Source organism: Melozone crissalis, unplaced genomic scaffold (assembly GCF_028551555.1).
Source record: "Melozone crissalis strain CALT ecotype California unplaced genomic scaffold, PUWL_Pcris_2 ptg000013l_1, whole genome shotgun sequence".
In the NCBI taxonomy this organism is placed as follows: domain Eukaryota; kingdom Metazoa; phylum Chordata; class Aves; order Passeriformes; family Passerellidae; genus Melozone; species Melozone crissalis.
In genome coordinates this window covers 59,816,197-60,045,148 of record NW_026535791.1, presented here as the reverse complement: position 1 = coordinate 60,045,148, position 228,952 = coordinate 59,816,197, and the positions used below count along the sequence as shown (strand labels likewise).

General features: G+C 40.7%; 4 protein-coding genes and 1 non-coding gene across 6 annotated transcripts; 4 read left to right on the top strand and 1 right to left on the bottom strand.

Annotated features, from left to right (window-relative positions):
- The first annotated feature begins 72,868 nt into the window (after positions 1-72,868).
- On the top strand, positions 72,869-118,684 carry ADGRG2 (adhesion G protein-coupled receptor G2). Its single transcript, XM_054271726.1, has 27 exons — positions 72,869-72,986; positions 79,561-80,178; positions 91,227-91,265; positions 92,621-92,653; positions 94,114-94,146; positions 94,966-95,010; positions 96,932-96,979; positions 97,522-97,589; positions 99,171-99,244; positions 100,064-100,103; positions 100,226-100,260; positions 101,599-101,681; positions 102,325-102,385; positions 102,875-103,551; positions 105,151-105,349; positions 105,674-105,830; positions 107,900-108,049; positions 108,270-108,392; positions 109,544-109,589; positions 109,695-109,798; positions 110,372-110,496; positions 111,266-111,534; positions 112,210-112,309; positions 112,626-112,900; positions 114,416-114,517; positions 115,278-115,430; positions 118,406-118,684. Exons 1-27 carry the CDS (start codon positions 72,869-72,871, stop codon positions 118,513-118,515), a joined length of 3,885 nt encoding a protein of 1,294 aa, XP_054127701.1. The 3' UTR covers positions 118,516-118,684.
- A 3,209-nt stretch (positions 118,685-121,893) lies between these two features.
- On the top strand, positions 121,894-165,390 carry PHKA2 (phosphorylase kinase regulatory subunit alpha 2). Its single transcript, XM_054272098.1, has 31 exons — positions 121,894-122,021; positions 127,107-127,265; positions 128,623-128,670; positions 129,157-129,325; positions 130,184-130,266; positions 130,878-130,958; positions 131,990-132,088; positions 132,403-132,549; positions 132,772-132,825; positions 133,394-133,516; positions 135,807-135,902; positions 137,272-137,379; positions 138,086-138,164; positions 139,555-139,689; positions 141,886-141,995; positions 144,440-144,584; positions 145,060-145,138; positions 146,530-146,693; positions 147,332-147,505; positions 148,628-148,716; positions 149,821-149,954; positions 151,436-151,592; positions 153,061-153,140; positions 153,371-153,449; positions 153,572-153,701; positions 154,286-154,387; positions 154,981-155,099; positions 158,924-159,091; positions 160,575-160,628; positions 161,987-162,187; positions 162,710-165,390. Exons 1-31 carry the CDS (start codon positions 121,944-121,946, stop codon positions 162,881-162,883), a joined length of 3,618 nt encoding a protein of 1,205 aa, XP_054128073.1. The 5' UTR covers positions 121,894-121,943; the 3' UTR covers positions 162,884-165,390.
- Positions 165,391-167,332: 1,942 nt separating this feature from the next.
- Positions 167,333-206,589, bottom strand: PPEF1 (protein phosphatase with EF-hand domain 1). Of its 2 annotated transcripts, none has more exons than XM_054272097.1 (17): positions 206,517-206,589; positions 196,393-196,581; positions 193,196-193,323; positions 192,331-192,382; positions 186,450-186,622; positions 184,586-184,700; positions 182,779-182,825; positions 178,688-178,854; positions 177,116-177,152; positions 176,506-176,655; positions 174,127-174,327; positions 172,608-172,793; positions 171,848-171,990; positions 171,106-171,212; positions 169,956-170,119; positions 169,035-169,119; positions 167,333-168,567 (listed from the first exon to the last, which is right to left on the bottom strand). In XM_054272097.1, the coding sequence occupies exons 2-17, from the start codon at positions 196,454-196,456 to the stop codon at positions 168,374-168,376; spliced, it is 2,013 nt and encodes a 670-aa protein (XP_054128072.1). In that variant the 5' UTR covers positions 196,457-196,581; positions 206,517-206,589; the 3' UTR covers positions 167,333-168,373. The 2 variants fall into 2 exon arrangements, with proteins under 2 accessions (XP_054128072.1, XP_054128071.1); XM_054272096.1 differs by lacking the exon at positions 206,517-206,589 and adding an exon at positions 201,848-202,014.
- Positions 206,590-206,783: 194 nt separating this feature from the next.
- TRNAV-UAC (transfer RNA valine (anticodon UAC)) lies at positions 206,784-206,856 on the top strand. The gene has a single exon. It is a non-coding gene; the product is annotated as a tRNA-Val (tRNA).
- A 4,608-nt stretch (positions 206,857-211,464) lies between these two features.
- RS1 (retinoschisin 1) lies at positions 211,465-225,074 on the top strand. Its single transcript, XM_054272062.1, has 6 exons — positions 211,465-211,593; positions 220,283-220,308; positions 220,626-220,731; positions 223,234-223,375; positions 223,603-223,798; positions 224,922-225,074. Exons 1-6 carry the CDS (start codon positions 211,482-211,484, stop codon positions 225,072-225,074), a joined length of 735 nt encoding a protein of 244 aa, XP_054128037.1. The 5' UTR covers positions 211,465-211,481.
- The last annotated feature ends 3,878 nt before the right edge of the window (positions 225,075-228,952 follow it).

Below are 228,952 nucleotides of genomic sequence, written 5' to 3'. Positions count from 1 at the left end.
TCTTTTCCAGCCTCATTGATTCTGTGCTCAGTTTTGAGTGCTTCATGTGCTGCTCCGAGTGAGGGCATTCCCTGGCTTTTAAATGCACAAAGTAAGTGTCGAAATGTTTTCCCTTTAACGTCACAGGCATCCCTCCCTTGGGAAATACACAGCAAAGTTAAGATTTAACTCAGTGCTGCTGGGTCCTCCCACCGTGTGACACCTACTGATCTCTCCAGCCATCCTCGTTCCTCCTGCCGCTGGCTCCGGGGCACACGGGGACGGACAGCGGGACACGGGACGGACACAGCTGATGGGCTGTGCACTGCTCCCCTGCTCCTCGCCAAAAAATCGCAGAAAGTAAATCTTGTTCACCTGTTGGCGGCACAAGTGCTTCTGTCTGAGTCCTGCAGGTTGCAAAAGCTCGAGAGATTAATGTTTAAGGCATAATTTCCAGTGAAAGTGTGCCTCACAAAGTACACCTCCCCTCCATCAGAGAGGACTGAAGATCTGTTTCCAAAATACAGCCTCATCTGGATCCCCACTGTACTGTCCACCTTCTTCCTTGGCTTCCCCCATTCCATTAATAAGGACACTCGAGGCTAATGTGATTTTTCCCTCGCTTTATCTGTAGCACAGAGTAGGAAGGGAGGTAGCCATCTCTCATCTCATAAAGATGTTGTGAAGAAGCCTAATTTTTCATATATTTGGTTAGTTCTTACTCAGAAAAACAAACACAGGGTTGGTATCAGCTTGCTGGAGGACTGAAAATTACCCAAACTTTATTCAGCTTCAAGAGCTGGTGACAGTGCAAGGGAGTGCTCAGCATCTACCTTTGTGCTGCTGCCCTGCAAGTTCCTTGGCATATGCTTTGCCTCTAGATAGGCTGGGATGTATAAAAGAAGCAAAATAATAGTACTGGTTTTCACATCTAAAAAAAAATGTCTGAAAATATTATCACTTTTGCAATCATTAAATCCATCTGGGAGTAGCTGGATAGTGCTGTTTCCAGTGTCCCAAGGGATAAAGCAGTTCTTGCTGACACGTTGCTAAAGGCAAGTCTCTACAGGAGCCTATTGTGGAATCTTTATTGGCATGTAACGTGTTGGAAATTTGAATTTTGCAAGTCAGTTCTACATCTACTAAGCAGATTTAGGCTTCCTTCGTGAGGCAACAACATCAGCAACAGCAGGTGATCTCCAGGAAAATAAAGGGCAAAGTGAAAATATGGATCAGTTGTTTCAAAAGGCATTTTTCCTAGGGTGCCTTTAGTCTGCAGCAGTTTAGTGCTTGGAAGGCAAGTACTTGTCAGTCTCCAGCAGACTGGCTGGAGATGTTCTGCCAGCAGGGAGTGGCTCTGCTGCTAAAGACAGCATTGTCCTGAAGGGCTGTGTGTGATTTTCCCCGGGGCTTCCAAGGTGCTATGACACCCCCAGAGGCTCCAGGACACCACTGAATAGTGTGGCCATCTGTCTGGAAACGTGCAACCTGCATTTTTGTCAGTCAGGCTGCACATTCCTGGAGAGATTGCTGGTGGATTCATGCACATCAATGGTGTTCATGCACACACCAGTTACACTGAGAGGCTCATAAAGCAGGCATAGGGCTGTCCCACCCAACTCAGGTTTATAGCAAGGCCAAAGGGCACCTGGGCTGGGCTGCTCGTGGGAGGATGCTGAGGCTGTCAGAATTTCCTGGAGTGCATGGCAAAACAAGGATTCACCTTCTGATTTTAACAGTTTTCACATTCTCCAAATGAGGTTCATCAAAAGAATGAAGTGTACTGGCATCTGTATGTGAGACAGGAAGCTTCTGGTAAACTCACATGCCAACTTCACCAAACAACAGTATGAAATAAAGGTTTCAAGAGATCACTGAACAATTTTTGACTGGACAATAGCTCCTGCTCAAAGGAAAATAATGATGATGATGATGATGATGATGATGATGATGATGATAATAATAATAATAATAATAATAAATAATAATCCAGTCGAGATAATTTCAAGTTCAGTGTCATTACCTGTTCCTTCTCCTAATGAAAGAAGAAAAAAGCAGAGCAATTTTTATAGTTACACAATTATAGACAGATGTTATCAACACTTCTAATGGTCATTTGAAATAGTTATTTAGATAGGAAATGATCCATTTTTGTCCTCCCTGGAAATACAGCAAAGCATTGATTTATATCACCTCTGCCAATTTTTTACTTTTTATGGTATTTTATCAATATTAATTTATTTTCTTTATTAAAAGCTCTTAAAACATGCTGAAATTATTAAATTGTCCTACAGAAAACTGATGTGGAAAGCTAATTCATGAATGAGGTAAACATGAAGAGGAAAACAAAATCATAAGCAGAGAACGACACTAGAAAATAATTTAATGAAAGATGATTATGTAAGATTTCATAATGGAGTACCTTGCCATGTGTGACTTTAGTATTACATCAAGGGTGTGTTAGTGGCTGTTGGCCAAAATTCATCGTGTTCTATTGTTCTGGGTGTGATCCTAAAATGTTATTTTTCGGGTTGCAGCTGCTGTTACAAATGTCTGCCCTTGGGTGGAAAGCAGAGGGGAGCATCCAGGACTCCCTCCAGCTCACTGTCTGCATCCCCACCTCCTTCCAGGAGCCAGAATTTTGCTGCATGATTTTTCTTGCTCCTGTGTCCCCACAGCTGTCGGTCAGCAGGCAGCCGGGGTGGCTGCCAGGGGACAGCTGGTGGCCACATTGCTTCAGCCTCATTTCCTCCGTGGGAGCATCCATGCTGGGACACGCTTCCCCAGGGCCCCTGGGGGACACCATATGGTGGCCCCTTAAATTGCAATCTCTGTTCTTAATGTTCATTTAATTCAAAATGCTTGAAATAATCTGAGGTGGGCTGGTAGCAGCCCTTTTGAGTGGCATTGGAATGGCAGGACAGGGGCACTCTGCTGCTCATCTCTGTGCTGGATGGTGAGCTGGGGAGGACAGGCTGGGGAGGATGGTGGCATTGTCCTATCTGTGCTGGTCACACAGCAGCCTCCAGGGCCCTGCCCTGACTTCCTCTTGGTGGGAAGCAGTCAATTAACTCAATTGACTCCGAGTGAGAGCACGCAAAGGGATGAATATATTCAGATGTGAATGACAGGGGATCAGATCCTGGGGCTGGGCTGAAGAAATTAAGTTATCAGACAGAACTGATGTAGTCTTAGTTCCTTTTCCATATTTAAAATCTAAACCACCAGCTTCACTCCTGATGCATGCTCCCATTCTAAATCTTAATAAATACACTATACTCTGTTTTAAACTGGTCAGCAGGAGCAAGTTTTTCCCTCATTATTCTTTGTTTTGCATTTCCATTTATTTATCTTCTCCCATTTTTCTTCCTGTCCTCCCCATGCTCATTTGATTTTCTTATCCAAGCATTTTTTTATCAGTATTCCTGTCTTGCTTTTCTCAGGTCCACATTGCTCCTCTGCATTTCTCACTGAAAATGTCCCTATTTTGATCTATGTCTCCCATCCCTTCTGACTACTTCCCATTCAGTTCTAGTAGTTTTGGCTTTAGACAGCAACATAGATGGGGAAATCAGAACGCTGAATTGTACTGTCAAAATCCTTCAGATGATTTGTGTTCTTTGGAGTCACTGGAGTTTGGAAGAGAGGCAGTTTTCTAGGATCTTCCAGATGTTTTGCTTCTAGCAGGGATATAAAATGGATTAAGAAATTGTATTATCTGTTCTTCATTCTGATTGCTTTTCAGCATTATTATTTGGGAAACACCAACCTCTTGAAGGAGAAGGACAATAATGAAGCTATAATGTTATTTTTCATGCTCAAATTTTTTATCCTTTTATGCATCTGTGCTTCTCATTGTGTTTTCTTGGGGTTTTAGTCCCAGGAACAATTAGTATTACAGTATACAGAGAAGCACTGCTGTAGAAAAGTCCATGGGAAAAGAGATGCTACTTTACTCTTCTGTGTAAGCCCAGCTACCGTAGAGATATTTGAATGTAACATTGATCAGCTTGAAAACTGTGAGCAGAAGAAGCCGGACATATTTTCTGTAGTTACTGGATCTCACTGAATAGTTATATTCATTCAAAATTGAGATCTTAGCCTTTGTGTCTAGAGGGCTCAGATAAATGCTTTAAACAAATATTTGTGAAACCCAAATTCATGGAAAGCTTTGTAAAGAAACCAACTGTTTCTACTTAATCTTTTTTACACAGGCATCCTTCTTCTGCTGTGTTGTATTTCCCAGCACCTTAGAGATAACATTTCTGTTGATAAAGCTCTATGCAACACCCTCCTTTTCACAGTGCCAGAATAGTTTTGAACAACACTCACTTATGAACCACCTCAGTGCAAATTCCTTCCTGCAGGATTTTTGTCAGCTCCATTGCTCACTGCCTGCCTTTTCTTTGCTGGGTCCTGCTCCCTGCTGCTAGCTGTAAACCACTGATTTACACCCTGGCTTTCAGACCACAATTTTACAAATAACTGAGTTCTGATCCTCTGCCCCTTCATGTTTGTGTCTCTCCGGAGCCAAATGGGAGATTCTGTGCTTCCGTATATTTCCTAAAAGCACAAGTGAATAGAACAGGCACAATTTGTCAGAATGGTGTTTCCAGCAGAGTCATAGATAACAATTCTTTGATTGTGGCCCTGTTGGTGTTTCAGAGGGCGGACTGAGCGCTGTGTGCAGAAGGGCCGTGGGGCGGCAGTGTAGCCCAGGGATGGAAGCGCATCCGCGCTGTTCTCCTGGGGTGGCAGCGCCTCTGCGCTTTCCCTGCCGTCAGTAGCAAACCATTGCAGCAGGGGGCCACTGGAGGCTGCCTCGGTTCTTGGAAAAGTCGCGTTAGGATAACATTAAGGGAACGAACTGAAAATAAACTGGTTACTCCAGAATGGGTGTGACCACTTGGTATTGCTTCCCCGGTTGTGTCTGTGGTGTTTATTTCCTTTCCCTGAGCACAAGGAAGGGGATGTCTCAGTATCTGATCTGTTGCTATTGCCCTCAGTACCCTTGCTCCCTCAGGGGCAGGAATGCCTAGTTTAGATTTGTCCTTTAATAATTTCAATGTTTATCTGATTTGAGTGAAGCTCATACATCTGAGTGCAATCAAATCTACACCACCCTCCTCTCTGCACCAGAGAAACACAGCAACCCTGGTTGCAGAGTTTTTTTAACCTCTGCAAAATCCAAGTGGATGGTGTACAGAAAGGGTCTTGTACCACAAAACTCCTACCCTGAGGAATGTGTCATGGCCATTCTATACCAAACTCTTACAATATAAAGCCATTTTGCACTAAGCTGCATTGATTCTGACAGCCCTTCATGGATTGTGATCCCCCCCGCCTTCCTCTGGTTTGGGATGACATGATGCTGCTTTTTTCAGCATGTGTGCATCTGGATCCATGTGCAGAAACCCTGCAAATAATTATAGGAGAGAACACTTATGAAAGCAGATCAATCAAATTACAGAATCGAGGACATTCTTTAATTTGGCTTCCTGAGCTTTGGTACTAAAATATCCTCTTACCCCTTTGTGGAGGACTGTGGAATAAGACTTATCTCTCTAATCTCACACTTTCAGAAATTCTTTTCTTCCATGTGATTAAGGGCATTCAAAATTATCTTCAATTATGCAACTAAGACTGCTCTAACTGCATTCAAATAGAATGGGGAATAGAATTAAAAGAAAATAAAACAAAGCAACAAAACTTCAGAGAGGTGAAGAGTAGTCCCCTCAGCCTGACAGCCTTCCTTCCAGGCTTTTTCTTTTCTTGAGGAAGGTTGAAAAATATTTAAATGTAAAGATCTGATAAGGAAACATGGCTAATGTTCACTAAACTGCTGAATCTCTTCTGGTAATCTGCATGAGTAGAATAAATCCTGTATTATTATTTTGTTCCTAGGTTTTAAAATTAAGTACAGCTTTGTTAGAGCTCAATTCAGTGTCACCTAATCCTGAGCATTACAGGGCAATGGCTACTGGCTACAGTTTTTTCTAAATGTTATTCTCTTGGTATTAAATAGGCTATTCCATGCAATTTTGTCCAAGAAATTCAGAATATTTTAACTGTATTACTCCTTTAGATTCAGATATTAGATTTTTCTTGCTTTGCCACAGGAGAGGGAGAAAGAGGGGAATGTCTCTCCAGAAAGCAGCTGGGGGAGGCTAGAAAGGATTGTCTGTGTATCTACCATCTTGATGAGAACAAGATTTATCATCCTGCTTTTCAGATCACTGATCTTCTCCAGACTCAATCAACATCAATCAGAAGTTTCCTATTTTTTCTGTATGTTTACAGTCAACCCCACTGTGTATTAGCTTTCAAATATATCAATATGTGCAATTTGCAGTCAAAAATACAAGCCTATAATGCTTAGAAAGAAAACAGAAAAATCATTAAAATATCTGAAGGTTGTGTATCCTATGTTCAGAATTTGGAAGCATGATTAACTTCAGCTGCACTAAAACAATGAGTAAGCGTGACGGAAAGTTCATGTTTGGAACTATTTTTAAGTGTTCATTAGTTTGACAGTCTCTGCCAAATAAGGCAGAATTTATTTACTTTTGTCTGACTAACTTCAACTGCTTTAGAGTCCCATGAACTTCACACAACAATTATGACTTGGGTCTTTTTTCTCTGTGATACCACCTCCCTTTGTTCTGCTTTAATCATCTGTCTCCTGTTTCATATGACAAGCAGTATTTTCCCAATCTCTCACCAGCTAGAATCCAGAATTCTCTAGCTGATGCCGTATACTGCAATTAACAGCAAATTTTCTTTTCCATTACAAACTTCAAGAGTCAAAACTCAAATTATGTTTTTGGGATGTTTCCTATTGTTTTTGTAGGTGGCTATTTTTTTAATCCTCAAACAAAGCTGATATGCCAAGCAAGTCAACTATTTCAATGCATATATTGGGCAATTAAAACAGACCAGTAAAATTCTGCCTGCCCATTTACCTGAAGCAAGTACATTTTTCTGAGGAAGGGCAAGGTGTAAGTTGGATGTAATGGATATAGATAAGGAAAATTCATGTGTTACATTTTTATACTGCCATTTAACAGTAATTTTCAGCAAGATTCATAGCAATTTGTTTTAGTTTCCTGTGAAATGGGTTCTCTTTTTGCATTAATTTTTCATATTTTCAGTAGACACACAGACTTAGTTCCTGGTTTCCACAAAGGCTTTAATAGACATTTTTAAGATTGCAGGATGGCTGGATACATTTTTCTTGTTTTTTATATATACCTTATATAGGTTTTTCTTCTTCAGAATTTAACTCCTAAAGGATTTTAATCCATTCTAATTGCAACATATAGTGAGCTATTTAGATACTCAGCTTGATCAATGCTTTAAAGAATGTGAAGATCTATGTTGGAAAAAAGAATTAGCTAAGTCTATTTCAGAACCAATATGACTGCACATCAATTGCCAGTACTACTATTTATCCAGAGAAAATTTTAAGACGGAAACTCAGTGATGGTAGTCATGGGACTTGTGAGGAATAGGCAGCCATGAAACCAAGAAATGCACAATATTAGAATATTATTTTTTACCTTTTTTCACTTGGACAGCAAAAGACAAGACCTGGAAAGATGGACAAACAGAATTGGTGAGAGAACATTTCTCAGTGGCTGGAAAAGTGTTTGAGACAAGTGACCCAGCTGGCTGACCCAAAGTGGTATGAATGTTGTAGATTTCCAGAGTGGATTTTTTTATAGCTCTTCTAGGAGTTGTTAAGTGGAAGGAACAGATCAGAAAATAGAAGCAAATGAAATTTGAGCCAGTGTGAGTTTTCCTGTTATTTTTCCAAACTTTTTTTGAACACATACATTCAGTCAACTAAAGAGCTCCCTCATTTGCCCTGCACATTTCTTTCCACTTCCTCCACAGCAGAGGAAAGGCCAGAGTTTGAAATATAAAATGGTGGTGCTTCAGCCAGCTGTATTCAACTGATTTTCTTTCTGTTTTGCTTCAGTATGGTACTGATTTTAGTAACTAATTATGCACTTGGCCCACCCATAGCTGAAATATTTATAAAGCCTTATGTAGTATGAAGCCTTTTGTTAGCTATATGGTAAAGATTGTTCAAGAGCAAAACTGGAAGGAAATGGAATAAAATACTTAACAGATTGCTTCCGGATTGACTTTTCCTGAACAGTTGATAGGAATAACTTCCTCATTTCTCCCAGTACATGGAGTTTGGACTCAGCCATGCTTCTGTTGCAGGTTGCCTATGCCAGCAAAAGACATGTCACTGGGAAGACCAAAAAATTTTCAGGGAACAGGATGCCTTGGGTCAAATGAAATGTTTGACATTAAAGGTAGCATCTTGCCCTCATTAGAGTAATTAATATTCTTGTTAATATATTAGAATTAATGCAAGTCCCACAATGACACTGAAATAAACACTTGAGCTGTTTTTACTGGGCACTTGAACTATTGTAGTATTTTATATTTAAGAACTAATTATATTTTTTAAAAAAATAAAATATTGGCCCCATGAAAACCAGAATGAAACAATGTCACCTTCTGAGGCTCACTGACACTTAGATCAGGGCTTCTCAACAGTACAGTGGGACAGATGCCAGTTTTGGGCACATCTGTGTCCATTTGTTCTGCTCTCTCAATTCAGATGGAATTATTGCTGATCAAAAAAAGGGCCCAAGCATTTGCAACCACAGTAGAAGAAGTATGAACCATCAGAGGCTGAGTAAAATCATCCCACAGGCTGCCAGCTGCTTTCTCTGATCTAGACTGTTACTCTGATACTATTTCTCAGCAGACCTCATTTCTGCAAGGCTGTTATTCCTTCCATAGCTGGAAAACTGCTGTAACTGAGTGGAAGAGGAAAGATTCCTGTTAACCAGACTATCATTCAGCATTAGGAAAGTTGCAGTTAGTTGTAACCCTTTGTAGTACCAGATCACCAATATTAGAATATACTGAATCTCAAGGATCTCAACATGAGAGTTTCTGACAATATTTCTATGCAGGCCATTGTTGCAAGGACATTAATTCTGAAAACAATCCTCTTTTTGCATGCAAAAGCTGCGTTGTTATCTGTAGGATGTTTGTATGCAAAAAAAAAAAAAAAAAAAAAGCTGTGGATCTGTCAGCCTGCCCTGATGGCTTCTTGAAAATTATCTAGGCAGCCAGTTGATTAGGTTCTTAATGAATTTGAACATTTAATGTTGTCAAACTGAAATCTGACATAATTAAAAGCAATTTAAAAAGTAACCATGCATGTTTTGGAAAGCCATAATATTGGTGCAAACAGCCCTGTTGCAATTAAGGCCATAATGATGATAATTTGACCTGTTCTAGGAGAAATGAGTACCTGGGGAAGTAAAAGCAGCATACCCAAATCTACATGTTTCAAAGAGTGGGTAGAAACTCAGACTTTAATGAAAATTGATTTTTTTAGATGTTCTTTCTTTTAGTGGCATCACATCTGTCAAATTTCATTCAGGGGAATGCTTTTGGACTTTTGCTGGTGGGAATAAGTGTTTTGAAATTTTATGCAGGTAATGCTGGCATGTCTTGATTTATATTGTTCCTTCAAATGGAGATGCATTAAGAATAATTTAGAAAATCCATATTTTGAATAGATTTTTTAAAAAGATCTTCTGTCATGGAAAAGCAGCATCATGCAGAGATACTGAGCTAAAGTTACATCGAGTTGTCTACATGCCAGAAGACATTCAGATGTGATAAAATGGTTCTCTGTCTTGCTTGTTTGAGTTAGCCTAGGCATTTTTGCATAGCAGCTGTGCTTTATTTGTCTGTACAAGTGTGTGTACATAAAATGGTTCACAAAGAGTATAAACCTCCCTCTAACAAATTAAGTTTGAAGGTGTCATTATGTTATTAATTAAATAATGATGACTTTCCATCTTTTGTAAACAAATTTTCTCAAAGAAGTATCCAATGCAGGCAAAAATAGAAAAAGGAAGGAAGAACAGGGTCCCATCCAGACAGAGCAGAAAGTCAGAGCAAAGGCACAGGGAGAACAGGTTTCTATTACATGTTAGTCCTGCAAAACAGAAAGGATGCCAGTATTAGAAACACCTACAAAATATTCCTCAACAGAAACATGCACAGGAGATGCTGCATTGCCAGACAGCAGCATACAGTGCATGAAATCAGAGAACACCTCCAAGGACAAAAGGTTAACAGCGATGATGTGTTTTTTCTTGGGTGTCATTCTGCCACCACAGCCATCCACTGTGGACAGTGAAAGCCTGTGATTTCATGCAGAAGCTCATCCTAGAATGAATATTTAAATGGGAGTGAAATATAAAATGAATTCAAAATAACTTACAGACAATAATTTAAGAATAGGAAAAAAAGGCATGCAAATGAGAAATCAGAATAGTAAGGTCAAATGAAAGGATTCAGAGGTTTTCCTGAAAAATGGGGGGGTCATCTCTCATAGTTTCATTTATAGGAGGTGAGACGTAGAAGTGAGTCATGCTGTCTAAGCTCATTATTTAGATTTCACAGCCACTGAAGAGAGGTAAACAGTCCTACAGAATTATAACCAGTAAAATAAATGGACCTATGGACTGTCTTTGAATATGTACTTATTCTGAAGCAGTCATATGTAGGTGAGAAAAATCTCATGTAACAATGATCATGACAGACAAGAAAGGCAGGTGTTAAATGTTAATTTGTACTATGTAGAATAAAATCAGCAAATATTAGACGGACCTTCTCAACCACAGAAACAAATATCTTCAAAGCAATGCATGCCTCAGATGCATCTAGGATTGGATGCAAGTTCAGAGCAAAGAAAGTTTAGTTGGGGGTAATCACAGAATTATGGAATGGTTTGGGTTTAAAGGGACCTTCAGGTTCATCTATTTCCAAACCCTTGCCATGGGCAGGGAGCCTTCCAGTAGACCAGGTTGCTCAAAGTCCATCCAACCTGGCCTTGAGCACTTTCAAGGATGTAGCATTCACAATTTCTTTGGGGAACCTGTCCCAGTGCTTTCCCACCCTCAGTTCATTGGTGCATTTGAACCCAGTAGAGTATCAGAGTATATTACATTTTTTGCTGTCAATTTCTTTTCATTTAAGGAGAAACAGAAGCAGAAAACAAATCCACAAATTTCGTCATACCAATCTTTAACCTCTTCTAACAGCTCCTGAAATCTCATTTTCATTCCCTTTTCCATAGCTCCTATTAAACAAGCAAAACCCACAGTAACTTTTCAACTGCACTCCAAATGGATTTAAGAGATTATTTTTCTTTGGTGTGGCCAGTGCTGAAATAATGCAGATACCTCTGGTGGATTTTTTTAATGCATACTAAAAAGGAGGGGAATTTTGCCATCTCTTCCTGCTCTAACCCTGCCAAATGCTACACAGGCTGAAATTTGCCCTGGAGTTTGGTTTAGTTTTTAGAAATCTTGTTTATTCTTTATTATAATTAAAATAACCATAATATGGAAATCTTGTTCATTCTTTATTATAATTAAAAATATTACTGCAATTTCCCTCCATATCCAACCCATAATGGAAAATAGATCTATGGAAGGCTGACCTAAGGTAATCTTGGTTCCCTGGACTTAAGTGCACTGTTTTTGAAACAGTCTCTTTTCCATGTAGCCCAGGGCAAGAGTCTATATTTATCTCCAACCTGTTGCTTTTATTTTGCACTTTGCAGTAGAGATATTCTTGAAGTACGTTTTACAACCCGTAGGTTTCCCTCTCCAAAATAAATACATTGGATCACTGTTATTCTGGTAACTCTCCTGTTTGGACTCTGGATCTGGCTCCTTAGACTTGTACTTTGTAAAATAAAGTAATTCCAGTCACAGAGGGTCAGTAAGCAAGAGAGCAGGCTATGTCTGGTTCATGACTTTCCAATTTGATGAAGCTATGCTACAAGCATTTTTTTAACTGATGATTAAAAATGACATAAAAATCTTTATGTTTCCAGCCTCTGGTAGATAAGAAGTATAAAAGAAATCAGAGCAAAGTTTTCTACTTGCCAGTCAAACTGGGTTCAATCCTGCAGATACTTTTGCAGTAGTTAAGCTTTACGTGCAGCAAAGCAGACTCCATTACAGGCCTGGTCATTTTGGCAAAACCAAGTGTAAGTCTGGTGAGTGCACAGTGGCAGGGAAGGAGAGAGGCAGGATGAAAGGAAATCCTAAATTGGTTCAGTCCCTTTCTGTGTGTAATTTACAAATTGGGTTGGAGGGAACTTTTCATGTGCCATATGGTCTAATTTGCAAGAGGATTAATTTCTTCAACACCTTTAAGAAGTCCTGTTTGTTCTACATGTGTGGATTGGCACAAGATAACTTTCTTGAAGGGACTCCTGGCATTTGGTGTTCTTACCTGAAAAATAAATTGTGTACAATTGGAGAGCTCCCATCTAGTTATGATACAGTGTTCACTTTCTGATACACAGAAGAGCCAGCTGTCCTTTTGAACAGGGAACATCCTGCCTTTTAAGAGAAAATTCAGAAACTGGTAGAGAATGGACTCAAGCATCATCTTGGATGACTGAGCAGAACTGTGGGAATATCTGGTACTTTTTAGCATGTCCAGACAAAGCTTTGAATCCAGATTTTTAAACCGCTTCCTAGAAGCAAAGAAATGTGCAAAGCTAATGTCAAGTCTTGGAACTACTGTTAATGTATTAGAAAATTGTGTAGGTGTTAGAAGATTGTTACTCTTGCAAATTTCGTACTTTGGGGCAGTGACCTTGAAGTCTTGAGTGATGTTTCATTCATTAAAGTGGAAATACAGGTAAGTATTGTGAAATACTTACAATAATTCATGCTTGTATAAAATGGGAAGTAGTGTGAAGAATCAGGAAAAAGATTTTATCTTTGTTTATAGTGTAGATACTGGAGTAATGTGTACTGTTCTGAAACTCTTTTGTAGAAAGTGAAAACACAAGTATCTCAAAATGGTTATAATAAAGTCATAAATTTAAAGAATACAACCTTTTTGTATACACAAAATAAGCTTTTCATACATAAAATATCATCTTTGATACTTTCACCCCAAGAAATCTTACCGAGAAAAAACACTGACAAGAACAATGGCCAGAAAATTTGAGCTACTAGAAAAATATCACATAGGCTTAATAGTGATAATGATACCCAGAATTACCAAGAAAAGTAGGGAGCTCTCTGTCTTTTAACTGAAATTGTCTGAAGTGAATCCACAGCTGAGCACAAGTTGTTAAACTCCATATATGAATTGCTGGATACCATTCCCCAGGTGACGTTATGCAGGAAATTAGGCTGGTGGTGTAATAATTTTACTAATCTATGAATCTACAGGATTTCATCAGCCTAACTCTTCTATTCCTTTGTGCCTCCTTGCAGATTTCAATGCCATTATTAATATTTATCAAAGTGACAGGAATAAATTACAAAATATTTTCTACTCTTTAGCATCAGGTATTGTCTGTTGTAAAAGAGAAAGCAAAGTGGTGACTGCATTTCTAGTGTTCTACTTGTGAATGTTGATGAATCATATTTTGTTAGGGTGGCCCCTGTAAGTCTGCTTGAAAATATTAATGAGATTTCTGTGGTTGCAATTGACCCATTAGTGATAGGATAAAAATAAGCTTCATGGCTGTCAAGATTCTTATTTGTATGTAAAAATATATTTGGGGAGAAGGGAGGGCACCAGAAAATAAGATCAAGCAGTTACTTCAAATTGAGAACAAAAATATATCCTAACTAATTTATTTCTAACTCTGATATCTCATATAAACCTTTAGTAAGTCTCACTGTTAAAGGAACAAATGTATTTTGGCATCTGGGTTTATTATAACAAAATTACAGCTTAAGTCTAAGACATCTATAATAAATGTTTTTAAGGAAACATTGAAAGAAAGTAACATTAAATCATATTACAGGAAGGAATTCCAAGAAGAAAGATTTATTAAATTGCTGCTAATTAATGTGTTGTATTTACTAGGACAAATGTGACAGGTTACATTAGGGTTACCAGCATGTGGGTGGAGTTTTAGAAAAATGTTTTTTAAAGCAGATGACATAATAGCTATGATGTAAAGTGAGCTCTCATTCTGTTCTCAGGAAAAAAATGTCAAAAGCAGCTTTGCCTACACAGAGAATTACACTAGTGAAAAAAGAATCGACTCTTAGGTTTTCTCTAGTTGCTCATTTATGAACCTGGACAATGCAATATTGCTTTAAAACAAAAATCTAAAATTCATGCAATGAAACTCTCTTCACAGACTGGCAACCTCAAATGCATCTTATTAAATGTGCTGGTTTAATAATTTACTTAATTTTAATCATTACTGTGTTTTGCTGTTTGGAATATAATTTGAATTTAATTTTCATCAAATTTGCCTTTATAATTAATTATTTGATACACAGTTCTCCCCTGAAAAATCACGTGACAAAATATGTTTGATTCTTTATTAATCAAAGTCTACTGTTTTTCATACAACATGAACAGAAGCAGCTTATCCAGTGAAAAGTTTTGGCAGCGGTATAATTCTCAGTGCAATCAGAATTTCTCTGTTGCTGGTTTTATATTGGCTGAAGGAGATGCACTTCACACAGTAGGTATTATTCCATTATACATATCAGTGAATTTCAATGTTTTATGAGTTGTTGACCTTCTATAATTTTCCAAGGGAAAGACAGATCGTGGGATAATGAATTTAAATTATAATGCCAGTAGTCTTGTGTTTTATAGTCCCACTAGAAAGACCAGTCAGAAGCAGTCAGCAAATCCCCAGTGTGGGACACAGTGTGGAAATCACCACACCAAAGGAAATATTTGCCAGCCTCCACTGTGAGTGATAGGGATCTGTGTCTGTGTGTCCTGCAGGGCACTAAACAGCCTCAGCTGCAGCTCCCTCCTCCCCATTTCTGCAGTTTCACTGAAAGAGCAGGATTCCCAATCCAACACAAAGCATAACTAAAGTTCTTATAATTAAAAATACACAGAAGAGAGAAAAATCTGATTTTGGACAGTGCCCTATTCCCAGTCTGAGCACAGCACACCATTTTAGAGCCCATGTCCAGAGCAGTGTGCTTTCTCTCCAGTGCAGGCATTGACTCATGCTAAGGAATGTATTCCATTACAGTTTTGCTGGCTTGCACTGTAACTTCATGTAGAACTAGTTAGTTGCTGTGGTGACAGAAGCCAACAAACAGAAAAAAAATCATGAACTCCTTCAGGACTGCTCAGAGCAGCTTAATGACAGCATCCATGCTTAAAAGTGTAAAACTTTCTTGTTTTGCACTCATTTAAAAAAAGATTTAAGGTGTAATATTGTCCTAAGGCCATTTATGTTTCCTCCTGTGATATTAATTTTTTGAAGCTATAGAGACTGTAATCTATAGCCATTCTTTCAAGAAAATCTGAAGTTTATTTCCCTAATAACAAAGTGATCCACAGCTAAACTTGGTGAAATCCCTCTGTCTTTTGGAGTGATACATGAAGACAGAATCTGAGCTTGCTGGTGTAGATAATATTCATCTAGTGCTGAAATCTGTACAATACTTTCATTACCTGAAATTTACAATAATACTCAATGGGGATGTTTGAAAAATAATGTAGGATAAATATATCATTGCAGTATGTTCAGAGAGATATAAACTCACAAAAAAATGAAAGTCATAACTATCTCTATTATTGCTCTAATATTTTATTTTATTAACAGTTTCAAGCAAGGCATAGTATGGGATGCTGTCTATGAGAGGTGGAGATTTATTATTTCAAAGAGGAAAAAATATTTTACAAGTCCATTATTCAGTTTTGACCTTGGTAATGTTTAGATCTGCAAATGCCATCCAGTGACAATGAGATGGATATAAAGTTTCTGCAAGGATGCTGAGTTGTTACATGCTCTGTGTCAAAGGAAATGGAGCTTGGGCGCAAGGTGATTTAGGACTCTTATAGAAAAGGAGGGGTTTGTGTATCAGGAGGAGATTATTGTGTTCTCTTCCCTCAGATTACCTTGTTCAGTTTGAGGAATGAAGCACCAAGGGGAAGATCTCACTACAGGTGAGTTTGGCCTTTTTGTTCAATCCACTCACCAACTACAGGGACTGCTAAAATCTGGGAATGTGGTTTTGTCCATTGCACTGTGACAGAACAGAGTTTCTCTTCTTCTCCTAATGCATTTTGGTTTAGAAAAGTGTCATAGTTAAAGCTGTTCATGAAAAACCCTTTCTGGCTGTGGCACTCCCAGATCTCCTGGAAATGTCAGGAGAACTCAAGCAGCTTTCCAGCCAAACTACAGAACCACAGCACAGCCCAGTCTAAAAAGGATCTTGAAAGATCATCTGGCCCAATGCTCCATGGGCGAGGGAGCCCAGGTGAGGTTATCTAGCACCCTGTCCAATTGCATGTTAAAACCCTCCATTTATGGGTACTTCATCCTGTCCCTGGGGAGGCTGTTCCAGTGATTTATAGTTCTCACCATAAAAAGTGGGGTTTTTTCTTAATTGAAGGTGGAACCTCTGCTGGAACAACTTGTGTGTCCCATCCCTTCCCCCCACCCCTATTTTTTCCATGCATCTCCTTGTGAAGTGAGAGGCACTGTCCTGTTTCCAACAGGAAAATGTTCATCCTCAAATGGTGCAATTCCCTTTTTTCATCAACCCAGTACTGAAGCATTCAGAGAGGCTCTTTGGTTCCTGCCTCCCTGCAGGAGCACGTGTGGAGGGAGTGACTCCACCAGAGCAGCCAGCAAGGTGTGGTCACCTCTGAATGTCCTGCCATGTCACTGCCAGCCCCACAGAGATGGCAGAAGGCTCTTCCTGTGCCACTCTGCTCCATCTGCAAGGACATCTGGGATTAGTGGGCCACCTGAGCTCAGACAGAGCTGGGACAAAACACAAAAATCAGAATATGGGGTACCTTCATGCAGGTACTCACTGAGAGTTAGGGGATGCCTGGTCCCAGTCACTTCAGAGGAGAATGGCTGTTCAGCATGTGGCCACTTTTATGGCTGTGCATTGATCTGGCACTATACATCCATGTTGTTATTCTCATTCATTGCCATTTTAATGGCCTAACTGTCAGATTAATCTGCCATGTAAAAAATCAATGTGGAAAAAGCAGACTTGCTGTGGTATGAATTAGGGAATTTGGCTCAGAAGTGATGTGTGCCTGCAAGGATGTATATTTGTATGCAAGTGTGTGTCTGTGTATTTCATTAATAGATGCTGTGTTATTGCTATAGTTAGGTAATTCTCAGCCCATTACTTTTATTGCTAAATTTGTTAGCTTGCCACTTATCCTCAAGGGACTATATTGACATTGGCAGGATAAGCCTAAGGGCTGTTGTGATGTCTAGACAAAAGGAATTAAAGACAGCAGAAATACTTACTCAATATTTTCCTTCTGTGGGAAGTTTCTGTCTCACTCTTAGAAGTTTTCTAATGTAACTTTATTAACAGTTTAATATAATAACAAATGTGTGCTGTAATGGAATAAGTGCAAGCATTTTACATGTATTTACAGTTGGCTGGGCAGACTCTCCCTGCCTAGCATCAAAGCCAATTTTAATATTGTGGATTTGAAATTAAACTAGGAGTGTTAAGTCTCTAGGAATTTTCACTGCAAATGAAAAACAATCCCATCAGTTAGACTGGTACTATGAAAATCCTACACTGTTTTGAAAGGAAGAGAAGGTAAACCCACTCTTTGAAGAGCAGAAAAATAGCAAAGCAAAAACTTGGATTATCTCTGTGTGGGCAACATAATCCAGGGAAGATCCAGGGATGCATAAATTCTAGGTCAGAGAACAACCATTGTAGTAAAAGTCCTGTCTAGGTTCCTACCAAACCACCAGACAAAACATCCTGCTGCATCACTCCCATCAAAACTACTGCAACAAGAGAATTCATGGGAGGAGTGCTGACAGCTCTCTTCTCAGACTTGTGTCTTGATTTTTTTTTTTCCCACATCTTTAAAGTTATTTACATCAAGGTGTATTCTGTGAAGAGGATCTGAGATTTGTGAAGCAAATCTGGTTAAGTCAGAAGATTTTTGTGGGAAAACATCAAGAGAAAAGAAGAATAGAAGATTAAAGGGCAGTTCAAAGAAAAGAGAAAGGACATATTAGTGAAGAAGTCCAGAAGAGAGTGAGGTAGAAAAGTTTATATATATATATATATATATATATATATATATATATATATATATATATGGATATATATCAGTAGATTAAAGGGTTTTGAAAAGTTTCCATACTTATGAAGATTGAGCTGAGTGAAACTCATCTGAGTCACCAACAAATGACTTTGTGAAGATATTCAGGGTTGGTTCATACTAACTACTCTCTTCTCTCCAGGACTGTGAAGGAGGTGTTTTGATAGAATAGCCTAATTAAAATTAAAGAGAAAACACAAGAAACCCCTCACACATTTCCAACAAGATCTGTTCCCTGCTATTGCCATCCTATCCTTTCTTTCTGGAGTGAAGATACCTCCTTATCCCTCTCCTTCCACTGTAAATCCCAGTTTAGGAGATCCCACACTACATTGTGGGAAGCTTCAATCTCTGCTGTGTCACAGCCTGGCTCTGTCCCTACATTTGACAGGAGTTTGGCAACATCTTCTTGTTTCCACTCCACACCTCCCTCTAGTACCACATGGGCAGAGGAGCATCGCCTGTTACTCTAACTGCTACATTTTCCTTCATGATTGATTGCATATCTTAAAATGTGAGGACAGGGAAGGAAAAATAAATGTTGCTTGGCTTTGGAAATCTGCTCATCTTTGTCTTTTCCAGCAGAGAAAAGAGTGTAGTCCGAACCAGAAAGAGGAAGGATTTGGAAGACTAAATACCAAAGTTTTATTGCCTAGATCTCTTTCATACAGAAAGCATAAATTAAAGAAGTTATATATATATATAGATATATATATATATGTAACTAACGAAAAGAAACATAAAAGAAAGAATGAAACAGAAGAAGAGAGCTTGGGGAAAGTTCTCTGAGTTACATATGCTGTATTGTTGTTCTGGAAGCCAGGAATATTTTTCTCAAAAACATAAAACTTCATAATCACCCAGATAATGAAAAGGCTTTTCCCTGGCCTCATTAGAAAGGGGAATCTATGGCAGTTTGGAGGCTGTTTGACAACCTGGAGCTTGGGGCTTAAAATGATGTATTTTTTTTGGACTTGATTGTGAAGTTAGAGAATACACTGTCAGTCAGCAAACCACAGAACACATGTAGCCCAAAACAAAGCTACTGACCAATTTGCAAATGCAACTAAATACAGGATTGTTCACAGTGCCTGTGCACACTGGGGTAAAATGTATCCAAAGGCTATCACAGACACTGAATTCTCTGAGCTCCTTTAACTCATTCCTTACTTCTTTAACATGACAGAAGCTGTCCACAATGTTTATATGAAACCTAGCATACATGTGGATAGATGTATATATAGGTACACATGGCCATTCTTAGTTATGCTTTTTTTTTTTCTCCCCTAAAACATGTTTGTGGCTATTTTAATATTGCAGCAATGAGTCATCACCACTGTGGTGCTTTTAAATGGGATTCCAGCTGGGACTGCCTGTTCCTCCTCTGTCTGACAGGGTCTGTGCAGGCACTGTGAGAGCTCCTTGTTCTGTGCCAGTGTTTGCTCCATTCCCTGCTACCGTGTCCCATCCCCCAGCAGCTCTGGCACTCACAGCCTGCATTTCCTCAGGCAAGGTGTTTTTCACTGCTGGCTTTTTAGAACTGATTACCAGGTGACCATAATTACCATCTTATAGTCCCAATGAGCTTTGTTCTCTGTCAGTGCCTGAAATGTGTCTCTGCACACTCCAGCTCTCTAACACCAGCACCGTGCTCAGTTTAGGACATTTGTGATTGAAAAAAAATAAATCTGTCGCTAGGTGATACAGAGACAGTGTTTATTTTTTGGGTGAGAAAGGTGCATAAGGTTGAGGTATTCAACTCTGTGGCATGCATTTTATGTGTGTGACACCCACTAACTCTCCATAAGTAATATATCAAGTATTTTATGTGCATGAATCATATTTCCAGTTGTGAATTATAAACCACTGGAATTCATTATAACAGCTTCTCTCATATCATGTATCAACTTCCCAGCCAAGCCCTCAGGTTTCTAAACACATTTCTATTATATTTATCCTTAACTTTGTAGTCATCATTGCATACTAGTACTTCAAAGGTGCTTGTTCAGGTAGTTAAGCAAGGCAAATATTTCCCTATAAACAGTAAATTCCATTACAAAGGATCATCTATTCATCTTCTCCTCAAACTTTTTTTAAATTTTTTTAAATAATAAGAAAAGCAAATAACTATAAGGATGTGGTTGAAGACTTCAGATATTAAATAATTGTGACAGTTGGCAATATTCTGGAGTTTGCAGTACATCATGTTTCGGTATTCCCTAACCTGTGATTTCAGATGTTCCTGTTTCAGTCTTTACCAAATCCTTAATTCTGTAGGGAAGTGAAATATCCGTGAGAAATTTTGTTTTTCTGAAAGCAAACTGTTGCTATAGCAAAATACGATGTCTCAAATTTGACTACAATGAAGGTTAAAGGAGAGAAGGATATTTTAGAACATAAGTCATTCCTGCAAAATCTCTGAAAATGCTGTTTAATAAACAGAAGAGGGTGGAATTAGATTTAACTGGAAGCTTTCCTGTTAATGAAAAACCTCTTTCTTTAGTGGAATCCACCAGCTCATGTTTTCCATTGAGAATTATTTACATCTCTGTCCCAGGTACATTTGTATATTTTCTTTAACTGTATTCTTACTTCCATGTAACTCAGCAGATGAAGTTGGCCTTGGTGTACACAAGTAAGCCACTGGCTTGGGTTTGTCTTCTCCTGGATACTTGGGACAGGTGTCCCACTCAGGAGGAATAATGGAAGGAAAGTGTGTTGGTCTGAGGGTGGTACCCAGCCCCCACCTGGTGGCTGTGCCCCCCTGCTCAGACAGCAGCTCCCACTGTCCCCAACTCCTGGTGGCAGTGCAGTGCTGGGTTAGAGACAGCCACGGGCCTGTACACTCCTGTTGTTTTGCTCTCCATAAAAGCATTTGACCAGGTGAAAATAAATTGCTTTGCAGGAAAAAATTCATTATTTCTATTGTGACTGGACATAGCATTGCAAATACTTGCCTTCATCTGGAATCCCAGCCTCGAGCTGCCCCTGGTCTGATGGGAGCCTCTCAGCTCCATCTCCCAGCCCAGCAGCTAAATCCCACTGGCACTGGAGTTAGATATTCACATTTGAAAACATGCACATCCAGTCCAAATGAACTGTCTGATGGAGCATTGCTGTTGGACATCCTCAGGCCAGCAGCAACCCAGCTGGCTTTGGCACCTGAGTATTGTGTCAGTGCCGGCTCAGGTCAATTAGCTGTGCTAAGCAGGGCTAATTTAGCTCAGGGGCAGTGTTGCAAGCTACAGAGCTTTATGTGGTGCCACACCCCTGCATTAGAAATGCTGGGAGCTGGTTTGGGGGATTTTGCCCCATTCCATATGGCACAGCACAGACATTGCCCTTCAGTCCCAAAGTGATGTAGTGATGTGCAGTGCTATTTATACAGTTATTTGCTTTTCTTATTACTTAAAAAAATCAAAAACCAGTTTGAGGAGAAGATGAATAGATGATTCTTTGTAATGGAATTTACTGTTTATAGGGAAATATTTGCCTTGAAGTATTCAAATGGCCAAGTCATTTGTACACCTTCACCTCCCTCAATCTCAGGGCTGGATTTTGTAATGATTATATTAAATATTACTCCACATGAAAGCAGTTCCTGTGCCAGGGGCAAGGTGTTACTCAGCATCATGGCAGACTCCAGTCAAGCGTAAAACACTGTTTTCTTCTCTTTTTTTGTGGCCATCGAAGATGTCAAGGAAAGTGCAAGTGGCTTACAAAACTCTACTTTCAGATTTTCATAGTTCTAACATTCATGTAATGAATGACAATAATTAAAACATTTTTTTGCTTCAGCTGATAGCTTAAATTGAGATAGACACCATAAAAAAAGAAGTGACTACTTCTTCCACATCTCATGCGTTCTTCAAAGCCACACTCTTCCTATGCTCAGGCTCCATCATCCATAGCCTAAATGGCGAACAAGATATCCAAAAAATAGGAGGACTCCAAAATATTCTACCCACAACCACTACATGCCTTACCATCGGCAGCCTTGCTCTAATAGGAACACCATTCCTAGCAGGATTCCACTCAAAAGACCAAATCATCAAAAGTCTAAACACATCCTACCTAAATGCTATACATTTGTATAGCACAGGAAATCATAGAAGCTGATAGAAAGGTGCTACACAGAGTTATAAGGGTGATACTGTGAGGTAAATCTTTAATTACAACAACTCTAAATATTTATCCAGCTATAAAAGATAAAATAATTAACATCTTGACTCTTTGGGAACTAAATGTTTTTTTTCTTTTGAAACACAGTGCTGCAAATATGAACTCCTTTTCAGCTGGTGGCTGAAAACGGCTTTTATATCATCTGAAGGGTGCTTACTTTACATATTGAAAATGCAAAGCAAGTTATGGATAGCCTGTCAGTAATATAAAATCATTAACCAATCCAGGAATACATTTCATGTAATTCTTTTGATGAAAGGGTTGAACATATTTGAATCAAGCAAAACACATGTGAGTAGAGAATTTTAATGATCAAGTAGAAATGAACATCTTTTTCAAAGTTTCTACAGTTTTTCCTAAAGCCCATCAACCACTGAGCTGTCCCTCACTTGAACACTGTTGTGCTGTCAGGCTGTGTGCCCCATGCAGAGCCCAAGGTGCCAAGAAGGCACCACTGTTGTCCATCTTCCTCTCCCAGGACAGGATGAGCTATTCTCAAGCTATTTCTGAGGTACTACTTTGAATATATCCTTTAATATTGGAAATTTTTATGTGGTATGTGTGAGCTTCCCATGGAGTTCTTATTTCCAGTCCCATTCTCAGTTTACCAGATAATTTTTTCCACCATTTTATACTATGCTGGGTGTTTTTCACATAAATGGAGTTAAAATAGTTGCCAAGGAAACAAGAAGTGGTTATAGTTAAAACAGCCTGAAGTGTTTATTAGTCTTCAACTCAGGTGCTGGAATGGGAAACGCCTTGTTCAGGGAATTTTACTTTCCTGAACCCCCAGCTGGATTGTTTAAATGCAGCTGTTCATATGGTGTGCCTGTCTTTGTAGAATCACACACCAAATTGTGTAGATCCAGACGGATAATGGTAAATAGAGCTTACAGAGTTAGAAGAAGAAGATATTGTTTGAGTAAAATCCACCATTGTGATTAATGTGCCCAGGCACAAAATTGGAAAAATGACCCAATTCCCTAGAAATACCTGTGGTTTCTTACCAACTGGAAGCTTGTAACATATATGAATAGTTTTAAGATAGATATCATAATTCTTACTGTGACTTTCAATTTTATGCTATGAATTAATTTTTTAATATGATGTTATTTCTTACATGTTTTTTCTTCTAAAACTATTTAAGGAGTACAATCAGACATTATTAGCAACAGCACAACACAGTGCAAATGACCTTGTTATAACACTGTAAGTGATTCAAAATGAAGAAAAACAGCTTACAAAAACCCTTGAGTCTCAAGGTGGGTGTGCTCTGACTCTGGGGCAGCCTTCTTGTTGTGTAATGGGACCAGGAGGGGTTTACAAGGAATCCTTTCTGACAGTGGAGCCCAAATACAATATTCATATGGTGATGCTGAGGTTTTTGGCCTTGGTTAGTCCCTCAGCAGTGCCCTGAAGCTGGCATTGTGCATCCCAGCAGTGCCCTGAAGCTGGCATTGTGCACCCCAGCAGTGCCACCAGGTCAGAGTGAGGCCACCCCAGGGATGATGCAGGGCTGGGCTGAGACACAGCAGCATGGCAAAGGCTGCCCAGGGGAGCTCCATTCACACTGGAGCCCTGGCCCTCCCCAAGAGCCACAGGGGGAGGCTGGGGTGTCTCAGCAATTGCTAGGCTCCCTGGCTTGTCCCCAGCAGGAGCTGCTGAGCGAGGCAGGACCTGCTTTGGCAGGAGGCTGTGTCAGGCTGATGGCCACACTGGGTGATGCCTCTCTGGGTGGGCACCTCAGTGCTGGCTGGGAAACTGCCTTCTCCCTCTGCAGGGCCCTCTGGGTGCTGAGGGGCAAGACTTTGTACTTTTGTGCCACCAGGCATGGGTGGGTCCCTTCTTTTGTCAGAAGATTGGAAAAGGACATCTGGATAAAGGAGCTGCTGCTGTTGGACCTCAGGGTTTTCTGCATGATTGCTCAAAGAGGACTTTCATTTTTTTCTGCACTTGCAAGGAGAGCAGCAGTTTGATGCCACACTGTGTCCTCTTTGCTCCAGTTCTGGTTTACCCTTTAATGTTGTTTCTAAGTATGCACAGTGCTTCCAGCTTGTCCATGCCAAACTTGTTCTTCACTCCCACTGCCAACTGAAGGTGGCTTCCCAGGGCAGTACTTGGCAGTTGCTACTTATCCCAAGACCCAACCTTTGTACTGCTTAGAGCAAGGGCAGATTACTTTTCCTTCTTGTCACAGAATTCACAGAATCATTAGGTTGGAAGAGATCTTCAAGATCATTGAGTCCAACCCATGCCCTAATACCTCAACTAAACCATGGCACCAAGTGCCACATCCAATCTTTTTTAAACACATCCAGGGATGATGACTCCACCACCTCCCTGGGCAGGCCATTCCAATACTTTATCACCCTTTCTGTAAAAACTTTTTCCTTGTATCCAACCTATATTTCCCTTGGTGCAGCTCAAGACTTTATCCTCTAGTTCTGTCAGTGCTGCCTGGAGAAAGACCAACCCCCACCTGCCTACAGCCACCTTCAGGAAGCTGCAGAGAGTGATAAGGTCAGACCTGAGTCTCCTTTTCTCCAGGCTAAACAAGCCCAGTCCTTGTGCTTGTCCTGCATTGCCTGAATCTGGCTGGCAGGAGGTAGGTGCCAGGCAGAGGCTGCTGGATGGATGCCGGATGCTGTTCTGGCTGGGCGCTGTGCTGGGTGGGTGCTGTGCTGGGTATGGGTGCTGTGCTGGGTATGGGTGCTGTGCTGGCTGGGTGCTGTGCTGGCTGTGCTGGCTGGGCCCTGTGCTGGGTGGGTGCTGTGCTGGGTATGGGTGCTGTGCTGGCTGGGTGCTGTGCTGGCTGTGCTGGCTGGGTGCTGTGCTGGGTGAGTGCTGTGCTAGGTGGGTGCTGTGCTGGCTGGGTGCTGTGCTGGCTGTGCTGGCTGGGTGCTGTGCTGGCTGTGCTGGCTGGGTGCTGTGCTGGGTATGGGTGCTGTGCTGGCTGGGCGCTGTGCTGGCTGGGCGCTGTGCTGGGTGGGTGCTGTGCTGGGTATGGGTGCTGTGCTGGCTGGGTGCTGTGCTGGCTGTGCTGGCTGGGTGCTGTGCTGGGTATGGGTGCTGTGCTGGGTGGGTGCTGTGCTGGGTATGGGTGCTGTGCTGGCTGGGCGCTGTGCTGGCTGTGCTGGCTGGGTGCTGTGCTGGCTGACCACCCCACATCCCTGCCTGGGCTCTGTCCCTGCGGTGGCAGGGGTGACGCCGTCACTGTCCCCGTCACTGCAGCACAGATTGCAGGGCTCCTCAGGGTCCAAGTGTAAAATGAACCCTGTCTCTGTGTGCCCAGGGCCAGCTTCAAAGCCCTTTGAAGTGACGGGGATTTTTCTGCCCACTTCAAAGGGCCCTGGCTCATGAGCGTGCAGCACAGGGTGCACCAGTTAATTTTTAAACTCCCATTACCTGAAAACTTCTTGTAAAGTGTAGCAGAGCATAAGGCTGGGGACGAGCTTGCTGGAACACTTGACAAGGCACAGATGAACACCTGGGACTAAAAATTTCTTTCTTTGCTATTTATCTTTTTATGCCATGCACATGCCTTTTAATCACTCCTTGTAATCATTTACCTGTGTTTTATTCTGTCCTGCACATTTGGTGCTCGGTCGTTCCCCTTGCTACCCTTCACCCAGCAATCCACAGGACCCTACGAGGTCTGCAGGGCTTTCCTGAGCTGATCTTAAATTTCTGAGCAGACTAAAAGTTTAGAAACCCTTGGCATACTCAAGTCAGAACCACACCAGCACATGCAGGGCTCTGCAGGAAGCTGCTGCTGCTGAGGACATTCCGTGGGCAATGTGCTCACTTCCCACCCCTCCTGCCTCCTTGTCTCCTGCGTGGCTCCCAAAATATCTCCCCCAGTGCAGCTTGGGATGCTTACTGCCACAGGATGGCTGCTGGCAGGATGAGAAGTTATTAAACAGTGTGCAAAGGCTGCAATTTTATTTGGCTCTAGTTTGTGAGGTATATAAAGATACAATGCAGGATTAAACAAATAAACAAACCCAAAGAAAACACCTTCCCTTTATTTACTTTTCCAGGAGAACTTCATTTTTCTGTCTCATCCAAAGTCATCTACATTGCCCATTTAACATCTTAACTCCAATAGTAATAAAGTTAAAACAAAATTGAAAAGAAACTTTTGAAGTAGTGCAGATAGGCAAAGAACATTTTATTTATAGAGCAAGGAATAAATAAACATAACTCTGAATTGAATTAGAGAGTAGTCTCCCAAAGGAAATAGTGGATATCAAATTGCTTGAATAATTTAAAACTAGCCTGGACAAAGCCTTAATACTTAATAATATATGGCAGAATAGAAGCCTGCCTTGGCAGGAGATGCAGTGGATGACTTCATCGGTCTTTTCCCTCTCCAGCCTGTATTATTTTATGGTTTGTTACTGTAGATGACTCAAGGTTAACAATGCTTATTTTCTTTCAGCTTGCTAGAGGACAGCGTGTGTCCATGTCCTTATTCTTTATTAATTATCCCCCTTAGCAGAAAGGCACTGGAGGTGCCAAGCAGTTTTTAGGAATATTGTGTGAATGTCTGTGTTTTAGGGCTGCACATACAAGAAGAATGGCAAAGCCATCTGTCAGCTCCATCCTACAAAAGGCACCATATATGTCACATATCACTATCATGCTTTTCCATCATCACAAATTACAGCAAAATTCTCTGTGGAGTCTTTTCAAAAGCATTGAAATTGGGTTTGTATCTCTAAAGGTAAAACTCCCTTTTCTTTAATGAGCACAGTGTGATGTAGCAGAGCTCTGTGAGAGAGGGAAATGCAGAGTCTGAATTGCTTCTGAAGTGGGCCCTAGATAAAATACCATGTTCACTTTGGTGGTGTTTATAAATTACATTAAAAGTGACTGACACCTGTTGTTCTACCTTATTTAGCCATAAAGGAGCTTCACACCTCCTTGTGTAAAGCACACTAAGAAGCATGTGGGCAGAGACATTTCACTACAGATTCAGGAAGTGTTTGTTGGACATTGGGTAAGTCAGAATGTACATCACTAGGGAAAGAACAGATATAAACCAAAAACTACACAACTATAACTTCACTTAACATGAAATCTGTGCTATTATGAAAACAGACAAACACTGATCAGATAAACACAAACAACAAATAGAGGGGAGCCTTCCTTGGTTTGGCAACTGGACAAGATGAACTCTAGGAGACCTACAGGAGAGAAAAAGACCCGGTTTAGAGAGAGGAAGATGGGATGTACAATATCAAAATATATAAATATAAAAAAGAAAAATTCTATAGCATATTCCACACATTCTTCTATGTCAGAGTAATGGACTTTCAGAGAGGGAAGCGTAAGTTAGAGACATTGAGAATCTTTCTAATAGAACCCTGAAGAACTGGAATATTTTACTTGGATAGCATAAAAATCTACAACAGATGTCAGACAAATATCCATTTAGAATGATTTAGGTGTATTTGATATTACTTTGGGCCAAAGTACACCAGATGATTTTTTCATTTTCCTTTCATCTCTGCTGTTTATGAATTTGTGAATTAATGGAGAAGGCAAGTGTGGAAAGAAAAATCCTGGGAGGATACTTATAACAGGGCTTATGAGATTGGCATGGAAAAGGCTTCCATGTAATTATTTATAGTATTGCCTAATTTTTACATTTGTCATGCTACTAAAAGAAGACAGGAATTGGCTTTTTGGAACCATTACAGAATTTTTTCAGTTGTCATGTTTGGCATTGTAATCCAGAGCACAGACAAGACATGAGTGCCAGAAAGGTGCATTTACAGAGATATTGAGAAGTCTGTGGTGGTCCTCATCTGAGGATCTGAAGGCTCCTGGGTGCAATTTGATTTTCATGAAGAGGTTACAGACAGGGCTGTGCTTATCAGAGGCAGGAACATGCCAGCAAAGAGGTGTTGTTACCTTGCCAGTTCTGTGTCTGTTGAAAATACTGAACCAATAATTCTCAACTTTTTTTCTTTGCAACACCAGCAAAAGTTCTGTCAGTGCTTTTTCACCATGTTGATGCATATTGGCTTGTGGCAGAGGGCACATTCCACATACAAATAGTCTAAATCATTCCATTTTAATATCTGGGTTACCATAGAGAAAAGTCCTCTTAGCTTCTTGGTTATTTCTGCTCCATAAACCTCCAATATAGCTTTAGGCAATCAGAGCTTCACATCTACAATGCCTGAAAAAGGCTGGAAACAATCAGTACCATGTATATTATGTATCTCCATTTCATTCATGCATATTTTCAGAGGATCAAAATGAAAATGTAGTAGCACCTATGATGGAAAAGCAAAATACTAACTATATCTAAAGATAACATACCTGATTTTGCCATTACTAAAAGCTGTTTACCGTTTCTTTTTAAAGTTTATATCCCATTATTCCTTATGCACTGAAATATTTGTGGAAATTTTTTTCCCTTATATGAGATTTATGTCTTCTTTTGCTTTATTGCTCTCCTTTTAGTTCACTGTGTTCTCTCACTGCTTAAATTACCAAATACAAACTATTGCCTCATCAGGGCTGCCACTCTTTACTGATATCAACAAGCATAACTACCATAGCGATGAATTCCATAAAGTGAAACAAAAAACACCTCCTAGAATGCTGTCCATCCTCTGCTGTACCAAAAAGCTCTGGTTTGTTGCTTCCCACAGCTCTGCTAGTATTTTTTCAACAGCTGCTTTTACAAGCCAAGGCTGAGATATTTGGAGAGTTCCTTGGGTAAAATAGAACAGTTGGTGGAACAAACAACTTGGAACAGTGTCACTCTTATTTTCCAGATCACTTATTTTTCCCCCTATACCCCTTAAGGCCATGCACTTCACAAAATTATTTGGCTGTTGATGTTCCAGTCCCATGGGATTCAAAGCCCATTATCAGCAGCAAATTTAACTGGGTTTTTCTGAAGTTGCATGCTCACACCCACGCTTCTGGGTTATCCTTGCCTTGCCTCGCCTCGCCTTCTACTTTAAGAAAATAAACTTTATCAAATTTCTGGAAATGTGCAAAGAAGACTTCCAGAGAACATCAGGGTCCTCCTCTCATGTTTCAGAGGAGAGTATGCAGGAGGAGGTGAAATTCATCAGAAGAAACTGTCCCTTCTTAGCTGTGTATCAGAAATCCTCCTGTGAGAAGAGCTCCACATGCACAGGAGCTCGAGGGGACAGGAGCTTTGCTCACGAGTCACGAGCAGAAGTTGCCTCTGGCTCCCAGAGTGGGTGAGTGCTGGGGGCAGCACATCCAGCAGCACGGATGGAAGTCCCAGGAAAACATCCCACAGCCTCTGGTTTCTCCTGGAGATGGGGATTTAGATAGCCTAGTGGTCTGCATTTCAGCTGCTTGCTTGACATCTGTTTACACTGTAACAAGCCTTTAATTTTCTCCTTTACACCAAAAGTAATAGAACATCAAAAATTATCTGTGCTGTACTTTTTCCATTTACAGGTTTGAACAAGTCATTTTGGCTGCTCTGGTTTTGATGAAAATGAGGACTAGCCAAACATAGCCTCTTAAAACCAAACCAAAACACAACACAACAATAAAAAAATTAATGCATCCAAACAAATCAAAATAACAACAACAACAACAAAATTTGTCTTCTGCGTGGAAACATCTGTGAAAGAGAGGTGCCAGGGCAAAAATCTCCTTATTATAATGAAGTAGTTCTCCAAATGTTATATAACGATCAGCTCGTCAGGAATATGGGATGGATCAATATTCACTTTACATCATTGCCACATAGCTGCAGCTTCCAAAAGATGCTGAATTTATATAGGAAATACGAATTTTTCACCAACTTTTTATTTCCCGTATAGTAAATATTTTATCACAATTAATTTTGGAATATAATTCCATTTGTTTCTTGTTAACTAGAAGGCACCAGTAGTGACATTTGTTCAGATACAATATGTGAATTCAGATAAAACACTTGGGTTTAAGTCAATTAATTAAGTACAAGAAAGACTGAGACTGTTTCAGATAAACTAATACTAATGCTAGGTCCAATGTTGTTGTAAATACTGTAACACTGAGTGCTGTGGTAGCTTACTCTCATGTCTGTGGGGTCATTGCAGACTTGATTTTGTGCAATATTCATCCATAAACTGCAAAAACAATTGCCCACCCTACAGGAAGAAACTTATTTTTCTCAAATATAAAGCAAGAATTTTTCCAATTCCACCACTAAACCATGTCTCCAGGTGCCACATCAACACATCCTTTAAACACCTCCAGGGATGGTGACTCAGCCACTTCCCTGTACAACCTGGCCCAATGCTTGACAACCCTTTCCATGCAGAAATTTTTCCTAATATCCAGTCTAAAACTCCCATGGAACAACTTGAGGACATTTTTCCTTGCTCTATGTCATGTTACCTGGGAGAAAAGGCCGATCTCCACTTTGCTGGAATCTCCTTTTAGGCAGTTGTAGAGAGAGATGAGGTTTCATGCCAGCCCTCATCTCCAGGCTAAACAACCCCAGCTCCATCAGCTGTTCCTCACAGTGCCTGTGCTCCAGACCCTTCCCCAGCTCCATTGCCCTCCTCTGGACCTCCAGCACCTCAATGTCCTTCTTGAAATGAGGGCCCAGAACTGGACACAACTCACAAGGTGTGGCCTCACCAGTGCTAATCACAGAGGGAAACCCCTGTCCTGGTCCTGCTGCCACACCATTGCTGACACAGGCCAGGTGCCATTGGCCTTCCTGGTCCCCTGGGCACAGCTGGCTCATGTCCAGCAGCCTCAGACCCTTTTCCCCAGGACAGTTTTCCAGCCACTCTTGTCCCCCTGTAGCACTGCCTGGGGCTGTTGTGACCCAAGTGCAGGACTCAGCACTTGGCCTTGCTGCACCTCACACAATTGGTCTCATCCCATCAATCCAGCCTGTCCAGATCCTTCTGCAGAGCCTTTTAACCCTCCAGCAGATCAACACACATGACCAGCTTGGTGTCATCTACAACCTGACTGAGGGTGCCCTTGATCCTCTCATCCAGATCATCAATAAAGGTATTAAACAGGACAGGCCCCAGTACTGAGCCCTGGGAATACTGCTCATGCCTGGCCACCTGCTGGATTTTGTTCCATTCACCACCAGTCTGGGCTGCACCACGCAGGCAGTTTTGCACCCAGCCAGGAGCACATCCAGGCCATGAGCAGTCAGTTTCTTCTGCAGAAGGCTGTGGGAAATGGTGTCAGAGGCTTTACTGAAGCCCAGGTAGACAACATTCTCAGCCTCTTCATTCTCTGCAAAGCGGGTCACCTTGTGAGAGAAGGAGATAAAGTCAGTCAAGCAGGACCATTGTCCAGAAATTTTCAGTGAATAAACTGTAAAAATGTTAACAATGTTCTCCCTCTTTAGCAAACATTTGCAAATGGATTTCACAATAACAATACATGTTTTCAGGATAAAATCACATGCAAACAAAGCATGTTATATTCTGTGTGGGAATACTAACAGTTTTCCATCTTCATCAAAGATGGGCTGGACACAAACTTTTTTTGCTGTAGTTATTAAATCATATTGCATGTTTCCGTGTTGACAGGTCTGGACTCCTCCCAGAATTCTATTGATACAGAAGGCTGCGTAATTTCTGACACCGGTTAATTTTCAAGCAGTGCTGTTTATCTGTTTTTTAGACACACAACTGTGCGACTGATGGCTTTACTTTATCAACAGAATATATTAATTTCACTAGTTTGCATGAGCAATGTGGCAAAATGGCTACCCAGATAATCATGAAAACTGACTTGTTTGATTTGTCTAAACTCTTGGAATTCTTTAAAAGTTATTTATCCTGGCTTGTCCCTTCCTGATTCCATTCACTGCCTTCTTTTTTTTTTTGTATGGACAGCAACAGTTTTCCAGGCAGGGATAATAACTTGGCCCAAGAGTCTTTTAAGCTAATTAAGCTCTCTCCATAGCATATGTGCAGCCAAATGAGGTCTCAGGAGGGAATGAGGAGTTTTCCTTCTAGTCCTTTGAATAAAACTGCAGTTTAAAACAATAACTATTTCACACCACCTCTTTTTTGCTCTTCTTTTGAGCAAAAGAATTTCCAGGTAAATAATCCACTTAAATTTTGGGAGAAATTTCTGGTGAATGCCATGCATGAAGCAAGGCTCATCACAGTGTTGCTCATTGCTGAGTTTTGATTAATGTTCCCACTCAATTGCTGACTCACTTTCTTTCCAGCATGTGCAAATATTTGGTTTCTTTCTTTTTCTGGAGCATGTTCCGTAGAGCCCACTGCTGTAGTATCCAAGCAAATTTTCAACATCAACAGAAATATTACCAATGCAGTAGGACTTTGGTGACATCCTTTTTTTAAGGGTCTGAGGCTGCTCAGGAAATGTCTGTGAAAGAGACATTTCAGCATTCACACTAAATGGCTAAGTGCTATTCTGTTGTTTTTCACAGAAAAGGGAACAGTGGCATACAGCACTGAGGAATCTCTTAGTTCAGGTCTGTGGCTGCAGAGTAAACCAGAAATGGTGTAAAACCTCCAGGCATACCAAAGGCAGAGCTGAGGTCTGCAATCCTTACAGAGACAGCCTTACAAAACTTATTTACAGTTAAATATTTGATGCTAACAAAAGTGAACTAGCTGGGGTAAATTTCTTCACATCTGTGGTTAATCTAAATACAGGTTTTCCAACAGTTAACCACATCAATGAATAAAGCACTTTTCCTTTCCTTGCAAGTCCTTCTTTTTTTTTTTTCCTTTTTTGAAATTTTTTTTTATTAAATCTTCCTTAGTCTGGCTCTAATCTGAAGCTCATTCTTAATGAGAGTGTTGAAACTAGAACATCATTCTCCAGCAGCTTGATAGTGAAGCTGACAGCTACTGCTCTTTTGCTACTTTATGCTTTTCAATGAACTGTCAAAAGACTGCAGGATATGCCTTAACACAAACTGCCCTTATGGAAAGTCTAGAGGCAGAGTGTGCCAAGTCAAATGACCCCCTGGGTCACTAAATTCTCATATCATGGCCATGAAGTCCCTCTTCCAGCTGCCTTTTTCTTTCTTCTACCTCCCTTCTTCTGCATCTTTCCCAGTTGTCTCAGCAAAGAGTAGTTGTACTTATGCTTCAAGAGTACCTTGATTTTTCCAGAACAGAGTTGATCTTCTGGGAATAACCTTACTCTACCTGTGTCATCCTCAGAGTGCTGAGTGGACATGGTATTGTATTTCTTGATGCTCTCCCTGGGAAATCTGAACACCCACGCATACACTGAACTTCAAATGTAAAAAAATCCGAACAGGTAAAAAGCCTTTCACCAGAGAAAGGTTTTTGTGTTTTGGGACCTACTTTCCCAAAACCTACTGTCATTGGTTTCTACACCAATCTTTTTCTGAGTCAGTAAGTATGAAATTACAGTCCAGTCTCCAAAAGCACTCTTGCTTGAAAAGTCCCATCCCTCATTCCACAATTTGTAATACTCAAATTTTAAAAACAACCAACAAAATAAAAAACACTCCTCAGCTCTGTCCTCCATGAAACAAAGTGTCTTTATAACACTGAAAATTTTATTGCTGTGGCCAAGGACAAACACAGGTTTCTGCTATTTAGCAGCCGTTATGAATCCTGTCTTAGAAGTGCCTCTGGAAGACATGGCTTGATTGCTCTCTGGAATCAGCCCTGCCTCCCAGTGTCTGGGGCCTGGCAGGATGCCCTCCCTGTTACTCAATAATCACTAGGCATTTCTTCATGCCTTAGCCCCAGTGAAGAACACTCTGTTATTCTCTGATGCACAGGAGGTGCATATTACAGCACTGTTAAAGTGCTGTGGTTTATATTTTCACTGAATATTTGGGTGGAGAATGCTTTGTTGTTATTCAGTCATCTTGAAATCGCTCTTAATGCACATCAGGTTAACCAAATATGCAAATAAAAGCATTCATTCATCGAAACCAAGCAGACCATGCAGCCTAAAAGGCTTACAAAAGACAGAGGTGAGGAAAAGAGAGGAAGAGTGCACTTGGTCTGTTTGAAGTTTGGGGCAGCTGAGGGAGAGCATTGCGTAGGCAGTGTGATCACACTCGGTGGGGACATTTCTGGATTGCCACCAGTCTCATTACTGAGGTACAGAGCAGGTATTGCTCATCTATATTCTAGCTGCAAAAAATCCAGAAGGCTTCTCTGTTGACTTTTTCTTCAGAATTCCTCAGTCTGACACACAGCAGACCACAGACACCTGGGTCCCCCCATTCAGTGTCCAGGCTCTTCTCTTGCTCTGTAACCCTTGTGTCCCTTGGGCTGCAGCAGCTGCAGCTGCCCAGGCACTGCCCAGAGCCTTCCACCCATTTCCCAACAGAAGTGAAAGAGATGAACTCTGATGTGAAGAAGATTTGCTTTGAGGCAGGGAGGTGCAGGAGAAAATACCTTTAATGTACTGCCTTATGCCGGTTCCATGAGAGAGGAAATCTTGATTCAGTCCATGGGCCACGTGGCTCAATTTTCTCTCTCCCTCAAAACTGAAGTAGGTCCCTTTGAAAAATGAGTCAAAGCAAACTCCCATTTCTCTCCTGCAGCAGTGCTCTGGTAGCCATCATTTGCATCCCAACTGATTCCTTCAGCTTTGATATCCCTTGAAATCAAGTGCTTTGCTTTGTGGCTTATCTAGAAACTCCCAGGATCTCCTTTTTGGGTACATGGTCTGTCCCTCCTGAACCTACATAAACTTGATGCAAACAGCACCTACATTTCCCTCTGCTCTGTTCAGTGTCTTGCTAAAGCACTGATAACACTTGGAAGATTGCCAAGTGTGCCTCCAGCCAAGCCTCCTTTGGAAGACCCCTGTGGACCTCATTTGCACAGGCGCAGCCCCAAGCACAGAGGAGGATTAACAGCACGTGTACCTTGAGCTCTCAGCCAAGCTCTGTGCAGGGAGAGGGACACTAAAAACTGCAGGAGTTATTGCACACAGGAGAAATTACAGGAGAGAGCTTGCACATTTTAAATATATATATATATATATATATATATATATATATATATATATATATATATATATATGTATATGTATATGTATATATGTGTATATGTGTATATATGTGTGTGTGTGTGTGTATATGTATATATATGTGTGTGTGTGTATATATATTATATATGTATATAAGACTGATTGTTAGTGGAAAGATTTAAAGGGCTTCAGCAAGCTTTGGATCAGATCATACTCCTTTTTTTTTAACTCTGGGTACAAAGCTTTTGCTAGTACAAGGTAAACTGGTTTAAGTATTTCCTGTGACTCATTGAAAAGTAAATGAGCTATTTAATGCAACTGCTATGTTCATTTCAATGGATATAATCTAACACCAGCTCAACTACACAGGCAGATTTGTATAAATCACTGCTGAGCTAGTAGCAACTGATAAGATAATTGCTAAAACACCATTTACAGGAAAGTAGTCTCTGTGAAAAAGCAGTGTTGGATTGATGCTTATTTAATTGCTGTGTGACTTCAGTTCTGGACCCTTGTTTATTAACCTTACCTGTCTAATTTAAATAATGGAATGCTGTGTGCTTTTCTGTGTCACAGAGAATATTACCAGGCGCTGGTCTCAATATAGAAGGAAATGCTTGAGATGTAGTTAACTGTGCAGTAACTCTGCTCCTAAAAATTAGAATTTTTAAGCTAAAAGTATGTTCCACTTTTAATGAAACACAGAAAAACTTATCATTGAACTTCTATACCTTCTACCACAGCTAAATAATAATAATCATGAAATAAGAAAATATTCCAAAAATCCTTTTAAAAACCCTGCAAACCCAGATTGGGGACCCAAAGTGAAAATGGATTCTCTGGGTTATTACAATGGGAGATTGAAATTCTTTTTTGGCAATCTGCAATTATAAAATGTAATCATGTATGTATAAGAAGTCAGTTTGACACATCCTGGACACTTCATAAAATGAAAACAGAAATGTCAAGAAGCATTTTAATTTAAGCCTTGTCTCTCAAAGAAAAACTATAGAATTGCTAGTAGGTGCAATTACAAAATGCAACCAAAGTTCTTAAAATGTAGGTGAGTTGTAAATCAACAAAAAACTGTTCCTATGATTGCTAATTTAAGTGAAACCTAAGCCACTAAAAACCTAGAAAAATGCCAAGGTCATTGCCAGTAGCTTTAATTAGCAATGAAAAAGGGAAAAAAAGAACAAGCTAATGGTAGGAGGACATAAATATTAAAAAGGAGCTATTGACTTAAATGTGCTATTGCTAAAACCAGGTAGCTGCAGCTATTGCATGCTTCTGCCAATGTATCCACCACACTGTAAGTATTTATCTGATTTTCCCAGTTGTCTCCTAAATGCTACTTCTTCTTTATTTTTTTGATTTTTCTTTTATTTTCCTTTTATTTTAATGTGGGTTTTAAAAACAGAATAAAGTATGTGAAAGAACACACCAACCTGTTTGCAGATCATTACACAGTAATTTATATTCCTGGGTTTAGGAATAAGTAGAAAAGGGAGAAAATAATATGCATTATTCTAGGGACACTGTTTTGCTATTCCAGTTCCCAAGGAAGGCATTGATGTGTAAATACACCCTGGGTGCAAGGTTGTGCATCTGTGAGCTGCGAGGACACAGACCTTTACCAAACACTGGAGATTCCTCCAGCAAGACAAGCAACAGGAGATGGGAAGCCCTTCCAGGAAGATGAGAGATCCATTTGATTGTTCACAGGCTTGCACTGCAGGAAGGGAGAATAAGTGAAGAGAAGTAACCCTGAGCTCACCTGCTGACTGTGCTCCTCTGCTCCATTCCAAAACTTGATGTTTTCAGCAGAAATGCACACCTGCAGGGCCTCACTGCCAGCTGGTACAGCAGGTGCCCATGCCAGGGACACCTGCACATCACAAGAAGATGGCAAAATGCTGCCAAGCAGCAGGTTTAGCTGGAGAGGAGGTCACTCAAGGGTGCAGTTGTTTCCAGATAAGCACATGGTGTGTTTGTCCTTCAGCCTCGTGCCCTGCTGTGGGTAGCTACAGAACCAGTGACGAAGTGAAAGTCACCTTTCTGATAGACTGAGCCTCTTGACCATTACAGAACAAAATTAATTACTTCAGTGACTTCTGTGGGGTTTAATTCTTTGTACAGATATTGGAGAATTAAGGACTATCTAATTTTATTCTTAAGGAAAACACCAGTGGAAATTATAGACAAACTGAACTTCAGCAAGTGCCAATCCTATTTTTCACTGACTAAATCTGGTGTACCATACAACTTCAAGTAAGTTGTGTAATTATATTGTGTTGCAGAAAATCAGCTCAGATGTTTAACTAGTCACTATGAGGTTATGAACATAATGTTTTTATTAAAAAAGAAAAAATACCGATTTAATGTGAATTAAATTGAAATATTTATTCTTTATAAAGTGATGACTTTTAATTAGAATAGCACAATGAGTGCATAACACACCTCTGTGAGGTCTGGAACTGTCAACAGAAACCTTTATGAGCTATTCTGCAAAACACTGTTAAAATTCAAGATTTTTCCAAGTGGAAAACATCACATGGACATAAATATATTTTCCTACAATAGTTTGCCTCCCTGGAATCTTTCTAATGAGTTGTGATTCCAAGCTGAGTCATCTTTAGGGCCTAACATTTCAGTTGGTGTCAAGTAATTTGTAAATTGCTTTTGGAATCATCCAATGCAAACATTAGAAAAAACACACTGACTGCACATCCTTATTATTCTTGGTAACCAAAGTGGAAACATCATGGAAGAAAACTACTGATAAGAGAAATTTAGTTATTAGAGTTGGAGCTTACTAGAAAATTCATGGCAGCAGTTTCATAATCTGAAGGTGCAGATAATTTCACATGGGAGTGTAGGTACTGATTGCCAGGACGAGGATGTTTTGTGTGATTCCAGAATCAAAGAAAAAAAAAAGCAGTATTTTAATCATCAACACCATCTAGAACCAAAATATTCTCATTATACTGGGGGGGACTTAATGCATTAATAAGTCTTGACTCAATGAATCTCTCAGATAATTATCTACAGCTCTACATGGAGTTTTGAGGCTTTACTTTGCTGCCTCTAAACTTGAGGCTCTGAGGATTTTTCTGCATGCTTAGGCTGTACCATAATGATGATGGGGGTCTTTGTGGTGTGCTGAAATGCAAAAATCAATGTACTTAAAGTAAGTATAAATAGAGAATACTAAAATAGGAGTGGATTTAAGCACTGAAGAAAGTAGTATAAAAGTAGTTTCACACTAGCAGTGATGCAGATGTGAGGGGTTTTTTGTAAGTCCATTAACTCTGTGACTCAGTGAATCAGATAAATATCCAGAATGCTACGTAACGGCCAGTGACTTCTTGCTTTCTTCCTGTACATTAGAAAATAATTATTTTTTAACTCTAAGTATTTTTAGCATTCTGTCTTTCCTAAGAGTGATATGACAATTATATGATGTAGAAATCAATGAGGAAGCAAAATGCTCCTTTGCCATCACTAGCTGATTTGCAGTTGTGGCATAGGGGCTGCTGTGGTGAGACTAGACATGGAAAAATCTTTTCAGGAAGAAGATCAGAGATGCTTTTCTGTGGTATATCAAAATGCGGGTGCATGTACAGAAGTAGATGAAAGGTGTTTCATTGGCATTGACTTTTCATGAAAAAAGTTTGCTTGTTCCTACATTTTGCCTTGACTTTTAAGTAAAGGCAAAATTAAGAAATGAAGGGATTTGTTGGGTTTCAGAAGGAATGTTCTGTGGTGTTCATGTGACAGTACAGTCACATGTAAAGAGTCACATGGGCATCAGTGAGTGAAGCATGCATGCAGACATGAAGCAAATAAAGTGATCCAGGTTTCCCATGGATCACTCCCTGAAAAAGGTGATGGTGATGATGATTCACTCCTAGATGTACCAAGGGAAAATGGTCACAGACCATGACACTGCGCTTGGGTCGCTCAGAGAATCACAGGGATAAGTTTTTGGCCTGCATGTCCTTAATAGCAAATGAAGTCCCAGACAGGATGTACTCAAGAAAAGAGTACATCCATTCTCAGCAAGCTCTGCAGAGCTGACATTTTTTGATGAGACTAAATTTTTATATTCAGACACATGGTGTCATTTCTGACAGTGTCCTGTGCAGAGCCAGGAGCCAGACTTGATGAACTTGTGTATCCTTCCAGCCCAGGATACTCCATGATTCTATTCTATTCCTTTCTGGCTCAGCAGAGACCTTTTCCCTGCCTGAGGATGCAGAGCACATTCATCTTTTCCCCACAGATGAGTGGCACAGTGAAGCCAGACGGAATGAGTAGAATGCAGAGCACAAAATTCTGTCTCTGCTCTGGGCAGCACTGTCACCTGCCTGGCTGGACTCCCATTCCTCCCCACATCATCCTAAGACAATTTCCTGTCCTTTCCCCTCTGCTCTCTCCACTGCCATGCCTCCCAGATTGCACTTAGAGGCAGAACAGTCCTTGCATACAGAAATTCTATTGAGGTGATCCCTGCCCAGCACACAGGACTCCCTACATGTTACTCATGCTGCAGGGTCACACCTTTCCCTTTATCAGCTGTTCCCACCCTTGAGGGCATGAAACAGGAGTTAAAACTCTTGTTTGTTTGTTTTCCAAATAAAATAGTATGGGTGAGCAAAGTGTTTTGTGGGAAACGTTTGCTCAAGAAAATCAGATATTTTTCAGGATACTGTAAGCCTAAATAATTACTTCTTTTGACTGAAAAGTTTTGGGGATAATGAAAATGTATTTCTACTTTTTAAATGATTTTGTGAATATTTTTGATGTTCTGAGACACAGACTACGAAGTTTGTCTCCCAATATCTACTAAATAATGGAGAACAGAAAAAAATATGGAAAATCCCCATTAGTTTGGACACAAATTAATTCACATAAAAAAGAGGATGTAATTATTGTGTGTGTATCCACCTTAATAAAGAGTAGCCATTTTGCAGAAATCTCTGTGGGATTGTTCAGGGAATTTGTTGTAACCTGTGGTTAATCATTGATCATCTTCCTATGCAAAACTTCAAGTCGCATGACTTGGTGAGCTACATATAGGAGAAGAATGTAATAAGTCAATATTTAGCCACTAGCTTATTATTTCCATCCATATCATGTAGAGCAAACAGACTGTGTACCAACTGCCACTTCCTTAATAAGGAAAAAAGCTAGTAATGCCAATGAAAGGTGATTTTTATTACAGAATAGGTTGCATTTTTTTCATGCTTTACCTTCACTTATTATTTAAGGACTCTTCTACTACTGCATAGTTTAGGCATTGCTTTTGTTTGCAGTACAGTTTGTATATTTTTTGAAGAGTATTGGAAAAAATCTGTGAAGGACTTGCTTTAAAAAAGAAGTCAAGACTTTAGAACTACCTCCAAGTATATAAAAGTAAGTGCCTGAAAAATGTTCTGAGCACTTTACCTTCAGATGTTTCCTGTTAAATGTTGTTTCCAATATACAATCTGTGTGCTTTAAAATGTTACATGCTGTTATTATGAAAACAAAGAGGTCTACAATGATCTCATTGCATGATTTATAACGATAAATGTAACACAGATGCTTCATTTTCTGAAGATCCTCCTGAGAGTCAAAACACAAGAAGCTGACCTTAGCACCTGCACCCAACCACAGCCATGGAAATATGTGTCATTATACAATCAACATGAGCAAGCCTTTTAGTCAAAATTGGGAACACCCAAAGAGGCTGTGCACACTCAGATGGAAAGACAAAGAGCACGAGTATTGGTGTGTTATAAAACACAAACAATGCAATTTTTACATAGAGTAAAATGCTGAAAATACTCTTTTAAGTAGCTTCAGCTGTAACCTAAACTTCTTTCACAGTAGAATGTAACTGTAGGTATATTCTGATCCACAATGTTCTGTTTTCCAGAGCACCTGATCCAATATAGTCTCACATACAACAACAAGAAACTCAAGATTGCACTTTTCTTGCTTAATCAGTATTTAATAATCATCCTTCCTTTTTTCTCCTGCTTTAAAGCTCTCAGATATCTGGGCAGTCAACTGGAAAAAGTTTTTAGACATATGTGACTAATCATTAATCACCAGAGCCAATAGTCAAATGAGACTCACTTAGGGAAAAAAAAAACAAAAAACAAAAAAACAAAACAAAACAAAAAAACAACAAAATAAAACAAACAAAACAACCCCCAAAACCAACCTGAAATTTATTTCCTAAAGTCTTTGGCACAAGATTAAGGACAGAAAAATATGGTGAACCTGTGAATTATTGACAGGCACCTTCCTACCTGTGTGAATTATTCTCAGGTAGGAAGAAGATGTTTTGGCCATAAATGTGGCCTCATAAGTCTCACAGAAGCCCATAATCTCACAAAAGAACCTCCCAGGCAGTGCCAGCAGTCAGAGCAGCATCCTGAGAGCTCAGCAGCCACCCTCGGCTCAGCTCAGTGGGAGTGGGAGCCCTCCCATGTGGGGCAAAGCTGCATCCAGGTCTGACCACGAGTGCAGCCGACCTGCCCAAAATCTGCTGGACTCCACATCATCCCCGAGTTCAAGCATCAGCTGGTGACCACCTACCTCCAGTTTAACTGGTGCTTAACAGCAGATACTGCCTGGTGAATGAGAACAGTGCCAGGGAAACATTTGAGCTGTAACTCTAGATAAGAAAGCATGAAAGGTAAGCAAAACTGGCAAAGCAGGACCAGAAAGATATAGGTTAAGGTCACAGGATAAGAGCAGTGGTATCACAAAGGCAGTTACTGGGTGGCCTGCCCAAGGTGAAAAGATTTCCCACCGCCTTTCCAGAGAGAATTTTAAAATAAATCTGCCAGTACTAAGCTGGAATCGTGTTTGGGTTTTCTTGGGACCAGACAGGTACTTAATTTCCCATATCCCCAACTTCATTACATTGTGTTAGCTTTTAATTTCCTTGGGTTGGCCTACAAACATTGAGGTGATTAGTTTCTTTCAAATTGTTGGCTGAATGCATGTCTTAATGGAATAAAAATGTTGTAGACTTGGAATACTTTAGGCTGAAGTATTGGGTTTCTTACAATATTTCTTCCTGAAATGTCATATTTATGTATGTTCTTGAAGTAACATGAGAAGAATTTGTTTATACAACACTTTTGAGGGCCATCCTCTTCCATTTTTGGCCAATCAGATAAAGAGAAAAAATAAATCTGTAGAAAGGACCATTCCTCAGATCTTGGCACAAATTGTTTATTTTTGTACAGTTTTCTCAACACTCAATTTCTGATCCATTATGGATTTGAAACTTGTTGGATAGTGGTGAGTTTGGGCTTTGACTTCTTTATTGCAAGTGATTTTTCATTGCAGTAATCTACTGTTGCTGTCTACTTAGCCACAGGATAACTCATTGTTTATATATTTATGCCAAGCTGATAACGATGTTATGTCACATAATAACTTAGCATAACAATTTAGAAGGTTTAAAAGCAACAAAAATCTATTCTTTGGATTTCTTCAACCAAACAAACACCGTTGATGATTATTACATTCTCATTTCTGCGGGCTTTTTTTGCAGTTAACGCAGACAAAAGTACACTGGGTTTCTTTCCTGAGGCAGTCAGGAAAGGTGGGATGAGGAGCACCCCAGGCTGAGTTTCCCATTCATCCAGCTGACCTGTGGCCATGCTGTGGCTGATGGGGACGGTCCCTTCCTTCCCCAGTGCCCTGGCTGTGGTTTCCTACAGTCACGCTGGTGTTGGCAGCATCAATCATGCAGCACACGGTCAGCTGGCTTCAAGCCACTCCTGAGTGCCACCCTGCAGCTGAGCAGTGTTTTGTGAGCCCATTTTCAGCCTTGTTCATGAGCTGGTCCATCTCCCTCTGGGGCTGGCTGCTGCCTGGTGCATCTCTGTGACCCATCCCGGAGCAGAAGCGAAGCCCAGACCAGCGATGAGTGTGTGGGATTCTGGCCACGAGGCCACCAGGGAGGGCTCTGGCTGATGCTAAGTGGGTGCTGAAAAGGCCTCCCTTGCTTGGGGGAGCGCGTGGGAGTTCCCAGAGCTGGGACACCACACCCTGGGGCTGCAGCTGCTGCGCCCGCCAAGGAACACGGAACAAGAGGCAGCTGCTGCGTCCAGGGCAGGCTCTGCTCTGCCACTCCTCAATGCATCCCAGGGGCTGCTGCAGCTCCCCAGGCCTTGGAAAACACGTTCCTAGCTCAGATGTGATACACTGACTGTGGGCCCCTATCCAATGTTGATTCGCTTCAAATCACAAATGCATGCTGAATAAATTAATTCATTTATTCATTAAAAATACAGGAAATGGCAGCTTATTCCAAATGCAATTCTCTTTCAGTCTTGTCATTTATCCTTTTTCATTATCTATAAACTTTAAATATCTCAGCCCATATGACAGAGATTTATAACATATTGAAAACATGTTGAACATAACATACACTGAACATATATATATAACTTATTGAAAACAGGGCTCTTTTTAAGGCAATAATCTTGGGGGATAGAGAAATTACAGATTTCATTTATTTTGCTCTGCTCTGTAATATAGAACAGTCAAATTAGGTTTTTTTAAAAAATCTCCTTAGCTCTAAAAATTTCTCTGCCAAATGCTATAGTGTACTAAAAAACACTTCAAAAGAGAGATTTATAATGGAAAGACTGATACACCAACGCTAAAAAGTTCCAGGGGGTCTGCTCTTATACAGCTTCTCTTTCCAAATGAAATGGTCTCATCAAGGTTATTGGCTATATATTTAATTTCCAAAGCTCTGGGTTAAAGTACTCAGTTAAACAGGGCAGCTGAAGTCTCACTAAAATCATTGAAGGGCTGGAATTTGCAGCTGTGTCTGTGACGTGGAAATTTTAATAGCTTTAGAGAAACAAGAACTGAAGTTGACACATTTGAGTTGTAAATATGATTTGATAATTATAGTGTCTGTGATCTCATATAATAATTTTTCCTTCATATTGCAACATTTTTGTATCAATATTTTTATGTTGGCTCACAGCTTTTATTTACATATTCTGATGTAACCAGAAAACACTGCAGTCTCTGAAAATATTTTCCTTTGGTAATTATGGGATGCTTTACTTTAACCTAATCAGATTGCAAATCAAATTTGTTTAGTTTCAGAAACTGAAAGTTCTTTTTATGAACTTTTTATTGTTCATAATGGATGCTGTGGGTAGCTCATCAGGAAAGATAAACTGTATTTCACCAACTCCTATTTTATTTAGTAGAAAGCTGCAGCCCTTAGAATTCAGACATTCTGACATGTTAGGATCTAGGTTAAATTATGTATATATATATATTTGAACTTGCAAATCAGACAATCACTTCCCCCAGTACTTCCCCAATGTGATCATAATAAGCCATGACACACTTCTCTTGCTTTTATGTTCTTGGGAACTTTCACAGACATCAAGAAAGAGGCACTATATGTAATATTTCCAAAAGGAATTATATGAACTTCTGATTTTACCAAAAATGTCAGTTACTCAAAATTATGGCTATTATTCCTAAATTATAGAAAGCAAAGATACAATTTAAAACTCAGTAAAATAATCTGCTCTTCCAAACCATCCCATCTTTAGTAGCACCCTCTGCAGCTGGAACTGCTGGTGGTGTTTAGAAGTACCACAAATCTTCTCTGATGTTTTTTCTGCTATTTTCATTAATGTTATGTCAAGGTGCATTTAGACAAAAATTTAAATACAATTAACATGCCTAAAAATAATTTTAGATACTATGATCATTGAGTGATTTTTTTAAAATAGTGAATTAATAAAAATATTATAAAATATTATTTTAATTTTAGAGATGATTGATTTATTTAAAAATGTTTACATGTAGTTCGGTAACTGAAACAATTATTTTGGAGCATTACACCTTACAAGAATCATAGTTCCAACCTTACCATCCTTTACTTTTTTATTGATTGAAGAGGTAAAAAAAGTTTCTTGTTTTTTTTCCTGAAGCTTTCTTTATAATGCCACATCAGATAGAGACCTTTAAAAATATCTATGGTTATTTATTGCTGATGTAAAATAATATCAAGGTAGCTCATGTGACTTATAATCTCCATGTCACGTGTATCTGATGAGCTAATGGAACTGAAATGTCCTTCTATGGGCTGGATAATTTAACTCCTCTCAGTCCTAAAATCCTGAAAATCCTAAAACTAAGAAAAAAATTTCAATTTTCAGAATTTCCAGAGTCATATTTCTGCAACAGAATAGACTTTGGCATTCACATCTGGGTTTAGATGTCTAAGCCTGGGTTCTTTTGTGTGGGAGAATATCAACGGTAAGAGTGAGCATTTGCCATTTCAAAGATCCACCTTTGTACAGGTGCCTGAAATCAGGCACACAGAGCTGAAAAGTCCCATCAGTATTCAGCAGAGTATGTTATTTGCCCCTACAAGAATTGCCATGGAGCTTACCTTGTCCGTTCTATTTTAGAAGAGTGTCTGGTTTACCAGGTGAAAGTGCCAAAATAACTTGACTTGCTCAACATTCTCACAGCTTTTACACTGAAAACCAGTTCTGCTTCATCTGTGGATCAGGTTCATAGCCCTTTTCCTTGACTAATATGCACTAGTGATCAAAGAAACACCTGGGACCTACTGCTGTTTAAGAAATGAATTCTACTGAGGGATGGAGTGGAACTTATCCTCTGTGTAACACAAATTCCCCAGTCTCCTAAAATCTCTATAAGTAATTCAAGATGGTGGGGTTTAATAATGTTTTTGAATACAATTCCTAAACAGGCAATATACATTACATCTGTAGTTAAGTCATTATTCTGTCACTTGAAAAATCTTGGAATATTGTCCAAGAAAAATCAGATGACTTTAGATACTACTGTGAAATCATCCAATTATTCAAAAAATGTTAGCAGTTATCTTGGCACCATTAGATATCTCTAAGCCAAGAAGATGTCATAATTGGAATACACTGGAAATAAATGAACTGGTATTTTGTGCAGATCCCAGTTAGTTTCACAATACCTTTGGAATAGTTACCAGTTATTGAAAAAAAAAAAGTTTGCAAATTGCACTTCTTAAGAACTTTAATTTGGAAGACAAGGAAATCATCAAAATATAAAGATCCCATTATTTAACAAAAAAATAGTCAAGTTTATAGTGACTGCAGATCTGTGTAAGAATTCTAGATATTTACACGGCCTTATGCTGAAGTTTGATATGAATTTTGTTAAACTTTGGCAGCAGTTCCAGTCCCATGGTAAAGCTTCCCACACTAGGCACTTGTTGGGCTATTGTGTCACCCTTAACCTAAACCACGTAGGTAGGATCTTGCTGCTTCTGGAATTTGGCATCAGTCCATGTGCTGACAAACTTATCTGGGAAGTGTGCCTCTTCTCAGAGGGGACTGAGTGGCTTCCCAGGGCTGTGCTTGTGCCTACACAGACAATAGATGCTCATGGAAAAAAGCAGTAGGATGCAGTAACTTCTCTCACAACATTCAGTTCTTTGTGGACTATAAATATGGGAGTAAAAGGGAACTTTCTTCCAGAACCTCCTTATCTCTGGTAGCCTCTTTGCCTCTGATTTGCCCAAACCTGTTTTTCTTATCCCAGTGGCACCTTGTCTTTAATCCTTCCTGCTTTTGATTTCTTGTGTACATACTGCATGGGCAGGGCTGTGCATGAGAAAATACATTACTAACGTTGCTCTTTCCCTTCCCAGGTACATGTGATGATTCAGATGTTATAAAAATAGGCTTCACAGAAGTTTTCCAGCAAGTCGTGTCTCACTTAACAAGAAGCAGAATCCACACAGCATTACAATCTACCCAAATACAGTGGGAAAAGTTCTTTGGGTACAGACCAGAATTATCAGGAACCAAGTCATTACCACATACAATGGACTCCTGGAAACAGTCTCTATCTTGTAAAGGAGGAGAAACGCATTGTGATACTTAAAGAAAAGAAGCCCCTAACATGTATAGTCCAAATACATGTGATTTGAAATGATTTTACTATGAATTAATGAAAACATTTTCAATAGATCCCTAAGAAACTGTTGTCTCCCATGAACATTTTTCTTATGTTCATATCCACAAACTGAAAGACAGATTCAGATTATCATTAATCTTCCCGTGTTTTTATCACAAATTATCTAAAATTCTATCTATTCTACCTATTAACCTAACAATATATAGTCCCTTCTTATGACATGGTAAGTTGTAATTGATTTGTAACCATTCTTTGGGAACCATTGACTTAAGCAATCAAATAAAGACCCAGATGTCTTCAGACAGGAAGCCTGAACAACATGTATTTTCTCCTTCCACTTTTGTCTTACTGAAGTCAAATAAATGAAAACCCTCTCAGATACCACTTTTCCACATAAAAGAAATTACGGAAAAGAAAAGCGGAAAGAGATGTGGTAAATACTGTGATGTGGTAAGGATCCTCTTTTTAACTACCCATGATCTAGACCACTGTGTACAAAATGTACTCTTGTTCTGTTTTTCGGATGTCCAGACATTAGTAAACTTCTTCTACTTAAGCATCAGGTCCTGCCCAACTTCTCGTCCCATGCAGGTGACAAAGTTTCTCAGCATACAATAGTGATTTAAAGGGTTTGCAGCTTGGGCACTGTTTTTTTGGGATCTAAATACATGGCATACAGTTGAGAGTGGGAATTTTGTCACCTTTCAATCACTCATTCTTACAATAACTTTATAGTTTTATTTGCATAACTTTTGTGATGGGATATCTTGTGCCCTCTAAACCGAATCTCCATACAAAAAGTCTGTATTCTAAATATTGGGAGATAAACACCAGGCCCTGAAAAAGACATAATACAGTTTCATCACCAAAACCAAAATGAAAACAAGTGCCATTGGCTTGCTGAGAATGTCTGTTTCTGTGACTGAGCCTTCAACAAAATTTGAATATATAGGAACAAACACCTAACTGGCTGACCTTTGGTGTTAATTATTTGCTAGCTGTAACCACACAGCAGTATCTGGCATCACCCCTTTCCCTAAATTTAGAACAGGAAGTGATTGCATTAACTGACACAGCAGTCCCATGAGCACTCCAGGGTGAGACTGAAAGGAGTGACCCTGCATCCCCCCATCCCTGCTGCTCCCAGCTCCTGCCCCAGAGCCACCCTCCATGCAGGAGTGTCCTGTGTGGTCCCTCATGCTGTGGGCTGGGGCACAAGCCTGGGTTTGTGCTACCCCTGCAAACAACCCAGGCTGAGAGGGTGGGCACACGGGCAGCTGTGCTGGTACAGTGCAGGACATGGTCTGAAAAGAGGAGAAGGAAGCACTGAGAAAAGTGGAGGATTTGGTGCACTTGCTTAGCCTGTCTAAGATGTCACAGGAAACTACAGCAGCAAATATTGGCTTCTGCTTCACATATGAAGCAACTGAGTTGCTTTATAATTGCCTTCCTTATCAGATATTTTTATTTATTGCTGATGAAGCTCAGGTATATTCGGCACTTTCACTGTTATTTGTTATGCATAACATTAGTGCCATTCAAAATTCAATTTTGCATCTGCAAATCCTGTAGTTTTTGGTTAGCATCTATTGAGAAAGATGCTATAGAAAGCATCTATAGAAAGTATAATCAGTCTGAATATCCCTGAATAGGAAGCAGCTATGCCTGGGGAATTTACATCTGCCTTTCTTAATAAATTTACCCCCAGAGACTTTCTGTACAGTTCTTAATGGAAATGGCTTCTCATTGTTTACTTTTCCCTGTAAAAGACTTTGTGAGGCCTTCACCCTTTAAAAAAACCTTTTGCTCCTGTGGAAGACCACAGTATCTAAGCTGGGTATATGGAATAACTCATAATAATAAACCTGGATGAATTTCTAGGCTTTGTGGTTAAAAACATGCTTTATCTTTGACAATCATTATTTTATATGTTTATTACATTTTCCTAGCACATTTTATGACAGTTTGCTCCATTCAGTTGAGATTCTCGATTATTTAATCCTCACAGCTATGACTATTAATCCTCATTTATTCAGTCATCTGTAAAAATGCCATTATCTCTGATTCTTATTCAAAGTGTTGTTGAAAGCAGCAGTATTAGCTCCCAGATCTCTATTTCATTATTGCTCAAACAATTTAACAACTGGAAGAATATTCAGGGGGACAGATCAGAGAGAGCTGCCAAACTTCTGACTCAATCTATGACAAATTTTGGCATAAGATAGCCGCAGATTTTTAATGAACAAAGAGTAAATAAGTACCTTTTATTTTTGGTAGGAAAACTCAGTTTGTTCACTCAGAAATACATCTTATAAATGAAAAATAATTGTCTTGCACCCAAACACAGGGCTCAGACAGGAGGGACAAATGATCCCTTTGCTACCCTTGTGAATTTTCTGTAAATCCTGCTTCCATGTAGCTCATTGTCTGCGAGTGAGAATCGTCCTTTCTGTGTTTGCTGTGGTGATTTGACATTGGGACAAATTTCATGTCCTTTTCTCCTCCCAAACTGAAATAAATTCACAGCAACAAGACCTGTAGGTACTGTGTTGCCCACATCTCCTTGTGTCCACATTCATTTATGTATGATATTATGGAAGTGTCTTGGGCAGCTCCTCATTCAGCTTTCTGCTCTGTGGTGCCTCTGTTACAAGATCTTGTCTGCCAGAACCAAAAAGAGGTTTTCTCTCCTACACTTTGAATGATGCCAAGATACATTCGTCTACCGTTAGCAAGTCACTAGAAAGAAACCAGGTCATCTTTATTTCTATCCCAGCTCCACCCATTTTGCTTGCAATTCAAACTGTTGTAATTCAATCTCCAACAAAATTTCTGAAAACCGTGTGCGTCAAAGGGGTATTTATGCAACTCCAGGAAATGCTTCATCCTCTTCTGCAAACTGCAGTCACTCAAAAAGGCCTGACTAAGACCCACAGCAGTTGAAGCTCAGATGGTAGTTGGTTATCAATGTGTATGCAAATAGCGAGGGAATATTTTTCATGTTTCAAGGATACAGTAAAATACTGGGGTTATAAATTATAAGGAAATGTGAGCATCTTTCAGATTAAAATAGACCAGAGTGGTTCCTAATAATGCTAGTAAAATCAGTTACTGTTCCCATGGTTTAACCTGTGTTACAGACTGCAGAGAACAGCCATTGCCTTTTCCTTGAGGAGAACACTGTTGGAAAATGTCTAGAGCCTGCAAGAAACCAGCAGATGTGAAAAAGCTTTCACTCAGTCATGTCTGATAGCAAATTCCAAACCTTTACCTTGTTTTACAGTGGAAGAGGATGAGGAGGGGTGAGCATAACATCTAGCCAAGTGTCATGCCAGATTTGCTTCAATATTTGAGAGGAATCAGACCCTGATTTGCTCAACAAAGGGCTGAGCATCACATACCTGTTTTACCTGAAAACAAAATGAACCATGAACAGTTAAATACTTTACTGAGATCCATAAGATAGGCTTTAATTTTAATTTTCCTGCTCTGGCCCTTAAGCTCTCTGTTAATGGTGTACCTGAAAGTATCACTGCCAAGTATTTGGCATGGTAATCCAGTTTACACTGACAATGAAGTCAGTGAGGATATGAGAGTTCAGTGGAGTTCAGCCAGTGAAGACTTGGATGTTGAGCCCATGCAGTGATAACAGGCAGATGAATTTGCTTTCTTCTTTCATCAGCTTACTTAAAACTGCTGCAAGGACAATGGATTTGTCCAAACAAACTGAACACCATTAATCAACAATCAGACACTTTCTTTTACTTCTTTCGAATCACAGTGACTTAATAATTGAAAATAATTCAAAAGCAAATTAAAGTACTTTTCATACCAAAGTAAATGTTTTCAGAAAAATTACGTGCTGAGAACAATCACTCAGGGGTACAATTCAAGTTTGGTGAATACACTGTTGGCTACATATATAATCAAAATAACTTTATTTAAACATTTCAGAAAATGTTGATGAATTTCTGCTTTTAGGTGCTAAATAATTAAAGCCAAAATGGATTTATAATCACATTGGTGATTATAATTTATTATTCACATATACACATGGTTAAAAGATAAGTATAAATTCATATAGATATTAAATACTGTATACACCTCACACAAGGAGTGCTACATGTTTCATGGTTGCAACTCAGGATAAATTTACATTTTTACAAAAGCAAACTGAGAAGAGATTCAGGCATTAAAAGCATATTCTTCAGACTGATAGAGACATTTTGCTATATTATCATATTTTCATATATTAATTACATATTATATACTATATATTATACAAATATACATTATAAGTGGAGAGCTACTTACAAGTCAAGACCTACAAAACAAGTCAGAAAAAGAATTCAGGCAGCAAGTCCCATTTTTCCCCAGAAAATTACTTTTCTGTTGCTATGCTCTTTGTATCTTCAGATAAGCACTTTCAAGATTTTTGGTTTCCAACTATCAACTGTGAAAATAAATTGCAATCATGCAGGAAGTCTTGAAGTCTCCTTTGGTCCCACCAGGAACATCACAGTAGCTTGAAGATAGAACTGAAACATCTGCTACTAGGATTAGATAAGTTACCAGGGCCAAAAGAATCTACATTTCCTGTATTCTTACAACATCTTAATATTTAAATATGAATAAATATCTTTGAAGTCACAGTTATGTCTTTAATGATGTGTTTAAAAAAAGACTGGATGTGGCACTTGGTGCCATGATCTAGTTGAGGTATTAGAACATGGGTTGGACTTGATGATCTTAAAGGTCTCTTCCAACTTAGAAATTCTGTGATTCTGTGAACAGAGTGTTGGAGAATCAGTGCACATAACAGAAATTTGAAGTGTCAGCATATTTAAAGTAAATTGAATTAGAGATAGCTGATTAAAGTGAGAAATACATTATCATCTTTGCAGCAAAATGGCCATTTTTTCTGGCTTTGTGTTAAAACAAAAGGACATTTTCTTAATACAAAATGTAACTACAGAAATCTTACATATTTTCTTTCTGGCAAAATAATCCAGTTAGGATGTTCAAAAAATCAGGCTTTTTAAACTTAGGTAATTTGTGAAGATACTTCACTAGTCAATGGTGGAACTTTATTACCAGTGCAGTGTGCAACTCCCATAAATAAATCTGTTGTCTCAGCAACATCTCGTGGCACTGGGAGATAGTCTGTACTCCAGTGTCAGTCTCTCACTAGAGGACTTCTGGGGTTTGTGCTGGTTCAAAGCTGTTCTCAAGCTGGCATGACTGAACTCCACAGGGTGCAGAAAACTCTGATTTACCGCAGTCTGAAAAGCAGCACTGAACTTTAATGCAATGCCTTGTGTGTTGGTGGAGAGGATTTAGTGGTGAAGGGGCTGTGGTGGCCCCTGTGAGGAGCAGCCAGAGCAGCCCCGTGCCAGACCCTGACAGCTCCAGACAGCTCCAACCACCCCACCACAGGGCAAGGCTGAGCCCCACAGCCAGCCTGGTGGCCCTCCTGGGGAAAAGTGTGTAAGAATGGGCAAAATGCCACACAGCAGGGTGAGGAATGAGGAAAAGCAGCGAGACAAACAGCTCTGCAGACAGCAAAGGACTGCAAGAAAGGAGGAGAGGAGGCGCTCCAGGCGCTGAAGATGAGACTGCCCTGCAGCCCCTGGCGAAGATCAGGGTGTTCGGTGTGCCCCTGCAGCCCATGGAGAATGCCATGGTGGAGCAGACATCCACACTGCTGCCTGTGGAGGCAGGAGTATCCATGGCAGTCTGTGGGAAGCCCACACTGCAGCGGGTTCTGATGGGAACTGCCTCCTTTGTGGACCCATGTAGGAGCAGGTTTATCCTGAAGGACTGTCGCCCAAGGAGAGGCTCCACACTGGAGCAGGGAAAAGCGTGAGGAGGATGCAGCAGCAAAGAACTGTCCTGAACTGCCCATGAGCCCCATGTCCTATTCCCAGCACCACCTGGGGGGAAAATGGAGAGGAGTCAGGAATGAAGAAGTGAATTTGAGCCTGGGAAAAACAGGGGGTGGAGGAAGATATTTCAGTTTCTTCCTTTCTTTTTCACCATCCAGCTCAATGTTACTTGGCAATAAACTGAATTTTCCCAACTCAAGTTGAGTCTGTTTTGCCTGTAATGGTAATTGGTAACTAATGTCTTTGCCTTTATCTTGACCATGAGCTTTTCCATGGTATTTTCTCCTCCTGTCCTGCTGCAGAGGGGGAATGAGACAGCAGCTGGGTGGAGGCCTGGCAGCTGGAGGAAGCCAACCCACCGTGTGCTCTAGAATAGTTTCTGTTCCGTTTTATAAGCAACAATAACTGTTTTCTTTTACAATATACTGCCCCTTCTTAAATGGTTTTTGTACAGCTCAGACAATGTTCTCATTCCACAGTGCTGCAAAATATGGAACTTGAGAACTCTGCAGATGGGGCAGAGAGAAACACATGCCAGATGCTCTCTATGACTTCTGGTTTATCATGTCCTTAGTGACTTTAATCATTCTTACACTTCCTTTGGCTGATACAGTCTCTGGAACCAAGAGATCCCAGAAATTACGTCGTAGATGTCATACATTTGCAATCCATTTGTTCAGCTTAAAATATTTTAATACCATGAAAGACAAAACTTGAAGACAATTATTTGAAGATATCATAAAGCTGAGTAAATATTTTAAAGAACCAATCATTAATTTGACTAATTATTTTGAAATTAAAATATTTATCTAGGTTAATATTTTAATGTACTAAATCATTGAATAAAATGAAAAATGTACATACAAGCAAACAAAGAAACCACAGCTAATAATTGGCTAAGTAAAAATTTAGAAGATAAAAAGATGCAAGGTACCCAAGACTGCATTGCCCAAAGACTGCAAATACAATTTTCTTTGTCATCAGAAGGTACAAGGTTAGCCCCTGTAGTACCTGTGGAAAACTGCCAAGACCAGACCTCATGAAATGTCATATGTGGTCCTCAAAGACCATATGTGAATCTCAGAGTACAACGGATTTAAAAATAATTGGGAATGTACGGCTGAACACAACTACTGAGAAAAAAATGGATTCTACTCTATGAATACTGACATCCATATTCTTGCATATTTTTTCATTGTACTATTTTTTCATTCCACAGTATTCTTGGAGAACTGAGGACTGCTTCAAGCAACTTTCCTTATGCCAAGATCAGCAAAACTGCATCTTACTGAAGCAAGTTCCAGCTGTCAGCTGACATGATGATCTCAGCTTTTCAATGACTTTGTTTGGCAATATAATTTTCAGACATGTAACAGAGTTGTCTTTTGTCCCTTTTATTTGTTTATTTGTGGCCATGGCCATGATTATTTTCCATCCCAAGAACCCAATATAATCTGCTGCATCTCCAATCCATTTCCATTTGAATAGACCTTTCTGAAAAGAGAGTAATAAATAAAACCCTTCATAAGACTTAGTAAATCTTTGGCAAAGAGATTAATAAAAACTGGAATTAAGAATTCTCTGCTCAGTATTTTCCTGGAGGTAGAAGGGACCACCACAGGTCCTTTACTGAAAGGCAGGACAAATTTCTGTCAACATTAATAATGAGCTTTGTGTCTTCGCAAAAATTAATCTATAACTAATACAGTGACCAAGGGATAAGATAATTAAGAGAAAATTATTTATCACTTAGAAAAGATCCTAAAAATAAAGTCATGGTCTTTCCAAAAGACAGGACTAGGTCCAATTCAACATCCAAAAGACAAATACAAATAATGTATTTCATCTGTGCTCAGAAGATTTCCACAGGGCCTATTGATGACTCAAATAATGCCTAGGTCCTCAAAACAAACATTGTGGAGAATTTCTTCAGACATTTTGAACAGGAATGAGCTCTACTTGAAATACAGATGCTATTGCTCAGGATCTGTTTCCAATGAATAATGTAAAGATTCAGGACCTTGATAAATTTTAATTTAATATTGGAGGTAATATATGTTAGAGAATTATGTAACATCTAAACTTGTAGCAAAGCCGGCCTAAGCCTGAAGGTGATAAAACATAATTCGCAAGAAAACAATTTGCTCTCTCCCAGAAAAGTTTAGTGACTACAGAAAGGTAACCCTGGCAAAACAAGGTTACCCAATGACACAAAATGTAATACTTCTATTATAAAAACATGTTTTTGCGATTGAGTAATTCTAGTTGGAAAATTTGTTTTTTTAAAAATAAAACCCTGTTTTGTGAAAGACTTACAACTTATAAAAATATATTCCAAACTATTTGATGAGATGGACCTAGGAGACTAAAAGAAACATTATTTTTCTGGAACTTGAGGCTTTATGCTCTTCTTTTTTAAATCTCAATTATATTTTGTTTAACATTTAATATTGATAATTATATTACCTAGGTAGAAGTGGATATTCTGCACAGAGCATTCAGCATGTCAGTCAAATCCCAACTAACGGCAGTGCTGAGATTTATGAGGTTTATTTAGACAAAGATTTCTGACACCAACACGTTAGCATCACCGTTAACATTTTAAAAGACTAAATAAAAAGAATTTTAGTTGAATATGACCTCTGTTCTATTGATGAACAATCTAATTGTTGTCTACCTTTTACCGACCGATTCAATCAGATATACCATGTGTTTCCAATACATCCCAGGTGAAGATAAGCCATGAGCTATGTGATGGCTCTTACCATGCAGAGTACCTGCCTCCAACCACGTGCAAGGCTTCTTGCAACAGAGTCAGCCTGCAGTAGGTTGTCCAGCTGCACAAAGCCTGTCCCAGAAGCTGACACTTAATAGTACTAGAAATTTCAGTCTTCAACTCAGAAATCATTTATTGCAAAGTCTACATACCCTGAAGTGCTTGGAAAATTAGATGTTTCCTTTGTTTAATCCTCTGCAGAATACCAGTATTAATAGTCAGGTTTGTGACTTCATGTGTATATACTCCTGCACCCCTGGCAGAGCAAGGGAGGAAACCCTCTTCTGAAAAAAGCTTTTCAAACTCTGCTTTTCCTCCCAAGCATTTTAGTATGATTAAAAAGAAACTTTGTTCAACAGACTTATGCTGGTGTAAAATCAAAGGCAGAGTGGATTAGCTGACCTTTTAAGAACAACTTTCTTCTCTTCTAAACTAGCAAAAGATTGAAAAATGGACAAGGTTGAAAAGGAAGTTGAAACTTCAGCAGAAAGGTCTTTGAGAAGTACTGAAACAGTCTCCAAATATCTCCCCACACTCCCTGGTTCAGTCACTCACAAAGTGGGCAGAGATCAACACCACAAAACACGGGAGTAAATAGTAGAGTTGAAATCGAGATGGAAATCTCCTCTCCTTTGATACACCAAAAGCAGATTGCCTTCCTCAAAACATGATGGCTCCTTACATTTTACTCTGCCTTTACACCATCCATCTCTTATTTTGCAGCTGAGATATACATACTTTGTTTAAAAGATATAGCAAAGCCAAGAACAGAGTTAAGACAGGACAACTATGAACACAACTTTTCCTCTCAGGAAAAGAAAAAAAAAGTGTTTTCAGGGGTGAAAGGACTTGGCATGAAAGCTAAAATCCTTTTCCTAGTACGTGAAAGATACACACTGCAGATCATACACTGGAAAAGTGTTCTATGATAAAAAAGATCTTTCTCTGTTGCTTTACCAGTTACACAGATGTAGGAATCAACAGGGGTGTAGTAACATCCTTGGCTTTATTTTAACAGTTCATGCTATGATAAAAGTCTTACAACACAAGAGCATTTAATGTGGAACCATTAAAGCCAGTGTCAATTTTCAGAGGTTAACAGAGCTTTTTTTGTAAAAAAAGTTTAAAAAAAAGAAAAGAAAAAATGTGAAATGTTCCCAGAATGAGAATTTGCCTGCCAAGATCCACACAGACTTACTTTTTATGGACAAGTTACAACTCCTTTAAAATGTTTATTTAATGGAAATATAAATGTCAGTACAATTTAAAGAGAGTGAGTGCCATAAATAGAGAATTGAAAGGTTTAATTGTCCTTTCCAGGTGTTCTCTTCAGAATTGCTTTCCTTGGCAACCCTTCCTTGTAGTTTCATAATGTTGATTAGCACCTTGGTCTGGGCTTTTGGGTATGTGAGCCTTTCATCACACTCAAGTTTTTCACAATTTGAGGATCATTGTCCTTTGCTTGGCCAAAAGCATATTTTATTCTAAGGGAAAGCAGTGTTAGCAGAAATTCCTCTCACAGTGTGACAGATCAGCTGAGGCTGGAGGGGACCTCTAGAGATAGTCCAGTCCAAATTATTGCTCAGAGCAGGGGCTGCTGCAAGTTGCCAAGGATCATATCTGGACTTCTTCTGAACATCTCCAAGGGTAGAGACTCCACAAGCTCTCTGGGCAACCTGCTTCGGTGTTCAATGATTCAGACGATAAAATATCCTTTTCTTATATTTAAATGGCATTTCTTGCATTTCAGTTTGTGCTCTGTTCACCTTGTAGTCCAGCAGGTAATAATTCCTCTCAGTTTCACAGAATGGAGTGTTGCATGAGCACATTTACAGAGGGAAAATTATTGAAGGCCTGATCACCCAACAGAACACAATGCTTATCCTGTCTGCTGCATATAATCATTCACTTGTCCTGTAAGGTACATGAAATTTTGTCAAAGAAAACAGTATCAAAGATTTCTCATTTCCTTTGGCCTCAATACCTAACAAATTTCCTCCACCTTTACCCCATTTTGGAATGTAAATGCAATAGGGACACTTGGAATACAATCTGACAGGACATGGCTGCATGTGTGCAAGCAGGTCAGGCTGCAACATGGAATTCAGCAGGGCCAAATAACATGGGGAATGTAAATATCACTTGCCATCAGTGATGATACAAATAGTGAAATGCATATTTCATTGGTGAGTTGAGGCTTAGAAGTTAAACACAGAGACACGGTTGTTTTTATTATTACTGTTTTAGAATCCTTCCCAGACCTTCAGTAAGAAGATACTACATATTTCTTTTTTTATGAAGAAACTACTACAGTCAAGAGAAAATCTTGCCCTGGGTTTTGTACTCATTATTTGACAACATGGGTAAAATCACAGCAGGATAGACTAAACCTCCTTATTTAATGATTACATATCTAAGAGATTTCTTTCATACGTTGGCTCAGTTAACATTCAGCAAACACTACGCTCATGGTACCCACACCTATGTGATACTTTCTGACACAAGAATATTAGTAAGTAGTTATCCTATTGGAATGTTAGATGTATCTACTCCAAGCACTCTTTTGTAAGATATGGATTTATTAGTCAGGAACAAATTTTTATGAGAGGCAGCTGTTTTTCAGAAATCAAGCTCTCAACTTTGTGCCTAATATGTGCAGTTTTAAGATTAGGTTTTAGATCCTAATCCCTTGATACATTTAAATCTTTTCAGCGTCACAGTTAGTCCATATAATTTCCTTATCCTAAAATTGCTCATTTGTTGTTTATGTCTTTGTAATGCTGAAAGCAGAAAATAGACCTAAGGACCCATAGAGAGTTTTATTTAATCTCCACTGCTACCATCAGTTAAAACAAAAACCCTAACGTATTTTTTTACCTAAAGAGCTGCAATTTACGTGACTGATAACGAGTACATGATATTATAGGACAGGAGTGATTTTCAGGAAGGACTATATTTATACATGAAACAGAGAACTGTAACCATTTCAACTGCTTTTTGTACCTTCAATCAGTTTCTGGAGTTCACAGGAATTTATCACATGGTAGAGAAAAAGACAGAACCCCAAAAAATCAAGACCCAGGGAAATAATCTCTTTTGCTTTGTTTTTTAGACCAATTAGATTTGACATAAAACATACTATATTAATGCCATTCACTGAATTAGTCAGTCCCCTAAATTTATGCTCCCTGGGGTCAACCATATACACATCATGGGGCAAAGCCTCCCAATCCTGACAACTAAGAAATAGTGAAATCCTATCAAGCATCTTTGTGAAACAACAGCTTCAAACCTTCACAGCATAAATGAAAAGGGAAACAGACCTTACTTCTCCCACTACCTCCACTCTCCTCTTTCTCTTGTCAGTTACATGGTTTTTTCCTACCAAGACATGTATTATATAATTAGAACAAATTACATTTGGATACATAAATTCTAAACATGAAGTTAATACTGCAACATGTCAGGGTAATGTCTTATCTCCCTAGGAAACATATATACATACACAAACATAAATAGAGAAAGAGTTTAAAGTAGTAGTAGTAGTAGTAATAATAATAATAATAAATCCCAAACCATTTAGAAAAAACATTGTGAAATTATAGTTAAGATGAAATTAATGGGAATTTAGTCACTGTCTTTTTTGGAGTTGTTTGTAGGTTTCTACATTCAATCTTGTTGAACACAGGTGAAAATAAAAATCCTTGAAATCCAGCATTTTCTCAGTAGGTGAATGCATGGCCAGACTGGATATCAACACCACTCTATGGTATCTGTGTTCCCATTTTCTGGAGAGTCTTCCAGATTCAGAAAAAAATAATTTTATTTAAGATGTTTTCATATGATAATTTTGTTTGGGGAGGGAAGATTAGACTCCTTCTCTTCAAGGAAGTATCATTTCCTTAAACCTGCATTTATCACCTGTTGTTCCTACTAAACCAGCATTCAGTATTGCACAAGCACAATAAAGGAGGCATTGAGCAATCTGAATTAACGTAACCTTTTTTTTTTTTTTTTTGGTGTTTTATCAAAAGCATGAAAAAACTAGTGGGATTGAAAAGTTCTTTGTTACTCAATTATCCATGCTTGTTTCTCAGACCTGCTCAAGTGTGTGTTTTCTTGGTAAGTGCATAGGAGTTTGCCTTTGGCTTCTATGCAAAACTGCCCAGATCCAGTGTAGTCCTAGAACTGTATAGATGGCATAGATGGCAGCTAAACAGAGCAATACAAATACACTGGACATTAAGTTCTTTACTTAGTTTTTAGGTCATTACAAATCAGTTTGGTTTAGTTTCTCTATGTGTTACTGGACACCACCCAGTTGTATGCAATACACAGTTTAAATAAACAGAAATATAAATTCAGTGTTTTCCTTTTGTAAATTGCACACCAAATCCTCCTAGTAAATTAACTTGGTCTGAGTGGAAAGAGAATAAGTATTTTGAAGTAAATCCCCTGCCTGTAATTACATTTCAGTGCTTGAAAATTCAGCAGCTGGCTGATTTGTACCCAAAAATCATTAATCAGAGGTGTTGGATAGACAGAGGCAGCCCTCCATTTATCTGTACACCACTTTCACACATCAAGCAACACAGAAAGCTTCCTCACCCTGCACTACCAATGGGTAAGGCGTCCAGGAGTAACCTGAACTTCAGTTTCCAGCCTTGTTGAACCTTTTAGCCTTTCTGAGAAGACATCACTAAGCCACATTGGTAAAGAACAATTTCTGTGGACATGTCAAAAGAGCACTTATACAGAGTCACTAGGTAAATAGACAAATTATATTCTTATGCATTGCACTAACTTTAGGACAATTTTTCTTTTCTTCCTCATTGACCTCAGACATCCAGATCCGAAGTGGTTATAATTCTCACAGGTGATTTAAACTGGGAAGAGAACAGAGTTTGTGGTCCTTAAGCCTTTGAGGAAGTGAAAGATGTTCCACTAAGCAAGGCAGAGAAAGACAAATGCCTCCTGCCTTTTTCCTGTGTGAGGAACTGCAAAAGCACTGGCCTTGTGTCCCACGAAATGCCAGCTCCAAAGTATCCAAAGGCACCACTGATCTAAACAAAATTAAACAACCCTCTTTATCTACCCTCATTTCTTCCTTGTAAGTATTTCCCTACAAAACTATGCTCATCATGTGGACTCGTTGCAGGAAGACCTGCAGGAAGACCTGCTGTCTGGAGTTCCTAGAATTTGTCCCTGTCTTATCTTTTCAGTACCACTGAGAAGAGTTGTCGCCTAAAGCTCCAGCCTTTCCCTCTGGATGTGCTTTCCTCAGCTATGCCCTGGAGCCAGGCTTTCTTCTCTTTTCATCAGTGCCTAGGTACCAAACCTCCAGCCCGCATGCAAGGAGCAGTTCCTAAGCATTTGGTATGAGTCATTGAAAATCCTGCCTTTTCAGAATATGCTTCATTCCAAGCAATTGAAAAGTGGAAGAGCTTTCTGCCGTCATGGTAGTGAAGCTCATTTACACCACCAATAATCTGAATGGACTGAAGAAATGAATCTCATTGAAATGCAATGAAGGCTGCTAAATGTGCAAAATCTGTGGTAATAGTAGGGGTTAATGAAATGAAGTCTGTTTTAAAGATGAAGTAAACTTTGCGAGAGAGAAGGCTGGTTTAACCCTGAGCACGTTGCCCACCAAGGAACGTGGAACAGTTTATTCTCAGGGGTAGCTCCTGCCCCCGAGCTGGCTGTGCGCAGCCACCCAGTGTCCCCAAGCCCCGTCCCAGCGCTGCTCGCCGGGCCGGCCTCACGCCCCAGGCGCTGCCGCAGCGCCGGGACCGGGACCGGGACCGCGCCCGCACCCGCGGGGCCGCGGGGCGGGAGGGGCCGGGGCCGCCGAGCCCGCCTTGCTGAGGGGCGGCTCAGCGGGGGCCGCTCCCGGGCGGCTCCGCCGGCCGCCGCCGCGCCGGCTTCCCTCGGCTTTTCGCAGCACCTCCCTCGGCTGCCTCCGCCCCCCGTCCAGTGGCTGTCCCAGCTGCCGGGGCCGCCGGCGCGCCTGCTGCGCCCAGTGCTGAGCGAGCGGCGCGGCGGGACGGACCAGCATAGCACGGACGGGACGGGACGGGACGGGACGGGACGGACGGGACAGCACGGACGGGACGGGCAGCCGCCCGGCGCCAGGTGAGCGGCTGCGGGCATGCGGGAGCAGAGGCGGTCGGGGGCGGCGGGGCTCCCGAGGGCGGGAGGGACGGGCAGCGCGGCGCCTGCGGGGATGGGAATCGCCCTGAGCCGGGTGGAGGTGAGCGACTCCGCGGGGCCGGGCGGCGGAGGTGCGCGGCTCCCTTGGGATGGGCTTTGCCGCCGACTCTTCCCGGAGGGACGAGCGAGGTTAGGGCGGGGAGGTCCCGCGGGGGCGGCGGTGGTGGGTGGAGGAGCGCAGGTCGGGGAGCCCCGCGGGTCCCGCTTAGTCACGGATCCTCCCCTGTGCTGGCCCTGCGGGTCTGGCCCGGCCCGGCCCGGGGGCTGAGGGGAGGCGCCGCGGGCGGGCCCGGCCCGTTGGGGCTCGCGCCGGGCCGGTGCGGGGCGAGGCCGCCCTGAGGGGCTGCGGGCAGCGCGGCCCGGCTCCGTCCTGAGCGGCGCTCACCAGGTACCACTCTCCTGGCTGCTGGTGGAAAGCTCCTCTTCAGCTTCCCAGCATGAAGGGCTTAGTCAGTCAACGGCGAGAAACATTTAGTAACGTGGTGAAATTGATCTAAAAAGTGACTGATTTTTGTAGAGGAGTCGGTGGAGTTTGGATGCAGTCTAGACGAAGAGACAGGGTAATGTCCCGTTGGGACAGCATTGCTAGACCGGGTCGGGGTTTGCTCTCACCACCATTTTCTGTGGGGACGGGCACAGAAAATATATTCAGCTTGAAAGTTTTCCCTGCTTTTTTTGCATACAACCTGCATCAATGAAGGTGATGTCTTCACAGTCACCTTTTGTGCACAATAATTATTTCGAGCCAGAGCGGGGGGGGGTTGGTGTCTGGGGTTTTTATCATGTTCACTGGCTAAGTGTACTGGAAGCATCCTTTCTTGACTGAATTTATTGTTGCTTTGGAAATGGATAGGTTTCATCATTCATGGGTAGTATTTGTAGCAATTCTGAATGCTGTTGCTTTACTGTGTTATTTTCTTGAATTGGTTTATGTGGAAACAGGGAATAAATGTTTGTAAACTAGTTCAAGACGTGCTTCTCCAGCAAATTAAATGTGTGATTGCACAAGCTTAGGCTGGTTTTGACTTCCATGAAATCAGAGAATTGGTAAGGTTGGGAGGAACCACAGTGGGTCATTTGTGCCAACCTCCCTGCTCAAATCCGTTTGAGTCACGCTGAAGGTGTGTTGGAATGGGCTTCAACATGAGCCAAAATAGAGTTTACAACCTCCAGATCTAAGAGATATCAATCCCAAAGCAAATTAGTTGTGTCTTCAGTTCTGTCATTTGTACTGAAAAAGTAAATCTGATGTTATGTGTGCCTACTCAGAACACGTTCCTCCCTGTTGTTTGCACAGAGTACATCATCACCAGAAGGGAACTGCACAAGCTGATATTGCTGTTCTTAGGCTTTTGACCTTAAGGGTATTCCCAAGTGGAAAGCAGACTTCTGTAACTGTTTCCATGGGGGAAACAAGCAAAATTTGTTCCTCTGCTAGGTGACCAGTAGTGTGTTTATTGAATTAAACTAAAGAAGAAAAAAAAACATGTCTTTGCTTAGGAGGATCTCCAAGTACTTGTCTTCACTGAGGTAGCACACATAAAATTTAACGATGAATACAAATCTCTGAAGTGGAATGTTGTGAAAGAAGATGCAAGAAAGAAATTGCACATAAACAAAATTTGCTCAGATACAAATTGGGGTGACAAAATTTTCTAGTTACACTGTTAGACAATATTATGTCATTTCTGCTGTGGTACCAAGTGAGCTAGTGCTGTTGGTATCTTTATTAATATTACTTTAGTGTCTTAAGGTAGATCAAATGGAGTTTGTTGGCATGTTCTTTTTTCTTCAGTGCTTTCCAAATTTAATGTTAAACTTCTGTTTCTAATACATTCAAATACAATAAATTGGCTCAGAGTAGGGCCAGTTGGAGAGAGATGAAGGACTAGATTCCCGTTCTCAAGTTAATTATTCCATTTACAGTTTTTGTGCTGTGAGTGCTCTTAGTCAGGTCTTCCACTAGTGACTGTAGAGTGCTGGCAGATTTAGAAAGTTTGGGAGTTCATGGGAGAATAACTCTTGTTAAATTTGAACAATTTTTAGTTCTTAATATGTAACATGATCACTGGCCTTGGCAAATGCAGTTTAGCTTTAAAGCTGACCACTACACTTGAGTTTTATGTTTTCAATGGAATATTAGATTAGCTTATTTGAAGGCCAAAGTAAGGGTAGCTCATGCAAGTAATCTCATAGACTCCAATGTAAAAAATAGCATAAATAAGTCATGTTATTTGGCCTGAAATGTTAGCTTTGTGATAAATGGTAAGTCTACTAGTGGTTTTGTATATCTAGGTTCAGTTAAAAGCTTTGCTCTTTTCCAGATGCAAGGACTTAGAGAATATTAATTTGTTGGTAGGTGCTGCTCAGCTTGTGAACATAAATGGAGTTGATATTTTTGTTTGTTACACACATGTTCATGATTATGAAGGTCTTACTCTTTCCAGTCATAAATTCCCGATGGAGTTACAGTTGGGAAAGGTTCTATAATTGCTCTATGAAAAAGGTAGTTTTGTATAACTGTATGGTAATTAATAGGACTCAATTACTTGGGAGTTTTGCATTCCTTTTGTGACAAAATACCTTTGAAACTTATTGTTCAGGAAGGACAAAGGGTCTTTTGTAACTGACGTTAAATCAAAGAGAAGAAAATCCATATCAAACTCCTCTCTGCTTGAGTCTCATGGATTTGTCTTCAGCTGTGAGCTGAATAGTTTGTATGCCACAGGTATTCAGCCTGTGAGTGCTACCTACATCAGATTCAGGACAGCTTTATTGCAGGTGTCGTGCAGGGGAATCCTGATACAGGATTTTAGAAGTGTGTCTGGCAGTTCAAGTCCCAAACTCAGCGTTTTCTGTCTTTTATTGATGAGTTCTGTAGCACAGAAATATACTGTTTGGCACAGCAGCTTCTATAAGCTAATGCCTTCTAAAAATGTGATTTTGTTGTTCTGCTCTAGGTCCTCTTCTGCTGGCTGCTTCAATACAGTGCTCTTAACATGTCATAGAAAAAGTACAGTTAGTAACATAATGAGCTTATTTTTGTTTATTTTAAAAGAAAACTGTAGAATGTCAGTTATACTAGATAAGACTGTAGATAGAAAAGAAATACTTTATAAGTTCCTCAATCTACTTAATATACTTTTTCAATCTGTAGAATTCATAAAAAATTACTAAGAATTATCACAGTATTTCTGTTTAGTGAAATTTGCATGGGTACTTCAAGTGATGCCTTAGTTACCAAAAAGAAAACCCCCCACAAATTAAGCACTACTTCCTCATTTCTGATGTTCATTAAAGGAATCATTGAGGAGTTAAGGTCTGAGAGATCCATCAGAAGGTTTGCTGGAAGTTGTCATGTTTGACAAGATGTGACACTTCTAGAAATGGTAGAATTAGAAAGACAAAGAGTAATGTGATTATGATAACTGTGGAAATGTTATTGTGAACACATAACAAAACTTTTCTTCTACTGACACTTTTAGTGGTCAAAATATTCTCTTAGGAAGTCCCTTTCTTTAGAGAAAAAAGGATTGTGTCTCTCTGCCTGGATTTATTAGACATTTGGGCATGCCTGATGGTGAATGCTACTAAATTCCCTGTTTAAGTTCTAAGTTCCCAGGCAGACTTTGAATATCTTTGTTTCTTTTGCACCAAACTAATTATGGACATAATCTGACTGAATGGATTTCTGATGGGCTTCATGTTTTGAAGTGACTTTGTTCCTCCATTATTTAATCATAGCATAGTCCATGTGTTCATATAAGTTGAATTAAAAATGCTTTACTTTTTCACCCTCATCTATGTATTGGCACGTCAGCAATGTGGTGATGGTGGTTTATTTCTGAGAAGGCAAATAACTTTGTTATAGAGGTGATAATGGTGGAAAAGGCCATGTGGAGTGTAGTTGTACAAAGTAATTTTTTTGAGCTGATACAGTTGTGGGATGCACACCTGAATGGTTCAGATTTAAATAAACTTTTCTGGAGCTGCTTTCAAGTCATCTACTCACCTATGTGATGACTTTCTAGTGTTTATGAATGTTTGCTATTCACTAACTTGTTTCAGTTGTAGTAGTCTAACATGGGCAATGGTACCAGCAGACACTTACATTGAACTCTGAGGAGGAGAAGTGCTAAAGGAGGCCAGAATGCTGTTCTGGCATAACCCTGTTTCTTAGAATGTCTTAATAGATGTTCCCTAAGTATTTACCCCATGTGAGACTGAAGTGCCAACATGACTGCATTTCCTTAGGCTGTGTAGGGCAGTGGTGCCATATTCTGTGTCAGAGTTTTAGTGGGACTTTGGAAGATGTTTGCTTCGGTGCAGCCATCCTTCCAAACTGATGAGCTTTATCTCTGTGGTGCAAACTGTTAGTTTTGGTCATTGGGCTGTCGACTGAGAGAGTCTGAGAGACTGCTATAAACCACCCCCACCCTCCTCTTTCAAAAAAAACCTCCACCAAATACTGCACTTCTTAGCTAGCAGAGAAATTTTAATTTCTCCAAGTGCAGGATCCAAGAGACCTGGTAAGTCCATGAAGTGAAGCTTCAGATGAAATCACAGTATAATTTCTTTTTTAGGGTGTTGCTATTCAAGCCAAGAGAGCTTGGAAAAGAGAGCAGGGAAGAAAAGTGTAAACTGAGCAGAAACAATTATTTACTTTTTATTTTCCTTCACTTACAGTAAGCTGAAACCTTCAGAACTCTTTTTTTTTCTTTTTTTTTTTTCTTTTTTTTTTTTTGTTAAGTAGGAAAATTGAAAGCATGAGCTGGCCAGTCTTCTTTTTGGCATGCCTGGTGCTCACCTGACTCCTCACAGCCTGCTTACATTGTTCACTGATACAAATATTTGAGGTTTAGAAAAGTCTTTGTCCTTCTCTCTTTCTCTCTCCATCAAATCAAGTCCTGTAGCTGAATACAAAGGTTTTTGAAAACTTTTTGTGTACTTTTTCGTGGTTATATCTCTATATACCCTTTCTCATGCTTTTATAATGCTCAAGGTGCATGCATAGTGTTCTTTTAATCTTTTCTAATGTGCCAACCTTTGTGTGGTCTTCTACTCTGCCAAACTCTTCTTGTTGTTTCCTCCCTCCATTAAACCAATATACTTCCATACCCCAGAGTGTTAGGGAATATGTAAACAACCTGTCTGAAGCTGAAATCATCAGACTTGTGGTAAACACAACTACTTTTATTGCATCTCTGTTTGTTGTGCTTCACCAGCACTTTGTAAACTCCTTTAAGAGGAAACCTGCTCAGGCACTGTCAGTGAAGGGCTTTTTAGTTTGCTCTGGAATTAATAGAGGGTGTGAGTAAAGCTGTGCTCCTGAGGGAATACACCATGCAGACAAGGGTTTCCTGGACAGTGTAAAACTTTTATAAGAGCTAGAGAAAAGTCTATTGCTCATCTCCCAGGTGACAGTTGGATATGAGGAGGTGAAACATTTCCAGTCTGGGTGAGAGGGAACAAAACCTGTTTGTTATTGCCCCCTGTCCTATTTTTGCACTGTATAGAGCACAAGTTGCTCTATAGGAGAATTAAGTACCAAAAGTGCAGGTTTTTTTGGCCCTGAGATCCATAATGGAGAGCCATGCAAGAGCATCTTCAACTCCTGAATCCACTTACACAGGCCTAAGTGATTAAGTTTGCACTTTTATACAAATCTAAAGGGAGATCTGTGAGTTGAGCTGAAGGCAGACCTTGGCTTGCATGGTTGGGCATTTATAAAATAAAATATAAAATTATTCTAGTGCCAGCATCCTGCAACAGTTGAAAGGCTAAACAAAGGAATGGATTTCTCAGGGAGTTCATCCTCCAGTTCTCTGAAGAACTCAATCAACCAACTGTGAGTTTTGCAGATGACTGATGTCTGTGCTTAAGTGGCTTGTTGCTCTCTGTAAACCAACTTATTAAAAATAAAATTTTTAATATCTTTGAAAACAGTAATGATTTATGTCTAGAGGAAGGTCCTTGAATTTGAACATATTACCACTACAGTCTTAGAAAAAACTGGTGTTTTATATAAAGTGACTAAATGAATATGGTGACTATATAGAATACAGTTTTTACAGACGTGATTAAGAAATCATGAATTAATTATTGAAATTAATGAAAACCAAATTATTATCAGACAGTAATAATCCTATTACTGTCTTCTGGAAAAACACATAAAAACCCCCATGGAACAACATTTTGAACTCAGTGGTGCTACTTCTGCTGTTAAGTCAATAAATTCTGTATAAGCCAAGATTTGCTGTGACACAATAGTTTCCAACATAAGTCCTCCCTATTACATCTAAGTTGCTTCAGCCAAAATTTAAAAATAACATGAAAACTTCACTGCATTTTGGTTCCAGTCTGGAAAATATAAGGAGTTGATGGAAGAAGTCTACAGTCTTACATTCTGAAAGACATCAAGAAGTTTTCATACCTGGGCAGTTTGATGTGTTTCTCTTGCTTGTTTTAGCCTTTTGTCACCTGGTGTAGACTTGAATAAGGCAGAATATCACAGAAGAGCAGCCAGAAGCTTGCCATTCATTATTACCCTCCTCCTAAGCTGCAGCTTCTATAAATTTGGAAAATATTGTTATTGAAATCTACAATCTTAGTAGGGAATGAATACAGAAGATTAAATGAGACCCAAAGACCATGGATGAAATAAGTGTGGCTTAAACAAAGCAGTTTAAGGTGCAGCAGCAGACAGCATGATTGGAAGCAAATGAATGATTGTTTTGGGCCATGATTTCCAAGATAAGTTTCTGTAACCAGCTGTTTATGCATTGGCAGTGAGAATCTGCTGTGGCTCAACCCTAGCATAAAAGAGCTAATTGTTTATTAAATGTTAAAGATTGCCAGTAAATATGTATTTTCAACAGGAATTATGAAATTTGGATGTGAAATTTTTCCAAAAGTGATGTAACAAAATATATTACAGAACACAACTGATGTATTTATGTTTTGCGCTTTCTTTGGCTTTAATCCTATGAAAATATATCTGCTGTCCTGCAAGGCAAGCAGTTGTTGAAGGTAAGTGCTAAATGTCTTGATATGTCACCTATGGGTGCGCACTCAGAAAGTAGTAAAGTGAAATAGCAGGGCATGAGCTAATTACTATTAATGATAGAAATTCAAACTCCTTTTTTATACCATCTTCCTGTCTTTGTTTCCACTAACCTCTGTAATTTGCAAAGAGCGTGATATTAATGCAGAACTGTGCAATGTATAACACAACAGACAAACAAAAAAAATTCCAATTTTTCAAAGTATATTTGCTCATTTGTTTTAAGAAAAGCACTCTCAATTATAGTTTGACTTTCAAATTAATAAGATGGTGTGAAATGTTGTAAGACCTGGGTGCAAGGTTGTCATTGGTCAAAATAAGACACTCTACATGGAGAGCAAACAGGACATAACAGATTTATGCCTGAGCCTTTAATTTCTATTTTCTGAATTTTCATTTTTTCTGCTGACCATAAAGAAATGTTTTATATTGTCATCTATTTCAGACACTTAGCTCTTTGTAAATAAAAACCACTTAGTTGTGACTGAGAAAGGGACGCCAGCTGGTTACATCTTTACCTGAAGTCTGTGCACAGAATTCTTTCCCACACTTGGGTGGCTCAGTAACTGTTGTACTGAATTAGATTTGCTTGATATACATGTGAAAATTTTTCATCCTGGTGCAAAAACTATGCATAATTATGCTGGGCTCCCTGAGTCACACTATATTCATCTATTATGAAGAAGAATACAAATGTTCATTTGAACACATGGGCAAATTATTAACAAATGAAAAGAATCCCTTGTGCCTAATTCTGTAATGTTCACAACTATAAGTCTGCAATTACATTACTGTTCAGGATCATTAAGAATGAAGGTTTAGGATTCTAATACAGAAAAGGGCTTCAATAATTTTGAGAAGAACATAATGACCAAATATTTTGGAATGTATCATATAATCTTCATTTGAATAGATATGGTAAAATTGTATTTTATATCTTGCTTTTTTAATTAAAAAAGTACCAAAGATAGCAGCGTATTTTTCTTTAGTAGTGTCTAAACAACTTTGTTGCAAAAATAAAGGAACACAAACAATACTTTCCCAACTCTTTTAATTGTATATTTTATCTGAACATTGGAACAAGTCTTGAACTAGTGTAGCTGTTCAAAGTCTTGCAAAAAGTCAGTTGAGCTGACCGTGTTAGTATTTCACTTTATATTCCTTTTGTCTGGATTTTACTGCTTTACCTGGGATCATTAGTTTTCCTTCATAGCTTTGAATAGTTTTGGAGTTCTTGATGTGACTGTGTTCAGTCAGCAAGAAGCTCTGACTCTGTCCCTACTTGTCTTTGCCAGGCCCATCTCTGGAAGTGAGTACAATGTCAAAAAACCCCACATGAGACAAAAACCTAAATGTACAGAAAGTCTTTATTACAGCCTTTTGTTTAAACACTGGGCAAATATTAGCAAATCTCCCTCTGAAATGCCAGACTTAGAGGAAGGTCCATTCAAACTCCTCAGGGCTACAGAGTGCTCAGGCAGGGCTGGAGTCAGTACCAGGAATTTCTTGGCTCCTGTACTCAAATTTAGGCTTTTGTAATGCAATTTTTATTTCTGGGGGTGGGACACTAACATCATTGTCTAATGAGCTCTGCCAAACAAAACAAAGGCATGCCTGGTGGTTCAGGAGTAAACCTCTGTCCTAGTCAGCTCATTTCATGTGCATCTGTTTGCAGGACTGAGGCTTAGGGAGAAAACAAAAGCAGGGAATGTGGGAGTGTTCTCAGTCAGTATCACATGTGACCCAAAGCAGGCAGCTTGCCTCAGTGCTTACCAGCAGCAATGGCTGCACTTGTGGCTTTGAGTACTTTTGGCTCCATCCATTCACATTTCAACTCTTGGTGTCTAGGTGGTAAAGAAAAGGGATGTTGCAAATTTTGTTTGTTTTGTTGTCTAAATACATCACTATGGATGGGTGGTTTAGTGTACAAAAGATTTCCCCATAAAATGGAAGAACAAATGTGCAGCTTGGTTTTGCTTGGAAGTGACCTAATTTGAGACTAGACTGCAAAATGTAAGTAAGTAAAGGAAACAGTTTTTGGATGAGCATCTCTTTTAACCCTAGGAAAATTGCATTGTAAATGCACAGTCCTTGAAATTGTCAGATATATTTAAGCACAACGATTTTCATTATCAGGTTCTTAGGATAATTAATTTAATTCTGCTACTCAGGTTGCTGATGGCACAACTTTATTAATACACGATTTTTAGGCATTCAGAGAGGCAAGCTGAGGACAGGTTTGAACATGTTTCCTGGGGATCTTTAGAAAGCTAGCCCACCATTGACATTTCTGGCCTTTTTTTACTTGTTTTTGTTTGCATATAAATGTGTATATTAGGTATGACTATTGTTTTAGCATATGATTTATTTCGCCAGCTTTTTTTTATTTCTTAGAAGTATTGCATGTTGCAATTCTTGAAAACACTGGCAACAATGTTGCAGTGCTCTATTTTTTAAAAAGCCATTGCTTTAGGTTTCTATGTTATGTTATTATATATTTATAATTTATTTGCACATATGTTTAATCAATTTTTAAAGTTTCAATTACCTAGCAACTTCACTGTTTCTTAGTTTAGTCCTGTGGCACTTCGCTGGCTGAGTTCAGCCCATAGTAACCATTGTAAATTAATAAATATTTACATTTGTGTGAACCTTTCAAAAACATTACATTTTAACCCCAACCTTTAAAAAAATATAAAACTTCTGAAAGACACTTAGGAGTGCCTCAAAAGAAGGGAAGCTACTGCAATCTGGCACAGCCTGAGCAGAAGTGCAATGCAGTTTGTGAGCAGTGTGAGTGCTAACCAATGCACTTGCACATGCACCCAACTTGTGATGGCCAAGTTAAACTTCTGGTGTCAGGCAGAATGCTCTGATCCACCCTAAAGCTGATACATGGAAAATATTCAATATGTAAAGTTTACTGCTTTGCATGTTTCAATAATCAGCTACAGAATCACTTGCCACTGTGTATCTAAACTTTTTTGTATAAGAAAAAGCTCTTGAATGTTTCTTCCAGCATGTAAAATATTCAGATGCACCTTTTTTAAAAAAGATCTTAAAAAATATTTCATAGAAGGGTATCTCTTATAACAGAAAGGTGGACAAGCCAGGTTTTCATGATATTGTTCATGAACTTGCTGCCCACAGTGGTTTGTGGCTGTTATACTGTCACATGAGAGAATGTGTGGGTAGAGGACTGAAGAGATTCTTTCTTACATACTGAGATTATTAAAGCTTTTGGACATTTCTATGATTGCTCTGTCAGCTTTTGTTTGGGTTTTATGTTTGTGTGCAAATCTTTTGGAGGGGTTTTGTTAATTTGTTTTTCAAATGCTGAAAGTCTTATTTGTGCAAGGAGTCATGGCTATGTTCTGATGTGTTTGTAGTCTTTGGAGAATTAGAGCTTGGATGGGTTTTCTTTGTGTTTTTTTTTCCTTTCATCAAGCATGTCTTTCTCTCTTAGTGTCTTGGCAATATACAGAGTATCTGGGTATTTCTGTGCAATATATATCCAATACTATAATAGGGTTGAGAAGATTTATGCTCATGTTGGAAACATATTTTGTCATAATGTCCATACACCTAGATGTTTTCTAGTCATTGTGGTTTATTTATTTATCTGTTTTTTCTAGAATGGTTGCCTGGGAAAAACAGCACTGCTGTGTTGGCAGAATACAGGACATTTTCTTGAGATTCAGGATTGTTCAAGCAGTCCTTTTACTTCAGTTGTTCTTGGCTACAGCAAGCAAAGGTAAGAGAATTTTTTCCTGATTGGTCTAGTGTTGGTATTCCAAATAAATACCATTAGACTTGATGAATAGGACTTTTGAATATATTCAACCAGGCAAGTTTTTGCCTCTTGAAAACAAGAGGAAAAACTGTCACTAACAAGAAATGAAACACTTGGTGCTTAGCATTTTGGATGCTTTGTATGTTTTCATAAAATAACATTGGTAGTAACTTCTTCTAGGCTGTGGATGAGGAGAGAACCAAAACACAATTTGTAATAACAAGACAAATTATTTTATTACTGGGGTTTTTTTGAGCTGGAAGTGTTGCTATTTTCAGAACATGTTGTTAAATCTTTCACTGCTCTTACAAAAACACCACAAGATCCTTTGAGCTTTTCTGTATTTAGGGCGTGTGTGAGTGTAGAACATCTGCATTGATCTTGGTTGTGGATCTGAATATGGCTAAGGAAAAGGTAGTAAGGCCCAAAACATATAACAGAAATGAAGTATTTGAACATGGCAGTTTAAGCTCTTTATATAACAGTAAATGAAAAATAAATTCATAAGGTTCTTGTGGAAAACTGACATGGTGATGCTTTTGTGTAAGGTTAAGTAGAATAAAGTGAGGTAAAATAATTTGTGTTTTTCCATGGCTGAAAAATTTCAGTTTTTTCTGTAAACTGATGGTTAGGTCTGTTACTGCTGTGGACCTCAGCTGATAAAGATAACAGTGCTTGTCATTCAAACAGCTTCCTTATGTGTGTAGTGCATTTATCATGTTAATAATGTGCTTAGTGTATTAAAAAATCTAACTGTTTTTGCTGTGTGATTAATGGCTGGTTTCAGAACCTTCCTTCTGTGTCATGGCATGTTATTTTACTCTAGATCAGAACTTGCAGCTCTGATTTACTGCCTGATTTTTTTAAATTTCAGTGTGCCTGCTTAATGATGTTGTACAACCAATGAGGTTTTATGGTTTACAGACTAGACTCAGTTTGACTCCAATTCTCCAGATACAGTAACTTTTACAAAATGTTTCTGTTGAGACAGAATCTGAGATTCAGGTGATAAACCTGCTGCTAAGATGGAGAGGTGTTAACATCTTGCACTTTAAATAGTAAAAAGGACAGAGCTCAGCAGATGGACAGATGTCATAGAAGAGTTTTTCCAGGGAATATTTAACTGCATCTAAAGTTCTGAGGAAGTGAGCAAAGAGGGATTTCATTTTTCACCTTTGTATCACTTAAAACTGTCATTAATCATCAAAGAAAGCTAAACTGACACTAGTGTGTTTATGTTTTCCCCCTGTTTTATTGGGATGTTTTTGTTTTAGGCTGTCAGCAGTTAGTAGTGTCAGCAGCATCTCTAGTCAGTTCTTTCCTCCCATCTGAGATGTCAAAGTATGTTTGTGTTCTCCAAAAAATACGAAGAGGGAAGAACTTCCTGTGTTCTTTTTGATGCTCAGGATACTGGATAAGGTGATGCTGTTTATCCCCAGCTAAACAAATAGAACTGTGAATGAAAAGGAGGGATGAAACTGATTTTGGGGAAACAGTTCTTAGCTTCAGATTTTTAAAATATTCAACAGAATCAGGTGACCCACATGTAGAAAGTTTAGTGTTTTAGGCTTTTTATAAAAAACAGTTATGAGCTCGAGATGGAATACGTGAGTATACCAGAGTCTTTTGACGTCATTTTAATGGACTGTAGCGAGCCAAATGTGTCACAGGTGGCAAATACTTGCAAGGAAGTTAATAACTACTGTTACTGGTTAAAAGCCACATTGTGCGGACATATAAACTTGTAACTAGTTTTATTCAAGAGAATGCCTGACTGTATTAATGCTCAGCTGTATACTGATCCAGAGGTTATTAGTAATAGAAGGAAAATAACACTGGTGCTCATGTACTGAGAGAATCGGCTCCCGTAGGTCTAATTCTTAATACCTACCTAATTCTTAATTCCTAATGGCTATCTCTTGTAAAAATGACAATTATCACTGTCTAAAACTGTTTAGAAAAAACAAAGAGATGCAGTTTGGGTTTATATTGTCATTCTCAGAAAATGAATTTTAAACATTTAGAAGCATGTGCATACATTTCAGGATTTCTTTTAGGGCTTAAGAGAACATGCTTGTTAAATACATGCTTTTAGCTTAAGTGAGGACCAAACCCCCAGGTTTTGCATCTCTTAGAGATAAGTATAGTAAGAAGAAAAATTTTCATTTCTAAAAAGGCTTATGTGCCCAAATACAGCAAGAAACATTGAACAGTCAGCCCATGATTACTACTGAATGGAGTTTCCTTCACTCCAAATTTGTGGTTGGGTTTTTTTTTCTTTGTTTTTTAAAATTATTATAATTATTTATATTTTCCTTACTCTGGATTTTTCTTACTCTGGAGCTGTTTGAAGCATTCTTCCCATCATGCTCCCTTTTCTGTGCTGTAAAGTTGTGTTCATGGCTACTTTTCTGAATTTTTTGCATTGTCTGCATGCAAAGAGACTCCAGGAATGCCTCTGTTAGAGCACAGGCAGTTCCAGCTCCTCGGTTCCATGGTCAAGGGTGGGTCACGGCCCACAGCCACCATTGCTGGAGAAAGTCAGTGATGATTAACAGATCTTCTAAAGGCTTTACTGTAACGTCATCTCTTGCTTACAATGCATCCACCCACGTGGCAAGGAGACTTATTCAAGATAACACTGATAATACTGATAATTAATTTCTAACATAATGCTGTGCTGCACTCACTTGGAACAACAAAGTGCGTTTTCTGGCTATGATTACAATTTCTTTTCTGCTTTTTCAGCATTCTTTCAGTAGATGAAGCATATTAAAATTTCCAGCCGTGCAACAATTCAGATAGTATTGGTATCCATTCTCTTAATTTTGACATCTCTATTTGGCACTTTTTTTAATGACTGTTTAGAGCAAAATGGGCCATCTTTCCAGTTTCCAGAAGGGTAGACCTTTCTATGTAAACACTATTCTTAGTTTAAATTAATTCTTCAGGCCTTGCATATTGATCAACAGCAGTCTTTTTGGATTATATAAAGCAGACCAGAAGAATCATCAGCAGATTTATGTCATTTTGCATAATTTCTCTTGGCTGTCTTACAACTGTTTTTCATCTACAAGTTTGTGTCTACTCTGGCTCCCTTGACAACTTTGAAGTCCCAATTCCCCTAAAGAATGTACTAGAAATTAGCTGCCCTTTAATCCACTATTTGCATATCAACACTGCTTTAATGCTTAACATGAAATCAAGCCTCTCTCAGAATTCATTCACTTCCCAAGCCAAGTCTGCTGATGATACTTCAAGTTTTGGTTAGTATTTTTGCTCAGGAATGGAATTCCAGTCTGTCAATCTGGATAGTTAACAGTAACTTCAAGTTTTGAAGCTGTGTCAGGAAACTTCCCTTACCAGTCAATTTCTACTTAATAATGAAAGACTTGAGCAATTTTTTTATTTGGAAAGAATGTGTCACCAGTATTGGCATGTAACTAGCTGGCTATTTCCTTTATAAAATCAGTTTCCTTATGACCTGTCCATGCTGTCAGATGGACATCTGTTCTAATTTTACTTTAAAAAGGTAGGTATATTTGAGCCCCCATTTTGAAAAATATCATATTCTGTGACACTTTCCCCTCCCATCCAGTCTTCCTCATTCAGCTTTTAAGTAATTTTAAAAATTAGTTTTCCATACTGAATTATTCTTAGCGGGGTATCCCAGATTTTGCCTTCAGACTCTGACAAGTGGCCAAACTGAATGAGTGAATTCATGCTGCAGGGTTAGGCAGGGGAGGCTTGCTGTTGGGTCAAGTGTGTCTATCTTCTCCTTTGCCATTTAGAACCAATCTAAGTATTAACTCACCATTCAGAATCCACTGTCTGCTAGTTAGGATTTTCATCTAATTGTAGCCTGTACCCAGAGAGTTTTTGTTTGGTCTATGGCCTTGCATAGCACTTCTGTCACGTATTTGAACTTCAGGAATGATTCCAGGTTGTGAAAAATGCCTGCAAACTTCTGCTAGTTAGCATCACAGAGAGACTCTCAGATCTATAGGATGCAACAAGAATAGGTATCAATGACTTTCCATGAAACTGGATTGATATATTTTCTGTTTCAAATGTTTCTGATAGGTTGTACCTATAAAGTTGCACTTGGAAGTTAGGAACTTTCTCCTTTTTTTTTCCTTGTTGCTGTTGAAAAATAAATTTGAGAGCCTGTAGGTTGAGAGACAGAAAAGTTGTCAGAACTGGTCTGATGAAAGCTGACACTCTGGTGCAATTAGAACATTACAGAAGAGCTGGCTGTGATCCTGATGGCTAACTAGGACTATGAACATAACCTACCCTGGAAAAAAAACCCTGATCCAAGTAGCCTGGAAGTTTTTCTTCTTACAGAGGAGCTAATGGAAAAGGCTTTTTCCTTTGTTGGACAATCTTTTTCTGCTTTTTAACCCTGACCAGCCATGATTAATCCCGTACATCCTCTGGAGCGTTCATAAAAGCTCTGCATATATTGATAAATAATTACCTCCTTAAAGGTGTCAGTAGTGTGTTCTCTTGCACTGGCTGAACATCTGACAGGCTGTTTCATTTTTCTGTTGTTCCATCTCATGTTCCAAAGGAACTCTTTCTTATTTTGTTGCTGCTGTGTACACCATAAAGCAAGCAGCCATGATAATGATTATGCAATTGAAGCGTGCAACTTTCTACAAAATAAGAGTCATCTCCAAAGAGTTCACATCTACAACCACAAAAGTCTGTCCTTTCCTGTACTGGGACAATGAAAGAAATGAGGCACCTACAAGAATTGAGCAGTTACAATCAAGTTTCAGTGTTTGAGGCACTGTCTGGAACTACTCATTTTATAGAGAAGGTGCCTGCTGGACCTGTTGTTTATTAACAGAGAGGGTTGATGGATGATGTATGGTTGGAGGCCTCAGCAATTACAAAATTATTAGCTTTTGATTTTTGGAGACTTAAGGAGGGGACTCAGCAGAACTGCCACCTTGGACTTCTGGAAGGGAGACTTTGGCATGTTTAGGGGATTGGTCGATGGAGTCCTTTGGGAAGCAGCCCTGAAGGGCAAAGGAGTCCAGGAAGGCTGGACTTCTACTTCAAGAAGGAATTCTCCAAGGGGCAGAAACAGCTCAAAGCAGCAGAAGATGAGCCAGTGGGGAAGATGATCAGCCTAGCTGAACAGAGAGCTTTGGCTGGAACTCAGGAAAGAAGAGTTTATGACCTTTGGAAGAAGGGGCAGGAAACTCAGAAGGACTACAAGGATGCCTTAAGGTTAGGCAGTGAGAAAATCAGAAGGGCCAAAACACAAATAAAATTGAATCTGGCTACTGCCATAAAACCAAAAAATATTTGTATAAATACTTTAACAAGAAAATGGTGAAGGAGAATCTCCAGCCTTTATTGGGTTAAAGGGGAAATGTGGGGACAAAGGGTGAGGAAAAGGCTGGTGTATTTCATGCTTTCTTTGCCTTAGTCTCAGAGTGCCCAGCCCCTTGAGCTGGAAGACAGGGATGAGGAGCAGAATAAAGCCTCAGTTGAACGAAGTTCAACAGGGCCAAGTACCAGGTCCTGTGCTTGGGTCACAGCAACCCCCTGCAGTACTACAGGCTTGGGGAAGAGTGGCTGGAAAACTGCATTACAGAAAAGGATTTGGAGGTGTTGATCAGCAGCTGCTGAACATGAGCCAGTGTGTGCCAGGTTGCCAAGAAGGCCAATGGCATCCTGACCTGTATCAGCAATAGCGCGGCCAGCATGACCAGGGCAGTGACTGTCCCCCTGTACTTGGCACTGGTATCCCAAATCCTGTGTTCAGTTTTGGGCCCCTCATTTCAAGAAAGACATTGAGGTGCTGGAGCATGTTCAGAGGAGGGCAATGGAGCTGGTGAAGATTCTGGAGTACAAATCCTGTGAGGAGCAATTGAGGGACTTGGGATTGCTTAGCCTAGAGAAAAGAAGGCTCATGGGAGACTCTTATACTCCCTACCTTAAGGGAGGTTATAGCCAAATGGGGGTCTGTCTCTTCTCTGAAGTAACCAGCAATAGGACAAGAGCAAGTGGCCTCAAGTTGTACAAGGGGAGGTTTAGATTGGATACTAGGAAACATTTCTTTATGGAAAGGGTTGCTAAGCATTGAGCCATGGTGCAGAGGGAAGATGTTGAGTCACCATCCCTGGAGGTGCTTAAAAGATGTGTAGAAGTGGCACCTGGGCACATGGTTTGGTGGTGGACATGGCAGTGCTGGGTTGACAGTTGGGTTGGATGATCTTGGAGGTCTTTTCCAGCCTAAATGATTCTGTGATTCTACAGGATCATCCTTGTTCTTCTGCATAAGTTTTACTTCAAAGTTTTCGTGGGCAGCTAGGATTTATTGACTGCCTCCAAATTAGTCACTTCCCTACCACAAAAATAAATCTAAAGGAGTGGGTTACAAGATCATTTCTTAATGTGTTGTTTTGAAAATTCCTAGGAAAATGCCTAGAAACAATACTATATGGAAAAATAACTTTTATATAAAGGATCTTTTTCTAGACCTAAAGGTTTTACAAATCACTTTTTCTTTATTTAGATCAGGAGGATTTCCTAGGGCGATACAAAGCCGTCTTTAAGACTGCGTGTGAAGATCCTTGGAGTATGTCACCCAGAATTTCTCTGCATTCCTTGAGAGAATTCCTTGTCTGTGTGCACCTCAAGCTGTATTCCTCTAACAATCCATGGACAGCATATGTATATGCTGAAAAAACTCTTCACACCAATCTCTCTGCAAATAAGTTTGATCTTGGACTTACGGGAGATCGTGGGAAATTGAAGATATGGTTGTTCGGAAAACAAATAAGCACATCAATAAGGCTTCATAAAAACACTTGGAACCAAATATGTATCCAGTGGAAAAGTGACAATGAGGAGGTGAAGGTATTCATAAATGGAACAGTAAAATTACACAAGAAACTAAATGGGAAATTTTCTTTGCCTGCAAGAGGCCAGTTCTTACTTGGCTGTTCAAAGCTGCAAGGTACAGGTGCAGCAGCTCGCCAGGGTATGGCTGGGGAGCTGTACCTGTTCAGAATGTGGGACAAGGCAAATATAACACAATCTGAGGACTGCCAGGACAGTGGTGTTATACGCTGGAGAAAGGAGGATTGGATCTATAACACGACAGTAGAAGAGGATAACTCTTTGCAATGTGGTAAGTACCACTGCACTGCTTTTGAAATAGTAATTCAGTCAAAAGTTGATCTGAGTGTGTCTAGCATTTCTCTTCCAGATTTTACAAAGTCTCAGTCTATAAATAATTTTTAAAATCAAAATCAAATTCTTGATGAGATCATGTGAGGACCTGCTGCTTTCACTAGTTTTTATCCAAACAAAAAAGTATAGCATCAGTCCTTTAAAGCCTTTCAACTTACTTCAACTTTTCTATCTATCAACCATTTGTGTAATATGAGAGCAGGATGCATGCAACTAAAATTCCATGGAGTACTGGGGCATGTATCAATTTCATCTTAAAATAATTAATTTACACATTTTCTGTTCAGGGAATAAATACAGAGGAAAGCATTGCTGGTTCTCATTCTACACATTTGCTGGGACAAAATTTCAATAAGGGCAACTTTTCAGTGCTTCAGCTGGCACATTACACCACAGCTGGTAGGGTCTACATCTGCAAAAAATTACAGGAGGATCCAATTTCTTTATCACTATCAGTAATGTCTCCTTTATTAAAATGACCAAATGGTTTCTCACACATTTCTCAAATTTTCCTTCTTCCCTGAAAAAGAACCATAAAATCCTTTGAATCAACACAATCCAAGATTTTATTTTCAGAGAAACTGAGTTCAAGCAAGAGAATAATCCTTTTTAGCTTTTGCTATCATATCTGTTGGTAAAAACCACAAACTTGGATCAGGCTTTGATGGAATGCAATTTATAAATCATAGGAAATTATACTATCCCCTAAGAGATTTTAATATGAGTAGCTCAATTATTGTTTCCTAGAATTTTTATATAGCATCAGTGATTCAGTTTAAATGTGACACCAGTCTTAATCTTCATCACCTTTATCCTTAAAAAATGCATTGATTTATTTCATGCAGATTCAAAAAAATATCTTTTATCTATGTAATTTATAACCACTTCCTGATTCAAAGTGTCCTAGTAAGGACAGTAAAATAAGGTGACCAGATTTCTTTTTCTGGGAGAGAAACAAATCTGTCCAACAAACCAGGACTCATGGAGAAGGCAGCTAGCAGTGGTTTGTATTGAATGAAATGCCTTTGCTTGCCTTGATGCTGTAGTTGGGAGCACATCCTCTTTGTGGAGTTGTGTGACTTGGGAAAGGAGCTGAGGAAAGGATGTCATTCTTTAACTTATGTCTGGCTGTGCTTGAAGGAACACAGTCCTAAGGCTGAAAGGAGGAACATTCTGTCTGCCAGACATACAAAGGAAGTCTGAGAGAGGTTTGTCTGTCTGGACAGTGGGGAAATCTCAGTCACAGTGGAGCTTCTGATTGTCTTTTACTGATGCACAGAGGGACAAACTCCTTGCTTACTCTTCCAGCAATTTCTGCCCTGAATATTGAGCATCCTTGACCATCACAGGGCAGCTTGATCAGGCAGTGCCCATCTCCATCCCTGATTAATGATTTTAGAATTCATGATTTAGTGGTTTGTTGAATCCTTTGTCTACCTGCAAGAGCTCTCCTAGTGATTGTGTAAGATACATGGTTTCCAAAGCTTTGCTGCTTAGCCAGATTCAATAACTATGCTGACAGGAGTTTATTTCAGTACAGAGATCATCTCTACTGCCAGATGTAAGTTAACTTCTCTGGATAACTTGGGACATTAACAGCTTTTCAGAGAGATGCTTGCTGGAATTTTTTTACAGTTTATTTGCCTCCCTTCAATATTAGATGCATTTTAGCTGATTACCCCCCCAAGTCATCCTGTGGAAAACATATATTCAGCAAATACCAGTCAATAGATAACAAAGCTTTTACAGTAGAAATGTCTAATAGTCTGTCAGCTGATTTTAATTGATGCTGCTACTACTCTTACAATCTGATTTCTTTCAGTAAGTTCCTCCCAACACCTGTGTAAAAATTAATTGATTTGAGAAACTTCTCTGTTTTGTGTTAAATCAGAAGGGCTTGGAGTAGTAAGTCTGCAGAAGGATCTAATTTTACATCTGCAAGGAACGTAAGCGGCAAAGGGCTAAAGTTTAGGAAAGTCCTCCGTAGGCACAAAAGGTCAAAAGGAAGTGGTGCATTACAGTCATAATTGTGCCGCAGGACAAGTTTCACAAATTCTTTTTGTGACCTGGTTGGCATTTTGTGCGTACATAAAACAATTATTTGTAAAATGTTCTGTCAAAGGCTGCCATAATTTCCGTGATTTCTCTTTTGCTTAACCACTCAAAGCCTTTGTGCAGTGTAAGCCATTGTCTAATTGGTGTCACATCAGCAGTGACCCATTCCATTAATAAGTCTCGATTTACTTAGCATCAATTTCCTGTCTTTGTTTTTGTTGACTCTTCTGATTCTTTTACTTTAGATTTTATAATTTATTTGTGTGAAATTTTTCATAGTACCAAAAATTTATTAATTTTTTTTAACCACTTGAGGTCTAATAAGGATCAAAATCCTGATTGTGGTAAGATTCACACACATGCTTAGCATTTAAAAGTATGCTTAACTTTAACCGAGTAGCTGACTGCCCAGAAGTGGCTGGGATTACCTTTGCAGTAGCTACATATTTTATGCATCTGAAGATTTGCAAGAAAGGACAAATCTGACTGCTTCCCACTTTGTGATGAGGCTGATCACATTTTTTGGACTAACGGTTCTCAATAGTGAACTTTTATATCTGAATTCAAGTTGAGATTCTGGCTCCTTCCAGTGACAGATCCTTCTGGCTCTCTGCTTGGTGTGGGCGCTGCACGCTGAGCAGGTGGAAGCGCTGCAGGCAGGGCCAGAGAGGGAAGGAGGTCGTGCACTTGGTGTGTCACTGGCCTTCCACATTCATTCTTCATGTTCCTTTGATAATTCCCCTCTTGCTAAGAGTCAGAAGTAGCATAACAGCTGTGATATAGAGAGAAGAGTGCAGGTTGAATGTCTCTCACTTTACAGATCACCTCCTGGTATTTAAAAATGCCTAAGTGAAGAAAGATGTGCTTACTATTCCATATTCTAACCTTGGAAAATTTCATATTGTTCCCTGATGAATGATTCCTCTGTAGCTACATACTTTAATGTGGACAGTATGAATGATATCACTCTGTATAATCCAAGAAAAAAGTCTACTAAGTAATCTAAAGTTTGGGGTAATTTAAGAGAACAAACACACAAGAAAATAAATGAGTTTAAAGTGCTAAATCCTTGAAAATAAACTCTAATCACCTATGAGTACCAGCTCTTCTGTTGTCATTTTTACATATGGTATTTTTAAGTTGCCTTTAATAATAACTTCACAGTGAAATGCACTGTTTAAACATTAATCATTTCAGTTATACATTAAACAGTAACTTTCTTAGTCCAAATACAAATATCCAAACTGTTACGCTATGCATTTATGCAAGGAGCACAGGTATGATGGGCTATCTTTACCAAATTTCAATGAGTAAATAAAATAGATTACCTGGGACATAACTGTAAATAGTATCACTGCTGTCTCATTTGTGATATTGGTGCTGTAACTTTTAGCCTGTTGCTTTTGGTTGCTTTTTATCCTAATTGAAATTCAGTGGGTATATTGTGGCATTTTTGATTTCTCTAAACTGTCCAAACTTCAAGATTAAGATGTTGCCTTCTCTTTTTCACATACTTTTTTGACTTTCAATATTGCTGAGCCTGCTACTGGTGTTGCTGGAGGGGGTTTCCACACTTCTGGGTACAGAGCAATTTAATGCTGATGGCAGAAATGGGAACTGACCAGTGCCCTGCCCACTGTGACTATTTTGCTTCTGCATTCTTAAGGAAGAGAAAAACTTCAGTTTGGGCTTTTGTTCTAGTTTGCAGATGTGGAGAGTGGAAGGTAGGTGTTAGGCTCATGTAATCCCATTTAAAGATTTCCCAACTGTGTGCCCATTTGATGACAGGATCACCTTTCCTGGAAGGGAGGGTGGAGTGTCAGGACTACACCCTTAGGGAAGAAGTGGAAATGCAGCTGTCCCTCATCCACTCATCCAGTCTGCATCCCAGTCTGTTGGCTACCAAACCTTGGGCTGTATTATCACATTTACTGAGTGGATCACGAAAGCAGAAGATGAAAAAGCAAATTATTTACCCCAATGCCATTTTTCCCCCCTAGAACTGTAGGGACAGAATATTAAAGAAACCTTGAAGGAAACCTAGAAGCTCTTGAAGGAAATGTGATGGGAAAAAATACCTAACTCTGGAGTGCCTTTTTGATGAGTCATGTGCCACTTTTCTTTGTACATATTAACATAATGCATGTTTGACCTTCCCTTTCTTTGCTCTCATTCCCTCCTTCTCTTGTGATACCAAACAAAGTGATTTTTTGGAAATCAGCCTTCCAGAGAAGTGGTAAATTGATTCACCTCAGTATCTAATGTACTGCTTTCCACAAACAGATAAAAGTTTTATTTATAACCTAATTTCTTACAAGCAGTGAAACATCAAAGCTGAGTTAAAAATACTGAGTCTAAATTTTCTATTAAGGATACTAAAATGAACTGGCCCAAGTGACTGAGCCTGATGTGAACAAGTTCTGGCATTTGTTTCTGTCTAGTGGCCAGTGATAATTCGTCCTTTCTTCCATGGCGCCACCTCAGGGGGCCAGAACAGATACAAGGTGTCATGAGGGACACCAAAACATAAAACTAAGATTGCACTTAAGTTTTATCCTATGAACTTATATCTGATGTGCCTCAAAATCTACCTTACATAGAAAGTCAAGATAGGCTAATGTTTCCGGTGTCCAGCTAACTAACAACTGTAAACTTGTAGAGGATTTTTATGTGTTATTGTTATTAATGTTTTGTGTGACAGAATGGTTCATTTGGCAGAACATTTATTCAGCTGAAAGACTTGTCAAATGTTAAAGGGACCCAATCTCTTCATGGAAAATATGGATTTAATTTGAATAGGGGAATTGAATGTCATATTTTCAGCGCCTGTTTTTGCAAATAATTGGGTTTTAGAACAGCATCCTTTTGAAATTTTTCTGTTTAAGCTACTCAGTTTTGTTCATGAGCAAGTCTTGTAAAATGCATTAGTGCTGGGCATCTTCATTTCTCTGAATGCAAACAGTGCAGTGGCTGCTGCACAGTCCTGGTAACTGCTGTAAAAACAGGTTAACTGGTGCCTGTAAAAATGTCTAGCAGAGGGTCTGTATAGACTTAGAAATTGCAATGTGGAACTGACATTTTAAGTCTTGAATGCTTGTAACTACATTACCCAGAAAGTGATACTAGATATCTGTTTGGAACTAAAAGATTTACTTTGGCCTTTCTGGTGGGAATTCTTCATGCTAATCAATTCTGCTGACTGACTCAGTTGAATTTTTGGTGAAAAAACTTTCAGCACTGTAAGTGTGCTGTAATTTCTTATTTAGAAAATCTGATATTTATAAATTTCCTTTTATTTTTATGTGTAAGTCAAAACTGATCCTAGCAGCAATATACAGTCATGGTTGTCTCATGTCATTCTGTGGTGACAGCCAAGTACTGTGGCTTCAGGAGACCAAATTGCATAGCCACCAAGGTGTCCCTTGGGATTCTTCCATTTGCTGTTATCTGTTTGTGAGAGGTGATCATAGTCAAGACTACCTGTACTTTGAACAAAGAGGCCAGGGTACTAATACAAACTGTTTTCATTTTTTGCATGCTTTTCAATTAATATAAGTAAAATTTTAGTCACTCTCCTCTAGGCCCTACACGTATAAGTCCAGGAATGTATGTTTCTCTGCCAGGAACGCTGTTGTGCCACTGTGGATTGGCAGGGCTGTTGCTGCTCCTTGTTCAGTGTTCAGTGTCTGTTTGGAGTCTGGAGCTGCCCCTGCATTCTCTCCCATGTTTCCTGAGGCAGAGGCCAGCTGGCACAGCCTTCACTCTGCCCCTCCTCACCGGTGGCACAGGCTGGGCAGGGGGAGACTCCAGTTCACTAAATTTCAGACCCTTTCTCCTCCAAAGAAAGCCCAGTAGTTGCTTGCCCAGTCTCAGGCTTGCTCGAAGGATGCTTTCTGCAAAGATTTAAAGGAGATAATGAAGTGTTAGGTGAAACAGCATTAGTCAGCAGCAGCACCGTTCTCCTGAGACAGGCGGACAGGAAACTGCTGCCAGTACTGTCGTTCTTGCACCAAATTGTTATCAGCAGCCAGGTTCCAGCTGCTTCTCACTTCTCCACCCTGGAAAAACTGAACTGCTTCTCACAGACTGGGGTGCCCAAAGACAGGTGAATCAGAAATGGTGTTGCAATTCCAAAAAATTTAAGAAAGGGTATACTGCTCATAAGTTAGATTGAAGGTAGATTGAAGAAAAGGACCTTTTTTAATTATCACACTTGGAGATATTACACTGTACACCTTTCATGCTTTAAGGGCTGTGTCCTGTGCCTGAGCTACTGAACAAATGATACACTTTGAGTCACAGTGCTTTTGCTGTAGGCACCAGAACCATCTGTCCCATCTTGATCACTGTGTTACAAAGCCTCCTTCTGCCTTTCTTTCCCTTTCACTGAATTCATTTTTCAATGAATTCTGCTTTGCTTGGTGAAACAGCTTCAGCAGGACATGTGGAGACCATTCCATCCTAAAAGATCCAGTAGCCTGAGAACTAAAAGCTGTCATGCATAGGAATGCTGTAAGCACAAGGCTATTTTTTCAGACAGGGCCAGGTACTGGTCTCTCTCAGAGCTACATCAGCTTGCACACCTAACCTTAAGTACTGCTTGTAGGTTTGGTCTCCTGCCAGTCTGGAGCTGCTGAAGTTACACTGCTTCCCGTTGTCAGATGAAGTCACTGGGAAATGAAGGTTGCCACAATTTTTGCAGCTGTGGTGAGAGCTGCTAAACCAGTTTCATACCTGTGGAACACAGATGGGATTCCCAGGTCGTGGCTTGGCTTGCTATTTGTGTCAGAACAGTACAAAGTGATATGGAGACAGTAAAGGACTTGATGCTTTTGTTTCTAATGATGCGTGTTAGTAACAGAATCAGTGCTTATCTCATTTAATCAAGTTGCCTTTTCCCTCAAAAAGAAACCAAACATGCCTTGTAGGGGCCTATTCTATCTACCTTGCAACAAAAGCAAGGAGTAACACTGTCTATTTAACTAGTGTCTGAATCTTTAGGAGTGTTTTCTATTAGGGAAAAGGTAGCTAAGTATTATTACAATGTGTAATCCTTTGTTTTGGAACAGGATATGTTAGTTATATTGATTTGGTGATCCTAAACTAACAGTGTTGCAAATAAAATCCATAAAGCAAATAAATGGAAGTTTCATATATATAAGGATTTTCATGCTCTTATCAATAGTAAACAACCTAAGGGCAATAACTTTTCTGTTAGCTTGTAACTAACACATCTTGAGTTACTTTACTTTCATTTTTACATGCCAATTTTAGGGATATTTTGGATTGAACTCTAATCCTTCTCTAAATAAATCTATTCACTTTTTTTTTTCTTGTTCTTAACAAAGGAGGAAGGTTAACAAATAAATTTATATATAAGTCTTTCCTCCTTCCTCCTTTCTGTATGCTAAGGTGGTTCTGATTAAAGACTTGGTTAATGAACTTAAAGCTGGACCTTGAAAAGTCCATACTCAAGCCTTGACAAGTCTCATACTCATGGATAATTTCTGGCAACTGTAGGCATATGACTGTTGTGCTGTAAGAGAAGTCATGGTTAGACTGGTGTCCATAAAAAAGTGCCTCTCAGATGATGCAGGCCATCATCAGTTGCTGCATTTGCCAGCTCCATATTCATGGCTTGTGTTTAGCTTGTTTTACTCCCTGTGCTGCTAGATGTGCTATTAAAAAAAGCATTTGGCATTTTTACAGTTCACTGTCATTTTACTAACTTGCAAAACCAAATTGTTAATGAACAATTTTTGTACCTACCTCAGGGTACTACTTATATTCTCAAAAATTCACAAGGTGATTGAAGGGATAGGGAAGATGCAAAAGACACCTTGTATACAGCAGGACTGTCTCCACTGACTCCACAAGAGTTTCTGAGAAATCTTAAAGTTAGATTCCTTGTACAGATTTTATTTTTTAAATGGGTAGAAGAAGCAGTGTGGTGGTGTTTGCTCTGAGGCTGCATATTCAGGTGGGTTCCTTTTGAGAAAAGCTCCTTTCAGAGCTTTTTTTGGAGATAAGGGCTTTTGCACTGATTAAGACAGGACTCATAACAGGTACTTTTGGAGATAGAATTTACTTTCTGTGGTAGGAAAATCAGATTGCCCACCTGTGGAAGGATACTTCCTTCTCTAACCAGAAGTTCAGTCAATTATCTTTATTCACACAATTCTACCTGGAAAAGTTATTTACTATTTGAACAATACTGAGTAGTTTTATCTGACCACTGGTTCAGTTCTGCATATTAAACTTGGTATTGTCTTGGTGTTGTGTTAGGGGTCTTCCCCAAGCCTACAGTAGGTGCTAAGAAAATAATTTTATAGAATCTGTAATTTGCAATCACTTTACAATGTTAAAGTAACAGCACTTGTACATAAGAGCTCTAGAACACTTACCTTACAGGAATATGTGAATATGTATTTTATCTGGACTTACTGTATAGTGAGAAGTCCTAATTTTCTGAAAAAGTACTATAAAAATTAGGGTTATATCTAGATTTTCATGACCTATCAAGTTTACACAGTTCTAGTTGTGAAAAAGAGTAATTTTACTTCTCTGTAGGCAGAATCCTAGTTGTCTCAAAAGAGATGTTTGATGTAACTTTCTTTTATCTTTACTGGAGTTTAAATTCACTAGGTTGATATGTATAAAGGTGTGAATTTTTATTTACACTTTAACCTAATCAGTATGTATTATTTTACTAAGAATTTTGCTTCTCTGTCTCTTTCTTCTGCATAAGAAAATTTCTACCCAGGATGTAAATTAACTAAAACTAAGTTTCATAGGAAACTCCTAAAAAATTGTAGTGCAATTAATTCAATTTCCATGTATTCATTCTGCCATGTTTTTTAAAGTTGCTGCTTTTAGCTTCATGCACTGTATGACATTCAGCAAAAATGAACTGACTTTTTTCATCTTGTCAAGCTCTCACGTTGTCTCTGACTTCAGCTCATTGGTCCCAGTATCCCAGCACTGGGGTAGCCAGACAGCAATCTGCTTACCTGGCTGCAGCTGTCTGCTTTGTGCATCTCACACCTTGCTCAGCAATAGGGACTGGTTAATTTCTGTCTCATTAATGATTTCTGTCATTTGCTTCTCCTGTTCTTATGAACAGGCTGCCTCTTCTGAGTTGTCTTCCTACATCACCTCCAGAGGATCTTCTTCCTCCTTCCCTAACTGGGTCATCCTCCACTTCCATAGCTCCCCCTTGACTGTTATGGTTAGGGCTGTATCTCTGATTCTGCTGCAGCATCCATTTGTTTTTCCTTACATACAGAGATCCTATTGTCCCTTCCAGAGTGTGGGACACAGGCCTGGTATGTGTATGCCAGGACCCAGCACGGTGCCAAAAGTCCCTGTCTTTGGTGTAAGCAAGACATCCCTCCTGCAAGTGGTCTGCCTTCTCACCAGGATTCCTTGGCTGTTTGGGTGCAAACTCCCATGCTACCAGAGGTGAATACTGCTCTAGCACCTGCCCAAATTGTCCTGCATACCTTGCTCCCTAGGAATTTGTTCCCTCGGGGAACTTTCCGGTGTGTCATCTCCAAGTGATTTGTTACTGGAGGTCCCACAGAGATTGCATGACTGAATTCAGAGTTTGAGGATGGTTGTGTTGACTGCAGGTGCAAGTGCACCAGCACTGATGGAAGAAGGAAGGTGTCAGTATCTGAGGGCATTAGCAGTGGTGGAGGTCATCTACAACAACCTGGAGAGCAGTGACAACTCCAAGGATCTGGGGAGTGCCAGCTGCATGTGGGCTGTGTGGCACAGTTTAGTGCCCACCACTGTGATGGGCAGTGATGGACTGGCCAGATATCAAGGCATTACCTGTGGAGAGACTGTCCCACCTACTCCTGCAATTTGGAGAGAATCTCTCTCTTCTTCTGCTACCCTTGGGCTTGAATCCTGACTGTGCTTAGTGTCCCACTGAGTTCAGTGACTTGAGAGGAGCTTTTCTTCCTCCTTGCCCAGAAAGGGTCTCACCTTTTAAGGGTGCTCAGATAGGTAACAGTACTTTAAGTATAGGTGATGCTGTGTTGCTACTTCTTTTTCAAGGCCCAGATTGGTGTTTTGAGCAGTGACAGGCTGCAGGGAACATTTGGAGCTGTCTGCCACTTTTCCTCCAGCACAGGAAGCACATAGCACTTGCCCTGGTGGCAGTTTCCCTACAGTGGTGTGATTTAATTGATCTGCTGGGCCTCCTCACTTATAGCCCAGCCACCACCTTTATTCCAGGGAGGCTTTAGTCACTTGGCTCGCTTGATGACATCATGTTTCACATTCATGAGTGTCATGGCTTCAACTGTCACATCCTCCCCTTGGATCAAACAAGAGTTGATGGATCAAGAACCCATCTGTGTGTTGCATCTCTCCTTGGGTGTCCCTGGGGACATGTTTGGTGGGCCCATTGAGCTGGAAATAGCTCACCTTTTCATCCCAGCCCACATCCACCTGAGCTGCTTCCTTTCTGGCAGCCTGATCTTTCACTGTGTAGATGCTCTTTGGTGGTGCAGCTTTGGACACATAAGTGTTTATATATGATGTGCATGCACATCATGATGTTGCATGTTACATTTTTAGCTGATGCTCTTTTAGTCCTCTTCATCTTCACTCAAGCAAATGTGGTGAATAGGCTTCTGAAGACACTGGCAATGGAAGTGGCAAAGCTTATGGCCTAATCTGTATCTTCCATAAGTATAAAAAGTTGAGCTGATGAAAAAACTGAACTCAAAAGTGTTCAAGTTCCAGCTTTCAAAAAGTCTTGACACATATTTCTCAATGGGTGCAAAGTAGTTTTGCAAACCATTTTGAAGTGAGGTGAATACCACATCTAAAATGGTTGTGTTTTAAAAAGCTTGTGTATGCATGTGTACAAATACATACAAAATCTTCTGCTCCTAAAAAATTCTTCTTATTTTGCAGTTGAAACTACTGCTACACTGCCTAGCAGAAGAATGACAGGTATGTTGGGGTTCTGTGGGATTTTGCCCCATTGTTCTTCTGTTTTAGAAAGTGTAGAGTACAATTGCTGCTGCTGATACGTTTTAATTCTTGGAAATCGTTAAGCATATGCAAACATTAGCAAATTATATTCCATATCATCCTTGTGTCTTCTTAGCTAATTTTGTGGTGAAAATAGCATCAGTAATTTTCCAGAGAAAATGAAAATGAAGTCACTGAGATGATTCTGATTCTCCCTTCATTACAGAAATTGTATTCACATTTATCCTTTGGAAAGAGGCTATTACCAGTTTTCAGTAAGGCAAGCAAAATAGTTTTGCTGGAGCAATGAATTCACGAATGTTTAGCATTTCAGAAAATTCTTGTTTTCTATTTTTAATTTTAAAAAATCTAGTTTTCTTCAGGAACTTCTGGTATCTCTGATTTAAGTCTTCTGCAGCAGTAGGAAAAGCTTAACAGTAAAATTTGTGTACTGTAAGTAACATATAAGATGACTTTTGGCCTTTGAGAGATGTTGAAACACCTTAAATATATTTTTAAATAGTGCTTCTTGTTTGCATCCAGCTGTTCTTTAGATTATATTTCTGTGATAACTGTGACCTGTAACTTGACTTGTCTCTGACAGTATCAAAAACCACCCAGTGACTGAAAAGGACAACTTTAAAGTTGCTATGTGAACAAGATATCAAATTTCCTAATTTCTTTTTGATCAAAATACTGACTGTAACAATATAAAAATCTGATAGCTAGTGTTTGCTATATAAATAGTTGGCTGGTTCCTGTTCAAATCAGAGATTCAAACTTGAAATTAATTATTTTATTTTTTTTATCACTGCTTTTTGCAGGATAGAAAAGAGAATCCATATGAATGGGATAAGTTTTAAGTGGCAAGTCTCATTGTTATTATTTAAAGTCTGAGAATAGTTCTTCATACCCAGCTAGAGCCGTCTTGCTGTGTATGTTTGATTCCCATTCCCAGAATTAGTAAAACACTCAGGATAAGCCTGTGGCTTTCAGGCTAGTGTGGCACATATCTTGGGTCTTTAACATCATACAGCTGTGGTTTTGCAACATTATACAATTTAAACTGTCCAGTATTTCTCAAAAAAAATTAAAAATGTCCTGCATCGAATTCTGAGTGCATAAAATTGTGACTTTTTTTTTTTTAACCGGAGATTGTTTCATCTGCCTTTTTTGACTACCTGGAAGTGTTGTTCTGAAAGAGCAGGTGTTGCCCTCTTCTGGTGAATGCAGTAAACTTTTGATAATATAAGAAAAGCCTGCTGAGGATGATAATGTATGTGTCTGAAACTTCATAATGGTCTTTTTTTTTTTATCTGATATAAAATTCACAGATTCTGAAGAATCAGCTGCAACGACAATTTTTGGTAAGAAAATCAGGACTTTGCTGATTTTTCCAATTTTTGTTATTTCCTGTTAGGGAAATGATATCTGCTCTTATCTGAGGAAATGCAGGAAGGTTGCAATGAAATAGAGTTCCAAAATTAAAATATTTTCATTTTAAATTACTTGTTTCATTCTACATTGTAATGAGTGTAGAATGAGACAGTGAAGAGTTTGCAGAGATGGCAGAGGAGGAAGACTGCAGTGAGAGCTCCTTTACATCTCCTCTCACCCTAGCAGGTGGCATTTCATGCAGTGCATTACACTACACACACACCAGAGGCTCTAACAACTTCTGGAACCAGAGGTGATAAGCATCATCTATGAAAGCATTTTAAAAAATTAAGAATGAGACACACAGAAATAACCTGTGTGAAAGCCAGTTCCTTTCTTGCTTAATGTATACTGACATAGAGTTAGTGCTCTGGATAAAAGAAATAATACAGATGCAAACACACATAATCTTGTTATTTTACAGATACAATCTCCCTTTGGGAATGATTTGTCTTTAACAACTGCATCACATTCAATATTTGTGTGGTATACACTAGGCCAAGTAATACAGGTGAAACCAGCACTTAGTTTTCATTCTGCTCATATTTTGACTACTTGTTAGTTGCCTCAGAAAATTTCTTCTGTTGTGGATCTCCTCTGGTCCATTTAAAAAAATCATTAAGTTGTCATATTGAAGTGATATAAAGTGGTCTTCTAACCCCTTTGTATTCCTGTGCTGACACCTAAAATATTCTTACTAAGCGCAGCCCTTTAAATTTTCATCTATTGTCGTAATTTGATTTTTTTTGTCCTTTTGATGCAGCTGAAAAAAGCTCTGCATCATTACTTTATTTGTCTATGGTTATTGACAAAACCAGGTTTTTGGAGACACTGTTTGCCAAACCCAGTGAGTCATCTCTGCTTATGAATGTTGTGAGTTCATGCAGGAAAAGGTACTTGAGGTTAAGCAGTTATTGCAGTTGGATATGCAGAAATTCATCTGCATCTTCTGAAAGAATGAAACCAGTAAAAGGAACTTATTTGAGGAAAATTTTATTCCCAGCTGGCTGTATTCAGATACCCAGATTATTTGAATGAACATGAACATTATTTCAATTATTAGTATTGAAATAATGTGAACACTCCTAACAAGCTTTGCAGTTGTTCTTAAGATGAAATTTAGATAAATAATATTCAGTTTCTGTTCAAATCTTGCAGACTTGATCTTTTTTCTCAAAAATTCATTGAAGTAGAATACTTTCTTAGTACAATTTTTGCTTCTTTTTTCCCCTGGAATTCTCTATTGTTACTTTTATCATATATCCTATTAATTCTTCAGACAAGATATTATTAATGTTTCTCTTATTTAGACTTTGCTGGATTTAGGCTTTTGGGCTTTTCTTGTTTTATTTTTTAATAGATTTTACTGTTCTGAATTCCTCTATTTCAGATGTGTCTTCAGAGGAGACTACACAAAGTACAGGTGAGAATTTACATGAAGAGAGTAAGGTTTCAAGGCAGGTGTTAGTTGCATTCATGTTTGTTGCTTTTTTGTTGTTATTTTTTTAGTAACTAGGATTTGTTTATTCCAAATTATTTTCTTTCATGTTTTTAAAATTTGTATTTATCTGCAATTTCTATTTTAAGTCTGCATGATTACAGCTGAGGTGCATTTAACTGAGTTGTAAACCTTTCTTTTTCATTCAAAATATTGTATTGCTTACCAAAACCCCAACAGGGCAGATCATTCCTTGAAGACACTTACATATGTACTTGCAAGGAGTTGTCAGATAGGATCAGAAAAGACTCAATCAGAAGAACTTGTTACCCCTTCCTTTCCTGATTTTCCCATTTGAAACAAGGAGTAGTTTCTTCCATATCCCTATGAGTTCCTCCATGCCTTTATAGCACCTGGACGTCCTGCTGTTCTTCATTGTTGATTGAAAAACACATTTTTAGAACAGGATTCCTCCTATGCTGAACTGCCCATGGAGAATAGGATAAATAGGAATCACCTTAAAAGCACCACTTTCTCCTCTGACCAACTGGGTGCCAGGAGTCACAGGCTCAGATGGGGATGCAAACATTAATTGGATGGGTCTTTCTCCACTTGCTGCTTTTGCATTTCCCACACTGAAAGTAACTTCATTTTCTTAAAAAATGTCAGGTGTTTACACCTTTCCTGGAAAGAGAGTCTGAAATAGAAATAAGAATTTGTTTTTGTGATATGTATATATGTATTGCATGGGTTTTTTTTAAAGTTAAAATGTGAAAACTCTTGACTTTTTTTTTTTGGTAACAGAAGCCCTTACAACAACAGATTATTACTACTCCACCATCACACCAGGTAGGATTCATCTATCACCACTGATCCACTGATAACATTTTTGTGCACCTCAGTCTCAAATTTTAAGTGTGTGTGAATTCAGGAACTTTGCTCCCAAATGTTTTTAGTATGCTTTTTACTTGGTATTGTGGTTTGGCATGTTAACACTCTGCCTTACCTCACATTAATGTCTGGTTGAAGGCAGTGTTTGTCTAAATGGCTGCATATAGAAGAGTTTGGTTATTTTGTAAGTCAGAGCAGTAGTTTACCACAAAAATGTAAGAACCACAATCTCAGGGACCATGCTTGCTTAAAAAAAATCTTCATGCCTTTAGGAGATTGAAGCAATCTGAATACATGAAAAGTCATGGTATTTGACCTCAGGGCAGGCCCAGTAGGTCCAGGAATAGACTGAATTGTATTTTTGAATTATCCACATAGAAACTCAGTAGCCCCATTACAGTGGGTTTGCCCTGAGTTAGTGCAAGTGGAAGAAGAACTGCCTTGGAGCCTTAATGGCAAGGATAGTTTGACTGTGTGAACACGACCTGCAGAAATATTGCAGCTGTGTTATCTGATGCTTTCAGGGGACTGGAAGCCCTAGTGATCTTTGATCAGTGTTTTATCCTCCACACTGGTAATCTATTTTTGTGCATGCAGAGATCTTAAGACTGGGGGTCACACAAATGGGTACTTTGTATGGAAAAAGGAGCTGATGTCAATAATTTGTGGCATTTTCAGATTTTGTTTTGGGTTTTTATAAGGTGTTATCTATGTAGTAAATAATTTTGACAATTTTTTATATTGACATTTGATTATTGTTTATCAGTTATTTATGAGCACTTTACTTTTTAAGGATTGTTTAAAAAAAGCAGTAAAGAAGTTTTGTAACTATTTCACTGCCAACGAAAGGGAAATCAAATTTAGGATCATAGAATTGTTAAGGTTGGAAAATACCTCTAAGATAATCAAGTCCAACCGTTAAATTTATTTGATTCTAAACTGCTGTCTGAATTTTTTTTTCTAACAATTTGAATATTGCCACCAGCTTGCAGTCTGTAACCTCTGGTGGCTTACTTATTGATAGTGATAAAAGCAGCAAACTTTTGCAGTCAAATGTTTGCAGCACAGGGAGGGTGAAAAAATTCCCTTCTCATTTGGTACTAACTAATGATAACAGCAGAAAAAATAGAATTTGGGTTTTTTTCTGTTAATGGAGACCAATCCATCTGCTTAAGTGAGAGAAGTTGTTTTAATGAACAAGTGTAGGAGTTTTGTCTTGGATGCAAATATCTTTCCAGTGCTTTATTTTGAGGTTATACAACAGAGCCGTCTGTTTACAGTACCCTAATTTAGGATCAGTGTCATTTCTCAGCAGTGTAGGTTGTATTAAAAATATGGAAAATATGGAGCAGCCAAAAGCTTGCTGTAACTAAATGAAGGCATGTTCTGCCTGATAAGAGTGTACATGGTTGCTGTCACCATAGCTTGAATTCCATCAGGTAGAACAGTTTTAGCTTCATGCTATCATATGGAGCCATTGTAGGGGCCTCAGAAGCAGATAATATACTGCCTAGTGATTGAATTCTATGATAAATAAAGAGCTTATCAATTACATGCTGGTTTCTGTTTATATTTATTTTTTTAAAAAAATTGGCGACCCCTTGCATATAAGTCTTCTATCAAACTGTTGCAGAAAATTATTCAACATTAATTAATCAAAGGCAGCATATTTCTGAATACTAAGTCTTGGAAAATGTCAGGGTAAGTGCTGTAGAGAGGTGAAGCCTAGAAAATATGTCAAATACTTCCAGAAGATAAATTTCAAACACTGGAATGATTGTAAATACGTACACTGGATTATATTGTGTGATTATATTTGATTTAGGTTTAACTTTTTTAATCAGTAGTTGTTTGGTTTTTTTCCCCAACAAATCTATAGCAGGAGAAACCATTGTATGCAACATAACACGTGCCTGTAATTATTCAGGTTAGTGGTTTTCTTTTCCCTTTTTTTACATAAAATATTATCCAACTATTTTATACACTAAGTAATTAAGCCATATTTAGTTGCCATGTAAAAGCTAGTTCTGTAATAAATTTCCTTCTAAATTTGGAGAGATTTTATATTAATACAAAAAATATTAAAGGTTAAGAAGTGTTTAGACTCTTGTACTCTTGATCTTTGGTTTCTCATCAAAAGCACACCATTGCACATAAGAATTGTGAAAAAAACCCCAAGAAACAAGTAAGCTAAGGAGTTCTATTTATAGTAATATGAAGTGCAGTTTTTCCGTTTTGGGAAAAGATTACCTGGAAGGAATATATGGAAAATAATGAAGCTGTTGGACTAGTACATTTGTTGAAATAGGTGAAAAGATGAAAGAAAAATTGCAAAAGTAGATAAGCTAGTGCAAGTGTTCTTATTTCCCTTGTATCAAAACACAAGACAGTAAGTTTTGCAATTCTCAAAAAATTTTACATTGTGTGTTTTAGCATTGATTTTCCTAACTTTTTTACTTTTGGTTTTAGTGTTCTATGTGGGCAAGGTGAAACTTCGGGCAAGTGAAGAAAGTAATGCATCACTAAATGTAGAAATAGTAAGTATTCTTTCTTCTAAAACTTTATGGTAAGGAAGGTTGAAGTGAATTTCTTTGTATACACTTTAAATAAGTAGCATGATTCTTGCTGTGTTTGCAGTACAAGATACTATTTGCAGTGAATGGAACAGCTCTGTTTTAAATAGCTGCTTTGCAGCTGAATTTTAAAATTCCAGCTAAGTAACCTTCCTACAGTAAGGACCTGTATTCTCTACATAGCCACTGAAGGAAGGGAGAAGCCCTGGGTAATCTCAAGAATTTACGTTTAGACACACAAGATCTTCCTCTGGAGATGACTTTAGGCACTTGCATTTGGAAGATGAACGTCACTAGATGGCAACTATTTGGGTACAATTAAAGTTGGATTATATCCTGGAATAATTCATACTGAGATTTTCATATGTCTGTGGCTTTTTGTGTATTTTTTCAATTATGCTTTTGCATGATCATTCTGGTTTTTGGCCTGTGGTTACTGAGTTATTAATTTTGCAATAGGCTTATGTGACATGAGTGTGTCCATTTATACAACACAAGAGAGGTTTAAGATGACAGTGTCATGCATGGCAAGGACCATATAGATGATCCAGTATCAAGGTAATACTATGGAGGATGAGAATTTTTAGTTGATACAGATGGAAACTGAGGGGAGGAAAAACGAAGGACCTTGTATCTTTATCCTACACATCCCTGTCAGCCCTCAGCCTGAGGTTTCACATGCCAGTCCCTGAAAGCATGAGAGCAGTCAGCAATGTTAGCACAGAGAAGAGCTGCTGCACATGGAGTATCAGGTTTGGGCAGGGATATGCCCCTGGCCAAAGCCACATCTACATTCTGTTGTGTTTCAATGGTGATAATGCCTACTGGAACTGGCCTGGCATGGTAACATTACACCTACAGCTTCTGGTAAAGCTGGTTTCCATCTCTTGAAACTCTTGCTTTTTAGAAGAATATTTCTTAGGGGAAGTCAATGCCATGTATATTAGATGATGTTTTTCCTCATGGCCCTTTCTGTTTGCACAAAATGTAAAAATAACCAGTAATGCTTAATCCCTATGAGAATACAAAGAATACATCTATAGAAAGGGCTCTTAGGTAAACCTCAGTGTATCCCCAGACCCTAATTCTAGGTCATACTTGTTTAGCTCAGTTTTATCATGTCTTTCACTACAGTTCTTGACTTCTCACTGCCAGTATTCTGTCATCTGTTATTTATGTCATTTATGAAGCTTGCCCCGTTGTTGCACTTAAGAGTTAGAAAATCCATTCAGTGTCTGGAGTAAGCTGCATTTGTTGCAAACTAAGCCAAACTCCTCTTTTTCCAGCATAAGACATGATGAGTTTACTGTCCTTCTTCCCCTATCTTTCACAAAGATTTTGGGGTGTGATCTATACTAGATCAACAATTCCTTCAATAAATTGTGACAACAATGTCGTGGTAAATACTTGTTGCAGTGTATACATGAGAAAACATGCTTCTTATATTTGTAATTTCAGCCTATTAAAATGTGTGAAATGAACAATTTTCTTTTAAGGCTAAAAATTACTGGTTGTACTTAGCTGTGGGATCTTTTTTCCTAACAGATTAATAACATAACCACCCACAATCAAGTAAAAAAATTCATTGAAATTCCAGCACATACCCCACAGGAACTGAGGTGAGTAATTCTGAATAAGAATTGAAATCTTTATTATATTTGAAAAAGATGAAGTGAGACCTTCCATGTGTTGAGTGGACTTTGTGTTATTCCTGCACACTAAAAATTTCACAAGTTCTAAGTTCTTGCTCTTTAACATAAAGTTCATACTGGTTAGAATACTCTTAATTAGTTTATGTACCACTGGAGTTTCTTTTAAAAAAATGGTGCACCAAATGTTTGTTATAATTTAAGGATTCAGTTTATCTGGTAGGAAATGATGAAGAGAACTTTCCTAGCTGCATGTTCTTTAATAAATATTCTTGAAGTCATATCTATGGTTTTATTTTGGTTTCATTTTTTCTTTCCCAGTCTTTTTAAGGAGAGGTTTGAATGAGTGAATATTTCCCAAACTTACCCTGAAAACCAAAAGATGTGGTTGGCCAAGAAATTTTGTTTATAGAAGAAATCTGTATTTCTTACTCATTCTATTTCTGTGGTTTTGAGTATAAATTTAGAATTGTATTCCAAGTAATGCTTGGCAAAAGGCAACGTTAAGATTTATCTTCTGCTCTTTTAAATAACCTTTACAATGGGTTGATGTTCAAATGTGATGACAGAGGTTTAAATTTGGTTTGTGTAGTGACTAATGAAAGTCAGCTCTTAAAATGTTTAATGGTGGAGGTTTTACAGTATTACAGCTGACCTGACTTTAAAAAAATCATTGATTAACTGGAAAAATGTTTTTTTCTCTGTAATTGTTTTTTAAATTAAATTGTTGTAATTGTTTTTAGAAACATAACTAAAAATCCTCCCTAACAGTAATATTTTATTTTAAAGCATTTCAGAGTTCAACAAAACCTTGCAAGCAGTAAGTGAGGTAAGATTATTGATTGCTGTTGGTCTCTGGAAAACTTTTTTCCAACTTACTTCTGATAAAGCATCAGTCCTGATTTCTCCTTATAAACCTTTTTTTTTTTCTGTTTTCATTTGTCATTACAGTCCTCTGTTATGGAATGCAGTGCAGAAAACCAGAGGTTTGTTTTTAAATTTTTAAAGAAAAAATATTTAAAAGCTCATATATTGTTTTGTGATATGTGAAATATGCATGGCTCTTTAGCACAAGAATAAGACAAACTCTCTAGGAAGTTCAGAAGTTCAAGAAGCAGGCTGGAGAAATATGTATAGGTTAACAAAGAAATTCTCATTTCTGATTATTGTCTTGGCATTAGTGATTTTGAAAAAGCCTTTTAGAATTTGCTGATTTCATTTAACCCGAATGTGTTGCTTCTCATTAATCTTCTGCTGAAGCTCAGGCTTCCCTGCCATATTTCTTCTGCACCTTGATATTACCTGAGTCATGTAACTGGGAGCACCAGGATTCCAGAACCTGTGAATGCACTGCAGTCTTTATGAGGGATTTACTTGAGGCATGTAAATCCAAGTTGCTGTTCTTCAGCTTGGGGAACCAACTATCCTTGGGGTAGGGGGAGCCTGAGGAAGTAAACAGTTCTGAGTCTGCAAACCATGGATGATCAGAATGGCAGAGCTGCTCCAGAGAGGTGATCCTAGAAACCCTAAAAAGTAGATGATATCTCAGTTTAATTGCTACTCACCATTAGATCATTTTTTAAAATTATCAGCTTGGAAACGCTGTATTCTAAAACAAAATGAAACTTGATTTCCCCAAATACTTGAATCTGGACTTTATTTTCCTGGATTAGGATGAAAGAAAAGTCCAAAACCCTCAAATAAAATAGAAAGTAGTCAGGTCACCCCTTCAGGTGATATACTGGCAGTTGCTAGAATAATCTTTTAATTCTTAGGAGCTAGAAAGAAACCATTTAATTCATCTCTATGTTTGCATTTTCTGAATATAAAAGATTTCCTGGAAGTCCCCTAGTTTAGGCAGGGCTTCAAGTCCTCGAACTGTAGTTGTAAAGATGGAGTTACATGCTGGAATGAGTCACTGAAGTTCTCTCTAAAGTCAAGAGAGAATGCTGGCTTCCTCTGGTGGTGAAGCTTTCATAAACACTGGCATATTTACACTAACAGCAGAGATTACATTGTTATCCTTACAAAATTATCAATTCTTTAATGACCAACATTGATCAGGAAGGACTCCATTTAAGAATTGACACAGTAGAGAAAAGGGACAATAAGTGCCACAAACTGATTATTGTGCTTTTAATCAGCCTGGCATAGGAGTTTATGTGCATTAAAAATGTGCCCAAATCTGACAGAGCCTAGGAATAATGTGCTTTCACACTTAGCATTTGTACTAATATGCTTTAATTTAGCATTTGGTGTTACTTCTGTTAGAAAGATGAGGCAGCTCTGCTTCTTGAGTCTTAGGCTTTTTTCTTCTCTTTTAGTACACATTGCAATTTCATAATGAAGCTGGCTGAGAGAGAGAATATAAGCAGTTTAACACAAAAGGCAAAAATAAGTCAACTTGGTAAGTTGTGCTTTAAACACAGTCTCATCACAATTTTATGTAGAGACATGGTCTTGAAGTAGCTAAAAAGACAAGATAGTTACCATTGGATCAAAATATTTTTGGTTTTGAGCAATATAAATGCTTAAAAATGGAGCCTTCTGATTTTTGGGGGTGTATGTGATAGAAATAACTTTTTAAAACATTCTAGTATAAAATTGCCAGCAACTTTAATAGACCATACTTTGAAAGGATTAGGTGTAAATTAAGATGAGAATATAAATGTCTTGCTGAAATGACAATCTCAATTGAAAGGGTTGCTAAGCAGCCAACCTTTCTTAGTGATATTGTGACAGGATGGAGTACTGGCTCATACCATTTGTCTCTGTTTCAAAAGCTGTTGTGTTGCATTTTGGTTTGTTTAAAATTAAAAAAAAAAAGAGAAATCTGAACTTGTCAAGCATTGAACAAAAATCTGGTGGTATGGCAATATTCTGACTGGTCAAGAGTTCTGTTGTTTTGCAAAACTAATTTGAGAACAAACTTCAAAATAAATTATGCAGTACGTACTATTGTTTAAAGACATAATACACATGGTTAAATATTTTACTTAATGGTATTAGCAGTTGTTATGCTTAAGGATAATGCTTCTTTGTCATCTCAGATCAGTGCTGCTGTTCATCCCTGAAGTACTGTTCCTTGACTGCTGAAGAATTACGAATGTAGTAAGTATAAATACAAAATTTGATTTGCTTATTTCCTAAATTTCCTAATACATGGCTAGAGTCAACTTCCATGCTTCAATGTAATAGTCAGAAAGGACTCCACAAGAAAAAGCTGACAGGCATTTTCCAGTGTAGCTCCTTCCTCTTTGCAGTCTCTTTCCCTTCACTCCCTTCTTATCCCTTTTTTATTTTTTTCTGTGATGCATCTAGCTTTTGTGTTCAACAACAGCTCACCCTCAGAGCAGGCAGCAAAGGCAGTAGTAGTATTTGTTTATAGACTTGCTAGTTAACAACTACAGCAATAGAGAATGTAAGAACCTTCTAAGTATTAGAGCATGTAACATCCAATCTGATTGATTTTAAAATATACATTATTATTAGTACGTCCATACAATTTTTATAGATATTCCTCTATTATAACTTGTTTTCTTTAAAATAGAAAAAATGTTAAACTTGACCTGGATTTTTGTACCTTTTTTTCTTTTACAGTACTATACAAGTGCCACCTCATTTTATATGGGTTCCTTCCCCTCATTCTCCTTCTCTCCCTAAAAAGACTTTCCTCAAATCTAATTCTTTTATTCCCCCCACTAAACAAAGCTCCACACTTAGACCACTGATCCCACCATACACAGAAATTTATTTTTCTGGAACTCTTTCCACATCTCCCCTTACAAGCCCTCTCTCTGAAAACTCTATGCCTTCCACCAGTGTTACCACTACACGCTCCTCTTCTGAGTCTCTTGCTCAACCTACCATGCCAACTTTTTCTTCCGTGACTTCCAACAAATCCATCACTGTTCCCATACCTGCGACAAAATCTATCACTAATACTGCTTTCTCAATTAAATCTGATGCCTCACACCTAAACAAGACTGTTACAATACTTTCTCCTTCTGTAGGTTACACTAAACATCCTTCTCTTTCTTCTTCTAAGCCTCACAAACTTGCAATTTTAAATCGCCCCTTTGAGGCAATCACCGATTCTGTTGCACAAATTCCCCCTGCTTCAAACCAACCTATATCAGCTCACAGAAATGTCAGTACAGTACCTATTGTACCCCTTACTCCTTTCACAATATCTTTGACCCCTACTGCTAGTCCTGTCAACCGTTCTGTCTCAGCTTCTCGTCCTCATTCTACTGTTGATGGCCATGGGAACCCAGGTAAATATGAAAAGTAAATAATTATTTTTGTTTGAATGCCATAGACTGGATTTGCTTATAAACTTCATTAAACAATGTTATATATATGAGAGTAGTCCTTATAATTATTGTGAATTACTTTGGATGGGAGTGTTGATCTGCTGGAAGGTAAGAAGGCTCTACAGAGGGATCTGGACAGGCTGGATTGATGGGCTGAGGCCAACTGTATGAAAGGTTCAACAAGGCCAAGTTCTGGGTCCTGCACTTGGGTCACAGAAACCCTGGGGAAGAGTCCAGGCTTGGGGAGTAGTGTCTGAAAGCTGCCCCAAGGAAAAGGACCTGGTAGTGCTGGCTGACAGTGACTGAGCATGAGCCAGGTGTGCCCAGGAGGCCGAGAATGCCAGTGGCATCCTGGCCTATATCAGCAATAGTGTGGCCAGCAGGACCAGGGCAGTGTTTGTCCTCTGTAGTCAGCGCTGGTGAGGCCACACCTCACACCTCGTGTCCATTTCTGGACCCCTCGCTACAAGAAGGACATTGAGGTGCTGGAGCGAGTCCAGAGAAGGGCAAGGGAGCTGGGAAAGGGCCTGGAGGAGTCTCAGGATTGGCCTTATTGTACAACTCCCTGAAAGGAGATTGTAGCCAGGTGTGGGGTCAGCCTCTTCTCCCAGGCAACCAGTGACAGGATAGGAGTCAATGGCCACAAGCTGTGCCAGGGAGGTTGTTGGACATCAGGAAGAATTTCTTCTCTGGAAGGGTTGTTAAGCATTGGAATGGGCTGCCCAGGGATGTGGTGGAGTCACCATCACTGGAGATGTTCAAGAAACAACTGAAATGGCACTCAGTCTGTGATCTGGTTTACAAGGTGGTGTTTAGTCAAAGGCTGGACTTGATCTTTTTCAACCTAAATGATTCTGTCATTCTGTTCTGTGTGAAAACCCTGAGACAACTTTCATTTGATGTATTTTAAAATAAATTCTGATGCCTTTGGACATGGTGAGTGATAGCTCACCCTAGTGCTCACCCTACACTGTTGTTTGTAACTGTCATAGGTAGGTACAGTGCTCAATTCCCATTAGTACAAATGTCTTTTGGACAGAAAAAATTAAGTCAGAGAGCAAGGTAGATTTCTTTTTAAAACTAACCTAATATTTAAAATACTGCACAGTAATGTTGGATCATCCTTAAAATATTGTTATTGACTGGGAATATTCTTAGGGGCTATGTATTTTCTTATGAAAATTCTACACAAGCTTCTTTTCAAATTTCTGACACTATCTTGATTTTACTCTACATTGAGGGGTTCAGTGGCTAAAAATTCAAAATAATAGGTTATTTAATATATTAAATATATTTAATATATTAATGGCCTAATGTGAGGAACTTTGAAATCAATAAAACATTAATTTCATGTTGTCAGTTTGAAATCTTGCTTTATGTTTTCATGAGATTTAAATTACCACTGTCTGCAAAGTAGCTGACAGGGAGAAATTACGTGACTTGTTGAGAACCCTTATGAGTAGTGATACAATTTTTTAATCAAGAGAACTGTTTAATTTTTCTGCTTCTCCAAGCTTACATCATTTGTTGAACACAATGTTTAACGTTTATTTGTCACAGGAAAAACCCTTTCAGCTACCACAAATATAACTTCTGTGCACACCACCATTAGTATCGCCACAGCTGAGCAAATCGTGTCCAAAATAGAAAATGATTTAGCAGCTGGAAAAATAGAGCCAAAAGATGTAGAAAGGATGGTTGGTGAGGTGAGCACTATCCTCACTGCTTCTCAGCCATTACCACCACGGATTTCTAACAGGTAGGTCATTTGGCAATAGATTACAGGAGTGTTGTATTTACTGTCTTGAAAAATTGGCTTCAGCAAGTTTCACTTTTTCATAATCACAATTCAGAAGAATATTTCTTGTTCTTTTATGTGGTTATTCAAAATGGAAGGACTATCATTCCAATGTTACCAGCTCTACTATAATATAATGCCATGGAAAATGGTGGAGTATTTTTGTTGACACCATAATAAGTGATCGTTTTGCATTATACTCAGATTATTGCTCCATAATCATAACTTGCTTGAGAATTTTGGATGTATGTGCTTGGTAATACTAAGTATGCTTTTTCTTAACAGAATTATAAAGCTGGTGGACTATATTGGCTTAAAACTAAACTTATCAACATCGTCTGCTAAATTTGTCTCCCCTTCCTTGGCTCTGGCAGTTGTCCAAACCAACAGAATCCGCTCCAACCAAATGTCTTTTGCTGTCCAGGACTCAGCTGATCTCCAGGTTACAAAATACTTACAATACCTACAAATTGTCAAAAATTTATTTTAATGTTAATATGGTTTTACATTTATAGGAATATGTGTTTGTTTATGTCAGTGTCAGGATCTTTAGTTCATATTAGTTTCAGACTTTTTTTAAGCCCTTCCAGTTTTTCCTTTAATTTTCAACTGTGTAAATAGGTGTAAAAGAGAGCTGACTTAGCAGAAACTGGCAGAACTAATAAGCTGTTGGAGAGGGTACAGCTAGAACACCAGAATGGACAAAGTGCTTGGCAGAATAACTTTGCCTCAAGCCCTCTGAATTATGAATCATTTATTCAACCACCATGACAGTTCTGAAATTTGTCAAGGAGTGTTGCCAGATGGCTTCATCTGTTAGAAGGAAATAATTGTAGAGGGCTCCAGAAAAGAGCTATTATGTATGTTGCTTGGATAATGATGCTCAGAACATTTGTCACTAATGGCATCTCACCAAGAAAGAAGTGCTTAGAAAGTTTGGTTGGATCCCCTTTATCTCATTCAAAACCTCCCTCCTGACAGAGAAAATAATGGACAATACCAGCCTTGGAGGCTTAAGCAAGGAGAGATGGAAAGTTTTGGACCAATTTTGACACATTCTGCCTCCTCAGAGAAGAAAATAGCTTAATGTATCGTAAGCCATATGTAGTACTGGAACTTTTCTGTGTTACTGAAAATTATATAAATGTTTAAGATTTGAGTTCTTTTCTATTTTTTAGCAATATATAGTGCATGAATGTGAGATGATTAGGAGATGCTAGTGCTGACATACAGATATTTGCTAAGGAATGATTTTTGCTTTCATGGCATTGGCAATGAAACACTGAGAATTTTCAATAAGTATCATCTACTTCAAACTAGAGCAATAGGAGTGCTTTTGTGGAATTGACCCAGGATTTCTTTGATGGCTGTCTACACTAGTGATCTCCAAAGTGGGGTTTGAGTACCCCAGGGTGTGCACATGACAGTCCAGTGCAGTGCAGGAAAATGCATTTATATTTATATTTTATAATAAATTAAAAAATACATTTTTAGAAGTAATTTTTAATCTCCTTAATTTAAAAAAAAATATTTTATAACTTGCATAATATATTAGTAAAGTAATTCATATATGTAACTTATGGATAGGTATATACTGGGGTTCATGCTCAAAAATTTTTAGGGGATGCATGATCAACAACATTTAGAGTGAGCTGGTCTAAGCAGATGAGTTAAATCACATTGTTAGGGCGCTTCGGGGAGTTCACACTGTTACTCTAATTACAGCCATTCTTTCAATACTCAGAGAATTTCTTTCTGCAGTACTACTAATGTTTTACATCTCCCAGGAACTCTGAGGTGGTGATATTTGTATGTAAAGGACTAATGTATGACAGGAATCTTGAGAGATTCTGTACTAAACAAAGCTCCCTGGCCTGTAAGCACAGCAAATAAAATGTGCAGCACATAAAATGGGTGAAAGTTCAGATCTCTTTTTGTACAGTATAAGATCACTGAGCTCTTGAGGTACCTGAATTGTTGCTTATCCAGTTTACTTTTGGAATTTTTGCCAGATGACCAAAAAGTTAGGGTTTATGTTCTTATCTAAGAATATAAACTTAACCTTCTGAACATAAAAATGTATTGACAAATAATGGCTGTTTTCACTTTTTCTGAATTCTGACATACTCCCTGCAGGGTATAAAAATTATTTGCCTTTGCAGGCTTTCAAGCTGTTGATCTCCCTACATAGTTAAAGCTACACAGAGTTTTTGCTCCTCACCTTTTCCAGATCAATACAAAACACAGAGTGGTGTGTTATGTCCCTGTAGGGAAATTGTTAAAGGCAGATTATTTTCAGTGGTAGGCAGACCTACCTGAAATGGGACGAATCCTTTTCAGTCCTATAAGTGCTATTTATGCATTGGAGTGGGAGAGGAATGAGAGCAGCAGTGAGTTTGTGACATTAATTAATGAGGTATTTATTTTGAAGTTTTAAACTGAAAATAAGTCATAATTTATTTATTTATTTAGAAACTGAAACAAAGCATAATCCTGGTGTTTATTTTTCAGATCTCTCTAGGAGTTCAGCCAATTCAGAATTTAAATAATCTTGGATCAATTACACTTCCTCCATCATTGCTCAAAAATTTACGCACTGAAGAGTTGGACTTGGCTTCTAGAATTATATTCAACTTCTTTAAAAAGACCACTGTGTTCCAGGTATTTTTTTGCCCACTATTCATAAGGATTTTAAATTCAAGCTTAGAGCAAAATATTAATGGATTTTTTTTCCCCACAAAACATATTCTAAAACTTCTGACTTAAAAAATAATTACTTTTGTCCAGTGCTTGCTCCACATAGTAAATGAGCTTGTGGGTACTGCATTCTAGTATTGTTTCCTTTAAGATTTTAAAATCTGGAGTTTTTTTCTCATTCCAGGATCTGTCCTTGAAGAATGCATCTTTAATCAGCAGTGTTATATCATCAAGTGTTGCTAACCTCACTATTAGTAACTTAACAACAAATGTTACTGTCCTTTTGCAGAATATCAAGCCTAATCAGGTAAAATTTCCATTTTGGCAGACTTACAGTACAGTTTTGTTGCCTCTCCTGAAGTTGTTGTAGTGGAAACATTGACTAAGAATACAGGTCAGCTTGTTCTGCTTTACTAATGTGGACATTTCATCTCTACCCAGACCTTAAAAATCACTCCTGTTTGCTTATTTGCCATTGGTATAAATTTTGGTTCTCAAGTAATGTAAGGTAATTTTACTCTATCACAAATTCATTCTGCTTTTATTGTTCTTACTTCCTCTTCTGTTTTATTCTACATAAGCTCTTCGAGGAAAGACTGAAAGTGTAGTTTGCTGTGGTAGATGTGCAGTTTGTGTGTAGTTTGATGTGGTAGTTTGCTGCAGTCATGACATTTGTGGGTGTTGTATGGCCAGAAAATAATCTAAGTCTGTTTTCTTAGTGGAGCTGAAATACAGGATTGTGTCATCAGGAAGTATTAGGATTCTTGCACACCATCTCTTTCTGAAAGGAGCATCAAGGATTAAAGTCTTCTATCTCATATCTTAAGAGAGTTTTAAATATTCAATTATTGTAAACTGAAAAATGTGGGCATTCCACTAATTCACCTGGTGCTTTTTCAGGAGCTGGCTCAGTGGTGTCTTTACTTGTTTTGACATAATAATAAGTTTTGAACTGTAGAAGTATTAGTATTTATAGCAATATAGTGTACTGCTGCTGGTATTTATAGAATTTACATGTGTGTGAGGAAATCTATGTGTAAATGTTTAACATTGTGATAGTAGGAAGTGATCAAATACTTGCAAATGAAAAGGTTTTTCCTTTTCTGTGTGATCATGACTTCAAAAGTTACAAAGTCTGGAAGGAAGAGAAATCCCAAGAATTTGTATGGTGTGGGAAGACATTGAAAGAGCATTCAAGAGGTTCTACTAGGAACAGAATCTTTGCATAAGCACAAGAGCCAGCTCCTGTCTGGTGACTTCAAATCTGTTCAGCATATTTTTGCATGCAGTTTTTAATCCTTTTATGCACCTAAATTTATTTCATGTTCACATAGAAGAGGCATATTTGCTGTGTACGGTTTTATTCTTCCCTGAATTTTGTAGATCATTCATAAATCATTTGATCCTAAACGCACAGTTTAGTAACTTGATTTTTTTCTTGTTTATACTCCTAAACAGGATAATTCAACAGTTAGATGTGTTTTTTGGGACTTCAATAAAAATGGTAAGTACCTGAGATCTCCCAAGATGCTATGCTGTTTTAGCTATTTTAATTCATGTTAAAATAATTGAAACCTTTTATGAATAACAAAGCTGCTTTTTTTAACAGGTGGACATGGAGGCTGGTCATATGAAGGTTGCATAGTCAAAGAAAGTAGAGTAAATGAAACAGTCTGTTCATGTAACCATCTCACAAGTTTTGCAGTTTTGATGGTAATTATTTTAAGAATTATGCAATCTTACCCTTGTTCAAGAACACATTTAACCTTGAGTTGTCTTAAGCAAGTGAAGACCCAATAAGCCCATACAAGCTAATAAATAATACTCAGGTTCTATTCACTTTAGTGTTACTACAGGTAGCCATGCAATTAGGCATATGCTTAGACTCCTTGTTGAGTGGGAGTCCATGGGTTCCACTGGAGGAAAAAAAATTCTTTAAGTGCTGCAGATTTCTAATTTAGGCAGCTGTTTATACTGTAAATAAAATTTAGGAAATCAAATTTAGGAAATCAAATGGGGTTTCACAATTAGGGTCATAGAATTATAAAATAATATCTCAAGTTGGAAGGAACCCATAAGGATCATGGAGTCCCATCTCCCTGCTCTTTAAAAGACTAGATTGGCTTTTTGTTTCATCTAACCTTTTATAAGAGCCATGATGAAAGGAATGGAGTCCTTTATTTGTAAGTGTAGAGGGAAAGGTGTGTTTTGATTTTTAAAATTTTTCTGTATATTTTTCCATTAAATAAACCTGTTCTCTGAAAATAACTTCTGTTTCTGTTTTAGGACTTGTATGGAAATACTCCTCTGAATCCCACACAAGAATTGGTACTGACTTTTATATCGTATATAGGATGTGGCCTCTCTGCAATTTTTCTTTCTGTTACTCTTGTGACCTACATAGCCTTTGAGTAAGTACCCATTCAGCTGAGCCCCCATTATTCTTCAATTGTGATTGTTTATAGTCTTCACTGAGAAATCCTTTTCAATAGTTACGGATTCTCTCTCCACAAATAATGCACAGATTTGGCCAGTTCACCAGGAAGATGTTGATTCAGTCTTCAGAAATTTTAATCTCATCAACAGGTGAATTGTCATGATGTTATAGGCAGTAAGAATTGAAGAAGTAGCACTCTGAAGTATTTTATAATGGATTATCATAATAGAAGTGTGAAGGAATGTATTTAAGATACAATACACAAAAAAGCAGTACAGAATTTTAGCATTTTTAAAAGCATTTGTATTCTTTCTTTATTCTCTCATTATTCTAATACTGGGACTTGCCTCTCTCAAGGCTTTATATGCCCAGTCAAAAGCTTGATCTAGTCTAGCAATAAAGAACAGACACCTATTGGGTTTGGATAGCAATGTAACAAGAAATCCAACATAAAACGGAAAAAAATAATCATGGTACTAAGCACTTTGACTCCAAGATTGTTTGTATTTATGTAACCTTCTCTAAAAAACTTTATATATACAGACTGTTAATTAGGAAGTATGTTGTAAATTTTTCTCTCCATGTATAAATGCAACACATGCAGCGTTGTATATGAATGAAAATTCGGTTTTTTTCCCTTGGCATTTGTGAAAGCCAAGGACTGCAAGAAAGGAAGTAAGCCAGGAATCCATGGACAGCTGATGTCATCCCATGAATGTTCTTTTCTTTTTTTTTTTTTTTAGGAAAATCCGGAGGGACTACCCCTCCAAAATACTTATTCAGCTGTGTGCTGCATTACTTCTACTCAACTTAGTTTTTCTGCTTGATTCATGGATTGCACTGTATGATACACGAGGCCTATGCATTGCAGTTGCAGTATTTCTTCACTATTTCCTCTTGGTTTCCTTTACCTGGATGGGCCTGGAAGCTTTCCACATGTATCTGGCCCTTGTGAAGGTCTTTAACACCTATGTACGGAAATACATTCTTAAATTTTGTCTTGTTGGTTGGGGTATGTATCTTTTTTTTCCTTTTTTATGCTGAATAGATAATTCTTCTTATCAAGTATTTCAGTGAATGTGATACAGGTCAGAAATTAAAATTAGGCAGTCATTAAATGTTATATTTTCCACCTTTCTGAGGTGTGGAGTGCCCCCAGCTGCAGAACTGAAGTTTCTGCAATTCAAAGTGATAATGAATTTTCCTTAGAACCAATTTTGAATGTGCATGCTTCCTTTATTTTGAGAATAAATGCCAATAAGTAGGTCTATTTCTGGAATAGCACTGTTGCTAACAAAAAGTAGCAAAACCAGATCTAACTGGATAGAGGATGAAGAGATTCTGGGCCTGATTTTCATCTCCTATTTGTTTCTTAAAACATATGTAAGAATGAAAATAAGTTATGCTGTAAAAGATATTTTGAAGCACTTTGAAGACTAATGGTATTTGTTGGTTTATTCAGAAAGTTTTGGAGCTGGCTGTGAAGGACTCCTCTTGTTTCTTTGCAAGTTGTGCTCCTAAGCAGTTTGAATGCTGCAATTTTTCAGACAGCTAGTAGTCAGCAGAGTTCAACAGCCAAATTTCAGAAACAATATGAAGATTTTGTAGCAAAATATAATAATTTCAAGTCCTCATAATACTGTCTCTGTTAGGATTTTAATGTATGTGTTTTCTCATAATCTTTTAGGGTTACCAGCAATAGTTGTGTCCATTGTGTTGGCAGTATCACCGGATAATTATGGTCTGATAACCACTGGAAAGGTTTCCATAAACGGACCTGATGAATTGTGAGTGAAAGGGAGGAGCTCTGGGGGAGGTGAGGGTGGGGAGTGGAAGGAGGTCCTACAAATTTCTTTTCTTTAAAGTAAAGGGGGGGAAAGGCAAGAAAGCAATTGTAGTGCTTTGAAATAGTACAACTCTACAGTATCTCATGTTTTAGGGTTATTGCCTTTATGAAGGCTCATATCCTTTGGCCAAAAAACCCAAACTTCTTTTGTAAAAGGCAAAAATGCTTTGCATGCAAGAAACTACAAGTCTGTCTCATGTTTATTTCACTTAGTTTCTGTTTCTGACAATGGTTGACAGACTGCTCTTCTGTTCTAGCTGCTGGATCAAAAATAGAATTGTCTTCTATATTACTGCTGTGGGATACTTCTGCCTGATATTCCTGATCAATATCAGCATGTTCATTGTTGTGCTGATCCAGCTCTGTCGTATCAAAAAGAAGAAACAACTCGGTGCTCAAAGGAAAACCAGTATCCAAGACCTTAGGAGCGTTGCTGGCCTCACATTCTTGTTGGGAATTACTTGGGGGTTTGCTTTCTTCACAGTAAATGAGGTATTTACTTACCTCTTTACTATTTTCAACACTTTGCAAGGTAAGTTTGTCCCCCACATAACAGCTCCCCGTCTATAATATAACAAACCAAACATTTTGAAACATCATTTTCTTGATTCAGCAATAAAAATTTAAATTTGATATGTGCAGTAGCATGTTAATTATATTAGAGATGAGATGATACTGCTTTACAGTAACTTTAAGTTGCAGTTTTGTTATGATAAAGTACAGAAAAACTAGATACTATTTATATAGGTATGGTATAAATATTGTCATTTAAAAAGTGTATGCAAAACAGATATTCCTGGAAGTGACTGTGTTTCCACTAACAAACAGATGAATTTTGAATACTCGGTTACTTTAAGTGTTCACGTTATAATGCAGTTCATGTAGTGAAAAGAGTATCATTTCTTCAGTTCCCCTAAGGCTTCTGGGGGAGGTTGGACATTCAGCAAAGGCTCATTGAGACAAGCAAGGCTGAAACATTTGAAAGTTAGTGACCCAACTGTTAAACATGGCCTATATAGTACTTAAGAATATATGAGAAGTAGATATGAAAACATAAAGTTTTGCAATGGTGGGTGCTGCTGGACATATCCAAAAGCAGAGATGCCACATTGACTTTTATATAAACAGGAGGGATTGTAGCTGTCCTCCAATATACCTGAATTGTCCTTCTGAAGTTTGGATCCAAACTTCTGCTTAAATGGCACTTAGATGACTGATTGGATGGTTTCCCAGAGAGACTAAAGCAGTGAAAATTGCTGTTCAGTGTATACATACACTTTCCCCTATTTGCTGTGTTGACTTACTATTATTTACTATTCATTCTAAATCTAATACAACTGTTTCCCATTGCAGATTGGAAACTGTGTAAAGATTGAGTGCTACTTTCCCTTAAAGGGGGGCAATTGTAATGAACTTTTAAGCAGGGGAAGTTGGATGCCACCCTGTGTCAGTTAGTAGCAAATGAGAAGTAGACAAAGACGCTGTAAGGTGGCACTGGTAGGGGATAGGATGGGCACCATCCCTTCTAGTAAATGTTTGAAATTGTAGTAAAGGAGGTACCATTTATTATTATTTTAGATATGAGTTATTTTCTTTGGATGAGTGCTCAAAATTTTGTAGCATTGGTGGTGACAGGTTAGCTGCTAATAAAAGATGTAACAGTGTCACACAATGTGCTAAAAAAGCTTCACAGTCTGATAGCGTGGTATCACACACTCTCTTTGACATTGCTTTGAATTCTTTTTCAAAAGCATTAAGCAAATTTCAAGATCAATAGATTTTTCCCTTTTTATTTGATAAAAGGAAACTTTATGCACTTTGTGCATTTTGTTGTATTTGTTGTTTTTTCTATTGTGTGTATGATTCCTCTAATCTATGTAAGGAAAAAGTGCTCTGCAGTGTTCAGAGTTGTAAACTTTTTCAGAAAAGAAAGGTGTCATTACTTTTTATTAGAAATTTAAAAGAAATTAAAGAAAACCAAAACATTGTTCATTAGGAAGTAGTAAAAGTGAATTCTGCAACAATCTTTTATGTTATTGCTTTGCAGGGTTCTTCATTTTCATCTTCTATTGTGTAACAAAGGAGAATGTCCGTAAACAGTGGAGAAGATATCTTTGTTGTGGGAAATTCAGGCTGGCTGAAAACTCTGGTAAATATTAATTTTATTTTTTTTTTAGCTTCTGAATTCTTATATTTAGTGTTAAGTTCCTGGTATTTTGTAATAATTACAAAAAAAACCAAAACCACAAAAATCCTCCCCAAAAAACCAATTGATCATGTTGCTGCAGTTGCAGTTCTAGTTTATTATATAAGATTCAGTAAACCTCCAGAATTATACTTTTTGAAGGTGGTAGCTGATGCAGTGCTTGCATGTTTACATGCTGCTGCCTTAAGCTGCTAACTGCTAAGAGATGACCTCTTCCACTGCAGGGTAAAGGCATGTCTTTGCAGAAGACTTTTGGTCAGTTAGAAACGGTAAGATTTGTTCCAGCTTGTGGGTCAGACGTAGTTTTACCTGTTATTTCCACAAAAACAAAGGGAAGCATGGTTTAAACCAAAAAAGACATGAATTACTTTATGCTATTTTGTTACTAAGTAGTTGTCCTCTTCTAAAGCCATGTATTTTTATACACTTTCACTTAGAGAATCAACTACGCTTCAGTTATTTTTCTGATCTGCTCTGCAGTTGTAAAACTATGACAGTTGGCTGCTTGTATTTTAAAAAGGGACTAGAGAAAAGGAACTAGATTTAAATAATTTTAAACATCAAGACTCATTAAATTCTTACAATATAATTCTGTCTAGAATACTGTAAGAAGTGTGTAAAACCTTGGTTTTATATCAATTATTGCATTATTAACTATATTTTTATAAAGTGCTTGTGTGAGTTATATTCTTTCCTGTTTTAGACTGGAGTAGAACTGCTACAAATGGTTTAAAGAAGCAGACTGTAAATCAAGGAGTATCCAGTTCTTCCAACTCCTTACAATCAAACAGTAACTCCACTAACTCTACAACACTGCTAATGAATAACGATTATTCAGTCCATGCAAATGGAAATGGTAAGTGTAATGCAAAATAGTATATCTTCAGAAGTAAAATTCTCCATCCTTCCTGTTCTAACATAGTACTGTCCTCTGCACTGCTGCCCTCTGCTCTTCCTGAGGAGTTGAAATGCAGTAGCACTGCACTCAATTTCGCTTGCAATTTGCTGTAGCTTATTTGTCTGTTGAGAAAGCTAAATATGAATCACCATTGAAAGTAAAGACAATCAATTTTTCTAACAGAAAAATACCTTACAAATCTGTAATGTATAAAACCCTAAGTCAAGCAAAACTCAGAAGACATTACTCCTGTGTAATGGAGTAATGGTATTTTCCCAACTGATCAAGAGCTGAGGCTAAGTCATGTCATCAACTAGGATGTTTATTATGAAGTTGTTGAACATGCTTTGAGAGGCTGTGTTGTCCTCATTTCTTGGCCTATGCTGTCAGAAGACAGCACATAATCAACAAGATTCTATCAGCAGATAACTTCTCAGATATACGGAGTAAAATAATTTGTATGTGGTTTAGAGGTTACTGTTCCTTTGAGTGTAACTCATATTACTCATACTGTTCCTTTGAGTGTAACTGCATATTGCAGAGAAATCACAACACTTGAGGAGATGGCATTTGGACATGCCCTGTACACTTTCTAAATTGAAGTTGTTTTTTTTTTCACATCCCTTTGTAAAAATCTCCCTGTTTGGATACCACATCATGCAATAATTAGCATATTTTTTATCTAACAGATCAGTTGAGCATCCAGTGACACTCACTGTCATTAGACACAAAGTAAGACAATATTTTTAGGTAGAAGTATTTCCTTTCAAAGAGAGAAGTTTTCAGGTGCAAAAGCCTGCATGTCTTGTAGGGCTCTTTTTTCCCTGCTATGTTAATTGCTCTGATGAAAGAAGCCATCTCTCCCTGCTACATCTGACATGCTTATACCAGCTACAAAAGCATTTTGACTGCTTTTCTCAACAGAAAGAAAGAGCAGAAATGTTCTATTGAACTTGTTTCTTGTAACAACCGAATGAATGAGCCTGTTGCAGCTTTCTGGAAAGTTTTGTTCTTTTGGGTATTTTGGAATGAGATGCTAAATTGATGATCTAAACCATTGAGTGATGCCAATTCTGTTGGCTGTGCTCCAATTCTGTCCTACTATATTCACATAATCAGACCTTTCCAGTGTGTCTGTTTGTCCTGTGCCAAAAGCTTCTTAGATAAAAGCAGCTGAAAGAACTTTGATAAAACCTTGTTCCTGTGCACTTATAAACATGGATGTCTCTGGTGACCCACCTAATTTCCTATTTTATTGTCTATTTTGAATGCTGTGAGCCTCAAACCACATCCTCCATTCATATCAAGAGGGTTGTATGACACCTTGCCTGCATATTTTGACTAAATAATTCTTTGTAAGAAGAGGCTAAACCTATAACTAAACTGGATAGCTCCCAGCAAAGCTCTTGGAGGCAATTCCTGACACCTAATCTTCCAAACATGGGGCATTTGTATCTCAGAAGAGCTGGGCTAATGCCTCCAAGAGGTATTAGACTGCTGTTAGATAGGAACATGGGACCTAATAATTTGCTGCACCCGATTGCTCTCCTCTCAAAGCTGGAACTTGAAAATAACATTGCAACACTTCATTTTAAAAAGTGACCTCCAAAACCAAAACCATTCTAGAAATCAAGACCTATGTCATAAATATACCAAGCTGTAAAGACTTTATTGTTTTAGCTTCACTGCTTCTACTGAAATGCTATTCCAGATTTAGGACTGAATGACTTACTGTGGTAAGTTTGGGATGTCTGTATAGCCTGTGACTTTGCTTTCCTACTGGACTTCATTCTTTAATGGCATTCTAATATTGCCTTATTTTCAGTTTTTCTCTTGCAGATTTGCATATTTCAGAAATTACAGTTAGGTATCACATGGCTGAACTTGCAGATTTTCTCAATGAGGAACACAAACCACCCTTCTGAATTTGTTCACAGAAAAGCCTTATTTTCTTCTCTGCTTTTGCCCTAGGATTAGGGCACAGCTATTTTGAACACTCCTAAGATAAAACAATGTTAGGCAGGCAGGGGGTTAAGCAACAATCACAGTGTTAGCAAGTGTGGTTATTTTCTATCATTTCAACCTTTTTCTTATTTAAATTCATGAACGAAGCTCTTCTGCTTTTCTTATCCTGTCTGCATTTGTGCCTGTTTAAGTGATGGTTGACTTTAAATTAATAACTAAATTTTTTAAAAGTCCAAACTGAAGTGTTTACACAAATACTTAGTATAAAAAACCACAAATTCTCATTAAAAATATTTAGAATGTGATACATAGGGACAGAAGATTTATCCAGTGAACTAAATATTTGTGGAGCATTTCAGTAAAAGGCTTCAGTCAGCAATAGTATTAGATGTGTTCATTGTGGATTCACCTAAATGGGTAAGATTCTCTGCAGTCTAAGGATGGTTTTGATCCGTGATCAGACCTAGGCCTTATTCCGATTGTCCTTCAGAAGTAAATGCTGTAAGTTGAATTCCTTGTACTCTCTTCTTTCAGATGCATGGCACATCTGAGACACCTTTAAAACTTAATTCATTAAAGCAAATCATTAAAATGAGGAGTGTTTTGCATCTTACCTAGTGATACTTATTCCAAGTCAAGTCTACATTTTGAGAATTGTGACCTTCATTGCTTAAAATATTGAATCCTTGTGCATAAATATATTAACATCTCTCAAATATCAGGATTTCACACAGGAAAAGAAATGTATACAAAATACTTACCAAAAATACACATTTTAAAATTGTTGCAAGGATAAAATGAGAGTGTATGAACTCCCTATAGTGACTAAAAAAAGCATGGGAGGCTTGATTCTGAACCTTTCTGATAAGGAATGCACTTTTTTGTTTCAACAGGCCATCTTTCCAGTGAGAAGAATGGTGTTTGTTTCAGTGTACAGAATGGTGATGTGTGTCTCCATGACTTTTCAGGCAAACAACTTGTATTCCAAGACAAGGATGATACTGGCAGCCAAGAAAGCCAAATCTCACTCAGAAGGACTTCAAAGAGAGGAAGCCTAAGTTCTATGGAGAAAATGTGATTTCCTTTTAAACAGCACATTGTTTTACAGTGTGAAGTAGAGTTTCACTTTAGCAGTTTTACATAATGTGAGCAGACCAAGGACTGGTTTTATTTAATATATGGTACTGGAACTTCAAGGCAGCCATGCAATGGATTGACAAGGACAATTATTAAAAAAAAAAAAAAGAAAAGAAAGGAACCTGTCATTTTGACAAGGTCTTGGATGTCGGATTACAGCTGGCACACTTCCATTTTTTTTCTTCTTCAGAGTGGGGTTTCTTGAGGGTTTTTTTAACATTTAAACAAAAGTTTTATTTAGACTTTTTTTATTACAATTAAGTTTATCTGGATATAATGCTTTGTAGTACTGTATAAATGTAGAAAGTTACAACTTGTGTATACAAACGATGTTAACTTTAAAAATGTTAGCTACACTGTCTTCAACTTTTAGTACGTTTTAGTAGCAAACTCTGCAGTCATGTACATAAGCAGAAAATATCAACCTTTAAGCATCTCAATGATACTTTTATATTTATTTCTTGTAATATAAATTTAAATATACCTATGTATAGAAAAATAATTGGTATTTTGTTTGTAACTTTTATTGTGAGTTTGCATTTTTCTTTAGTTAATTTTCTTTAACATAGAATGCTACAAAACTTAATTTGTCCAGTAAATGGATCACTTACAGTAGTTTGAATATATTCACTAGATGCAGAACTGTAAATAACAAACACAATCGGTCTTGAACCTTTAGCTACCTTTTAGTACATTACAGAGGGAGAGAAATTGGGTATAATTCAAGTAGAGTGCCATGAATGGAGTATTAAATAAAGTAGTCAGTGGGTTATTATGTACAGCTAATCTGTGTTGGTGGCTTGAGTGAAGTCATCAGTTTTTGCCATTGATTTCACCAGGGTCAGTATTTATATTGAGTGGTGAGACACTGCCATTTTTCATTTGCAATGATGGAAGTTGAGAAGTTTGGGGGGGGAGGGGAGGCAAGTTTAAGAAAAAGTAGAAATAATAAATGACAGCTGCTATATTTAGTAGCTCAGAAATTGTTTGTTTCATTGCATGGCTGTTTTTTAAGGGGCAGCTCTTGAGCTATTCTAATGAGTATTTCTGCTTAAACTTCGGCTTGCAGTTGGCAAACCAAATACTGAGGCACTAGCTCAGTAATTGCTGAAGCAAAATTTCATTCCTCTTGTGATATTTACTGGGAAAAAAAAGAATTTTGGCTCTTCATGTAAAACAGCTGAAAGTCCATACAACATTGTAAAGATTCCTGAACAGAAATTGGCCTAAGCCCTGGTCTTACCTCTTCTTCCTCACACACATGTGCAGCTATGGCCATTGCTTTTTCAATTTGCATTCTTGGGCAAGAGTTGGATGCTCCTAAAGCAAACTAGGAAAAACTGGTGCCAGACTGCAGAGTACCAGGCCCTGTAAAGAGGGCTGCATGAAGCAGGTGCATGCTGATGGGGAGCAAGGGCTTTGCTTTCCCAGTGGGGAGGGCTCAGTTGGGTGCCCTGAAAACACACTCCTTAACAAAAAGCATGAGTTACGTGCCTCTTATCTGGGGCTCTGTTGGAGTTAGCAATTGAACCTCTGCAGTGCTCAAACCCCATTGTGGTTCTGTGGGCAACACAGGTTCTTTCAGTTATTTCAGTCACATCCAAAATTACTCTGACTATGCTTTTAAGGGGAGAATTTAAAGTATTTGTTATGTTTATCCACAGGGTTTTAGCTGCATGTTGGTAAAAGCCCATCCTGGAATGCTAGTAGCTGGAATACATTTCTGTGAATGCTTAAACTATTTGGCTAATTGCCTTTGCAGTGTTCTTGTAAATTTATTTAATGTTATTATATTTATATTTTCATCTGTAAAAAAAAAGTAATAAATTTGCAGCAAGTGCAACACAAAATATATAAACTTTGTCTTTTAGATAAATGTGTCATTAATACCAGACTGCGTTACAATTCTTCAGATTACAGGATCAACAGTATGTCACCTCTTGGAGATAAAGCTGACCCAGCTTTTGCATTTATTCTCTACTACATATTTTACCTTGCATGGTTCTGACAGATCTGGATATTAGCAGAGAAAACCCTGACATAGGTTAGTCCAGTCAATGCCTGCCCTCAAGACTGCTGAAGCTCTCCCAAAGGAATGCTGTAAGCAAACGCACATAGCTGACTTTAGCTTCAGTAATTAAGTTCCCTATGAATACACAAATTCCACTGACCTGCTCGGAGTCTTTTTGTTTTTATTTTTACACACTAAAATATGTTAGGATTCTTGAAATATTTTTTTTTAATATTCCTAGGGGAGATGAGTCCTTTCTGACTTTGCCACTTAATAGCACACTCATATTGTAGTAAAAATTTGCCCTTGCACCAGCGTATTTTAGCATAACATTTTAGCTCATCCTCAAACTAGCTGCAACCGTGTTTTTAGAGGGTGTTTTTACTGGGTGTTACAGTATCTTTTTGGTACTTGGTCTCTTGGACTTTGTTTAGCCAGGACACCCAGAGAGAGCTCGGGGAAAGCTGCAACACCCGCCCACAGCACCAAGTAAAATTCTGTGCATTAGTTTGTGGCTGCAAGGCTGACTCGGGGGATCTGTAAGGAGGTTTTAAGCTTAGTCAAAGATAAACAGCAACCTGCCCAGCAAACTTGGTACCCAAGTGCAGTCTCTCTAAGAGGCGGTGCCCTGAAGGGGGAGGCTGGTGCAGAGCTCAGGGAGCCGTGAGCTGGTCCCTGTTTCGGCCCGGGGCAGGTTTCACCGCCCGGCTCTGGCAGGGGGAGGTGATGAAGCTCCGAGCTCTGTGCTCTGCTCTGCTGTGCAGCACCTGCAGAGGTGGGGCCCGACCGCCACCGATGAACCAACGCGGCTGTGAACGCTGCCTTCTCAACCACGACTGTCGGCTACAGGCAATGATGGAAGAACAGCAAGGAAAAGTGACAATAGTAACTCTGCTAATGCTACAATTTCACTTAAAAAGAAGAAGAAAAAAAAAAGACAACGGGAAAAAATTGTTTCCGAATTTTGATTGAACACCACACCTTCAGCTACTCTGCTACATCTGTGCCGTGCTTTCATTCGATCAGATCTCAAAACGGTGGGGTTTTTTAAGGCTGGGGGAAAGAAAAGCTTCCAACAAGTACTCTGGTATTCTCAGCTTTATTTTACGAATTTACGAAGAGGTTCTGTAAAATCGACACTATTTTTTACAAACGTAGCCGGGCTTTTGTCACGCCAGGCGGCCCCTCCTCCGCTCGGTCCAGTGCAGGGCTGTCCCGGTGTCCCCGCGGTGCCTGAGGGCGGAGGCCGCTGCCGCCCCGCCCCGCTCCGCCGTGAGGGCGGGGAGAGGCCGCCGCCATCTCCGGGTACCGCCGCCCTGAGCGCGGCCGGGCCGGGCAGCCGGGCCCGCCGTGGGGCCATGAGGAGCCGCAGCAACTCGGGGGTGCGCCTGGACGGCTACGCCCGCCTGGTCCAGCGGACCATCCTCTGCCACCAGGTGAGGAGCAGCCGCCGCCCCGGGACGCCTGCTCGGGGCTGGGGGCGCCGGGCGCGGTGGGGCCGTGCCGGGGGCGTGGGGCGGCTGCCGGGGCTGGGGGCTGCGGAAGGGACACGAACATCCCCGCTCCGGCGGTCTCCTGTCCGCACGTCCCGCCCCCGCCTGCGGAGCAGCGCGGGGAATGCTGAGGCGGTGCGGATCCTGGGGGTGCTCGTGTAAGTGCACCTTGAAAAGCGTGTGGTAAACACATCGAGTCTGAGCTTGTAAATAATAATAGTGTTGTGTATACAATGTCTTCATGGCCGTATGATACACACCTAGCCGTTTTGCACGCTATATCTATCTGTCTATCTAGATGGATAGATACACAATACCTACTATATATATGTGTGTATATGTTTGTATGTGTATATGTATGTATGTATGTATGTGTATATACTCACTCACGGTAACAGCAGCATTCCGGCCCGGTGACATCAGAGCCCCGAGCAGGACTTTGTGCCGCGCTGTCAGCACAGCGCGGTGCGGGTCCCCGTGCGCTCCCCCAGCCCGTGTGTGCGGCCGGGCACGTCCCAGAGCTTCCAGTCTGTTCTCAGCTGTCCGCACTGCTGAGCCTCTGGAGTCAGGCGCGGCTGCCTGCACAGGCGAGCAGCGAAAGAAAGAAAGAAAATAACAGGTGATTCCGGGAGGTCGTTGCCCACCTTGTGTTTTTTGGTCAGCACAGTGCTCTCTAAGTGTGCTTGTTTTACCCAGATGGGCACTGAGGACTCAGAAGGTGTTCAGCAGTGTCGTGCTTTGGTTAAACGGCCCAGTATATAAAGATGAGCAGCAGGGTTTTCTGCACAGATCGGTTACCAGATATGCTTTGTTGATGAGAGTTGCAAGAAACTGGTAAGCAATGAAAGAAGAGGCTGGGCTCCAAATGCACTTTGGTCAGTAAGATTTTTGTCACTGGCCATTGTTTTGAGCACAGGGTCCAAACACCTGTGATTTGTGTTTGTGTACTAATTACTGTAGACTTGGTAGAAACAAATGCAAGAGCTGGCATATGTGGCATGAGAAGATAATTTTTGGCTCTTCCTGTGCTGGGGTGCAAGAGAAGCTTTTAGCTGTACTCCCATCTCTGCCTATTGTCAGCAAGATGACCTTGGGCAAGTCACTTTGGCTTCCAATGCCTGCTTTGATTTCCTTGTTTGTAAGATGAGAATGCTGATAACAGCTTCCATTAGGGGAGCCTCTGAAATTCAGAGCTCAAACATGCCCCATGAAAGCCTTGATGATATTAATATTAACAATAGGAAAAAGGGTAAGTAAATGGTAATACAGGGGTTCATATTGGTGACCAAGAATTTTGTAATTGCTATTTAAAGCAATAGGATGAGTGTTCATGATTGTGTATTGCCTTTTCCACTAAGGGCTCAATGTGTGGTAGAATTCAGAGGTGGAGAAAGGAGGTAAGTTTCCTTCTTTGTGTGGAAAGCAATTCGCAGGCTAGCAGCAAGGCAGAGGATCAATGGTATCTCAGGAGGACCCAGAGAAATGCTCAATGCTCAAGGTTTCTAGGTTTTAAAAATATATTTATATATAGTCTTTCTGGTTTTTTCACTGCAACAATTTGAAAATGTTGTGTTCAGCAAGGTGAAGAGATGCAGTGCTTGGGCAAGTTAGGAAGGTTGTCTTAGGGCTACATGCAACTGTGTCTTTCTTGGGAGCAGAAAGTCTGTGGCTGGCTGGGCTTGGATGCTGCTGCTTCTCTGCTGCTGGTGCCTTCTTAGTGCCTCCCAGGAAGGAGCCAGGGGCCAGGGAAGTGAGTTTTAGCCATGGAGCAGCCTGGCAGAAGAACCAGAAGGTGTTTCAAATGCTTCTGAGGTGCCGCGGCTCAGCAGGGGCTGATGTGTGACTGTGACCCTGCACCTCACATGCACAGCTGGGGGAGTGCAGCCTTGGCACATCAGCTGCTGTGCTCTGACAGGGGCAGGGACACACTCATCTCTGTGGGGTGCAGCAGGGGCAGCACAGGGTGTGCACAAACACTGGGCTTTGGTCAGGTGTTTAATACACCTGGAGCTAGCTTTTTCAGTAGCAGCAATTGATCCTGTGCTCATTCCAATAACTCTAGATCAATGTGATTGTGCAGGCAATTTTTAATGCAGGATATCTGTGCTACCAGGCAGATCTGTTCAGGACTGACAGTTTTCTCTGTGGCATCTTGCAGGATCAGGTCAGTAGGTTTCTTTTCCTGTTTTGCAGATGTTGCATTGTCCTTGTCAGTGCCTGTAGCATGCACAGTGATAGTCACCATCCTGTTAAAGGTTATAAAGGAGGATAAGACCAGACCACTGGCTCCTGTCTGTGGGGGGCCTGCCATCTGCTGCATGTACCCCAAGGGACAGGGGCCAGAGGGATGCTTTGGTGCAGGGCAGACATTGAAAAACACCACCAGAAGGATGTTCTCAGTTGCTTATTACACCTGTTAAATTGAATGACATAAGAAAAAAAATGTGAATCTTAAGATTAGGAAATGGTAGAACTTAACATCTTTGTACATTTTAAGTAGAAGTGAAAAGCATATGGACCTGATAAGGAAAGGTCATACCTTGATGGGTAACCCCAGCTGTATTACAGAACCACATTGGAAGGGACTCACATGAATCATCAAGTCCAGCCCCTAGTCCTGCACAGGACCATCCTCAAGACTCACTCACATCATGTTACATCTGGTTTCACAAGCAAATCTACAAGCTTTGCTACAGCTACCTCAGTTTTCACCTGACAGATCAATGAGACAATCTGTTTAATTTGCACCTTTCAGCAAGATGCTAAATTACTTGTTTTACTGCTCTTGTTAGAACCTCACTGTTTTGTGCCTGTCCTGCTGAAGTTCTTATTGACACTTGCTGCCCTGTAGGAACTGCTGTATTTTTTTGTTTGGATTGTTGGGGGGCCTTTTTCTTTCCAGATTGATGGATAGATTTAAAAATAGCTTTGGGCACGATAAACAACAGTTTAAGGTCTTAGTGCAGCAATCAGCTTTCTGTTCAGTGCTCTCAGCTGGCAGCCCATGGTGCTGATAAAATTCTTTGTTCCGTGGATCTTCTGAGCAGTGTGATTTGCAGGATGAGACCTGCTAGTCTGATTAGCCATCACTGCATAGATGGAATGCTTGAAGACTAGCTAGGCTAAAATCCCTTTGACATCAGGGGGATTAAGTGCACTCAATGTTTCTGTGGGTTCTTTAGCACCTTGTAAACATTGTAGTTTTCATATGGTGCCAGCAGGTAACAGAAGAAAGTGATTGTGGTTTTTAAGAGAAAACACTTCTAAAAAGCTGAAACAAAGCCACTTAAAATATTAATTAATATATTCTATTGTTCTGCTAACATTCTGAATGTGCATGAGGAAAGACATTAATGTGTTGTCAGTTCATGAGAGCCAGCCCCAGTGCACCCCAAAAGCTGGGACCAACTTGTAGAGGAGTCAAAGGTGGTGAAATGGTGATAGCTACCCATAGATGTGTTTAATACAACCTCTTGAACCAGACAAGTCCTTGTCTGGGAGCTGAATAGTCTTTTAAAGTCTTGGATGGGCCTTTTCTCTGGGATTCCAATTTGGTACACAGAGACATTTTTATTTTTCAAATGGCAGCTAGCCAGCATGGAGAGTAGGGGAAAACAAACCAAAATGAGCATTTCTCAGCAGAGTGATCTCTATCAAGGCAGGGCTGCAGGTGAGCAGACGTTTGTTGTCCTGCATTGGAGGGAGGGAAACAAAGTGTCCTCTAGGAATGTTGGGAGTTTGTGGTCTGCCCTCTGAGACCCTGGGTTCTGTCATGTGGGCACAGTGCTGAACTGGGACTTCTGTTACTCCCTGTTTGACTTCTCAAGATCAAAGACAAGTTTTTTAAGCCATTTGCATTCATATGTGCTGTTTTTCCCATCAAACAGGTGAGTAGGGGTCCTTCAGCTGTTACTTGGTTTGTGAACACCTTGCTGAGGCAGGGCTTTGCAATAGAACTTCATTTCTACTCTGAGGGACCCACTAAACATTGCTGTATTAAACCATAACAATGGGGCTGACTGTGCCAGGTCATGTCTGTCAGGCTGTCACCCCTGTGCTGCTCACATGGAGAGACCAGGAAATTGTAACTAAAGCCCCTGTCCCTCAAACCAGCTTTTTTAAAAATAGAGTGAACCAGTGTATGTGAGAAATGAAAAATTGGTGGATGTATCCTTTTAAATTTTACTTTTGTAGAAGTAGTCTTTAGTAATCTTTGCCCCTTGTCACACCAGCCCCACCAATTGGTCTTCATTCACTGAAATTTTCTTTAAAGGCTTGATTTGGTTGAAAGTTCTATTGACTTTTGCCTCTTTGTGTCATTTTTTTATTAGTCAAGAATGTACAGCCAAGAAAGATGGTCTAAAAAAAATTAAGGATAGTGAATTGATGGGAATTAATGATGCAATTAAAAATTTAATGGAGTATTTGGGATGCAGGAGACTTCTCAGTGCTCTGCTCTTCAGACAGTGCTGCTTTTCAACACCTTCACATTTTTTTTCCTGTACATTTTCCAAAGGAGGATTTAAAAAAGGTTTTATGTTCATTTAGCTGTTATAAATCCAGTGGGCAGATGTATAGAAATACTTTTTTAATCTCCTAGAAGATCACTAGTGGCTTTTTACTTTCTAAAGATTATGTCACAGACCACTTACATAGAGAAGCATATATCCCACACTCAATTTCTAGTGTTAACTCAGTGGCCTCTTTTCCTCATAAATATCCTCAAAATTTAAATTTCCATTTCCTTGGTGTATTATGAATTTCACTCAGTGACTTAGCTACTAATCCTGAGTGGATGAAGATGTCCAGCTGGATGCTGTAAACTTTGAAGGGTTCAAATAAATTTTGCATTTCACTTGTGTGAGTTTGGGAAAGAAGGATGGGGTCTCACTTCTCTTGGGAATTCACGAGCAGCTGCCGTGTGCGCTTAGCATGAAATCATCTTTAGTTTGTTACCCTTTCATAGAGAGAGAAGTGATGGGACTCGAGGTGGTGATGTTTGTTCTTTGTTCCTTCTGCTGTGGCTAGAACCCAGTGACGGGGCTGCTCTCAGCCGGGGCCGACCATAAGGATGCCTGGGTGCGGGACAACATCTACAGCATCCTGGCCGTGTGGGGGCTGGGCATGGCCTATCGCAAGAACGCGGACCGCGACGAGGACAAAGCCAAAGCCTACGAGCTCGAGCAGGTGCGTCAAGGCTCGGCACGAGCCGCTTCCACTGTTTGGGTTCCTTACTGGTGTGCTTTTGGAGAGTGCATTCACACTGCTGCTGTCTGGAATCTGGCGGGGTTTTCCCAGCTTGGAGTGTTCCAAAGACAGCAACATCCGTGCAGTGTGTGGTGTGCAGTGTGCCTGGCAACTTTCTGGCAAGGAGGATTTGAAGAGCTGGATGGCAGAGAGGCTAACATCTGAGTTTAACTACAAACAAAACAAAAATATGTAGAAGTCAAACTTCCATCAGTTGGCTGATTGTTGAAAATTAGGCTTCTGAGAGGTTTTGTGCCCCAATTTGCAAGGCTCTCTCTGATTAAACCTTGAGGTCCTTCATGAGGTGTGTTATGGTGCAGAAAATCAGGCCTAGGCTGCTTGATCTTGCAGCAATTTATCTGCAAGACGATTCTTCCCCATAAAGAGAAGCATGCTATTTAAAGTAGAAGTCTTTGGAATGTGCGTGGAAGTGTGCACATTCCAAATGTGCCTACGTGGTATGTAGGCATGTTTGATCATAGCAGAGAAGGTATCAATCTCCAGACTGATGAGATCTGTGCTGGAGAATAGGAAGGGGACATAACTCACACAGTTAAATACTAAAATCTGCAGCTGGGAATGTGAGTATTAGGAATGAGAATGTAAACAGAGGTGGGTTAAATGTGAAATGAGGGACTGTTGGTGTCCTGCTGTTGTTTTGGAGTCATTGGGTAAATTTTTTGCTGGTATGTCCTACTTGAACCAAGGACGTCCATGGTGACACAATAACCTTGACTCAGTTTGCATGATCATATTTTGAGGCTATATTTTTGGGATGGAAAGGTAGGGTTGATTATTTAATGCACAGTCTTGCACTTCTCTGCATTCCCATTTACAGCCCTTTCTCTACGAGTCACTTAATTTTTACTGTACTGCATAAAGAGTGGAAGAAACTCTGGAGGTTTCACAGTCATGTCAATGTCTTGATGTCACCTACCAGTGTTCCCTAGATCTGTCATTCAAAAAATTTATTGTTAGTATTAATATTCTTACAAGACTTCCTTTTCTTCTTCCATTCTTCTTACTTCCTTTAGGTGGATAGAAGGACCATGGAGAGTTGTTCCACTGTTTAGAGAGGACCTTAGGAAAAAGACTTCTCCTAGATGGGAATGAAGGAATGAAATCTGATCAGTATATTTAAAAAAAAAAAAAAGCATGCAAAACATTTTGGGCAGATACACATTCTTTTTTACCTTTGGCAGGACATTAGTAGAGGGTGTGAACTTTGCCATTTTTGAATGTTGTTTGTAAGAGCTGATGAGGCTGGAAGTGTCACTGGTCTGTTTTGTTCCTGCAGAATGTTGTGAAGCTGATGCGGGGACTGTTGCAGTGCATGATGAGACAGGTAATGCCATAGGATTGAGTTGAATTAGTAGATGTTGTATTTACAAGCATTTCATTGAGGTGTGTAGTTCTTGTGTCTTCTGTGGAGTGACTTCTTCTGTGTGTGTGCCAATGATGGCGTGGGGAGTCTTCTTAAAACTCTTGAGCAAAACACTGACCTTGCTTCCAGTTATTGTCCAAGTAATGTTTTGAGACTGTGTTTGTAGCAAGTCAGAGTTTTGCCTTTGCAAACTGATTTTCACCAAGATGAAGGCCTATAGTTTAGATCTCAACTCAACAAGATGATTTAATCATATTCTTTTCTGTAGAGATGTGAATTTACCTGGAGTCTAAAGTCAGAGTTGTGTTTAAGCCCTCTGATCAATCAAAACTGAGTGTGGTAACAGGATTAAGACCTCAAGATTTTCCTCCCCTAAGAAAAGTTGTTAATTTTGAAATCGTTTAGAGAATTTCTTCCAAGATATTTGAGATTTGTGATGTTTTTTAGGTAGATAAGGTAGAGAAGTTCAAGTGTACTCAGAGTACCAAAGACTGCCTCCATGCCAAGTACAACTCTGCAACTTGTGCCACGGTGGTTGGGGACGACCAGTGGGGGCATCTACAGGTGGATGCAACTTCCCTCTACCTGCTCTTCTTGGCACAGATGACTGCATCAGGTAAGCAGAAGATATTTTGGCCTTTTGCTGCAGCCTTTTCTATTCCAGCTTTTATTTTAAAAGGAAAAAAAAAAAGAGCTAGTAATCAGCTTCAAAGGTCTTTACATAATTATTACTCAGAAGCAAGTCATGTTTCTCTGGAAAAGAGATGTGCCTTAAATGAAATTTCATGTTTATAGTAATTGGCAGTGTCTATGCCCTTAGTCAAGACATCAAATACATGAGATATTTAGAATCATGTCAGAGAAGTCTCATGTTTAAAGATTTCATAGGGAACAACCACGTTTCTTCAGAGAGTGGCAACATCAAATCACTTGCACTTGTGCCATCAGTGTTTCTTCTCTTACTGGTGCTGTTTTATCCTGTGTTCTTGTTAATTGTACTCCTCCTGTGAGGATAAGGATTTGTTTTCTTACATGTTTTTCTGTCCTTGAAGCCCCTTGCAATTGATCCCTGCAGAGCAGGCACCTGGTTGTCTTGAAGGTTCCTAGGTAGAGCACTGAGCAGGCAGAGGGCTGGGGAGCTGCAGAAATTGGTATGCACTGTTCTGGAGAGCCAGAGCTGGCTCAGGTGCCTCTGCTTTTTACCCATGGTCTGAGTGCCACCCTCACAGTTTGGCTTGGTCTTTGGTTGGTTTTTGGTTGATCTTTGAAACACTCTATATTGGTGGGGTTTGAAGTATTTTGTCAGCAGCAAGTATTGAGGCTTGCTGCCTGACCTTTGGAAATCAGTATGAGTTTTTCCTTTGATTTCAGTGGGCAGGGGTTGGAAGCTAATAAACAAAAGCATGAAACTCACTGAAGAGTAGCTATTGCAGTTCTGATACAATGTAAAATACTCTTTCCTTCTTTTGATCAGGGCTACGTATTATCTTCACCCTTGATGAGGTTACCTTTATCCAGAATCTTGTTTTTTACATAGAAGCTGCCTACAAAGTTGCTGTAAGTAGTTATTTATATGTAAATGATCTGAACACGGCTCAAGTGTGGGTGGAAAATTATTTATTGCTGGAGAAGTTAAATAGGGACTTATTTTTTCCACAAGAGGGTATCAGAACCTGTCAGGACTTTACAATGTAAGCAGCATCTTTGGAGATGTTGGGAGGGCTGTGGAGGATTTACTGCTGTGTGGGTGAGGTATACTTGTTCTATTATAGTAATAGGGGGTTTTTTTTGATAATTAGTAATATTTCCTGATGTCTAATTATAAGTCTTCTAGGCCTTTCTGGAAAGGGTAAGTTGTTAGCAAACCAAGTTGAAGGGACGTGGGGAGAAACATGCACAGGAGGGATAAAGGGCTTTGTGTCTTCTGTGAAGGCAGTGATTTGTGATTGTACACATGACCCTGCTGGGGTGGATTTTTATGTGCTTCTTTTTAAACATGAGGAGGGTCTCTTTTGAGACTTGGAGCCCCTTTTTTCTTTTTTTTTTTCCTTTTTTTTAAGGGAAATAATAAACTAATTTAATGTAGGGATGGGGATTTGTTATGGGGCAGAGGGCAAAGCATTGCTTTTGTATGTAATCATGCTATTTTTTTCTTGATGATATTGCAGGATTATGGAATTTGGGAACGTGGTGATAAGACAAACCAAGGAATCCCTGAACTAAACGCGAGCTCCGTGGGAATGGCCAAAGTGAGAATGTCTTCTGACACCTTCTTCATGGCTGCTGTGTTGTGCTTGAGGGCTCTGACAAACCTGATGGCTTCCTTTGTATGGTCTTCTTGGCCACTGCAATAGTTAGTTGATTGTATAAGAACTTTTGTTTAGTTGTAAGTATTTTTTAGTGCAAAATTTTTGAGATAATGGCTTTCATTGAAGGACCTCAGCACAGTTGTTCCAGGCATTGCAAGAAGGGTACCAGATTAATTGAACCATGAATCTGACTCAGATTCATTGAGATGAAATCTTATAAAGTGGCCTCTTCTTTTCTTTCACTCCTCCTTCATTCTTCAGCCTCAGTGTTCATATCTATTTTCATGATAAGATCAAGTCAAATGAAAATTCAAAAAAACAGCAGAATATCGGTTTAAGAAATTTTCTGCAAATAGTTTAAAGAGAAAAATAAATGAAGATATACTTGAAAGAAAGTGGATATTTCTGGTTCCCTCATAGCACAAGGTCACAGAGATACTAAATGAAGCTCAGAAGGCCATAAATGTAAATGTGCAATTGACAACTACCTCATTACATGGGTTCTGAGGGACAGACAGAAGACAAATATCATCAAGGTTAAAGGTGTATTTGCCTTTCAGCAGGATTTGTAAGATTTTGTGTGCACTGCAAGAGGGAGAGGCTGCTGGTCTTGGCCCCACACTGATACAGGAGGCTATTTTGAAATATAGGGCAGGACAAGCATTTTTTACTGAGTACGTCAGTATTTAGATAATGTCTCTCTGGAAACCCAGCTCCCATTTTTTTGCATTGCCTTTAAATTGTAGGAAGGATCATCAGTACATCAATGCTCTATCCTACTAGTTGAAAACCAGGAATAGTTACTTTTTCTAAAATATTGCCAAGCTTCCCTTTAAAGATGAAAAAAGTGTTGGTGGGGCAAACTACTGTCTCATGTAATTTCTTTCAGAGTTTAAATACAGGTGCTAGGGTATATACTTGGTTTAAAAGGTATTTATTGATTTTGAGTTGTGGTTTGGTTTTCTTTGAAGGCGGCTTTGGAGGCAATTGATGAACTAGATCTTTTTGGAGCTCATGGAGGACACAAATCAGTGATTCATGTTCTTCCTGATGAAGTGGAACACTGTCAGGTAAAAATTAGTCTGCTTTTTGCTTTACTAGGGGAAAACCTAACACCTCTCCCCTTTGTTTTTAAATGAAATGTTGATTAACTAAGCCAAAATGTAACATAATAAGGATGGCTTCAGGCTATGCTGCTCATCCTGTTTCTCATAGAGCATGTGAAACTGAATAGGATGAAGCATTCTCATTCTAACTCAGTTAAAAATAACTGCACAGACTTCTCTGTCAGTTTGGAAATAGTGTAGTCTCATTTGCATTTGACATAGCTTTTGAAGTAGGTGAATTGTTTTACATCCCCCTCTCCTGTTCTTGTTTTGCTCAGTCTATTCTGTACTCCATGTTGCCAAGGGCATCCACATCCAAGGAGATAGATGCTGGCCTTCTGTCTATTATTTCTTATCCAGCTTTTGCAGTGGAGGATGTAAACCTTGTTAATGTAACCAAGAGTGAAATCATATCCAAATTGCAGGTAAGGATTTACTTCATTTTTATTTTCCAAAGAGAGAAGCAGAACCTCTTTTTAAACCAAAAATCCTAATTAAACAAGGGTTACCAGGTTGGTTCATCTATGCATGAAGAGAGGGAGGAAGATCCCTAAGTGACCCATAAAACTCAGCACACACCTTTATGCTGATCTTAATTTGTGAGGAAGTGTATGGGAAATTTCCTGTAATGTTTTCTGGTTTTGCAGGGCCGCTATGGCTGCTGTCGCTTTCTCCGAGATGGTTACAAGACACCCAGAGAGGTACTTCTGATGTATATTTATGATGTATATTTTCAGTAATTCTTCACATGGGAAGAATTTTATCTCTTCTTTATAGACTTTTTTTTTTATTTACATGAAGGGGTGAAGATCTCCATCACTGCTAAGACATCTTAGTGGATTTGAGGGTAATCCAGGTATCCACCCTGGAAAGGACACATATTTGAGGAGGCTAAGGGTTTAAAAAACAGTTATTAAGGACAGAACTTAATTCATAATTCTGTTAGAAATTAACCATTAGATATGCTTATGGTGTCTAAGATGAAGTGGTATCTCTGAAACATCCCAAAATATCTTTGGACTGAGGCAGATCCACAATCATTTGGGAGACACTTAGATCCTGAGACTAGAAAGGATGGATTTGTCTAGAGAACCATTAAATGAGTTTGAGAGTGAATGTGACAAGAAGTCAAAAGACTGCATGGAAACTGTTTCTGGTGGGTTTATTGGTTTCTGTGCTATAATTTATATAAAATAGGCTGCCATTATGATTGGAATATAAGTGACTAAATTAGCACTGTGACTAAATGAGTGTGGTTGAATTTTTTAGGATCCAAGCAGGCTGCACTATGATCCTGCTGAGCTCAAGCTCTTTGAGAATATTGAATGTGAGTGGCCAGTATTCTGGACATACTTCCTAATTGATGGAATATTTAATGAGGACAAAATCCAGGTGAGGAAAGGAGAAATTGCTTTCAAATTGCAAAACCATTTACCTACAGTATTTTGTAACTTTGTTCCATGTTTGTTTTGGGTATTATTTAGATACACCATTAGCAGAGAGGAATAGTCTTCAGCCAGTTTCACCTTCCTGGGGAGTTCATGACATGGTAGAGGCAGCAGGGTTGTGCACACTGGGGCCTGGTTGCCCTCTCCCTACCAGGTTGAATGGCTCTGTTAGCTGGGATGGTAAAACTGGGCTAAACAGAGTTTATTTGCCTAGTTTTGTCTTATCACCAACCTTGATGCCCCTTTCTCAATGACTTCAGGATGAGGCAAGCTTCTTTTTCCCCAGCCTCTCTGGCTTGGCTGCTGAGAACAAGATTTGTAGTACTTTCAGTCTTTTTGTACATTCTGAGAGATTTGGGGTTGGTTTATGTGGGGCAATTTCATTTTCACTAGTTCCCTAAGTCACTTCATGCCATCACTGTGCCAGATATGCAGTGGTCAGTAGAGCTAAATTGATTGTAGCCCTCCAAAGATTATGGTGGCACCTGGGGAGTATTGCTGATTTTAAAAAGCAGCACGTAACCAGACATTCATACCAGAACTTCTGCAGATTGCTAGCTTGAAAGAAATTTAAAATGTATGTGATTTAAAATTGCCTGGCATGCAGAGGGATAGGAGATTGCTCAGCTCCTTTAAAAATTGAAATGTCATCAGAAACTATTCAGAGAATTACAGACCAAAAAGCCCTCTTTCTGTATCAGTTGTTGCAAATAAAGTGAAATTCCTTCCACACTAGACACATAAAATGTTTTCCTGAACACAGTAAATGTAGTCTGATGAAGAGAGAAATGGCATTATTTCATGTGGGGGAAAATCAGAAAGTTTACAGAAACTTCAGTCCTGTCAATAAAATACCACTTCCTGAAGCAGGCTCCAGACCTTAGTTGGATTATCTGGGACAGTATGTACCTGGTTGTTTGGTTTTTTTTGGTGTGCAGATGGACTGTTCTAGGGCATGGTCAGGGCAATTGCTCCCAGTCTCCACTGTTCAAACAGAGTTGAATGAGTCACTGAGACACTCAGGTGAGTGTCTAGTCCCCAGTTACTGCTGCAAACAAATGGTTTTGCTAGAAAAATAAGCACCCCGAGGACTCAAAAAAGTGGAGTGGGACAGGATACTAAAATGTCAGTGTATGTGAACCTGTGAGTACCATACTTTGAGTGACCCACTTTACTCAGGAATACCAGAAAAAAGGATTTCTGAGGTAGGTGCTGTTGGTGCTTGAAAAGTTTCCCTCTAAGTATACATCAGAGTCTTTTTCCCTGTAACTTATTCAAAGTGTGGTGAGATAGAGTGTTCAAATTGTAGATATGAGCAAAGGCCTCCATGCCAAAGTAAGCAAATGCTGAGGTAGCTGTGATCCCATGGGAAGTTTGAACAGAGAGAGAGAAGAGTGATGAAGAGACCCTTTGTGCCAGGGAAAGAAGACTTCTGTTCTCAGAGATGAAGATGATCTCAGAGATAGATAAAGAGAACCTTTGCTCTTGAAGAGCTCATCCTTAAAATAATACCCCATAAGTTGACATGGCCCATAAACACAGGTGTTGGAAAAGCTGTGGAAAATGGGAGGGATTTCATGATTGCAGATTTCTGGGCAGCTGCTATTCGTGGAAATTAAATGCCACAAGAGAACTGTTTTCTTGTGGAGAAGCCTCCATAAATTGACAAGAGGAACTCCTCTCCCTACGTGAACTAAAGAAAGACTCTTCTAGATGTGATAAACTGACTGAATTGGTTCTGTACATTGTTAGCATGAAAAAAAGTTGTAGGGGGGAGAAGTGTTCTAAAGGTTTTATTCTGATTCTTATTATTCTTTCTTTTAGTTACTGTTAATAAAGTTTACTTTATACCCCTTTAAAGTTTTGAGCCTGCTTTGCCTTCCTCCTAATCCTGTCTCACAGCAGGAGATGAGTAAGTATATTCTAATGGTGTACTGGTGTTTGGCCAGCACTAGACCCACCACACTTCTCAGTAGGAATATATTGGAAGTTTTGTAGCAATGTGTTACAGTTTGAAGACAAGTGTTCATGTTTCTGATAACACTGAGATGCTGGAACAGTCTCTGATAATTTGAACCCTGTTCTTCCATCAGCAAGTCATGATTCCTCCACCCCTTTTTTTCTCTTTTTAATATATTAACTTTCAGTTAAAAAGTACTGCTCAAAAGTACTTTATTGTTTCAGTTTTGCTGACTGTAATGTGAATTCTCACTCTTTTTTAAAAATAATTTCAGGTACAAGAGTACAGAGAGGCTCTGGAAGGAATACTTATTAGAGAGAAGAATGGGTTAGTGCTAATGCCTGAACTGTATGCAGTCCCTCCAGAAAAGGTATTGTGAAAATGCAGTGTCCACTTCAGTATGCAAAGTAGAGAGAGCAAGACGAATGTCAGTCTTATAGTTTTTCTGTGTCTGATGAATTTAAACCAACAATAAAAAAAGACTATTGCACATTATTTTAAAAAGTAAGAGACTTCTCACAACTCCTGCTGAGAAATAGTAAACTTTAGGCTTCCAAATGGTCACATTTTTCACTTGTAAATTTGATTGTCTGTGGAAATATCACAGCAGGCCTAAAATTTTACATCTTTAGAGCAAGACACATATTTAAGTATTGATACTAGCTTAGGAACTGAAGCTCAAAGAAGAAATAAAGCATAGATTGTCCTACCTGTCTAATCTATTGATTGCTTGTGCTGCCCTTTTCCAGAGCATGTATGGGAGCCAGGTTTCAAATGGATTAGGGTTTGGGCTGGGATTTTGCTTTGGGCATTTTCTTTTCCCCCACCTTTGCTGTTACTGTTTATCTCATTCTCCCATTATGACAGAGAAATTCAGATGAGCTTATGTGCTCTCCTGTGCTATTTGCCTTTGTATCCCTCCCTGCCAACTTCTTCTCCCACTCCAGACTTCTCAGCCCTCACTCAGTAAGGGTGTGGAGCCTCCTGGGTTGGTCTGAGTTGCTCAGCTGATGCCTTGCTCGCAGATCTGAGGTGGAATCTGAATTGCCTTCCTAGTGGGAACAAGCGTGTAAGAGTCCAGAGCCTTCTTGTGAATTTTGCTTTGATGACAATGATCTGAAAAACATGCCCCATCAACAGGGTAGATTTTGTCTGTCTGTAAAAGAAATACGAAATGGCTGCCTGAAGATGTAATCTGGGAGGGTTTTTGCCCTGCCCTCAATAGATCTGTACACTGCAAAACTAAGGCAGTTTTTCTAAATTAGTAAGCCTACTCCTAATTCTTCTGTTGACCATCCTTGCTAACACAGGAAAGGTGGAATAATCTTAATATTGGAAAGCAGCTTTGCTTCAGAAAGCTGGATGAACAGGAGTGCATTTAAAGTGTCATCTTGGAAGGGGTTGGAAAGCAGACACCCAGTTACCTATGCTCAGCCCAGAGGGAAGGCAGCAAAGGCATGGTGAGAAGCACATGGAAGAGCTAATACCAAAGCTATAATTGCATGCACAGTCCCCATTCATCCTCCAGCTCTGAAGGGTGGGAAGAGGTACAAAAAGGAACCGTAGTTCTTGTCCCTGGAATTGCACAGCCTTAGAAGTGAAACCATTACATCTCTATGTCAGTAGTAAGGGCAGTTGAAAGGGTTGATGTTGGACTGTGTGTCTGCAAATGCTTACATGTTATTGATTGTTCTTCACAACTTTAGGGTAATTTTTCTTGCTTATGTATTTGTTTTCAGGTGGACGAGGAGTATGAAAATCCTCACTCAGTGGATCGTGTCCCAGTGGGAAAGTTGCCCCATCTTTGGGGCCAATCATTGTATGTCCTGAGCTGCCTGTTAGCAGAGGTAATTATTCCTTGCATAGTAGATAAACTTGTTTTGCATTTTGTTTGAGATGGCTTGGGCTTTAAGTGTAGTTTGGCGCGCAGATAGAGGCCAGTGTCTTTTACAGGAGAAACATGTAAACATGTACATGAACCATGAAAGCTCTAAGCTTTCAGGACTTTTTTTTTTTTTTTAATATAGCTAAGCAATTGTCTAATTGTTTCTAATCAAGCTGAGTAAGTTGTCCTATGGTCTGGAATACACTTAAAATAGAGAAATATGCCCAAGCTGACTTGCTGACTTGGCTGTTCCAGAGCCATGATTTTGGGCCATTTCAGCTTTACTAAGCTATTCCTTGCTCTATGTATCTACTAGTCAGACACATTAAAGTCAGACTAGTTAAAAGAAGCACAAATATTTCAGTGGAGCTACAAAAAAAAGAAATCACTTTCCTGGTAAAATTATGTAAGTTGCTGTAACTCTGAAATAGGAATTCTGCATGCAGATTGTGTCAGTCAGAACCATTTTCTTGTTGTTCCAAAAAATATTGCAGCCATTGTTTTTATTGAGTGTACTACTTTGTGGACAGGGTTGACAAACCAGGCTTTAATTCTTGCTGTCCTGAAAAAATATGAAAATGGGTTAGGATTTATTCTATATGTCAGAATACTTTGACTTAAATTCTGTTTGTTTCCTTACTTTCTTCTTTCTTTTGCATTTGTTCTAGGGATTTCTTGCTGCAGGTGAAATTGATCCCTTAAACAGGAGATTTTCCACAGGATTTAAACCTGATGTTGTGGTACAAGGTGAGGGAATTTCTGTGAACATTCTGTGTGAATTTAATAATGTGGTGGCAAAGCCCCTGTGTACAGGAGAGATGAAAGATGTGTTTAAAAATAATGTGCATTTTTTTTGCATGGGACATAGATGCTTTGACGACACTGTGAGAGGGAGAAAGAGTTTGTTTGCTTAGCTGCCTTTTTCCAGGAAGGAAGATCAGGTTTAAGGCACTTAAAAAAAATTGTTAAAATTTTAAGACTTGTCTGGAATTGGAAAGTGGCAAACTTAATCTTGTAGTGAAACAGAAAATCTTGGCAGCTTCTAGAGAGAAGAAGCAGGACTGACAGGAGATGGATTGGGTTAATCAGGTTTCATGCAGCCCCTTTCAGAGGAACCAGAGAGCCCTGAGTGAGGAGCATCCCTGTACACAGAGTGACCTTAAACAGGGAGTGTACAGGGAGTGACCTTAAACCAGAAATTAAGTAGAGAGCAAACCCCAGCAGATCAGGTCTTAAAGACTTTTCCAGTGCCTGGACCAAGCTGAAACAGCAACCAGCTCATTTATCAGGAGCAGCCTTTGTCAAGGATCCTGTGACCTGGGCTGGTGCTTGTTTACCCCCTGTTGGTGCCTCATGGGAGTAGCATTTCATTATTCCCAAGTGCTTAATTTCCACTAGAAGTAAAAGTCCTTGCTTATTTTTAGCATTCTTTGGCAAGTATTAACAATACAAAGAATACTGTATTTTTAGTCCCAAATCAATAAGCCACTTATCATGGGCAAAACCTGAAGTGGGACAAGAGATGGGTTCTGGGCCTGGATTGTAAATTCCTCTATTAGGGATTTTTTTTCTCCCTACCTCTGCCATTTTGTGTCCTCTGAAATATGTATTGCTACACAAGTGACAGCACCTGTTCCCCAGTGAATTGACTGCATTGTTATAGTGTGCTGTGTTAAAAAAACAGATTTTAAAGTCATCTTTCCCTTTGATCTATGGGGGGAAAGCCCTAAAAGAGACTCTCTTCTAAAAGAGACTGTGTGATCCAAACTAGTGGTACTCAAAGAAATCAGAAGCAACTGATTAAGTCTCCAGGAACCTGCTTTAACCTCAGCTTTGACCCTGCTTTGAGCAGGAGATCTGAGTAGAGACCTCAGAGGACACTTCTCGCCCTTCTGACCACCACTGCTGTCCAAAGTGGACAGGAATGGCAAGAAATACTGAGAAACAGACTAAAAATCTGTCAGGTGCCCTATTACAATCCTTTTTGATTTCATGAATCCATAAATTAAGAAAAAAGTGAGGTCTTCATGCCTTTTTGGTTAGCTAAATGCATTTGTTGGGAGGTGACAGTAGAGACAGTCAGTTAAAAAGAGTAGAACATTGGTTTTTACTTGTGTTTTTGTTTTCTGTTACACAGTAACTGTTTTGGCAGAATCTAATCAAATTAAGAATCTGTTGCAAGACCGTGGAATCAATGTTCAGAGCATTGCTGACATCCATCCGCTCAGGGTGCAGCCAGCTCGCATCCTCAGCAACCTCTATACCATGCTGGGTAAGTATTTCAGCATGGAAGCCTCTCTGCTGCCAGACAAGGTGGTTTTTTAAGAAGCTTAACCAACTTAGAACTTCTGTCTTAAATTAGGGACTCAAAGAGGTGGAAAATTTACCTCATTAGAAATGGCAAAGAAAATACAAGTTTCCTTGTGCCCTTGGAGTTAGACAAAAACTGACTCTTCATTTGTCCTCCAGAAACTACTTCCACAGAGAAACTGTTACCAGGCTTGCAAGGGCTCCTCAGGGGTGAAGAGATAGACGAGGATCTTGACTCCATGATCAGAAGGCTGGATTTATTATTTTATGATATATTTTACATCATTAATATACTAATAGGAATAGAGAGAAAAGTTCAGAAGCTGCTATGCTAAGAATAGAAAAGGAATGAATAAACAAGGGAGCTCTCTCTGATTCTGTCCCAGAGAGCTTTCTGTCCCTGATTGGCCCTTAATTGTAAACATGGAACATGAGCCAATCCCAAGTGCACCTGTTACATTCCGCAGCAGCAGATAACCATTGTTTACATTCTTTTTCTGGGCCCTCAGCCTTCCAGAAGAGGGAAAAATCCTAAAGAAAGGATTTTTCACAAAAGATGTCTGTGACAAAACTGGTTTTTGAAAAATGCCTGGTAAAACACAGAAGAAAAAAATCAAGTATTTTTCCTCTGAGAAGTCATTTGAGTCTGGAAACTGGGCAGTATGATTTTTATCTTCTGAGCAGGCAGTCTGGGAAGTTTTCTGCTCCAAATCAGGGAAGCTGTGCTGCTATCAGAGCATCTTTGGGCTGTCAGGTTCTTGCTAAATTTCCTTCCAGCCTGGAGCTGAGATAAGCTGCTGAAGCTCTCTGTCTCTTTTGCAAACCCAGAAGCCCTTAGGGCTTTTCTAAACAAGACTTTAAATACATTCCAGTTCCTCAGCAATGACTCTCAAGTCCTGTTTTCCTCAGAGCCTGAATTGACTTAAATAAATGCTCCAAAGCTCTGACTGGTTCTAGTTGTTAAGTCTTTTATAACTTTATAACTTATTCTTGATAATCCTTGATGGAATTATTTGGGTCTTGGTGGAAAGTTTGCTGCATGTATTCCTAATTTAACTCAGTTTTACTTCTTCAGGCATGCCAGCAACTCATGATTTAAAACTGTGGATACTGCTATAAAATAAAATTGAGGTGGGGTGACTCAGCACTGGTAGATTTTTTGCTGTCTGGACAAGGGGAGCTGTATCCTGCTTCTCTGGCAGTCAGGAGCACGTTCCCATGGCAATTTGGTTACAGATAATGCTGAGGCTGCTCATGGGCTGAACACTTTTTGTTGTGGTGGTTTTTGTTTGTGAGCTTGTTTTTTTTTGTTTTAACAGGGAGCTTTTTATGGAATCATTCAAAGTAAGGGGGCCTCCAGATAAATTTTAGAAAGTATGCCTTTTACACAGAGAAGCTTCTGTGAAAGAATCTGGCTCTTCATCTCAAAGTTCTTCTGAAAAAATGAAACATTCGCAGGGCTTTGCTAAGGCTTACATTTATTTTATTATAACCCATGATAGCTTTCTTTCACTAGTGGGGGAGTGTGAGTAGGATGATTTGATACATTGTTTTTAACAGTGACTTCCTTGGGAATGTTCACAGTAGTATTTTTTCAGGCCGTGGTTGTTTGTTCTTGTCAGAAAGATTCGAGAGAGCTCCTGGCTGCTGGTGCAGAGGTTGGAGTGTGGATAATAAGCTCTACTGAGAAAAGTGAAGCTTCCTGAAGCCTGATGAAAATCTTTTGTTGTTTTTAGAAGTACTTTGTGTGTTGATTTAGCCTGCAGACATGAGGTTTTAAGGTCCTATATCTGAAAACACTGGAATTTCTGGGTTATGTTGATAGCTTTGTTTTTTGTAATATCACATCTTCACCTTCTTGGTGGGGAAGCTTTGGGTGCTGAGCAATTACTGTAATTATAAGACCATATCCGTGACAAGTGAAGCCAAAATTTTAATTTTTAATCAGGCCTTTGAAAGACTCTGGTTATTATATTGCTGCTTACTACAAAACCAATTTGTAGTTTGTAGCCTCACACTCTGTTACTGGTTTTCTGCCTTACTGGTATTAATACTCCACTGGTATTAGTGGAGTTGATTTTCCTGTCTAAAGTGGTTATTTTGGAAAACAACACAGGAGATGTTAGCTGAGATTCTTTCCTTTCCCTTTCCTTTCCAGGCCGGAACAAGAACATGAAGTTAAGCGGCCGACCACACCGGCACATTGGGGTGTTGGGCACCTCCAAGCTCTATGTGATAAGAAATCAAATATTTGCTTTTACCCCTCAGGTAAGCATGTAAAGCTGGCAGGAAAATCCCTCCTTTCTTAATGGTGAATCATTAGTGAAGCACTTTGCTTTTCCCTGCTGTCATTGTACCTTAGGTGGAGCAGGGCTGAAACAGCAGATGGGCTTTACTTTGTTGGGTTTTTAAGAGCATGGGGTGATCAGCATGGTAGAACTGCTGATAAATCTCTTTTCAGTCATACAGAGTCTGGTTTCTTTGGCTTCTGGCTTAGGAGAACACAGTGAATCAATAGTACAGAGTTGTTACTGATCTCTGCCCACACCAACATTCTAATCAGTGAAAAGAGTTTCTGCAGAAATACATCACTTAATGTATCTTTCTACCAATTGCTTTGATGAGAAATTTAATACCACATAAGTGTGCCAAATACTGTAACCCCTAGGAAGTGAAGGTGTGATCTTTTCATTATGTTGTTGAAGGGGTAGTAATGCTGAGAAATGGATGTTGTGGGTTTTTTTTCTCTTTAGTGCATTTTTTCAACGTTGCTGAAAGTTTGGATCCTCACAGAATCAATGGCTCCTATTGATACATTTAATGAACTGCAACAGACTTACTTCAATAGAATTATTCCAGCAGTTGGTAATAGATGGCCAGGGAGTCCCCTGCTCCAAGCATGTACAACTGATGCAGGGTAAAGAATGCATCCACCCTTCTAAACAGATGTTTGACTAATGAAGTCTTTAAACTCCAGCTGAAGGCATTCAGTGGACTCTGTGAAAGGCTTCTGTACTGCTTCATAATGTCCAAAGAAGTCAGATTTACTGCAAAAATGTAGATCCTTTCTCATTCTTCCCCATGTCAGTTGATCACAGCTTTATAAAATGTTAGTTGTTGTGTTACTTCCCTGTACCAATTTTCACTTTTGCAAATAAGGGACAAATTCCTTAGAGATATGATTTTTTTTTCAAAATACCTCTTAGTTCACATCTTACTGTGTAAGTAAGAGCCAATATTCCTGCTAAAATCTTGTCATGTATCAAATAAGGACATACTTACTAGGATATTCCAAAATGGCATTTGTCTTCACATTAGCAATACAGTAACAGTTCCTGCTTATTCAAAGTTTTACTCAAACCTCCATAACATTTTCCATTGTACTTCGAAGCCAGAAACTTCCCCTATTTTTTTTTTTTGAGGTAGATGGAGTTAATGTTTAATGTCACCTTCCTAAGGTTAGCAATTAAATCATCTTGTTGATCTTGACTAGTGTCCACAGAATTTGGGATTTTGTCATTTGTATTTCATTCTCTTTTCTAGTGAAAACATTGATTAGGTGTGGGGCAAAGGCTGACTTCATTCAGATACAGAATTCTGAAAAAACAGTTAATAACTACCTTCTGAGAATAATTTTAAAATTAGTTCTGCTTCCTAGGAATTTTTGTCAGCTCACTAGTGTGAGCTGAATTTTACAGAAGCTGGCAGGTGTCAGCCACTTTCATATACTTACCATCTGGTTGCTCCAAAGAAGCAAACTGGACTAATCTGTTGAGATTGGTTTTTGACCATCTTACTTTATCATTTTGTCATTATCTTGTCTGTCTCAAATTTGCTTTGTTTTCCTTTGCTTCCACGCACTGGAATTGGACTGACTTTTTAAACATCTCTTCCTTTTTAAAGGTGGGCAGTGTGTTTCCTTGTCTCTGGATTTCTGGAACTTTTTCTTCCTGAATTACCAAAGCTAACTATGAGTGGCTCAAGGATTGTTTTGGCTAGTTCCTAATTCCTTCTGTGAAAAAATTTCTCAGGACTTTGTCAGTTTGAACTTCCATGTTCTTTTTGCACTTACCCCTCCCCAAGGCTTCTAGGTTTGCTTAACTTCTGTTGTGGCTGATCTGGTATACTTTCCATTATTTGTCCAGCTTCTTTGGTTCCAGCTCCTGAAGTAGCCACAATATTCTCTTACTGTGGTTCTTGGTTTCCTGCTGCAGTGGGAGCAGCACTTGGCCATTGCACATTTCATGTGCCTTTTTCCTCAGTGACTGCCAGCTTTTCTGTGTTCTGCCTGACTTTCAGATGGTTCCCAAGAGACAGACAGTCACTGGACACATACAGCTCCCAGTACCAGTATGCACTTAAGCCTGTTTATTGTTTTTGTTACTATTGTTAGCTTTTTTCCACATTTAGAGTACTTCCATCTTCCAGATCATAGGTCAGTGTAGTTGGTCATGGGGAAGGTTCTGCTTCATGGCTGTGCTTGCCCAGGTTTTGTTTGTACAGCTTACTTTGGTGGTCAGTCTCCAGGTGTAAGGAAATGGACTCTTGCACAAGCATGGATTTCTGTCTGAGGCCGTGTTAGGTTAATTCAGGTCATTTGTGTTGTGGTCAGGAGTAGCTCATATGGCTTTTGTGAATGATTTAATGGAAGAAAAAAAAGAAAAAATGAAGCACTAACAACTACCCCTACATTGTGTTTTTCTCTTCTCTAGTTTACTGACCAGCATCACTTCTATCTGGCTCTAGACAATCAGATGATTGTGGAGATGCTCAAGACAGAGCTGGCTTACCTCACTTCTTGCTGGAGGATGACAGGGAGACCAACCTTGACATTTCCCATCACCCACACAATGCTTGGTAAACCTAATTTTCAGTTTCAAGCAGATTACTGCAGGAGGATAGGATGGATGTTGGTTTGAGAGGAGACAGGTAGCAGGATTTTTGACATCAGAAGTACAGTTTAGTTTTTTCATGTGTATGCTGAATTTTGATTACATGGTGATATTTAATTTTTATTTTATTATGCTTCTCTTCATATGCTTCCATCACTGATCATTTCCATGCTATTTCTGTCTAAAGAAATTTCATAGAAATCCCTTTGGAACTTGTCTTGAGTGGGTTGGTGTTTGTCTTTAGAACTTATCCAGGGGTTGTGTTTTGTTTGCTTGTTTGTCTGGGATTTTTGAACAAGATAGTATTGATAGCAGTTGTGGGTTCTGCTTAAAATTTGCCTGATTTACATTGTAGACAACACCCAGTAATACACTGTATTTGGATGAGATAATTTAAGAATGTGTTGATGAGCTTCAATTCTTCCATTATTCTTTTTTAGTTGATGATGGTACTGACATTCATCCAGCAGTTCTTGCCACAATAAGAAAATTAGAAGATGGTTATTTTGGAGGTGCAAGGTAATGTCAGAATAGCCAAATTATTATCTCCATGATTTTTAAAATTAAATCCTGTAAAAGTCTCGGTTTGTACTGGTACTAAAATACTGCAGAGAAGGAAGTTTCAGCTTTAATTATTATGTGGCAATCAAATGGTAGCTGGGCCTCAGGTGCAGTGGAAAAGATCTGTCTCCCAAAAAGTGTGCCATCTCTGACTGCCATTAATGGATAAAGAAAACAGACATCAAATCTTTGGAAATATGGAGTCTTGAAATATGAATCTGGCTGGCCTTCTGTTATTAAAAAGTAAATCACTTTCACAGTTACTGGACATGTTTTCAACGTTGATTGCATTAGTACTTGTAAGCTGGAGTGTTCCATTCATCTGTGTGTAAAATATGATGCCACAGTATCTCCCTGTTCTTTTTCTGCTTTCCCCCTCAATCAGTATCTTCCTTTGACAATCAAATATTGTCATGGTTTAACTCCAGTCAACAACTCAGCCCCAATGGCCACTCACCCTCACTTCCCTTAGTGGGACTGGGGAGAGAATTGGAAGAATACAAGTCAGAAAACTCGTGAGTTGTGATAAAGAGAGTTTAGTAAGTAGAGCCAAAACCACATATGCAGGCAAAGCAAAATGGGAAATTCATTCACCACTTTCCATGGGCAGTTGTTCAACCATCTTCAGGAAAGTTGTACTCCATCAAATGTAACTGTGGCTTGGGAAGACAAACTTCTGTATCCCTGAGCATCCTCCTTCATTATTTTTCCCCCAGCTTAATAAGCTGAGCATGACACCATGGATGTCCCTGTGGTCAGCAGGGGTCAGCTGCCTGGCTTGTCCCCTCCCAGCTCCTTGTGCACCCCCAGCCTGTGTTGGTGGGGTGAGAACAGGAAAGGCTGGGGTGCTGTGTAAGCCCTGCTTAGCAGTACCTAATGCATCCCTGTGTTATCAGCACAAATCCAAAGCATAGCCTCATCATTCAGTCTTATCCCTAAAACCAGCACAGATGGTTTAGCAGCCTCCAGTTCTGTGAAGAGACACATTCATGGGGCCTTCTCAGCCCTAGTTTCTTATGCATTATCCTTGGAGCTCAGGTCCTTGGAGTTCAGGGTCTCTCTTCATATGAACATACAGCACCCTGCATAATTAGGCTTTGAGTTAGGCCTGTTACCATAGCACAGTTAAAATCAATTAGTACCTAGAGCAGTAAGTACCCAGCTGGATGTGCAACTGTTGTTTTCCTTTTTTATTTTTCAGTGCCAGTTTCTGTGGCTTTACAGTTGCCAAAGGTGGATTGAACAGTAGGTTTCATAAATTTTGGAAGAGCTGTTGAAAGCTAAGTGAGCATTAATCAGTATCAGGATGGTGGATGTTAATGCTCTTTGGCATGTGTCCCCTTTTGCAGGGTGAAGATAGGCAAGCTATCAGAATTTCTTACCACCTCTTTCCATACAAATCTGAGCTTCCTGGATCCAGATTGTGACCTAAAACTGTTTGATGACCATAATGACAACTGTAATAGTCCTGACAGTGAATATGGAGACTACCCAGCAGATTTCTGTGAAAAAGGTAGTAGTGTTTTTTCACTTGGTATTTTTTTCTCTGTCAAGTTCTATCAGCAGAGCCTGGCTTTGCCTGCAGTGCAGAGTCTGCTCTGTGCACGGCTGATGGTCATTTGGTTTTCTTGTGCACCCACCTGAGGACAGGAGAATGAGTTCATGTGTGTTCTTCCTGCATTTGTAGTGTGGCATTGACTGGCATCTGCTACAGCAGAGCTGAGTCTGGAGAGTCAGCAGGTGGGGAGGTGTGGGAGAGGTTAGAGGGAAAAGGACTGTGAAGAGTCATGGACAAGAGCTTGTGTGGAAGAGATTGTAGTCTTAGAATCATACAAGTTGGAAGAGACTTTTACAGTCATCAAGTCCAGCTGTGTTCTATGATCCACCAGCAAAATAAAACCCCTTTTGATTCCTTTACCTTTGACAGGCAAAACTAGCTTCTAAATCTGTTTTCAATGTCAAAAATGTTTTTTTTTCTTTTGTTTCCAATTTTTTGGGCTTAAAAAATCTCTTCCTTACACTATTTTTGCATATTTGAGTGTCCTTATAAATAAGCAATAATATAGTGGTGTGTTTGAATAAGAAGGTGATGATGGTAAATAGTGGTTTTTACCTTTAAGAAACCTTTATTTTTTATGAATGTTACACTAGATAGCCAGGATGAGCTGGATCAGTATATAAATGATGTCCTGCAGAGCACAGCCCTGAAGTCATACCTGCCTCCAACTTCAAAGACAACAACTGAACCTCCTGTGTTCAGTGCAAATCATTCCACAGAGGAGATACTGTCAATAATGGCCAAGACAAAGGGCTTGGAAGTTCCAGGTATTTCTCCCTACTGTTTATTTAGTGATTATAATTTAAAAACCTGGTTTGGCTACTACAAGGGGTAAGTTCAAGTATTTAAAAATTATACCTTTTGACCTACTTGTGCCACTAGTTCTTTCCTTATAGAAAAGAAATAAGAAATTCCTTAACAAGTAAGAATGACTAAAGTTGTTGCTGTCATGTTCCCCCAGTATCCTGTGCCATGGTGTATACACAGAAAACCTGCATGAAATGTAATATATAATCAAAATTAATGTTATGGAAGCTGCTACAGCTTCTTCGTTGGATAGAATTTTAGGACCCAAATCAGTTAATTAATTGTTTTGTCTTTGCTTATAAAGGCAGACAAAATGTGCTTTTTAATTTTAATAAAGTTGCTGTGAAATGAAATTTTTCAATACAAGAAAAACATAAAAATTCACATGTACTTTCTAAATTTGTAAGAACAAATGGAGTAGAGAGGGAGCACAGTCTTTCTAATTATGCTGCATTTCTGATAGCCTGATTGGAGGATATGCACCAAAAGAAGACTTTGGCTGAATTTGTTGATAGATTCTGACATATGCATTGATTTATATGCAGATATGTAGTATTCAATGCCCTGGTCAATGGAATACTTCCCTTAACCTCAGTGTAAATTAATAACTTCCAAGCTTTTCTGTTAATTTTTTCTGCAATCTTTCATGTGCCACATCATCTGATCCTCCATTGAATTCAGCATATGAAGGTAACAGAGCATTATCCTGCATTTAGCATTACAATTTTAATTATGAAGTCTTAGGCCATTTTCTCCACTCATTTCCTGTTGAAATGTTTAAAACACTTGGCAGGGTCAGGTCATTTTGCTGCAGGATTTTGGAGTCACAGGCCAAATAAAAGGTATCAGTTGAGCATGCAGCTCCTGAGCCTTTGACATGCTGAAATCAGAAGCTCTCAGAGCAAACCTATGAGGAGACAAAGTTCAGAACATGAGCTTGTTCTGCACACATCTCAGAAGCACTGCCTCTGTATTTTGACTCTTGGAGGTATTTTTGTTGTTTTTACCTAGTCAAGCTGCTTCATGTAGGTGGTTTTGATTTTCATGTTACTGAAACAATAAATTTTTTCTTTGCTTTTCAGCTGTGTCCATGTCTCTTCCCACTAAAGTTCTGAACACACACCGAAAGTCTCTGAATCTTGTTGATAATCCTCATTTCTTTGGGACAAAGGTAAAGTGTGGGAATTTTTATGCTGTTTGTGAGTTTAGGATGCAATGCTGTAGCCTTTCCTCCTGTTTTCCTTCCAAACCCTTGCCAGGTCTCATTTTTCTTCACAGACAAGCCATTCTGTCCAAGGCACTCCCTTGTTTTGGAAATTATTTTCTTGGCTGGATGAAGGTTTTTTAGTCAAATAGACACTATCAAGTGGAAAGTTTTTAATTGAATGTGCAAAACAGAAAAGAACATAATGATTGCTTTATTTTTAAAAGCCAAAAGTTAAGTCATTGTCTTTAGTTCTAGCTGAACACAAGGGGAAGGACAGGATGTTCACAGGCTTTAGAGATGTTTTCCAAGAAATGCTGCTTATACTAACATCTGGGCAAGAGGGAATATGTGAATGTCCTTAGGGCACCAGCCAAATCCCACCTCAAGGCATGAAGATGGGGTTGTGCTGGGCACTTGTTTTGTCTTGGTATATGTGGCCAGATGCTGAGAATGGCTAAAAGAGGTTCTATCCACCCTCCTGAGGGATTCTGCTCTGCACAAGGCTCTGTTTGTGGAAATGGTATTTTTAGGATTATATAAATTGCTGAACAGATTGTTAAACAAAACTTCTTTTCATCCAAGAATTCACCACAAGATTACATCCATCATCTGATTAATTACCATTTTACTTTCATGACCTTGGAAAATTTATAATGGCAATATTTGCATTCATAAAAAACCACTTATATACAGGTTAGAGATGGAACTCAAAAAGCTCTAAATTATTTCTACAAAAAAAGAATACTATCTTTCTGCTTTTCTCTTTACAAGTAACATAAGATGACAGGAAAGTATGCAGATAAAAGTATGCAGTATCAGATTTCTTTGTTTTGTCAAAAAAGAAAAATAGATACAAGGTTCCATTCTGGGGATTGTGTTTCTTGGGGTTGGTCTCCTTTCTGTGCCTGCAGTACCCTGGCAAGAACTAAGTGATGTGTCTCTATTTCAAGTGCAGAGCTTTGTTGCAAGACTGTTGTGATTTTTTTAATGCCATTTTAATTGAAGTTACAGATCTGCTACTTTTTTCAAGGTCGTGTCTTGTGATTTTTCATCCATCTTTGTTATCAGGACCATGAAAATGTTTTGCACTTACCTAAAGATGCTCATGGTGATTTGGATTGCAGGAAGCTTGTTGATCAGCTGAAGGAATGTCCAACACTCCATGATCAAGCAGATATCTTGTACATCTTGCATATACTCAAGTAAGTTGCCTGAGTGTGAGCTTCAGCATCTTTAATTTGGTCACCACTATCTGATTTTTCTTGTGCAAAAAGTTTCCACTGTTCAGGTTGTGTTTTGAGGGGACAGTGGAAATATTTTGTGCTTTAACAAGCATATTTTCAGTTAGTTTGATTACAGGAATTACTTGACTTGTGCAAATTCTAGAGTTGATTGGCTCACAGTTACAAGTACAAAAAGTCTCCAGGGCTCACAAATTAGATGCACAAATCCTTTCAATGTATGAGAACACACTCTGCTATATTTGTGGCACTCAATTTGAAGTTCACAAAGATTTGGTGTGATTTTCATACACAAGAATGAAAGTGGAGGGAAAATTCATCTTGCCATTTTGTAACTAAAGGCAAAATGCAATTTTAAGGGGTGTTCACTATTTTTCCTCTAATCCCTTTGCATATTTAGGTATAAAACTGGCTAAAATTTGATACTTTTTAAAACATTCTTGGAAGCAGTCTGGACCCATCTGCTGGAGTTAGTAAACACCTGCTATTTAATGAGTTTGATGGGAACAAAGTGCAAGTAGAAACAACAGAATCATCTTCTGAAGTGTGTTTATTGAGCTTGTTTTTTTTTCCTGTGCAGGACAATACTGCTGGAACCTGTCAGGTAGTTAGCTTTTGGTGCAAAGACAAGTATGTGTTAATCACAGATGGTCTTCCCTACTGCTGCAAAGACTGCATTTTTGTTTATTTTAGTCTGTCTCCTGTGTGGACATCTTTGATCTTCTTGATTTCCCAAACAAAATGTTTAGCATCCTCTCTTAAAGAGTAGAGGAAATCCTATAAAAAATATGTTTTGTTGTTTTACTGCATGTAACACCAGTAATTTCACCAAGGGAGACTGTTGAGCAGGCAGATGGTCCTCTGGTGGACTCTGTCAGCAGGAGTTGAAAAGTCATTCTGTGACAGTTCAAAACATTACCAAAGAGAAGCTATAATGCAGTGAATTTCAAAAGTGAATTTCAAAGGAAGAGAAATCTCCTTTGCTTTTTTCAGTAATGGCATAAGCAACACAGAAGTTTAGTTAATGGCTAAGAAGGAGGAATGGCTAAAAAATCCCCCTGAAGGATCTGGAAAATGGGTGTAGTCTTCAGCAGCACTGAAGGTATTGTTGAATTCTGCTCTGACAAAGCACTACCTGGAGTGTTCCTGCAGCAAACTGTCTGTGAATGCTCAATTTAAAGTCTAGTAGGAAATCCTTCTGGTGGTTCCTTTTCAAGGTGCTGGCTCACAGCTGAGTGAGTGTTCAAGTCAGGGTGAAAGTTCCTGGTATCAAGAGGATTTTGTCCACACAGAGTCAATCTGTGGTGAAGGCACAGATGTCCCATTTGGTATTTATTTGGTATTTAATGTCACCAACATGAGCAAAGCAGTCAAAATCCAGCCATGTGAAAAAGTTTAGCATTGTGCCTGATGACAATTCCCTCCTGTTTGCTTTGTGGCAGAGGTGCTGACTGGGACACACAGCTGGATGGACAGTATGGGGTCACTGTCCACTGCCTCCTCAATGAGCTCTACAGAAAGGCAGGCCTCAATCAGGAGTGGGGCTTAATCCGCTACATTTCTGGCATACTCAAAAAGAGAGTTGAAGTCCTGGCTGAGGTATGAAATACAAATAATCCTGGTTCAGCTTCCTGCCTGGGAACAGAGAAAAAACTACCAGTTTGCTGTTGGGGTTTGTGCTTGTTCTTCTGGTTTTACTTTGCAACATACAAAGTGCAGCATTTTAAATTAAATATTGGTTGTTTTTCTGATCTAGAGTCTTACCACATCCTTATCTTTCATCTGTACTGCAAACTGTGCTAATGTTGGCATGGACTGAGAATGTCACACTGTAAATAGTTGTGAAGGCTTCATTTCATCTCTGTTAATTGGAGAAGCTTAATTGTGTGCTTTGAATGCTGCAGTTGTCACTGGTAATTGTCTATTGCTGTTGTGATGGTATGAACACTTCTGGAGCACTGCTTTGTCAGGGTGCTGGTGATGACACAAAAACATTTCTGCCCATTTCCATCCCCTTGGGTCAACAGTCTCCCTTGTGAATGGATGTTTGGAACCATTTAAATATCCATGACTATTAAGTGGTAACAAGAAAAATCCACTGTTAAGAGTACAGACATGATTTTGATCATTACAAAAAGGTTTCCTCCCAAGTATTCTGAAAGTATTTGTTTAATTTTCTAGTAATCCCTTGCATATTTCTGAGGAGCTCTTTCTGTAATTCCTGGCCATTTTCAAGGCTCTGTGTCACATCTAGGATGCCTTATTTTAGTGACAGTCCTGTCTGTGGGGAGCAGTTTGTGATGATCACTGTGCATGGTACTTCATTAAGCACAGAAATTTTTGCCTTCTCAAGACACAATGGACAAGCAGTACAGACATGCTCACAAAAAGCCATGTATGTTAACTTGAAAAGGACAAAGACTTGGGGAGGAGGAATAGAGATTATCTGTTTTCTTCCATGTTAAGGGAATGAAAATAGACTCTTCAAAATCAGAGGAACACTGCTCTGTGATGTTTTTTGATTCAGGATACTAGAACAGGTAAACTGAACATCTGCTTTTAAAGGAGGTCAATATGAAAGAGTAAACACTGTGGTACTTGGGAAAGTACCTATTTCAGACTGTATCAGGAATGTGGTGCAGTATGCTGGGTGTTTGTTTTAGGAGATATGTTAGTACACAGGATTTTTTTAACTGATGCTGCCAAACTTTTCACTGATTAAAAATATTATTGTCTTAAATAAAGAAGAAAACTTTATCTTATGATAAAGGATGAAAGCCTTTATTGATCTGCCAGCCCCACTAGAGTTCCTAATCTTATCATTGTGCTGCTGATTTCACTGAGCAGGGAAACAGGCTACTTTCAGACTCTCATAACCCTGTTGACCTCAGGAGATCTTTGACAACTATTTAACAGCATTCTGCTGGATTTGTGTGTCTGGTAATTAATAGAAATGCATTTAAATATTGCTAAAGAAATGTAATTAACTTGATTTGGTGAATTAAAAGCCGTATCACTTCCACATGACACAGAGAAAGGTCTCTTGCTTTTTGTCCCCTTATGACAGGCATGCACAGACCTTCTGTCACACCACAAGCAACTTACAGTGGGCCTGCCCCCAGAACCCCGTGAGAAAATCATTACCACGTAAGTGGGAGCTCTGCCTCGGGCACAGGCTGCCCTTCATCTTCCTGCTGGTACCTTCCTGCTGCTATTATCTTCTTTTAATCCTTACTCCTTGCCCTCAAAGGGATTTGTAGCCACTCAGGTAGAATTGTAGGCACCTTTGTTCTGGGTGATTTGATGCCAGTGCTTGCTCAAGAATTTAATAGCTGGTTGTGCTGAGTCACTGCTACCTGTGGTTTGATTTCTTGCAGCCCTCTGCCCCCTGAGGAGCTCACAGATCTCATTTACGAAGCCAGTGGCCAAGACATCAGCATTGCAGTCCTGACACAGGTATGCAGCCTGTGCCAAAAGGCTTCTTGGGCTGTGCCCAGTGCTGTGCCAGTGTTGCTGTGAGGCAGGGAAAGCCATGAAGACCCACTCTGACAGGTGCCTTTGTGGATCTGTGCTTACAGGAGATAATCATGTACCTGGCCATGTACGTCCGCTCCCAGCCCAGCCTTTTTGTGGAGATGCTGCGGCTCCGCATTGGTCTGATAATCCAGGTGATGGCCACTGAGCTGGCACGGAGTCTCAAATGCTCAGGTAGGAAGCAGCTTCATTGTAAGGGTACTTATGGTAGCATTTTTGCTTCACTCTTTGTGGTTGATCTTTTCATTGATATGTATTAATTCCTTCTATTAACCTCTTAGTTCATATGTGCAGTTACAAACCTTGAAAATCACTTTTTTTATTATTTAATGAAAGATTTCTCTCCCCCCAGCACCCAGTTATTCAAAGAATATCAGAGGACATTCTTTATGGAATACTCTGTCTCTGGAATTTAGGTCCACCTGTCACCTGGGGAGATGGCTGTCATACCTTTCCAAGTGATCTTGTTCTATAAGGGAGCAACTGCTTTCTCATCATGAGCTTCAGTGAAGTTTTGCACAAGCTAGGGCATAATAAAGATTAATGCAAATAATGTTATTTCTGTGGAGTGTTTGTTGTTTAGTCCTGAAATATATTTTCTCTGAAATGTGACTACATATTAATTTTTTGTAAAGGAAGGGCTAGCAAATGAGTAAAATGTGATTGGACTTCATTCACAGTTTCCTTAGCTGACTTTATAGCTTGTTGTCTTCCCAGTGACATTTGTCATTCTGTTTTGTTTTATTTTGTTTAACTAGGTGAAGAAGCTTCAGAGAGCTTGATGAATCTAAGCCCCTTTGATATGAAAAGTCTCCTACATCATATTCTCAGTGGGAAAGAGTTTGGAGTGGAAAGAAGCTGTAAGTTGTTAATTTTTATATACTAAGTTAGACTGCCTTACAAGTGGGGATCTATGTAAAATAAAGGTATAGGTAATGTACTAATCATGGGTGACCAGTACATGTGTTTGTCTGCTGTGAAATAAACAAAACACATATGGTGGAAGCTCTCCTGCACTGAAATAAGATTGTATCAAGTTTTCAGTAATAGGAAGGCAAACTTTTAAAATGAAGACATTTTATGGAACCAGAACAAAAGCCATTAAAAGGTCAAATCTAACCTGCCTTCAAGAAGCATGTCTGATGCCCACATATTCCTGACTGGCACATCAGCTGTCTCCTGGGCTCTTCTGTAGACCCTCAGAGACTCGTTGCAATTCTGACTAAATTTACAATTGCTCACTGTCCTGGAAAATCAGTCTCTGGATATCCAAGAATGGATTGAGGCCCCTTACTTGATACAATCAGATTTGAACTCTTGATGTGGTTCTGTGAAAGGATGCTGTCACCAAGAGCATTGCACATTTCTGAAATGATTTGTGTTTACTTCTTAGATAGAATTTAATCTATTTTTCTACCACTAGAATGTTAAAAATGTCCATTTGCTTCTCTAGTGCGACCTGTAGATTCTTCTTCATCCAGCCCTGCAATTTCTATTCATGAGATGGGGCATTCTGGAGCAACCAAAACAGAAAGAAGTGGTATTACTAAATTGAAGAGTGAGATGAAGCAGGTGAGGGTTTTCTGTCAATGCTCATCAGAAAATACAGATGTTCTGGAACTGTGGTATGTCAGGTTTTATTCCTGCTAATTAACAGAAATTTCCAAAGTTGCTTTGATTTTAAAACCGATCACTAAATAGAAGGCAGTTAAGAGATGTTTCCTCCAAAAATGTTCTTCCTCTTTTATTCTTGTTTCACATGCTGGATATAGAAGAACTTGATCAAACTGTAATGCATTCATGTTGTCCACTGTAAAAACAGCTCTTCTATCATGTTTAGCTAAGGGAAAGTCAGATGAACAAAGAGAAGCTTTTATGCAGTGTTCATTCTTGTACTTGGCCCAAGTGGCAAAACTGGACCACATGCCTTTTGGAAAAGATCCCTGTGGAAAAGGAATCTTGTTTTGTTTTCTTCAGGCTCTGCTTCTTGAGGAATGGAGGATGATTACTGCTAGAATCTATACATACATATTCAAGTCCAATAGTTTAAATTATACTTCAGCTGAGTATATGGAGAGGTCACAAAAAACACAACCAAAATACTCTGAATGAATGTGACTGATGGTTTTCGTATGAGTGATTTGATTTCTCTATTTTGTGTCTCTATCAGATGCAATTTTCTTTTGCTTTAAATAAATAGGAAGGTAGTGGTCAAATAAAATACATTTGTAAGAATGGTTTTATTTTTCCTCATGGATTATTCAAACTAGGGAGAGAAGGCACCAAGAGACCTTATTGCAGCCTTGCAATATATAAAGGAGGCTTAAAGGAAAGATGAAGAGATGCTTTTTGCCAAGGCCTGTAGTGACAGGATAAGGGGCAACAGTTTGAAATGGAAAGGGTCGGTTTAGATTAGATGCAAGGACACTTTTTTAATGAAGGGGGAGAGGCAATGGAACAGATTGCCCCATGAAGTTGTGGATGCCCTGTCCCTGGAAATGTATAAGGTCAGATTGGATGGGGCTTTGAGCAGCCTCATCTAAGGAAATATTTGATGTTTTCCTTTGATTGATGAAACAGATTGAATAAACCTTCAGAAAGGAGTGGCATTTTTACATGGTCTTAACATGAAGCATTTGCTGGTGGCAGTAAAGATCAGTTAATGATTCTTCATGGGCCATGGTCAGGCAGGGAAGCAGAGACCCCAGACCTGGCTGCTGTGTTTGAGCTGTGCCACTGCTGCAGCATCATCGTGGGTGTGGGGAGGCTGTGAAGGTGCTGCTGGCTGTGCTGCACTGGCCTTGGAGGTCGGTCTGAGCAGGGCTCCCAGTCAAAGGGAGATGTCTGGAATCGGGGCCTTTCCAGGAAGGAGGAGGGACAAGGCACTAGATGGCAGCATTATTTTGCTTGAAACACAGAGGTGGGCCTGAGCTGCAATACTTGGACCTCTCTTGACATTATGAACACAGTTCCTCTATTGCTTTCACATTCCACAGAAACTTGGTATTTTGCACAGAGGAGTCAGCTGGGTTTATTTTTGTACCCCTCCTCCACTTTGCCCTTCCTGCTGCTTCCTGCCACATCTCACTGCATTCTCTGAATAATTGACCAGCAGCTAATGAATGCAGTGACACTTTGGCAGGGGGTAGGGTGGGGTGGTGCAGAATACACTTTGTTATTACAAGGAATATTTCAAGTACTTGTACTAACATCTCTGGAGTGTTGAGCAAATGCAGCTCCCTCTTTTGTGGCTGTTCTTTCTTCAGTCAGAACCATTAACAATGAATGTGAAGGCATGGCTTGGGGTGGGCAATTAGAGGAAAGTGCTCAAAGTCTGAGGTGCTGCATCCACATTTCATCAAAAAATTGCCTTGCAGCTTTTTGTTTAGTGCTGTCCATCCAGTTGGCAGCCTGCTGTCTCTCCAGCAAGATGACCTTCTCATGCCAAGAGAAGCTGGTGGCATTGCAACAAATGGGGAATGGAAGTAGGGAGCTCAGTTTTTCCCTCAGCCCCAAGCCACAGGGAGCTTTTGCTTGCATCTTAATCTGGTTTTTGTGCTGGCCACGCTGGGAGCTCCATGGGTGGCCTGGGCTGCCAAACAAGCTCCTGGCATGGTGGGCTGTGCCTCATGGTGGCCCTGGGAATCAGCAGCAGCTGCCCTGGTACCAGCTGCAGTGCAGCACTGCGTGAGGCCAGGGGTTGCTGCAGTTTTTCCCTGAGTCCCTGAGATTATGCTGTATTTCTTGTCTTTGTAGCTGTATGTTACCTAACCTTGTCTGTGTTCTGTTCTCCTGCCTGTCTGATGTTGGTGTCTGGTTTTGTTTTGTAGTTCTTTCATGAGGGGCACTCCATGTCCAGCAGCATGTTTGCTTCCACGGTAAAACACCATCTGTAGCTCTGCACCTGCTCGTCACCCTGTGTGTGTTTGTGTGGAAGGGTCTTGGTTCTAGACATCTCCTGTCTTCTCCTGCCTAAAACCTTGGTTTAAAACCCTTCCTCTTTGTCTTGTCTCCATTGGGAACCAATTCTTATTAGTAATGTCCTAATAGAAGTTGAGTCTCATGTTTAGACACACTTAGTTCTTCTGCAGTTTAAGCAGTTGGAGCAGATAAAGTCTATAGCAGATTTAGCTACTTGATAGTGGATTGTTACAGGTGCCTTCAGCACGTAAAAGTAATGCAGTGTTGATAAATGCTGACAGCCTCTGGGCAGTGGGGAGCCCAGAATAGCTTCCAGTTGCAGAGATAGGGGTTGCATGGGTATCTCTTCAAGAAGTCATCTCCTTTCAAGGCAGAGAACTGTAGCTCTTCCTAAGCTCTCACTGTCTGCATCTTCAGACTTACTGTCAGTGGCACACCTCCCAAATGCCCTAAAAACACAGCTACAGAGCAGGGAGTTCTGTCTGGCATGGTCAGTTTGCAGGGCAAAGGACAGCAGACACTGGAACATCAAAGGAGCACCACGTGTGCCTCATGGACACTAGTAGCAGTGGAAATGGACAGTTTGCTGCTGGGGACTTCTTTGCAGAGCTTGGCTATGTAGAGTCTATGAGCCTGCAGTTTCCAAACATGCAGTTTGCAGTCATTCTCCTCCTTCCACACAACATTGCTCAGGTAGCTTCTTATTTGGAGATAAGAGGATTTAAGATGGCACATTCAGAGAAGTCCTTTATGGGCTGAAAGTAGCATGTATCAAAAGGGAAGGAGAACACAGAAGAGTACAGTCTCTGGGAGTGCAAGAAATGGGCAGACTGTGTGTGTGAAAATCACAACAGCAATTTGGTGGTATTGCCCCAAGTTTGAAAATTATCTGCTGCCTAACTTAGTGTTCAGACCTGGTAGAGTAAAATAATAGAGCAACAAGGGCAATAAAGGAAACAAGGCTAATACATACAGAGAGGCAGGCATGATGATTTTGTGGCTTCATCAAGTCAATTTTTAATCTACTTACTTTATTGGAGCTTTTGCATGAGGCCTCTCTTGCTGGATTTATGATACTTTGATACTTTTACAGCACTGAGCCCCATGTCCAAGTGAATGGGACCTCCCTGCAGATCTCCCCACCTTGCACACCAGTGACACTGCCCTGGAGGCAGCTTGGGCTTGTTAAAATAGTCAGATGTTGCATTAAACCAAGCAGTGAAGTTGACTGGGTTATGCCACACTGAAGTGCTTGCCTGCTTTGTTGAGAAATGGTGGAAGTACTGGAGAAATGAAACTTGTTGCAAAGGGGAGAGATGGGGGTGAAGGATCAGTCCCACTCCATCATCCTGTATGACACCAAGGCCTGTATTTTTTCCCTGGTTCCCAGGTAGCATTAGAACAGAAAAGTATTGGCCAGGAGTGGCACTTGGGATGGGAGAAAGCAACTAACCCCAGCTTTAATGTCCTTACAGAGGGGCAGTACTCCATCCTCTCCCACCAGCTCTTCTCCGACTGGCTCTGGTGGGGACATGAGCTGGGGGGACAGAAAAGGGCAGTGGCTGCGCAGAAGGAGGCTGGATGGTGCTATTAACAGAGTCCCTGTTGGCTTTTATGAGAAAGTGTGGAAGATCCTTCAGAAGGTAAGCTGAATGCTGTGGAGGAAGCAAGCAAGCTGTAACCTGGGAAGGTGGTGGTCCAGGGGGAGCATCTTGCCAGGAGTGGAAGTTGGTTGGCAGGTGGAAACCAGAGTCACTGGTAGAAGGGTGTCTCTTGAACACAAGCTCATGTGTTTCTTTGAAAGTGTGTTTTTCTCTGAAACCACCAATGCTGAATTTTGGCTGAATGACTCTGTTCCACCACTGCCTGTTGTGCATGCCCTGGCCTAAGGCACATTGTCAGTGCACCTAAAGGGCACTGCAGTGCAATGCAGCTCTGTGCTCCAGGCCAGAAAAGCTGTGAGAAATGAAGTAGGAAACTGCTCTAACTCTTCCAGAATATATTGAGACCTCTTGCTGGGTCTTCTGAGCTGTATGGCATTCTTAATATTTTCTGTTTTGGTTGATTGGTTTTAAGTGAAAAGTAAGTCCTTGCCAGCAGCTTGGATATCAGGGGTATAGAAATGTAAAAATAAATGCAACTCTCCAGGAAGAAGGAGAAGGGAATTACAAATTTTAACTTATTTCAAAGTGATTATGCACCTGCTTTTCTGCTTTGCTGGATCCAGGCCAGCATTTGGCACCTTGCAGCACTGAGCTGTTCATGCTTGCTTAGTTGGGAAAACAGTGCATCACCAATTTAGGTTGGTTTGTCCTTCTAAAATCCCTTACACTGAAGCTGTTAGTGTTGATATCAGCCAAGACAAATCATAAATGACCTCTTGGCTATTTACTAATAGGATCTTCCAGCAGAGTGAGCATCACTTCTGACCTAATGTAATAGCTGGAAGTAATTGTATGTTTTTTCTGGCTGTTAAAATTAATTGTGCTTATCTTCAATATTTCATTCTTAAAATGTTTTTGATTTTAAAATCTGTCTCCTCTTCTTGGTATGTTTCTATTCTATACCTCACATACAGATGTGTCCCTCTTTAACCTGCCTTTTCACCATTAAGGTTTTGTCATTGTTTCCTTTATACCACTTGTTATTTCTCTCCCCCAGTGGTTGACATCCTGAGGTGTGGTGTCCTGGATCTGAAACACATAACTAAATGTTGTTCTAGTGAAAATGAAAAAAGGTTCTTGCTTTTGTGGTCTGTTGTCTTGCTCTTTGTTATCTTTATTTCCAAACCCCTTCCAGCAGAATGCTCCCATTGATTTGTTCCCTCCTTTGTGTGCCTTTGCTGTAGTGGCTCCTGAAGTGCTCTGCTTCGTTAGCTGGGCTGGAGCACAGCATGCTCTGGTGTGTCATGTCAGGCTATTTCTAATCTTTACCAGTTACATAACAACTTCTTCAGGAAGGATAAAATAATATTTTTGAACAGGGCTTTTTGTGTCATTTGAGGTTTTTTTGCTTTGCTTTTTTTTTTTTTCCTAACTGAAAGTTGTTACATATTGGCTTAGAACAGAGAACCCTCAGACTGACTTGCAAGAACTGTAATTTCTGTTCACTCTTGAAATGTTTCAGTGCCATGGTCTGTCCATTGATGGGTATGTCCTTCCTTCTTCAACCACCAGAGAGGTACAGTAAAATGCCCATGATTTTCTAGCCACATGTCTGAATATTTGGATTGACAGTGTAAGATGCAGCAGAGCCTCTGTTACAGATTCTTGGTTTTACTTTTAGAACATCTGGACCTTCCCCCAGCACCTCTGCCAGCTTCTCTGGGTCTGTGCAGGTGAATTCCTGCCAGGCAGGCCTGGGAGGAGGCTTGTGACAGGTTTTCCCTTTGCCTTTTCACCCCTCACTGTCCCCCTGTGCCCCTGGGAGGCTCCAGAGAGGGAGGCTGACCCAGCCCTTAGGGGGGAAGGTGAGGCAGCACAGACTTGCTGGAATAAAGAGGACATGTTACTTGCTACTTATTTTTTTTATATGCTGCAACAGCAGGCAATGTATTTTGGTTTCACAGTCTCAGAGGAAATACCAGTTAAGGATGATTGTTTCTAACCAAAGCTTTAGCTCTTTAAATCCATAGTATTTCCTTGCATTTTTTTCTTAGCTGGATTCTGTCTTTAGGTGCCTTGGCAAATTTTGAATTCGCATCTATAAAACAAACTCTTGTGAATAGGAATCCATCAGTGCAAGAGTGCTGCTTGTGTGCCCAAAACTGTTTTCCTGAGTGTTTCCCTCAGATTTGTCTTTGGCATTCTTCTTTTCTGAGGAACTGTGGTTACAGTGGTAACAGCTGAAGAGAGGAGCTGAAATTTTCTGCCAAATTTAAATGGTGGGGTTTGTGGCTTTTTTTCCAGAAAGGAGAGCTTTATTTATCCCTATTGTGTAGATAAAGAGCCTTCTATTTTTAGCCTGTCAGACCTGGACAGTATCTAATTTTGCTGTTTAAAGCAATTGAATAAAATAAGCACAAACTTCCTAAGGCAACATAACATCCCCAGAGCTATGCCACTGCAAATTAAGCTGCTCTGCAAACAGAAGAGTGCTATTCCTGCATGGCAAAGCTCAGGGGTTATTTAAAAATCATCCCTCTAAGCAGGTGGTTGTTTTTAAAACTCAGTACTAAGTTTGGCTTTGCAACTCACCTGCAATACCAGAAAGAAACGTACAAGGCAGTGTGTGAGACCACAGCCTGAACAGCAGAGTTAATGTGCCAGCTAAGCCTCAGCAGCACTGAGTGTGAGTGAGATGTGTGTGATGGGTGCAGGGCTGGAGCAGGCTCTGGACGTTGTGTAACTGTTTGCAGAATCAGGTCTGGCAGCATGGAAACTTTCTGTAAGTGCTAAAGCTGCACAAACACTTTGTTCGCCTCAGTCAGTCTGCCCCCGTGTGCAGAGAGGAGCATATGTTTCAGTGCTTGCAGGAGGTGAGGAGCTAGTCTTTTGGATTTGGCAGTTTGTCTTTCCATTTCCACTCAAATTTGGCAGATGACCCCGTGTGAAATCAAGTTTGCAGTGCACGTGGAGTCGGTGCTGAACCACGTCCCCCAGCCCGAGTACAGGCAGCTGCTGGTGGAGGCCATCCTGGTGCTGACCTTCCTGTCGGACATCGAGGTCAGCAGCATCGGGGGCATCATCCACGTGGACAGAATCGTGCACATGGCCAATGACCTCTTTCTGCAGGAGCTGGTGAGCTCAAAGGGCAGTGGGGGGAAGCCTCCCCCTTTCAAAATTATCCCCTGCTCTTTTTTTAATGTGTGTGATGAACTTGATTTTGTCCTGGCTCTTCCTCCTACAAAGGCAGACCAAATCACCTAAATATCTTCTGGAAATATGTTTGGGAAAACTGATGTAAGAATCATGGGAGATTTAAAGGGAATAAATTTGCAGTGGCTAACAAGCTCTGAAGTACAAGGGTAGATTGAAGTGAAGTCCTGCTTTATCAAGGCATTACTATTACCAATATTTGAGTAATCCCACACATTCCTCCCCAAAGGACAAAAATCCATGAAGTTATATGTTCTTCATTTACTTGCACTGATCCAACTAAGTCATGGGGGCCCTATTGTAATCCTGATTAGGGTTTTCATGAGGGGAAAGAGAATTGCTTTCAGTATTCAGCACAAATAAAAAATCATAATGTGATGGGGTTTTTCCCAGTAAATAAGCATGTATGCCTAACTTGCTCTACTTTTGCTTGTGTCTTTACAGAAATCATTTGGAGCTACTGGTAGTATCTTGGAGAAAGACACAGCCACAGGAATTTGCCACTTTTTTTATGATAGTGCTCCCAGTGGAGCCTATGGCACCATGACTTACCTAACAAAAGCCATAATTATTTATTTACACGATTTCCTGCCCAGCACAGGCTGTGCAATGCAGTAAGTGAAGCCTCACATGGGAGGAAAGGCTCAGAGGCTCTTCCTCCTCAGTTCCCTGTCACAAACCCCTTGGTTGCTGCCTGTGTGTGTGCCATGCACTCGCTCAGCATTTGGCACTGCTGGGGATGCTCTGTGACACCTACTGCTGGGGACAGGGAGCTGGAATTTGGCCTGGTTTTAGGAGAGTGTGTGAGAAATAACAAATAGCGAGGCTTATTCTGCCCAAAGTGCATAAATGTAATTTGTATTAAATTAGCAAGAATTATACAGTTCTGCCAAGAGGAAAACAGATTACTCTATGGAGATCAAAAGGCATAATGAAACAAGGGAGCTGCATCTCAGGCATAGAGTCTCACAAATAAGGGAAGTGATGGAATTCATTAATTTTTCTCCTGCTGTGTGTAAATGTACATCGTTGTGAATCACTAATGCACAGTGTGAAACATCCAGGGAAATGTAAATTACAGGAGTAAGAGTAACTTGAAATAACGTGGTGGTATTTCTGATACACTTTTATCCTGATTCTCTTCTCATTTGCACCTAGTCAGTGCAGGGCTAATGCCAGCAGGGACAAACATCCTACAATATCCACTAATTTGGGAGGATAGCCTCTGTCAGGAAGCTGCATCTGTCTTTAATCTGAATAGCTTCCTTCCCTGCATCCCCAGGACTTCAGGGGCAAAATCTCAAGACTCCAGCTTCTCCAGTGTGACAGACAGTTTTATGCCTGTAATCCTTTCCTCTGAATGGAGCAAGATAAACCTCATCCACTTGAGCACCCTTTCCAAGTCTCCTGATCATTTCCCTCACAAACAGCCTCAGAGTTAAGAATGGCATAATTGTGGCTTTTCCAGTGTAGCATGAGTTTATGGAAGGCTTTGATGTTTCTCTTTGTTTTGTTTTGGTTTTTTCTTTTTTTTTTCCTTTTTATTTCCTTTGCAATTTTTTCTTTCTTCTTTTTAGTTTGAAGTCACTGGTCTCATGTAATTAGGGGTTGGGCTGCCTGGAAGTCTCCCTGCAGACAGTTTCCAGGTTAATGCTGTCAGCTGGAAGCTCTGAGGTGCTGCAGGGAGTAGGTGCATCCTGCATGGAAATGACTCCATGGCCATTTATAAACTGAAAACAGTTTGGCAGCCTCTGGAGAGGGAAACCCTGCCTTACCCCAGGCACTGGCTGTGGTTTTCCTTGTGCCTGTGCTGCTGGCTTTGCCACCAGCCACATGTCAGCATCTGGCTAACAGCTTAGGAAAGTGGCAGTAGCTTCAGCATCCCGTGGCCACAGACAGGCTCCCTCAGTAGCACTGCTGCCATGTGAGCAGAAAGGATCAGAGCAATTCTGTCTTGCCAGCTAGAGGTGAAAGAGCAGATAGGCCTGTAAAGATAAGAACTTTCTGAGCTATATAGGCCTGAGAGCCTGCCTGCTGTCCCTCTCCACAGTCACTGCTGCTATAGCAGTACCTGGGAACTGGCTCAAGAGAGTGGAGGTGTAGGAGGCCTTGGTGTGATGTGATTTAATGTTTTCTCAGAGACCAGAGGAGTTTGGTAGTCAGAGGACCAGGAGTCCTGTGTTAGCCACCATGGGAACCATGGGCCTGTGCAGGGGCCAGTGTAAAGTGACAGTTCAGGTACAATTAGCACTTGGGTGTGGAAGTTATTTTATTGGTGTGGTGCCTGTTTTGTAAGGGTTTGCCTTTGTTATTATTTGGTGTGGGTTTTTTAACTTTTTATATGTTTTGTGAGAGTTCACTTGGCTTGTTTCCCAGTGAAAGGAAGTAAAATCCTTTGTCTAGTTTAAGCAGATGTGACAGTGCAGAGTATAAGCACAACAAGAGCAAGGTGATGTTTTTTTATTCTACCCAGTATCATACAAAAAGTAGTAGCAGTTATTTTTGCTTTTCTTCTTGAATCCTAGATTGAGAGAGATGCAAGATGATTTTTTGCTCAGACTTCTAGTTTGTTTTTTTTTTAACCTACTGTGTTGTTTTCAGAAACAAGAAGGCTGATGTTGGTTTTTCATGCATTGAAGCTGCATTGAAGGTCTAAAGCATGAAATGTATGGCCTAACATACCTGGACACCCCTAACACCTCTTTGTTTTTAAATGCGAGTGTCATTGGTGTCTTTACCATCAAATTCACAGTATGACCTAGGTTATGGTATATTCATGATGATCACAATGAATTACCACATGGAATGCAGGCAGTTGGAAAGTATTTATGTGGTAATTTGAAGAGTTTAGGTATCTCTCTGGTGGTGCAGGGGGTACTCAAACACAAGACCAGTGGAAGGCAGCTTTATGTTCCTTGCAGGGTGAGACACAGCTGCACAGGAGCTGGCAGAATGAGGACCTGTGTCCAGCTCAGAGCTCACAGCACATGCTGCCCCCAGCCCCGCTCCCCAGGCCAGTGTCCCCCCTGCTCACACTGTTGCCTTCCCCCTGCTGCCAGCAGGGACATGGGCTTGTCAAACTAAACAGATCAAAAGTGCCATTGATCTCCCTCAGCTGCTGGTCCCACAGGTTACTGTGAAAGCTGAATGGGTGGAGTACAAAGTTTGTCTGGCTTCTCTCCTGTAATTGCAGTCTCCTTTCTCAGGGAAAGAGTCCTGCTTGTTCCTGGAAGGTGCAGGTGAGCACACAGTCCTTGGCTGCCCTGCAAAGGGGCAGCCACTTCCTGTGGGGTAGTGAAACACCTGGCCTGCCCCGTGTGGCCATGGGACACTGCAGGAATGTGTCACCCCTCTGGCAGCAGCCAGGGCCTCTAGTGAAGCGAGGGCTTCACTGAGTCAGTCCAAGCCCTTGTGCACTTTCTGGAGTGGTTGGCAGGTAGGAGCAGAGTTGCCCAGAAAGCAGGAGAGAGATGCTGCCAGTGGTGGCAGGTGTAGCTGTGGGGTGAGAGCTTGGCACTCATCTGCAGGCTGATTCAGGCACTGATTAAAGGACCACTCACATCTGGAGTATTAAGTGGCTGCTGCACAGAATCATGACTGAAAAAAAGGGATTGAGGATGTGGGTTATAGAAGAAGAGCTTCTGCTCAAACAGTTTGGATTTAAGTACAAGCAGCAGGGCTTTTCCCCAGTCCCAGTTTCAGTCTCAAGTGGCATTTATTCCCAGCTTTAGATGGTTCACAGTTACTCCCTGTGCCACCCCCCTTCTGTCAGGAGCCAGGGGCCCTTTGTGCCACCAGCAGCTGACAGGACAGGCTTTCTGCTTTGCCTCAATGATTCAGCTCCTCAGTCCTGAATCCCCAAGGGGCTCTCCCTGCCTGCTGAGTGAAGCTGTGCTGTGACTGTACCTTGGCATCCCTTCTCAGGAAGTGGTCCCTTGAGGCCAGTCCCCTTCATGCCAGTTCAGGAATGTGTCCTTAGTGGGGGACATCTGGAGGCTGCCAGCCATCCTTCAGAGCTCCTGTGTCTCGCTGTACAGCCCAGCTTTGTCCTCTGTACTGGGGCAGGTGGCAAAGGGGACTCCAGAGCTGCAGTGTCCAGTCCCACCTTGTCACTTCACAGCCACCGCATGGAGGTCAACAGTGGGAAGCAAGATCCCACCACACACAGAGGTGTTGGCCCATTGTGAGTGGAGCCTTTTTGTAACTCCACTGGAATAGGGTGGGGCTGATCATCACAGTGCATAGATCAGAATAACTGCATGCTCAAAATACACATGTATTACCAACGCCATTAAAGTTTCACTGTAAATTTTGTTTGTACTATTAAAGATTTTTCTTTCCCCTCCTCCAAGGCAGTAGAAATAAGTGTGTGCATGTTTGTTCATTCATCTCTCAAGTTACAAAATACTTCTGGAAAAGTGTTCTGTATTTAATAGTAGAAAATAAGATTTAAGAGAGACAGCAGTGCCTTAAGCTTGGACTGCAGTTGCATTCTGGATTGGAAGGATGCTTTTTTTGTACTTTCAATGCTTCTATTAATGAAACCGAGCTGCTTTACTTAGCTCATCTTTAGCTATTAAAATTTAAAAAGGGACTAGGTTGGAACTTTTCCCTACCCAAAAAGCACTTTATGTGCTTTGGATTTACTGAGGTTGAATGAGGTAATACAGTTACCAAAAAGCTCCTGACCTGATGTTGCTTTCAGAGTGTAAGATGCAAGAGAGTTAGGTCCAGATTTCCTGACTTCTCTCCCTTGGGAATTGACAGGGTGGTACTGGCAGGAATGGGAATATCGACTTGCAGTCAGTGAAAGGAGACAGGAATGTCAGTGCAAGAGTCTTCAATCTTTCTGCCTTCCAAAAACTCAATTTCAGAATCTCTCAGTTTCCTTTTCTTGGCAAAGAATTTATGTTTAACTATGTGCAAGAATATTTAGATTTGGTAGTATCAAAATATGTTTACTCTTGTGTTCTTACTCATTTCTGCTTTTAAGAAACCCAGTTCATCTTCAGGAAGAGTGTTCTATGCTGATTGGGACAGGCTACAAAACAGGCAGAGACACCCCCCTTAGGCATTGCTCAGAAAGCTAAAGCTTTATTCTGTGATCTATCACGAGTTGCATTAACATGCTGTGGATTTAGCCTTCATCGAGGTCACGAGTTAGCACGGAATCACCGAATCCCAGAATGGATCATGCTGGAAGAGACCACCATGAATCACCTGCTCAGACAGGGTCATCCCATAACACAGGGCACAGGACTACATCCACGTGGTTCTTGAATATCTCCAGTGAGGGAGGCTCCACACCCTCTCTGGGCAGTTGTGCCAGTGCTCAGTCACTGCACAGGAAATAACTTCTTGCTCATGTTCAGGTGGAACTCCCTGTGCATCAGTTTCTGCCCATTGCCTCTTGTCCTGCTGCTCAGCACCACTGTGAAGAGCCTGGCTCCATCTCAGAAACAGTTGTGATTGTTTCAGAGCTCCAAATCCCAACCAATATGGGGAAAAGTAACCAGAGGCAAGAGGAAGTGTAAGTGCAAATGTAAACACCTTTCAACCAAGATCCTCTAAGCTGTGCCTGTAAACTTTTAGAAGGATAAGAGGTTGACCTGGAATAATTTAATTCTTCTGCATCATGCAAAGAGAAAGATTAAATGCAGAACTATCCTTTTGAACCAGATGTTTTCCTGTTTTCCTCTCCTGCAATGGACACCCCAGCCAGCTCTCTCGTGCCTGTTCCATCACCAGGGTGGCTCTGGTATGTTCCTTGTGGTTATCAGTGCTCTCAGCTGAGGACTGCTGGCAGACACATACCAAAGCCTCTCTCCCTACACAGCTGTAGGCATGACCTTGGCAATGCTCAGGGATTAGATTGGTGGGGGAGATGCCAAGAGGAGGGGATGAATTGTAAGGTGCTGGCAGTGTGTGGCAGTGACACAGTAATACTGTAAGTGTGGGTTTTCATCTCCTCTATCCCATTATTAGCAGGTACAGATCATCCAGGAAGGGCTAAATAAAGGCTTGCACTGTGACCCTATCAAGCAGCCCCTTTATGACTAATGACAGCAAGCTGAGCTTCCAAGACAACCCACGAGAAATTCTGCCTTTTCAAGAGGTTGCCTTTTTCTCAAGTCTGTGAACAACATGAAAGGCCTCTAAAAATTCATTGAAGTCAATGTGGCCATCTTTGTTGTAGTCTATGCTGAGGACTAACTTGTCAATGGACTCATCCTGTATATCAATGCCCAGGTGAGAAGTGAACAGTCTCCAGGTCTGGCTGAATTCCTCAAGAGAAATCAAACCTAAAGGAGACAGACAAGAGGTTGCTTTTGGCAGTGTTGTTTTCCCTTCCTGCATAAACACACACATGCACTCTCCTTCACTGTAAGAAAGTTACCTGCCTGCCATGCTGGGGTTACTGCTTTCATTATTGAAGCACATTTTTACTTTAGGTAATGATTGAATGCTTCTGACAGTGGAATTGAGAAAGCAGTAAAGAGTAAGACTTGAGTGGAAGGGGAAAAAAGCCCCCAAAAGAGTGAAGCCAATACTGGAGCTGGGGTATGTGAGAATCTTTTCTTGTTAAGCTCTGTGCACCGTCCCTTATATGATTCCAGCCTGACTGCTTAAAGTAGGTTCCACTAAACTGGAGAAATGATAACACCTCTGGTTCCTCTATATTTAGAAGCCTTAAGGAGGAAACACAGTGGGGAAAAGACAACTGGCATAGGCTCCCTAGAGCTGACACAGTGAAGGTACCTGGACTTACCTGAGTGATCTTTGTCAATGATGTTAAAGATGATCTCCAGATCCTTTCTGTATCTGCACAGTGTTTCTGCCAAAGCTGGCTGAGCCTGGTTTTGAAATCACATACAAGAAGCTATTCAGACCTTGGTTTGAGTTAATTTAACCAACAGAATATCTACTATCCAATTTCCATTTTCCAGTTTAACTTGTCAAATGTAAAAAACCAAATCTTTATGCTTGAGTTCTCTGGAATGACACTTTATGTCTTACCCTGAGGAATAATCAGATAAACCCCATGACTTTCAGATGGCAGGGGAAGGGGGAAAGGAGCCCTTCACACCTCCTACCTGCAGTAATTATTTGTGGAAATAATCCTGGATGATCTGGGAAAGATGGTGTAGACCATACACTCATACAAAGCACTCACCATACAGATGTGAATGGATCCTGCTGTTCAGGAAAATTATGGTGATACCTCTGTTCTAAAGCACTGTGCAGCATTTGGTAACAACTGGGCTCTGCAGAAGTGACCTCAGATACCATAATATACATCTAAAAGTCCATCTATAAATGTGACTTCCTCCCACAGGGGCCTGAACTGCCTCTGGAGCCTGTTTGAAATGCTCATTTTAAAGAGTGAGGGTTGAGTGCTCTGGGCAGGATTTGTCATATCTCCTCAGCTCCGTTATCTAAACGCCCTCGAGAGCCAAGAGAAAGTAAGAAGCAGTTCTAGCATGTGATTCATCCAACCTATTTTAAGCATCTACCTTAGCAGGGAATGATGATTCGTACCCTAGCAGTGCTCATTTTCCTCCAGTGACTATAAAAGGAAGCTCAGCAACTAGTTCAGCTGTGGATGTCTACTTGTTGGGCCAAACAACTGTCTTGTGCTTCAATTTGCACCAAAAGTTGTTCCTCCACGAATTGCAAGGAGGTGTTTTACCTCTTTTATAGGTTGACCCATTTTCAAATCATAAAAACAAGACATGAAGTCAACTTCTCCATCTGGGTTCATCTGTGCTAGCTGAGAGCGCAGCATCCTCCAGGGCAGCTCCAGCTGTAGGACAGACTCCATTGCTGCAGCCCAGTCATTGACAGAAATCCTGCCTGCAGAAGGGGTCAGGTCATGGTTACAAGTACAGGACACAGCCCACATCAGTCACCAGCACAAAGGGTTCCAAAACACAAGGATTTTCTCTGAACCCTGGGATAAAAACCCTCGTAACAAAGGAGCAGTGGGGTTGGACTAGGCATTTCCACAGGTCCCTTCCAGCCACAAAGTTGTGATGCTGTTATGATGTTCAGCATGTTTTAACACCTTTTGAGAAAGTCAGATTATGCCATGAAGAGTACTTCAGGTTTCAGCTGAGCTGCAATTAGAGTGACATGTGGCTGGAAACTCAACCACACAGAAATATGTGTAACAGCTGTTCAGTGGCCAAAGAAACAACATCATGTTACTGAGTGCCCTTGTAAGGACACTGTCAAGTGAGAAGCCATCACAAGGAAAGCTTGCATTTGTGACAGAAATCAACTTCTTGCTTCTGCATAAAAGGTTCATCTATTAACTTAGCACTGACTTTTGTTCAGCTGAGGGGGGTGAGTGAGTGCCTGCTAGAGGCAGAGGCAGGCTGTGTGTCTGCTGGAGGCATGGGCAGGCAACTCCCATCAGATACCTCCCAGACTCAGGAGGAGACCCATTCCACATCCCCTCACCTGAGACCCCTGTTCCCTGTCTGACACATTCTGAAGACACTCCTGCATGAAGGTGGTGGTGACCTTTGAGCTTCTGGAACTGGATTTGCTTGCCCAAAGTCTCTACCCAACAGCAAACGTAATTTCTTTATTTGCCCATGTCTTTCAGTTTTCTTTTTCCTCCTTCAAGCTTCATCTCCTCAAGCTGTTTGCGCTAAGCCTTTCCCAATGACTAGTCTCCTCTGTAGTCATGAAAAACAAGGTCAACCAGCTTCTGCTGCCCTCAGCCTGACACTGAGGCAGGCAGGACTCTTCTCCATGGGCTTGTCCCCTCTGCCTCCCACACACATAGAAGCTGTTTTCCCCATGGTGGCAACTGGACAGAGAGGGAGTAGTACCTGTGCCATTGATGTCATATTGAGCAAAAGCACTGATGAGTTCAGACCTGTGTGCATAAATCTTCTCTCGTAAAGACTTTAAGGCAGATGATTCAATTGTACCTACCCTAGGAAGGAAAAAAAGTCAGCAGATTATTAAAGGATTAAAATCCTCTCACATGTTCTGCTTTTCAACACTCATTACAAAATTCTTATATCCTTTACCATGCAGTATGTTCAGGGTGTAGTATGTTTAAGTAGAATGACTCAAAACACACAACATTCAGCCAGGGGAAACTCCAAACCAAACAAAACCAACAATGCTCCATAAGAATAAACTAAGTTTGTGAGATAATTAAGTTTATGCAGGTAATTATAAGCTGCTTTCCTTTAGTAATCTGACCACACTACTAGGCATGGCAAAGCTGTCATGATAAACTTTTGAGACTCAAGTCATAACAGGATTTGTCCAGAAAGGTGCAGCCTTAAAGCAGACAGGTGCAGGCCATTTATGAGTCCCTGACAATTGTCTGTTCTAACTGCTTACCTCACCTAATTACCTTTGGGTGTTTCTCAGGAAACCAAGTTAAGCAGCCAGAATATATTTTGTCTACTGTATTAATTTTTAAATTGTAAAACAGAAAACCAGTGAGAATCAAAGAAAATGGATGCCTATTCAGTTATTGAGTGAAGCTCTAGATTTGGGCAGGTGCACTCTCTGTGAGGTGAGTCCATGCTCACTGCATGCAACACAGAGCTTTACCTCTCGCGGAGATTCTGCCTGCGCGTGAGCTTGCTGACCTGGTACTGCACAAAGCGCGGGGTCAGCTCGGGATTCAGCTTGATGTAAGCGCCCCGGTTACTGCCCTCCTCGTAATAGTTAGAGGCAGAGAATATGGTGATAACCTGACACAGGAAACAAAGAAACTGGATTGGCCAGAACAGCTCTTGTTGACACATTTCTGAAACTGATCTGAGAAAAAATTCCAGCTCACATTACGTGTCTACATATAAAATTCTCTCATTCACCAAATTGCTCTTCCCTTTTGAGTCAGAGCTCTGGGCCTTTATTTTGACCTGTCAGACTTCAGAGAGCAGTGAGATATCACATGCTGTTTAAGAGAAACCTCTTTCTAAGAGAGACCTGATTTTCAGGATTGTTGTTGGCCTCCCAATGCAGCATGTTAAAAAGCAGGGCCAGAAGAGAAATCAGTAAGTTAAAGGCTTCTAGAGCCTTAGAGCATGTCTTGAACTGTATTTACACACAACTCTTGTTGGGGATTTTGTTGGTGTCCATTTGTTTTCATGTAAGTAATAAATTGGTCTTCACTCCCTAAAGATGTAAAGAATTTTGTTACTCAGAACTCAGTAATTTGTTGTAACATCTATCTAGGACAAAGTTCCCCCAAACCCAGTTTAACAAAGTGACTGTCTTTTTTTAAAATAAATTTTGGAGAAAAATCTACTGTGGATGTTCCTGTGAAAATCACAGGAGAATTCTGCTTTACATGGAAGCAACTTACCTTCCCATCATGACTGATCTCATAACCTTCTGGCTTAAATTCATGAGACCTGATGAGCATTTTCAGATTATATCTCTTAAACAGCTTGGCAGTGACATCAGGACCAAAGTAACAGCCTCCTCCTCGACACTTGTTTGGTGTGCAGCCATTTTGGCTCCTTGGATCACTCCACAGAATGTCAAGGATCTATAAATAGCAAACTCAAGCAACTGAGGACTGATAATGGGGGAAGACAAACAGGGTATGGCTGTCTAAAGTCGTGGCCACAGCAAAAGCCCCACAGTACAGGGAGAAAACACAAAGGTCTTGAGGTTTTTCCTTCCTTTCAGGAGCATGTTCTTTTGGGCTGAGACTTTTGTTCCACATATTAAGAAACATTATCTAGATTTTGGACTAACTTTTTGTTTCAGAAGAAATATAATTTCAGCAATGTACCTCCTTTCACAGCTGAGGTTTTCAGACTTGGGCAGGTGCACCAGAAACATTACCTGGGCTAATTCAAAGAGAAGAAAAGCTGCCTTCTTCACATGTCAGTAGAGAGGCAATTTCAATTTCCCAGCCCAGACTGGACAACCACATTGGTCAGTGGTTTTACGTAAGCTTGGGAGTACCTGTTCTAAGCATGACAAGAGTTGCCTTTGCCTTTATTGTCTTCAGTTAGCTCCTGTTTCAAACTGACATTTTACGTATTAGCATTTTAGCAGGGTTCAGACATGAAGATGAATTATCATGGTTTAATTCTAGTCAGTAGCAAACATTATTCAAAATGTGCTTGTTTAAACTTTTCTGGGCAAGGTTTGCACTAAAACATTCCACTTCATGTTTGTGAGCATGGCTTAGTGGATGCTTGATTAGCTGGGGGAGTGTCAGATTTGGGGGGAAAGGGGAGCCTTACTTGTGCTCATTATGTTAGCTTGTAGGTCAGATAGGTATCTTGAGAAATCAGATTTTCAGAAAAATTAAGCTTTCCAAATTGTCACAATTTATTAAATTACAGTATAACAAGAGCTGTATATATGCTCTGATATTCAAGATGAAATGAACAGCCAAAGGACAAACACTTCCCACTTCTGAGTAATCTGCCTGTATGTCTCAGGAGCTGGGTGGCTTTTTTTGGGCTATATCAGCATTCAGCTGCCAAAAGTACAGCCAAAAAAAGGTGCTTTATCTCACCAACAATTGCAGTCTGACCCGTTTAAACCAACAACCATTTATGTACCAACAGATCCAACCACATGAGGGCAGGCAAACCTATTTCCTACTGAGCAGTTTCCTCCTCCTAACGGCTATGAAAAGAAAATATTGGGTGAATTTTACTTGTAAGGCATAAACACCCAAGCTTTTATTACCAGATCTACAAAAAGCGTCCAAAAAACCCTAATAGGTATCTAATATATTCCTTAGAATGACTGTTTTCCTGTTGAGAGGCAGTTCACTCAGACTCATGAACACACTGCTGGAACAGAACTCCGAGTTTGTGCGGGAGGGGTTTGGTATCAGAGTCTTTGGTTTCACCTACTTGTTTCCATTCCTTCAGGGCGGGGTCTGGAGGCAAATTCGAACCTGAAGGCTCCGTGAAGCCCGATGAAGAGATGTGCTGTGTCTTCCCTGCAGCATGCTGGCTGGCAGTGTGTTTACTGGGTTTGGTCATGGGAGTTTTCTTCTTCACTTGCTCCTGTCTGTTTGTCACTGACTTTGGTGGCCGCATCAAAGATTTCAACTTAAAAAAAAAAAGTTACCATCACAACAACAAAAATTGATACAGACATGTTGGCTGAAAGGCACATCAGCTCATGTTTCCTGTACTCAGGAGAACTCCTTGAGGGTTCAACTAATGTTAACTCCCATAATGTCCTGATTTTACAGGTTTGGGAGAAGCTGCAGGTATTTGGCACTTGCAGAAATTTTGCTTTATACCTATCAGTAACCAGGCTCTTCAGAGCTGCTTTCATATTCTTATCCAGACACACACACTCATTCCAAAGACAGTAAATCTTAAGGTCTCACTATACAGCAAGTAGGACCTGGGCTCAGGAAATACACTTCAGTGCCCAGCTTCCCTGGAAACAAAATATACATTCATATTGAATGGAAGGTGAAACTCCATTCACTTCTGCTTTGACACAGTACCAAGCTGTTAGATTAACTTGGCTAAATTAAATGGAGGATCAGGAAGACAGTAGTGAAACTGATGGAATATTACGCCACATGATACTGTTAAACCAAACCCCTCAAACATGCAAGGGCATTTGCTTTTCTGGAGTGGTGCACTATGGTTCCACAAATGATCAGTAACATGGTTTCTCTCCAGGGAATTTCTCATTTGAAATTCTCTCATAGTAGCTTATTTCTAGAACAAAGCCAAAATAAAACACAAAACCAAACCAACCAACCAATCCAAAAACCCCAAAGCAATACACAAAATTCCAAACCAAAAAAAAACCCCACCCACCAATAAAACATATACAGTCAGCAGACCCCTGGATTTTACTCTTTAACAAGAAAAGGACTAATTCAAAACAAATGCACAACACAGGGTTATTCACCAGTGCACTGACCAGTATTTGAAACCTGCCAGCTGTACCAATTAAAATACATCACTTGGCCTTGAGTGACACTGCCCTGGGTTGTGGCCCACACATGTCTCATTAGCAACACTCTCCTGTGGCAGCTACTTTGACCTGTTAATTCTGCATTTCACAGATACTGCATTTCACAGAAACATGCAGAGCTGAGCCCTGGTGAAAGCATGGGCAGAACTCAGCTCATGGTTAGGATGCCTCTATCTGTAGTTAGGCACCCAGTTTTAGTGCACAGTGGTGCAGCCAATGAAGCTTAGATATTCATGCCCTTTTTCATATCTTTAAAAAAGATACACATCTGACTGTCCTGCAAAGCATTTCTTTCTGCTTTAGAAAATCTGAGGATGACAAAAATAGCTCTGGATTCCACAGACATTGATGCCAGGGTACACTAAGTTGCTCAAACATTGGTCTCCTATGCCATCTGAGATGCTCCACTATGGCTGTGAATTAGTGTGAGGGGGCAGACACAAATCTGGCCTAAAAGGGGACTGGTGGAGGGGACCTACAGAGAAGACTTTCTTCAGAGGCAGGCTAAGGCCAGAGCCAGTGGGGCACTTCCTTGAACAGCACTGGAGACGTGTGCCTAAGTAATGATCTCCACCAGATCTCTGGGATCTCCATTGACTATAAGGAGTCTCAGCACCCTGATCACAAGCAGATATCTTGATTTAGTTGTTCAAATCGAGACCAAATCTCCCACCATTTTCCACTGATTTGAAAGGTCTGTGTTTGCTCATCATTTCAGAAAAAAAACATGAACATTTTTGACTTCTAAATCCCTGAAAAGCAGTGGATTCTGTTTTATCAAGGCCAGTTCTTGAATTTTGATCCTTCTGGAAAGGCTCTCCCACATGTACAACGTTCAGCTGCTGCCAAGGGAGCGCCTCACAGGTGGAGAACTTCCCCCACACAACAGATGGCAGAAGCACAGCCCCAGGAAAAAAGGCAGCGCTGGAAATATGTGGCTAAATTGAATTTTTAAAGTGTTTTAAGGAAATGACCAAGAATCAAGTCGTTTTCATACTTTCTAGCTAATGTGTCATCACTGCAGGAGGAGGCATCTAAAGTGGCTTTAGCTATTTTAAGGTCAAAAGACCCATGCTATGTGGAGAGCCTGACAACTGGCTCTCAACACCTACTGCAACCTGCCTTCCTAAGCCCTGATTTTGAAGAAAAATTGGACTTTTATTTTTCTTACATGCCTTATACTGCTGCCATTTCCTTTCCTAATGCAAATGACCTGATCCTAGCATTCATACCGCAAAATTTTTAAAAGAAAACAAAATTACCCTCACATGAATATGATCTCTTACCTTATTTCTCTCAAGTGCATTCAGGAAATCCAAATCTGTGGTGTCTGAAATCCCCCCATGTAGGATAAGAACTTTGCTATCAATTATAGTGGCAAGGGGAAGCCAGCTAAAAACATCTCGCAGAAGACTCAAAATTTGTTTCCAATGGTCCTGTAAAATATACTCTTACATTAGATCCTATTTCTGGCAGATTCTGTTGCTTCTAAGTTCAAGACTTTGCTGAAGTGCCTGCTACAGTTTATATGATCAGTTTTATTCAGATGATATCCTGAACTGCAACCCTGACAAACATGCTCCAACATTTACTTTACATTTGATTGTCTCTGTAGTGTTTCATTTTTTCTTTCATGTTCACCTCTTTTTTTGTGCTCTTGATTGTTCTTATGGATGTTACTTATTTCATCCCATAGATTCTGGGCATAAGAGATTAGCACTCAAAATTGTTTTGTCAGTTATTCCACTGATAGGCCAAAATAATTTCACCTACATCACTAAAGTAATATTCTGCTACACCTAAATAAACTGGTTTGACTTTTTCTTGTTTACACAGGTTTCATTTTACATGTGCAAGACTACAAAAAAAATATAGGGGAAGGAGGAGGAATCTTACCTTGTACTTCTTTGAAACTTCTTTTGTGAATCCATATCTGAAAACAGGACAGCATTGTGAACTGGGTTTCAGTATGCCCCTTCTGCATGGTTTCCTGTGCTATGGTGTTTTACTGGAGTTTTCTAGCCCCCTTTCTCATCTGCCATTCCATCTCACCTCAGCTGAAATTTGCTTTCCTTCACTCTGTCTTGAGACTGAGTTAAACTTGTTTCTTGTGCATAGCAGAGGTTGGGAACAAAATCCAGCCTAGTAATTATTAAGAGACCTTTTTGCCAGCTCTACCTTTTAGATACCAGAGAGAAATTCCAAAGGAACGGATGATGGGCAAAAATTCCCACAAAACCTTCATGGATCTCTTGTCTTAAATATCATATAATCACAGAATCATATCATAGAATGGTTTGGGTTGGAAGGGACCTTAAAGATCATCTCATTCCAACCCTCTGCCATGGGCAAGGGACACTTTCCACTTGACCAGATTGCTCAGAGCTTCATCCAACTTCACGTCTTTTCCCCCACAAGCGACAAGGATTTTGATACCTAATTCTTTTAACACCAAGATATCCTTCATCAAGGGGCATTTTCACAATACTCAGCTTTCAAATTTACCAATGTGCAGCACTGCTAATCAAAATGCACAGCAAAGACACATCTGTGCACTCCATACCATCACAGACTTAGTTACTATTTTTTGTTGCTTTGGGGAGGAATTTTCCTACCTTGTAGATTAAGTAACTGATCTTGGTTTATGTTGTTTTTTGGAGTGTTTTCAATTATGTGCTGAAAAAGTAACTGTCATGGGAAACTGATTCTCTTTTTTGGATCATTAGTAGGACTTGCCTATGGGGCTCTGACCCAGGTGCTAACACAGAGGCTTGTGTTAAAACAGCAATACATCCTGTGTGCCACATCAAATGATCCAAGGACTGCAGCAGGTTACCCACCAGTCAGTCACCCAAGGCTTTCTGGGGCAGTTTAGAATTGTAGGGAGTAGGACTGAGGAGTTCTCACATTTCTGAGATGCTTTTTGTCTCCACGTCACACTTTGACTACAGCCAGAGACTACTGGCTGTGCTTACTCCCTTGGCTGCACTGCACAGCTGAGTGCAAATGTCTGTGTTAGAAAACAGTGTCAGCTTTCCTGCACTGACACCTCCAACTGATGAAGCTCCTCTGAGTAGAGGGTAGGATATTTATCTGCCCCTTGGGTTAGAAAAGTGAAATCTTAGTTTAAAGTTAAGTAAAATATCAGATTTCGCTAAATATGTGCTTTAACTAAAACATCATCCTTGCATCTGTCCTTCCCCAATTTTGATACTCCGGAAGCTGCACCAAGCCCTCTGACTTCAATGGATTATGATTAGATCAAAGACAAGACATGATTGCCATTCAAACATCTGTGTGTAGTGAGAATGTTCCTTCCCAAACACATGCTGAAAAGGCAAAGCTCCACCTGACTTCTTAATAAAACATATTCCATTTTAGGGTGTCACAGTGGCTAAAGCAGCAATCAAAAGCTCAAATATTTCTAGTGATAGGCCAGATATTTCCTGCCCCACCCCCAAAATCTACCTCAGGTTCATGATGTAGTCTTCATGGTTTCCTCTATTCAAGTGTAAATCATTGGGATAGATAAGAAGAAATGCAAATAGGATTATAAGTATTTCCATAGAATTTTTCCCTCTGTCGACAAAATCACCATTAAAGACATAGGGGTTTTGTTCTGAAGGCAGACCATTCTGCAGGGAAAAAAAAAAAAAAAAAAAAAAGGCATTTAGAGAGGCTGCAATGTTACTGTAATAGAGGAAATAGTATTTAAATTAGATCCCATTGCTAGAGATACTGAAAAAAATCCTGCATAACACAGAGATCTAAAAAGCAGCATTTCTTTATTTCCACTGTTTAGAATAAAAACCTTCATATCAGGCAACCTGAGCCATTAGAGAAGAGAGGACCTCTCTGGCTGTTCTTACAATGCCATCTCTATTCCTTTCTTCTACCTATTAAATTAAATTGAAAGGGAATGAAAGAAACATCAGTCTTGTAGTAAAATATACATTTTTGTTATTGTAACTCTTGCCAGGAAATTACACAAACAGAAGGGAGTCATTCAGTTTGAATGGAAGATAAGAAATACATGAAAAATTATCTTCTCATGTAGGTTTGAATGGATTTCATACATTTACATTGTTTGCAGTGTATGCTTCCAAAACTCCTGAGAAGGACAATTGTCCAGAGGATATAAAATTTTAAGACAGAACTTAAGACTTGAAAAGTTTGATTTCAGTTGCTTTAATCCTGAAAGCATTGCTTGAATTTTACTCATGAGAGCCAAGATACACTTGAAAGCTCACAAACCTGAGAGGTTGTATATACAGGTATTTCTTACCTTATTTTTTTCCTGAAGATACAGAGAAATGATTTATTATAAATGGTGACTTAGTAAAGACAAGTATTTTAAACTGATGGTTTGTTTTATTAGATTAATTACCAACACATCAATGGGTGCCATCAGCTTACAGAAAATATAGCACCACCTATATGTAGTATCATAATTTCCAGTCATGAGTATCAGAAATAGTATTTCAGCTATGACTAGCCAGAAAAGGGAAACCTCTGTTTTCTCAATTGATACGCACAAGAAATACCAATAGAACATCTATAAAATTACTTTATAACTGTGGAAGCTACTCATAAAAGTTCTGGTAGCACTGCAAGACATCCCATTTCTTGAATATATCTACAGTATCAGTGTTTCTTGTGTTCCTATGACATTACTGGTATTCTGCCTTAGTGGATTTATTGCAGGATGTGTAATGTGGCCAGGGACTCAATGTAATGTGTAATTTCAATCCTTATGAGAACATCTTTTTTTATCCCAATGAGTGTTCTGTGCTTTCATGATAGGTTGCAGTAGTGAACCCTGGTCTCTCCATCCTGGCTGCTGTAAATTCAGGTTCCTTGGATTTTGCTATAGCCTGTCCTGAGCCTTTTCCAAGTTAACTTAGAAGGGGCCTGTGCTTGCTCTGTGCTCACAGGCCTGGCAATGTATGAGGCTCTTCTAATGTGGTGGTTGAAGTGATTTAAAAAGGAGAGGATGGATTTCAGGAGTGGAACAGACAGCAGAAACTCAGCAGCAGTTTCTGGAAAGAAAGATAAATAATAAATAAATAAAAGCTTTGCCTTAAAACCAATAGGCATGTGAATCCACCAGCAGATTGTGAGTACACCCACAACCACTCTAACTGCAGTCCTCATGGAAAGATACATCTACTGGAGCACTCTCCAGACTCTATCACCCTTATTTTGGAAAAGATTACACACAATTTGAGTTTTAAACAGGTTTGGTTTGGACTTCCAACTTCAATGTGACATTTTAATTTTGTTCCACACTCATGCACTTTCCTTTTCTGTGGTTTCAACCAACAATGAGAGCAAAACTAAATTAAAGGCTGTTGCAGCCTCTGACATGTTAGAGAGGCAAACAAGGCCCTCTAATGATTAGCAACTTGCTGCTGGGCATCATTACTGTTTCTCCTGGGTTAGTGATTAATTAACTTCCGTTTGTTGTTGGCATTTTCTACCCCTTCAGGTCATTTCTATCTATAGCATCCCTTTAACAATCTAACTTAGCAATATGTAATTTAAAATTCAAGTTTCAAGGAATACCAGGAAACACTGTAATTTAATGAAGATTAATGAAGGGTCTGAATGAACCTTACAAACTGTTATTGAGAGAAAAAAGAGTGTCTTAGCTTCAGCCATACCAGGTGTAAGGATTATACACCATCTGCAGCATTGTATCAATATGCTGCAGATTGCCAGCTCTGTGTTTGCTGGGGGTGGTCTGTGGAAGTGACAAGCCTGGTCTGCATGCAGGGCTCCAGAATCCATTGCAGCTCTGCACAGCCCTGTGCAGACCAAGATCACTCCCATGGCATTGTTTAGGATTGCACCCTCTTGTTTAAGGTAGTTTGTACCAACTTGGAGGATGAAATCCCTTCCAAGTGAAATAGAGTTTAGGAAAGAGAAAAATGGATCCCAGAAGCCAACTGGGTTCACTGGTCATCTGAGTAAGCTGCTCAGAGGAGACAGAAAACAGTGTGATTTAATTTGCTTCTAAATAATCAGGTCTATCTTATGCTCTCTATATTTTCCACAACTTTGAAATGACAAAACATTTCCCCATTTTATTTGGTTTGATGGAAGGGACTTCCCTAGGAATTTAACAGAGAACAACTGGTGTTATCTCTAGTCTGAAATCAGTGGGAGTTTTGGCTCTGAATTTACTGAAGTCAGGATGAGAGCTGCTTTTTTTTTTCTCTTTATAGCATCCATTAGAGGGGGGAAAGAATCAACATCTGTTTACTCCAAAAAAAATAAAATGCAGGCTGAATGCAGTTGTAAATATAATTCTATCTGAGCATTTATCTCCAAAATAGTTATATTTCCCATTCCAGGTTCTGAGTATGAAACCTATATGTATCATACTTGTTCCAGTTTTAAAAAGAAAGTTTAACAACCAAAAGACTGCAAGCCAAGGACCAGCTAAAGATGGTTGATTAGTAAGAAAAGCAGGACTCTGTAGAAAGGTCTGATTATATTTTAACTATATACTTCAACAGACTTCAGGTGTGCACTTGGGCAAAACAGCCACATTTACGTTGAACAAGCCTCAGATGAAGTGTAACAAAGCTGGAATCAGGGGGAGAATGACATCATTGAAACACCTGGTTTAGCTCACTGCAGTCTCCATTCAGTGCAGATGAACGTGTAAGGATCTGCCACAAACCCTTCCCCCTGCCCCGGAAAGCTCAAATCAAAGAGAGTACCTGCTCAGTCAAAGGTGCTGATTCATCCTGAAGATAAATGGGGAACTAAATACACAACATTTCCTGCATCTTCAGTTAAACATACAATCTGGAAAAGCTAGCCTGGAGCTTAATTTGTTTTACACATCAGTAAAACAGAGCTAAGCATTTTTAGCATGATAAAAAAGGATATGTAAAGGGTGCACAAAGCACTTCTATTTTGTGCAGACCATGTGATTGCTTCCAAGGCTTAAAAAGCTTTTAAACACCACTCTTTCAAAACATCCCCCTCCCAAAAAAACCCCAACAACAATAAAAAAACCAACCGACCCAAAAAACCAAACCAAAACAAAAAAATACCCAACCAAACAACAAAAACCCCCAAACCGACCCAAAAGCAAACCAAAACCCCTGCAGGTATCAGTGGAAAGCCTAAATGAAAACTTCTGCATTTTTTCTTGAATGTTAATATTATCCATATATTATCCACCACTACTCCTGGTGTAGTGTTACATCAGGACCTCAGCTCCTGATTTTAGCAGACTTCAGTCAATATGGAATTTAAAACAGTGGAAGAACTTTGGAGACTTTGCAAGGAGTCCTCTTATGTTTTGGCTCATGCTGCAGTTCAGCATTTAGGAAAACAATAATGTCAATCTCCTTCACAGTGAGCAGGAGGATATGGAGAAGGGAAAGCTCTGACAAAGATACCAAATTGTTCCAGGATTTGTGTATGTGGTGTATGGACACCACATGAGCAGTTCTAATGGTGATAAATCTGTCACATATAAATATCTGTTCTTAATAACAAATCATAAAGTGAAAATGCTACATCTCAGAGTGCCTACTTACCTTATAGAATATCAGCAAAAGATCATCCAGGTTTCCATGCAAATCTCCTACAGGAAATAAAAAATTTCTTTTTAAAATTTTTTCACAGAGGAGGAAGAAACTGGAATTATAAAACTGGAATTAGTTGGATCTAATACCTTTTTATACTGCACAACAGAACATGTTTCAGGGAAGGGTTTTGATTACTACCAGCAGGATGTGATGGAGAGTGTCAAGAACTGTCCATGCCTGTGTGCCTCAATGCTAAGGCCACAGGAATGACAGACTGGGCCCTTTTAGAGAGATTTGTTTGGAACAGGCAGGAGGATTTCACCCCAACAAAAAGCATCACTGCAGCACAGACCCCCTGTGCATCTGACTGCATTTCATGCTCACAGAACCAACCTTCTCATGTCTGTGACTCACCACCACAGAGCTGCAGAACAGTTTCAAAACCTATCTTGTGATATGCTTTTACCACCAATAATTAGGAAAAGAGAAGTGACATTTTTATGTGTATACATTTTCTGTGCTTTTGATTAATTATGAGCCTGCTGAATTTGTTCTAAGGCATCTTTCAAGCTATGATAGATATTTATCACATATGTGGATGCAAACATTTCAGGTATATATTTAATCTGCATTATTAATTTGAAATTATAAGGAATGGAGAGTGATACCTTAAGGAAATCAACATTTTGGACCGATTATGTTTAAAAAATGGGTTATCTGTCTTCTGTAGAGGCTCTTTCTGGTGACAAAAGCTTTTAGTTCCAGTCCAGGAGAGAGTTCCTTTTTGGTGCTGCTTACATAGTGCAAATGCAATACAAACATGAAGAGGAATGTTTATTCAGTGAGAACATGTATTGTGAACAAGCATGAGTCTGTGTTTCCTTGGTTTGGAAAGGGGTCTTGATGGCTTGGTTAATAAATTGTTTATACAAAACCTTATTTAAGCAAACCCTTTCCTGACAATCAAAGTAGGTCCATAACCACATCTTAAAAAATATTATTTATTTTGCATGTCCCCCAGTACTTCCCTTATACCACTTCACTATTACACACAGCACACAGTGATAGATGTCAAGAGTTATGTCACCATTATTGTTCTGTTTTGCAGCTACTGCATTCTGTATCAAGTCAGGATACTGCATCCCATTATCCATAATCTACAAAAGTGTAACAAAATAGATGGGCAAAGAGCTCTTAGTTCCTTAGTACTGTGTGACACATCATTCTGTGAGACTAAATTGTTGGCTGTATAAAGACTTATCCATCCTCTTGGGTCTCCGTAGAAATAAGGGGTTATTATCATTTCAATTTATTCTAGATAGTCATGCTGTTACTGAAAGGTCTTTTTTGCCACCCATATTAAGCCTTCATTAAAATCATTACTGAGTAAATTATGATTAAAATCATTAAAATCATTACTGAGTAAGGTTTTTTTCTCAGTGAGAGGAGAAAGGTGAGACTTACAGCCAGTGATCAAAATACTTGGTGGCATTTTAGAGGTGGAAGTGCAGGAGTATTTAAGCTGCACTGCAGTGTTAGCTGAATTAATACTGACTCATTCAGAAATGTTAAACAAGAACAGGAAAGAGGAGGTGAGGGAATTTCCTAAAATATACTTTATGACTCAGGAACTTTTTTTATTTGTTTGTTTGCTCCAATTTATGCATTGGGGGGGGGAAAGAAATAAAAAGAAATATTTTTTTAGGGCATTGAGAACTTTGTTCTAATGGTAAAATTTGGAAATGTCAGCATCATTCTCTAACCACTTAGAATATCAACCCATAGCCCAAAGCAGTTTTCTTCTCTGGCACCTTACCACAGACAGTAATCTCCTTGGAGTAGGAAGTTGAAAGATGGGTGATATTTGGCATCTCCTTGAGAACCCTCCTAGTTTCACTTAGCAGCTGCAGCACATAGCGGGCATGAAGCAGCTGTGAGAAGAAAAAGCAGGTAGAAAAGGAAGACTTATTTGAATTAGCAATAGGCCTGTCTGCTTTATTAATATCAGACATGGACTGCCAAGGTTATTTATGTGCAGACATCCAGACATGAGTGCAGGCTGTCTGGCCCAGTGCTGGGAATTAGGAGTGTTCATAGCTTTGCATTTGCTTCCCGGCGAGTGAATATGGAGATCTTACTGAACTTGTTTTACAGATTTTCCCACTTTATTTATACTGTACTGTTTCTATTCTTCCTGTCCTTCAGAAGAGATAAGACTTAGAGAGCACTCAAAATCACTGCATAAGGCCATCTGTTTAAAGTAACTGGGAAAAAAAAATTATGACATTCTAGGTGTGAGTAAAAAAACAAACAAAAAAATCTCACAACCTCCAAAACACAAGCCAACAAAAAACAACAAAAAAAAAACAAAACAAAAAAAAAAAAACAAAAAACAAAAAAACCCCACACCCAAAGGCCATAAATGATATTTCAGCAAATTGCAAAAACAATGACAAGAAAACTCCACTAAGGGACTAAAGACTGCCCTGGCACGAGTTATCTTCCTGTTCACAGTGAAGAAGTTATAAAAGTGCAACATTGAAGCTTCTGGTCTTCTCTCCTGATGTTTTTTGTGAATATTTTGTTGGTTGGTGATTTTTAAAACTTTTAATTTCAACAGAGATCTGAGGAATTTTAGAGGAGATAGATGAGCTACAGAATGACTGTTCAAGATTCATGTCTTTAAGCAATCAAAAAGGTCAATTACACATGCCCATTTCCTTAATAAAATGCCAGCCACAGTAAGAGAAAGGAGAGTGGACAGTAAGGTGAAGTCTGGGTTGGCTCATTTATCATATGCTTTATATGTGATATTTTACAATCAGCCTCCACAGAAAATTACTAGAGAAAAATATTCTTATTGAGTAAATTAAAAAGCACGATAGACCCTTGCCCCTTTTATACAGCATACTGTTAAGCACAAATAATTACAAGTTCAAAGAAAGCTGTCCTGTTAAATGCCTCCCTGCTCCACCTTCATCTTGTGGGCAACAAAAGGGCTTGCTCAGGAATATAGAGAATGAGGAACAGCCTCCTCAGTGCCTTGGAAGCTGCAGCCTGAGCTCCAGAGATTTGTGCTATCACTCTGTTCTGCTAGATTAGCAATGCTTTATAGTCACTCCACTGTTATGGTGGAGTCTTGCACCCCTCAATGAGGTGATTAACCCTTACCCCTCCTCTAAAAGAATGAGGTGGGGGACAAAGGAAGCAATGCTCTCTCCCAAAGGACAGAAGAACAAACAATGAACACTTTTAACCCGTAAAAAGATGATAATTAGTTTCTATTTTAGCTTAGGACACCTTCCCCAGTCCTGCACTCTCACTGAGAACCTCTGCCTTGCAGCTGCTATGGGTTCCCATTTCATTTCACTAGTCCCTGCCTCCTCCCCAGGGCCAGGCCTGGTGATCATGCAGCAAAGTAGTGAATCAAATGTGGGAACTCGTCTGAGAACTGTCTGCTTTTGATTTTATTGTGTTAGCTTAGAGGCAGATCAATTTCCCAAGGCAGCTTACCACGCACATTTATGATCACATTGGGCTAGCAGGAAAAAGTAATGAGATGTAAAAGAAGGGTGAAATATCTCTTTGGGCACCAGTTTAGCTTTACATTGGATTGTGGAACTACAACCTGACAGATGTAAAATAAGATAAAAAAAGAAAACAAGCTAGTTGCAAATTACCTGTTCATTCCTGAAAGCATGAAGGAGAGCATTGGCATCTTCAACAGTAAGGGGGAATGAGAGTCGTGGTCCATAATAGGAGTCTGGAACAGCAATCTTCTTTTCAAATTCTTTTAAAGATAAGTCTTCATCCACCACCTGAGGAGCACTAGGGCTGGTGAAAATTTGAGAAACTGGAACAAGATAGAAGGAAAACAAAAATGTAGAAACTCCACCAGCCCCCCATAGAGCTGTAACAGCATGGCCAGAACTGGTTGAACATAACAGCTTTAACTGCTGCAGTATTACAGTGGCTGACTCCTGCCTCCTTACAGTGGAAAAGCTCCAGGTCTCCCCAGATTGTCTCACAATACTAAAACCAACCAACCAATCAACCACAACAAGGGAAAAAAAGACCAAACCAAAGTTAAGAACAGGCAAAAACTCTTTTCCAACTGCTAGTGTCTGTGGTCAGGGTGCAAAACATTTTGCACTGAAGTTGTGGAGCAGTCTGCTCACAAGTAATGAGAACCATCACCTGGTACAAACTTCCTTCTCCTTTCCCCAAGGCAAGGAGATGCAAAAGTCATGGCTGAAGATTTAATAACCATCATCTGTTTAAAGTTCGATATTACACTTTTAATACAGGTTATGAAGATTCCCTTCTATTGCTTTTATTTTCTACTTAAAATTTTTAGGCTAAATACCAGCAGGTCACAGTGATTATTTTAAAAGTCACCAACAAAATTATATTTATTCACAGCAGATTGCAAATCACTCCTTTCTGCTACAGCTAGGAAACAATGCCAGCTTTTGGTTGGTTGCCATAAAACTATTGGATGAAACAAAGTAAACAAAAACAGAGTGGTGAAAGTAGAGCACAGTTTCTAATTTTCCTGGAACATGAAGGAAGCAGGAACACTGCTAATTGCTTCAACCCAATATTTTTCTTGACATAACCTTGAAATGTAACTGACTGATCAGCAGATTTCAGAGTTTTTTTCTTGCAGATTGTCTTGGCCCTATATTACTCCAAAAGAGAGAACCAGTCCCTAAATGAAAGCGTTCTAGCAGATGTTGTTGCAGAGTTGCTCTTGTGAGCAACTGATTGTTGTAAGCACTTTTTGCTGGGCTACAGTTAAGTAAGTTTTCTGTAACCTTGATTTCCTGCAACTGCAAATAAAAATGTATTATTTACAGCTGTGTAGCTGCATTATTTATTGCTGATTTACAGCTGACCCATAGCTGTGACTCAAAACTCACAGTAGCCAAAACCAGCATGTGGCCTCATAAATTATGAGATTCATATAGGCCAACTTGTCTTGCAACTGGATAAAATCAATATTAAAAAATAAATAGATAAAAGTGTAATCTGGATTTTAAAAAGTCCCCTTTTACTATCAGCACTTCAGCTGTGAGCTGATTAGCACTTTCAGTGCTAGCGCAATGTTATACTCAGCCAGTCAAATGGATTAAGGCATCAAGTAACAGCAAGGTGCTCAGGGTTCACCATTTTCACCAAGTGCAGTCTTGGTGAAAGACTTTGATTTGCAGTCTTCCACCATAGTTACAGCTTTGTCTGGCTGGACACCAGAATGTCACCATGGTCTGAAATTGCTGATTTTTCTCATAGTGATCAGCCAAGCACATTTGCACCAATTCTTGCTCCAGCTCTAGCAGCAGGCCTCTGGATAGTATCTCCCTCTGCACCCCACTTCCCAAGAAGTGGGGACTACAGAACCAACTCCTCAGACCACCCAAATGCCTCATTTCTTGCCTGTTCTAACCAGCTGTTCTCATCTGACTGGACTCCTTCAGAGCCAGTGATCTTCTCAGCATTTCAAGCCAGGCAGACACCTGCCCATGCCTGCTCCTACTCTTGCCTTCCTTTCCAGCACACAGTAGGCCATCCATCCATCCATCCATCCATCCATCCATCCATCCATCACTTTACCTCTGAACATGAACTTGCCTTCCTCACAGACTCACTTCTATGGCACATGCTCAGGCTGAGAAAGCAAATCCTTCCCTGTTGGGCATATCTCTGCAAAGTGTACCCCATTTTCCATTTCTGCACGAGTTGTCAAAAGCCAGCCTGGTCACCACCCTTAGAGTGTGCTTATGGCTCCTCAGGCTGTCTTTCAGCTGGATTTTAAGGTTTCTTCCTGCAGAGCATGACCATCCCATCTCTGAGCAGTCAGTAATGGACAGCCTAATGCAGCCTGAGGAATCACCACACTGTCCAGCAGGTACCCCAGCTCACCACATGGCCCATGTAGGACTAATTCTGAAGGGTTCAGCCCCTCACATTTTACTGTTCTAGTCAAAGCTGTCAGGGCTCTTTCAGTTCATACTGAAAGACAGGGATGAAAAGTCTTGGCATGCCTTGTTCAGGCACACATGTCAAGACAGAATGAAACATCTTCTACCAGCATCTGCATCTCTCCACTGACTAGAGGGAGCACAGGCAATGACCTACTCTGTACTCTGACCCCAGAGTTTAGCCCAGGCTCAGAGAGTTGAGCCTTCACTATTAACAAAACACAAACAAGTACAGCCATATTCCATGTTAAACACAAATGCTCAGAGCTAAGTGGAGTCAATTTGGCCACAGAAACCCAAATACCTGATTCTCCTGACCAGATCACCTTGCCATGGGAGTTTTTCAAGGCAAGTCAAAGCTGCCACTGCCAAGGATGTACTCATTATCAGAGTAACCAGGAATCAGCTACTTCTGCAGCTCTGTAATCACTTCTCTGTTCTGCCACCATCTGTGTGCCTTCAGCCTGACCAGTGGGACACCTGAGAGTACCTCTGACTCCTGAGAAGTGCTCTTACATAAGCCAGATACTGATCCACAGCCCTCAGGTCAAAGCCAAATGGACACTGAGCCTACAAAGAGGAAGGAGGTTTCTAAAATGCTTCAAACATTTCTTCCTTCACACTATTCCTGGTGCTACAAACTGCAAGCAGCTATAACTTATTCCCCACTGCAAGAATCACTCTTTGTAAAACATCTTGGAAGGGTGTTAAAGCTGCAAGGGAGGCATCATGGGGAGTGAAGCTGCAGAAAACAACACTTTTTTTTCTGTTTCCCTTTGAAGGAAGGCTCCTGGGGGTGCCCTGGTGACCTTGAGAGGAGCAGGTTTAGATTCCCAGTCCCATCATTTTTCTCAGGACACATCTGCAGTCTTCTCACCCTCAATGTGCCCATAAAAGAGTGAGTAAATAGGTCATCTTTTGCTGGAAAGGCAGTTTCCAGCCTTCTCTGACCAGAGAGCTTTCCATTGAAAGCAGAGAAGGTAGGAAGATTTTTTCCAAGAAATTAGGGATAAAAGTGTAAGTTAGAAAAAGGTTTTATTCTTATTTTCCACAAACCCTTGCAAAATAGCCTTTAATAAGAAGCAGAACAAGACACTCAACTATATAATATCCCAATCACAAACTACACTAGCATCTTAAGGAGAATGAGAGGATGAAAAAAGCTTTAGGGTATAACAGATAAACAATCACATCAAAAGCACTACTGTGTTAATGAGATGGCAGCTGCTTTCTGTCTTTGAAAAACATAATCTGAAAAAAACAGATTAAAAAGAGGAAAGTAACAAGATTAATGGTGGAGGCTGAGTAGTTTGTAATATAAGGAAAACCACAGATCACAAAATTTTCAGGGAACTTTCTTATCATATACTGAGAAGAACAGGCAACCTATTCTTTGGTAGGAATATTATCTACTGTCTTCTTGGAGACAGCATTTGAACCATATGCTATCACTCTAATTTAAGTGAGCACACACTGATGAAAAAGACAAAAAGCCAGAGAATTGCAGGTTTTAGAATGTGCCTGAGAATAACAAAGTCAATTTGAAGCTTCTCTGGTTGTTATGTTTACATTCACTCTGGTTCACATCTTAAGATGGTGATTCAGCAGAAGTGGAAGCAGTTTTTTAAGGATCCCTCTATTCAGCACTGATTTTGCTTACATCAGTGAGGCTGGCATGAGTGCTGCAAAGGTCACTTCCAGGGGCAAGCACTCAAGAGCATAAAGCAAAGAATGCATACAGCCAGCAGTTGGAAAAAATAACCACAACCCACACAATACACATTTTATATGCAATTTAAAAAAAAAAAAAATCTAAGCTCCTTTGCACAGGCAGCCTTGGTCATCTCTTTATTAAACATACACCATAATTTTCCTCTTTTGTTTAGGGTTCTGGTATCTGTAACACACAGTGTTAGAAAGGGGGAACAAACCAAGACAAAAATAAAGCCTTTGGAGCAGTTATCAAGCCTTAACAATGTCAGTCCTAAAAGATGGAAGTTTTAAGCCAGCAAGACAAAGGGATGCTTTACTATAAACCACATACACTTTATCATGTGTTTCAGCCTTAAGAGATCTGCAATTCCCAATATCTACCAGACCAAGAAACAGGTCACCTGTGCAGTGATGATGAGGAGCAGCCCACAGGCCCTTCCATCTCCCTCCCTGTGCACAGGTGAGGCTCAGATCTCCACCTGTACACGAACAGCCCATGCATGCAGCAGTGTGCTATGTCCTGAGCCCTAGCAAGTCATCTGAGACACCTCACCTTTATTCCTTCTGTCAGTAGACACAGTTAATAAAGGTGGATAAGTCATATCTACAACAAGCAGCTGTAAAATTCCATTTTATTTTATGATAAAAATAGAGATTAACAATATTTTGCCGAATCTCAGACCTAGCACTACTGTTCTCTTTCCCATTCAGGTAGAAAAGCTGAACAGAGGTGCACCATCAGCATGAAGAAGTAGATGAAGTGAGCAGTATCTGTTTTTCTTCAAGTTTGCCAATTCCTTCCCAGGAAGTTAAATGACTAAAGCAGATATTTTTTTCACAGAATATGGCAGTAATGGGAAAAAAATCAAAGAGAGGACTGTTGAATCATCTGCCTTGCCTTTGGAGCAAGGCTCAAATGTAATTTATTTTTCTGCAGAGCACAGAGAGCATTAGGCACTCTAAAGTATTTAAGAGAGAAAAATTGCAATTTCTACTGGTTGTCATTAGAACACTGAACCACTTAAGGTTTTGATGGTGGTTTTTTCCTGCTATCAAAGTATCTTGTGCAAATTTTAATTGGAATAACCCGTGGCTAGAAAGAGAAAGGGCATTCTCTTGTAATGCAGTAAGAAGGGGACAGCCTCATTTTTAACTCCACTGGGATTAGATCTATTCTGAATTTGTTCAGGGAAGTCATGTTTGTTTCCTGGACTTAGGAATCACTTTCAGTCTGTCCTTCTGTTGAGCTTGACCTCAAAAGTAAGTTATGTCCAAAGATCCCAAAATACTTCAAAAATTAAAGGTTATTCCTTGAATAACTGAAGCTTAATTGAGATGGTTTCTAAATATTTTTCTCCAGCAGTTTAAATTTATTTCCTTTTTTATCATTCACATACTGATACATGTTGCAGTGAAATCTAGAAGAAATTAAATTAAAATGGGGTCCAGAACTGCCAGAGGTGGTGGGGGAGAAAGAGCAACCTCTTTGATTATACCTGCTTTAAACAAATTGAACACAATCTTTCTGAATAATCACATCCCATAGTTTAAGAAAACATGAACAGAAAGCTATGAAAATTGCATTCTGTAAGAAGGGCAGTAACACATAAGAAAGTACTCTGCACACCTCTGAATATTCTCATAAGGACCACAGACACCTGTTCTGACTTTCTGACTGCTCTGACTCACTAAGTAGATACTGAGCAGTGTCAATACTTAGAGGATCAAATTCATGTTACAGTATTTAGGATATCAAACCTCAACCCCAGCACATGCCATAGGCTGTAAACATCACATTGAAAATTAACTTTCCTCACATCAAGTTTTTCAAACGCAATCTCCACATTACTTTTATTTTTATTTTTACCTGCTTCAGGATGAGTACAATGATCCAGCATGAATGTAAAAAAATTGGATAGCTGAGTATGAAAAAGAAAAGAACAAACACAATGATCAGTTTAGGTGATCCAACAAGCATTAATATCTTTCTTACTCTATTACTTGCAATTTCCCATCTAGGAGGATATAAATCACTACTGTATATTCCCATAGTATCAGCCTGCAACAATGACACAATTTGTCCTACTACAAAAACAGGTCCCTTTCCTTTTTTACTATGAATTCACCACTAACATTTCATAAATACATAAAATGTTTCAGGGCTGTTTCAGTGCTGCTGCTGTTTCTAGGTGTTATTCATCTTGCCCACCACCCAGACTATTTGCTAGATTTCCTTCACAGTCAATAGAAACAACTGCTACAATGCAGTGAACTGACTTTAGACACAGATGCTAGGAGGCACACAAAGGCCATAAGTTCCAAATTTCCTATATTGACCCTAAAGGAAGCCTGGGCTGACAATGATACTGACACTGGGCTGAAACTGATATTGATATTTCTGCTGCACATATATTGCCACACAGACAGTTAAGATCATCTATAGAGATCTGTAAGTGACCTGCAATCCCTGGCTAACAGAGCTGCTATACAGGAAATTGTACCCTAGATATGCTGTATGGGCAGAATGGTGTCCTGATGCCCATGTAGTTACATTCTTCTGTATGTCTGTGTATGAATACACACAACTTAATTCATGTGTTAGGTAGGAAAACAGTTTTATTAATCAAGACCCAGCTTGGTTAAAGAAATCCCCACACACCCATTTTGTTAGTGCAGCCACAGTGCTGGGGACAACACAACTGCTTGGATAGGAAGAAGGGAAGATCACAAACCTGCAGTTGGTCCTGCTCATCAGCATACTCGATTGACTGAAAGATACTGAGGGAGTAGCGGCGCCTCATCTCCAGGCGGGCCATGGTGAAGCGGTACCACTTCTGGATGAGGACTGCAGCTCTGATGACTGTCAAAACAGAAATACTGCACTACACATGGATGCAGGGGAATCCACAAGGAAAATATGCACACTGCCTTTGCAGAATTTTGCAAACAGATGAGAAATTCTGTCCATTGTGCATAGTCAACAATAAGATGAAACCAGTAAAAGTGAGACTGAAAAAATATATGATGCCTTTACTGTTTCTGTCTTCCAACACAGATCCCAGCTGACTGGCTCACACCTAAGTAACCTTTCCCATTTAGTTGTCTTGAAGACAGTAACCAGATCATGTTCAGCTGATGGGCAATCTAGGGGTTTTGGAAAGGTGAAAGAAGAACAGTTTGCCCTACCAACAATGTATTTCTACATCAAGCTGCAGTAAAAATCTTTGATTTTGCAAGCTGTGACATGAACAATGATGTAATGACAGTATTTGCAACAGCCTCTTCTACCAGAAAGTTTTTGCCTGCAGAGCTGCATCAGCAAGGCAGCAAAATTCAAATCCTAGGATAAAAAGTTAACAAATGGTTTTGAAGGGTAGAATATGTTGCTTAAATAGATAAGCCAAAAGGCAATGAGGTACAGCTTTAGCTAGATTGGTTAACAAAACACTCACCCCAAAGTCAATGGAACATGCCAGAAGACCATTTTTGACTATGTGCTGAATATGCATTCCACTCAGCACTTTAAGAAGTTGTGTCTACCATGGTCTCAGTCTAGAAAACTGCTGGAAACTTCACTGAAGGACAATCATCTAGACTGCAGCCTGGAAGAAAGAGCCTGCTGCCTTCAGGCCTCATTCATGCCACAAAGAGATCACATTCCTTTAACTGCTCAGATAAAAATTTATTAAGCAGAGAAACATCTGGTGGCAGAAGGAGGTCCTGGAGTGGGCACTATCTTGCACTGCAAAACAGTAAAGAAAAGCTCTGTACTACAGGGACAACAGTTTACACCAGTCAATTATTGCAACTGATCACAAATACCAGGATGTTCTATACTAGGATGAGTGGAATCTGAGTGAGAATTTTTTTTCTTACTGTTAATTATGCAGGTAAGGACAAATATTGATGGGAAAGTGATTCTATTAATAGAGTATAACATAAAGGAAACATTTTTATAAAAATGCTTACAGAGGCTATAACAACATATTGTTTGCTTATTTTACCATTAATGAGTATACAGTATCATTAAAATGGTAAAATTTTCTAGTCTAGACAAGAGCAAAATCCAGAAAGACTCCCATCCTGTAGATATTGCATACATCCTAGAAAAATCCTTCTGCCTGAAGGAAATGTGATCCTTATATGACTAAGAGCATCCTTCAGAACCTACATAAACTCTGAAATCTCTCTTTTCTGTCCTTTCTGGAAGTCCCCACCACTACAGACCTGAAAGCCTGACACATTACAGCAAGGCTGTCACCGACATTTCTGTTTAGAAGAGTACCTAAGGGGCAAAGCACAATCACCAGCACAGAAACAGATTTCCAGCATCAGAGCCATTAAACTTCCCATCAAAGCCCCCTGGGTTGCTTAATGGTCCAGAGCACTTAACATGGCACAGTTCCATTGCTATCACATAAGACAGATACATATCAATCACTGTGCCTAGTGTTGCAAATCTAACAGAATGTTTCCTGTCTTTTTTTTTTTTTTTAATTGTACTTATTACAGCACTGTTACTCTCAGGATTGAATCAGAACATGATTTTCACACTAGGCTAAGCTGCATCTCTAAACTAAATTGTTATCGGTTGCAGAAGGTCTGTACACCAACAAATATCTGTTAAATTCATGTTATTAATGCATTAGAGAAATGTACAGCCTCAGGCTGCAGATAGAATGATGGTTCAGCATCACTTGACTACTGTTGAAGAGCAGAAAGGAAACCATCCAGCAGCTGCAGAGGACAAAACACAATCCAGGAAGCATACAAAATCCTAAACCCCACATCAATGTGTGTTGATGGTTGTTAACCAAGAAAGAGTACAGCTCCTCATGCCCACTCCAAGCTTTTACAGAAATATTCCCAAGTAGCACATCCCTAAGGTCTTGCAAGGCACATGTAGGCACAGCATGTAAACCAAGGGGAAGAGCTGCCTCACAGTTACAGGTAGGTCTGGGATTCTGGATGATTCCATTCTACTTTCACTACTGTGATACAGCACTGATGCTGCTTTGTAGTGGCACACACAGAGCTGAGGGCTGCTCTCAAACCAGTCAGCTGGGATCCCTGTAGCCATGACTAAGTGCTCCTGCTTCTTAGGCACCAGCTTCCTGTGTCTTGTGTCCTGGCTTGATAACCAAGAGCCTTCCTTTTCAACCACAGCTGTTCAGCATAATCATGTCCTAAACTATGCACAGTACCATGTAACGTGGCTCTCTGCTGACCAATAAATTGTGCTTTAATGAAAAATCTTGAAAGAGAACACAGAAGGTCTGAAAAAAGGTCTGAGTTAATCCTGGAACACACCTGCCTGTGCAAAAACTGCTGAGTTCATACCAAGGTGAGGTATGATTAAAAGGAGGGTGATGATCCATTAGTTTAATTAAACATTTAACCAGGTCCTGTGGAGACTTTCATCTGACAGCCTCACTAATTGTCAGGGAGAATGTCAGGCCAGACACTTGGTAGGCCAGAAAACTGATTTTGAAGTCATTGTAATAGCCCTGCTTTATTACACTTGTTTCATAATTGGGGTCACACAACAGCAGGGAAATTGGGGCAGTTTGCCCAGGAATCCTGTGGTGTGAAAAGTCATAAAAGGTCCCACTCAATCCCCACCCTCTAAGCTTTGCCAGTGACAGAGCAAGCACAGGCACCTCTGAAATTCAGCTTCTGTCCCAGATGCTGTGAATCTTTTACAACCCAATCTGTCAATGCTAGAGGTGGCCTAAAGCTGCTTCCTGACCTCAGCCAGCATCTAAAATCTATGTACAGTTTTAAAAAGAAAATAATTAGAAAATAATTTTCCCTATTTTTACAACAGGACTGGGCAGGGGTTGTGGAGGAGAGGAACATTATCTTGCAATCCTCTACTGGTGTTAGAGAGAGAACAACCACCTGCCCTGAAGACAAAGGCAACACTCACCATTCTCTGACTTTCTGTCAGCTACAGAACTGCTGCACCCCATGGTTCCAATGATGCTGCCCATCCGTTTAATCGCTGCTGATGCGAAGCGTGTTTCTCTCAGCTGTTAGCATCATACACATTTCCTGTGCTGTTCCTTCAGGGATGAGGGCTGTACTCCTTTGGGCTCCTGAGCTCTTCCCAGTATTCCTAACAGGGATGAGATTGGGAAGGAAGAATAGGGAGGGAAAAAAAATGGTGCTTGACAAGACAGAATTTGAAGTACCTTTAGCCCGTAACAAATTATTGTACAGCACATCCTACCTAAACTGGACCACACCAGGGCTTTTTTTCCCCACATCTGATTACTGTCATTCTTGTAGTCAAGAGAAATTAACTTAGTAATTAATACAGTTTGCTCCTTACATGTTAGCTTAATATTAATGTGCAGCAGTGGTTTCTTATATGAAGAATAGCTATTTAAAGCCTTACTACCAGGGACAAGGGACTATGGAGACACATTACTCTTAATTCTTAGGATTTGAAAATTGGAACTGCAGAATTTTAAAGATTTTAAATTACAATGATAGTACTGCTACAAAAACCCAATCTTCCCAACACTCCATTGATTTGAAAAGTTGCCTTACCACTCCATTTATCATTTAATTGCTCAGTGTTACCACTACCAAATTGAACAGGACAGACAGTACCATAGCAAATCACTTCATTATTAGATTTCATTTAAATAAAACATCCCATTTTCTGTTGCATTTCTACTGAAAACAATCCAAGGAAAATATTTTGTTTCATTAAAGAGATGAACAAAATATATTTTGAAGTGAAGCCTTTTGGGTTTTTCTCCTGGCACTTGCTCAGTTCTGCACTAAATAGTATCCCTTGCTAATGCAATACACTCTCTAATCAACAAATTCAAATGAATACAATTCCTCTGAGATACAAAATGGATCAATTTCTAAGCAACAAGATATTCACTGATGCTCTTAGATACTGCACTTTGTTTTAGATAAAGATTTCTTATTTGATCACACTGACCCCTCTCTCTCCATCTCCAGGGATACATCTGACATAAAATTATTTTATCTGTTCTTTTGTTTCATTTATATTCCTTTTCTTTTAACTTGATTTTTAAAACAAAGAAGAAATTCATCAGCATAAAATGAATGCTTAGCTACTATTTTCCTTTGGCTTTACTAGCAGAAATCAAAAAAAAAGAAGGATACAAAAGAAAAAAAAAAGCATAAATGCATAACTAGGTGATTTTCAATTTCAATAATTAGAAAACACTTACATTTGTGAGTCTGTATGTGCAGATTTCAACATTTATTATTATATATGATATCCTGCCCTCTCATGCTAATATAACACAACTCTTTGTAGTTCTGGGGCTTTTATTCAGGGTCCCATAAAACAAGGGTATGTACACTTGAGCTGGGTCTGACTCCTTATGAGTCAGTAACTAATTCAGGAAATAAGGATTTTAAGGTTTTTCCCCACACAATGGACTGCTTTACTTCCCTCTGAAGGAGCTATCATGAAATAAAAAAAAAATTCTTACATTAATTTTGAGCCCATCAATGGCTTTGGCAGCATCAAATACAGCATTTTTATTGCTAATAGCTCAAATTTGTCTTCTCTCTGAAAAATTCTTGCTCTCCTGGTTACCATCTCCTCACTTACCCTCTTAGGAGAATCTCAAGCCTTCATTACTCCATCTCAAACAACCAGCCATGATTTGAATTGTGATCTGAAGACTGGCAGTAAGGGCAAAATAGACCTTACAATCTAAGTTCTTAGACTCTTGATTAAAGGGCAGGTCAGCAAGAGGCAATGGGAGCCCTAAACAGAACCATCAAACCTCTCAGGACTCCCTCCAACCCACAGGAAGCAACGGGCTGACCCAAGAAATGGGGGGCTGAATTGTGATCATAACCTGCTTTCAATTACTTCAGCTTTCTTCCCAGTCATCACCACTCTCCTCCACATACATCTAAACTCATGCACTTCTAGAACATCCTTGAAGAAAGAAATTAAAAGATAGAGGCATAGGGACAGAAATTTTATTGTGACAGCAGCAAATGAAGACTCAAACATACACACAGAGCTTGGAGGAAAACTTGCCCAGATATAACCTGTCATTAAAACTCCTAAAAAAGGCCAAATCTGACCATCAAAGGGCTAGTCCAGGGGAATAATCACCACCTTCAGTCCCAAATATCTGCATTCTGAAATGGGCAGGGTGAACATTCAACTGTCTTTCTGTGACAACTTCTCAAGTGGCTATGGAGCTATGGAGCCATCCTCACTGCCAACCTGCATGCCCAGACTCCAGGCCAGGAGAGTCATTTCTGTGAGCTACTGACTACACACAGTGTAGCAGTGTCTGGTGAAGAATCATTTGTCATTACAAAATTCCTCCCAAATGTTGGCTGATAAAATGGAAAGCTCGGCTTTTTACCAAGGTATTGCAAGAGACACAAGGTAGCTGGAGGAGAATTTAAAATATAACACTGTGTTAATATTCTGGATATTATACCACTGATTTACCTTTAAGAGAGAATCTGTCATGTTGACTAAAAAGCAGACGTTCAATTTCTACAAGTCAGTAATCTGCCCCACTTTTGGACAAAATTCAAAAAAATTGCTAGAGTTCTGTCAGTTTAGCAAAAAAGTCAGTTTTGTGATAGACAGGCACTAAAAGCACAACCCATCCACTGAAGCAAAATAAAATGTCTTTGCAATCATGCCTATGGACATGCACAAAGCTAAGCCAGAGTGGCACATGCTGCTCTTTCCTGGACAGGAGTCACTGAAGGCTACACACAGCAAGTGCTCCAAAATCTGGGGTTGAGAACTGAGCTGTTGAGAGCCTGATTTACAGAGAAAATGGCTCAGCATCATTTGGTCTGGATGTAATAGGTGCTGCCCCAACTCAATCATGCCTCCAGTTTGTCAGTCACATAAAGACCAGGCTGCCTCAGCCTCAAGGAAAATGGAAATCCTGTAAAGATTTATAGCTGACTTTCAATGAAATCAGATGGCAGGGTCTTTGGGCAGAGAGCCATCCTTTAAAGCACACCTTAGCTTTTAAAATTATTTGAGCTGTGCTCCTGGCAGAATGTGTAAACTAGGTTAAACCTGAGGATATGGGAGCCATATGAATATGAGCCACTAGGATTTAAGTTCTTACTCTACTGTCTTTTCATTTGTTTCTTACCTTTGATAAACAAAAATGAAAGGCTCCTCCTTTTATTTTTGTTGGGATGGGGCTTCCATAATTATGCTACTTCCCCTAGAAGTTGTTTCAACAGTTCTCTCCAGCAATTTGCCTCCTTTCACTACTCACCCCTTTTCTCAATCACGTTTTTGAAGAGGTAGCTATGATCTCCTCCCAAAACATGTCTTAGGAGGTACATGTACATGGAGAGGTGATAAGATAGAGACAGTTTTCTGCATAAAGATCAGATGGATGGATGGATGCTTCTAATGACAGAGGCTTTCCATTGATGCTATTTTGTATAAGTTTTTATTTTACTGTGACTCACAGATTTCCTTTAGAACTGTTTTCCTTTGGAAACTAGGACTGCGGAGAATGAAGAAATGACATAATATGCTTTTGTGATGGATTTGCTTCTGTTCATTGCTGAGGGAATGAAGCTGCAAAGACTAAAATACCCTAGAGAAGAGAATCCAGACATTAAATCACAATACTCAGGTCAGAACCTACAGAAGAACAGGTCTCCAAAACTGTCTTGTTGGAATTGTCAAGGATGAGAATCTGGAGATGAGTTGCAAATCTCATTAGCTAAAAGATCCACCCTGCAGAAAATAGGATGAAGCAGTCACAGTCAACTAGCAGAGTGAAATGGAACCTGGCTATGGCATTGGAGCTGTAATTTTGAGACCAACATCTAATTTGATCTGCCAAGGGGCTGATATGACAACATCAAACAAACAAATCAATATGTGATAAGTCTCCATCATTTTGTATGCATGGAACAATCTAACGTTTCTGATAAGTGATTTTCAGTGATTATAAAGAGGTGAAAGACAGAACTGAGAAAGGCTTTTTGTTAACAGATAATTTCCTCTGCCTGCTCAGAGAAGCAAGGTTAAGCTCAATACAGAGCTGATGGAATGATTGCTGTAAGTGGCCGTGTTGACAGACCTCAGTGTTGGGGCCAGGAATCAATAGGGAATGGGATGCATGTGGTGGCTTGAGCATTGGCCAAATGTTAGTAAGATACCAGAAAGCCAGCAAAGCCTGGAGGAGAACAGGATGAAGAATAGGATGAAGTTTTAAGGTGGACTCATATTCCTGAGCCAAAAAATGCACTGCAAAAAGAAATAAAAGCAAGAGTAGCAGCAAAGCTGTGAACATGTAGATAATTCAAGCAATCCCTGAGCTCAGGAACTGCATGCAAACCCAAAGACAATCTGTAAAAAAAATGGTGGGAGAATCCAGTTCATGTTACTTATAATCAATAAAGGGTACGTTTACTTTTGGTTTTTGTTTTGGTTTTTTTGGGGGACAGAAAATAAACAAAGCAAGCAGCCTCATTTTTTCTTGTACAGCAAGACTTTAGACAGATTTTGTTTTAAAAAGAGGAGGAATGGCAAATACAAGTGGACAAAGGGGTACACATTCTTCTTCACCTTGAAGAATAAGCAAACCCATCATATCACTTTCCAGAAACGTTAAACACCTCTAGGGGGAAACTCCTTTAGGCAACAAGGGGAAAACTGAAAATTCTGAAGCAAATTTGGTTCTAGTAAACTGAACCCAACTGGAGCATAAAAGTTAACACCCTTTAAGCAAAAAGCTGGATCACATACTGTTCTGCAGTTAATGAGTTGGATCACATACTGTCCTGCACTTAATGAGCAGGGTCTTAATGACATCCTGAAAAAGCAAATCTTCAAAATAAACATGTGTTGAAATTTGAGCCAGTTCAAAAATTAAATTCATGCTTCAGCATGGTTTTCATAAAATTTAAATTAAGCATCAGAACAAGGTTCAAAATAGAATAAAAATTATTTTTCCTAAAACAAAAATTACGTGAAATACAGTAGTCTCAAAGGTATTTGATTTCATCTGTACTCAGAAGTTCTGGATAACTGATTTAGTCCAGGTCAAACTATAGCTTGAAGCACAGTGATTTTTCTTATGGTAAAATAATAAATAATGCCACATAAACCTTTCATTTTGTCAAACTGCTCTTTAAAAGTGAGCTAAATATATATCTATATATACACCCCACCCAAAGATATTACCTTTTTTTCTTTCTGCTTCAGCAAGAATATACCAAGATATTTTGCACAAGAGTACCTTTAGAAGATTCTTTTTTTTAAAAAAAAGCAACCCCTGAGGAGTGCAGATCTGCAGAACAGGTTCTCCAATTCTCTCTGGGACTCTGGAGCCCAGGAGCTGCAATGCACTTGCTCTCCACCTACTTACACAGCTTTCCGAGAGGAAATTTCTTGAATGCTGCTCTTCAGAAACAGTCAGGGGAAAATGCTGTTTTCATTGTCCAACCTGATGTGAAAGCTCATGGCTGCAGCCCTCCAGCTGTGCTGTTTCCGTGTTGAAAAGCTGTTTTGTCACCATGCCTCCTGAATCTCAGGCAGAGAAAGGGAAGGGCTGAAGTTATCTGCCTCGCATCTGAAGTCACATGATCTCTTTCGGCCTTTCTGCTGTGTTGAGGCAATGATTTGCATTTTAGCAGATCTAGCACACTGGAAAAAAACATAAGGCTATCCAGGTTATTTGGCTATCTGATGTGACTGGCACAGTTATGAAAGCCCTTAAGGAAAGCAATACTGAATTTACCACAAGGCATTGCATCTGCACACAAGTGATATATAAATATGTGTTCTCCAAATCACTCAGTCATACCCAGATAATGCACAAGTATGAAGCACTCAGATCTTGTGTTGGGAACTGTGTCTCTTGTTGTTCAAAGAATATGTGAATACCACAGGGACCCACTGCGCCAATGCCTTCAGTTCATTTCTTCATGCATGCACATGTTCTCACCATAAACGTGTGACTGCAATTCTGTGGACTCAGTTCATGTTTTGGCTCATCTTCTCCTTGTGTGACGGCTGGGAATGGATTGGAGAAGCCGAGAACACCGCAGCCTTGCTCTGCTCAGAAAACCACGATTTGAAATCCAACCCTGACCCCTGGCAGCACGTCCCACATCTCTGACCCAGATCCCAGCCACGCTGACCCCTGACTCCCAGTAACTGCACAGGGTCCCTAGGAAAGGGCAAAGCCATCATGGTGATTTGTTACTGCCCACTGCTCACACAACAGCCCCTGAGGAATCTGCTCCACTGGCAGTGCATGGATAGCAGGGGGACACTGATTTCAAACACATATCCTGCCAAACTACTCAAAACTAGGAGATGTCTGCAGAAGCATGATAGTGTAGTATCACCACTAGTCTTGGGCTCAGTCCTCATCAGCATTTACGTTCATCAGGACACCATTGCCCCACTCCAAAAGCCAGGGAGGGGATGTTTGCTGCTGTGCAGTGATGGAACAGAGCACAGCAGCCATTTCTGTGGGGTCAGAGTGGGGCCTCTGGGTCTGAGGAGGACCACAGGTTATAAAGCATGCTGTGGTGGGAGAAAGCTCCATGTGCACGGGCACAAGATGAAGACCACTGTGCCCTTGCTCTGAAGGGCAAGTGGAGCTCCACCAGGACTGGATAGAAACAAAAGATTTCTGAGAATAGAGGCAAAGTAATATCTTCATCCTTTTGCCCCTCCCTGAATGTCTAATAATACCATAACATGCTATTTTCAGAAATTTTTTGCCATCAGTGTGGTGACAATTCTAAAGGCATCGACCACCACTCTGAAGGACAGAGTGATCAAATCCCCTTTTGAAACAGACTTTTATTAAGGTGCAAAAGATATTTAAAATGCCAAACCAGCAAAGCAGAAGGCACTTGATTGACTGAGCTAGTCCTCTGAGGTTCTGGAGTCCCAGACACAAGCTTCCACTTTCAAAGCTGCTCCTCTCCTGTGAGACGAGACAGTAAATGGAAAGCATACCAAGCACAATAATTCTGCGTGACCCAGAACGGTTTTGATGTTTGTTTTTTCTGGCAGGATGCACTTTCCCTGATCTGAGTTACAGCAGCTAATCTTTTATGTATGATCACGCTGCTCTGCCAAAATGCATGCAAGCAAAAATACATCACAACCTCTTTCCACTGTACTCCTGGGATACACATTATTTATAAACATTTACAGTACCTGATAAGTTCATCTCTATTGGCATTTACCAAGTTCTCTGCATAATGAGGGGTTTGCTCCAATTGCCAATAAATCCATCAGAAACATTTCATCCAAGATCAGTGGGAGAGGGATAACCTTAGCAGTTAGGTTCTTTAGGACATGTTTTCTTTTGTTTCTCTTCTTTGTCCTCTGTCTCAGCGATCTGACATGACCAAGCAACCTGATAAAGAGTCAGTGTTGCCGGACTGAGCCACCTCTCCAGTTACTTGTGGGGATCACAATAACATGCAACTTGAGGAAACACAAATGTCCTTTCCAAATTAACCTTTCCAGTTCAAGTCCAAGGAGACAACACCATCTTCCTTTCTACAAAGGGCAAAGAGAACATACCAGTCCCATCAACAAGGTCACACATACTACTGCTCTTTTGCTCAGCAGTCATGTATCACACACACACACTTAATATGCTGAATAGACTTTTAGCATCAACAGCTGCAACAGAAAGTAGGCCAAAAACTCTGACAATGTATGATTGAGCAATCTAGCATGACAAGAAAAACCCCAGTCATGGTGCTAGTGTAGAAATCAGGGCATCCCTCTAAAAGCAACCCTTCTGGATGTAATTGCACTTATTCTGTTTTCCAAATACTTTAGAAACATTAACCTCCTGAGCAAGTCTTCATGCAGGCATTCCACATACATAATTCAAATTCTGCTTAAGGCTTTTTTCTCAGAAGCACCCACTACAAAGTGATGTAACCGATATTTCTCAAAAAGGATGCAGATAATCACAGTTGAAGGGAGCATGCTCCTTTTAAGCTCTGACCATGGTTTCCCTCCTCTTGCCCTACCGAGCTTAAAGAAGTATTTTTATGTGACCCAGCAAAGTATTTTAAAGTACTAGCCAGGGGAAAAGTCCCTGACAGAGAAACTTGGATGCCCAGAGACAGAAAGGAAAAAAATCTAATAAAAAAATGGAGAAATTAATGTCCAGAACAAATTTAAAGTCTGACTCAGTCAGTGAGATGACAGAAATCTGTGCTCACACATTAGAAAAAGTAGGTTAATTTGTGTGAACACAAAAAGAAATGTTCCCCCACTGACAGTTCTGGGTGAGAAGGTGAATAAAAGACATCAAAACTAGCATCCTTGGCAAAAAGCACACCAAATCAGAAATGGGAAAGAAAGGAAGTGGTAGGGCCTCAAAGCTCCTGAAGACTGAGAAACTAGACCAGAACACTATGAAACCATCAGGATACCCTCTGCAAAAAATGGGAACAATTTTTTTTTTTTTAAGAAAGTTTCCCAAGATATCAGATGAATGCAGATTATTCTGGGAAGCAATGACTAATGACCCAATTTGCACAACTCTACCTCCCTGACTTAGCTCCACTTAGAGCTTATAGAAATGATAGCTATCTATCTTCAACACTTAGGGTTTGACAGATCTTAGTAAAGCAGCATGAGAAAAAAGAAATGAGCATAAGAATTGCCTAACAAAAGCTTGATGAGCATTTTGTTGGTCTGGTGAACCAGAAGCTCCACACACAGTACAAACCCTACATCCTGATGCCCTCAGGCCTGTCAGGCTGTCTCTTTGGTAAAGCCTTTAAATCAGGCTCTCCAGGTCAAATCAGGTTCTCCAGGTCAGGAGAGCACACAGATTTGACTCCCACACTAACAATCAGTATGTGAAAGGATTTTAAAAAATATTTTAAATTGTTTTTTAAAGAATGGAATCTACCAACTAATAAATTTGACCACATACAGGGTAAGGGGTCATCAAGTCTATGGAAATAATTGTCTTCATCTCTATTTTCATCTAATGCTTATTAAACTGCTTTTAATGAAACATTTTCTACTTTGTTAGAGTAAATAAATCTGCTGCTTCAGCAAAACATTATTAATTTCAAAAGTCATGTCAACTATGCTATTTAGCCACAAACAATACCTGTTTTGCTTAGAAGCACCACACTTCTGAAAACTCCCAAATTTACCTTTTATATTCCAAATAATAATTTCTATTTGGAACTTTTGACCTGGAAACATAGTACAGGTGCCTTAATTTGTGCTCCTACAAGCCACTCCCTTTGAGATGTGAGGCAAGGCGCAGTGTGGTGAGGACTGAGGTAGTGCATGTAGTGCAAAACTGCGGGTGAAACATAATAGAGGGAAGACGGCGATTATTGTGGGGTGTGAGGGGTGACAAGAAAGTCCATGGATGGATACCCAAACACCCCCTCACGGAGGCATTTCCCGCACAGGCCCCGGGCCCGAGCGGGGCCTGGTGCGGTGGGCGAGCGTGGGATGCCCCCTGCCGGCGGCGCGGGCTGCGGCGGGAGCCGCCCCCGGGCGGCCACACACGGGGGAAAACTCTCCGTCCTCTCCGGGGGATTGGAAAGAGCCGGGCGCCCCTGCCTCTCGCTGCCTTTTGTGTTTTAAACAGCCTCATGTGCCGAGGAAATCAGCTACACGTCCCTCCCCCGCTGAGAAGAGAGCTGGAGCGCCCCGCAGCAGGCAGCGAGGCGCTTCTCATGGCCGGTTTAGAGGAAATCCCCGCAGCCCGGCTCCCCCGGAGCAGCCGCGGTGTTGCTGCAGCTCTCCCGGAGCTCAGGCCGCCCTTCCCGCACTTGGGCCGACCTAACGTGACAATCCAGCCCAACTCAGGGCGAGCAGAGCAGCTGAGCAAATGCCAGGAGCAGCGGGATGCGCAGGAAGGCTGCCAGCTCTTCCCGAAGCGGGGCTGGTGGCACTGGCGTTGGGAGCACGTACTGAAGGCAAAGATCTAGCGAACACGTTCGGTATGCGTGTGCTGAATACGTGCCGGGGAAAGGAGCGCTGCCTGCAGCGTGGCCCGCACGGCCCAGGGTCGTTACCTGCTCCTGAGCGCCCTGTGCGGCCGGACAGAGCGGGGCCCGCCGCTGCCCCCAACACGCAGCGGCACTGGAGCCTTACCGGGAGCTGATTCACCCCCGTCACTCTCTGCAGCTACATAGCATTAGGGTAATTTTTAGCTTCTACATTTGTTTTGAATCAACCAGAAATTAAAGAAAAAATACCAGACTTATGTCATCAACTAGGGAAGGAGGTGTGCGCAGAATGTCGTCGATAGGGGCAGTGCTGTGAAGGGTAACGTACGTGGCGGTTCCATAGTGTAGTGGTTATCACGTCTGCTTTACACGCAGAAGGTCCTGGGTTCGAGCCCCAGTGGAACCAGCGCCCGAAAATTAGTCGTTTTTTCTTGCCTCATTCTGGGTTTTTCGTAATTTCTTTTAACGCGGTGAGTTTCGGTTCAGCTGTTTCCTCCACAAGATGGGGAACTTCATAAGCAGTTAAAGAGGGCGCGGGCCCTGGGTGCGGCAAAGGTGGAGCAGCTTCCATGGGAGCAGAGAGGCGCCTCCAGGGAAACCCGGCCACACAGGATCCCTTGCGTAGACTGCAGCCTTGGCAGGGAACGCCCGCCTGCCAAAGGAGCCTTTCCCTGCCAGCGCGAGAGGGGAATCCCCACACCGGACCATGGTCCCTCGGAGGGGCACCCGAGGAGAGCACAGGGAGCAGAGGCAGTGGGGGAAGCAGCAGCCTGTGCCTGCTTCCAAGCGGCGAGGGACAAAGGCAGTGGCGAAGTCTGCAGCCCCATGGGTCCCCAAGGCGTCTCACTGGGACTCACTGGAAGCCTGGTCCTTTCATTTCTGTGTTTGGAGACGTGTTTGAGCGCTGGGGAAAGGCTGTGGGTTTTCACAGAACAGATCTAGCGAGCACAGTTAACTCCATCCTTGTTTTCCCCTGCACTGTGCATGTAGTTTTTATTAACTGGGAAATAAAGAGCCATCTCAGCTTGCCTCGGAGCAGTTTAATTTTTAAATTATAACATGTAGTCTCATTTTGCACGTGCAAGGCTTTAGAAAAGGGTAACCTCTGGGCATGGGTGCTGGCAGAGCATCTGTCCGTGCGTGGGAGACCTATCAAGTGCTGGGGCTAAGAACATCTCTGCAGGAGGAGGAGAAGAGTCCCTGAGCTCCACTGACCTGGAATCAGCTCCTGAGTATCTTTGAAGGATCAGAGTGGGAGGGTGTGATTTACCTATCTTAAAGATTAAAGAGAAAAAAATTGGCTTAACTTACTTTAATCAGAGACTTATTAAGAAACTTAACTTAATCATCATCGTATGGAGAAAACTATTAACCTTTGTCAGTGCTTGTTCTCACTAAACAAACACTCTGGGGGATGGGCAAGCTGCAGTTAGAGATTGCAGACCAGTGCAAGGATTGCATGCAAGGGCCAGGTTGCAAAAGCTTTTTTGTGTGGAAAGCAGCTGTATATCCCATAGTGAGGCCTGGCAGGCTAAAGTTGTAACATTAACATCATATTGATGCTAAGGGCCTGTGCATCCCACAACCTGAAAGTGCAGAAGTACACAGGTCTGGCTTTCCTCTGCCTACTTGCTTATCAGTGTGTGCACAGCCTACAGGAGGTGAAGCCAAAGCAATGTGGCCCCCCTCTGGGGTAAACTGTCTTCCACACACTGGCTGCTTCCAGGATGCAGGCTCAAAGCTGAGGCAGACATAGCTAGACTTCTCCTGATGTAGGATAGGCAAGCCTTTGCCTATGGTGTAGGTACATCCCATCTAATAGGGATGGTGATTCCGTGGTGCCCACCCTGCCAGGACAGCCACAGCACCTCCAAGTGCATGAGTTACAGGAAATGGGCCTGGTGGTCAGCACTGGGTAATTATCTGTCTCATGTTTTCTTACATTTAGGAAACAGTCTTCTTTTCAGAAGATGACTAAAGCTTATGCTTCAGATTTGTAAAAGGAATGTTTTATTCTGAGAGCCATGTCTTTAGTGTGTATAGACCACTGCAGCTCCATCCATGTGAAGGGGATCCAGCTCCTGACTCAGGCTCTAAAATCTCAACAGTCCTGCCCTCTCTGCATATCAGTGTCCTGCTTCCGAGAGATGTCCGTAGTTCACACACACGTACAAATGTGTGTTTTGTGTGTTCCCTTACTGTGGTAAAACAAAAATGTGCCAGTCACACATTTTTTGCCGAGACACTGCTCATTGTGTGTGTTCAGCTTCCAGACTCATGGATCTGTGCATGCTGCTCCGACTGAGCCGTCTGGCACTCTGCCTTGGGGAGAAACGTGACACGGCTACGTGGAGTTCCACTTCTCTCTCACACACGAGTACTTTTGCCTCCTGATTCCCCTCTGAGGTCACACACACATGCTGCCAGTCAGACTAAAAGCATCTCCATGGTGCAGGGTGATCTCTGTGTTTTTTCCCAAAATCTGGCAGAGGAAAACACATCAAGATTTCTGAGGGCTATGCAAACATAGCAAAATGTCTCAGGGCCAATGGGACATGGGCTAGAGCTGGAGAAGATGTATGGACAAAAGAGTGAACCTGCCCAGGCAGTTCCTATTTTACATAGCAGTGGGAATGTTACCAAACTGTCTTAATCTGGGCCATTTGTACTACTTTCGGTTTTGTTCTGTAATCAATGCCACACTAAGGGCAAATGCAGCCATTTCTGGTGCTGTGTTATGTACTGGTCATTAAACTTCTTCTGCCTTCTGTACCTGAAAATATTTCTGTGCTTGCTAGGAATTAACTACATGATTCATTTAGCAATGCTGCTGCAGTGGCAGCATGGTTTTGCTGTTTATAGTTATTAAAATGAAGGACTATCAACACCATTAGACACCGACTGTCTGAACTTCATACTATTTATACAGAGACCTTAATTTAAATGCTCTTCTAATCTTCATGTGAAACAGTTTGGTTTTTTGAATGCTATAGACCTTTTTTTAAAACAAAAGCTGCCTTTCCTTCTGTGTGGAGGGAGCTTTACAAGTGGGCAGCCACCAGTCTTAAGGGTATCCCTTTGGACGGAATGTTCTTTGATAAGAGCTGTGCTGTTTCTGAACACGTTCCCTGAGCTACTGTGTATTTCTTACACAAAATCAAAATGTATTTCAAGGGTGGGGTTGACCATAAACCAAGCTGATTTAAAACTGCATGTGATAATAGGAAAGAATTTGGTTTGGCTTTTCTTTAAAACATGGTAGGTGATTTCTCTTTGTGTGAGTAGCTCTCCTTCTGTGTAACCTGTCCTTATGAGACCATAAGGTGAGAGGCTGAAGCTCAGATCTGGTTTTCCAAGAGATATGTGGATGAAGGTATTTAGGGATTTTTAAGCTGGGATTTTCAAACCCACGAGATTTAGACACCAACTGCTCATCAATGCAGAGAGGGAATGGATATCTGAGTGTCTTCAGCAGCTCTGAAAAATCTCTGTCTCTGTGGCAGCCCATTATAAACTCAACAATTTAAAGGATACTGTGTAGAGCCTGAAGTGACTTGCTGTACTGCATCAGATGCCCAGAGCCTGTGTACCCTCAGTCGGTCTCACATTTCTTTAATTCCTGGCTGGACCTTCTGGTGGGTCTCACTGGTGGGCCCCAGGACAGGAACAGCATATGTACAGGAGGCCTCTGGCGAAAAATCAGGAGCAGCCCCATGCCCTTAGAAAAATTACATCCTTCCTGGGGCCTGAGATGAGCTGCTTTGCCATACATTGATTTCCTCCCAGTGTTTGGGGTGAGCTGGCCCAGGCCATGTCTGTGCTTGTGGCCATGTCTGTGCCTGTGGCCATGTCTGTGCCACAGGCGGACCCTCCTCTCTATGGAGGAAGGGTAAAGTGGGAAAAGTGTTGGGCTGAGGAAATTAAACTCCTTGAGGCTGAGCAAAGCAGTGAGATCCTTGGAGGGAGACTCCTCCCATCCATGTCACATACCCTGGTGAGTCTGGGGTGTGCTGATGCTGGAGGCGAGACTGCAATGGGATGCTGTACCTGACAACAAATGTACAGGGCATTCCACATTCCAATTCCAAATTCCAGGGTATCCAAAGACAAGTGAAGTGAATCCTGCCCAGAAGACTGTTTTTGAAAAGCCAGCATCTTTGTTTGCGCAGCATTTTTAAATTAATATAAACCAGAAGAGTAGAGGCACGACTGGCTTAACTCAACTGCTACCTGTGTGATCTAAGCAGTCCCTTAATCTATTCCCAGTGCATATAATCTGAGATCTCTTGCAACAAAGCAAGCTGCTTCTGAAGCAATTGCTTTCAAAAACCTCCATTAAGAATTCACTGCTAATTTCATATAATCAACAGAGATTGGAGGAACAGGTGCAAGATCCACTGGAATCACTAGCAGTCTGTTTTTATCTTGAATCAGTCATTCTAAAATCAAATCTTTGGTGTAGGCTGGTTGAAAGAATACTGTAAGTAGAAATGTTAGCAAAGAGAGGTTTACATTTTTGGTTGGAGATTTTTGCAGCCTAGCAAGTAAACAACTGAAAACCACTATTTTTGTTTGATTTACAAATTGCAGTTTTCAGCTCCGTGCAATTAGGTGACTGGAAGAGCAGTAAGGCCAAGGCAGATTTCTACACACAGCTATTGCTAGAAAAGACATTGCTAGTGTAGAGGTAAATAACTGGGGTGGAAGATAATAAATACATGCTATATATAATAGACAATATATACTATACATTATTTCTGAGCATTAGGCATCAGCATTTCTGTAGGGTGTGTATGTGGTTGATACATAGGTATATCCTGGTTTATTTGGACATATGTCTGCATGTACAATCAGATTCACACTCAGAGTGTCAGTACCTCAGTATTTGTTGCCTTTTAAAAACCATTGCAGATGGCACAGCCTCTAGGATGGGGTTTGACAGTAACAGTTGTGTGGTTGGCTTGGTGGTGCGTGATAAAACCATGGGAATGGAGGAGAGTAAGGTGCTTAGGCAACGCTTAAGTTAATCTCATGCCTTCCCATCAAGCCAAGCAGTGCACTGAGGAGCTATTCACAACAGAGGAAGGAAAGATGCAGTTCAAGATGGGGAGCGTCCTGCTGTCTCTTCTTTTCTGGTACAAAGGTATGCACTTTGCCTCCTGAGAGGCCCTTTCAAATATCCCTCTTTGTATTTCTTGTTGTATTTCTTGTTTCAGCCACGCTTTCTTCTGCCAGGAGCTGTGGGGTTCAGAGCAAGCCCTTCTCTGCATTCTCATGGAAACATAATAATTCGGGGAAAGGCAAAATGTGGAGGAGATGTGTAATTTATGTACATGAGTGAGCAGCATTCTTACAGCTCTATGAATATTCAGTAGTAAAACTCTGTTTCAAAAAAATAATTGCAGTGTAAAAAATTTGCCCTATAATTTGTCAAAATATGAATTTGCAAAGAAAATTGTAGTGCAGCTGAGCCAGTGTGTAAATAATAACGCTGATTTGAAAAATGAGGTACAGTATGACATGAAAGACTGGTCCTTCATTAATCAAAACTCTTGATTAATCAAAAACTGATCATTTTCTCTAGCAGCAAGATGCTAGATGAAGATTGCCCATTTTTAAGGCCTTTTAAGGTATTTTGGCCTCAAAAAGATGTCCAAAGATACTTTTAGAACAAAAAGCAATTCATAAGTCTAGAAAATGGGAAAGGTATTTGTCAATTTTGAGGTATTCTCATATTCATTTTTCAGAAAAATAGCAACAAAAGTAGGTAAGGGGGAGCTAGAAGGAGACAGAGAATTTAGGGTGACACCTCCTTCCATTTTAATTCAGCCAGCTGTGGAGAACAATGAGATAATTTCCTGGTTCATATTTAAATTTCTGGCTTCATCAAAGCCAATGGCAAAGCTACTTTTTCCTTAAATGACGCTGAGGGCTGCTCTTGGTAAGTGGTGGGCAGTGTCTACCGACATGAATGTGTGAATCAAGTATGATCTGTCAGGGTGAGGAACAGATTAATCAGACAGCCCAGCTTTTCTCATGTGGGTGTTGAATTCCCAGTGTTTTGGTACGTCTGGTTTTTTCTCTCTTTCTGTGTTTCTGTTGAATATTTTGCTCTACCAAATTTCATGGGTAGGAAAATGAGTGCTCCTCAACTTGCCATGCCTTCATTTCATCTTGTTATGTTTGGCTGTACCCAGCTCTGCCTAATTAATAGGTCTTTCTTTTAATCTCCCAGCAAATATTTGTACGTTCTCCTTGTACCTTATCTCGCCACTCTCCTTTGTTTCACTTGGGAAGGTTACCGGTGCCTGAGCTTCTAGGAAGAGTGTTTTTACACAGACTCCAGCGTTTTTTTCCCTATGGGTGGCATAGATGCAATTAGTCCTTGGAATAAGTTCATATACCTTGCTCTGAATTCCAGACACAGCTTGCTTTTAATAGACACCCACACATCAGGATATTTTTGGAGAGCCTACAGTGAAAAATAACTTGCAAGATCACTTTCCAGGCATCACTCCTTTGGTATTTAATTTATTTTCTTAATTTGTGGTATTTCTTAATTTACTGGTTTTCCCTGCTTTGCTGTCTAAGTATCCTCTCATGGCTAAAAAGAGCAGCCCAGGAGCCCCTCACACCCTGGCTCTCCCAGCACGGAGGTGCTGCCGGGTCAGCGCTTGGAGCTACGTGCGCTGATGCCATGATAAGCTGCTTAGCTGATTTTCCCTGGCAGAGCAAGTGGCTTAGAGGAGCACCCGTGCCTTGGCTGGGCTTGTGTTCGCTGGGGACACAGCAGAGCAGAGCAGCAGCAGCAGCAGCAGCAGCATATGGTGGGTGCAGCAGGAGGCTCCTGTGGCAGCTGCAGGCGCCCGCCCCACACTGCTCCATCCATCCATCCATCCATCCCTCCGTCCATCCATCCATCCATCCATCCATCCATCCATCCATCCATCCACCCGTGCTCCCTACACCTGCAGAACAAGCACACCTCAGCAATTCAGGAGAGGGAATTTCTCTTTTTTCACATCTGGTTTTTGTATCTTTGGAAAAAAAAAATCCAAAACCAAAACAAGAATCTTTCTTCCCCTCTCCCTCCCCCCCCGCCCAAAAAAAAAAAAAAATTAAAGGCTCAAACATGTTTTTTGGATCATTTGGATGTATATAACATTTTTACATTTGGATGTAAATAACGTTTTTAGTAGAGCTGCCCTTTGGTGTAATCAATGCATCTAATGAAATTACTGCGCAGGCAATGTTCTGAGTAGTTCCAAGCAGGAAGGAACAAACATGTCAATAAGGCCAGAAAATGCTGAACATTTCTAAGGAACGCTTTGGGGATAAAAGATAATTAATTATACATCTCTTAAGAAAAAAGAGAGGAAAGGTAGATTTTTAAAAAAAATTAATTTAGCTTTTTTCAAATATTGTCACAACATAAAAAAAATTAGTGGAAGCATTACGGGAAAATGGAAATTAATATGAATTAAATAGGTGTAATTGTGATTACTTAAATATGTTTTTATTGCCTTCAAATAAATACCAGTAAATATTAAATGAACCGCAATAAAAACAAATGAAAAGGAAAACCTAATGAAAATCATTCAGATAAAGAAAATGAAAGGGAAATTAAAATAATACAAGAGTGAAGAATCCCTGCAAAATGAAGGAGGAAAGAAATAGCCGATTTAAAGCCTGAGAGAGAAGCTTTACGCAAATGAGACCTCCCCTTTGCAGGCTGATGTCCTCGTGCCCTGGGTTTGTGGCTGTGGCTGGGCCTGCCGGCGATCAGCAGGGATCAGAGCTCGGTGTGTGCGGGTGTTGGAGCCCAGCAGGGATCAGAGCTCGGTGTGTGCGGGTGTTGGAGCCCTGCAGGGATCAGGGCTCGGTGTGTGCGGGTGTTGGAGCCCTGCAGGGATCAGGGCTCGGTGTGTGCGGGTATTGGAGCCCAGCAGGGATCAGAGCTCGGTGTGTGCGGGTGTTGGAGCCCAGCAGGGATCAGAGCTCGGTGTGTGCGGGTGTTGGAGCCCTGCAGGGATCAGAGCTCGGTGTGTGCGGGTATTGGAGCCCTGCAGGCATCAGGGCTCGGTGTGTGCGGGTGTTGGAGCCCTGCAGGGATCAGGGCTCGGTGTGTGCGGGTATTGGAGCCCAGCAGGCATCAGGGCTCGGTGTGTGCGGGTGTTGGAGCCCTGCAGGGATCAGGGCTCGGTGTGTGCGGGTGTTGGAGCCCAGCAGGGATCAGGGCTCGGTGTGTGCGGGTGTTGGAGCCCTGCAGGCATCAGGGCTCGGTGTGTGCGGGTGTTGGAGCCCTGCAGGGATCAGGGCTCGGTGTGTGCGGGTGTTGGAGCCCTGCAGGGATCAGGGCTCGGTGTGTGCGGGTGTTGGAGCCCTGCAGGCATCAGGGCTCGGTGTGTGCGGGTGTTGGAGCCCTGCAGGGATCAGGGCTCGGTGTGTGAGAGTGTTGGAGCCCTGCAGGGATCAGGGCTCGGTGTGTCCGGGTGTTGGAGCCCTGCTGGCCCTGCTGGGGACACAGTGTCACCTGCAGGAGGATCAGGCCGAGCATTCGGCCAAGCGTGGCTCTAGGTGCTGGAGTCCCTGTGTGGGCACTGCGCTGTCTGTCCCCAGGCCGGGCTGTCTGTCCCCAGGCCAGCGTGCCTGCCGGCGTCTGTGGGTGGACACAGACGTGTGGGTGTCCCGGCGGTCCCTGCCTGCTGGCACAGCTCCCGCGGGCCATTTAAAGCCTGTTAGAGATAAAGGCGCTGTTTGCACATCTCTCACAGATCCCGTGGGCCTGCCCCGCGTGGCCATGGAAAAAGCCCCGAGGGGAATCAACAAAAGTAATCACAAAGCGCGTTGTGGGCAGGGGGGCTCTGCTTGCCGAGGGGACCTGGGGACCGGCCACAGCTGCAGCAGGGCCACCACTGCCCCTGGCACAGGGACAAGGAGCGATGGGGAGAACACCACGAATGTGGCAGCTTCCCCAAATGCTCCTTTTTACGGAGGCTGGTGCAACCTGATGTGAGTCACCTCAGCCGCCTGGCACGATTTTCAGGACTGGGATGTAAAAATAGCCTCAGTTAATAATACAGCAAGGTACAAATGAGCACCCGATGGGCACAGAGGCGCTGCAATGCTTTTTCCAGTGTTTCGACCCTCTTATTGCTTACAGGCTGTTACCTAACTCTGCTCCTGATGCTGTCTAATGCGGTGCTCAGGGAAAAGAAGACCTTTTAGAAAGCATGATAAAGCCAGTGCCACCCATTCCAGCCATGCCTTTCATTTTTGTGACTTTTTGGGGCTATTCTGGGGCTCTAGCCTAATTTTTCTGGAGGGTTTAAGAGATTTTCCTTTCCTCTACCCTATAACCCAGAGGTGCAGAAGGGAAGCAGGTGACTATCTGTGCAAAAGGTGCCATTGTGACCAGAAAGCACTGCTACATCATGGGGACATTGCTCTCTGCTGGGAGGAGAGCAATAATTTTACCTCTCTGAGCATTGTTAAACTGAGATGTTGCTTACAGAGATGAGACAAAATTTCAACTATTTTCCAGCTGAAGCTTCTAGGACATCTATATAATAAAGTAAATAAATAAAGAGATTTAACATTTTCCACATACTTTTCCTGTAATGATAAGTTTGTGTGAACTTATTCCAGTAAATTGAATGACTGACATTTATTCTGTGTTATATTTCAATTGTTTTATTTCTTTTTTTTTTCATATTTATAATGTGTTTTCTCATGCTTGTATACCTGTCATTAATTCCTACACTAAAAGATTACTTGCTTCTCTGACTTTATGGTCAGGATAGTGAATGTGATTCCTCAGAGTTACTGTATTGAACACAGCCTTTGGCAGTGTTACTTCTGCCCACACTTATCTTCCTCCCGTCTTTCTCTTGTTTAACTGCATTCCTAATGATTACAATTTTTCTGAGAAACACAGTTACCTGTTCCTGTCATTGAAATGCCAGCAGCTGGGTTTCCTTGCTATTGATTGCCCCTTTTCCCAAGTAGCCTTAAGCTGTGGCTGCTGCTTTATCCCAGTTCCACCTGAGGAAACCCCATCCTGGCACCCCAGGGCCACCTCTGCCAGCCCTTTTCTCTCTGTCCCAAACCTGGACCAGTTCCTGGAGTATCATTCCCCTTCATCCTGCTCAGCAGCAGGTGCCAAGTGGAGACATCTCAGGACCTGGGCTCCAGCCCAGCCTCACCGGCACAGGTTCCGTGGCACAAAATCATGCCCTGGATCTTGTCCCAAACCCTGGTCCCTAAATCCTGTGCTGTGGGACAGCATTTGGGCATGGCAGTGCTCTGGACACACCGCACTGCAGGGTGGGATGAAGGGAGGGGAAAGGCACATCATATCTCTCTGCCTCACACAAACACAGATAATAATTTATTTAACTGAACTGATGGTTTGCTGAAGGTCCTGGGGGGCAGTAAATAGACCTCTTTCCTTTTTAATGTTTTGGGGTTTTTGTCAGTCCTGTGCTTTTAAAGCAACAGCCCCTGGCGGCTGTACAGGCCTTATGACTCTCCCTTGAATTGCAGCAGTTGGTTCTGTCTGACCTACAATCACCAATTATCTTTTTAACCTTCCTTGAAGGCAAACATGCTTGCTATAAAAGCACACTGCCCATCACATTTTTAGACTATTGGCAGCCAGCTTTCCTCTTCATTTCCTTTGTAGGACAGGGCCTGTCACAGCTGTAAACACACCAATATATCAATTACTATGTTTTGTGGCCAACTGCAGGCAAGGGCATCTTTCATTTGCCCTCCTCTTCCAAGGCCAGGGGTTGTCAGGCTGCACTGCCCAGGCAGGGCATTTGGCCGTCCACTGCTATGCTCACCCCATGCCAAGCCTGCTGCTCCCCTGTACCGTGGTTGGATGGCTGAGCCCCTTTGGAGGTGAGTCCTTAGCAGTTCACATCTCCTAGCTGACAAAGGGGAAGCTGAACTCCTGTTTGAGGGGTTTAAATCAGCAAGTTATGCAGTGAGGAGTGGAGGAGGCTGGGACAGCCAGAGGGGCAGCATACCAGCACCTGTGCCTTGGCACTGCCTTTGCACTGCTGTGTGTTGTGGGATCAACCCAATAAAACATTGGAAAAAGTTTTTCATTGCATTGAAAAAAAAAGGGCTTTTGTGCTTGAAATTCATACCCTGGCTTGATTTGCAGTGGTGTTTGGCAGATGAGGCTAAAAGCCCTCAAAGCCACTCTCATAGCCCAGGAGCAGGCACCACTGGCTGAGTGCAGGCACCCACAAAAGGCTGGGTCACCTGGGGAGGAGGATTTATTCTGGGTGCTTGAATTGATGCTACCCTACACTCACCCACCTGAAATCTATTCCATTTGTGCCCGTTGTTTCACTCACAGCTGTTGAGTTTCCAGCTGCATGTGTCAATGGCATATTCAGTTTTGATCTTGGCTCTCAAAGGGAGGGACTCAGGAGGCCATTGAAGGGCTCAGCATGGTCACACAGCAATGTCCTACACCATCCTGGTAACTCACATCCCCTTTCCCCACCCCAGGCATGCAGTGCTTAAGAACAGCCCTCACCACACCAGTCATGGAACATAGCTTCCTTAGGATAATGGCTGGAATCCGTGGTCCTGACGAAGCCTTTTCCAACCCCTTTTCCAAGCTAAAGTACATTAAACTACCATAAGAAAAACCAAAAAACCCACAAAAGTTTTCTCCTCAAAAATCAGTCTTCTAAAGATGAAAATCAAGTAGTTAAGCAGATGGAAGGAGCCGATCCTGTAGCCCTGTGAGCCAGGGATTGCTGGGCAATGGGAACACACAGCAGGGTGTGATGGCTGGGCAGCCTTCCCAGATGTTGGGGTGAGGAAGCCCTTGCAGCTGGTGCTCCTAGAGCAGGGCCCCTGTCCTGCTTGGAAAGGACACCCCTCTGTGGGCCAGGGGGCAGGAGAGGCACCTGCCAGCCTGGATCTCATGCCCCAGGTACCAATGGCTCTCCTGCACTGGCATCCAACAGCACAGGGCAGGCAGGAGAGGCAGGCACTGCATTACTTTATTGGCAAATATGGCCCAGTTTTGATAAGTGATGAAATGCTGGTTTCTCTTGAATTGACAGACAGCATTAAATTAAATCACCTTCACAGAGGTTTAAGTCAAACCTCTTTGCCCCATGTGGCACAGCACAGGTGTGGCTCTGGATCTGCCCCTCTGCCTTGGTGCTCTGATTGCTCAGTGGAGTCCCAGGGCTTGGCTGGGTAACATTTGTGCTGGGACAGGTGCAGTGCAGTGCTGTGTGGGGCCCCCAGCCTATGCTTTCCAAGATGTCTGGAGATGTACAAGCATGTTTTCCTCCTGAGCATGCTGGGCTCTGGGTGATCCCTGCCTCCCTCTTGGGCCTGACTGGAAGCCACAACTTTTTATTGAAGACTGGCATTTACTTCTTCTGCCAGAGCAGTGCCATGGGTTAATGTGGTAAGTTCCTGATGCCAGAAATGCTACTCTGGGACACCGAAGCACAGGAGACCATCCCTGTGTTAGAGAAAGACATTTTAAAAAATTTATCATTTTGCTTTTAAAGGTCTTTCTTTTAGACTCTTGTTACATTTAGACTGATTTTCACACCCAAGGAGCAGTTGCATTTCAGTAATAAACCAAGCTTTGTATATAGTTTATATTTCAGCTGATTATAATTGCTCTGTGTTTGTGAGTCTTTTGAGATGAAACTTGCTATAGTAATGTAGGATGTAAATTCCCGGCATTAGCTGCAGCTTCCTAGGCTCAGCAAAGTGACGGTGTATGAATGAATAAATCATAACTAGATTTCAGTGAATAATTCAGAGTCTAATTCATTTGGTGAAAAAAGTCGTCTTTCCGTATTCACAGTACTTCTGGAGATGGCAGGTTTCTCATGGCTCCTGGATGCAAGCTTTTACCTGCTCAATCACTTTTTCCTTACCAGCTTGTAGATTCCCTACATCTCTGAAAACCTGATGTTTGACATTTGATTTGGGTTGATGAGTTATCAGCAGTCATGGGATTATTTTTAAAAATTATTTTATTTTCATAGCTGTTTGGGAAATACTCTACCAGTCTAAAAGTTATTAACATACTCTGCTTTGGACTTCACTGAAGTGAAGCAAGAAGAGCCTTTTCAGTAAGGAAAAAGCCTCATAAAAAAGCCATTGCTCAGTAAGAGGCAGGAGATAAAACAGGTCAGATGTTACGAAAATAGCAGTCTCTTCCTCCACAGCCACAATTACTGGTTTTCCCAGCAAAGGAAAAAAGGTAGTCTTGTCTGTAAGACAGATTAGGAAGGCCTATTTACATTTCTTTATTCTCCATCACATCCAGAGGGAATGATCTCAGACCAGCACCTTGTGAGATACCCTATCTCCTCCAAAGACATGTGGGATCTGCAGTGGCACCAGGCTAGGATTTGACCCTTGAAGCTCATCAGCTTAAACATTTAAGGGGAAAATGTAACACAAAAGTGTGGAGCAGAAAGACAGAAAAATGGATATAAGCAAAATTAGCTGTAAAGCAGACGGGTCCATGTGTTTGTCTCAGGGTGATTCAGGTGTAACTGATCAGGAAGAGGAGATGCCAAAGGCATCTGAAGGAAAACCCTATGGAGGAGTAGCACAGACATGGGCACATGCAGGGCCCTGCTCCTGCCCATGTTCTCTTGCCTTCTGCTGGCAATCAGCTTGGGGAAATGTGGTAGATTCATCAGTCCTTCCTGTATTTATTTGTCTCTATCTCGGGAGTAAATGTTGATTGTATTTCCTGATGTTTGCTTACAGCATCTTTGTTTCTGATCTCTCTCTTTCTTCTTCCCTCCACGCCCACTCCCCAGCTGTGATGGCCCTCTCCCCAGGAGAGGTAAGTCTCTCTGGATGGTTCAGCTGCCAGGTAAATGCTGGGGGTGTGACACTGCCCAGCCTTGGTGCCTTGGGGCAGAAGCAGGGTTGGCACCTGGCCTTTCAAGCTCAGGCACATGCTCTGACCTCTGAAGCCAAGGGGATCCAGGTTGTTCTGTGCTTTGTGTTGAGCTGGCAACAGGAAAAGGTCTCAGACAAGGTGCAGCACCCCAGACAGGCACAAGCATTTGTCTAAGGTTCAGAATTCAGATTTGGCCTTGTGACACTATTGTTGATGATTGTGTAGATTTATTACTCGTTTTTTTACCTTTCCTTTAGGATGAGAGACTGGAGCTGTGGCACAGCAAGGCTTGCAAATGCGACTGCCAAGGAGGCCCCAACTCAGTGTGGTCCAGCGGGAGTAACGGCTTGGAGTGTATGCCAGGTAACAGAGTGACCCTGCAGCTGCGCTTGGTGCCCTCAGCAGCTTCCCCTTGCACTTGGCACTGCAGAGCTGGCACCTTCCCATCCAGCTGCCAATGGGGCTGGTGGAGCTGAAGCACTGTGAGGTGAGGGGATGACCCTGCACCATCAGGCAGAGGCAGCCCGTGTGCCTGGGCCTTAGGAGGTCACCTAGGCTGCCCCGTGCTGACCAGGGACAGTGGGCATTTGTCTTTCTCCCTCTGGAGCCCTTGCTGCTGGGGCTTCCAGAAGCTGGCTGGGGCAGCTACTGCCATGTGTAGGATTTGCTGTAGGAAACCTTTTGTACCATGTAGGTTCATTCTCCCGTGCTGCAGTTTAGCCTGTGAAATCTTCTAGACTCTCCAGGGATCAAGAAAAACAGTTTATTCCTTCTTTGAGGCATATTTTTAAAAGGGAAGGGAAGGGAAGGGAAGGGAAGGGAAGGGAAGGGAAGGGAAGGGAAGGGAAGGGAAGGGAAGGGAAGGTGGCAGGTTTGGTTGATCTGTTCATGGCCAAGGAACATATGGGAGAGGAGCTGAGCTGGGTTTCTTGGCCGGGCCAGGTGTGAGGGGGTGTTTCTCACATTAGCATTATGTAGCTGAGTAATGGCATTTCTCTTGTTTTCCTGAATGAGGAACGTTTCCACTGTAACTTCCAGCTGTTGCTGTCCCCAGAGAGGGGCTCTGCATTCCCCTTGCCCAGCCCAGCGTGGTGTGGTGTGGCCTGGCATTCTCTGCTGCCCCAGGACAGTTTGCAGAGCAGCCTCTGGTATGGCCAAAGGGAGCAGCCAGCCTTGCAAACACTGCATGACTTTTCTCTGGCTTGGCAGTAACAGTGTTCAGTGGTTCAGCTGCTTTGGCTGGGCAGGCACCAGGCATCTGTTTTGGCAGGTCCCTGTGCATGGCACAAACAGACTCAGCAGAAGGTGACCTGCTAATTGCATTACAGTTGTGTGGCCTGTGGATTAGTGTTGCTAAAAGTAAAGCTGGGTGGTGTTCGAGATAAGCCTGACGAGTAGTAAACACACAGGCCATCCTCTTGCACAAGGGGAGCAAGGCTTTTAACATGGTGGGAAAGTATGATGTTTCCATGCCTGGAGGAAGGTGGCACAGTGGCTATATGTTTTCATGGGGAAAAACATGCTAATGAGGTTCCAACTGAGCAAGACATGTTAATGAGCTATTGATGCATGCAATATTGACCTGGTAGAGCTTGCTAACGAGATATTGACCACATGGCTGCAGTGCTGGGGAGTGGCAATGGGGAGGCCACAGTCATGCTGGGCTCTGGGCACCCACCGATGCTCCCCACATGTTGATTGGTTTTGGCTATCAACGGTGGTTGTTCAGGCGCTGATAAGGCAAGGAAACCTCTCATGCACAAGTGAACTGCACAGAGCTTTGCTTGCTCCTTTTTGCTGAGACCCGTGAAACAGACTATGCTAAACTGGAAAATGGGACAGAATTACTTCAGGGGACTCCAGAGGCTCCACAGGCTGCAAAATCAGAAAATGCTGCCCATGATATAGATGTTTGCCTAGGCAGTCCCTATGTGACACTTGAGTGCCTTCATTTTGTATATCTTGATACACAATGATAACCTGATCACATAAAAAAAAGATCATAACAAAAAACCCCAGAGCTAGGTCCAGGTAGCATGCAGGTGCTCAGCCTTACTAAAGTCTTGCCTTCCACAGCACTGTGCGGTGACCCACCACAGAAGGTTTTAATGAGGGTATTTCTTTTTCCAGTAGTTTTGCAGCCAGTGGTAGTCATGTTGAATTTCTCACTATTGCAGAAGACAGTTGTGGGGGCAGGATTGTTAGCCTGAAGATCTGCAGTCAAACGCTGAGATAGAAATTCCTGAGCCAGGGATGATCCCTCAGCAGGGCTAAGCATGACACCTTGCTGGCACCAGAGCACCTGCAAGTTTTTCACAAGGCAAGGCCACCTCCAGATGCAAAGAAGTGCAGATCTGAGGGTGCTTCTGGAGGGATGAACTGAGCTGGCTCAGCAATTTTGCCACACAAGTAGAGCTGTAAATCAAGACAATCATTGGAGGGGCAGAAGGAGGTAAAGCCCAGCAAGAAAAAAAGTGCCCAGCATTAATGAAGGCAAAAAGCTGATGGCCTGGAGGTTGGATCCAGGTTGATGCAACCAGTCAGGCTCTTCTTCCACATGCTTACAAGAGGGAGATTCAGACTGCAAAATCTGAATAAAACCTTTCCCCCAAAATGTTGCAGTCAGAACAAGTCTAGTAAGTTTGAGAGAGAAAGAAGAGTTAGAAATTAATGCAAGTGAAGGTTAGAAATGAAGATCCTATGGCCCCAGGGCAGGTTGTGGTCTAGGAGAGGAGCATTCCTAGCATTCTAATGAGGGAGAAGAGAGAGCAATGAAGCCCCAGGAGGTGTTCACAATATGTGTGCAAACACACCCAGAAAACAGAGCCCCTACTGTCCCTTAAGTGTTTTTCCCTTGTTCTGCAGAGTGTCCCTACCACAAGCCCCTGGGCTTTGAGTCTGGTGCTGTCACCCCAGACCAGATCAGCTGCTCCAACCCCGAGCAGTACACGGGCTGGTACTCCTCCTGGACAGCCAACAAGGCCCGCCTCAACGGCCAAGGCTTCGGGTGAGCTCAGAACTGCCCCCCGAGGGGTCCTGGGGCTGTGGGGCTGGAGAGCCCTGGCCGTGTGGGGCTGTGGGGCTGGAGAGCCCTGGCCGTATGGGGCTACGAGGGTTGGGGAGCCCTGGTCGTGTGCGGCTGTGGGGGCTGGGGAGCCCTGGCCGTGTGGGGCAGGAGGCTCTGCCTGGGAGGGCATGGTGGAGGACAGAGTGGGGCTGGTGGTGTCCCCCCAGGTGTGCGTGGCTCTCCAAGTACCAGGACACTGCACAGTGGCTGCAGATCGACCTGAAGGAGGTGAAGGTGATTTCGGGGATCCTGACCCAAGGGCGCTGTGACGCTGACGAGTGGATGACCAAGTACAGCGTGCAGTACCGCACCGACGAGAACCTCAACTGGGTCTACTACAAGGACCAGACCGGGAACAACCGGGTCAGTGACCTTGGCTCTTTGGCCACGGGTGGAAGGGTGGCATGCTGGGTGACAACAGGTCTCAGAGGAAGGTGCATCAAAAGGGGGATCCTGTGGGAGCAGGGTGTGTCTCAGTGTTCACTTTGTATCAGGGAGCAGCACAGAGAGGGGCCATTCCCCCTGAGGTGAGAGTGTGTCATGCTGACCAGTGCAAAAGGACAAAATACATTATTTGTGTTTGCTAATGATCATACTGGAGTCCAGATTAAGCTCAGAGGCATTAACTGGCATTGCAGAGGAGGCAGCAACTCCATGATAAAACCCCATGCTCAGCTGTGGCCACACAGCCCCAGCCATGCTTTGGCACTGCACGGGGATTTCCTTTATTGCTGTGTCCAGGCAATGTGTGTCATCCTGGAGCAGAAAAACCCCTCAGACAAAATCTGCAACTAGTCAAGTCATATCCCACCAAACCATTCTCATGCTGCACTTCTTACTGGTTGACGTGAAACAAAAAATTGCATTGGGAGGTATTACAGAGTTACCTCTGATGCCTGTGCAGTCCCGCTGGGCTGGTGGATGCCACAGCTGTTGCCTCCCAGGTATCCTCAGAGCCCATCTATGGGAATGGCCCTGTTCTAGCATAGGAGGCTCTGCTGGCTTTGCTGAAGTTCCTGCAGCCAGGGGAGATGCTGAGCTTTCTGCAAAAAACAGACAAAAAACAGGTCATGGCAGCAGATGTTACATCCAGGCCAAGGAATGGGGGAAGGGCCCTCACATACATTTTTTTGTCTATAATGGCTTGTGCAGGAGCCTGGCTCATGAACTCCAAAGAGTTGAAGTCAATCATGCTCACTCCAAACAAGCAGTGCCATGGTACAGGAAGACAAATGAGAAAGAATGGGATGAGAATGGGGTGAGATTTTCTGGCCTAACTGTAAAAAGTGCAGGACTGATGGGGGAAAATGGCCTGCTAAGAAAACTGAATCAGTGTGACAAAACTGTCCACATCTGTCTATTTTTAAATTCTTTTGTTTTTGAGGGTGGAGGGGAAGGAGCCTCCTCCTCCTCTGCTCTGCACAGGCACCCCAAAGTCACGGGGCAGGATTTCCAGCCCCCTAACCACCCACCCGTCCCTTGACAGGTTTTCTATGGCAACTCGGACCGCTCGTCCTCGGTGCAGAACCTGCTGCGGCCGCCCATTGTGGCGCGCTACATCCGCCTGATCCCGCTGGGCTGGCACGTGCGCATCGCCATCCGCATGGAGCTCCTCGAGTGCCTGGGCAAGTGCGGCTGAGCGCGGGCCGGGGCTCCGGGGGTCTGCCTGCCCTGCCCTGCCCTGCCCTGCCCTGCCCGCTCCTGTGTGTAAACACCCAGCCTGCAAGGGAAGGGCTGTCTTGAATAAAATGTTACTTCACACCCTGCCTGGTGATAGGGCTGATGGCTGTTGTGGGACACGCACTGGGGAAGGGGAAGGTTCGGGCCTGGCTTGGATCCTGTGAGATTCTGGCCCTGGGTGTTAGGCTGGTTGAGGAAATGATCATCACAATGTGCTGTGAACACTGGAATACATGCAGGTGAGGTTCACAGGCAGAGCTTGGATTCTCTTTGGGATGTGTTTTTGTATGCCAGGACAGACATCTCACCCTCATCTGTGAGATGGTGCTGGGGCCTCACCTGGCCTATCCCTGCTATGAGGGCCCCCACTCTCAAATCACCTCATGTTTGCCTGTATCAGGAACTCTCTGGCCTGAGGGGCTGTGCCTGGTTTTGGGACAGACCTCAGTGCCTTGAGCACCAGCTGGACAAACCCTCTCTGTGTTCTCTCTGTTTTTGTGCTGCCACATCTTGGGGACCCCAGCACTTTGGTCCCTGTGGATGTTTGGGCACAGATACTGGGACTCACTATTCTTAACTCTTTGAACTCCATGGCCCAATCTCCAGTGGGTGTTTAGCACCCAAGGAATTTGGGGTGTGTGCATGATGAACCCACCTCCTGAGGTGACAGCCCAGTCACTAAGGCTCATGTCCCTGCTTCGGCCCAGCACAGCCTAGGTGGGACCTGCAGCCCTCATAGCTCCCATGAGGGAGGGTTGTGGGGAGCTCTGGAGTGACAGCTTTGGTTTGCCTTCCCACACGCCTGCAGCTCAAGCCTGGCAGACACCAGAGGCCTTTTCCTTGTTTTCCAACAATCTGTGCATCCATCCCAAAGACCCACAGCAACAGAACCTGAACTGTCCCAGGGAAGAGAGGAGAGGCATGAAGACAGTGGCACTGAGGCAGCCTGTCTGCCTCTCCCATCCTCTCCTTATCCCTATGGACAGAGAGGTGAATGCTCAGTGTGCAGGGCAGGAGTTCAGATATGACTAAAAACAAATGAGATGTGACCAAAAACATGAGAAGAGCTTTTGGATGGATGTGCAATTAATCACATTCATTTGTGAGAGCAGATATTTCTGCCTTGTTTTATTCTGTATGTAGAGGCAAGTAATAGTTCTCAGGGAAATAAGCTCTTCTGGCAAGTCTGAAAGCTGCTCCACTAACCAACAGTATGAAGTCTACAGAGATGTAAAAAAGACCAATTCCCATCTGCTGAGATGATTGCTATACACCAGCACTCCTTTGCTTCCCTCCCACCTCCTCATCCATGGGAGGGATTTTTGCCTATCCACAAATTGGTCTAGGGACTCATTTTCTCAGTAAGAAATCACTGTGTGGTTCCCTCAGTGCTGAACAGTCAAGGCAGGCTCTGCTGAGAGGATCCACTGAGCTCGAGGCACTTCCTCAGCAGCCAGGCTGTGGGACCAGCATGGTGTAGCACCTCCCTGGAGGCACTGCACATCCAGCAGCAGGGAGACAAGGCCTCCCCAGCAGCCATCACAGCTCTCGTCTCGCTAACACCAACACTGAAAGCTGAAGCATTTCCAGGCCCTGGAAGCAGTTACCAACATGTAACACACAGCTTTCCCTGCCCTAAAAGCAGCACAGGCAGCTCCATGTCCTGATGGATGGTAGTGGGGGAAGGAGCCTTGGTGCTGATGTTTTCCTGCATGACTGAGGAGTGGAGAGGGGGCTGCAAGGGGCAGAAGGATGAACTGGGCACAAGCTGGTGAATATTTGTATCACCCCAAAGCTTGACTGTAGCTAGTTAAAGCCTTGTCTGTGACTGGCCTCTGACGAGCTCCTGTGCATAGTCCAGAGTTTTTAACTTGCCTGGTTTTGGAAATGCATCCAATGGCAAAGGCCAGAAGCTCCTGTGAGATTTGGAAGAGCTGGCAGGCTTAATGTACAGCCTGAATGGATGGACCACACACCATTATACACCAAGGCACCACTCTAAATTATATCGTCACATGACTGATCCTACAAAGAGGATATAATAAACCCTTGGAGGAAAAAATATTTTCTAGGTAGAAAGGACCTGTGCTATCACTCTTCCAGCCTCCCATCTTCAAAGAAATCACTAGACCTTTTTCTAGATTGAAATGTATGGCAATATGTAAGATGGAGCACAGTGTATTTCACAGTTCATTTGCCTCTTGCCTTGTCCTGTCCTTTGTCTGCAGTGCACCTCTCCACTTGCCTTGGGAAGGGACTTCTGACTTGCAACTAAATTGCTCCTGCTAAAGCAGGAGTTTCTGTTCTGATCCTTGCCATGCAGCTCACTTGCTAATTGACCTCTAGAAATTCACTTAACCTCTGCCTCTTATATAAAGAGTGCTGAGAGGCTTAATTAATTGTGGTCCTAAAATGCTTTCAGAATTGCATTTGACTTCTGCATAAATTCAGCACGTTGGAGTAACAGTGTGACTGAGACCATCATGAAAATGAGACAGCACCAGCTGAAGTATAATTACATAAATACAAAAGCTTCCTCATAATCATAGAATCACAGAATGATTTGGGTTGGAAAGAACTTTAGGCATCATGTAGCTCTTATCTCCCTGCCATGGGCAAGGACATCTTCCACTAGACCAGGTTGCTCAGAGCCCCATCCAACCTGGTCTTGAACACGTCCAGGAATGGGGAGTCCACAGCTTCTCTGGGCATTCTCTCCCAGTGCCTCACCACCCTCACAGTAAAGAATTTCTTCCTAATGTCTAATCTAAAGCTGCCCTCCTTTAGCTCAGAGCCAATCCCCCTTGTCCTATGTGTGCTTGTGAAAGTCCCTCTCCAGCTCTACTGCAGCCTCCTGTAGGCACTGGAAGGTCTCACCAGGGCCTTCTCTTCCAGTCCCAAATCTCTCAGCCTGTTGTCATAGGAGAGGCGTGCCAGCCCTGTGAACATTAGTGACCCTCCTCTGGACATGCTCCAATAGGTTCCCATCTTTCTTGCACTGGGGGCCCCAGACCTGGGCACAGCACTCCTGATGGAGTCTCACTAGAGCAGAGCAGAGGCAGAGAATCCCCTCCCTCACCCTGCTGCCCACACTGCTTTCCATACAGCCCAGGATACAATTGGCCTTCTGGGCTGGAGTTGCACTTTGTTGTCTCATGCTGAACTTTTCATCCACCAGCAGCCCCAAATCCTTCTCCTCAGGGGTGCTCTTGATCTGTTCCTCCTCCAGTCTGTATTTCTTGTGACTTTCTCGACCCACATGCAGGATCTTGCACTTGGCTGTGTTGACCTTCATGGGCTTGGCACAGGCCCAGCTCCCAAGCCTGCTCAGCTCCCTCTGGCTGGGTTTCCTTCCCTCCAGTGTGTCAACCACCCTACAGGGGCTGGTGAGAGCACACTCAATCCCACTGATAAGGATGTTAAACAATCCTGCAGAGACAAGGAGACCAATGTATGGATTTGCAGCTGCATAAAACACAAGGGGTTTGAAATAGGAAGTAGGACCAAGAATGGCTTTCAGCTTTATGGCCTGGATTTTCAGAATGGGATGTGTTGAGAGAAGTGAGGGAACAAAAGGGTGCTGAGAAGTTTGTACCCATCCTAAGTTACCTGATCAGAGACTGCCTCAGGCCTCCAGACCAGCCACTTCATTTGTAAGTCAATAGCTCCTTCATCTTAATGGAATGCAGGAACATGGAGAATTATCCCTTCACTTCCATCCAGAAAAAAATGTCCACTCTGCCCTCCATCCCATGGGGGTTTAATACTGACTACACTGGGGATACCACATGGAGGTGCTCAACCTCTTCAGGGAGATGGCCACTCCAGTTTCTGGGG

Excerpts from the sequence above, each read along its gene's own strand:
- ADGRG2 (XM_054271726.1), top strand. The coding sequence starts at position 72,869 with ATGGTTGCCTGGGAAAAACAGCACTGCTGTGTTGGCAGAATACAGGAC. Across the intron at positions 95,011-96,931 it reads CTACTCCACCATCACACCAG|CAGGAGAAACCATTGTATGC; the intron begins GTAGGATTCATC and ends ACAAATCTATAG. Across the intron at positions 102,386-102,874 it reads GCTGAAGAATTACGAATGTA|TACTATACAAGTGCCACCTC; the intron begins GTAAGTATAAAT and ends TTTCTTTTACAG.
- PHKA2 (XM_054272098.1), top strand. The coding sequence starts at position 121,944 with ATGAGGAGCCGCAGCAACTCGGGGGTGCGCCTGGACGGCTACGCCCGC. Across the intron at positions 139,690-141,885 it reads CAACCTCTATACCATGCTGG|GCCGGAACAAGAACATGAAG; the intron begins GTAAGTATTTCA and ends TTTCCTTTCCAG. Across the intron at positions 160,629-161,986 it reads CTTCTTCAACCACCAGAGAG|ATGACCCCGTGTGAAATCAA; the intron begins GTACAGTAAAAT and ends CAAATTTGGCAG.
- PPEF1 (XM_054272097.1), bottom strand. The coding sequence starts at position 196,456 with ATGGGCAGCATCATTGGAACCATGGGGTGCAGCAGTTCTGTAGCTGAC. Across the intron at positions 193,324-196,392 it reads TGACAGAAAGTCAGAGAATG|TCATCAGAGCTGCAGTCCTC; the intron begins GTGAGTGTTGCC and ends CTGTTTTGACAG. Across the intron at positions 192,383-193,195 it reads ATGAGCAGGACCAACTGCAG|CTATCCAATTTTTTTACATT; the intron begins GTTTGTGATCTT and ends TTTCATACTCAG.
- RS1 (XM_054272062.1), top strand. The coding sequence starts at position 211,482 with ATGCCTTCCCATCAAGCCAAGCAGTGCACTGAGGAGCTATTCACAACA. Across the intron at positions 220,732-223,233 it reads CGGCTTGGAGTGTATGCCAG|AGTGTCCCTACCACAAGCCC; the intron begins GTAACAGAGTGA and ends CTTGTTCTGCAG. Across the intron at positions 223,376-223,602 it reads CTCAACGGCCAAGGCTTCGG|GTGTGCGTGGCTCTCCAAGT; the intron begins GTGAGCTCAGAA and ends GTGTCCCCCCAG.